General features: G+C 39.1%; 3 protein-coding genes across 23 annotated transcripts; all 3 read left to right on the forward strand.

Annotated features, from left to right (window-relative positions):
• Positions 1-5,431: 5,431 nt before the first annotated feature.
• TBC1D2B (TBC1 domain family member 2B) lies at positions 5,432-46,111 on the forward strand. 8 transcript variants are annotated; one of them, XR_012624899.1, is made up of 16 exons: positions 5,432-5,805; positions 12,551-12,704; positions 17,686-17,851; positions 24,477-24,634; positions 25,650-25,876; positions 29,344-29,736; positions 31,103-31,213; positions 32,339-32,532; positions 33,000-33,494; positions 35,383-35,500; positions 36,236-36,421; positions 37,748-37,869; positions 40,806-41,041; positions 41,375-41,416; positions 44,820-44,968; positions 46,028-46,111. XR_012624899.1 is itself a non-coding variant. In XM_074837730.1 (14 exons), the coding sequence occupies exons 1-13, from the start codon at positions 5,461-5,463 to the stop codon at positions 40,999-41,001; spliced, it is 2,865 nt and encodes a 954-aa protein (XP_074693831.1). In that variant the 5' UTR covers positions 5,432-5,460; the 3' UTR covers positions 41,002-41,041; positions 41,375-44,770. The 8 variants fall into 8 exon arrangements, 4 of the variants coding, with proteins under 4 accessions (XP_074693831.1, XP_074693832.1, XP_074693830.1 ...); XR_012624900.1 differs by lacking the exon at positions 41,375-41,416; XR_012624902.1 differs by lacking the exons at positions 44,820-44,968; positions 46,028-46,111 and adding an exon at positions 44,432-44,770.
• A 9,408-nt stretch (positions 46,112-55,519) lies between these two features.
• Positions 55,520-103,315, forward strand: DAPK2 (death associated protein kinase 2). Of its 2 annotated transcripts, XM_074837735.1 has the most exons (12): positions 55,520-55,556; positions 57,011-57,108; positions 74,854-75,075; positions 82,663-82,801; positions 85,759-85,888; positions 87,008-87,056; positions 87,748-87,774; positions 91,447-91,599; positions 92,681-92,726; positions 99,165-99,254; positions 99,431-99,511; positions 100,054-103,315. In XM_074837735.1, exons 2-12 carry the CDS (start codon positions 57,032-57,034, stop codon positions 100,126-100,128), a joined length of 1,089 nt encoding a protein of 362 aa, XP_074693836.1. In that variant the 5' UTR covers positions 55,520-55,556; positions 57,011-57,031; the 3' UTR covers positions 100,129-103,315. The 2 variants fall into 2 exon arrangements, with proteins under 2 accessions (XP_074693836.1, XP_074693835.1); XM_074837734.1 differs by lacking the exons at positions 99,165-99,254; positions 99,431-99,511; positions 100,054-103,315 and adding an exon at positions 93,620-95,306.
• A 671-nt stretch (positions 103,316-103,986) lies between these two features.
• Positions 103,987-240,322, forward strand: HERC1 (HECT and RLD domain containing E3 ubiquitin protein ligase family member 1). Of its 13 annotated transcripts, none has more exons than XM_074837965.1 (78): positions 103,987-104,103; positions 156,777-157,732; positions 158,976-159,071; positions 159,369-159,563; positions 162,156-162,467; positions 163,170-163,266; positions 164,849-164,992; positions 166,413-166,540; positions 167,407-167,551; positions 167,646-167,817; positions 168,932-169,066; positions 170,829-170,994; positions 171,584-171,709; positions 172,939-173,160; positions 174,360-174,512; positions 174,681-174,813; positions 175,308-175,499; positions 176,614-176,835; positions 177,731-177,904; positions 179,512-179,626; positions 179,763-179,883; positions 181,302-181,473; positions 183,527-183,833; positions 185,183-185,303; positions 185,588-185,639; positions 193,163-193,434; positions 193,746-193,961; positions 194,047-194,167; positions 195,112-195,349; positions 196,310-196,503; positions 197,073-197,228; positions 197,462-197,568; positions 197,810-197,920; positions 198,002-198,178; positions 199,163-199,402; positions 199,607-199,690; positions 200,768-201,288; positions 202,295-203,070; positions 204,194-204,392; positions 205,365-205,525; positions 207,095-207,211; positions 207,381-207,612; positions 208,715-208,839; positions 209,096-209,316; positions 210,526-210,794; positions 211,320-211,372; positions 212,608-212,808; positions 213,410-213,584; positions 214,310-214,580; positions 215,417-215,630; positions 216,395-216,654; positions 217,226-217,353; positions 219,071-219,198; positions 220,437-220,637; positions 221,923-222,053; positions 223,114-223,313; positions 223,799-223,913; positions 224,455-224,601; positions 225,154-225,255; positions 226,253-226,426; positions 226,738-227,031; positions 227,802-227,867; positions 227,976-228,101; positions 228,728-228,866; positions 229,331-229,512; positions 230,259-230,414; positions 230,892-231,014; positions 231,591-231,693; positions 232,387-232,556; positions 233,841-233,979; positions 234,267-234,436; positions 234,806-234,975; positions 235,162-235,327; positions 236,413-236,489; positions 236,909-237,161; positions 237,381-237,533; positions 238,458-238,763; positions 239,668-240,322. In XM_074837965.1, exons 2-78 carry the CDS (start codon positions 156,803-156,805, stop codon positions 239,851-239,853), a joined length of 14,646 nt encoding a protein of 4,881 aa, XP_074694066.1. In that variant the 5' UTR covers positions 103,987-104,103; positions 156,777-156,802; the 3' UTR covers positions 239,854-240,322. The 13 variants fall into 13 exon arrangements, with proteins under 13 accessions (XP_074694066.1, XP_074694077.1, XP_074694064.1 ...); XM_074837963.1 differs by lacking the exon at positions 103,987-104,103 and adding an exon at positions 130,070-130,233; XM_074837967.1 differs by lacking the exon at positions 103,987-104,103 and adding an exon at positions 130,070-130,233 and having other exon boundaries at positions 216,398-216,654.
• Positions 240,323-244,775: the final 4,453 nt, after the last annotated feature.

The following is a 244,775-nucleotide window of genomic DNA, read 5'->3' on the forward strand; positions in this document are numbered from 1 at the left end:
GGAACGTTTCTGAATTATCGACTCCAAAATTAATTGTACTAATCTCTTTTGCTTTCTCTCTTGGCTCTTGCTTTGCAGGATAACTCTTTACCATCTCTTTTGCTGTTCTAAGAAACTCTGACTGATTATCAAAAGTGAATATTCTGGGTTCATCTTTAAACTCTTTAGCCCAGCATTGCTTAAACTGCTATAAAGGGAATAAAGGTAACCTTAAGCAACCATTCACTAAGTTATTTCTCACTCTGTGAGACAGTGGATATAAAACTTCTGTGATCTGTTCTGTCCCACTGGATCTTTCCTGATTCTTGTTGTATGTAATGCTTCCATGTAATATAAAAAAATTACACAAAACCAGGATTAATGGAAGTTTTTTATTAAAGTCTATTCTATGATCTCCTCTGATCTTTCTTTTTACAGGACACTTCTATGAGTCCCCATTATATGTACACATTCGTAGGTTCTCCACTGGGAGTCAAGTATATGCATGGAAACAAGTTCCACTGTAAGCAGCTGAAATAATTGTGTTTTATGAATTGTGTCATTATATGTGTTTATATCTCTTGCCCATTAATCTTTTTGTCTCTACAACAGTTCTCTAAATTCTTCTGCTTATCCTCTTCAGCATTCCTATCAGGTTCTATAACAGTTCTCTAGCCAGTCTGGATCTACATGAATGCTGACAAGCCAACGATTATGTGCATATGGATTGCCCAGTTTGTTGCTACAGTTAAGTAGTTCCTGCTTTTCTATTCATAAGGGGTCTAATTTGACTCTCTCTCTTCTACATGGCTACCAACTTGCCTGGATATCTTTGCAAGTCAGTTCACAGATGTGTAACTAGAAATCAATGCTGCCATTCACTGAATTGTGTAATTGTTGCTTTTTCATAGTGAAGAGTTCTTGATAAGATGCAGTGCAACAAAAAGTAAAACCAATGCATTTGATGTTGTCATATATTCACCTGCTTTTATATCAGAGAGTTAACTGAAGTTACATTAGATCTTCCCTACCAAATCAGAAAGTACAAATGCGCTTCCCTACTTATGCAAGTTTTGTATCTTTTTTTTCCATTTTGAGAAGGGAACACAAATAGCAAATGTGGAACAGGAAAGGAGCACCATCTAGTGTTTAAGGAATAATAACAGAGAACGAAAAGTATATGAACCATTTCCCATCAGTTAAAATGTAGAGACCATGTAATTCTTTGGCTGCATATAAGGAAATAATTTATTCTGGAAATGTAATAATATGATGTTCTTCATGGACATTGTGGTGACTGAGAGGCAGGGGAATGTAGAATGACATGTCAGACTGCATCAGAAACAGTAGTTTGGAGATTTTTTTTGCCTGTCTTCGTTGGTAAAAAAAGGTTTAGGAAAGTTTTTGGTTCCTGACCTCCAAAGAACTTAAATAGTAGTAGGCCAAAACCATTCACTCTTTGAAATAATGTAGTGCAATACTGTATGCAAGTACTATGCATAATCAGTCTATAGCAGAGTGACAGTTACTTATATTGGCAGTGACAGTCACGGATAACATTCTGCAAGATGAACCTGCAAAATATTTGTTAAAATGCAATAAAAGTAACCGTTTAGCCTGTATCTCAGCATGCAGGTTTGGACTGGCACTGTGTGGGAGGGGGTTTGAGGGAGGCAGTTGTCTGTAGTTTCGTTGTTCTGGAAAACAAAAACCAGTAGATGTTTAGTGTGAGCTCTGAAAAACTCTGGGTTTCATCTCTAAATCCTTGTATCTCTAAAGATACCAGACAAGAGCCAAAGTAATTTTTGCTTTCTGTTTTGTGAAAGGAAGCAGTGTACCCTCTCAGCCATTCTAATTTTGGAGCTGTGATCTCACTTTAACCAAAAGCATGGTACAGATGTGCTGCTTGTAATTCATCGGTGTTTCCTGCACTTCTGTAAACATGACAGCATGAGCCTGGCATATACACCAACTGTACTCTCTCTGCCTCCATATCTAATGATAGCCTCTCTTTCTTGCATATTTACTTTTTTTTTAGAATGAAACGTGAACTTATTCAAGAACTGTGAATGCTTATATTCATTGTAAGATACAACCATTACAATCGTAGTGAGTTAGACCAGTCTCTCATTTCTCAGAATAAATGCAGTTTTATTTTTTATATTCAGTCAGAAGTGCTGTTACTCAAATAATTATTTTTTGAGAGCAAAACACACCAGAAAACAGGGAAATTCAAATACTTTAATGTTTGACAAGCTTTGTGGTTCTTTTGGGAGTATAACCACTGTTTCACTCTATGTAAAATTTACCTGACTGTTGCACTATGGTTAGGAGTTACATGCACACAAAAGCTTCGTTGGCCCTTGCCTCTGGACAGGAGGGAAATCTTATCTTGTGAGATGCTGTTTATATTTGTTTTCTAGACATTTGTTAGCAATAGAATGTCACCTATATCATCTGTGCATTCTGGACATGAAAACATGAAAGGAAGAAGCAGGTAAAGGGAAAAGCATTGTTTTCACAGAATCTTTCAGGTTGGAAAAGACCCTTGGGATCATCGAGTCCAACCATCAGCCCTACTCTACAAAGTTGTCCCCTACACCATATCCCCCGACATCTCATCTAAATGACCCTTAAACACATCCAGGGATGGGGACTCCACCCCCTCCCTGGGCAGCCTTTTCCACTGTCTGACCACTCTTTCTGTGAAAATTTTTTTCCTAATGTCCACTCTGAACCTCCCCTGTTGCAGTTTAAAGCCATTCCCTCTTGTCCTGTCACTAATTCCATGTGAGAAGAGACCAGCACTGACCTCTCTACAATGTCCTTTCAGGCAGTTGTAGAGAGTGATGAGGTCTCCCCTCAGCCTTCTCCTCCTCACACTAAACAGTCCCAGCTCCTTCAATCGCTTCTCACAGGATTTATTCTCCAGGCCCTTCACCAGCTTCGTTGCCCTCCTCTGCACTCGCTCCAGCACCTCGAGATCTCTCTTGTATTGAGGTGCCCAAAACTGGACACAACACTCCAGGTGTGGCCTCACCAGTGCAGAGCACAGGGGGACTATCACCTCCCTACTTCTGCTGGTCACACTATTTCTAATACAAGCCAGGATGCCGTTGGCTTTCTTGGCCACCCGGGCACACTGCTGGCTCATGGTCAGCTGCTTGTCAATTAGAACCCCCAGATCCTTTTCTTCCAGACAGCTCCAGCCGTACCTCCCCAAGGCTGTAGCCATGCAGGGGGTTGTTGTGGCCCAAGTGCAGGACCTGGCACTTGGCCTTGCTCACCACAGCTGTTACATACCAGTCCACATCTGTGAAAAAAAGGGCATACACAAAATAAGGAACTTATTTTCCAAGAAGGGGAACTTTCTGTTTACATAAATCAACTGTGAAATTAGGGGATTCTCCTGCTTTGAGTCTTGTAAGGAAGCTGAACAGAAAATTTAAAAAGAGAAGTACTGACAGCAAAAGTTTTGAGGATTTAGGAATTGATTCTGTGATTTGCTGCAAGATCTAATAATTGATAGCCTGTAAGAGTCATGAGTGCCCAGCACACAAAGAACAAGGCCATGCTTCACTAAATTGATGAGATAATGTAACAGATCAGGGGTTAACTGCTGGGACACTTAAACTTGTCTAAATGACTGAGATAAGGAAGGCAGCTTCTAAACAGAATCAGTGTTTTCCCCGGTGAAACTCCTGTTCTGACAAATGACACTTGCCAAGAAAGATGCTACCAGAAGACCAAGAATACTTTGTATTTTGGGAAGAAGATATTTAGCAGTATATATGGAAGAAATCTGTTGTTCAAGCAGGATCAACCCTTCTTACTTTCCACATTTACTAACAAAACAACTTTTGACAGAGCAGAATCAGTCATTCTAGTCTGAAAAAAAACCCAAGAAAAAAAAAGTCTAGCCTTATTTTGCAACGTTTAATCTTTCAGTGGATCACAGTTCATGTCATGTGAGTTGACTGGGGAGATAACTTCCACGCCTCAGTTTCTATAACAAATTACTCAAGTTTCTCTGCTAACAGACCACTGGCTATTTCCTCACTTGACACATTTCTTATCAGTAGGTGACATCCGGAGGGAAGGACTCGAAGAATTCTGCAATCCATTATGTCAACATCAAAGTGGAACCTGTGGACAACCCCACTGAATATTCAGGTGCTTTATAAGCTTTACATACTTCAGCATAGAATGAAAAAAGTGTCTGGCAGATGAGACAGTTACTTTTTATTGAGAAATTAAGGCATTTAAAAATTAGGACAGAGTAAGCTCTGGGGAATTTAGGATTTCTGGATAACTTGAACTGTCAGAATTCAGTCAGATGAACCTAGATACTCCTAATAAAATCCTATAAATAGCGTAATCCTAATAAAACCACCACTGCAAACATTAGCTCCAACCACTGCAACAACTGTTTTGACAGCAAACCCTTTGTGCTGTATTTAAGGTTAAGAATTAAAAGCTGAATGTCATTAAACAGGGAATTGTCTCCTCCCATTTTTGGACGATTATGGCACATCAGACTGTTTATTTGTACCCAGAGCATTAGGCACGTTTGATGGAAATAGGCATATACTGTGTTCCAAACACAAGGAAAGATTATGTGAAATTACATATACCTCCCTGTGGCAGCTTGAGCTCTTCACAGTGCAGAAGTTTCTGTTATAGAAATTCTTTATTATTAACACTAGAAGGTCCCTAGAGTCCAAAACGTGCTAGACATTTCACTGAAGCATAAAAATATAAATAATTTGGCCTGCAGCCCTTCACAAGTCTAAATCCTGTAAACTACAGCTGCCTGCATGTTCCATAAGTTTTCCTGTAAATAGTAAAATTTGGGAGTGATTTTTAAATGCCCATCAGCAGGCAGAGCAGCAAGGGTTCGGCAAGTAAGATCGAACATTGCAGAGAGGGGTGAAGACGTGTGGCCCCCGGACTCCCTCAGTTACTGCTGCGACGTCCCGTGAGGCAAAGGTTCGGAATGGGAGAGTACCAGTGAGTAATACGGTTCCCAACAAGCGCAGGGTTTTAATCTGATCATGGGCTAGCCCACGATTTGGAATATAGTTTTTAATGTGGTCACAGAACTCTCGGAGGCCGGCAGCAGTACAGCGAGGGCCGGTGCCCCGCGGGCACGGCGGTGGGCGGCTCTCCACGTCAGCAGCGGCCCATGTCGGGCCGATTTCCTGCCAAAGGGCCGTGCGGCGGCCGAAGCCCCACGGCGGGCTCCGTCCCGCTGCCCCGGCAGGCGCGGGGCCGTGCTCGGCAGCCGGGGCGGGGCGGCCCCGGGCCTTCGGTCTTGCGGCGGGCGGGGCGGGGACGCGGGCAGCGGCGGCGGGCCGGGCCGGGCCGGGCCGGGCGGCGGCCGCACTACAAGTCCCGTGAGGCGGCGCGGCGCGGGCCGGGCCCGCTCCCGCTCCCTGCGCGGCGGGCGAGGCTGCGTCCGCGGCGGGGCGAGGCGCGGCGATGCCGGCGGCGGGCTCGGAGGGGGAGGAGGGCCCGGCGGGGCCCGGCGGCGGCCCGGCGGGGGAGCAGCCCGGCCCCGGCGCCCCCAAGCTGTGCGGGTATCTGCAGAAGCTGTCGGGCAAGGGCCCCCTGCGCGGCTTCCGCAGCCGCTGGTTCGTCTTCGACCCCCGCCGCTGCTACCTCTACTACTTCAAGGGGCCGCAGGAGGCGCTGCCCCTCGGGCACCTCGACATCGCCTCCGCCTGCTTCAGCTACCACCAGCCCGAGGCCGGCGCCGCCGCCACGGGGGACGAGGCCGCCGCCTTCGAGGTGCACAGCCCCAGCGGCGCCGTCACCGTGCTCAAGGTAGGCCCGGGGGCGGGCGGGACCCGGCCCCGTCCCCTCAGCGCCGGGGCAGGCGGGCGGCAGCCGCTCCCCCTCAGGCTCGGGCGCGCGGCCGGACCAGCCCTGGCCGCGCCTCCGAAGCGGGACTGCCCTCCGCTGCGTTTTGTGTATCTTCTTCGGAAGAAGAGAAGTAATATTTCGCAAACGCAGGGTAGGTCGGCAATGTCAGGCTAGCCCTTGTGTTAGTTTCTTCTTTTTTTTTCTTTGTGATTTTGTTTTTAAAGTGTTCTTCTGAAGGGGAAGAAAACGCTTCTGTGAGCCCGATCCTGTGGGAGCAGGATGGGTAGCTGGCTTGGTTGAGCGGGTTCTGTGGAAAAGGCTGGGTAGGAAGAAGATTTCCAAGGAAATCGGGCGGGTTGTGGTTTTGGAAGTTGAGAGGGAATGGTTAGTTTTCGCTTTCGGGGCGTTTATTGTGAAAAGATGATGTGTGGCAGAAGTCTTCATCTAGACTGCTTTGGGAGGAAGGAAGAGGAGGAGGAAGAATTGTCTCCGGATAGTAGCAGAGGCTGCTTATCACATTGTCTTTGCAAGGACTCAGACTTTCATAGGGCGAGAGGTGAATGTTAGGATTGGTTTACATATCTTTCCTTTATTGTCATGCCTGGGAAAAAAACCCAAACAAACAAGGAAACCATTTCCACTCAATAAAGAAATAAATTGTCCTGAGTCCATTATTTTTGATTGCTGTTAAGACATGTATTTCCCACAAGGAATGTTCTTGTGCATTCAGTGTGAGTTTTCACATGAACTGTGCTCTTTTTGAGAAAGATCCTTAATATTAGAGTACAATCCATAAAGTTGTTAAAGTAAACCAGCAGAACTTCCTATGGAATATTGGAAAAGATCTTTCTTATACACTTATGTAACAGCATTTAACACCATTGCTCAAATCTCCACTGAGGTTGTAGAACATGATTGTGTAAAGCTTTTCAGTATTCTGTTTTGATAAATATAATGTAGTAAAGAGTAAGCAAAGTAATTAACTAGAAAACTAACATAATTTTAACTATATTTGGTTAAGGAAAAGCAGTGTAATCAAGCATTTTTGCATAGTCGTGTTAAAACTACCTTTTTCTTCGTATAACCATAACCAAAGTTTTTATTGCTTTCCTATGAATCTGCCTTTATAGCCTGAGTGTTTATGTTACAGAAGTTAAAACCACAGACTTGGTGTAAGCTTTGATTTTTTTTTTTTTGATAGTTTGAGGGGTTTTGTTTGGTTTTTTACTCAGTATCTAGTGATTTTTATGTGAAAATCACCAGCAAAGTACATAATGCACGCTTTATTTTGAGGATTCTTTTTGAATAGGAGGGCCTTTGTTGAGAAACTTGTAGTTTCTTGTTAGGATTATAGCGGGAAATAGTATATACCACCTGTGTAATAAGTAACTAGTCTGTCAAACAGTGCTCAGGTAGCAGCCTCGGGTGTCTTCTGCAGTTATGAAGACACAAATCATACTCAACACTTGGTATCTTTTAGTCTGTGATGTTACTGCTTTGCCCATACTTTTTGTATTCATTTTTTCCTGTAATCTCTAGGAAAGAACCTGCATAGATTGGAGCTCTCTTCATGTTTCCCTTACAGAGATTGAGAAAAGGTGCCAGTTAAGGAAGTCAGGGTCTAATTAGTAGAAAAAAACCCTTTGTATCTTCTACTTCTCATATTGTTATGATGCTCTAAAGTGCCCAAGGGATTGTCCATAAAAATGCTATTACATTATAGGTGTTTATATAATAAATAAGGAATTAGTGAAAATTTTGAGAGATATTGCAGGACCAGCTGGCCTTTTGTGGCTGTGTGATTCACCAAGGGATAAGGCCTTTGCAGCTGGAATTAATTTTCTTCTAACCAACATGATAGTTCTTTAAGGCCTTTAAAAACATCTTCCAGCTAAATTAAGTAGACATGGAATTAAGAATGAACTCAAGATGTTAAATTAAAAAAAACAACCCCAAAAAACCTTCATGCTGACCAATCCAGACCCTGTTGAAAACAAATGTGATTTAATCTATCAAGAAAACATTACACACAGAGCACGAGGAATAAAGTCAAGTCAAATGTAGCCTTCACCCTCTAACTCACATGCCTTGTTTTCCTCCATTTGCTGCTTGTTCAAAATTTCCAGATCTCATGATCTGGTCTGTCCCATTCGGTATTATAAGTTGAGAAGAGCGATAAGAAATATGCAGCTGGAATTCCAGATTGAAACGATGGTGCTGTTGAGGAATGCATTATTTCTTCATAATGCCTCATTTTTTTATAAATGTAATGACTTCATCATCTGGATTACTCATTCTTTGTCATTTAATGGGAGCTGAGGACTGTATGATACTTGGGGTTTGTTCCTTAGTTTGATGACAACTTCAGGAAAAATATACTTTAGCATTTATGGCAAATTAGGCAAATTGTCCATAGTTTAGAAATGTAGATAACCAACCTGACACTTGCATGATTGCAGCTTTTCTGTATATTTCCAACAGTTAAAGTATGTTAGAAGAAGCTAAGTGTGTGTAAAAAGCTTTTTCCATTTAAAATATAACAGGTACCATCACTTTAGGTAAACAAGCAGAGAAAATTGTGTTCTTTATGAATTATGAATAGATGATGTTGAGAATATTTTCAGGGAAAGGACCTGATCCTACAAATACTTGCTGTAACACAGAATGCTGGTAACATAGTCAAGTGAATATTTGCCTGTGTTTGCACAGTGAGTTCTGTCAGTAATGGAGAAAAGAATTAGTATTATGGATATATATAAATGGACAAAGGGGTCAGTTCTCATCTATTTTTAAAGCAGTCTCTTGTTTGGATAATAGCACAGTTCACTTGCTTTTGAAACAAAGAAACACTGGCCAGTGATGATCGAGTGTGTGTCTAGTCCCTTACGTGTGGATAACTTCTTTGTGAACAGTGAATTGAAAGGGGAGGGGAACAGAAATTACACAGACTTCTTAAAGAAGAAAAATTTCTGGGTTATTGGCCAACTAGTAAGCATTCCAGACACTGCAGGTTTTGGAGCCCAGATCCTTGAAAGTATTGGACACCAAACTTGCTGAAATCAGGGTTATGTAGGAGCTTTTACTCTAATTTGTTAATAATCTTTAAGGATGTGGCAGTAATTAATAATGGGGTGCTCGAGCTTAAATAGTATTGCCTTAGGACCCAACACCATTAGGACCTAACTCAGCTTAGAAAGTAGATGAGCAGTAAAGGTGATTTCTGAGCTGATACTTTTTTTTTTTTAAACTTTGCTGATTAGTGGTTGCAATGCTTTAATTAAAAATTGGGCTACCCTCCAAAAAAAAGCCACCTGACTCCAAATTTGCTGTTTGAGCGTAGCAGGATTAGTAAATCCTAAGAAAGATTTTATGAGTTTCCTCAAAATAGCATGTCTGCTTGTTGAATTTCTTTGGACTCTTCCTGAAAGTGTTGAATATTGGCATATATGTTCCACCAGTGGGTCCAGGTAGAGGATGCCACTGGGTAGTTGTTTTCCCCAAATAATTTTTCTGTTTGTGTCATGTATGCATTGCAAGGAGGCAGTTCCTGCAGCATCCTCACTGGGAGAATATAAGGGAATGGTTTTAAGTAAATGATAATAATTTTCCATCATTTATGTGGAAAAATACATGGGACTGTATGTCTCCTCTCTTACAGTGTCTTTTGTTGCTACTGTTGCCTGTAAATGTGCAATAGTAATTCCTTATCTTGCACTGATTCAGATTACATTTGTGGTAGTTTTTCTTCTCGTAGAAATGTTTCCATTAAAATGTGATTAGCTAAGGCTCGTTCTTACTGCAGAGCCATACAATAGTTCAATACATATAAGGGTTTTTTGTGAGATACGATCAATCCTGCACCTCATTAAATGTTTTGTCTCTCGTGGCGGGCAGTAGCCAAATACTCAGAGAAGTCATAAGAAATGGGGCAAGCGTGGAATTGTTCCTTTCTCTTGACAGGTAAAGTGAATTAAAAAAATGTTTGAAAATTTCTTTTGTTTAAGAGTAGGGGGAGAGAGAGACTTAAAATATTCTAAGTGTGGTTTAAAGAAAAAAAAGTCCATTTCAAACAACAAGCTTCAAAGACTAATTTTGTTTAAACAAAATCTTAACAGAGATTCTCAGGATACTCTTCTACTTGTAAAGTAAACAATTAAGATACTCTCATAGACTCAGCAAAAACTGTTCAATGGGAGTAGAAAACTCCCTAAGAGAAGGAATACCATGTATGTGAAAGAAGGAAGACAAAGTAACAGTCAGGGTGCAGCAGCAGGGTACGGAGTAGTTCTTTAGAAAGTTACTTAAAATGGGGGAGTGAAGAACTTGTAGTGCTTTACTATCCTGTTTTACAGTGAAGGACCATAACTGCTAGCTGACCCAACGTGTAACAATGACATCACTCGTAAACTGAGGATGCCGATGTGCTGCACAGCAGAGAACAAGTCCAGTTGGGAATTTGAAAGCCACAAGAAGAAGCAACTCCAATAAAATCAGTTAATGTTTTTCTAAAGGCTGTTGGGGAGAGGATAATGGGACAGATTGTGAAAAAGGCTCATTAAGTTGAACTAGTCATGGGCAGAAGTTAATTGTAGGTATACCTTAGATTGACTCCAGGTGAATTGCCTCATGAGCTGTGTTGTGGTAGCAAAGAGAACCACTGAAGTACTACATCCTGTGCTAGTGGAAGCTCTGAATTCTTGGTGGTTTTCTACTGGAGCACAGTAAAACATTGCTTTACAAGGCCTGTGTGCAAGTCTAATGAAAGGGAATATAGGCTCTCAAATTCACCAGAAATGAAGACTTGCCACTGGATAAAACTCCAAAGGAAATACTTTTGTGCTAGAAATAGAAGGGGAGATGTTTACTCTTTGCAAAAAGTGACTGGAGTCTGTAGACTTAAAACCTGCTGCTGTGGTCGTTCCAGACCTGCCAGTGATGGCTGTGCGGATTGATGCTTCCCGGTGTCCAGTTCTCTGACCCTTTCTGAGAAACCTCATAGACACTTCTTAACTACTCTTTTTCCTTGTCTTCTTTGAGGGAAGTGTTTTCCTCCAGTTCCCTGTGAGCAAGCAAGAATAAATATGAAACTAATTTCCATTTCAGATTAGAAATATCTTGCTTACATATCTTGCTTACCAACAAAGTGAACCTGCAGTGTCCTCTTGTATCACTATTTGGTTTATTTCACTACTTGATTTGATTTATGAATATTTACTTGATTTATGTATCTTAGGTGTAATCATGTGTATGATGTAGAGGGGAACTGGAGCAGCAGCTGCAGGAATAGCTGTCTGTTTTCTGATGAACTTCTTTGCACAGTGCTTTGGAGCCATTTGCCGTGTGATGTTGTGGATGTTAAAGCTCATACGGGTACAGAAAGCCAAATCATAAAATAAAAATCTATCTCTGTGATTGCTAAACACTAAGATGGCAGATTGCTGAGCCAGAGGGAGCACCCTGGGGAAGCATCAGTTTTTGTTTGCTGTATTGCTTATGCTGTCTTGAAATTAGCTGCTCTCAGGGTCAGGATATGATGGTAAATGGATCTTCAGTTTGATTAGACAAAGTGTTCTCATAAAAAAAATGAAGACAAATCTGTGCCATTTATGTGCTCTATGCAGCAGTTGCTGTACTACTTTGTTGCTCTTTGTTGTTTTGCACTGGTGTCCTTCATAGGTACCCTCTTCAGTTGTGATAAACAGAACAGGAAGCTATTTGAAATTATGTTTAAAAGTAAACACAGTAATTTGTGCAAGTAATGAGGGTTTTTCATTGATAATGCCACCAAGCATTTTGGGTGAAGGTAGGAGAAAGACTGGCTATAAGGTAAGCACTCTGCTTACAAGCCAAAGGACTTAGGTGAGTGTCTCTTCACAAGTGTTAACTTTTTGGTCCTGAACACACCATGTTACTAGTGTCAGGTGCTTGTTCTAGACTGGTGGCTGAGGATGTATGTTGGAATAAAAATGACTTTTCCAAGTGAGCACCTGCAGTGTCAGTTACGGTCACTTAGTCTCTTGTTCATACTTGTAGATTGTCATTTGACACACTTTGAAATGATTCTTATAGCTGTGATTCTTACTGAAGCTTAAACATGTGTTTGAATTCTTGCATACCTGTTCATGTTAATGACTGTAGGCTTGTAGATAAATATTCATGTTGGGGTTTTTTTTGTTTAAATATGACCTTTCTGTAGAAGTTAGTTAAGCCATGGGATCATCAACTTAGACTTAGTCTTAGTCTTTAAAGTAGGAAACATTACAATACATTACTAATTTGTGGATTCTGCTGGTGACAAAGTGAGTTAAAAAAGAGAAAATGAGAATCTTCCTGAGTGTGTGTGGGACCTTTTTTTAATAATGCAGATTTGTAGTTATATATTTAAACAACACTTTCTGTGTAAAATATAAGATGCTGCTCCTGCATTTTCTAATGTTTGAGTGTAAAACTGGAGAAAAAAGAAAGCATCTGACTACTTCTAATGGAAAATGGATTTGGCATGGAGGTCAGGGATGTGTATGTGTGCACAAGGTGTACCTACTGCGTTGATGGTTATTTCTTTTAAATCATATTGGTTTTGGGCGGTGATACCTTGCTGATCTGCTAATTACCTGTGTTGGGGTTTTTTATTGCACTTGAAATTACTGTATTCATATACCAAAGACACGCAGTGATCTCATGAGTGCTCTGGTTCTTTGTGTTGTAGGCTGCAACTCGTCAGGATATGACATACTGGCTTCAGGAACTTCAACAGAAGAGATGGGAATATTGTAACAACCTTGACGCTGCGAAAAGGGACAGCCGAACTTCCCCCACACCAAGTGACTTTTCCAAAGGTCTTGTTGCCAAAGACAACCCTGGTAGGTTGAATATTTGAGTAAAAACACTGGGTTTATTCAGTGTCAGTTAATCAGTACAAGGCATAGCACTAGGATAGAGAACAGTTTTAGGAAGTTTTTTGTCACATGTCGTTATCAAGTAATTCTATGTAAACTTTGCGTATGTTGATGATGCTAAAATTACTTAAATGTAATTTTATGTGTGATTTTTGTATTTCTTACAAAGCCTGTTGATTTCTTTTAAAAGCAGATTTTTAGAAATTAAGCAAAATGGAGTAGTCCTGTGACTAGGTTTCATTAAGTGGCAAAGTACAATTTAGGTTAGGTGTCTTTTAGTGGTTGCAGTACCTTAAAAGCTTAGTGTGTTAAGTATCCAGAGATGTAAACTCCAGTTTTTAATGGGAACATGTATATTTTACATTCTGAATGAACATACTTTGCTCCTGAAAAAGTATGTTATGGTGGATCCATGTGACTGGGATAATATTTTTCCTGCCTTTTAAAACTGGAAGACAGTTTACACTGATACTGTGTAACTGAAATTCAGTCTCCTTAATACCTTCAGCCAAGCAAAATGTAATTTTAGACTAGGGTCAGAATTATAAAAATGTATCAGCGTAATATACAAAGTTATTCTGCATTTTTGACTACATTGCTCAGGCACTTCGGAATTGTTGTATTCCTGAATTATTACAGAAATGGATTCCTTGATGATTTCTGTTATCCATTAATAAGACTGAGTGAAATCCTGTTCTGCGCCAAGTTAGACATGTTAGTAAAGCTCTCTTGGGTTTAAACAGAGTATTGAGGTCAGACATGTTTCATCAACAGATTTTATATTTTGTTGATTTCAATTTGCTCATACTGTAAAACCAGAAATATTAAGCTGTCTTCTTCCCCACCCTTCTCTCCCTTCCCCCAGTTCAGATCCCATGCTGCAGTATTGTCCTCTAACCCAGTTTACTGCTTTCATTTGAGAGCAGTCTGGCTGCTTGCTCAGCCACAGCTGGCTTGAGAGTACATGTTTTTGTAGGGGCTCAGCTTGATGTTTCAGCTACACCAATCTTAACAGCTAGTCACTACTTAAATGCCCAGCTCTCTCCCTTGATCTAGCCCTGGTACTGGTCTCATCCTTCCTTATGCTAGTGCAGGGAGTGCAACTAGCAGGAAACATCTTTCTCTCCAGGTTAGTTTTTGGCCAGGGTAGCTTCCTGAAGTGGTTCACTGTAGGGACAGATGAGTGCCAGGATTAACCCAAGAGAATTGTTGGGAATGCAAAGAGGGATGGTTTGAGACCACCTTTCTGGCAGCAGACAGTCTGGATAGCAGCTTGTCAAACTTACGGTGCAAGAACATATGTATTGGTGTGCAAAGATCTAACAGCTTGCAGGTGTCGGAAAGGGTAGAAGGCTTTTGCTTTTGTAAACCTTGGCCTTTCTACCTTCAGCCTCTCAACTCTCCACTATGTAGTCTCCCTTTTTTGTGGTGTGTGTTTGACCCTGTGCTGAGTTGGTTGAGTTCAAAAGTTAGCCAAAAAGGAAAGGTTTTCTTTTTTTTTTTCCTGCTAAATTAATGAGTGGAATATATTTACTGTGGAATCAGGTGACTTCCAGAGCTGATGGAAGGGAGGGAACAAGGCATAGGGGCTAAATACAAGAAGGCAGACTAAAGGAGTAGGCAGGACTGCCCTCTTCTGTCAGCAGGCTGTTGGATCAGATCAACTATAATAGTAACTTGGCCCCAGATCTCTGCTTCCCTCAGAGCTTAGGCACAATGTGAAATTAACCTGCTGTCACTGCAGTCTGTGTGGGTACTGTTCCCTCACCCCTGGTTTGCATCAGATCTAGCGGTTGTAACACAGTCACTTTAGATCACTGATCTGATATTTTCCTTTGTGTAAATTGTTGGAGGTTTTCTGGATCAGCAAGCCAAACCAATTTGTGTGATTTTTTTTTTTTTTCTAATTTTTTTAAAAGAAATTATTATTCAATCCAGTGCAAGGAATGTCAAGATAAAATGTATGGGCTGAGTAGATCCATCCCCTTCAGGACAGCCTGCAGTTAAACTGTATTATTTATAATTTGAAACTGCATCTAGAGTATCTAATTTTTGAGGACAGGTCACAGTGATGACATTATCATCAACTGAAGTGTTTTAAGTAGGGATTTCTTCTGGGAAAGTGCAAAGAGCCTGAATGATTGGTGATTGTTTCTTCTTTTTAAACAAGTACTCCAAAAGTTTCCTATAGAGTTGCAGGACTCTTTAAGGCTCTGATTCCATGTTGATGACTGAGATATGTGTCTTGTGGTGGGGTTTTTTTTGTTTTGTGTTTTTTTTTTTTTAAAAAAAGTGAATGTGCATTTGATGATGTACTTTATACTTGAACATAGAAATTGTTTTGTTTTGCTAGTACTTGAGTACTAGCATCTGGACTTGAGTGGTAGCATCTGGACTTGAGTACAGATGCTATCACTAATGTTTTCAATGGGGAAGTAGTCTGTCTTCAGTCCAGAAACAAAATTGCTCACTGTAGTCTTGCCTGTTTTCTGGACTAACTGGAACATTGGTGAAGCTAAGGTAATGCTTTATGGATCAGGCTTTACAAGTTTTTAAGAATAGTCAAGGTAGTGAAAAATACTTTAAAATATTTTTCAGAGTGGGCAGTGGGAAGGCTAATGTTACAAAAATGTTTCTGTAGGATTTGTCATGGAGCTGCCTTACTACCATGGAAGTCAAATAAATGATTTCTTCTTTATCGGATATGTTTTTTTTTTCTCAGAAATGATTGAATGCTAATGTAGTTTTTATAATTTCAGTTCTCAGTAGTGCTATTCCTCAACTCATAATTTGCATTAATAAAAAATGGTATGTGTTTTATAAGATTGTTGTGTTTTGAAATAAGCTTAAAACCAAGATTTTTTTTTTTCTGTGGTGACTGCATTAGCAACCACATTACGTTGTTGTGCTCTAGCTGCCATGTAGTTCATACCTCTAATGAACCAGCTGGCTGGTGTAAGCAGGGGATCATGTACAATGAGCAACCTCAGGAGGTCAGAAGATTCAGCCAGACTTATTAGCATGTCTGTTAGAGGAAACGCACTTATTAGAAATTCAGCTCTTGAGCAATTTATTTACTTGGGCCATACTACAAAGAGATTTTATAGTCTTGTTAAATCATACAGGTAGAAGATGAAACAAGCTGTAAGTATGAAAGCAGAATGTTAGTTTTGAGTGCCCATAAGTTTTGGTGTGGGTTTTTTTTGGGGTGGGGTGGTTGGTTTTTTTTAGTTGAAACCTATTGTATTATCTTCCCCTTTTTTACACAGTGAATATGATCAAATGTTAGTTTCATTTATCTTAGCTGAATTTTGTTCAGCTCAAACAGCCAAAGTCCAAAAGAATTTGGAATTTAGTTTGGTCAATAAGGCACCAAAGAATTTTCTATCAGCACTGTTCATAAAATAGGTCAAAGCAGCGTAATTTGTACCTGTATTTGAAAGATGACACCATATACTTATGGTTCAGGTAACGTTTTTCAAGGGTTTGAGATTTGTAGTGACAATGATCTTTTATATTTGGTATTTTTTACCACAAAATGTCTTTCTACTTCTAATCTTTGATATGGGCTAAATAAAAGGAACCATCTGCTGAGTAATTGGAGGGTACAGCTTGCTTAAAGATGGTCTTGCTGCTAGTGCCAAGTAATTGTTAGAACAAAGACTGAAAGGCTCACCAGGGATAAAACAGGGTATTGAGATTTTCCAGGGGTTTCCCTTCCTGCAGAGAATCATTTAAGTCAGAAGCCTGGCCAGTGTGTTACTTTCTGATATAACTGTTGAATCAAATCCGAGACTGTTCTCAAAACTTTTTAATCTACTTCAGTACTTTGTGAATGATAAGGAAAAGAGCCTGAAAATTACATTTGAGCTTGTTTTTAATTTGGCTGTTCAGACAGTTTGTAGAAGGCCATAAACCACTTTATGCTTTTGCTATTCATAGTATATTCCATATTCTGCATTTCCTATTCCCTCTGCCTGCTGGAGGAGGGGTGAGGGAGAAAGCAAGCTATCCAGGATAATGGAAACACTGAGGTAACATGTATACTACAGATCCTACAGTACGTGTTGGAGACCTGGCTAGCTTGCTGGATCAGCTTGGATCCTCTGGACTTCATTAGTTCTGGCTCAGGGCCAGCATGAGTTCTTGGCTGGTTCCTGTGGAGCCATTCGGAGCCTGCATGAGTTTGCTGGCATGTGTGCAGTGCTGGGCCTGAGCTGCATGTCTGCATGGCTCTGTGCCTGATCTGTTGATTTGTTGAAGTGCACAAGAGAGTTTGGCTGGATGAATGTAGGTATAGCTGCCTTCGGCTTAACCAGAGCTAGTAAATCCTTGCTGATCCAGTAGGTCTCTGCTGTGCCTGCAGTGCCCATGTTTATAGTCTTGGCTCTGGGAATGCCCAGGCTGGATTTGCGTAGAGCTGGCTCAAGTCTGTAAAGCTCATTGACTTTCGGCAACAGTGTCACTTCTAGGGTGAGTAACTTTTAGGCTGAAGCACACCCTGAAAGCTGTGTGTCAGTATTGTTGTGACACTGTTCCTGACTTAGAAGTTCTGATAGACCTGAGCTTGTTTTACAGGGGGGGTTTGTGGCTTAATATAATTAATCCACCCTAATTTTTATGGCTTTATAGCTGCTTAAGATAGATTAATCAATTTTGGCTGAGATTGTAAATCACTTGTGAGATAACATAATGTTTGGTGCTTACGAAACATTATCAGAAGTGTGTGGCTGCAGTGAGAGCTCGCTGAGGAAAACACTTTGCTATTTTTAAAGTTCGTTTGAACAGAGCGTTTCATAAAGTTAGGTTGCAATTTAAAATAAAACCCTAACTACATTACTAGCAGGCTTAGTAGTATATGACTTTATATAGCCACTATTCTTTTACTTACTGAAAGTTTTGCCTATTTTTCTTTTTCTCTCTTTTTTTTTTTTTTTTAACATAGATTTGAGTATCCTAAGTCAAAATGCTTCAGCAGAGAGAGCTCGAAATATTCTAGCTGTGGAGACCTCTCCTACAGACCTGGTGGGGGAACAGGCAGCTTCCCAACCTGCACCAGTCCAACCAAGTGCCATCAATTTCTCACTTAAACAATGGAGTACTGAAATCAAGTAAGTTGGTAACATGGGAGAAAGCGCTATCATGAGATTGACAGCTGCTGTCAGAGACTATTTCCTACTGAAAGATGTGTGTATGTGATAGGCAGAGCTTTTTAGAAGAACTGGGGGTGATGGGATGGATCGGTACATTGGACTGTATATCCTCAAGTAAACTGTTTCTTTATTCTACTTAGTTGTTTGGATGGCATAGCTGAACATCATTGTGTAGCATTACTGATACCTGAAAGGGAGACTCAAGTGCGGTAAAGCACTTGCAGTGATGGCTTTGCTCTCTCAACCCAAACAGGGAGCCGGGAGTTGTATTCTCAGCTAGTACTGTTTTTTGTCCTTCATTGTGTAATGGAGCTGCTAATTGCCAGCATTGTAGTAGTCATAGTACTTAGTGCTAATGAAGTATTTTTAGTGTTGAAAATCAAGACATAATCATTGTTCTTCATTTTCTTCTTAAAAAAATTAAGCACATGGCACAAATTTAAAATTGATGTAATTTGAATTCCTGAGCAAAAATGTGGCAGACCCCTTCTGAGCAACAGCAAAACCACATCTTATCCCCTCACTCTTAATGAGTTTACTCTGTATTAATTGCTTTAAGGAAAGCAGGCTTACTGGTTTTCAGCTCTTGTGTTAGGGTTTCTTTCTAAATGTTTTTACATTTTGCTCCGCCCACATAGATGGATCTTCTGCTTTACTCAAAGGATGTTAGTACTATTGCAGAGCAGTTCACAAAGCAGAGCTATAACTTTGGTTAACTAGACCACATCCCTCTTGAGCTGTGAGTAAAATGTTCGTTTTCATCAGCAGTGTTGAGTTAAACAGATTAGTTTTGAAGTTTTTCTGTTAAGCACAGAGATCTGAGAGGTTACAAAGTGTTGTTGGTTTAGGGTGGGTTTTTTTTTTGTTGTTGTTTGTTCTCGGATTTTTTTGACTACTGTGAAGACCATCATTTAAGTTCTATAAAAGGTGGCTTATGGCTGGATTAAGAAAGATGTAAATCCTGTTACTACATGTCCCGTTTAAACTGGTGGTCTTGTATGGCTTGGGTTTGTGTAGCCACTTTGGTAGAACTTAAATTTGGTCATAATAGAAGGAAAATAACATGAAGCAATTTCTGTTAGGTGAATTCCTGTATACTTGAAATGAGTGTTTCTGGCTTTTTAAAACTTTTTTTTTCTGAATTGCAGATGATAGGCTTTGAGAAAGTCTAGGTAGAAGGGCAGTGTCAGGGTAGGCTGCTCAGTGTTGCCTGGCTGGTGTGTGTTAATTATTCTTTGAGCAGAAAGGCAACAGTGAAGTTGTGGGTTAGGAAACACTTCTGGTTGGAGGGAAATGTTTCTAGTGGCAGCGTCCCAGCAGATAGTGTAGCACAGTATTCAAGAGTTGGCCCTTCTCTATATAGCTGTGATCCTGATGGCTTGGACTCCTTGTAGACCTCTGGGAATAAACATGTAAGAAGATTGCACACTGAAGCTCTTTCAGGCTGAATGCCACTCTTACCCAATCCACTCTTTCTGGAGATACGCAGCTGCAGTGGTTCATCTGTCTGAAAACATTCCTGGGAAAATAACATTTATTGTATCTACAAGCATTATTTTTTTTATTCTGTGGGTTTTTTATATGGAGTGCTCTAGTGCCCCCATGTGCTCTAAATTTTAAAGCAGGTATTCCCCCCTGCAAGCTGATACCAGTGGGAAATGGTGTCTTTGTCAGGATTGCTTGTTATGCTCAAACATCCTCTTCTGAGCTTTTGAAAAGTCATTTTGCAGAGGATTTACTGAGCCCAGCAGCTAAAATCTGAAGCGTGATGTGTACAGTTGTGTATATCTCTGGCCATGTATTCTATCACTGGGATAAGTCTGACAACCTTGTCAGAAGTTTTTAGCTGCGTGGTAATATGCTAGAACCTCTGACAAGTTTATTCGCAGTAGCACAGGTGACTTGTGGAAAACAGACTCTACAATCAGAGTTATAAAGCAGGTATGTTTACTCCGGCGCCGGGGTGCAAGGGGATTTCTACACAAAGCTTGCACTCCAACAGCACATTTTACCAAAAACTTATAGAGTGTGGATATACATATTAATTGGATTACATAACACAAATATCCATATGCATAAGTAAGGCTGGGTTAGTTCGAAGGGCTGGTGTCAGCAGTTTGTTATCTTTGCGCCTGTGCATTGCCGCCTGGTGGTCATCTTCAGGGGCCTTTTGGAGGAAGGCTTACAGTCTTTCTCACCTTGTACTTTTCCTCAGAGCATGCACAGATTCTCTTAGCCAATTTCTTGAATAACAAGAGTGGTTCCCACTGGTTTACCACCTCTATCTTATCTAAAAGCACCAGTCTATTAATTTCTACTGCCCATATAGGCTATCTATCTATAAACTTGCTACAACACATCTGCTTTCCAAGGACAAGGAACATTTGTGCCGAACATAGTAATTCTTGGTAAGTTTCCACAGAAAACTGCTTTGTTTTGATGAACACAGTAGCAGTAGCCTTTGGTAAGCTTCCACAGAACAGTCAGGGCAAGCAGGATTATTAAGCAATATTCAGAAATCATTATAAGTTGCTATAAGTAAATAAGTTGCAAAGCAGGTGATCATTTCCTTATATCACAGGCCTTGCAGTAACATGTTGTAAAAGCTATGGGCTAGCATTACTCCTGCCTGTTTTGAGGTAGCAGGCCATGAGCACTTAAGTTCCTGTATCTAGTAAGATAAATTTGCTCTGAGACTTGAGTCTATAGCAGTTTTCACAAGAAAGGTGAATTTTCTTCAGGATAGGTTTTGTTAGGGACGAGTGGATTTTCCTTCTAATATCTATCCTCAACTGCTCCAGAGAGGGGTAAGGCATCCATAATCTTAATTTGTACTTACTTTGCTTAAATATGAAAGATGATCATTATTACGTGCTTCCACTCCCCGTATCTTTTGCTCATTCAATCCTGCAATGAATGATGCTCAATTAATACGCAAAACCATTCAGTAATGGTGCAAGGGTCCTTCAGATGACAGCCTGTCTCATTACCCAGCTTCCACTCATGATCAAACCATTTTGAATGGAACCCCTGTGAAAAAGCATTAAGTGGTCATGTAAGTTTTGTATTTTAACATGTGCAATCTCATTTATCCCTTCTTGATTGACAAGCAATCTCTTTTTACTGGGCTGAACAGCATTCTTTGAGTGTGTATCACAAGAAGGTCTGGTTAGTTGTATTGGACCTCTTGAGTGGAACCAGGGCAAGACTGTTAATATTTTTGTAACAGTGATACTAATTATTAATCTTGGAAAGTTAAAATGACATAGTAGTGTGACTATAAAAGCTGGTGGCAAAAAAAGCCCCACTAAAGTGGTAGAAACTTTATTATCGTAAACGTATGCAAATAGCAGTGCTGTTGTAGTTGATTGTTTTCCTCTGTTCTCCAACAATTCTATGCAATTTGGAGCAAGGCTGAGATCTGATCACTTTTGGAATATATGCGCACTATCTGTTATCTTACTGGATTGTGACTAGTTTTAACCCAAATCTTAGAGGATGGATCAAGATGTTTCTAAAACTTCAGAGAGTTTTCTCTGCATTGCTGGGAGCACGTTATTTGTTAAGAACCTATTAGATGTCTCTTGTGGTTTGAGCCCAGAGGGCAACTGATCACCACCCAGCTGCTTGTTCACCTCTTCCCCCCTCAGGAATGGGAAGGAGAAAATACAACAAAAGACTCCAGAATAGAAATAAGGACAGAGAGGGGTGATTCACCTATTATGGTCAGGGGCAAAAGACAGACTTGTTAGGGGAAGAACATCATCAGTTTAATTCAAACACTAACAACAACACTTAACAGAGTAGGACAGTGAGGAGCATTACCAGATCTTAAAAACACCTTCCCCCCACCCCTCCCTTCTTCCTGGGCTCAGCTTTGCTCCCGATTTCTCTACCTCCTCCACCCTAGAGGTGCAGGGGGCAGGGAATGGGGGTTGTGATCAGTCCCGCTGCTCCTTGCTCCTCAGGGGGAGGACTCCTCACACTCTTCCCTTGCTCCAGCGTGGTGTCCCTCCCAGGGCAGACAGTCCTCCATGAACTTCTCCAACGTGCGTCCTTCCCACAGGCTGCAGCTCTTCCCAAACTGCTCCAGTGTGGGTCCCTCCCACATGTTTCAGCCCTCCCAGCACCAAACTACAACAGCGGGGGCTTCCCACAGCGTCTCAGCCTTCTCTGGGCGCAGCCCCTGCTCCGGTGTGGGGTCCTCCACGGGCTGCAGGTTGGCATCTGCTCCCCCGGTGACCTCCATGGGCGCAGGGCACAGCCGGCCCTCTCACCATGGGCTGAGGGGGGTCTCTGCTCTGGCACCCCCCCCCCCCCAACCCCTTCCACTGACCTCAGTGTTTGCAGAGGTGTCTCCTTCACAACTCCTCCTCCCAACTCCAGCTCCCCCTCCCAGATTCCCCTTCTTAAATATATTATCACAGAGGCACAGCCACCATCACTAATTGGCTCAGCCTTACCCAGAGGTGGGTCTGACTTGGAGCTAGGGGAACTTTGAGAAGCTTCTCACAGGGGCCATCGCTGTAGCCCCCTCCCCCACTACCAGAAATTCCTGTCACACACACAAACCCAGCACACTGTCTTAATCAAAGACTTATCCTTCCGTCTGGACATATTTATGATGTGTTTGACATAGAAGCTATTGCTATAATAACTGTATTTGCATCCTAGGTAGCAGTGGTGAAATAATTGGAAAAAAGTGAGGTCTTGGAGTTAAGCTACGTGTATGTTTACAATAACTAAAGTTAAAACATGCTTTACTTTTTAAAATCTGTGTTAAAGTACTAATTGGCATATATAGACATTTAGGCCTGAATTTTTTTTCATCTGTATGCTGTCAGCTGTTTGTATCTCTTCTTTATGCAGAATAGACTTGGAAACATACTGAATTATAGTAACCTCAAGTTATATAGTCATAAAGTAAGACTTAAACCCAAAATATTTAAAAATACAGAATCATTAGATCATATGATCAGGTCCTACATATTTTGTCCATTTGTACTTGTCATACCGTGCTTAGGAAAATAAATACTACTTTTAAAATTCAATTACTTTTTAATCTAATAGACAGCAATGAAGCAGTGCTACATCAGTGGCCTTAACAATTCTATGGAAAAGTTTTACAAAATCCAGCATCAGCTATGATTATTCATGGGCCTAATAGCAGTTTTTGAAGAAGCTTTTCTAGAAGTCATTTGACTTCTTGTTCCTTGTGATTTTTTTCAAGCTTTAAAAGGTGGTGTTCAGACAGGTTTTAAATACTGAAGTTGACTAAGAGTTGAACAGGTGGGTTGTATGGTAAGACATCAGCTGCTACTCAGAATAGCTGTAGAGATGCCAGGTGGCACTAATTTTGGGTGCCTGAGGATGTCAATCGTCACCCAATTTGATCTATTTAATTTGAATGAAAGGTCTGAACAATAAAATGAGGCTTTTTGCCCCCAACAGAAATTGTGATTCTTTCTGGAAGAAGATTAAATGTATAGTATAATTCAATCTTTGTCAAATTTGTGAATTGGTTGTTGAAATAGTTTTATTAAAGACCTTTGGGATTATTTTTTAATTGTACTTGATTATTTATCAGTTCAATTGTACTTGATTACTTATCGTTTAACAGATGTTAAATCTGTTGTGAAGCTGAAAGACTGGGTTGAATCATCAAATGATCTTGAAGGTGTAATTTGGGTTACTTTCTGCTTAAGGTTTGGAGAGTAAGAAGAGAGAATGTGGTTGAGTGAAAGCATCTTTGTGGGTCTTCTATCTTACACAGACTGTGTAGAAAATGCTGAGATACTAAATGTATTTCCAACTTTATACCTAAAATATTAAACTGATTCATATGGATTGATGTAGAATTTCCTTCTTTAGATGAACAAAGACTTTAGAATACTGAGCACACTAATGCCTGTGGACATAAGTGTTGACTTAAACATTTCTGATTGCATGATGGTTGTGGGGGAAGCTGGGTGGAGTAATCTCATCCTGCTATTGTTCTTCTATAGAATTATCTGGCTGGAATGTAGAGGTTGCCTCTGAAATGTTCTTGCAGGTAATTGACAAGGTTCCACCTTAGGAAAAAGAAACTGCTAAGGAGTCCATCATCTGCGATTCAGCTACAGCAGGTCTATTGGATGATCCCAAGTTTGATGTTAATCCAGAATATGAAACTATAACATGCATTTTGACTGCATGCTGTGCTGTTTAATGCTTGGCAGTTACTCTAAAATTCTAAACTACAAGAGCTGATCAATAAAGAGATGCTGCTTCTAAATCTTAATTTTGTTTTGTTTTTTTCCCCGCTGCCAAAACAAGGATAAAACAGAGGATGATGCAAAAGGCCATAGTGCTCTCCTAGATATTAATAACCTGTTAAAGTGAAATAATTCTTCTGTTCTTGAAACATAGCACTGTTGATAGCAGGTGCTATTTAGTAGGATATGCTTTGTTTGAGCTTTTATTTCATATTGATTTTGTCTGTGTTGGCACTGTTTCAACGGTAGTGGTTGTCTTGAAAATCCCTTCGTAAAAAGAATACAAAATGGAGAAATCTTTGTCACTTTTCGTGCCGTCTTTTTCACAGAAACTCAATGTCCTCTCTGAGAAAAGGAAATAACGAAAACCGCAAGAGCATATTTTATACCACCGAAGAGTGGGAATTGCTGGACCCAACCCCAAAAGACTTGGAGGACTCAATGGCACTGGAAGAAAAGAGGAAACACCTGGCAGAAGGAAGTAAAGGTAGAAGTGAGAGGAAGGAAGGGGAGCATATGCCTTACCTTCTTTAGTATAGTGTACTGTGTTATGTCTACCTCCAGGAAATAAGCAGAAGCTTATCTTTTCTTCACAAACCACATCCAGACCTCTCAAATTCTTTTTAAAAAAACTTAATTCCTTATGATGTCTTTGGAGTTACCTGCCATTCAGATACAATAGAATAAGTACCAAGCCTTGTTATCTACTGTTTCAGATTCCCTGAACATGTTACCATCTCTGGTTTTGTCACTTGAGTTGCAAAGTTACAGGATGAAGGAAAATGTTGAGGCTTTTGATTACTCAGTTAAGTGTTGCCCATTGAAGCAGAATTGCCTTTAGACTCTAAATTATGTATATACATGTTATATTGGCTTGCTTCTGAAATGGGGAAAAAAGTAGGGATGAATATGCAGTGATAGCTCATCTGTGCGTTGTAACTGGTTCTCACATTTGACCAGTGTCTGGAATAACCTTGTGAAGACATTTTTACAGCTCCTTAAGAGCGCTTTAACTGATATTCAAGTGATTTAATCTGTTAGAAAACATCCTTTTTTCTAAGAATACTCCCATGGTTATATAAATGGAGGTGAAACTTTACACTAAATGCCTCTTAAAAGAACAGTATGTTGTGATATCAGTGATGTTTTTGCTCTGATCACTTCTGAGCTGTTAATTACTTGAAGCAAAGTTTACTTTGCCATCGTTAGGGTTACCTTTTATTTTCTGTAATGAATTGTAAAGTTCTTTTCATGTCTTATTTCACAAGTATTAATTTATGAGCTAAATCTTTTATCTGGGAGGGAAGAAGACTTTGAGCTATATACTTTTCCCACCAAAGGAAGCGACTTGGAAAATGAGGCATGCTTAACACTATTGTATTGGGCTGTTTAAATGCTGCTGAAAGTCTGATTTTAATGAGCATATTTTTAAAAGGAAATCTGAATGCTTTGAAATGCCTTTTTACTAAGTGAACTGAACTAGAAGAAATTGTTTTATGCAGGACTGACTAGTTCAGCTTTTCCATTTGATTTTGGCCGCATTCCACACAAAACAAGGCGCCCGTTAAAAGACATGATTGGATCAAGCAAGAACCGGAACAGCAGTGACTCTTCTCCAACTGAGTGGTATTCTGGTAATGGCAACAAACTAGTCTCTGAGCTGCAACTGAAGTATCAAAGCCAGCAAGAGGAGTTGGAAAAGCTAAAGAAAGATCTTTTGAGCCAAAAGGTAATTAAGCCTTCAGGCAAAGTGCACTAAAGAGAACAGATCTGGCAGGTGATGGCGAGTTTACCCTTTATGGCCATCTAACTGCATTAAGAGCTGGTTGTTTGTTATAAAATAATGGTGCTAAATGAACCTTTGTTTACAAAAAGTCTTGAAACAGGAAGGGCCAAGTTTTACATCTGTTGAAGATTAGATTCCTGAACAAAACTTTCATTTGCGCAGTGTTCATTAACTTGGTTTATATATTTTCCTTATTCTCTGAAACTAGTTTTCTCAGTGTCTGCCAGGATCCTGGCAGATAATCACAACTTCTTTTGCCATTAGTACATGTAATTACTGAGGAACTTCTCCTTTTAAGTCCATTTTTTTGTTTGTTTTTTTCATTCCTTTAATTCTGGAGGATAGGGTTGGGGAATGAGGCTGACTTCTATCTTTTTTTTTTTTTTTTTTTAAACTAACTGCATCATCACAGTTTTGTAAATGATAGGCCGAACTGTAAGTCTGGTATGTAGTACTGCCCTCATACAGTGTTCACGCTTGTATGCCTTCATAATTCCAATTTATTAAATACCTTGGTTTTATCTAAAAGAATTTCTACTAATTTTAAGAAGAAATAATTTTTAGGTGTTATATGGAGCTTCTACTTTTGCTATTTGTATTTTCCATTGTGTGAGGTGATCAAAGGGAAATCAAAGAAGGAATGTGTGAGCCCCATATTTACACCCATTTAGGTATTATCTCTACTAGAAGTACATTTGTGCTTCTGAACCAGCCTCTGTGAGAAATCTCACACATCTAGTGCAATCTTGTGTTCACAGCTGCTTCTGTTTCAATAATGAGAAAAAGAAAAATGGTGTCTTAGGTAGCTAGAGATAATCTCACTCTTGGTACTGGGCTAGATTTAGAACTGTGATCAACGGCAGCAGCATACAAGTAGGATGTTTTCCTGACAACCTGGGTGATTTCCTCTCTTTAGAGAGTTGATAGGAACTGATAATCTGCTCTGCAGCCGCTGCTTGCAGGCAAGATCTATCATGCATGTCCCTGTTGTCTCTGATTCTCTGATAACTTAATGGCTATTGGCATGTATGTTATGTCTGGGGTTTGGTTTTTTTGATAAGTAGAATGGTCAGTTGTTGCTGAACTATGGCCATGAAATCATCCAGCTGTTTAGTAATTGTTAAAAGTGCAGTCCAGTATGTTGTGGTTTAACCCCCAGCCAGCAATTGAGCACCACACAGCTGCTTGCTCACACTCCCCCTGCCAGTGAGATGGGGGTGAGAATTAGGAAAAAACCAAAGTAAAACTCATGGGTTGAGATAAAGACAGTTTAACAGGACAGAAAAGGAAGGGAAAATAATAATAATAATAATATAATATACAAAACAAATGATGTACAATATAATTGCTCACCACCTGCTGATGGATGCCCAGCCAATTCCTGAGCCACAGGGCCCCCAGATAACTCCCCCCCCGCCCCATTTGTATACTGAACATGACATCACACGGTATGGCATAGCCCTTTGGCCAGCTGGGGTCGGCTGCCCTGGCTGCATCCCCTCCCAGCTTCTTGTGCACTCCCAGCCTCCACTGGCAGGGCAGCATGAGAAGCTGAAAAGTCCTCGACTTGATATAAACACCGCTCTGCAACAAGTAAAATATCAGTGTGTTATCAACATTATTCTCATCCTGAATCCAAAACACAGCACTATACCAGCTGCTAGGAAGAAAATTAACTTTGTTCCAGCCGAAACCGGGACACAGTAGCATTAAGATAATACCTGAAAAATGTCAAAGTACAGTGAAGGAAGGAAGAAGAAAATCTAGTTTCTCAAAACCTTTTCTTCAAGATCCAAGGGTTTCTTCCCAGACCTCTCTGAAGACTATAGCTTGATCTTTGACACTGTAGACCCAGCCCTTTCTTGTTCACTTTTTTTGTTGTGGGGAAACAAACCCAGTTCTGTTAGAGCTTTGCAACACTCAAAATCGGTGTCTCATTCTAGGCATATCTCTATGACTTGCAAAGTCTGTAAACTTTCAGATATATTATTGAACTCTCAAGTTCTCAGGAATTCCAAAAAAACAATTCCTATTTCTGTCTTTGTATTCTTAATTAGTGTCAGAGAGCTATTTAAAAAAATTAAAAATTAACAAATCTGAGTTCATTGACAAGTATTGACAAATTCTTCTAGGGTTGAACTGGCCTTCCCCAGTTCCACAGGGTTAAACCATTAACCAGACATGGCAAACAGCAAAGGTAATAATCCAGATTAGTGAGACTTGTAAGTGAGCAGTCTGCTGTTCTTGCTTTCCTGGTGTTTATTGTTGATCTGGAATATCTTCTTGTGCGTGGTTTTTCATTTTGGTGTGTGTTTTGGGTTTGTTGGATGGTTTTTGTTGTTGTGGTTTTTGTTGCATTTTGTTTGTTTGTTTTTTGTTGTTTTTTTTTTTTTTTTCACAGTTTGGCTTTCAAAGAGCTTCTGGTAGTAGCTAAGGCAAACTCTTCCTTTTACAGTATTTCTTTTCTTTTAAATTTCACTTTGACTAATTTGCGTGTAACAGCCTTCACTTCTTGTAGGATCTCATTCCAGCAAAGATTCAAGTAGGGTTTTACTTTCAGTGTATTTGCCTTAAAAATCAGTTTCTCTTATGTGTGTGTGCCCATGATTCCCCGAGTAAAAGACATAGGTATTTTGTGGAAGTCAATAAATGTTGTAATTGCCCTGGATCTATTCAAGCACATGAGCAAAGATAGTTCTCCTTTTTTAGTGTGAGAGAGTAGAAAATGAAAATGGTAGAATTGTTAGATGGATGTGTTTTCAAAAGTTCTAGTTCAGAGCCTTTGATTCTGTGGTCTTTGCAAAAAAGACAGTAACTCCTTCTCTCCCTTATGGTGAGTCAGTTAATTCCTTGGCTGATTCTGTGGCAAGATTTTCTAAACCACCCTCCAAAGACTTCCTTTTCAGCAAAGCAGCATGTATTTTTTTTTTTCTCTTGTCATTTTCTCTGCATCTGTTAGGAAAGAGAGCAATTAGTTATCTTTCCCTTTTCCATTCTGTAATGTTTACCTGTTGTTTTTTAGGTTTAAGCCCTCTTCCTATTTATCTTCTTACAACAGGGCTTCTTACAAGTAAGCCTTTTTTTAGTTTCCAAGTAACTGCTGGGCCACAGCTGTCAACTGCTCTTCCCAAATGTGTTGTAGCCTTTCTAGGCAGGATCCTTAGCTCAGTGAAAGATATTTAAGCCATCCATATAGGCCAGTCTTTGTAAGTTGTTAGCCTGCTAGAAATCTTGTCATGTGTTTCCTTTTTTCCTTAAAACACCACCATGAAGTCTTCTATAAGCTGATTGATGATTCACATGCAAAGCCCATTCCAAAGCTTTCTTTTGCTTGACATTAGATTTCTGAGTCATAACTTAGAAACTTAAAAATTCATTACAATCCTTTTTTTTTTTTCTTAAATTTTCAGGAACTTGTGCGACTTCTGCAGCAAACAGTCCGATCTTCCCAGTATGATAAGTATTTTGCAAGCCGTCTTTGTGAGGGGGTTCCCAAAGACAAATTAGAGCTGTTGCACCAAAAAGATGACCAGATTTTGGGTCTCAACAACCAGCTTGAAAAGTTAAATCTGGAAAAAGATAGTCTCCAGCAGGAGGTAAAGAATCTGAAATGTAAAGTTGGAGAACTCAATGAGCGGCTGGGTATGCTGATGGAGACTATTCAAGCTAAAGACGAAGTGATCATGAAACTCTCTCGTCAACTCAGCGAGTGTGAGGACAATACAGCCTCTCAAAGTGGAGCAGTGAATTCTTCTATGGTCACCTGTACTAATAAGGAACTACAGGAACTGGACAGACTAAAAGTAAGAGCAATGTCTCTGTCTTGATGGATAGGGGAATTTCTACTCCCTATAAAAACTACTTTCTAGTCTGCTATACTGTTTGAGGAGATCACTACAGCAGTTCTCCAAGATACTCATCAACTGAGGCTTTCTCTGCTTGGAATCTACACTTTGAACTGTTATGTGGCAATCTAAACAGGACTTTTATACTTTGAGCTGGTCTGTACATCTATAGTAGAGTGTCCCATACTTTCTGTTATTTAATCATTGGTGTGGAGGAGGAGTGATGTGAGAAATAATCAAAGGAACAGGAAAAAGTAAGGGTAAGAGGAAAATATAAGCATCATGGAAACCAACCAGAAAGCTTGCTGCTTTTTTTTGGTTTTTTTTTTTTTAAATATCAAAATTGAGGAAACAAAGAGTATGTGGAATGATAAAGGGAAGCTCCCAGGAGAAAAAGGGAGGGAGGAGTATAAGAACCTGTTTTACTAATGCTGCTCTTGATGTTATCAGAGTATGGTTTTTTTTTTCCCCCTAACCTACCTCAGGGAATGTGTCAGAAGTTCTTAACGGAGTTACTGCAGTTACCCAGTTTGCTCTAAACATGCTTTCTTGCCTTTGGATAAATACTATTTCCAAATTGATTAACATTCCAAGGGATTTGGAATACAAGCAAGTCATTTAAAATATGTATAAACATTCATAACTTTCTTTCCTAGATGTGAGCCTGGGAAATTTTAGAAAATTGAAATTAGAAATCAATGGTCTTAAGAGAAAGCAGACCAAAGCTTGTAGATGCTGTGGAGCATGGGAGTATTGTAATTGTTGGGAGGGTACCAACATTCCCTCATCCCACAACCTCAGGTTTCAGAGGTAATAATTGTAGCCTGGAGCTCAGTGGATTAGGCAAGGAAACTTATTGGTAAGGATTTTTATTTTTGTATGGAGGCAGACATCAAACTTGTAGTTTAAATGAGGACTGGTGAGGGTAACCAAAACTCAAGGGGCATTTTCCCCACCTTCTTGTATTGCATGTTACGTGTTTCTGGCTGATGTGCAGCACCATGACTTCTCTGATGTGTTCAGCGTGTGTGTTTCTGTTCTCCTTCCCGCAGCAGCAACAAGCTGCCTTCTGCCAGGAGTGTAGCACTGGGAGGGATGCACGTGAGGCATAGCACTGCCCAGTACACCTCTGTGCTCGTATTTGGCATGTGTGCTTGACTTATGTGAAGACTAAGAATACTACTTGATTTTATTCTGATATTTTTATTGATTAGATCCTGTTAGTAACTGCTTGTGCTGTATTCTAAGATATACTTTCTTGGTAGGCATTTGCTGTTTGTAAGATATTTTAATTAAAAATCCAGTTTGCTTTTTTTATCAACAGGACAATCTTCAGGGTTATAAGACCCAGAATAAATTTTTAAATAAGGAGATTTTGGAACTTTCTGCTCTACGAAGAAATGCAGAAGCAAGAGAGAGAGAATGGCAGGCAAAGGTCAGACTAACACAGCATGTTCTCATTTTGGCAATGTCTAAAGCAGTCTTCAAAAATTCAGTTGTAAATCTACACAGGAAATGTAACTGTGGAATGGAAATGGAACAGCTTAAATGTATTAGGTGTGATAGCTTAACAAAAAAAAATCCCCCCAAACCCAGTCCTTACAGGCTAATTTTTCTGAATGGATTATTGAAATAAGTAATTTACTTTAACATCGTGTTAACCAGTGGAACTTTTTTATAACGTATGAACATAGGCATGTGTATTTCTGAAACATTGTTTCCTTAGAATTAAGGCTGTAATAATTTTCTTGAAGTATTCAAAAGATAGGATGTGCAAGATGTTGCATGTCACTGAGTAGAGCTTTTTCCTGAGCATGAAGAATGACTATGGTGTGGTGAATGTGAAGTGTGTTTCTGTATAGATGAATTTGAGTGTAGAAAAGTTGCAGGTAAATAATGATGATTTCCATTGCCTGGGGCTAGGAAAAATGCACACATCCATAGCTAAAGCAAGACCTGAACCTGAAGCTATTGTTTGGTAGGGTTTGCTTTTGGGTTTTTTGGAAATGATGCACACAGGGGCCAGGTCTAAAATGCTGTATTTTCAGCATAGAGGTGTGTGTTTATAATTCTTACATGCTAACTCGTATCTTTAAAATGCCATTTAAGTTCTTTTTGTTCAAACATGCATAGACTAAAGCTGTTACTTTAGAAGCACAAAATGGTTGAGCTGTACTTCATACAATGTAATGATAATTAAAGCTTGCTCAGATTTTCCGCATGTAAAAATACATGTGGTAGAAAAATCTCTGGTCTACTCTTCTGCCTTAAAATACTTGCTGTAAAAACCCACAAGCATCTGAGGTTTCTTTCCCAAGTACTTTATGTACAGAATTTTACAGTAATGTAATAAAATGCATATATAATTTTTGTTTTTCGTGTATAAGGGTTGCTTTATGTTTTCTGGTGCTACAAAAAATGGGAAAGTAAAGCTGACTTCTTGACATACAGGTTTCTAAGCAACATAAACTAATAGAATAATACTGAATCGGATTTTAAAAGTAGTGTAGTACAGAGTAAGTTTCTGAAGACTTACAATATTAAATATTGTTTTCTGCAGTATACTAGCTTGGAAGCCAAACTCTGTCAGATAGAAAGTAAATATTTGATCTTGCTTCAAGAAATGAAAACTCCTGTTTGTTCTGAGGAGCAGAGTCCTGCTCGTGAGGTCATCACACAGTTACTGGAAGATGCCTTGAAAGCAGAAACTAGTGAACAACCAGAACAAGCATTTTTCAAACCACACCTGGTCAGGTAATTTGGTCCTATTAAAATAAACGTCTGTGTATCGTGGTCAGTGGGCCCAGTTCTAAACTGGCAAACAGACAGTGGAGATATATTTGCAGGATTTGGGTTTTTTAATGTATTTCCCTTTGTGAATAACAGTATCATGATGAAATAATTCTGGCTGTATAAATACATTTGTTGTTTTATTTATGATACAGTATAAAACTTAGACTCAAATGTTGCCATATAGCTGCTGAAGGTGAGCTAGTGAAGAGATGGGTTCATTAGAACTTGACCATATTATTAATTAAATCAATCTATGTAGTAATATATATATATATTGGAATATGGGCACAAACATAATTGTTAAAACTTGAAAACTGGGGGGACTGGCTTGAGGGGTATTTGAAGCAACTTTAGGATGGGAACTTGAGAGCTTCAAGGCTACTGAACACATTTTTAAGTCATTTTTCTTTTTTCCCCCTCCATTTCAGTGAATATGATATATATGGTTTTCAGACAGTCCCAGAGGATGATGATGAGGAGAAACTAGTAGCAAAATCACGAGCTTTGGACCTGAGATCACTTTCTCTCAGTGAGAATCGAGAGATCTCCACAGGAGTAAAATGGGAAAACTATCTTGCAAGCACAATGAATAGAGAGATGATGCGCTGTGTAGAACTAAAGAATCTTATTCGATCTGGAATTCCCCATGAACATCGTTCCAAGATATGGAAATGGTGTGTCAATCTCCATGTTAAAAAATTCAAGGACAGTACTATTCCTGGGTACTTCCAAACCTTGCTTCACAATGCTCTGGAAAAACAAAATCCTGCATCTAAACAAATTGAGTTGGATCTCTTGAGAACTTTGCCAAACAACAAACATTATTCCTCTCCAACATCAGAAGGGATCCAGAAGCTGCGAAATGTGCTGCTGGCATTTTCATGGAGAAATCCTGATATAGGATATTGCCAAGGGCTTAACAGGTAAGAATTTGCAAATCTTGAGTTTTAACTATGCAATGAAACATTTAATGAGCCCTTCAAATCATGTGTATAGCAACATGCTTTTGGACAGCAATTTGCCTTATAGATTGTATGTTCACAATTTATAATGTTTTAATAAACAAATAACTATCGCATTTTTTTTAAAACAATAAGAAAGCAGAAGACCTGGGTTGTGAAACCTGTAAAATCATCTTTGCAAAAGAACTGGAACTGGAATTAACCCATGTCAGAAATGGGCTACTCAAATGTAGTTTTACATTGTCTTCAGTTGTAGGGGATCTTTTTGCTTTTGTGTGCAAGAACTTGTTAGTCTCTTTACCTTTTTTAAACAAGCAGAAATAAATGCTTTAAAGCTTTTTGTACTGTTAAGGCCACACATTTCAGCATTTCCCTCAGGATGTCTTCACTCAGAACTGCAGTAATCAATTTAAGGATGATTCTCATGTTACAGTACTGAGAAAATATTGAAGTCATTGCGATTGGCATTTGCCAAAATAGTTTTGGTACTTTGAGATCTGTAGTAAAGCAAGGTGTTATTTGAAGCAGGTGTGTTAGTCTTAAGAGCCTGCCTCATCCCCCTGATATATTACTATAGATGTCAATTTGTGCACTAATTTAGGTACTAGAATAGGGTAAAATACTTTTGAACTAGAGCAGCTTTATCATTTGAAACTGCACTGAAGAAGTAGAAGAATAGAGGCAGTGAATAATGTAGTAGTGAGGTGGTGGTGGTAGCAATAGTAGAGGTAGTGAATAATGTAGTAATAAGAAGTATTCTTTTCCTGAGTATTCATCACTAGTGGTTATGTTCTGTAGGTAAATCATACATTAATATTGTCACTGGCAACAAGACATGTCTGAAGAAACATAGCTGTTGCAATCTTGGAGCAACCTATCTCTGGTGACTAGAAGGTGTTAGAAATGCTTTTGCTAAATTTGAAATTTCTGTGCAGCATTATCTTCTCCTTGGGCATTTCTGGTTTTACTGTAAATAATTCTGCATTTGGATATACCTGCAGAAGTTAAAAGCAAATTAGATACTTATTCCATGTTTTAATCCTTTCGAACTTTTAAAGTGGGATCACCTTATTAAGCTGTGTAACATCAGAAGCAGTTCATGTTGTTACAGCTCCTCTTGCATACAGAAATAAAACAAGTTTACCTGGAAGAATATATTGGAGGTAACCTTTCATAGTCAAACAGCTATCAGTAATGTGAATTCATTCTTGTTTTTTTTCTTTCATAATGCTCATTGGAAACAGGAAAACCAGGAATGCTGCTGCTGTTTGGTGTTTTGATGTTTTTTTTTTCTACTTCAAGAAATTCTTAGAACAAGTTTAGTCTTTGAAAATTTTAGGGCTTTTTCTTTTCCTTAGAAGACAATGGTAGATAAAGAAGAAAGTGTTACTTATATTTATCTTAATGGATATAAACTTGCTAGAAAGGATTTTTTCTAAACTTAGAAGAAATTTGTGTGAAATGCAAGAACTATCTGTTCTCTTTCCTATTCAGTAATGAAAGACAGAAGTCTGGGAATCAGAGTAGTATATTTAGGCCTTGGAAACTTCTAATTATTTTGCCCTAGTTCCTGGAAAAATGGCTTCCAGCAAATCACTTTATTGCCTTTCTCTGTTTTCTCATTTAACTGAATAAAAATACTTGGCATGGCTGAGAAGGCATCTTACTGCCCCATCTTAAACCTCATTAACAATTTTGCTGTTTAGTGCTCTTGTGTTAATATATTTATCTCTGCTGAACAGAAACATGTATGCAAAGTTGTATGAAAACATGTATGAAAAGAAAAATGTATTGTTCTTAATACATTTAGTGATAATAATCTTTTTCTCCAAATAAACCCTGTTTTCAGATTGGTAGCGATTGCACTTCTGTACTTGGAACAGGAAGATGCTTTTTGGTGTCTAGTAACAATAGTGGAAGTTTTCATGCCTCGTGATTATTATACTAAGACACTGCTAGGATCTCAGGTATGTGCTCCGCCAAAATAAAGCCTGGTCCTGTAAACTGCAACCGGTCAAACTTTCGTGAAAAACTGTCTGATAGCCTTTCTGGGGGATGTGTTGAGTTGACAGAGGTGAGTTCCAGGCACCAGGGCTCTTGTTTGGACAAGGACTCCGAGTATAACACTGAAATACAAGTTTAGTGACCTTCTTGGAGCTCCAGTCATTAACCCCTCTTCTGATTATTAGCTTCGCACCATTGACTGAGCTTATTTATCATTTTTTTTCCTCAAAACTGGGGGGGGCGGGGCAGTTATGGGCTCTCTGGGAGCATGGGGGTGAGAATGTGTTTTGCATTACTGAGAACAGTATATGCTGTAGCACTCCTCTGCTTCCAGGTGATGCTCTGTTAGGTGCTGCCTCCTCCCTCCAAGTCTTCCCCCGGTTTGTCCTCTGCTCTGGTTCTCTTGCAGGAGTGCAGTGCTAGGGAGCTGTAGTAGGAACACAACCACTGCGTGTGAGGAACCCTGTGAGGCTGAGGGTGCACTGAGAAACAAAAGGTTGTGTCAGCAAGGGTGGTGTGCATTGGGGTTGCCACATATGTTTTGGGTGGATATAGCTTAGAAGTGTTAACTTAGACAGTCCTAGGTTTCCTGGTTAGCTCTTGAAAAACTCGCACTTACAGATTGGCAAAGCCCTACTTTGAATGACCTATGTGTTGGAAATTTAAGAGCAATAATGTCTTATTTGTCATCTCTTTAGGTTGATCAGCGAGTATTCAAGGATTTAATGAGTGAGAAGCTTCCACGACTGCATGCTCATTTTGAACAATATAAAGTTGACTATACTCTTATAACTTTCAACTGGTTTCTTGTGGTATTTGTGGACAGTGTGGTTAGCGACATCCTCTTTAAAATCTGGGACTCCTTCCTATATGAGGGACCAAAGGTGAACTGAATGAGCTGTGTTTTTTCAGTTGTTACCTGGTAACAAAATACTATGGTGTAACTGAGTGCAAGGTGGAGAAAGATCTCAAGAATCCTGTCAGTTAAAATCACTGGTAGGAAAAAAAGGGAGGAAATGTGCATAAATAACCAGTCAAAACATTTTCCATTTTATCTGTGTTCTACAAGTTAAAAGATTGAGTTACATGGAAGAGTTCTAAATGCTAAGTATTTTCCTTTCACCACCTTTTTTCTTACCTTTAAAAAATAAAGCCATAGGCAGTGCTGTTTACTCCTATGTGCAGCTGTCAATCAGTGTTAAGTAATTATATCAGAATGAGAGCTGCTCTTGTAAAGAAGAAAGCTTAAGTGAAGGAGGCAGAATTTGAAGTATTGAGAAGATATAAAAATTAGTTGTAACAAAGTGCTAATGTTTAGCTTGTCTCTGCAGCAACTTTGTTTTACTTCTGCAGAGGTTTAAAGTACAACTGACAAACAATGATGATCTGGGCTCCTATCTCAAAGTAAGGGATGGGGTGAAAGAATTTTCGTTTGTTTCATACTTATTGAATTGCAGTGAAATAAACTTGGTGCAGGAAAAAGTCTTTGGATTCAAACACAATAATAACACTAAAGCAGATGTTGTAGGCATTTACAAAGAACAGGAGAGTTATAAGTAGACAAAAACTGCATTAGTTAGATTTCTTGTTGGCGTCATCTGAGAACTCTAACACAGAGTGATATTTTGGTTGTGTGCTCGTTGAAATCCGTTTTAAGCATCATGGTATTTAATGAAGGCAGCCAGGTACAGACTGACAAAGTTCAGAATTTACTGAAGCCTTTTCAGAACAAAGGGAAATAATGCTTCTTTCAGCTCATGCCAAAGCTTATTGACAAACTGGTATCACAGATTCCTTTTGGCATCAGTCCCCCAGTGTGTTGGGAAAATTCAAGGCATTGGAAAAAATTCTGTTTAAAAAAACCCCACCAAACTTAAAGTAACGTAATAAATGCATTCAACAGGCCCAGCAGTCTTTGTTATAGAATTGAATTAGGATCTTAAAATTCAAAGAATTTGTATGCTATAAACCCAGTTTTGGGTTCTATCCGGATGGAACCACAGAACACCTTGTCTTGGTTACAGGTCACAAGAGAAGTTTTGGCAGCTTTTGGAAATGGGAGATGGGGCAGGGAGTGGCAGGGAAGGGAGATAGAGGTGTGATTAGATAGCTCAAATGCAGTTTTTCCTTTGAGTTTATAATAGATGATAATGAGAATCAGGGCATTCTGTTCTTATAAAGAACCAAACATTGTATGTGTTTTTTATCAGGTAATATTCCGATTTGCCCTGGCGCTTTTTAAATACAAAGAGGAGGAGATCTTAAAACTGCAAGATTCGATGTCGATTTTCAAGTACCTTCGATATTTCACACGCACTATACTTGATGCTAGGTGGGTAACTCAAACTTGCGTATGATTGAAAGACTTGTAACTGAGCATGGAAGAAGGCTGTCGTGTTTGGTTTTTTTTAATCCAGATTTTAATCTAGATATAAAGCAACTACAGATGAAACTAACTACTAAGATTTCTCATGAGTAGTTTTATCTAGTGGAGACAGAAGTATTAAGTGATGAATTCTTAATTGAAATTTTTATGGTAGAGATTACTTTTCCAGGTTGGTCTTGTTTAGCCGTTGTATCATAATAGCAATACTTAAGAGTTTCAACCATAGGCGAAGTGTCCCCCTGCACTGTGGATACAACTTACATTATAAAATGTTTTATGATTAAAAAACCCATGTCCTGGCTCAAGTATTAAAAATGTGAGCTATGACCCACTAGGTTTAGATCTCTTATGCTTCATTAATGCATAGGCTAATGCCATGTAACTCCAGTTGATTTTCAGTTATAGTTTGTAGCAGAGAATAAATAAAAATTAGATACTCTTCTGTTCTGCAGTCCATGCGTAGGAATTACAGTTTGTAAATTGGGGTCTAATTTTGTTTAGGTTCATAGTTTCAAGACTGTAGAGCAGCAGATTAATCTGAAAAAGAAAAGTCATATTGTGAATGGTTTAATGTCTGAAAATGTTTTGCACAGATATTGAAACTCACTGACTTTGAGTACAAAATCATATGTTGGAATCAGATGTGTTTGTTTTTATCATAATAAATTCCATATGAATTTTTGCTTATACTTTGGCTCCTGCTGCAAGAGCTATTTGTTATTTTTACTTCCTGTGTTTCAGTTTTGACTGGAGAGAAGTTAAAACTGAATAATCTTACTCTGTGCTTAAGAAGAATTGCTGGGACTAATGCAGGGAGAATGTTCTGCAACTGATTTAAATGATAAAAGTCTTGATAACAGATGTTGTTTCCTCTGCTGAAACCTCTCCAAAAACTCTTGAGGGGGAGTTGCGTGGTGCTTTGTATTTTAGCATTCCCCCCTTCAATTTGAAAAATGCTGGACGGTGGTTGTACTCAGCTGTTTATGACCAAAATAAATGCTGACTCTGATTCCAAATCTGGAGGTGACAGAGAAGTATGTACTTAACAGAAAACAATAAATAGAACAAACCTGTAGATATTTTATAATTGATAAATAGGCTATTTTATAGCTTATAGTCAAATGTGTAATATGTAGTACCAGTAGTACCACAGCAGTATCACCAGAAACTAAAGATTGCAAAAGAAGGGGGGGGAGGGGAATTTAAAAAAAAAAATCTTTTTGCTCTTACCTAATTTGAACAAATTTTTCATATTTAATTGGAGCTGCAGATTTGCCTTTCCCTTCCTTTTCCAATTATGTAACAGAAATATCTTGGCTCTCCTGACTAAACTTTCTGGTGCTGAAATAACCTATTTTAAAGAGTTCTAATATTGCTGGAAGAAATCTCATTTTCGTGTTAACAGAATGAGCTAATTGGGTATCTTTGGCAGATGGTGAGTTCAGGTGAGGACAGAATTCAGCGCATCAAGGACGTTTACAATACAAATACACTCTGTGCTGGTCTGGAAATCTGTTTTCTTAGGACTATTAGGTCAGAGTTGAAAGTAGTGGTGTAGTGCCACCTAGGGGATATGAATTTGCCTGCTAGAACTGATAAGGCATGGTTCAAACTACCTGCTTTCTTAGTCTACCATTTTTGTACAAGTTTTATAGCATCAAAATTTAAACAATACAAAAGCATGTAGAATGTGCCCTTCCTGCTGTGGACAAAAGGTTGTAATCTTGTGGAGGAAAAATGCAGAAAGATTATTTTTGTAGACTTGATGGACATCCTGAACGGGTTAGAAAACTACTTGGCACAAAATTTCTAAGTTTAAGCTCCCTAGAGGAGAAAACTCTCTACAGACATGTGTATAGTTATACTCTAGTTTATAGGATGTCATAATTATGTTTGTCTACAGATGAAAGTTGTGTTCCATAGCATTTGTGCACAGGTAGAGAAGCTGCTGGAATATATTCTGTTTATAAATAGCTGGAAATAGTTCTTGTTCACTCAAAAATACAAACCTAGGGAGAGCTTAGTCTCAAATAAAGTGTCCAAATAAATTTTCTAAATATTTGGGTTCATCTGATAATTAAGCTAGAATAAGTTGAATTCTGGTTCCCCTTTTTCCCTTAGTAAATCATGAGATGTTTTAGCTATAGGTCAACAGTGATGATGCAGTTAACTCTGTCTTTGGACTGATTAGGCAGATCAGTTATTAGTTTTGCTGTGACTGATGGTATGATGCAGCATGATGCTGGAAGGGTGATGGATACTCTTGTGGGGCTTTGCTATGTGATCTGATGAGCTTGAGTTGACACTGGCTCAGCCATCTCTGAGAATCTGCTGGCTGGAGCAGAGCTTTCCCACTGTGTCATCAAGTTTGGTTTATACATGTTTTGTGTTATTGTTGTCTGTATTTGTATTATCCCAGGCTTTATCTAGCCTCTTACATTTCATTATCTTGGATAACTTGGGAGCTGACTGTCCTGGGATTGGATGAGTTTCAGTGAGTTATATGGAGGAAGTTACCCAACCTATAATGGGGTAACTGGATGTACCAAGTATTCAGCCTAGCCAGTGAAGCTCTGATCAGCCAAGCTTACATCTTCTGTTCAGTATTGTCAAGGCTGTAATCACTACAGCATTATACAGAGTTTGCTGGTGGCTTTGCAAACTGTTGAGCATTTGAGAACACTTTTATCACTTGAAATAACTTTAAAGGTGAGTGTTTTATGGAGCTTTCTTGCAATAGTGATAACATGAGAGACCTGTCAGGTATGTGATGGAGACCAGAGGTATCAGCCATATACTAAATACTGATAGGGACGAAGTTCAAAACTGATTTTTAAAAATATAAACGAATGATGGTCTTGTAACACTGTGTAATCTTCCAGGAAACTGACTGCTATTGCTTTTGGGGACCTGAATCCTTTTCCATTACGTCAGATCAGGAACCGGAGGACTTATCACCTGGAGAAAGTGCGTCTTGAACTAACTGAACTAGAAGCCATTCGTGAGGATTTCCTGCGTGAACGAGAGACGTGTGTAGAAAAGAGAGACCTTATTAGTGATGATGAGGAGGATAGTTGAAACTACTCCGCATAAACTTTTCTTTGGGATCATGACCAAAGTGAGTTAACCTCCAAAACACTTTATTAATCCTGTCAAACAGAATGTAAACTAGTTGCTTTTGGAAATATGCAGGACAGATTTCCAAACCCCAGCACTTTCAGAAATATTGCTTTGTATGGAGGCCAAACACTTCTGTTTACATTTATGTTCATGGAATTGTATGTAGAGCACTTAATATCTGTCTCAGTCAATCAGCTGAATTGCCAGTTGTTTCCCCGCACTACACTGTTAGTGCCTGTATGTGAAACAGTAGTAAGAAAAGTCCACGCTCTGTTTACTATACATTCATTGCCATTCTGCATTTTTTTGATATAATCATGTTTTTTTGTAGTGCACGTTGAATGTGGGAGGACATCGTATCTTTTGGTTTCAGGTTGGTTCAATAAATGGCTTTCATCATGTCCTTGAATAAACTAGCCGTTCTTGAGGTCACAGGCTAGGAAAGCATGGAATAAAGCATAGAAAGAACTTTTACATTCCTTTGTCTTTTCCTGAAGCGACATGAAATGGATCATCAGACAGAACACTTGAATATATGTACTTAAAGTAAAGGTAAAATAAGTACATATTTGTCACTGAACATTCATTGTATACTGAAACAGTGATATCAAACATCATTTATGCTTTTTTGGGCAGCTATGTTGATAAAGAATCGCATTAAGACAAAGGGGGTTTATAGATCAAATTTTGTTTAGTAAATTTTATTTCTATTCACTCTTTTGATTGCAATGTCTCAAAGCCACAACCAAAATCCAGCTGTTATGGAAGAAGAATGGGGCTTGTCACAGGAGTACCATGTTTTACTAGTTAATTAGTTGTGTATCTGTTGAAGGTTTTTGGTTTTTTTTTTTTTTTAAATTTAATGCTTCTTCCTATTTAGGGCTTAAAATAAGATGAAGTCTTGATCTTTAAGAAGAAATATAGCCTTGTTTTTGCATGAATGTATAACTATTGTACAATAGCAGTAGTGATAGGATTCCTAAAACAAATATTTATCAATCAATCAAAGGAGCCTAAAGGTCACAGCATGCACACAGAAATTCAAGATCCTTTTCCAGCACAAAAATTGAATATTCTCTTAACGTGCTCAGCTTTGCTGTGAGTGTTGCATGCCCATCCTACAAGACAGCTGTAAGGAAACATTTGGGGTGTTTAACTGTAGTGTTTCTGACTACGGAAGTGTGACTGGAGGCCATTCTTTCTCATTTGATGACTAGCAGTGCTCTTAAACGGTTCTGAGGATGAGGAAGGCTTCGTTCTTGCTGGCTCTTCTCTGGACTTTTGCAGTGTTCTTCCTTGAGTTTTCTGGATCTTCAGTGTGTTGGGCTGACTTAAACATTGTGTCTGGATGTGTCATGATAAAACTAGCATTCGGCTACTAGGCAGCACATCACTTGGCTCTGGGGAAGTGGTTAATTGACAAAAACCAAAACTGGTGGTCGGGAACGGTCAAGTGCATCCAGCTTCTACTTTGTGTGTTTTCTTTTGGTTTTCTGAGAACAAGTAGGACTTCTTTATTGGCTACACTCATGTAATTGTTTTAGAAAACTTAAGTGTGTGCAGGGAGACTGCTTCTGTTTCACAGCACTTTTTTCTGAGAATGTATTTGTAGCCTTCTCTAAATAAGCATATTATCAGTCAATTTATCTGGAAGGGAAACATTTAATCAGTGGTGAATGTTGTAACTTACAGGACTACTTTTGATATAAAATGTATGCTTCTTATATGACATATAATTTTTAATTAGCCAACAAATCCTTGCCAATGAGGGACACATGGTATGATCATCTTGATTTGTATGTTATTTGTCTTCTAAAATATCCCCTACCTATTGTAAGCAGTAGTTTGGGCTTTTTTTATTCCCTAGTTACTCTTGTTTGTGTACTTGAGTTTATTAGGCAGGTTTTTCATATTATTGCATGTACTGTATTCTTTTTTTTTTTTTTTTTACTTACAATCAGTGTTTGAATATAAAAATGGGACCAGGTTTTCTAATTTTCTAGTTACGCTGTCTTGGTTTTGAAAGAGCTGGTCTCTAAATCAATCTGTAATGTCCACTTTTTAAAAATCTTTTTTCAAGTGTTAAATGAAATCTTTCTAAGCTGAAGATCTTCCTTCCAGTGTCAACGGTTGAAATGTTAAGATGAAGAATTTAGAAGTATGTACCTACCCTATTCCTAGAAGTCTGTTATTCCTTGGTTTTGAGTCCTCACTATGAACTAGTCCTATGACTTCAGATGTTTTCAGACTGATTTCATTGAAGTCTGTAGGTTGTGAAGATAAAACTAACTTTAGGGCAACTGTTCAGGAAGTTGTCTGGTGGACAAAACATGACCTGTGATGTTACAGGACCATTTCTTTTTTTTTTTTTTTTTTTCAGTCGTGCTGATGGTTAAATTAGTGTGTGTATGTGTTGCTGTGTTTCATTATGTAAGTTGTTACCCAGCTGTACAGTAAAGCTAAGTAGCTCTGTTTCTTATGCCACTATGTGAACCTAATACATGAATATTAGGAAGCTTATGGAAATTGTGTTGTCTCTGGGTTATTTTGTTAGCTAGCAAAAATGAAATGAGTTGATGGTGTTATGCTCACGTTCCCAGCGAACTGTTGCCTTCATTTTATTAAGCATTGTTACTGATGCCTTAGTTAAAAGGTCAAAAAATTGCAGACACATCTAACCTCTGACCACTAGAAGTCTGCATAGAACAAAAAATGAGATGCATGTAGCAGGAAGCAATGGCAGGGGAAGCTTGCCTTGCTTTTGCAAATGTCTTTGGGTGACTCAGTTTTCTAGTGGTGTTTACTCTGGTAACTTTGAAGAGTATTGACTAGTTAGGGACATGCAAGATACACAGGCAGCATTTAAACCCAGTGAAACCAAGCAAAAATACAGTGTGACTCAGTGGCCTGCAAAAACTGAACTAGTGTTTGTATCTAGGGGTAAACTTCTGAAATAGCGTGTGAGGATTTAACATTCATGCCAGTCCACTTAGTAGAAAAGTGACCTGTTAATGCAAATAAAGATTACTAAGACTATTTTTTAACTTCGAGGACATGCACATATGTGCAAAAGAGTTCCTTATGCCTGGTTCCCGATATATGTGATGTAAACCAAACCACTAAGTTGCATCTTGGAGAGTATTCCTCTGTTTTCATACTCGTATGCATGGTTTCCCAGTGAAACTTCTGGTTACTTGTTTAAAACATTCTGTTCTGTTAAATAGACAAAAAATTGGTGCACTACATGTTTAGCTATTAAAACTGCACAGTATTTCAGCTTTACCTGTACATCTGTACAGATAGTGTTATTATCCAGTGTTATCAGATTGTTTGGTGTTTTTTTTGCCAGCTATGTAATCAATAAAAAGGAATTTTTGTTGCCCTTCAGGTGTCTTCTGTGAGAGATTCTCCCCTTCCCCTCAGTCTTTGTAAACATGGTAAGATACTTCAGCAGAAAGGGAAAGATTTTTTTTTTTTCTTCCTTAAGACATCAGGAATGAATGAGTGGTCTTAAATTTGACAGAGTTGTATGTTCAGTCATGCTTAACTGAGAAATGGAAAATTAATCAATTTCATGAAATTGTGTAGCTGTTTAAGTGAATGTTCCCTTAAGTGCCATGTTAGAAATCAGCAATATGCGGTACAAGAAATTTGAATCACAAAACGTAAGTGATGTTATTTTCATAAAGATTGATGTAAAGAAAAAAATAAATTGTTTATTACTTTACAGCTTGCTCTGGTTTGTTTTTTGTTGTTTTTTTTTTTTTTCATAACAGATGGAAATAACTGCAGGTGCCATCAGGATGAACCAGTAGTAAAGCTGGTGATTTTATGTGATACTGTGATTTGAGAGAGTCTCTATAGAGGAACATACTTGCAAATTTGGCTTTGAAGCATGAAGATGTGAACTATAGACATGTTGCATGTAGGTGATGCTGACTGGGTAAACTTGTGATTGGTGTCCTTAGTTTCTTGGGAGAGGAGATCAAATTTGCATGAGTGTTCAGAGGGAACAGACTTCTTATGCAACGTATGTATTTGTATATCTCCTGACACCACAAGCCTCTTTAGCAGGCTTGGGCACTGATGTTCTGCTAAAGCCTTTGGTAGCCAAGTGCATAATTTCAGCTGCTTTGAAAATTTGAAGAACTACTGAATTAATTTGGAAATCTAGCCTCAACATCTGTCTGTCAGATATGATCTTTGCATTTTGGAGTTACCTTGATTCGCTTAAAGAGGCTATCAAGTATCTCAGCTACTTCAGATATAAAACTTAACAACTAAATATTTGTGAGGGAGGAAAAATAAGAGCTAGATCACTTTAATTGCACATCCAAGCAGATCTTTTATAGTAGAGGTGAATAGTGCACAGTTCCTGTCTTCTGGCTCTGCTGCAGGATGGCAAGCTGTTAAGAGTAGATATTGGCACAGTTGGAAATCTGTTCAAAGGGGTTGCAAAACAGGATAGAGAGCAGCAGTTGAGGCAGAACATGACTATGGCCTAAGGACCTCCTGTCCTGTATACTGAAAACTTAATTTGAAGAAATAAACAGAAAATTCTGGGAAGAGAGTGCATAGGGAGCAATGTCCTCACTTGGACACTTGACATACTTAGTTTGGGTAGGTTGTGTTGCCCTAGCAGCTGCTGGGGCCTGTTAAAGAACAGCTGAAGCTCCTGTTTCCTCCTTGGGACTGAGCTTGAGCCATCTGTTCCCAGTGGAACTGCAACAAGGATGCGAGTGTGGCTGATGCATATAGCTGATGTATGTCATTAATGTGTTTCTCGGGAATAACGTATTTAATTTGGAGAGGACAAATGCAGCTTGCCTACTCTGAACTGAGACCAAATACCTGCAGAGTCTCACTCTGTTCTGGGTGCTTCAGAGATTCAGGGAACACACTGAAGTCTGCTGGTATTACAATATATCAGGTGTTCATTCTGCAGGGTTCTCAGAAGTGCTAAACATAGCTTCCTTATCTGCAGCTCCTTGACCTCACTGGAAGCAGAGTCCACGTAGTGCTGAAGCTTTAAGAATTCCCACACATGAAGTATATTCGCTCAGATAATGCAAAGGAAGGGTGTGCTCTGCCTTGGAAGTTTCCCCCCTGGAAAAGAAGGTAAAAGGTTCAATCACAAGGAAGTTAGTAGAGTGGTATTTTTATCATGATACTATGCTGTGAAAGCCATACTTCTCTACAGTTATACCCATCTACAGTGCTAGCTTTTCAGAGGAGTAGACTAGAGAGCAAAACTCCCGACTATATACTGAATGCGATATTAAAAATTCAAATAGTTATTAAATAAGAAAACTATGTATTCTCTACCCTAAATTAGTCTGGGATGTTATAAAGAGAAGTAATTAAAACATTCAACACTAAAATATACCTGGTAAATTAAGATGACTTTGGCCTTAATTAAGGTACTCCTAGCCTTGAGTGATTGCATCCTGCCTATGTGTTTCAAATGAGGCACACCTTTTGTGTGTACAACAGTTACCTTTTCGCAGTGAGCTGCCTCTTAAGACTTCAGGTTTGAGTTGATGAACTGATTGGTGATTAAACTGTGAAATAAGCTATTTAACTTTTTATAAATGCAGATGGTATTTTTCTGGTATTTAAGCCTGGGACTCCCCCTTCGGAACATAAGGTATGGGCCTCCTTCTTTATTGCTCCCTAAAGGAGACTGGTAAATGCATGGCTAGCAGATGCTGCAGTGTTTGTTTGTGCGGCCTGCTTCAAACACTACTCAGCTTTGTATTTTCTTTCTTGCTCTTGTCCTGTATTCACTTAAAGGCTTCTGCCCTGATTGCCAAAGATGTTACAAAGAAGTCTGAGTTAGTGTTTTAAGGGTGAACAATTAAAGAATCATGGAAGAACAGTATCTCACTTATGCAGAACCTGTATTTTGTCTTGCAAACCCTATGGACATGGCATCAGGGATGAGATTCAATCTACACTTGCTTTTCTTGAGACCTTGCAGGGCTGGCCAGCAGCTATTCATCTCACATTGGGGTTATTCACGGGCTAGGGAGAATTCGTCCTGATTTGAAAAGCAGTTGTGGCCTCTCAGCAAACCATGCTGTTTTGTCCCCTTCCTTGCAGCTAGCAGCAAACAAAAGAGGTGGCCTTCCTTGTGTGCCCTTTTCTCTCAGAATTTTGCAGGAGGATTGCTGTGACTTTCACATGACCATATCACATTGTAGAACTAAAGGTGAGGAATGAAATACCTTTATTTCCCTTTGAAAGGGCTCTGAATTTTACCACTGCCCTTTGAAACCTTTGCTATTGCTCCTCTGTTTCCTGTCCTCCACCCTGTGCAATATCAGATGCAGCCACTTTCATTTTGGAACTGGGAGAGCTGGGTGGAACTCCTGGGCTGTGAACACCATTGCCAGGGCAGGCGATCAGGGACACAGTTCAGTCCTCTTGACTTGGAACAAGTCTGAAGCCAAGTTTCTTCCTAACTGTGATAATAAAAAAGCACTGCCTTTGGGCACTTGCCTAGTATAAAATAATTTTAAAATTAATCTATCTTTGCAACTTATTGCAGTGGAAGCAGCCTGCCTATTTATGTATGATAATTGTCATAGCTTTGCATTATCTTAGGTGTGTAAAGAATTGGAAGTGAAGGCAGCCTGGCATTTATGTTTGATTTTGAAGGTGTGAAGAATACCACATCATTCCTCATTAACAAATGTCATCTATTAACTTGCACAGAAGAAATTTAAACAGACTAAACAGTGTTTATTGCAATTACTGTCTGCCAAATAAAGGGGAGAAAAATCTAGTTTTACAGGTCTTGGGAATGTCTTTAAGACAGGAGATTAAACAGATGAAGGATGTCATTGTTGGTAGTCAACACTTGGTCTAGGACAACTTGGAAAACAGTATTGCAAATGTTTGTTGTAGTAGTGCATATTAATGCATTTTTGAGAGCCACAGCGAGGATTGGAAACGTGCCATTCTATCACAGTGGTTTCTTGAAACAACAGAATTTTACTGGGTAATGTTGAGTTTCAAACCACACAATGAACAATATAGGCTTGTATTTAGGTTTGTATAGAATACAGAACAAGGCTTATGCAAATGAAGTGCCTCTAATGAATTCACCTCCTCAGCCTTATTTCCTTGGTATTGTTTTCATATATCCTGAATCTACTAAAGTGGAAGAAATCAGGCCCTACCTCTGAGCTATTCCCCAATCGGCTGGGGAGAGCTATGATGGTCTGTAAGGTGTTGTGACAGCCGAGCATCTCTGCCTCTCAAAGGTGGGAATGCAGGGCTGTTGCTTTGGTGGGATGCCAGGTGCTCGGGTTATTTGCCCTGTAGGCTGCCCACAGGCAACACATTCCTATCAAAAAAGTATTGCTGAAGCCTTGTCAGGCAGCTGTTACATTTGTCCAGGTATCCTTGAAACTTTCTCTTCTCATTGCAGAGTAACTCAGCTTGACCACTGATGGAATGGAGCTCAACTGACATAAACAAGTGAGGACAGTGTTTGAGATGCGGGGCCTTTTCATTTCTGGACTGAAGAAGGAGTTTCGGTGGTGTAGGATTGCTGCCGAGAGCCGGGACGGGATCATCTCTTCACTGAACTTTGCCCCAGTTGTTAGGCAGAAGCGGCAGCAGGGGCCGGTGCCTGGCAAGCGACCCGTGCCTGCTCGGCGGTGCTGCCCGGGTGTCTTCCTCCTCCGCTCTGCCCGGAGCAGCTCCCCGGGCGCTCCCCTTCAGCCCCAGGAGCCCGGGCCGACGCCCGAGCCCGGGGGCGCCCGCAGCGCTGGGGGCGAGGAGCCGGGCGCCGCCGCCGGGGCCGGGTGGAGCGCGGTTTTCTGTGTCGTCCCTCGGTCTCCGCTCCGGGCAGCGGCTGAGGAGCCGCTCGGGGCAGGGGCGGGCTCTGCCCCGCGGGGTCCCGGCCTCCGCCCCAGGGACTAAAGCCTTTGTTTGGGCCGTGGGGAGCCGCCGCCGGGCTCGGGACGCACCTGCCCGCGCCGGGCCAGGGGTTATTTCCTCTTCTCTTCCCGGAGCAGGGGGCTCTGGCTCGACCCTGGGGCCGCGTCCCCCCCGCCCCGCACCTGCCCCCGCGGGCTCCGGCCGGAGCCGAGCCCCGTTCCATCACCGGGGCCCGCGGCAGCTGGGCGGGACAACCCGCCCCCTGCCCCACACACACTCGGGACCCCCCTCCCGGGGCCGCCCCGGGCGCCGCGGTCCGCGAGGGGGCGCGGAGGCTGCCCGCGGCGGGGCCGGAGCCCGGCAGCCCCTCCCTCCCTTCCTCCCTCCCGCACGCCCAGGGGCGGGCGGCCGGCACGGCTCCGGGGGAGCAGCCCCTCAGCCTCCTCCCGGCACGGGCGGCCCGGCAGGGACCCTGCGCGCCAAGGCAGCGCCGGAGGGAGCCCGGCGGACGCGGACGGGCCGCGCCCGGCGGTAAGTGGGCGCCGCCCCCCCTCAGCCGGTGGCGCCCGAAGCCCTCCGCGGGGCCGGGGGCTCCTCTCCCCTGCTCGGCGCCGGCCGCCGCCTCCACGTTTCTCTCTTCGTGCGTCCGTCGCTTCCCCTGTGCCGCCCGCCGGCTTCTGAGCCGCTTTCACGCTGTTCCCGCTCTGCGTCCCGCCCGCCTCCGAGCTGAGAGGCTGAAGCAGCGCAGCTGTGGAGCTCTCCTGGCCGGGGCAGGCTCTGGGGAGCCCGCAGGGCCGCCCCTCAGCGTCGAGGACGAGTCGTGGGGACGGGAGCCGGGCGGTGGGGTCCCGCCCCGCAGGTCAGTGTGGTGGCTGCGGGGCGGGTCTGTCGGCGGTGCTCGGGTGGCGGTGTACCCTCGGTCATCCCGCCCGACAGCGTGTTTAACGGTGTTTCCACCCCGGGCTCTGTGTGCCAGCTGTCCCGCAGCTGTCAGCCAGGGGAGGAGGCAGCTCCCCGCATCACCTCCTGGGTGAGCAGCTGTCACCCCCCCCTGCGCAGGCCCCGGGGCTGCGGGAGGCAGGAGTTTCAGAAGTACACCCTTCCGTGTTGCACGCTGCTCGGTCCGGCCTTGTTTGTGCCCAAAGCCATCAGGGACGGTTGGTCCTGGGTTCACACCTCAGCTTACTGATGGCATTCAGCAAATGTTGTGCGACTTCTTCGTGTTTTTCGTAAGTTCCATCCAGTCTTTTCCTTCAAACAGCTTCCCTTGGGATCTGGTGGGTTTCTCGATGCCTGTTCCTCTGAGCAGCGCGCCGGGGTCCCGGGGTGACGCAGCACAGTGGGGGCTGCTTTGGCCTGGCCCGTGTCCTTTTAGGGGACGGTCAAGAATGAAGGTGTGAATGAGAGAGTGGAAGTGTGTGGCAGTTGCTCCTGCTTTGGCTGATCAGTCACCAGCTGCAGAAGGACCAAAATCGGCATGCTCACCTGCTTAATGTGCGGCAAAAAAGCTCAATTCTGACCCTCTCTAGAGGTGTCTGTCTGAAACGTTTGTAGGTTTCAGACTTTTCTCTGTCCTTTATTTGCTTGTGCAAGAAATGTAGATCGCACAGGCTAGAGCTCACTTGACTTTGGGGCAGTGATGTGTCTTATCTGCTGTAATAATCCTTGAAGGCGCCCCAGGGACGGGTAGCGGGGCTCTGGGATGCCATGCCAGCGTGCCTGGCATTGCGGGCTTCCCCTGTGCCCTGTGTCCAGGCGTTCGTACCAAGCTCATCGCTCAAGCATGCGAGGGCTTTGGGTTTGGGATCAGTTACCGCGGCAGCCCTGGCAGTTCGCTGTCTGCTGGGGAGCCGTAATTAGCTGCAGAGCAAATGCGTTTGGTACGTAGGCTTGAAGTGGAGGCTTGGACATGCAGTCTTTGGTCGGTCACCACACACGTAATCACTGCAGAGTAAACCTGGGAGGTCAGAAAGGGATCCCTTGGGAGTTAGCAGCAGGAGCAGTGATTCTATAATGGGACTGAAGTGCTTGGATGTTGTGTGTGTTTTGTGTCCTTTATAGGCACACGGGTAGTAAGTAATAGCCGCCTCAATTTTCTGAAAGAAAAATTTTTAGGCTACTGTTTTCTGACAGGAAAATATTTAAGTGAAAATAAGGGTTTTCTGAAATCAGTGTAACTTTTAACTGTGCTCCATGTTTATTTGAAAGCAGAGGTTAAAAATTACTTGGGGTTTGCTGTTGGAATTGCTTAGTCTTTTCTAGGACAAAAAAGAGGAGAAAGAAAGGGGATGAGAAGGGTGAAAGAAGAAAACACTTTAATACTTATAAAAATCTGTTTAGTTTTAGCATAAGGTGCCAGAACTAGAAGACTATCACCTGAATTTGTTTGGTGGGTGGGTTTGATTTTGTTGGTTGGTTGGTTGTTTTTTCCAAATTACTAATTTAAAACAGTCCAGTTTTGATTCTAAATTGTTTTGATAATTTTTCAGTATTAAAAAACAGCTTATAAGGGAGGCGGTTACTTTGGTCTGTTCTAATGTATTTTGGGTTTTGTATTAGTATAACTATTGCTTTGTAATATAAAAACATGCCACAGGGGATGCTTCTGAGTTTGGCAAAGGATTTAGTGATTCAGCTCATGTCAGGTGTACTTGAGAAAGTAAAGCTGAGCTGTTAGCTCAGTCACTTGAAACTGGTTTCTTTAGGGTAGAAGGAAAAAAAAATGTGGGGCTGGTAACAAGCCAAATGATCCAACAGTTTTGTTCTCACTTCTATTTTCTAAAATCCTGCTCTTGTTCAGTGGTGGGTGGACATTTATCGTGGATTTGACATGTGTAGATCAGTCATTGATTGTCAAATAATTTGATAATGACAGGCTAATAATGTACCTATGCAGGGAAACCCTTTTTAAAAGAGAGAAATAGAGCTTACTTTCTTCTGCTCCTCTGAAGGTGGATCCTGTCACCCTCTTTAGAACAGTGGATTCTTTTAGATTAATTTCCTTTACACACAGCACAGGCTGCACTAAGGAGGTATTTCTGTACTTGGACATCTACATCCAGCATTTGTACTGATATAAAATATATGCTTTTAAATTTATGCCTTAGGTCACAATGGGAAACTGATTTCTTAGGCTAAATAAGATCCAGTTTTATGGTACAGCAGTTTAGGAATGTGACGAGATGAGGCAGGACATGTTTCTAGTGCCTGAAACTGAAATCTCAGAGGTCTGTATTGTATTTCTAGTTTTGCTGCAGCTTTGTTACATGTCTGTAGGAAAATAATTTGTATAGGATAAACAATACTTTGCCACCTTGTGGTAGCTGAGATGTGTAAAGGGGTGTTGGATACAGGAGTAAAAGGTGAAGTGTCAAATACTTATACGTATACTATACTATGGAGTATTGTTATGAAAACATGGTAATATGAATGCTGAGTAGAAGCTGGCCTTCATATTAAAATACTCACTGCTAGGAATCCTAGAGCAAATAGACAGATATAGAAGAGATGGCTCCAACATGGTGGTTGAGGTTAAGACATGGTGTGTTCTGTGTAAGAACACAGAAGGTTATCTCCTCCGCAGAGCTTGCCTTGGAGCTCTTAAAGCTCTGGTCTGATCCAAAACTCACTGCAGGAGATTCCCCATCCTCCTGGTGTTAATGAATTCTGGTGGAGACCCCAAGTGATTGGAATGGTCCTGACTCATTCTATTGCAGTATTTTTTGGGCACGTGCCCCAGAAGTGTTAGCATAGTGTATCAGAGAACAAAGTTGATTGTTACTGGTTCCTCAGATCATGAATGTACAACTTCTTTGTCTGAATGAGTCAAAGATCTCTAATTCAGTCTGCTTTCACTGACCAGCATTAGGAAATCACTATCTGACTAGAGGAAAAAATTAAGGCTCTCATTCCCCCTTTGATATACTTGTGCTCTGTACTTGCAAATGGAGTCAACAAAAACGTTGTTGTTTAAATCTTAGAATGTGAAATCACCTTAGTTTCCTAAGATCAGCATATAACATCTGGGGAGGGTTATGTTTATGCTTGTGAATGGCATTTTAATTTCAGCTGAATTTTAAGTGTGTGAAGGTTATCTTTTATTATCACCCTTATGCTGTGTATTTGCTAATGGTAATTGTCTTGAATCATCAAGTATATGATCTGTTTTGGGCATCTGCTGTGACTGTTGGGCGAAAGCAGAAGTAATGAGAGTGGAAGGCAGTATAAGATAATGTGAAGTGATAGACATGGGAAACACCAGCACATCAGAGGTACGACCAGAGGGTCTGAACACTTTGGAACAGTTTTGTGTTCTGTCTTCAAAAACAAGGCTCTAGGCTGATTTGGATGCTTGAACGGCTCCTTGGTGTGGAGAGTCAGCTTGCTGGTTTGTCCTTTGCATAAGTTAAAACATCAGTAAAAGGGATGACAACTTTCTGGTTATTTTTGAGATAATATTGCATGGATTCTATGCATCTGCACACGTAGGTGTGTTCTTTGGGGGGTGCTGGGAAATGAGTAAACTTGTCAGTCAGACATAAACTGGCTGTGTTCCGAGGCATCTCGGACAGGTTCCTGATTCTCAAAGTAGTCTTTCAACTTGCTCTTCTGAATGACAAAGTCTCTCTCTCTCTTAGAACAATGGTTTTCTTTTAGATGTGTTTGCATTAATGTTATTTATAGTCACGTACCTTGTATTCTGATGAAGAAGTGTCAGTTTGAGGGATTTAGTCTTTAGGCAAGTCTCAGCAGTATCTCTTAATATGTGGGCGTTTTCTTGTACTTGACTTTTGTATCTTGCACCTTGAATCTTGCAATTCAGGATGAGCAGAAGGTTTGGGGTTTTCAGCAAGGCTTGGCTTTGTCCTTTGCGTTTTCTGAAGTCTGTGGGTGCTGAACTAGGTTTTGCACCAACACTTCAGAAAATCCTGCTCTGACCAGTTGCAAGCAACATTATATAAAGTTAGTATGGAGCCAATAGCTCAGAAATGCCCTTATTCTTGTAAACACTACTAAAGCATTTATTGACCGTGTTTTCAAGCCCTGAGCAATATTGGTCAATGAGTTTTCTCTGAGGTTATGGGAGGTTGCTTGAGGTATACAATAATTTGCTTACAAAGCAGAATTTAAGTTGTTTATTTTTATTGAGAGGAAAAAGAGACATTTTTGTTCCAGGTATGAACGTGGCTTTGGGAAGGGAATTAATGAATGAGCATAGTAGCAGAACAGTTCCCTGGCTTCATCTTGAAAAATTCTGAAAATGTAGGCAAAGTAAGGATCAGCCAGAAAATGTCAGAAAGTATGGGGATGGAAAGTGGAAGTGGAAAAACCCAATCCACATTATAATGCACCTAGTTGAGGCTCCCTGGTGCAAGCGTTGATTTCTACAGTATACTTTAATAGTGCTATGGTTATTCCAGTCTTCAGTGTCACAACCTGCGTGGTTTCTATCATTTGTCTTAGGTAGCTGGAAAAGAGAGATCATCTCTAGAGCACAGTTATACAGGAAGGTGTGGGAGGCAAATTTGTCTCCATTGCAGAGTTCTGAAACTGGGGTTTGAACAGATTGGTTAGTGAAAATGCAGTAGGCTTCACAGAACCTTTAAGAGAGCCATCGCATCTGCAGTGTAGACCTCCAGCAAGGCTGCTATTAAGGGCATGAAAGCTATTGCTAGGGTTACCTTGCACCTCCCTCTCCTCCATGAGGTACCTGCAAGTGTCTGTCATGCAGTGGAAATGGTAATTTCTGAACTGTGACAGAAATGGATATGTTTGGGTCATGTGACAGATGCATGTTAGTCATGGCACATCCCAATATGTACCTATCCCATGAGCTGTGCAGATATACACCCTTCAAAAAGGAGAGGATGCAGTTTTGATGTATAGCTGAAATATTTCCCATCATCAATAGGAGCAAAGCTGTGGGTCCCTTGGGGAGGGGGAGCGGGGCTTGCCAGAATAATGTATGCGCCCTGTGTCTTCTCCTCTGTATTGGAGGAAAGAGTATAGAGGAGAGCAGGCTGTAGGCTGGGTGTGGGCCGTTAGAAGCTCCCCACCTAATGAGTATATTGTTAAAGGGAAAGGAGTGAAGGGAAATGGTCACAAAGTCCTCCTGGATCTCCATGTGCTTTGGAAATGGCAATCCAAAAGGATGCACTGCACAGAGATGCTAAACATATGATGAGAGCCATCACAGAATTATGCAAAATTGTGTTACTAGAGGGTGGAGGCAGGTACCGCTTCTCAGCCTGTGTGTTGTGTAACTGGTGCTGAGTGCCTAATAGAGGATATCTGGTTTTGTTGGTACCCCTTTACTTATTGCTACCGTTTTTTGAAAGAGTGAATGTTATTCCCAACTAATATCAATGTAAGCGTTGATGCAGTAGCCTTCTGCTTGAAATAAAGCAGTCAAATAATTTTTGTCCTAATGCATAGGTTTTGCTAAAATCAGTCAAAAAATATATGCGGAAGCACTAAGATACTATTTCTGTTCTTTGGAAGCAATAGGAGGAACATCTTTGGAAAGGAATTGAATTGATACTCAACATGCCTCCCATGTGTTAGAAGCCAGCGATTTATGAAAAGGAGGGGGAAAACAAAGCAGCCAGTCTTTTTTTTTTGAGGTGAGTGCATGACAAAAGCTGTTTGCGTTTTGACAAGTTGTTAGATTTTTACAGTGTATTTGCTGCTTATGGTTTACGCTTTTGTTAGAGAAAAATCTTAAAAAACATGCGTGTTTCAACCTGGCAGGAACCCTAAAATTGCTCTTTGGTACTTTGTACTGTTTTATAAGTCATCTGCTGATCTATTAAAATAGCTGGATCTTCTTGCAACATTGAATTGAGCTTATTTCTAAAGGATCAAAATAGAGCTTTGTTTGCTTGTGAAATACGCTTTGCAGTGTGCCACAGTCGGATGCCAAAGACTGCTATTTAGAAACATGCAGGAGCTGTATAGAAGTGCAGAATGTGAAAGCCCCCAGTGCATCTGAAGCGAGCAGCACCTGGGATTCATACGGAAATGTACATTACATTGAGAAGTACAGATATGCTGCTGAAGCCTAGAGACCTGTGAGAATAACTATATGGCTCAATGTAGTTAGATTTTATTGTGATGCTAGAGGCCTTACAGCTATTTTACACATTCTCATCTAAATAGTGGACGTTGTTTGGGCCATTGGGGATAATGCTAGTGTTCATCTACATAGGAAACACCAAACATGTCGTAAACTGGTCAGCTGGTTATTGTGTTAAAATCTCTTCTGTTAAGATTAAGTTATGTTGCTGTGTGGGTGTATCCCAAGGAATAATGGGATCTCTGATCTTCCAAAAGCAGCACAGCATAATGCACTCCCAGATGCTCAAATGCACCAATGTGAGGCTTGTCTTTCCAGACCTCACAGAGCTTATCAACTTAAAAGATTGTGTTCAGGAAACAAGTTTCACGGTTACACAGATTAATGCATGCAACAAATGCTGCTCAGGCTTCTCTCATGTGAAACGTCTAGTGTGTGATGAAAGATGTTGTGCCGAAAACTCTATAGATGGAATCACAATGCCTTTTTGCAACAGTAGTTCAGATTTCCATTTGCTGTCCTGCCTGTGTGCTTCAGAAACACTTCTTGACATGAGAAAAAGGAAGCTCTGCCTTGTGGTTTGTTTTGTTCGTGGCCTGCCTGCTGACACTTTAATGAAGAAGCCTGGGATGCTGATTCTCATGCTAGCTCTATTTAGCGTAGTGTGGAAGCTTTGTTGTCCATAAGTTTGTCAAATTATTAATTAGTTACTTCTGTCACATTTATGTTTCAAGGTGTGTTTTGCGCTTCTGGTTAAGTATGTTCTCGGGTACTTCGGTAGGGACAGAGAACCCTCTTCACTTATAGGTGCTCACCTCTTACCAGATTGGGACCCTCGATATTTGGCTGAGACTGCTAAATTAATTCTTTTGATTGATCAGTGGTAACTTTGGCCATGAATGAGCTGCAATGGGTCCAAAGTGACTATACCAGAAATATGTCTTACTGATTCTTTGCCTGTTGGAAGATAATAATGAATGTCATTCTTTCTTAATATTCTAGTCGCAGCATCTCTGTGCATCAATGAAAGGTCCAAACATGGCTTTGTTTAAGCAACAGAAGGTGGAGGACATTTATGAAATTGGGGAAGAGCTAGGAAGGTAAGTTTGTACTGATGACACCACGCTATTCCAAAAGTTGACACGTGCAGATGTTTGCCACATCTTGCAGAACAACTATTCTGCATGATAGCCTAAATCAATTGCAATGTACAACAGTGAAAACACATCCGTTTACAAAAACTGAACTTAGGATAGGATTTTTAAATTTTTTTTTTTTTTTTAGGTTAAGTGTGCTAACTATTTTTCCTGTTTCTTTTCTTGCAACTAGGGCAACAAAAGGTACATTTATATTGTCTTTTGTAGATAGGTGTCATCCGTGCTTGTGCTTTAGACAGAGTTCACTTGTCCGGTCTCTGATCCAGCTGGGAAACAGGAACCCATGGTGCTGTTGTCATAGATGCAGCGCTTTAATTTGCCTTGTTTTGAACAGTGCTGCACAGCACTGTTGTTTTCAGCTGGTTCTGAGCACTGACAGAACACATGCATATCTGCCTGCAAAACACTGTGTTTGTATTCCTGAAAAGATTTACCTGTCATAATTTCAGCTGTAGCAGTTCATACCTGTATATAGCTTTTAATCTATAAAGGCTTATCTGCAGATATTAATTACAGGTGGAGTTAATGGGTAATGCTTAACCATAATCACCTGCTTGAACACTCTGCTGGGTTTGTGAGCTGGATGACACAGGGCTCCCCCAGTCACTTAGCAACATACAGTGCTCTGTGTGAGGATGGCTAGTTTCCATTCAGTGTCCAACCCTCCAGTGATTTTCTTTTTGATATGCAAATAGCTAAATTAGGGCTATACACATGTTGGCTTCTTTCCCAACGTCTGGCAGTTGGTTTTGATAAATGACTGTGTATGTGCAATTACCCTTTTTCAAGGGCCAATAATTTAGTTACATTAAAACACTTCAGTTGAAGCTGTTTCTCTGCCAAATCTTATTTTTTTCACTCCCAGCTATTTCATCTTTAGAGTTGTTGAGATGATTTCTTTTAAGGGGAGATGTTTTTGGGGGGGTTTGGGTTTTTTGTTCCTTTTCATTACTTTCCCTCTCCTGAAGGCCTCAACTATAAAATTATCTGTAACCGCTTACTTTTGGGTATTGACTGGTCCTGACAACATCAGCCTGATAGTGAAAATCTGACAACAATGAGCAGTAAAGAAATTCAGTGTGTGTATAGAGGGAGTAAAAGGTGTGCCTTTTTTTAACCTAGGAGGCCATAGTATGTGTTGTAACAGTCAAACAGCTAAAATGAGAAACTGGAAACTGAGTAGTGTATTTTTACTTTGATTCCTGAATTGGAAATTCAGTGTCTTTTGAGATGATGAACCTTACTCTTTCCTTCAAGCTGATGGTTATTAGGCCTTTTGAATGGAGAAGTATAGTTGAAACTACCTGGTAAAGGCTGACCCTTGCTTTTTGAATCTGCCTGAGAGACCTCAGGCTGGTAAAGACTTGCGTGGTCACAGCAGCCCTCCTCCTTTCCTGGCTGCATGTCACAGAAACATGGCTGCTCCCAGGGTTGTGCTGTGGAGCTGGTACTTGCTACAGGACAGGCGATGGGCTGGGTTCAGAGGAGACTACACTCACACATGGAATCTGAAATTGTTGGCTTTTTTAATGGGTGTATTCTCTGCAAGAACTTTTCTAGATAAGCCAGAAGAAGGAGTAGGTGTATACATAAGCAGGTGCCGTCCTCACATGACAAAGGGGTATTAAACTCTACTACAAAATCATGTTCTAGTTCCCAGCATTTTACATGTAATACTTCTTGTAGATGCAAAATCCAAGTCTACTTGGTACTGAGGTCCGTAGGCAAAAATGTTCCCTGAAAGACCTGAAGGCAATAGGCAAATTGTAACAAATGAGATGAGGGCAGCAAGGTTGGAATTACATCCCTTAACTCTGAATGTGTTCAAGTTGTGTACTTTACACTTGCCCATGAATATAATGTCATGCTGTCTTTGTCAGTGTATTTTCACTTTCAGATTTTGTGAGGAGCTCTGCAGATCTCCTTTCAACTGCGTGTTATATGTGCAGTGTCACTGGGTTGTCATGCCTCTGTATCTCTGAGCAGTAACTACTGATTAAGGCCAGTGACAAGTGATATCTCGCTTTTTTAGAAGAAAAATAACACACTAAGCAGGTTGTGGTGACTGAAATGCAAGAATCTTTTCCAGTGGTGTCTAATGCCCTTGGAACCTGTAGGTGCCTTTTACTAGTTTGTTACATTTGCAACAAGCTGTTAGTTGCTGACAGGTACAGGCAGGTGAAAGGATTAATTTATTATCATTCTGGCAACAGAAGTCACTTACAAAACAAAGCTTTTCAAACAACATCTGTGAAGTCTGTCCTGTTTGTGCCCTCCTGAGTTGGTGACTTCTTGAGGACAAAAGTAGTCGGTAATAAGGGCTAATGCTTGTTCTAGCTTGGATTCGGTCAGAAGTTAAAATACAGGATCTCACCAACACAGCCAGCACCTGTTTATCTGAAAGTCTTTGTGCAGCACTTAGGAAAGGAGGCTTCTTTTGTATACTTCAAATGCTCCTTTGTAAGGCTTAGATACATCTGGTCTGGGGATGCAATTAGACCCTTCCTGTCATTGTGCAGCGTTGAAGGTAGCTGCAGCAAAGGCTCTTCAGATCCAGCTGTATAAAACCCTGCAAATGGTGCATTTGTGGACTCCTCAAGCAGATCGTGCTCAGAATCACTGCTGAGCTAGAAGCAACTCAAAGGATGCTGGAAATGCAGTTGTCTCCTGTGTCAAGGCAATGGTGTGAGAGAAAACTCTTTACAGAAAGGGGGAGCAGGTTTTCCATAGCTGCAGCTGTGTGTTGTAACTAGCTGCCTACCTCCAACATTCCCTCAATCTTTCAAATATTAATCTTAGGTTTATACCTCTGTTGCTCAACTCCTCCAAAGGGTACATACAGGGAACAACAAGTTAGGCATGTGACATTAGAGGAAAGAAGTTGCTAATGGGCTTGTTCATTCTAGCAGCTATACTTGGGAAGCTTAGCATGGCCTATGCTGAATGTGTGCATTTATTATCATATATGTATATTTAAAGTTACTTCCTGCAAGATAGTATCAGTTGGTTTCTAAGTGTGAAGTCTGTGGGGACTGAGGTTCTCTAGCAAGAGCTGAAAGGGAGCCTAAAAAGAGGAGGAGCCTCTAGAGTGAATTTAGCAAATGTCAACATTTTAAAATAAAAAACCTTTTTGAGATCTATAATACAGTTTATTACTAGAATATTGATTTTTTTTTTCTTTTTCAAAATTTATGACAAGGGGAGAGTTTAAAGATTTATCTGAAGATGAATACATTATAGGGTTATTTATTTTAAAAGTCCTCTGTTATACTAGTTAGTCTGGAGTCTAGAAGAGCTAGAAAGCAATGCAGTATAAAGTTTTCAGTGCCTGCAGAGGTATTAGAAGATTCTCTTCTCTTTCCCCTTCTCCCAAGGGCAGTAGATTGTGTGATTTGGGAGTACTTTATAGAGTCCTCCCAGGCATTTAATGCTATCACTCTTTGAAGGCATCAGGCTTTCTGGCAGATTCAGTTTCTTTCTGTGTCTGAGCTGCTCATCAAAAATGAATACTTCAAAAAAATGATTTTCCATAGAATGTTTTCAAAATGTTCGCAAATATGAGTTTATGTTGCTGAATGTCACTTGTATTTAAGTAATGACAAACTGCATCCTTTTACCATTGATTTTAATAAACTTTGTAAGAAACCTATTGACAGTTTTGCCTGTTTTGAGGAGGATTCTGGTGTAAGCCATTTGCAGGAATGTTTGTAGCAGATCGCTTTAATGGCATGCCAAAGCAATGGAAATGCTTCTTGAAAAATGTGAGAAAGTGAAGGCTAATGACATCTTGGGAATATGCAGCAGGTCAAATAACCACTGATTCTTGTGGCAAGGGAGGTGGCAGCAAGAGACAACCCAGAGTGGAAACTCTTTGAGGCCAAAGCAGATCAAGAGAAGGAACTGGCCTACTGAGCTGGTGGTATAGTTCCCTAGGAAAGTGGCAGTGGTAAAGCTCACTGGAGAGTCTTTTAACAGAATGTTTCAAGACTTGTTGTGATTTGGATGGGTAGTTCTGTCTAGCTGGACAAAAGGAGTTCTTGTACAAACCTGCAGGAGCCTTTTCCAGTTGTACTAGCAAACACTGACAGTGGTGGTAGGTGCACAGAGAGTGCCAGAATTTCAGAGATGTGCAGTGTAATTTATAAAAGGTTGTACCATAGAGTCATTAATCTATTACTTAAATGTGTTGCCAGCCATGCTGTAGAGACCTGTTGACATTTGTGCCTTCTGAGCAGTGTCACTGTTACATGTCGAGTCTGGGCTAAGGGTAGGAAGTGTCACGGAGCTTGTCTGGAAGTGTTTCATGACAGTGTCTGTTGAGAAAGCGTGTTCCTGCAGGGTGGTGCAGTGTCCTGAGACAGCGTACTGCTCACCACAGCTCAGCTCTCTGCACGTACAAGGACTTAGGTCATGCTCAACAGAGACAAATGTTGGAGTGATGTTTCTGGGTAAGGAAGTCTCCCCCTTTCCTTCATTATTGTCCTTTCACTGTAGGGAAGGGGCTCTGCCTTCCTCCACAGTGTGCCAGCCTTAGCACCTGCCATTCCAGGTTCTTGCCTGTCAGTGATTGGGAGCTATGCTCATCTCTAGCCCCAACTTTCTCCAGCTTTTGTCTGGCTTTGCTATGTTTTCTGTAGAGGTAGGAGATCTTGTATGGATACAAGATGCATAGTCTGATGAACTGATTATAGGAAATCAAAACTTAAGTCTTTCAGTGAGAAATGCTTTTCCCATGAGAAATGGGAAAAGCATTTTGTTCGCTTGCTAGTTTGAAATCCTCTCTGTTGGGAAAGACATGACAGTTTGTTGCTGATACAGCATGGAGGCCTCTGAGGAAGGCAGCTGGGCATGTCTTTAAAATGGTAAGAGCTTTTCTTCTGACAAAAACAATCAGGGCTTGCTTAAGTTGTGGAAACTAAAGTAGTGAGATGGCTGTTTTCTGTGGGGTCCTATACCTAAATAGTTCCTAGAAGCCCAAGTTAATGCCTGGTTAATGCCAAAGGTGAGCTAAATATCTGGCTTACACTGGAAATTAATTTTACAGCAAGGCTGTGACATATTTCTGCATGTTAGGATGGTCTATATTTCACTTTGAGGAATTTTCTGCTGTATATGTTTAAATTTCACTACCTAGTTGTTTCCTCATGTTTCTTGTTCGGTTGTTTTGGGTTTTTTAAATTGTGGTTTCATGATTAAAGCCAAGATCTTTCATCAATGGCCTTTCATGCCTCCTTAGTCCCCCCTCTCCAGCTACAAGTTCCTGCCTCCTCCCTACCTTGTGTGTGGAGGATCAGCTCTACTCACTGAGACAGGTGAAACTTTTTTTTTCTGGGTGAAGCTTAGAACAACAGCAAACACAACATTTTACCAGTGGTAATGGGACCTTGGGGCCTGGCACATAATCACTGTTCTGACAGTGTAACTAGTAAGTATTTATTTACGTAATGAAAACAAAAAGCAGAGATAACTGAGGTAATCTTTGTAGGGGAGGAACTTAAAATCTATGATAAAAAGCCATGTCATCCAGCTACTCCCTGGTAAACAGAGGAGTGTGATTGGACTAGGAAATTTACCCTTAACACACATCGCACAGTGTCTTCATACCAGGAATGTTTTTTCTATCTATAGAAATTGTTCAGTGTTGGGCTTTCTCAGACATGAACCTTAACTGTTCTTAGATTAATTTATAATTTGAATTACTTCTTTAAATTTGGAATAACAGTCTTGGATTATTTTTTCCTACAAAACACATAAAGCAAGTCTTTGCTTTTGATGCAAAACCTAAGTTTAATTATTGAGCTCTAACTAGCACCTCTATTACTATTTTTTGTTATAAAAATCTTCTATGTCATGTGTTTGATGTGTATTGAATATTTTGTTGAAACAGTTTTGGCATCCGGTACTTGGTCACCATCACTATGATTGTAATTTGCTGTCTGATAAAGTCACTATTTTTGGATTTTTTTTTTATTCCTTCTATCAGAGTGAGTGATCTTAGCTTTTTTTCCTTTAAAAACAGATTTCCCTGCTAGTTTTCAGTGTTCTTTCAACTGTTTCCAAAAATCTTTGATTTGTTACAGAAGGTGAAGAGAAAATAGTGGGAGTTTTTGTGGTTTATTTTTTTTTTCTAACAACAAAGCTGCCGTACCTACAGTAACTGAGAAGAACTGGCCTTGGTTATTTAGAACTGGTCTTAGCCTTATTTAGCAACAAAGTCATGCATTTTTTTCAAGTGACTTCCTTATTACCAGCATCCATCTTGATGATGGAAGTGATCTCAGTGTATCTCCTCAGTCTGTATCGGGCTTTGAACGTATGATTAGAGTTGAGTGACCCCAGTGGGTAGTGCTCAGAAAGCTCACATTTAGTAATGTCTTTAACCACTGAATAGTAAGCCTAATCCCAGTGTTTGCTTTGCCCTTTCTGTAAAAATAAAACTCTTTTTTCCACTTTGAATTGCAGTAGAAAGCAGATGGAAATTTGAACAGCTGAGAAAATAGACTCTGTATGGTATTCATTCCATGCTTTTGAAATGAAAAATGTTACTTAGGAGCAAAAATACAACTAAAATAAACATAATACCGCTCACCACTGGACTAACAATGATAAAACACTGGACAAATTACTAGCATCTCATGCAGAGTAGGGCTTGCAGATGCTTGTCTGACTATCAAGCTTAATTTAGCTCAGGTGACATCTATTAATCATTGTTAAAACTCTACATCAGCAGTTTTGAACTGGAGTGAAAATCTGTTGTAATAGCTGAGCATGACGTGCAGTGATGCTTTGGTGAGGAGACACATATAAAATCACTCCAACAGCTAGACTTGTTCTATCTAGTGCCAGCATGTTTGGGTTGGAGTCACTGCCCTGTTTTGGGCAGCCCATAATGCAGATTCAGTTGCACCATGAGTGGGTGACTGTGTATCCTAAAGTCAGGGCTTGTAATCTTTAATTGCTACAGAATCTACAGGTTCTGTGAGGGAGTAATTAACCTCATATCCGAGTTTTGTGGTTCTATAAACCTCACAAAGAGAGAATTTCCATTGATCTGTCTGTTTCCTATGTAGGAAGAGTGGAGGGAACAAATAATGTAGCTTCTGTGCTGTCCTGCTGCTGGAGGAGATTGTTTTCTTCAATATAGTAAAGATTAAATAAGCTGAGGGGATAATTTCCACCTCTTATTTTGGCAGACCAGAAGAATCCACAAAAAGCAGTGAAAGGGGAGTTTCAGCAACCCTTTGTGGTTTTGTCCTTACACGTAATTTCCTAAAATCCTGATTAAAATGTCAGTGTAATTTCTATCTGTTTCATACATGGGGAAGGAGAAAAATCATTTAACCATAATACTGCTACCCTCTTAGAATTTATCTGCTCCCAGGTATATTACATTCAGTCCACGTCTAGCTGGATTTGGACCTTTAAACACAAAGGTACAGTGTGCTAACCTTCTACATTTGTATTACATATGCACTGGTGTTGCTCCACATAGCAGAAGGAACAGCTTATCAAATCAGCTATTCCTGCTGAGCATGAGTCAGCTTTGACCTTCCCTGGGTCTCTGGACTCTGTTCATTACCACTCTGAGAGCTGATATTCAATCTAAAAGCTAAGCGTGATAAGTGGGGAAAAATTTTTATCGTGTGCATTTTATTCTTGAGCTTCAGATTACATAGAATCTTGCCAGGCTATCAGGAACTTGCCAGAATTGCTGGGCTTGTGCTTTATCACTGCAGACTCTGCTCCTCCAACCTCAGGAGCTGATAAGGGCCATGTTGCTTGTTGCTGTGTGATTGGGAAGTTTCCAAAAACATTTAACAACTTCAGGAGATGCTGGTGATGATTCAGTAGGTGGCACGGTTTCTTGTGACTCAGGGCTAATGACCCAAAATGGTGTTTAAATCATTAATTGGCTGTAATGCAAATAACATGTTACTTTATTGATAGCCTGTAATAATTCATAGCATTGTTCAGAAACATTAGATTTATTAAATCTTGCTTTGAATTTCAAATGGTTTATTTGCTCTCTACTTATTCCAGTTAACTAGAGCCTTCTGTTTGAGTCCATAGTCCTCTACTGGTCTGATTCTCCTCTGGCAGTGAACGTGGAGATCTTGGGCCAGAATGCATTAGTTACCTTTGCATGAGCTGTAAAGAGAGGTGGATGAAAGGTGCCAGTGACGTTATCAGAGATGGCATATGTCCAGAGGTGCTCAGCAACTTCCCTGTCATGAATATTGAAATTTACCCTGTACAGTCACTGTATTCTAGAGTACTATACAATCAGTTAGTAAAACATGAGTTATGAGTGAAAATGCCAGTGTATTTAAAAGTGGCAGCTGTTCTTGGTTTGGTTTTTTTTGCTTCCCTAAAACAGTATGTCTAGTTAGGTTTAAAAATTAGCATATTGTTAAGAGTAGTGGTATTGTGGTACTTCTCTACAACATTAACTGGTTTGGTTAGAAGTCACCCTGAGACTGCCAGGGCACTTAGTGAGCCTGAAATTAAGTCAAGTTAGTTGCTTCTCATATTAAAAAATTGCTTCCAGTCTATATCACAGGGCTGTGGTAAATTGGTGATTTTTCTATGGTAATCTTGTGTGAAAGGTTCAAAAGAGAGCCATAGTGTATTGTGAATTGGATTTACTTCTGTATCTTTCATGCACATGAAGAATTTATCTACTTTTTAGTAGCCAAGCAAAGTTCCTGTTAAACGCTCTATTAAAAAAAGTTTTAGACCGTTCTGTCATAATCTGGCATCTGCCACAGTTTAGGTTCTCTGTAGTTGCTTTAGGAGAGGTAGCCACTTTGTTTGCATCTTGTTTGGAAAAAAAAAAAAAAACCAAAAGCAACCCAAAACTCACTTTTTATTTACGCCTTAAACAGGACAGTGACATTTGTGACAATTTTATTTTTAAAGCTCTTTATGAAGTTATTAGAGGTGTCAGCAGAGTATTTAATAGATTAAGGTTTTGGGGTTTTTTAGGTTCATTCCATGAAGTCTTACGGAAACAGGAAGATACTTCCCCTTCAGTGACCCTGCCATGCTAGGATTTCTGTTTTGTTGTTTCAGCTATAGTACTCTAGTTTCTTTGTAAATACTGTGCTGTTGGATGTACTATTTATTCACTGCTTAGATTAAATTTCTGCTGTACCAAATTCTGGTTTAGTCTACAAAAAAAAAAGTCTATAAAAAATAAAACATACTCCAAATTATTGCTATAGTTCATTTACAGAAGGCTTCCAGTTCGTTATTGCTGTGACCACAGACTTCCTACAAAAGACTTCCAGGAAAGCGCGTTATGCATGTATTTTGTGAACCTTGCATGGCCTTTGGTTGAGCTGTGTTTCATAAATGAGCTGAGAGCATACAAATGGATTGTAGCAGAAGTTACTGACAGACTCCTGTTCTCTGCTGGGAAGAGCATGCCAGTGCAATTACAGCTAGCGAAGTCATTTCTGAAGTGTAAGGAAAGAGAAAGGATTGTATTTAGCTTGGTAAAATTATGTGCAGTAGAGCATTTGCTCTCAATCACTTAAATATGAGAGGAAAACAGCTTTTTCAGAGTTGAGTTTTTTTTAAAAAGGCATTCAGCAAGAATTCTCAAGGGCTTTGCTTTGAAAGTTAACAAAAATGCAACCATGAAAGGATAAAATTATTAGTGCAGTTTTTCCAAGAAGAATAAAAAGGAGTGAAAAAGATGGAAAAGTAATAAGATGCAGACTTTTTAAGCTTGAGATTGCCAGTTACAACCAATCTGAATTTAGTAGTGGCACAAAGGCATGATGAATAAAACTGTTGACATAAAAACAATTGTAACTGAGAAGAAATGACCCTTTGCTAAAACTAAGTAAACCATCTTCTTGAATCTAGAGAAGTCTTGCATTCAGGTTAGGTAGACATTATTATCAGTGATTATGTTTAGGTATATTAACTTAAGAATGTACATTGGATGATTTCATAATATACTTTTAGTATTTTTACTTGCCTCTAACTGTAGGTTATGCAAAAATGAAAGAAAAATGCTGTAAGCTCATTCACTGGCGAAAGGACAGTGTGATGCTAACAGAGGGTGAAGCTGACTTGGCTTATGACAGGGACTGTAAAGGAACCGATTGCTGTCAGTAAACATAAATAAAATTGCTTTCAGGGTTAAAGATATCATATTGACTCAGAGCTTGGAGAATTTATGACACTTGATAGGAAGGCCTTTTTTTGGTGTCAAGGGACCAAACATAATTTATCATCCAATTAGAGAAAGAGAGCCAATGACTGGCAAACTTTGTGAAGTCTAGTAAACCTAAAATTAGATCTCTAAGCTATGTTTTGGATTCCTAAGCGCAGGCAAGCACATATGTGAATTATGTCCTTTGTCTTCGTGGTAGGGTTTGTAATAGCAAATAAACCCTTTTAGACTTGCATTCCCACAACTGAGTATCTTAAATGTGAGGAAAAAAGGACAAATATAAAATTCCTGGGTTTATTCAGACTGCAAACACCTTCTTATATTGTGAAAGCTCATTTTTAAATTTTTCTTGTAAGCTCCTTCCTGTAGTAGGCTGTTGTTTTTTATGGTATGGTGCCTTGTGTATGTTATTGTGCCCCAAATCTTGCTTTTAGGTACATAGGGCATGTTTTGGGTAGTGGGAAGGGATGCTGTGAGACTGAAACATTTACCCTGCTCTTCTGTAGATCATCATCTTAAATCAGAATTGTGTGTTCGTAATTTGATGTGAACACGAGTCAGACCCATCTAGTTCTATCCCATGGATACGACTGCTGTTTCAAAGGTATTGCTGTAAGGTAGATGGATGAAGTGATGTGCCTGAGGCAGCCCCACTTTCTGAGTGAGCTGAGCTTAGCACCTAGGTGTCTCTGTTTTCCTCAGTATGTGGTGAGGAAGTAGTTTAAACAGGAGCACTCAAAAATGTGAAAGTTCTCCAGTGTGTCATTTACCTTCCCAGTGTCTAATATAATTCTGAATTGCAGTCAGGCTTGAGTTTTGTTGTCTTCCTGCACTGTATGGCTTTGAGACGTCTGGTGTGCAGAGTTTCCTTCAAGGCCCTTACATTGTCCGGAATGTAATTACATGGTTAAACCCAGCTGGCTGGCATACCAACCATAGTTTCTTTAACTCAGCTTCAATCTTGGGAGAAGGGCACATCTGAGCAAGAACTGAAGTAGGCTAGGAAGAGCTCGGTGTAACCTTGTTAAAACATAATAAGCAACAAGAAAACAGAGAGGGAGGAGAAGATCAAGGGGAATGGAAGGTCATCTCCATTTCTCTTAAAAGCATTTTCTTGTGTCCACTCTAGTTTAATGAACTTTTCCATCTGGTGCAGCAATACCAAGTGTGTCAATGTCAGTATTACCCACATTCATGTGGCTGTAGCTTGGTGTACTTCAGATTGCTGTTTTCTGCTCTTCTCAAATGGAAAGAGGAAACTTTCACTGTTTTTGGAGGTTTTACCTCCCTATACCTGCTGTGTGGAAAAAGTATTGCTGTGTTTTGCTCTGTGCAGTAGGGTAGGCTGTGATCGCGCCCTTCCAACAGCCTGGCTATATACTGCTGGCAGTGCTAAGCCCGGCGGCTTCTCATTGCACAGTCCAGCCTCAAGCAAACGCCTCCCAAACTGGAAACAAAAGGAATACCAACTAAATGCTCAGATCCCCAACTGCCTTTGCAGGTGCTCTGTGAAAAGAAGGGTTAAGCTATCCTGCTTTGCAGTAGTCTGCATGTGAATCTAGGCAGTTTAAAGACTGGTTGAGGTGTTGTTAGGTTTTATTTTGGTTTCCTCTCTGGTCATGTATTCTTGTGCAGGAACACCTAGTGGATAAAAATATGAATTATTATAATTGCAATTCTGATGATGTCTAGAGACAAGAAATTAATTTGTAGGGTCCAGCTGTATGCTCACCCCTTGTAATTTTATTTCATTTTTCCAGACTGCATTTTCCAGACTTTAGGAAATTAAGTACAGAAAGACTGCAGTGTTATTTTCCATCAAGTGTGTAGGAACCTAATTACCGTTAACAATGGTGGGAGGTTGTTGCCTAAAATCCCTTGCAAATCTGTTCCAAAGCAAATTGTCCTGCCTCATTGAGGGAATTGTCGCCTCTTGACTGGCAGAGTGCCAGAGCGCTGACTTTTCCAGGTTCATTTACTTTTCAAAGACCTCCTTGAAAACATATTTCAGTGTAAATTGTATCTGTCAACATATTCTAACATATTATCTATTTTATGGGAATTTCAAGTTTTAACAACTACCAAAAAATAATAATAATAATAAAAATCCCCCTTTTTAGAATTCTTTAATGAATGAAATTAAGATGAATATGGACAGAACATAGAGAAATAGATTGAACATGCAGAAAGGGAACATAGGTTTGGTCTTTGGGGAAGAAATGGTTTGGTCTTCTCAAATGACAGACAGAATCAGCTTCCCAACTTCTCCCTACTCTGGCCTCAGAGAGCCTGACTGCAGTCAGGTGACCTGTACTGTCATCTCAGTATTTTGTTTACGTATTTTCAGCAACTCAGCAATGTGGTGTTTCTGGAATATCAGAGGAAGGTTTGTATAAACCCTTACCTATACAAACAGTTGCTTAAGGGCTCTCTTCATTCTAATGCTCTGTAGCAATACCACTGTTAGGCACTGAGGCATTCAAAACTGGCAGGCTGTGCTTCTGTCACTCTCTCAAGTCAAATTCTGCCCCAGAGCATTACCCTTCAGAACCAGTATTAAAAATAAACTGAAAAAAGAGCAAGGAGTTATTCTGGATTGTCTGGTTTCTCTCATCCCCACATCCTTCCCACATCCTCTCCTGAACTGCGCAACAAATAAATAAGATGAACTTGTGCCTCCTCTAAAGCATGCTTCTGAAAATGGACTCCAAAACCACCCAGTATTACTGTTTCCATGTTCTTCTTCAGTGATAAATCTCCTAGATGATAGTGACAATGCAAATAATAGGTTGTCTTCCTTGCTAGGATATTATTAATGATGGACAGATTTGATGTGGTACCTAATTATAACTGACAGGTTGCAGCTGCTATTGTTAATACTCTTGAGCTGTTGCCACAGTTGAGAACAGCCTGTGTTAAATCTGTGACAGGGCTTTTGTACAGCTGTCCAAAATATTTCTGAAAGGTAACAAACTTCTTTTCTTTAATAAAATAAAAAAAATGAGGAAGTGTCAGCCTCTGAGTTATCTTGTGTATGTTGTAAATACTGCTGTTTATGAACCAAGTCATCTTCATTTCAGTGATATACTAAAAAACCACGAAATTTGGCGAAGTCATTTGGCTGAAATTTGGACATCTGAGCTGTGAAACTTTAGTTTCAAGTCTACGATCAGCCACAGACTCCACATGTGAAATTAAGTAAATGGCTTAATTTCTCAGTGCTGTCAGCTCAGGTGTCAGAAAGACATACTTTGCTATCTTCTACTTTTTTCCTAGCCTAGATTGAAAGTTTTGGGAAGCTGATGCTATTTGATTCTTATGTGCTGAATGCAAATGTATTAGGAGGTGCAGAAATGCTGTCTGTTGTCTTGGTCCTTGACTTTGCAAGCTCTGTAGTTAACAAGAAATCCAAAGCGTGCCTGACTGTGATTGTAAAATACCAGTGAGACATCCTCTTTTTCTCATAGCTGTATGGGCCTCCCCATGAACTATTTATTTTATCCGGTAGAACAGTAGAGCCATATGCTACCCCTTCAACACTTGTTCCACGACTTTTCTCTCTGCCTGTCCCTTCAGCCTTTAGCTCTTCTCTTAGTGTGCTTCAGTGTATCAGTGCTTGGCAAAGCATTGGGCTAGTTGTGTGGAGAGATACACCAGCTGCTGTTTTAGCATTATCCTGTGATGCGCTAATAAAGACCCTGGGAATTCAGGACCAGGCATGGGCAGAGCAAATATGCTCTGCAGCAAATAGGAAACTGGGTAAGTGTGGGTTTTGGACAGTATTGTGGGTAATTACACTGTAACTGTCTTAAATTCACTATTTCTTAGCCTAGGACATTTGTATTTTTCCCTGTGGCTTCTACTCAGTCACAAACCATCTCAGTAAAGACTGTCTGCAAAAACCTGTTTTTAAGGGATAAAGGAAATGGCATAAAGACTGGGACAGGAGTGGGTAGAGTGTGCGTTCGTGTGCACATGCAGGGGGGAAATAGCAGATTACAAGGGAATGGGTATTGTGATGAACAATTATCCCAGACTATAAATGCATAAAAGGAGATGACAGGAATTCCTATGCTGTGTCATTACTATTTTTATAAGCTTTTAAGTAAACAAAAATGTACAAAATCCACAGTATCACAGGACTTTTTAAATGCAAAAGTGACTCTGTTCATTCCCATAATCAGTACTCATAATAGTTTCTCCCTGATCTTTTCTGGCAAAATTTATGTCCCCAGAGAGAATTCAAGGAAGCAAACACAGCAGCATTAGTACCATGTCTCTTTAGAAAGTCTGGGCCAAAAAAGCTGCATGTCTTGCAAAAAAATGAACAAACCAAAAAACCATTAAACCCGTGATGTTTTACACAAACAGCTCTCAGCACTACAGAATGAACTCTTTTAGGAGAATGTTTAAGGCAAATTTGGGGATTTTGTAGTAGGAATTTAATTCTCTTAAGTTCTCTAGGGTTTGCATGTAGTGATAAAATCAGGAGGCAGAAATAAGAATGGATTAATGAATTTGACAAATGGCTGCAGTCTTGATTCCATTTGTGACTGATTATTCCTGAAGGGATAAGTACACTTGTCCCATCCATTCCTGCCTCTCTCCTGAGAGGTGTTTAGGATATGTATGAAAATCAAAAAGAAGTACTTCAGGCTGGCTGGCATTGTTTGAACCCCTTGAAATGAGAGGCTGTCTCTGCCATGGAGTGTTAGCTTTTGAGAGGAAGAAGTGCCAAGTGACAGCCTTAATTTTTAATTTCTTTGCCTTTGTACGTTTAAGACAGACTACAACCAGCCATCTGTGTTAATGAAGCACTAAGTACACTATATAATTATAAGGTTCTGAATATAATTGCTGTGTATGCTGCATAATTTAAATTCCAACTGTACTTGCATCTCTCATTTACCAAGCCAGTGAAGGATATAATAATATTGAAAACAATAACAGCTCAGTGCTTCTACAGGGTTGTCATGGGGGTTGCACTTAATGCATGTGTTCATGATTCTTATGAAGAGACCTGGCTGATAAAATCACAGTAGCTAAAGGTGAAGGTTATTGTAAGATGAGCCTTTTCCTTGCAAGTCTGGATATAATGCCCTGACTAAGGAAATATCTGATACTAAATGTGTATTCTGGGATTGGAGACCTGCCAATTTTTACAGAGTGAGATCTCAGGCATACAGTGCATTGTGGCAGGGGAAACAGGGCTGCTCCTGGATATGAAAAGGAGCTCACTGTCTTGTTTTGTCTGTCTGTAAAGTAGCTGGACATCAGCAGAGCCTTGTGAATGTGCCAAGACAAGGGCTTGGGTAAAATAGTTCTTTTGGGGTAGGATTTTGCATACCTGTTAGGCTTTACACATGCCAGGCAAGGGTAACTATTTGACTGAACTGTTCTCAGAGGCTTCCCTGTCTTATTTATTAGTTGACTGTGGCTTCCTGGCCACATAGCTTCCTAGAACTTTAAAAATTATTTCTGCTCCTTGGTGGAAATGCAGTGAAATATTTTTGATGTTTTTTGCAAAAGTATGATTCTATTCATTTATAAAACCTGAGCCTTTTCTGTCTAAGGAATGCTTGGTAGGACAAGGAGTAACACATGATAGACTTAAAGTTTACATGTTTTTCATTCCAATTACTGTGAAAAGGGTGAAGCATGGATTTGAGCTGGGGTTCCTTGCCTCTAAATCACCAAGATTCTGCAGATACTGGCCAACAGCCACCTCTTGCTTACCACCCCCCACTTTGATATTCAGTTGCCAAAACAAAAGGCAGCTTCCATGAAGCAATAGTTTTAGCTAAACTTTGTTTAACTGAAGTCCTATTCTGTCTTTACAGCTTGTCAGTTTTTCATCTCACTGTTATCAGAAGATGCATTGTACACTTAAACAAAGCAGACTGAAGTGCATGACCTTATCCATAGGCTCAATTCTCCAGCTATCTGGTGCGCTTCACCACCATGGTAGTGTTTGTAACAGTACATACCTGGCCTGTTTACAAGATGGATTCCACAGTCTTTTTCTTTCTCTCTGCCAAAAGGGAGTTTGATAAATCCCTCCTGTAATCTAGCAATGGAAAAATAAAGAACAAGAAGTAACCCTCAGCTTACAGTTTCTGGCAGAGGAGGTGTAGGGTGATAATACACTATTCTTGCTACTTGAAATTGCAGATGTACTCTGGTGGGCTATGAGATCCTTCAGTGTCCAAACAAAAGTAGTTAACTTTTCCTTCCATTCATACTCATGTAGATTTTATTGCAGAGATACTGCTCCAAGATTTGTCAGCAGCAGCCTGCCATCAGACTTATCAAACACAATCTCCGACTGCTGCTACTAGAGTAATTTTCCTGACAGTTGTTCTTGACACTACAACACTTCTCCACTAGTGCCTTGTCTTCCACCAGCTCAAAGTCAGTGTCCCATTTTATGATGTACTTTGTACATCATTATGTCCAGGTCTGCACTAATAGTTAGTTATGGAAAGGTAAAGTAATAAAAAAATCTGAAGTGCCATTAGGTACAAGAAGGTTCATCAGAACATACATATTTGTTTAAAAATGAGTTTAGGTTATTTTAATACTTTGTATGAAAGTTATTGAAATCACTGAATCACTGAAAATACTGGGCTTCCTATTGAGCAGTGAGAGAGAGCAGTAAGTGAATGAAACTCATCCTGAATGGAATGGACTGACCTCATTTATGTTTGGACTGGCTTAAGTTTATGTCAAGACTGAATGTTCTTACTCCTCATTGTTACTTGAGCTGGAGGTGCTTGAGCTAGGGGAGCAGTGAGTCTGCATCAGTTTTGTTTGAAAGAATTAACATTAGTGCTTTTTGTGCTTTAACCTAGGTTTTCTTCTTTTTAAACTTCTCAGGTTTTGACTTTCAGTTTTTTAAGATCTAAGGAAAACTTTAGAATTGGAGAATGTTTGTGTCTAAACAAAGGTAACAAGAGGCCTTTCTCTAGTTACATTTACAGCTACATTGTCAAGTGAAGTGCAGAAATATGAATAAACCACTCTTATTTGAAAAGTGGTTCCTGGAGGCCAGTTCTGCATTTCCAAAGGGTTATCAATCCTTTGAGTTCTTTTCTGAGAGATTACTCTTAAGGGAAATACTTTAATGCATGTGTGTCCTTTCAGAACATCCAGTGATGTGTTGCAGACTCGAATGCCTTAAGCATTATGAAGGAGTGGCAGTTTGAACCTTTTGAGACACATCTTATTTAAACACAAACTGTTTTTTAGAGATTTTAACATCTGTCCTCCCTTCTTGTCAGACACTGCTTGGTTTTGCTAAATTTCAGACACAGCTGGAGGCTACCTTGTTATGCACCAGTGACTTTAACTGCAGAATTCTGATAGTCTTTGCTACTGTACCAAGAACAAGCAGTGTTGCTCAGGGGTTGCAGGATCAAGCTTTGTATATGAGTGACTTATTTGGGAAGCTGTGATTATATGAAAGCTTTACAAGAATTTTTGTTATCTTCTTGTCCTTGCAGTGGCCAGTTTGCTATAGTGAAGAAATGTCGAGAAAAAAGCACTGGTGTGGAGTATGCTGCGAAGTTCATTAAAAAACGACAGAGTCGAGCCAGCCGTCGTGGAGTGAGACGTGAGGAAATTGAACGGGAGGTTACTATTCTGCAGCAGATTCTGCATGCCAACATCATCAAGTTGCATGACATCTATGAGAACAAGACAGATGTGGTCCTCATCCTTGAGCTGTGAGTAAGGGGACTTCCTATCCTCTGGGGTAGGATGAGGGAAATAGGAACCGGAAAGGGCTGCAGAGGCTGCCAGGACATAGAGGCACTGTTAAAATGGAGCTGTTGTGTTCTCATGCCTCACAGATCTTGGCAGGAGAATTGAATGAGGCTGCTGGTAAACAGGCCCCCCAGTTCATGCATGTGCCCTGGGGATACAGGTGCACCATAACATCAGCTGAGGCCATTGTTACTGAGCCAGGGAGTGTTGTCAACTTGAAAACAGTTTCCTAACAGAGGGATTACCTCATGTCTGCCTGGTGCTGCCCTGATGTGAACCTTGGGGGAAGCACAAATGGCCACTGAATGCTCATTTCATTTTTCTTTCTGCTTTCATCTCTTCCAATGCATGTGAAACCACCAAGTCCTTGGCAAAATGTGCAGCCATTCTCACTACTACCCTATTCTCCTCATTTAGAGGAGACTAGGGGAAAAGAGAGGAGGAGGGCAAGGGAAGAGGTTTTTTTAATCCCTAGACTTAAGACTATCAAGGATAAATAGCAGCAGGGTGGGAGTGAAGAAGAACTGCTCACTCTTCTCTGGTTCCACCATGTGATGAGGAAAACCCTTGCCATTTAGGTCCTGCCAACAAGTGAACCTCCCAAGCAGGGGATCTGTGGGCTGCTGTAGCCTCACCCCTGCATTGTGACCCATTGGGTACTCAGGCTGCTGGTTTAGGATGACCATCTTCAACCATATATTTGCTATGTAATGCAAACTGGTTTGTGCTGTTCAAGACCGATTTAAAACCAGCTAGCAGCAGATGCTCTGTCTGGGCTGAGGGAACAATGGCTTGTTCTTCAGAACGTGTGCATGTCCCTGCCTGGAAGAATAAATGCACAGCCAAGGGAAGCTGGAAGTGTGGTCAGGAGTCATCTTAACAAAGACTTGGCTAAGTTGGAACGTGAGTTTGCATTTCAGGGAGTCACCTTTGATGCTTTTGCCTGTATTTAATCTTACTGACTGAAAGGAAGTGAGAAAATCTGGCTAATAGGTGTTTACTATGTAGAAAAATGCTGGTTTATTAGAATAGGAAGCAGTATCAAAATTGCCAGTCTCTACAATAGCTATTAAATTACTTGCATGAATTCTGTTTGGCTGCTTGTTTCATCAGCCTAGAAATACTACATCCCAAAGACATCAAGCTATTTCTTACACCCTATTGCCCTTCCTGTGTGTTTGATGGAACTGAGGTAAAACATGTGGGACAGATGCAGACCACAGACTAATAATGTAATCTCTTGTAACACAACTTGTTTTGAATGTGTTCTGCTTCTTTCTACTGCCTGACTGGAGATTCTTAAAGTCCGCCACTTGGACAGACATGCCTGATCATGTTTTAGAAAGCTGTCATATAATTTTAACAGTGTTTCAAAGTCATCATGTTTTGGGGATTGCATGCAGGAGTTGGTTATGTGACATAAATCTGAAATGTGTGTGGAGGGTAAAGTTTACACAGTCATTTCAATGCTGACACTTACGTATCTGTGATGGAATTTCTTCAGTTACGTAAAACTGTGATGTAGAAGGACCCTAACAAATAGAGAGGACTAGGAGGCTGATTTTTTAAAAGGAAACATCACCTCTTTCCTGCCTGGCCAGGAGAGCTTTGCTTTGTGTAAATGTTATTTTTGCCTCCTGTCCTTCACAGAATCACAGAATCGTCTAGGTTGGAAAAGACCTTGAAGATCACCTAGTCCAACCATTAATGACTTGCAACCCAATATAAATCAAAATGACATTGGAAGAGTTATTCCTGTTTATGTGACTTCAGCTTATATTGAAGAGGCTAAAGTAGTGGATTTGTGAAAAGGGACTAGTGATATCCCAAAAGAACAAAGAGTTGTTTTGGCAGAACTAGAGCAGGACATATAGACCAGCTGCAGCAGTTTTCACAATTGCTAGGTGCAATACCAAGGGAAGATTATTAGAGTATCAGACTGCATATACTGAAGTGTTAGATGCTACAGGAAATTGTCCTCACTTTAGGTAGGTCATGTAATTCATTTCAGCTTCCCCTGCTCGCTCCAGGGTTGCAAATTCTTCACTGCGAAGTTAGGAGGGGAACTAGGTTGCCTGCTGCTGTTTGGCTCTCTGTTCTCGGTGCTATTTGCCAACCATTCTGATGCATATTAGATTTGACCTGTAGTGGCTGAGAGGTCACAGAGGAAGATCAGTTGCAGCTCTGCATTGCAATCTGGAGCTGAATGCTGTAGAACACTTGGATGTCCCCAAATCTAATCATGTTACTGTTGATGTGTTAGTTTGAGAGTCATTTCAAGAAAACTTTGCAGTTGCCTAATGTCACTTACTGAGTAAAAAAATAATCTGCCATGATGAAATTATTTCAGTTTTTCAAGAAATGAAAAAGAGGAGGCACCAAGTGACTATGTCTCTTTATACCCAAATTTATGCTGGGATAATGACTTTGGATAAAACTTGGCACTTGACTTGTGGCCATTCTGGGTGTTTCATGGTTGAGGATTAAGACTGTAATAGAAATGAGTGACTCTGTGTGCACGATGATCATACAGACCTATGTCTAAAGCATCTCCTGTATAGTTCATAGTGTGTGCTGTTGGTTTGCCTTAAGGAGTTGACAGGGATGTAAACTATCTTAGTGCATGTGCAGATTTATATCTATGTGTATTTGTGGCTCAGCCTTCCTATTCTCCACTGAGAACCAGGGGAAACCAGAACACTGTCACACAAAGCAAAGAGTAGAATTGTGTGCTTGTACTCATCAGAGTCTGGAATGGAAGTAGCTCTTCTAATAAATGGAGCTTTGCTGCTCAGGATGTATGGTCTTGGCCGAAGGGGATGAAATTTGTCATGTAGTGAAGGAAGATAGACATCAAATTAAGCTTTTTTGGGCTGTGTCCTGCTCTGTTGTGGAATCAATACTACCTAGTTTACAAAGCTCTAAGTCTTAGAGGAGCTGTGCAGAAGATGACATATCCTTTATCTATCAGTTCATGGTACTAAAATAAAGCTGTAAGCAAGGAGATACCCTGAGGGCTTCTACTTACTACAGTTTTTAGGTAATGAGTAAATGATGCCATTTTTCTGTATGTATGAATCAGGAAATACAGAGACACTGTGGCTGAAGTTATGTAGACCGTACGTTCCCTAGGGCACCTGCCTCGACCTTGTGTATGTAATCCAGGCAGTAAGGCTTCGATCCCTCAGTGAGATGATATAACCACTAGCTTTCCGGGGGAGCCAGCATTTAGGCCAGGGAGCATTCCTGGAGATTAAATGTGACTGCTGGCAGATGGCATATGAGTGATGGTAAGCATCTGTTAATTTTTAAGTATATGTCTATGGGCAAATGTTGGTCTCTGTAGCCATGCATTGGAAAACAGGAAAGGAGCTTGCTTTTTGTGACTGGCAGCTACTTTGTGCTAAAACAACCTTCCATTTTATTACCTTCTGCTTTTTCCTGTCCTCACATGGCCTGATATATTTTGTGTGTCCTGTTCTCAGGCTGTAGCTTACTGCACTTTTAAAAGGCTGGATGCAACAGAGTTTTGACCTGATTAAGGCCACTGCATTCAGCTACTGTATACAAATTGAGGATGATGATAATTGCTAATAAAGATAATTAAATTCTCTCTGTAAACAGATGATCTCTCCTCCTGACACTCTAATTTCAGTCTCATACTCCCTGCAGTTTATCAAAATAAGTGTTACAGCACCTGGCCAATTAATCTTACATTAAGCTACAGTGGACTTCAGCTTCAAAACAATGTCCTCAGTATACTTGATTAGTTGAAGAAGCTACCCTGGTGTTTAAAAGAGGTTTTGGCTAAAATGTTGGCCTTCTCCTGAACTCACTGTGCTGGCAGAGGCAAGACTATCTCCTTTTTCACAGCGGTTGATTCTACAGGTGCTGTTTCTTCTGTTCAAGAGCAGGAAGAGCATTGCCAAGTCCGCTGCTGTTAAGTGCAGTTTGGCAGGTACATGGTTTGCCCTTCCTTCTGCACATTGTTCAGGGATATGCTCTCCAGTGTTTTGTGACCTTGCTGTTCTCTGTCTCTGGGGCTCTGCCTTGAGGCTGCTTTGCCCAAACAAAAGCAGCTTAAAGGCAGGTTTGATTGATATGCCAGTCTCCTCTACTGGTGTCAAGGTTGTGAACACAAAATAAACAGCTGTTTCCAAGAAGTAAGGCAGCACTGTAGTTTGTATTGTATTGGACTTCGAAGGAAGAGCAAAGGTATAATTTGCTTGCTGCTTTGTTTGCCATGGGAGTAAGGTGACATGGTAAAAGGGAAAGAGGTAGAACCAGAGGAAGGAGTTTTTCTGTAACCTAAGGTCCTTTGTGAAAGGAGCATTTGCTCTTTTGTAGGTGGTGCTCATTTAAAAAACACACCTCCCTGGATGTTCAGATGGAACTTGTAGTGCAGTTACGAGTGTTTCACTGCATAGGAGTTAGTGCTGAACTTTTTTTCTGGAATTCCGTAACAGCTGGCTTTTGGGATTGCTAGCCTCTTCTGCCTGAGGGTTTCTCTGAGTTCGGGTGCATAACTTGGATAAGAATGATCCCGAACTAAACTGCTTAACACTCTCTTTGTACAATTTACTCAAACCTGGTTTTAAAGCCTGAGTTTAATGAGAAGTCATCAGATCTCTTCTACTGAATTTTCCTTTAGATTACTATTTTAAGATCTCTGCAGTTTAGCCTAATGTCTTAGGCTATACCACAAGAGGCTGGAAATTAACGGACTGTTTGTAATGTATGCCGACCTCTGATCTTCAGAAAATGAAATGCTTGTGTAGTTATTGTAAGAGGAAGTCTTTTGCTGATAAAGTAACAGAGGGACTTCAGGCTCCCCGAATTTTTTTTTATTTCCTCTTTTTGTTTGGTTTTTTTTTAATGTTGTATTCTGTACCTTGGAAGTCCCCCCTGCCTAACCTGATTCAAGGTCAGTGTGAACTAGAGGGAAGAGGGAAAATACAGCAAGGAGCTAATAAGTAAATCTGCCCTCGTTCTTGCAGGCTGTACAGTTTCTTCAGTGATGTCTTAAGTGTAGCTGATTGCCAGGATGTTGCTGAGGTTGCTGTTGGGGCAAAATCCCTGGTGTGCCCTGAGCCAGCTGTTTTAAGTGACCACTCTTGGGGGCAGCAAGAAAGAGAGTGCATTAAATACCTCCCATCTGGGCAGCTGAACAATTTTCTGACATTCCTTTGTGTAGCAAAGGAGATTCCTCAAAAGAAAGTTGCCAGTCTCCTCCAGGCAGGAAGGTATCCTCTAAAATCCTTAGCACAGTCCTCTGTGCTAGGGGAAGGTGAGGGGAACGACTTCCACAAAATGGCTCAGCTTGTGTGCTCTCCTTAAGCAGTATCTTCTTTTGCTGGTGTTGGAGAACCGGAGGCTGGGCTGCATGGGTTGTTGGCCTGACCCGGGAAAGAACATTTTTATTCTTAGTCCTGATTAAAGAGTCTACCTTAAGGAGAAATGACCAAGGAGATTTTAGAGGGTAAAAGAGGAAGGCAGAGTAGTGTGCACATATGGTTAAATTCCAGAAAAGTACACGACAGTATCCTGGTACAGCTGGCTTCCTGATGACAGGGCCATAGTGCCTGCCAGAGGTGATGGCTGAAGTGCAGTTTGAATAGACATCATTAAGGAAAGAAGACTTGCTTGCTCTCTGTACATATATTTCACCAAGAGACTACCAGGTTTTACTTACAGATCTCTTTACTGGCTTGTCACAGTCAGCTGTAATGATCTTTCAACTAATTAACCAAGGCTCTTAAACCTACTACAATACGGAAAGAAGACAGTGTTCCCTGGCTTCTGAAATGCACAGGGCAGAACAGAACCTGTCCAGCAAGGCTGATGGTAGTGCTGATACCCTTGGTATGTGTCACCTAAAAGGAAAATCAGAGACCAAGTAAGAATCTCACAGGCTGAGTAACTGACATTAATAGGAAGGAGGAGGTGGCAGCCAGGGGCAGCAGTTGCAACATATTCCTGGGTCATATAAGTTTACTTTTGTTTGCCAACCATTTAGTTGTAACAGTTAAAGCATCAAGTGACTTCTGCCCAGGTGAACTGAGGTGACTTCTGCCCAGGCAAAGTGTCCTGCCTCGTGTTGCTTAGAAAGTTCCTGACTCTGTGGAAGCTGTGAAAAAATACCCAGTAATCAATGTTCAAGTCAATAGGCCCTGTGTAAATGTCTGCCTCTTGAGCAGCAAGGTATGCTGTCACCCACAGCAACAGTAGAAGCTAAGAAATAAGCCCAATGTTTTTGTGGCTTTTGACACATTGTTCTTGTTTGCAGTTGACTTCTCTTTGCAGTTTTTGGAGCTGTTCACAATAGTTTAATCTGAAAGAGACAGAGTAGGGAATTGCCATCTTGTCACCACCAGTGTTGTGTAGGAGCCTGGGGTCAGAGTCAGAAGGATTGCATGAAAGACCTCTGCAGCGCACAGTGTGATCTAACTTGTCAGTGAGTCACAGCACTTTGTTAACTCAAAGCATTTGAACCTGCCATCTGTTTTAGAGGTATTTCATCAGACAACAGGACCAAAAGCTTGTTTTCCACAATGACTGTTAGATCTTTCATCTTGTGCTTGCACTCTGAATGGTGAACACAGATGGGTGGTACACCTGAGCCCAAGAGCAACAACTGCTTTGTGGGTGTCCCCAACAGTAAATTTGAATGAGAATATAGCAATAATTTCAATGGCAGTGTGAACTGGAAAAAATAAATGTAAGCATAATTATGAATAATAACTGCAAACGGTGCCCAATTCAATATCTAGATCAACCTGTTTCATAATATATAGAAAAATAGCATTGGAGCTCTCAATGCAAGGCACAAAAATGAAAATAGAAGTGTTATGTACTAGATATGCATGGAATGTATTTCAGTTTTGATGTGAAAACTCATAGTAACTAATACCACTTCATTGATTTGGGAAAACAATTTTAGGTACCTTCCAAGCTGCTACAATCTGCTTTCTTTTTAAAAATTCAGGACAAGACAAATGCTTTCTTGTCAGTTATGTCAGGCAAGAAGATCTGTATTAGAACAGTGTAATGGCTGTTCTGGAAAGAAAAGAGATTCTGTTGACAGATCTTATTGCCTCATGTTTCTGATGGCAACCGATAAGAGAAGTATAACAGTTTCTGACTGTTAGAACTTGTTCTATTTCCTCTGTCTCATCCCAAATGAAAATGTTGAAAAATAGCAGTTGAAGTCATTAACATCAAAGTCTACCTATTGAAATATGTACATGTCTGTAGATTCATCAAACAATGTAGCTTTTTTTGGTCCTTTGTAATCCCTGATGAATCAAACCTTGCGGCATCAATGAATTAGGGAAAGTTAGTCCTTAAAATTTACAGGGAAGAGAGCTGAAGCCAAAAGGAAGTTTTGGCGCACCTGGGACTAGAACACAAAACTCTAGGTCATTTGCAAGAGTGGCCTTTTTCGAACTGTATGAAGGTTTTTTGCTACTTTAGTTTTCTGTGCTTACATTTATTCTATGTCTTACAATGTAGTAGATAACTGGATGTTTTCTGGTGTGTTTTATAAGGGTTTCTGGAGGAGAACTTTTTGACTTCCTGGCACAGAAAGAGTCTTTGAGTGAAGAGGAAGCAACCAGGTTCATCAAGCAGATATTGGATGGTGTGAATTACCTTCACTCCAAGAAAATTGCTCACTTTGATTTAAAGGTAAAGATGCTGATTTAGACTTAACTGTTGTTTTTTAATGATGGACTGTACCTTCTACAATTTGTTAGAGATCTGTATTTGATAACATGCCTAAAATATAGGTAAGACCATTTTAAAATGCACTTCACAGCTGAGTGCTCCGAAGAAGACAATCTCCTTTATCAGGCCTTTGCTAACTTTTGGATGGGTTTATATATTTACTGACTGAGAAAAAGAAATTGTAAGTCTTCATTCTTCAGCTATTTGCATTTGTGGTATCATCCAAAGCATGCTGTTTTAAAAAAATAATAATAATAAAAAATTAGAAGGACGTACAAAAGAAATGCATTTTTGGGAAGAGGAGAGCCAGATCCAGCTACAAAAAACTGTTGCTGTTTGCAGTCCCCACTGTGTTTAGAATTACATGAGGAGTATGTGTCATCCAGTGCAGTTTGGTTAGCAGAAAGCCTTCTTGCTTTCTTAGCTGCATGCTTCTCTGAAACTAGGAGTCTTGGGAGTGAAACTCTTGAGACTAGAAGAAAGTGCTTTCTCAGCAGCAGACTCACAGCTACAGAACTGTCTGCCTCAGACATTGCTACTTCCAGAAATACATTCAAAATGCACTTATCTCCTAGGAGAAAGTAGAATAAAACAGAGAAGGAAAGTGTTTTAAAATGAAGGAAAAAGGAAGAAATTCTACTGCTAGATTACATGTTTCTTGTTCTAACTTTAAATCCGGGTTAGTTTATTACTAATTACATGTGTACTATAGATAGACTTCTTCCAGATTCTCAGGATATATATGCTGATTCCTTCTGCTGAATGTGTGCTTAATGCTGTCTCTGTCTGAAATTGCTTGGTCTTGAGTCAGTGTTAATGACGTATATGTAGTTGTTACAAATCACATCTAACCTAAGAAAATGGTTAGCAAACTACCATCCAAATACTCACAGGCTGCATATGAAAAAGCATAGAAGATATGTGAACATATAAAGGATGTGCACTTCATTTTGAAATTACTACATGAATCCAGAAGCCAAAGACTGAAAGTTTTAGAAACCAGTGTAATACCCAGTGGAATGAAATTAGTGTGAAAGTATAGGTGCAACTTTTTCTAATCTGATCTCTACTACTTTTGATATTTAATACCAGTGATGTCAGGTGGTCAATGAAGATAGGACAAGAAATGCAAGATAGAAATCAGAAAGGTTAAGTAAAGAATCATCTCCCTGATAGTGAATGTCAAATGACCTAAAACTTATTCACAGAATAACTCTCCTGGGTTTTATAGGACTGAGTTTGGAGTTTTGCTAGTGTTAAATTAGACATGTATTTTTTTAAGCAGAGATCTGATTAGATAGAGGATGATTCTTAATTATCTCGTCACTTGACAGGACTCCATTGACTGCAGTGGAGCTAGTGACTTACACCACCTAAGGAATAGTCCAAGAGGTAGTGACTGTGACTTTCTGCCATTTCAGTCTGTTCCGTCTGCTCTGCACAAGCTTACATCATGTATCTGGGGTGAATGCATCTGCCCTAGATCCATGGAAGAAAACCAGACTTGTTAGCCAGAGGCTAAAATATTCTTGGTCCAGTGATTGTGACAACAAATTATTTTATGCTCTCTTTCCCAGTGCAGCTCTGACTGAGGGTATGTGTTAGCAGGAGCTGCTTCCACGTTAGGATCTGCTGTGAAAAGGCCAGGCAGCTGCCAGCAGGGAATCAAACAGTCTCACTGTTGCTCTTGAACTTATCATTAAGTTATGACAAATTGATGCATTAAAACTCTTCATGGGAGATAAATTGAACCCATAGTTTACTCTGAAACCTGTGAAATAGCGCCATGGTAGGGAGTGACTAAGGTTGAGGAATTTAGTTGAACAAATAAGTTTATGAAGTATCCGTTATATCTGGTAAAGAAAGTCAAAGTCTGTGGTTGAAAAAGTTAGCTTTAATTTCACAGTTCTAGCTTTGGCTTTTTTCTACAATGCTATGAGAAAGGCTACATTTTCTTTTAATAGCTTGCTATCATATATGAGCTAGGACCTCTGATCCCAACTCTTTCCATTTTCTGGACTGTTTAGATAGTAAATCCTAGATCTTTCCTTGCCTTGGTGTTGCAGTTGTGAATTTAGTCTCAGAATTTTCCTTCCCTAAGTAGATTCAGATGTGACTAGAACCCCTCAAGAAGCGTTTAATAAGACATCTTCCAGTGGGTTCCAATACACTATAGGGACAGCTGGGCAGAAACAGGGAGGTTTCCCAGTGTAAACTCCAAGAACGGATCAGTAAAATTGCTGTCAGTCAAAATATCCAGTGGTGCAGCTCTCTGTCAGGATCAAGCAATGACAGTCTTATCTCTGCACAAGGTGTCTGCACTGCTTCAGCTACCTGCTAGCTCTGTTATGTGTACACCAACTGTTGGAAATCCGTGGGGTCAGGAAGTGACATCTTCCCAGGAGGCCCTGTGGGCCGGGGACATATTTTCTGTTTTAAGAGGGGACAAGATAAACTGAGCTTCCACTTTGTGTTATATCACAGTGCTGCTGTGCCAATAATTTAGTGCCGTATTTTGCAGATTAGGGAACTACATACAGTTGTGTGGAAAACTTCTGTCTCATTGTGAAAACAAGGATCTCTTGTTTTCATCCTGGCAATAGCCATCATTAAGAAAATAAACTTAGGAGTGCTAACAGGAAGATAGAGGCAGATTTTGCATGAGGTAGAATTAAAGGAACGAAAGTATTACTCTTACTTGATTTGCTTTGCTTTTATGACATTCTGGTCCATTCAATGATGTCAAATTTCACAGTTGTCATCCCTTTCAAAAGAATGAATTCTAAATGGTTAGGCAAAGGTATGTGTTTCTCATTCTACAGTGCTGTATTTGTGAAGGAAAAAAAAGCACTTGAGAACTCTGTTACTTTCCCAAGATACTAATATTATAACAAAGATCTATCTTTTGTTATTTTTAGCCTGAAAATATTATGCTTCTAGACAAGAATATTCCTATTCCACACATCAAACTCATTGACTTTGGCCTGGCTCACAAAATAGAAGATGGAGTTGAATTTAAAAACATTTTTGGAACTCCAGAATTTGTAGGTGAGTGACTGACCCATTCCTTTGTCTTGTATTGCAAGTTCCATGAAAAGATTGAGACGTCTTTTCGAAGTTAATAAATGAAGGATAAGAGGTAGTTTCAATCTCATTGGTATCAAGGTGACCTAAATCTAGAGGTTTGCTTTATTTTTCTGAAATAGATGAAAGATGCTTTCTATAAACCAGATGGGCTACTCCTGTGAGAGTAGGTTGCTGCCAAATAAATATTTAGAGATGTAAATTCAGGATTGAGATTATGAAACCCTGCAAGTACAAATTACAATTTTTCACTTGTTGCCTAGGGCAAGTAAGGTCTCTGTGTTGTAGTACGCAGGTACACAATTTCATGGGTATCTCTATCATTGCTTTCTAGATAAAACTGCCTCACACTGTACACCTGTTGAGTACAAAACCCTCACCTCCCCTTAAGTTTTTCCACCTGATTCTCCTTTTGTTACTCACTGATCATAATTCTAATCTGTTTTGCTTGGATTTTAGGTTAATCCTACTCCTTTCTACTTGTTTCCATTAGAGGTTTGGGGGATGGGGAGGGAATTGTAATTCATATTCCAGTTGAACACAGTGGTTACAGACACCTTTTTTCATCTCATTCCCTCACCTTGGTCTTTTGTATGCAGTCTTATATGAGGATGCTTTCCAACAAGGAAATGTTTCTTGTAAAGGTAATAGGGTTTGACATGGATAGCGATGTAGTCTGACATGTAATTTCAGTCTCTTGCCTAAGGGCTGTTTCTGACTGGGCATTAGAAACTAGTTTTAATGGCACCAGTTAAAAAGAAAGCAAAAGCTCAGATTCTTAGGGATAACAGTGTCCTTGGGAAGTGAAATAATTTATTTGTTATAATTTGCACTGTAATTAGTATATATCTGCTTCACCTTTATTCCGGAGTTGCATTATGCTCCAAGTTACTCTACATTATCTCTTTTGGACACCTGTGAACTTGAATTCCTATCAGGGCTATAAAACTATAAACAGTGCATCCTATAACCACCTTTTCTTTTCCCGCCCACCCCCTTTGTAATTCTTGACCTGCTACCCAATTCAGCCTGGTAAAAAATTGTTATCTCAGTTGCTGATGTTTGATTAAATTTTTCTTACAGCTCCAGAAATAGTAAACTATGAACCCCTTGGACTAGCTGCAGATATGTGGTAAGTTTTTTATATTGTGTTTGTTTTTTTCTCAGGTTGGTCTACTATTACTTTTTCCCAATTTGCTCTGAATAGAATCCATTATGGTGCAACAAATTAAAAACAAAACAAAAAACTTAAGTGCAGTTACTAACTCTTTGTTCTGTCTTTCTGTTTTTATGCATTCTTTTTTAATTAAAAGATAAGCATTTAATTTCTGTAAAATTACAGTGAAAAACTTTACTGATGGCAGTTATAGAGTTAACAGTTTGCCACTGTCCACTGCAGAGGAGCACTCTTAAAAGAAAACATGTTCCTGCAGTGCTTGTGACAGCTTTATTTATTTATGAGAGCACTGCATGCAGAGGAGACCTGCGTACTAATCTGATCTGCTGAGAAGGCAGGCAAAAGAAGTCACCCCAAATAAAACATCCTTGCTTCTGTTTCTTTGTATTACTGATGTGTACTGTAGTAAATAACTGCCGAAGTAGAAATACATAAAAAGACTTGAAATATCCCCATTACTTTTAAGTTATATGTAAAATTCACATTTTCCCTGAAACACCATTCTTTGAGAGAGATTAGCAGTTATCTGAACCCACAATGATTCTCCTGCCTATATAGCAGCTACTATTGACTTTTGCATATGGTGTACCTTAAGAAGAATACAGGTCATGTAGAACTCCTGCAATTAATCTCCTTTGTCTTTCAGGAGCATAGGAGTCATCACCTACATACTGTGAGTACTATAGATTCACTCCTGTAGAAGTGTTCCTAAAGCTCGTTTGTACTAGTATGAAACACCTCTTCCCTTTAGTCATTTAAGAAAGGAGCTGCACACATGGAGTGGGCAGTGGTTTATCTAATGGGCGAATGTTACCCTGCAGCCTTCTCAAGTTTAAAATAAGGGGTAGAAGAAGAGGGGCATTCTGAGCAGGCGAAGAACAAGCATCTCTAGCATCACCAGGCATTTCTGCTTCTTATGGGACCTCATCAGCTCCAAGTGGTAGAAGATGGAAAAGCCCAAGCATATTGGTTGCTCGGAGAAGGGCTGTGAGCTACCAGTGTGTGGAGAGAATAGAAATAGCAAGTATAATAGTACCATTTACAAAGTGAGTTGTTTCAGGTAAACAGGGAAGTTTTAATTTGCTTGTAAAGGCAGCAGTCTAGATTACTATGTGTAAATACAGTCACTCATATTTAAAAAGGTGAATTTGAGCTGGGATAGGAGCAGAGAAGTTGACCCTGGAAACTGAGAATTCATCATACAGGAGGAAAAATGGCTTCTTAAAGCCAGTAAAGCAAAGGCTGGTTGGGAGTATCATTGCAGTCAGTAGGCACAAGGGAAAACAAAGACATACCTTTTAGAAGAGAAGCACGTGAACTGGGGATGAACAAATAAAAGTAGGAAATTATGACAAGCTCAAACTCTCAAAGAAATGAGGTTCTGTGAACAACTTGGGGACAAGCAGTTGAGAGAGTTTTAAGATGGAGCTTGACAGTTTATGAAACTGCTTGTGTGACAACGGATGCATGCAGTGGAGGGGCAGCACCTGTTTCTGCAAGAATTCTTTCCTCTGGTTTGATATGAGAGTTACAGAAGTGGTCAGGCATCCTTGGACCTAACTGGTTCCCTTGAAATCAAGCTCCTGTGACTGCTGGGGAACAGTTCATGGTGGATACAGCATGCTTGGAAATGCCTCTCCCTAACATTCCTACCCTGGGCTTCTGCTGTTCCTTGTGACTCTCAGAGGACTAACTTGCTGCCAAACTTAAAGAAGGTGCATTCTAGCATTAAAGGGATTTGCTTTACGCAGCTCAGGGCTCAGTACGAGTATGGAGGCTTGAAGGGGAGAGATTGTCTTTTCAGGATGGAAAATGTAGTGGAATTAAATCCACTCTTGGGCTATATCCATGGCTTAGGCCCCAAAGCCTGTAAAAGAGCTATGGTCTGAGAAATCAGAATCAGTCCAACGAAGTCCCTTCTGTCCTGTGGTGCAGAAGAAGATAGGGATACTTGTTGAGCACAAGCTCAGGTAAGGGGGTTTAAAATATTGTCCAGACCCTTGCCTTTTATCAGCACTCTGGTCTTCAGTGACATGTACACTTGACAGGACATTAAACTTTGTAAATTGCTGTTTATGTGTGTTCATAAATGATGAGAGGAAAACTTAAAAGTTGAAGATAAGCAGTTGGAAATACTTACCATGCAATTACAGAGATGCACAGCTCTCGAGGTTTTCCTGTTTCATTCAGAGTTCTGTCCTGGGGGGCAGAATAATGAAGTGAGTTTCTGTACTGTATCCAGTGTAGGAGAGCTGTTTTACCTGGCTGGCTACTAATGACTGCCATGGTAATTAAAGCTGAAAATTGTCTTCCTACAAATGATCAGCAAAGAGCATGCTTTTTATGATGGGAGGGGTCAGCTTGCATGATATGCTATGTACTAGAAATGTGTATGCCTTTAGTATTGCCTGTTAATTTTAAAGCCTTTTGTTCTGAAGAATTCTGAATAAATGGGGTGTGTTGAATGATACTGCCTACTTTAGCAAACGTGGCAGCAACCAAATGGATGCCCTCGTGAGGTGCAGAGAACAAAATGCCTACAAGTTCTTAATTCAGTAACCAGTGGAGTGATTCAGTAGGTTGTAAGGGCGAAGTCTTTATTACTGAGGTCTGCTGTTAGATGTTTCCCAGCAATGAGTCAGGATATGACAAAAATAATTTGCATTATGTGTTAGAATTTGAGAATCCTCCCATTTCACAGACCTCAAAACTGAGTTTCAGATTTCAGAGGAGAATAGAGCGCTGTTGGCTTTGGCTTCCAGCGAAGGGCCAGAAGGTGGAAGTACAGCTGCTTCATGGCACAGTTTTGGGAAAGGGAGAAGAAACCAAGGCTTTAGGGCAGGTTTCCAAGCTTTAGTTTTGGAACGATGCCCATGTTCTCTGGCGACGTGCCTGCTTGTAGCCTTCTTTGTGGCTAACAGAAATGGAACAAAAGGGAGTATGTAAAACCTGTTAAGAAGTGAGATCGACTGTGGCTTATGGGGTGAAATTTACTGCATCAAAGACAACTGGAGGACCTCACTGTGCCTTGCTGTGTCAGCTGCTTTGGTGTCATTGTATGATTGTAGAGGGAGAGGAAACACTTTATGTGCTCAAATTTTTATTCTGTGGATAAAACCAGATATGGTAGCTGGGGACTGGGCTGAATGGCTCAGGTGGTCCCATCTAACTTTCTGCTTACCTCCAAATTCCCAGTCAACATAGTAGTGGCAATACACACAGTGTAAAAGGTCTGTTGAGCAGGATCATGTAAGCAAGCAGTTTAGTATTCAAAACCTCCATTTAGATCCTAGGAGTTTGCTGCAGTCCTGTTTTGAGCCTGTTGCATCCTGAAACTATGCTATCAAAGTTAGACATAATAGATAAGCATAATAATAGCCCAGAAGATTTTAAAAAAGGGATGAGATCAATTTTCTTGGTATAAATAACATTTTCTGTAAACCAGACTTTTGCGAGTCAGCATCCCTGTGGATTGGAGAAGGGAGGAAGGGGAGGGGAGTGAAAGCAGGGCAGGAGGAGTCTGCAGTGAATCTGTTCTAACACTTGAGTTTTATGGAGCAGAGGTAAATAGTCATCAGAGATGAAGGTCATCAGTCACAGCTGAGAGGTAGGCAAAGCAGGATGAAAGCTTTTTCTAAGTAAAGATTGCTGAATGGCATTTTATTATGATGATGTCTCCATTATATCCTTGCAGTTGGAGCAGAGTGCCAACAGAATGAAATTTTGCATTGTTCAGAAGCAGTTGGATTTTATTGCAGCCAATGCCCTTTTGTTTGTGGATTCCTTTTAATGAGCAGCATGGCCCTACCTCTCTGACAGGCTTGGCCCTAGGCAAAGCCATGCATCTGACTTCGGATCACACGTTGTATTTTGGTTCCAGCTGAGAAAGGTCTCTTGGCCGAACCCACTGTGCAGGGAACTTGCCAGTATCTTTGCAGACAGAAAAGCAGTAGAGGCAGGACTTTTCCTACCCAAAGAAGATCTAAAGAAACACTACTTCATCTGCTTGAAGCCGATAGAAGCTTCTGTCTGATAGCATTTGTGAGTTCACAGGGATAGAGACTTTCCTCAGCTGAAGCTTTTTCTTGTTTGATTAGCAGTGACTTCAATGTGCATTTCTATCTGTGTGTACGCATTAGTGCTCCACTAGAGACTTTCAAGATGAGTCTGATTTGTAACCACAGATGTAGTGAGCCAAGGCTGGGCCTGTTATTTTCCACGTGGCATGCTGCTACAACATGAGATCCACAAATATCCTGAGTGTATGTTACACAGTCACTGTAATTTCATTAGAGGACCTCTGCTGCTTATTTTTCCAGTTGATTATTCTTTCTGGCTTATCTAGGCTTAGTGGTGCATCGCCTTTCCTTGGAGAAACTAAACAAGAAACGCTTGCCAACATCACAGCTGTGAATTATGAATTTGATGAAGAATTTTTCAGCAATACCAGTGATCTGGCAAAAGATTTTATTCAGAAACTCCTGGTGAAAGATACACGGTAAGAAGGGTCCATTTGTCTCCTAAGATAAACCTGGTGAAACATCCTGAAGAGTAATCTGCAAAGCTTTCCCTGCAGCGTATATTGCCCTTCAAGAGCAAGACAGGAGAATGCTGCTGTGCCCCTAGTTAATGGCTGCACCCAGAAATCCTAAGAAAAGGAACCAAATCTCCTTAGTTAAATTTCACTTTCAGGGCTAAATTCTCACCTGAGTCAAGCTGATACAATACAGCGTAGGTGAAAGGCTGAAAATGGTGCACAAAATCTCTAGTTCAGGGTAACTACCACTCCAGTATTTCAGTCTATTATGAACTACTTGCAAAGTGGTGACATGATCCCAGAATATGCTCCTAGTGGTGCAAGAGCAGAGAAATTTTCACATGTGCTCACAGTGGAATTGTTCCGAAAGTCTCTTTGCATGTGTTGCAATCACCTGAAATTTGCATGACAGCTATGCAGATCTTTATTCCCAGTTTATAGGAACCACAGACTTTTTTTTTTAGTTTTTCTTGTTTTTAATAAAGTGCGTGCGGAAGTAGCATCTCCTTCCCTGTAATCATATTTGTCCTGGAGGGAAGTCAGGTGCTTGCAGTTCCTTCTAATGGCTTCATCAGGGGAGAAAATAGGTATTAGAGAGAAAGAGGCAAGCTGTTCAGTCAAGATTTCTGAAAATCCTTGGGCCTTAGAATAGACTAGAGTAGGTGGGGGTTTGATGAGAGATTTGCACAGGTCTAGCAACCTCCTTTCAAGAAAGGACAAGTCAGTGATACTGGTATTTGTCCCATGTGCAGAGACGGTCCCTGTGCAATGCTGCATTTCTGCCTTTGATTCTCAGTGCTCTTAATGTGTTGTTCACCAAACTGCCACAATGCAGAAGGAAGTTGGGATTGATCAGAGCGATTACTAAGCTACACACAAGCAGTATGCCTCATGGAGAAAGATAACCCTGAAATTTGAGAGTTAGTTCTGCCATTATCTTTATAAATGCTTCATACAAAGCCTGGGAGAAGTGCAGGTCAATGGGCTTGTGTACCAGATATTTCTGATTCAAGACTGGTTTTTTTGTGGTGTTGTTTTTTAGGAAACGGCTTACAATTCAGGAAGCTCTGTCTCATCCGTGGATAACGGTAAGACTGAATAAAGACAGGTGTTTTACCATGAGCAAAGCAGAAACAATATTCTCACTCTTATTGGTGTGTTAAATGGAAAAATGCCCTCTAGGTACTTAGAGACCCTAGGTGTCTTAAAGAGATGCACTGGGAAGAAATTGGTGGGATCTGACTAAATCCTTGGATTTCTGCATATGACTTCTTTTATTATCATAACTCTCAAAAAGAGGGGGACAAAGCTTTGATGTTTGTTGCACATTACAGTATCCTGTGTCAGACTGGGCTTTGCATTTTTCCATCCTCCTTTGTTTGCATGGACATATACTACGTGTTGGGTTTAGAGCTTTCTTGAGTTGGGAGTTGACTACAGCCAATGTGGAAAATGCAATTTCTCTCAAGATACAACTGCTGTACCAATTGTGCTGATTTGCTTAAATTTGTGTGTCTGTATGTATTTTTTCATCATAAAGATTGCTTGCTTTTGTGGATAAGTCTCTTATTGAAAATACATTTAGCTAATCTCAGCATGACTAATGAGGATTAAATTCAGTTTTTCTTTGCATTGCACAAAACATTAACTGGAGTTTTCAGGACTATTGTTTTTCCTCTTACAAATATTGATAGCTTTGAGACTGTTAACTGCTAAAAATTAACATGAAAATAAATTGTGGCCCTGTTATTCACACTTATCACATCGGAATGAATGCACGTCACTTGTCATTTGGTTTTGGGTTTGTGTGTTTGTTGGTTTTTTTCCTTTTAATCAAATGCATGAAGGAAGATTGTGAAAGCAGAGAATCTTCCCCGCATTGTGGAAGTTCAAGCTGTATCCTTTGTGTAGAGTTTTTGAATTACTGCACTGTCTTTAAAATGTTCAGTAATATTGGTTCCTCTGTCTGACGACTCACCAGCTGAAAGAAGAAGCAAAAGTCCAAGAAAACAAGAAGGTTGAGAACACACAGCTGAAGACAAAACGCCTGAGAGAGTACACCATAAAGTGCCATTCGAGTATGCCTCCCAACAATACCTACATCAACTTTGAGCGCTTTGCCCGGGTAGTAGAAGACATTTCACTTATGGAACGGGGTTTCAGCACTTTGGCTGCATCCCACGATTCCATGCAGGAGGACATTGATGCTCTGGTTTCCATTTATAATGAGAAAGAAGCTTGGTATAAAGAAGAGAATGAAAGCGTGAGACACAAGCTATCTCAGCTGAAGTATGAATACCGTAAAATTGAATCCCTGAAAAGACATCTACAAGATGATATCAAGACTGTAAGCACTAGTCTTACAGGCATAACCGGGAAGTATGCTGATCTGCAGAGTCAGTATGAATCTCTCAGTCAAGAACTTTCTGAGGAACTCAAGTGGATACAGGATTTAATGAGTAGTTTCCAACTGGAAAATGAAGCCTGTGTGAATGGAAACTTTGACTCTGTTTTCAACAAAGATATTAATGAATCATTAATTGAACTGTTAAATAGATCTCGCTGTGAAGAATTCCTTGCAGGGTTGAATCTTGATGTAGCAGAATCAAATCAGTAATGTTATAGATCAGGTTAGGTGCAGGGTTTGCTGCCTGTTTCAATGTAGAGCAGTTTAAGAAGTTCATTGTGTAGATTCTACACAAAAACATCATCTAGAACTAAAATAGAAATTCTGATGTGTTGAACAAGGTGCTGACCAAAAGTGTAAACTGCCAGTGGTTTGTAGTGTGGGAGTTTTTTTCCCACGTTTGGTGTCTGAATTTACAGGAACTAGATTATCACAGTGGTATGGACACATCTAACCCTACAGCCTTTTGCATTGCCTATATCATACTACTTCATGTATTACAGTTCCTGAAAATTACTAAATAATTAACGTGGAATAAAGAGTAGGTCAGTAGAATCTGAGTGCTTGGAAACTAATAAAAATCTCACGATAGCATCTTTGGCTAGGTGAAGGAAGCAGTCATGTAGAGCTGCTGCAGGCAGTTCTGTAGACTGTATGAGAGAAATATTTGCAAAGGTTAAATCTGTCCTATAAAACCAAGTAAATGGTGTAGTAATTTAACATTTAGCTAGTACTGTGGGAATTCTCTCTGAAATGGCTGCTGATGAAGAAAAGTTAGGACTATTTTTTAGGCCTGTTATGCAGGGTGAAATCTTTTACCATCAAAGGTGTTAGCTGTTGATTAATGCTTTAGTTTAAAGTTCAGCTAAGTTTCCTGTCCTATACCAATGAAATCCTATTCAAAAGACATAACTGGGCACTTGTAATGAACTGATGAAATAACTGTGTATGTAATTTTACAGTGCAGATATTAATTTGTGAGTGATAAGTGATAACATAGACCTCTACTTTGCTTTCTTCAGTAAGGAAGATGACAAAGCTACAACTAATTTAATCTGTGGTGTGGGATTTGAGGCTAGTGTTCTTGCTGTGAAGATTTTTTTTTTTTCTTAAGTTTTAGGAAGTAAAAGAAAAGTTGACCCCAATTTGAATCATGCCCTGCTGTCTTGTATTTCAAAGGAGTCATTTGATTATACTGTATTAATACGCACAGATGTACCCATCTTGGTTTTGGACACAATAAATAGTTATTTATGCAGGATGCAATTGTTCCCTGATCGTGTGGTTAGTGACTGAAAAAGAGATGTCAAGCTTCTGTGCGCTGAAAAGAGTTGCCAGCCTAGGTTCTGCAGCTAGTTTAGAGCCCCTTTGCTTAGCTGTGTGAATTTGCTGCAAGGTGACTGTTACGCAGCTACAGGAATCAGTGGGATAGTAGCCAGGCATCCCTGCATCACTGCTCAAGTCCATCTAGAGTGGATCTTTTTATATATAATAATGTTTTTCACTGCCCAGCTTTCCTTCTCCTTTTCCAGAAAAGTGAATGGCATAGCTAAATTGAGCTGTTGTTGTTCATAACATTATTAAGAATAATGTTTCCTACTTACAGATAAAAAGATAAAATCACATTCTCATCCTGTTTGTGTAGATACAGTGGACCAATCACTACCATTTCCTCATAAAGATGAGCAGAGGCTGGTGAAAATTCAGAGTTCTGAAAACAATTATTCAGTAGGGGGTATTGCTATTCCTGTCGTTGTACTTGGTGGAGGATGGAAACTGGATGTGCTTTCTGTGGCATCTTTCTTTGCACAAGATGTAAAAATTTCAAAAGCTCTGAAATAGTGTAGATAGCCAGGAGATGTCCCTAGCAAGCTGGCATTGATGGCTGGGGAGAATTGGGCTCAACTGTTGACAAATAGTATTGAGAGTTTTACTTGTGTCCATTTTTTATTCTCTGGGAATGCTTCAACTGTCACTTCTGCAGGTTCCTTTGAGCTCGAAGGCCCACAGTACTGTCTGGGGGAACCAGATATTTCATGAGGGAAGTTCTAATTCTTGAAAAGTGACTTAAAGCCCACTGGGAGTTAATATCTGCAGAAAGGACTCTCAAGAAAGAGAGTCTGCCATCCCTCAGCCATGATCTCATATTCTCTGTTCATGTAGATTTTCTTTATGAACAAATGCACTGTCATGATGAGAAGGAATGTTAAATGAGGCCACTCTGTTCCTGAGCGTGTTTGGATGAGGTTAATATTGTTGTGACTCAGTCCTTGAGGCTAGTGCTCTCTGAGCTGAAGGAGGTCACTGACATACTGCTTTTGAGAAGATATTCTGATGATTGAGAAAATGACAAGGTCACTGGTTTGCAGGCTATTTAGAAATTGAGAGGTAGTTATTACTTAGGAGTACTGTGAAGTGAGCTATTTTGATTCGGTGATGGTTCTACTGCTGAAAGGGCACTTGGAAATTTTTCATGATGATTGTACAGCTGACATTTAGCCAGTGACATTATTTCCACTTCAAATTGATTTCTAGTCACTGTTTTGTTGCACCATGCTAGCCATTTGCAGCATGAGGAAATGATATTTAATTCTTAAATTTCCCACTTCTGTTGTATGCAAATGGTGTATTATATCTAAGTGAGAAAGAGGCCTAGCTGATACCTTGGCTCCTTGAATTCCTGCTGAGATATCTGCACAAATGCTATACCTATAGCGTTTGATGAGAAAAGCAGTTTTGTTGTCTCAAACATTATCAATTATTTTGCTGAAAAAAAATGTTTAAATCCTCACTGATGTGTCTTCCGTTCTCCTTTGGTACTCTTGCTTCTTGAGGTGTCTGGCTTGGTAGTTGGATTCCAGTTCAGTGGAAATATTTCTGGTTATCCACCTCCTACATATGCAGATCAGAAGTGCTGAAATGGTTGTCACTCCATAAACTCTATAATCTTTGGAGGGTTGATTCCTGGCCTGTCTCTCTTCACTTTTACAGATCCAATTTTGAGCTTTTTTTTTCCCCGTCAATCTGTCAGATACAGTTTTCTGGTCTATGCAAATTTTGATGTGGTTTTGGAGTTCAAAGGTGCTTCGTTTTCAGAAGGACTGTGTCAGGGTTAGCGGAACATCTGTTTCTTAACACCAGACTGGCATCCAAAAATTTTAGGCACATGTCTGAATTCTGAGATAGATAGATAGATAGATAGATAGATAGATAGATATTTCTTCCTATTTTTCCATAGGTATTGCAGTCCTTTCTTCATATATTTATTGCCAGGGTATCAATTTCTTGTGCTGTCACACTATGGGTATGGTTAAAGGACAAAGACTGAGTTTTTTCAGATATGCTGTAGCGTGTACCCTCATCACTAATACTAAGTGACAGCTACCTTTTTCCCATTTTATTATGGTGATGTCAGCTAAACATACTGGAGTGAGTTTGATGGAATGCTGTGAAAATGCTTAAGGGATTGGAGTATCTGTCAAAGGGGGAGAGGCCAAGAGAGCTGGGATTGTTTAGTGTCAAAAAGAGAAGTCTAGAGGGGGGATCTTCTGAATCTGTATAAATATGTGGTGGAATGGAGTAAAAATGGAGCCAGGCTCTCCTCAGTGGTATCCAGTGACAGGACGAGAGGCAACAGGCAGAAACTGAAATAAAGAAATTCTATTTAAACATTAAAAAAAGCAAACAAACATGTTTACTAAAGGAGCGGTCAAACACTGGAACATGTTGCCCAGAGGGGTTGTGGAGTCTCCATCCTTTGAAACCCAAGTGGGATGTGGTCCTGGGCAAGCTGCAGTAGCTGACCCTGCCCTGAGCAGGGGATCGGACTAGATGATCTCCAGAGGCCCCTTCCAGACTCAGCTGTTCTGTGGTTCCTGGTGAGTCCAATGTTGACCAAAGCTGGCCATGGATTTACTTTCCTTGGGCCACCTTCTGATTTTGCTTGGGATCTGTCAGTCTCAGACTAATTGCAGAAGGTTGCTCACAGTGGTAGGTTACCTGAGACTTCCTGAGATTTTGATAAGCAGACAGGGTTTTATCAACCAGCTTTGTGAGACACAGGAAGAGGCCTAGCTACTGACTTGTACCAGTTTAATATTTGGGTAGAGTGCAGCTGGTGGTCTCTGAAGGTATTTCACGTTCACATGAATTCACATGTTCTCCATCTTCAGATCTGAAATGACTGCCTCAAACTTACTTATGATGTTTAAAACAGCCTGGTAAAAGAACAACCTGTAAAAACACAGTTCAGAAAAAAATGTGCTGGAATAAAAAAAAAATGTGCTGGAATAAAATAAAGAACCAAATGCTGGAAGTTAGGAAAGGGCCCCAATGTATCTTTCGTTTTAAAATATCCTTGCAAAGGGCAAAATATGAAAAATTGTGTCTGAAAATTTAGAAGGTAGCACGGGACCTAACAGTGTGATGATGCTGGGTTTAGTCCTATTCTGTTGTGATTTCTAGCCAGCATGTGCAAATCCCTGAGCAGCAGTGTGCTGCAGTGCCGCTGGTGCGTTGACAACAGCTCCATCTCCTTTCTGTCAGGCCTCTGTGGAACCTTTGCGTTGCTCTCCTAATACCTTTCATTAGGACCAGCTGCTCAGTCCAGAGAAAATGGAGATGGTGCAGGTGTGCACTGAGAAGCACCTTAGCAACTTCACAAACGGCAAGTGTTGCCTTAGCACCCTCTAGCATCCCCTTAGTTACCTCCCTCTTTTAAGTCTGTTCCCAGACTTTTTGGTTTTTGTGTGGATCATTATGAAGGCTGAAGGCAGAAGTGGAGGCTGGAGCAAAGTCCATGCCATGCGATAACACCTTTTGTGCCAGGTCGAGTGGCTAGAAAGGGGCATCAGTGGAACTTCTCCAAACAATTTTGTGTGCAGGGCCAAGTGTGAGCGCTGACTGTATGCTAGTTTTTGGATTTTGTTTGAGATCAAAGGGGTCCTGTCCAGGCCCGGGGCGGACTAGATTTAAGTATTTTTCTTCTGCTTTTACTTGTATGAATCCACAGCTTCCCCAGACAGTATTCTTTTCAGCCAGCTCCAGAGCACATGAAGAATCTTGTGTATTTTATATGCCAAAGGGAGCCAAGCAATAAAATTGCTCTCTTATCTTTCAGCCAGTGGACAAGCGACAGGCTTTGGTTCGGCAAGCATCTGTTGTTAACATGGAAAACTTCAAAAGGCAATATGCTAGAAGGCGGTGGAAGGTACGACAGCGGGCCTTTAATCCTTCTCATGTAAGGCTTCCCAAGCCTGTTGGGATCAGAGGGCAAGAAAGAGCTTGAATGTAAAATTCTAGTACACAGTAGATAAATGAAATGTGTCTGGATGTGTCTGCACTGCATATGTGTGGTCAAATACTCATTCTTCCCTCTCTCCGTAGCTTTCTTACCGTATTGTCTCATTGTGCAACCACTTATCTCGTTCGCTGGTGAAAAAGGTCCTGATAGAAGATGAAAGTTTGGTAGGTACATTTCTCAAATGGGAAGAAGAGAAGTTCCAATTATACTGTGCAGTGATTTTTGCTGTCCTTGTATGTTTGCACAGCCCAACAGGGTGGTAATGGTTTAGAGTGGGAAACCAGATGGAACTGTGGCATCCCTAGTGTGTCTTTAATGCTGCTGTTAAGTTGTGTTACTGTGACAGAAATGTTGGGCAAGGAGAACTGGTGACTCTATAAACCCTTTAGGTGCTAGCCACGTCTGTTCTGTAAAGGAGCAGCATGGAGGCTGCAGGTTATGTTTGGATACCATAGCACTGAGGGTGCTGTCTGACTGAGAAATGAGCCATTGTGGAGAGAGCCTGCGCTGCTGCTGCTCTTGTGCCCAGCTGTCTGATGGAGGGTGGGGACCCCTGCGGTGCATGTGACCTTCTGGAATGAAACTCTGAGATTTCTGTTAGTTCTGCTTTTCTCAATAGATGATACACTAATAAGATTAGAATATCGTGTTTAGGAACATGGTATCTCATTTACGTGGCTGAAACATTGTGGCCCTTCTATTTCAGAGAAACTGTGAAAGTGACAGTGAGGATCTTCCACAAAGAAAAGCCACTCATCAGAGGAGAAGCAGCATATCTTAATGTAACGAGAATTCCACGAGCAGGAGACAGAGAAAACTTTCATCCTTGCTGAAAAAAGCAGTCCTGGCAGCAGACTTCGACTTCTGGTCTGAATTCCTGGTATGATGCTTCTCACTTCCCAAACTATACCAACAGCTGGATGATGTTACTAAATGCCTACTGAGCATTTTAGAAAACTGGCTATCCAGATTCCCAGGGAAATGCCACAGCACAAGCACTGTTTGGAGTTTTTCTACATGTTGAGCGTTTCAGTGATACTTCAATCAACTTGTGATACCAACTGCACTCAGGACGTAGGGTTTCTACTGATGTGCTTTTACTGCAGAATTCACATTCCGCGTAATGATTAAGACTGTGCATTATTATGCCAGTCAGGGAAACTGTTATTGAGTCTTAAGAAAAATTTTTAATACAACTTTTATATTTGTTAATAGCATAAATATTTGATGGCAGATATCTTGACAGATTTTGTTAGCTGTGTGCAGTACTCTGTTATTACTGTCACTGAAGATAAAATCATAGTGCCATTACATATCATAACCTTGATTTCATGAACCTAGCAATAAACAGTTCTGTACTGCAATAAGAATATGCTCTGGCCATTGTCTCTGGCTGAAGACTTAACTGCCATTGTCAATTTGAGTACAACTGATTGTGGCCACTGAGAGGATGAGATAGGCCAGGGCAATTTTTGGATGAAAAGGAGAAAAAATTCTGTAGTGACTTACATACACCCAAATACATTTTTACAGAATGATGGCAGGATGTTTCGCCAAAACAGAGCACTTAGAAACCCCAGGTATATGAATGGTCTTTATTAGACTTTATTATTGTTTTAATTTATTGTTGGCAAATTGGAGATTCATTAACACCTATTTGTATAGGTGCTGTTTACATGTAACCGAAACTGCAGACATCTGTGTTTTATTCAGGGGGTTGTATACAAAATTGAGGAAGTAAGCACTTTGATATTGATGTGACGTCTTTGTGCTAGGAAGTCGCATCATTTTAACTATATAGTTTCTAAGCCAGTATTGTTCAATTGGTACCAAAAAATGTGCATAGACTAGGTTATTTTTTAAATTGAATATATCAGTTGTTAGAAGTTTGTATTTATTTTGCCATTTAATAAATTAAAAATCAGAAAGCAAGGCTACTAGAAACAAGTACGGATTGACAAGGAAACTGGTTTTGTTTGGCTTTATGGTTGTCACTTCTAGGCTGAGGTTTTAGAGCTCAGGGTGTTGAAAATTAGTATCAGGTTAATATTGCCTGGCTTCCAGTTTCTAAGAAAGAAATAAAAACACACTGCTTTTATTTGTAGCTTTGTATCCTTGCTTAGGCAGAGACTAAAATGCAGTTGATGAGAAAGTATTTCTGTGAAAGGAAGGAAATGTGTAAGAAGCATTGGAGGAGAGAGGCAGAAAGTAGAATTTGAGGGAAGAAGCATAAAATGAAGGAGATAGGGGGGAAAAAAGCATTGGAGAGGAATGAGTATGAGGGGGATATGTAGGGAGCAGAGGGACTGGGAAGGTTGAAGGAAGGGAAGGTTGAAGGAAGGAAAAGAGAATGTGGCTATAGGAATTGTGGAAGCAGGAGAATTAATATTTTGGCAAATATGGCACTGCATTTTGATACTATTTATTTAATTTCCTTTCATTTCATGTCTTGTGCTGCCATAGCCTGTGACACGTGCCTGGTCAAGGGATAAGGAGCAGGGAATGGGCTTCTCTTCACATTCAGTTAAAAAATGTATTTCTGAGCTTTCTGTATAATTTTTGAGGCAGAATCCTCAAAAAGCTCTGTAATAATGTGTGTATTAAGAGGGAGCAGTAATGGGAAAAACTGTTGCTTTGGTGTCTGGAGGGAATCTTTCATAAATAGAACACTAAACATATATATTTGGATAAAAAGCTGCCCAGCTTACCCACCAAATTTTGCTTCCTGCTTGCCCTGTCCCATGCATTACTATTAGTTCATTCCCTGGGCTATGGAAAACCAAATAAACTCTGAGCCAGGGGTATTTTTCTGAATTCCAGGACTTTCAAAACACCTTCAGTTTCCAAATTAAGAGTTTGCAGGATGTGTACATAAATTGCACTTCTGAAAATTAAGCCCTGGTCAAAAGAGCTGTCAGGTTTTTGCATCAGAACTGTGCTCTCACAAAGATGAGGTCGTTCTTCATTTGTAAAATCCTAGCAACTACTGAGCAGGATGAGATGCAATAGAAAGGCAGACAGAGGAGTGCAAGGCAGTGTGGAGTTATAAGCTCCAGCTTACTCATTCTACATTAATAAAAGATGTAAGGTGGTGTGTGAACAAAGACATTGCAGGCAGCTCATAGCGTTTGGTCTTCAGTCATCTTTTTGCCCAGGTCAGCTAAGGACAGGAGTGCTGGCTTAGTCACGGAAGAGCAGCAGGGTTGGCCTTTCTCTGCGGCACTCAAGTGTTGCGTGGCTTCACGTGGCTCCCGAGTGCTGGGGCGTTCATTGCACAGAAACCACAGCGAGCAGCACTCGTGTCAAGCCAAACTATTCCCTGACTGTTCCAGATAGGAGCATGCTGTGAGTGTATATAATCTCTTGTTCTCAGGACTGATGTTTGTGATTTGTTAGGAAGTTTTACAGTGTTTTCCCACATGTGGTTGTCTGTATTTATCACCCTATCTATTCCACTGAGGTGGAAATTCAGCTCTGCTTCAGGGAGGTGTGTCTCATTAAACTCTTTACAGCACTGGAGGACACCACCTCAGTGCAGGCAGTTTCATTCTTTACCATTGGTGGTTTTTGAGGAACAACCTCAAGGTTCCTTTTAATAAGGAGAGGGGGAAAAAAAAAAAAGGCATGGAAGGGAGGGTGGTGGTGGGAGGGGAGATGTAGTACACTTCAGTGGAGCAGTTTATATCACAGAATTTACTTTGGTGGGGGAGAAAAAATCTATTTTCTGTGTATTATTTTTGAGCCGTATGGAACCTGGCATAAGTGAAGTGACAGTCTGAAAAAAGCAAGTATTTTTTATTAAAATAAGACTATTTTTGTTGCTGTTTTAGCGGTGACTCTTTAAATCTGTGTGCCTATATTTTTATTAAGAGAAATACTGATTTTTATGTGCCTGGAAATAGTACAGGCACAATAGTACGAAATATATTTGTTGTTCTGATTTGCTAATAAAAGGTTGCAAAGCAGGACGAGCGTCTTGTCTTTCTTTCTTTCTGTCTTCGCACGCGCATCGGTCGGAGCAGGTGAGCGGGGCCGGCGGCGGGGGCCCGCGGGGTCTGTGCGGGCCGGGCTGTCCCCGCTCGGCCCCGGGCAGGCGGAGGGGACGGTGCCCGCGGCGGGGCGGGGCGGGGCGGGGCCGCCCGGCGCACGGGGGCAGGGGGCGCTCTCGCTCCCCTGACGCTGCCCCGGCCGCGGGCGGAGGCGGGAGCTGCCCCCGCGGAGCAGGTAGGCGGGTTTGCCCCACCGGGTGCGGTAGGCCGCGGCCCTCCGCCCTCCCTGCGGCGGTGGGCGGCTGAGGGGAGAGCCGGGCGGTGGCGTGCGGTGGTTCCCTGCCGGGGCCGCGGGTCGGGGCTCGGAGCCGCAGCCGCAGGTTTCAGCCCTTGGGCCGTCGAGGAGAAAATGGAGGCGCTGCCGTGAGGGGCCGCCCTCGTGCCGGCGGCCGCGTGGGGCCAGCGGGGCAGGGCACGGGTCGGGCCGGCGGCACCGAGGCCCTCTGGAGCAGCCGACACCGTTATTCCCCTCACCTGTGGTGACAGCCCGCGGGCAGCTCCGGTTAGGGGTAAGGATGGGCTCCCGGAGAAAGCAGATCAAATGGCTTTTTCAGGGGGACCGTTGTGCTGCGTGGGACTGCGGAGTAGCCGGAGAGAGCTGTTAGCCCCGTGCTGAAGCAGGAGGGGAGGTGTGATGGACCGTGCTTCCTCTTCAGGACTGAGGTCCCTGCACCGCACCCCTGTGTCCCGCAGCCTTAGGGAGTGAGGTAAGCCTGTCTCCTGACCCCAGAAGCTCTGGGCACTATTTCTGGTGTTACCTCTAGTCTGTGCTGTCTTGAATCCCTTTAGTGTGCATCTGGTGACTTTTGTATTGTTCCTATCCACATTTGTATGTAGATCAGGGAAGCTGTATTTGGCAGGGAAAAAACAGGTATAGATTTAACAGTGTTCAGCTGAGAATTGAGGACTCAGAGGCATTTCTTTTACTTCTCTTCCATATGGGCACTGTGTGACCATTCTTCATATCTTTCACTTAAATGTCTACTCTGTCTTCACATATAAACCTCAAACTTTATCAGTGTCAGTGCTTGAGGGTAGGTAGCACGTGTGTTTCAGTGAGAGGAGTTAAAAGCAGTGGTGGGCCAGATCCACCTTGTTGTTGGGCAGAGATGGCAGGGCACCATCACCTGGAGGTGATCATGAGCCTGATGAAGTGATATTCCAGCTGGGGCAGGAGTCGTCAGGGGGCTTGTGGGGGATGGCTGGAGCTGTACTCCAGCTGGGGTGACCAGGTGTGCTGCCCGAGGCTCAGGGGCAGAAGTTTGGTCTGGAGACAGAGCTTGGGATGAGCTGAGAACATGAAGGTTTCAGACAGGCAAGAAGTTGAGGCCCTCATCAGTGTGACTTTACTGAGGAAAGAGTGGTTTGAGGAAAAGCCCAAGGGAGCCCTGGTGGGGTGGAGAATGGGCTTTGGCTGTGTGGCGCAATGGGAAGGAATGGCTGACCTGGTTGTGTGTCTGGGGTGGTGTTTGCCCGGGAAGCCTGTGACTGTGCCCTATGAGCAGCATACCCCGTGTCGGAAACATGAGGCTGTGGGGTTATTCTGAGGCCTGGTAGCATGGACCTTTGTCTCTACCTGCGGCTCTGCGTGCTGAAGACTTTGCTTCTCAGGTTTCTCACTGTGTCATTGCAGTTATAGTTTGCTGTTATTTTTGAGGAGTTAGGTGAAGAGACTGTCACTGAGCATTAGCTTTTTATAGCAGTTTGCTGCAACATGTGACCATCAGTCTCAGAGGTGTAACATTTTTCATATCCTACTTGGAACTGTGCTCAGTCACAGGCCTTTTTAGGGTGGGAGGTATCTGCTCAACAAAATCAAGTAAGAAAAATAGTGTCACATCAGTAGTTCCTAAAATACATTTATTTCTGAGGATGAGCCTCATGAGCTATATACGATGCTTTGTTAAAGATCATTGTTTGAGGTATCCTGTAGTAGTGTGTGAAAATTGTCTTAATACAACAACTATTTGGGAAAAAAGCGTTTAAGTAATTCAGCTGGCTTTTAAATCTTTTTGCTCTGACTACCTAAAATACGTTGTAATGTATTGGTATGAAATTTGAATTTCATGAGATTATTCTTTTAAAACATGGAAAAGCCTTTCTAAGATTTACCTTAGAGCCTCTCATTCAGTTGATAAGGGACAGAAAATACTAAATTTTTAGTCCTACTCATGTAATTCAAGTAAGAGAAAACAATGTAAGGATGGAGTTTTGGTCTTGGTGCTGAGTCTTGTCTCAGCTCCTGCTGGGCCTTTAAAAGCTGCAGCACGTAAAGCTAAGCCCTCAGAAGTCTGCAACAAGCGAAGTCTAATGTTGAAATGTGAATGGCTCAGAGTCCATCATGAAAAGTTGGGAATATGTAATGCTGTTCTCTCATCTAGAGTACTCCATTTCCCTGCATCTGCACCTGGATCAAAGCAAGAAGAAAGGCTTTTCTCAGTCAGGTGCAGGAGCGCTCTGTAAGCTAGTGGTAGTTAGAAGTCACCATTTGAAAATGCAGTGTCCCCTGCACAGCATGTATCTGTGCCTGTATTTATACTGTTACAAGTAAGGCAAATCAATGAATTAGGGACTCCATATCCTTTCTTGGTGTTTGGTTATTCTGCTGGGAAGAAATCCTACGTAGAACATCTGGAATACAAAGCAGACAGATGTGCAAGTGGAGTAGAAAGCCAGTTACTGGGGGTGGATCACTTACCAACTGTGGGCTGTCATGGGTCCAGAAGTAGACCCTGCTATTTAACAGATCTGCGACTGGGGCCTGGGGATGTGTTGTTACGTAAATGCTGGCCTGAATTTATTTATGATTAATTTTTTATTTTAAAGACTGAATTCATAGAGCTATTCCCTTTGACATGCGCAGTGTTGAAAGACAGATATTATACAGGAGAACATAGGATTTTCTGAAATTATTAAAGCAAAGTCACTAATTACATTGTAAGTGGGACCATGGTAAATGAAATGATTGATCAGTTAGCAGGGCGAGCTGTATAAAATGATTTTATATCTCTAGTTTTGGGCTTTCTAGAGCATGTAAGGCAATTTATGATTTTCTTGTTGAGTGTATCCTGGTGTTACTTATGGCGAAGTAAGAATAGTCAGGCACGTGGAGTTTACAAGTACCCTGACTTTTTGCCATAGTTGATAGCTTTTTTGTGATCACAGTCAGAGGAACCTGGGTAATGCTGCTTACAGGAGGGGGATCTTGTGTTTTACGTAATGTAGTTGCAGGGAGGTTGAACCAGATCTATCTTTCAGTTTTTGCTCTCTGGAGCAGTAACTGTGTGTTTCCTTCCTGTAGTTTCTCTTCCTAGTTAGCTAATACCTACGTTGCAGAACTGATTTCCTGGGTCTTGATGCTCAGAATCAGTTGATCTAACCTTCTTTTGCTTTGAAAGCTGAGGCCATTTAGCCTGCAGTGGTATGTGCTTTCAGTGCATTTTAAGCTAAAATACATGAACTGTTCTTGTGTGGCTTGTGTCTATCAGAGTTCTCACCTTTTCATAGCTGAGAGCCCTAATCCCTGGGGTAGAGAACAATGCTTACTCTCTTTGGTCTGAGCAAGCTCTGAGTCCCGTGTGCAGTAGAGAAGCAGCAACACCTCTTCGAGCTGTGTTGAACGAAAGACTTGGCCTTCCCCACAGGAGGAGGTTGGTGGCTGATTCTAGGGAACAGTTCAGGGCTGCCTCCAAACTGAGGGAGACGCTTTCCCACAGTCCAGTACAGCACTGAAGGAAAGGAGCCTTGAAGAAGAGTTAGTTTTCAGATATACTTTGTTTTTCTCAACCTCTCCTTGTGTCTTCCTGGGGTAATTCCACGTTGATCGCACCGCTTCTGGGAATGCCTAACTTCCGGTAATGTAGAGAGTATAGGTGCTTTCTGCCAGCTCCAGGTGGAGGGTGGGAGTCATAGTCCTACTAGATAATGACTGAAGGTCTTACCCAGCCCTAATCATCCCTCTGTTTTGTGGTGAAGCAGAGACTTGTAGCCAGTCTGAGTGCCATGCTACAGCCTGTTCTTTTTAATCATTGAACTTTGTTGCTAGGAGGGTTTGTCTTTGCCCTGTAGCAGAGGAGAGAATGAATGGGGGAGGAAGGAGTTTGCTTTCCCTTGTGCTTGCTGATTCTTGATATAAACTGTTAATGTAAAAGTGATCTGAGAGCTTCAGTTGACAGCTACTGCCAGATAGCCTCATTTCAGTCTGGAGCTCCCTTAGGAAAGTGTTGTCAGCTAGAATCCTCTTTTAATCTTTGCTTTTTCTCTTTGGCTAGTAAGTGTGACCTTCTTTACCAGTTTCAGCATTTGAAGGATGGGGGGAGGTGCGGTTAGTAATTTATCGTTATCCTGTTAAGATCCATTAAGAATTATGGAAATTTTTTTCTGTTGTGTAGAATGATTTGAAATGTATAACAAGGTGCTGAAAAACAGGTTGAAAAGCTTTTTTTTTTTTTTTTTTAAAAAAATGCTGAAAAGCATTTAGTGTCTTTCAGGAATGATACCCCCAGCTGTTTAGCTTATCCTGGTGTAGTAGGTCACTGCACTTAGTACCTAAGATATTCTAGTTCAAAATTACACCTTCACCTTGAACCACACTACAGGGACTGCAAGACTGTTCTTAAGTGTCTGTGCAAGACTATTCTTAAGTGTCTGTTTCATGGGTTTTTAATGCACTTCAGAGGGCAGGCAGTTTGTTGGATATGCTAATTAATTAACTGTAGAATTGCACCATGGGTTTTGAACATTAGCACATCTCAAAAGTTGCTGTTTTTGTTTAGTGGGAGAGTTTTCACAGCCTCCCAAACATGGATGGGATGCACCTGAGGTGTCACAGTCTCCATGCCATAGCACAGACTAAGGCCTGGAGATAGCTTTGTCAACAAGATCCATATGTTCATAAGGAAAATCTGCCAGCTTACACTTTTCCTAAAGTAGTGTGGAAAGAAGTGATGTGGCTTTCATGCAAAGGAAAAGTTTTGTTTTGCAGTGTAAGAGCCAAGGAGACAGAAAATGCAAGTTCAGTGGATATGTTCTACTTAAGAATGTATCACTACAGGATGGTTTGGGGCAGATGGGGCAGGGGAGGCTGGGCCTGAGTCGCTTGAGAAACAGCAGAGACCTTCTGTAAGAATATGTGAAAGGGAAAGACCTCTGAACAAAATCTGTAGGAATGAAGTTAAACATGCTAGTACACTTCTCTAAAATATCAAGCATGGAGTATGTTTTCAAGACCACGTGAGTTTGTTTCTTACTGTCTTGCTTTTGAAGTTCTTGCTCTCTTCTTCCCACAGGAGCTTTCTTGCCTTGTTCTCCCACCCCAAACTGTACTTCCACTCAGATTTTTCATTTCAAGGAGCACTGGCTATTTATTTCTTTAAAAAGTCACACTGGGAGAATTGCAGATGTTTGTTGTCTTTATTTTGAAAATCCTTTTAAGAGGCTACAGACTGTTAAAAATGTGACTGAGAATTTTTTTCCATTAATGATGATGAATGTAATGTTTATTCTGCTTAATGGCTTTGGCTACACTGAGCGAAGCAAATCCTAATGGACGGGTTCGCTTTTGAGAAGTTCAGGTCACAGAAAGTTACATGGGCCAAAGAAACATGTGGGATAATACAGGCTGTTTCACTAGTGGATGCCATGCCTAGCCTGCCTGTCAGTTTAGAACTGTCTGTGCAAATAATTTATGTCCTGTATTAAAGGTAGGCCAAGCAGGGTGTCCTCACACCACTGAATCTATTTGCTGCTAGAAAACTCTCCTAATAAAAAAAGAGGGCAATAAAAGTCTCTTCTGACAACTCCAACCTGAAATAAAAACAAAACAACACCTGAATGTGACAAAAATGGCAATGCCGCCTTCAAGTCTGGGACATGACTTTCAGTGCCTTTGGGAGAAGCAGTGCATGCTCTTCGTGACCAAATCTGCACTGGAAGTCTGTCATACCTCAGCTTCAAGCAATTTGTGTAATTACCATTAATTAAAATACTTAATGACCTGCTGTGATCTGAAGTGTCTGTCTCTCCCTTTGTCACTTGTTACTGCTCATGTACAAGGGGATGCTTGATCTTTAATGAACTTTGCAGTGCATGATCTTCAGAAACTTTGAAAGACCCTGGGCGGAACATTGTTCATTTGGGAGACGCAGATCAGCAGTCCAGCCCCAGCAGTGAAGACGACTGACCTGTCCTTGGTAGTGTTTTTGCTGACATTGGAGCTTCTTGGAAAACATGCTTAAAATCAGAGGGCTGAGTTCTGGGGGTTGCTGAGGGTTGGTTGGGAGTTGCTGTATGTATCTCAGTTAAGTGGTTCATTGCATACAGCTGAAGCAATTATGACTTTGATTTCAGTGGTGCTCGTTAGGGAGGCAGCTACATAGCTTCAGGGTAGTATTTATCTGCAAGTGGCAAATAGATACTCTTCTCTGCCTAAGGTGAATGTAATGGTTTCTTCTCCTCCTGTTGCCACTTGTGCAAAACGTAGCCTGGAAGTAACACACTGAGTGAGAAAACTCTTACCACTCCGAATGGCACTGTCCTCTGACAGGAGGCCCCCAGCTGTGGGGCTTTCAGTTCAACCAGATGACAGGACTGACTGAGGGAATCCTTCAGGCTCCGGAGGGTGGCTAAAGGCAGATACTTGCTGAACAGTCTCCAGCAGGGTTTGGGCTGTGTTCCTGACTCTGCAAGTGCAGAGAAAGCTGCACCCAGACGTCAGGGAACATCCGTGAAAAGAATTAGATTCAATTCCACTCCCTAGGGAATGAATTGGTGAAAAACCCTCCTCTGAGGCTGCGGCAAACAAACTTTCCTCAAGAAAAAGTTGTGTTATGTGGGACTAAAAAGCACCTCCCAAACCAGGTAGTCTAATATCTTTGTTCATGTCTCCTATTTGAGCATAAAACAAGCTTAGTGCGGCTCTCCTGGAAAGCTGATAGAACACATGGCCCTAAATGACTGTAAATCAATCTGATTCCATTTCATTCCGCTGCTCATGAGTAATACAGATGGTACCAACTCAAGTAAATACATCTTGCGTGGCAACACTTGTCATGCTATGTGTTATACCTGTGCTAAGACCTGATAGTGGATTGTGAGGGGTGCTTTCCCTATTGAATCTCAGCACCCAAATTTAAGACTGATAAAGCAGTTAACAAATTTTTAATTTTGTTATTTTTGTTGGGGAGTTTAATTAAGCAATTTTATAGTAAGTATTATTAAGATGTAGTATCAGTGTCTTTCTCAGACTACTTTGAAACTAATTAAGCCTACCCAAGATGATGTGCAGTAATTAAGAAAAATATATCTAGGCTTGGGGCCATAACACACCAAATGACAGAAGATACGCCGTATATAGTCATTCTGGGACTGTGCTGAGGAAAGAGCACCTGATCAAAGTAAGTTAAGATTGACAAAAATAACTGCTTTCTATAGTAAACACTCTCTACAGTAAAACTCAGGTTCAGGGAAGGCAGGCACTCTGATGTGACTGTATTCAGTATTCTGGTCGTGGATAGGGAGTTGTTTCTGACTTGACAGGTACATGAGAATCAGGAGTGATTTACAGGTTTAAATGCAGTTTCTTATAAAAGGTGATGAGTGTGGTCATGTAGGAATAGTCTCTCACTAAGTGAGTAGTGGTAATGAAAAAAATATTGGTGTGCTAACAAAAAAAATCTGTCTTTCATTAGAAAATAAGCCTGGATCTCAAAGCCTTTGACTGTAAAAAACCAACAAACCGAGTTTGATATTGGGATGTGGTAAGGCCACATGATTGTGAAACCCTCTTTAGAAATAGACTATGAATTTCACTTTTAGAAAGCCTATTCTAGTAGTTTCTTAGGTAGTGAAAAGGCTTAGCTTCTGATGTGATAAAATTATAAACTTGGGAGATTCTGCATTCTTTACAATTGTTTTCTCTGACCTTAGAAACACTAAACAGGACTGTAAAGCCACAAGCCAAGACAGTTGAGGTAATTCTGATGTGAATGCTGGCCAGCCAGCATGATGGGAATGTGTCTTTGATATGTCTGAATTTGAATGGGCTTTCAGCTTGTTTATTTTGGCCTTTTGGGGTTTTTTTTTTGGTTTTGGGTTCTTGGGTTTTTTGGGTTTTTTTTCCTGATAAGTGTAGATAATGCTAGAATTAACAGCATGGTACAAAGCAGAAAACCTATAGGTGGTTAACTGTACAGCTGAAATCAATGTCCTAGCTTTATGTTGCTGGTGTTGTTTTGTTTTAGGTTTTGTCATTTTTTTCCTATCTCCAAGTGTTGCCTACAGTATACTTTGTGTCACTTACAGATGAGGGGATGCCAAGTATTTTCTGGAACTTGTGTTCATACAACAAATGTTAGCAAATAAATAGAGGATTAACTTTTGACTACCACATACATCTTGACACAGTTGCTTTCTTTGTGCAAAATGGGAATAAGTGCTTCTAGACTAGAGTTCTCTCTTTGTGCTGATAGTGTTTTCCAGCCTTGCAGCACACATTTCACACGTTTTTAAAGATTGAATAAGAATTAAGTCAGTGGGAAATTAAGTCTGCTACAGATCAGCATATAGAAGAAGGATAATGGTCTGACGCAGACTTATTAAAAGGTTGTTATCAGAGGCTTCATATTAGTACAACTCAGTGTATTTGGATACGGTAATAATCTTCAGCTGTAAGATGAGTGTGGTGTGCTCACACTTGTAATGCGTGACAAAAAAGTGTGGTTTAGCCTTATATTGTGCACAATATTAGAAAAGGTCTTCATTGTGAATTGGTCATGCATATCACCAGTGAGTTCTAATTTCCTCAGGGTGTCTGGTTGAGAATGTTTTTATTTGGGACGCTTGTTTCTGAATTCTTAAAATAATTTGTACTGTAGTTGTTGCTAACATTAGAAGAAACTTTTCTAAAATTTCAAGCTGTTTATCTGTATGGGAACCAAAATGTGTTAGTTGCTGAGTTTGAAGGAAAAAAATAGTGAAAATAAGATTAGGAGCAATTAGGAGTCTCGTACTGTGTATGCACACACGCTTATTTTGTTACAGTAAATGTTAAGTGACCTGTTTCTCAAGTGTGACATTGGATTCATGCTTCTGCATGGTCTCTGGACAAAACATATATTCAACTTGCTCTAATTCTTCAGAATATAGAGTAAAACTTCTCAGAAGAAATGGAAACTCTGTTTTGAAATTGAGCAAAATGAACTTCCAGCATTCCTATGGGAAGCTTAGAATCAGTTGAAAAGCCAGTTTTCCATATTGAATCAACATTAATGTTCATTTAATAATGTTCATTTAAGATGTTTTATTTGGTAACAAAGGAAAACTAAGATTGTTTAAATGCTTTTTCAAGCAGGTGGTTTTTTTTCCCCTGGTCTTTTATGCATTTTTGTGTTTGTAGCAGCTTTGCTTATCAACTCCCTAGAGAACCAGGGAACGAAAGATTACATAGAAGTTTACTAAAAAAAGTTTATGAAAACCCCAAATTTGCAAAAATTAGAAAATTATTAAAAGTTAGAAAATATTATGTAACTTTCAAATAAATTTTTGTTATGCAGCTGCTTTTTAATCAAGCTTCCATAATGTTTATGTCTAATGAACCAATCCTGTACTTAATAGCTATGTACAATTATTGCCAGCCAAAAGAAATGTAGTGTTAATGTCTTAGTATTGTTCTAACTGCATGAAGTAAAGATTTTCTTTCCTTACCAAGTTTTCTTTCTAAATGACTACTAGAACTTTCATATGCCCTGTTCCTTAAACTCTTCTTAGGCACCACAGACCAGGTGTGTGGTTTGCACCTGATCACATGCTTATTTTTAAGTACCTTGGAAGTAACACACCATTTACTTCTGATTTTCATTCAGTAAAATGTAAATAGGACTGTGATTTTAAGGGCGGTTACGTTTACGTCAGAGTGAGTATGTGTACAGCTACAAAATGTTAGTCAAGATTTCTTTTGATCCAAATGCTAAAGATCAGTGGAACAGAGACACAACATAATTAAAATTTGTCTGGTCTTCCGATGTCTTAGCTAATTAAAACATGAAAGAACCTAGCAAACTTGTTATTCTATTTAAAATCTCATACCATGACTGTAACCATGGTATCTGAGCACCTTCTAGTCATGGACAGCTTTCACAATGGTGTGAAATATCCTCTAGGGATTAGCAAGAAACTGATAAACTTGACTTTTTTTTGTCACCTAGGTTTTTGCTCAGAAAAATCACTAATGTTCATGAAAAGACTTACATTCATGCTTATTTTTAAATATAGGCTTAAAATCTTCTTAACTTCTTACTGAACTGTAACTTTAGGAGAAGAAGTTAAGCAACTGATCACTTCGTAGCCAAGATACAGAATTCACTGCTATGGGAAGCTGCTGGTACTTTGCTAGGTGTTATTTTTGTTCTCTGATTCAGTATCCTGAAATACTAAGTGACATTGTGTGTTTGGAGGTGCCCCATCTTGGAAACAATATGAAGCCGCTGTCCAGAAGCCCTATAGCTATTTTGTAAGGGTAGCTGTTGGCTGGGGTAGGCTGGCCAGTTTCCCATTTCAGTAATTGCTTTTGGCATGCCTGAGATGTGCCCTGCTGCTTCAATGGGATGCAATGTCTGTCTCTTGTTTCCTGCCCTATATTGTCCTGTAGTCATGCTCCCATGTCATGTTTGTATGTGAAACTATTGTGCAGCACAGCCTGATTCTTCATGCTGTAAAACCATCATATTCGGATAGAGAAAAACATTCAGAACTGAATTAAAAGCCTGACCTTGAGCTCTCTGAAGGATGGGATCATGCACCTATTCCAGATGCTCTTCTAATGGCTCTCTGACCTATGCTGTTCTGTCTCTCCGTTAAGATCTAAGCATCCCTGGCCTTCTTTGAAAAGCCTGAAAATCCTTCTCAGCAGCCTCCTTCAAGGGAAGAGCCCCTGCCAGTGCTCTGTCTGTTGCTGTAGACTATCTGTCTTGCCTCAGTTTAGGCATGGCTGTTGATCCTGGGGCATGTTAGAGCAGCTAGGAATGGAATGAGCACTGCTTGGAAGCTTCTAATGCCCCACATCCATGCCTGGAAAGATGGACAGGCAGGTACCATCTCTCCTGCCCTCCCTGTTATTTCACTGTTGTTTCGCCTTACCGTCTCCCTGTTCCATGTGCGTGATGCCCTAATCTGTTCTACAGTGCTCAACTCCGGTACAGCTTCATCCCAGTAATTCCCTAGTAGGGGATGGGACCATAAAATAAACCCAAAGGGCTGTGTGAGTGCAAGGGTATGTCCTGGCAGAGGGGAGCTAGAGAGCAGCACTAGCAGTCCCCATTGTGTCACAGTGTTTCTGCCCCAAGACTTACTAGTAATGGAAAACCAGTAATCAGATAAAACTCTGGGTTGAAGTATTGTCCTGGTTTTGGCTGGGATAGAGGTAACTTTTTTCCCCCCTTCTTAGTAGTAGCTAGAATAGTGCTGTGTTTTGGATTCAGTATGGGATTGATATGAGAAGAATGTTGATAATGTACTGATGTTTTTAGTTGCTGAGAAATCAAGGACTTTTCAACTCCTTGTGTCCTGCCAGTGTGCAGGTACACAAGAAGCTGGGAGGGAGCACAGCCAAAACAACGGACCCAAATTGGCCAGTGGAATATTCCATATCTTTTAATGTCATGCTCAGGATATAGATAAGGTGGATGGGGAAGCTCCACTCAGGTTTTTGGGATGGTGGTTTCAGGATTCTCTCTTCTCTGGGATCACTAGCCAGGAATGGGCTGGGGATTGGTCAGCAGCTGGTGAGCAATCACACTGTGCATTACACGTTTGTATTTTCTATTATTGCTATTATTATTATCATTGTTGTTTTAATTTTATTTTATTTCTGTGATTAAATTGTTTTTATCTCAACCTGTGAGTGTCCTTACCCTTACCTCTCCAACTTTCTCCCCCGTTCCTTGGGGGTGGGGGAGGGTGAGCGAGTGGCTGGATGGTGTTTGGCTGCTGGTCGGGTTTAAACCATGATAAGTATGTATTGTCAGGGAACTGCTTCTTTGCCCAGGCCACTGTGACTATACTTCTGTCTAAGACAGGCATGGTGTAGGTGATCATTATTTATTTCACTATTCATGCCAGAGTATTTATAAAAATTGGTCAGTGTTAAAGGATTGTGGGTTACGTGCTTCCTTTGAAATCTGGAGGCGAGAATGTTTCTTCAGGCTACCATCTCTTTCAAGTTACATTCTCCCTTTTTATTAATGCTTTAAAGTCATAGATGGAAATTTTTGTGAGGCAGCGGCTGTAGACTTGTGTTCTGTTACTGTGCAGTCATGTCTGCAGTGATGGTGCTCCTCAAATCTAGCAGCAGTGTAAGAATAGTCTGAGCTGGATTTTCCTCTGTTGGTGACAGCATTCTCAATCCTCATGTCCCAAGTCATCTTGCTGGAAAACTGCTGCTGCAAATACTACTTCTGAATTACCTTCCTGTAGTGTTGATTGTTAGTTTTCACGGTAGCATTTCAGCTTTTGTCTCAAGGAGGACACCCTTACGTGAAGTGTGCAAACATGATTGAAAGTGTTGTCCATGTTGCTTTAACTGCCTTGCTGCTTTCAGGTAGTTGGATCATGACTGTTGCATCCCTTATAAACTGTGACCAACTTAAATGACTACTTTTTTATTATTTTCAGTCATGAACTTTACAAATCATTTTTCCAGCAGTACGTAAGCAATAACATTATTTTATATTGTTTTATTCAACTGCTGCATGAAAAGGTGACATCAGTTTTGGTTCTAATTCTTTTGGTCCTTGGTGTATGCTTCTTAAGACACCTGTTACATAGAAGATAGAGCTAAGGACATTTCTTGAAGTGGCATCTCCAAGTGTTAAAATAGATTTCTCTCTGTTCTGTACAGTTATACGTCCTACAGGAGGCTTGTGAATGATGGTGGGCAGGTTATTATACTTCAGGCATTGAAAATACTGCAGGCAACATACCAAGCTAACTCATTCCTGTGCTTCCCTCATCTTCTCTTTTATACCCGCTTGATGGTGGAGCCTCTCCTCTGCTTGAGGCTAACATTAACTAGCATGGAATTGGGACACGTTGCATTTTCAAGCGGCTGGATCACACAGTGTTCCACTAGACTTCCTCCATGCCAGGCCTAAACAACAGTGGAAGGCAGTGGCTGCCAGACCGATCATATTGTGTATACTGAGCGGGGGCCAACTGGAATAAAGTGTATTTGCAGGCTGGCTGGCCTTGCAGCGCAGTGCAGGTGGGCTGGTTCAGATGTGGATGGACATAAGAAGAAATTGGACAATGTACTTAAAAAGGAGAGAAAGGGTTGTGGATGAGGGGGGCAGGGGAATGACACAGAGGAGAAGCTGGGAGAGGTGGGGAAGGGTCACTATTGCATAGTGAGGGGAGCAAAGTTTAGGGAGGTGGAGGTGGTGGCAGTGGGTGTGAGCTCCTCTGCTGTCCTGAGGCATGTTCCTGGTTGGTACCTTCTAATACAGCAGGAACTTTTATTTCTGTGACACCCCATAGCAACAGAAAAGAGATGTCTGCTGTCATTCCCATGTCACCATGCTGAAACTAGCCATCCTGGTACTTGTTTTGTTAGTACGTTTAATTCTGTAGCTTGGACTTTGATCCTAGCACCAGTATTCAACACTGCATAACCTCGCTCTGAAATATGAATGTGGGAGTGTGACCAAAAAGGATCTTAAAGCCTCTGCCTCACTTCAAAGGCTGGCACACCGGGTATCTAATTGTACATCAGTATGATAAACTCTACATGTGAGAGCAGAGAGTGTGAACTTATTGAGTGCTTCAGCTGGAAAAGGCAACTGACCTACTGAATTTCTAAGCTCATTCAAAAAATGCTTCCTTCAGAATTTTTCTGTCCCTTTTGCTGCTTTCTTCACCCTTTTAATGTTTCCTTTTGTCACTCTGGTTATTTAAATATGGAGGAAAAGAAAATGTTTCATCAGTACTATATTATTGTGTTGTCTTTGATTTATCTTCTCCATGTTAGAAGCTACTCAATAATTTCTGTGATTGCTTATGTGCAGCATAAACAGGGCTGTATTTTAAAAATTAAGATAAATCTTCAGAGTAAGAAAATGAAGAAACCTTACACAGAAAGCTTTTGTAAAAAGTTTAATCAAAACTGCTGAGTCACAACATAATCTGAATAAATTAAATTGCCCTGTTTACCTAATCCTTTTATAGAAGGAAAAAGGAAAACGATAATTTTGAATATTATCCACATTATTGAACCAGTTTAGTTTAACTGAAGGTCATGGATTCTCCCATGCACTTAATCACCGGAACGGATCATTTTTCTTTGTCATTTCCATTGTTTGTAGTTGACAACACACTGTACGAGGGATAGACACAACTAAGCTGGGGAAAAAACAGTCTCTCTTGCTCTTGAGCTGAAAAAGAGTTTAATGACATTTTTAGTGGATGCAGTGTTGATCAGTTGAAAGAAAAAAATCACATATGAATACAGTACTGAATGCAGCTGTTCTATATTTGCACTACTATGTTAGCATTTTCTGTTGACAAATGACAAGATGCTGTGGTTATTAATGTTAAAGAATGTTTCAAGGCTATATTCAACTGTTGCAGCTAATTGTATACCTTTATTTTTTAAGGACTAAAAACTTAAAATGAGCCCCAGTATTTTATAACTTCCCTGAGATCTTATTTAATTCCAGTAGGGCAATGCTGGACCTTCTTGCAAACTACGGGGGTTAATTTCTGTCTTTAATAAAACTTCCTTACTGAAGTTTGGAGGGTGCTGCATAATGTAAAATGTATTCTGTATTTAGTTCATAACACACTGAACTAAACTGTTCACAGGAATTAGAGGCTGTTCTTTGCTTGGATCCCAAAAATCAAGAATTGATGAGGTTTCTCTAGTATTCATTTAAATGAAGGATTTCAGAAATAGGAATGAGAGAGAGAGAAATCCAGAAGGTATACAGAGAATTTTAAAGGAGGAGAATTTATTGAAAAATGTCATGGTGTATTAGAGAGTGTCTTGTGTTCTCTGTGTGTGTCTCAAGATGATGGTATTCAGGCTCTGAAACAGGCAGCATAGATCTGAGGTTTTGTTGAGTTTACTGCAAACCATCTTCCTCTGGTAGAATTTCATACTTGGGATTCTGTGAATATTTATGTTATATTTATTGTAAAAACTTATTTTTTCGGTCACTGATCAAAACTGCAATTTTAGCCTGCAGAACTAGTCTCTTGCAGTTTGAATGTGAATGACAGTACATCTGGTGACTTAACTGCAAACTGATGTCATAACAGTTTCCTCGAGGGTGAGGGCTTGAAAATACCTAAACATTTCTCCAGGTGATACAGCTTAAGGGAAACATCAGAATGGTGTGTTGAACTGTTGGAATGCTGGAGCTTTAAGAGTGACATTTTCTAGAGAAATGTAACCCTATGACAAGTTACGCTGAATATTCTAAGAAAACAGGTTGAAGGGAGAGCTTTGGTTTTTTTGCTGAGTTCTTGGAATTTGTAAAAAAACCAAAATGACATTCCACACCTGTGAGTTGCTTTATGCACAGAGTATTTTATTTATTAGCATTCCAAGTACAGAAATAGTGTCCAGAAAGTTCAGATGGGGTTAACTTGCATCCCATCCCAAGTCTGCAAATTACCCGGAGGATGTATTGATGGACTGTTCCTCAGGACACTAGCTTGGTTAAATAGGGTGCCCTTTGCAGCCCTTTCAGTGCAGTGGACAGAGCCTTCTATTCATCTAGCCAAACATTGCTATATTTTCATTTCAAAGCAGACTTTTAATTTATTTTGTACTTTTTTTTCTCTGAGAAGAATCCCAGGCTTTTGTTAAACAAAAAAATACAGGAAGCTACTACAAGTAAGGTGTTGTGCACTGCTCCTGGGAAGAGGAAAGGTTTTTAACGCTATTTTCTGTGTGATAATGTAATTAAATGGATTTAGCACTATCTACGTAGAGCTTAAGGTCTTGAATTTGGAGAAAATTCAAAAGTAAATGTAGGATGGGATTATAACTGAATTAGTTGTTGTGTATTTGTCTTGCTCTTTTTTTACTTTGCCTTTTTTTTAATAGTTCTACCAACTCCTATCTGTTTTTATAATTTTCCTTGTGGAATCTGTGCATTCTTTTAAAATTTTTATTATTGTTACATCTATGTTTATAGCAACATTTAAAGCCAAACATCACACAAAATTAAGAACCTCTTCTAGTTGTGTTCAGCTTGTATTTGATGAAACCTTCCACCATAGCTGTACTCTTCCAATGGAAGCTGCATTGATCAAGTGCGCATTGCTGCAGCTGCTGGTGAGATCTGATATGAGGGGACAGGCTCCAAAGATAGACTGTGGCTCTGGTTTTAGCACACTGAATCTGGTCAGTACTTTCGCTGAGATTTCACTCTAGAATGAGATGGGAAATTTGAGAGTGGCTGAATCCCCCTGGGATGAGCAGCTTGTCCCCATGAGTTGAAGGAAAAACTGTCACGAGAACTAGTTCCCACTGAACCCTATGTACTGTTCAGAAGTATGTCTCTGAAATCTGCCTAGAAGTGGGAAGGGTGGGTAAGGATGGGGGCAAGTGGGCCAGTATGCAGATAGGCCATAAAATGGCATGTAAGGATGTTTGACCAGGCAGTGTGTAGGCTGTGTGGGATGGCTGGGCCCTCTCACCTGCCCGCTCACCGCCTGCTGCACAGCCTGGACTGCTCTGGTGCCCGTGGCTGGTGCTGTGCTGTACGCCTTGCCTCTCTCACCTTCAGGGCCTGCATCCCAGCCAGCAGCTATTCAGGGCCTTTCAGAAGCTGAATACTGCTGTTTGGCAAGAAGGAAAAATAGGCGGCTTGAGGGAATTAAAAATAACAGCAAGAAAAACCTGTTCAGTAATCAGCTGATTGCTGAGGGATGGGTGAGGAGGAGGATCAAATGGAGTGTAGCCATATGTGTTTGCCTCTTAGCACAGCGTTTGGGCATGGGGACAGGTTATACCAAATCCTCAATGTGTGACCAAGTAGATGCTTCTTGCAAGAGAAGGTACAATTAAAGAACGAATAGTTTCACTTGCTAAACCCACTTAATGTTTATGATAACATTTTATTGGGTTATTCGCTTCTAGAAAAATTGGGGAAAAAATGTCTCTGCCATGAAGTAGCCTGTGTTCAGGAGTTTGCCACAGTGTATCAACTGGCTTCTTGCTACTTCCTCCTTGCTCCTCTCTCATAGCCTGACAGAACATTTCTGCTCTCTGGTCATATACTTCAAAAAGCATCACCCATCATGAGCAGGTATGGCAATTTAACATCCTTAGCTAAGTGGACAGAATATATTTTTCAGAGCATGTGTTCTTCCTCTCCAAGGCACATCCACAGAAAATTGTCCCTTTGGCTTTTCCTGTCCCAAACCCATTATTATGAACCACCCAAATGTGCATTTGCTGTACATCCATAACACACAGAAGACCAAAAACACTTAACCCCCACCCCAAGCCCCCCAGAAATGCACCTCAACTAACTTTTCAGAAGCCACGTTCCTGGCTCAATTTCTGACGTTTTTCTCAGTTGGATGATTATTCAGGCTTGAGTTAATTCTTTAATTTGGATGATTCAGGACAAATTAGAAATAGCTGCAGTTAGCTATGTGACCAGTTCCAGAAAACCATTTTTTTTTCATTTAATATTTAAAAACTGAAATAATATCTTCCAGTTGCGCATGCTAAGGCTCGTCTTGACTTCAGATTGTTGCCTGTCTGATTCTAGGGCTGGGTGGGTTTTGTTGGGGGTGGGGGCGTGGGGGGTGTTGTTAGTAAGTGCAGTTATAAAGAGAGCCATGTGCCTTTAACCAATAGTGCAAGAACAGAAGATGGAAATTTGTGCCTCTGTACTGATGCCAGTGGCATCAATCCTTGTCATTTACCAGCATAAATAGGTTGGGACAGGCAAGATCACCCCCTAATCAGCACAGCTGTATTGGTCTTTTACGAACTTGTTAATTGGCTGAAGTGGTTATTACTGTTTCACAATATAAATGTTTTAGTTCATCTTTTTTCTGGATGATTTGGGGCTGAATTAACTATGGCAAAGAGGAAATGTCTGTTGGTTGCTCTGTGATTCTGTGATTCTGTCTGTCAAGTCCAAGACTTCACAGCACATACAAATCCAGATGCCTGTGGGCAGGACATCTGGGCTTTTGGGTTAAACCCTGGTATTGGGTTGTGGAGACTGGAGCCGTATTCCTGGCTCTGCTTCGAGTTATACCCTGAAACTCCAGAATAGCCTTGGAAAAGTTGCTTCATCTGTCTAGGCTTCATTTTTTACCTCTTTGAAATGTTGATAGTGTTCCATGTGAAAGATTTCTTTCCAGTATTCATTTTGAAAGTGACCTGTATATTTCCATGTCTCTCTTGTGAGTGGGCATTTTCTTTCCCCAGCAGCAGCAAGGTACTGTGGTGGTAGCAGCCCAAGAAGCCCCATGGGACAGAAAAAAGCAATGCTTGAACTTTACCAGTCTCTTTTCAGAAAGACCAGTATGAGCAGGGGTTTTCTTGTAAAAGTAGAATATTAGGTAACATGCTGAACTAGAACACAACCTGTGCTAGAAATACTGGGATGAGATAATTACCCTATTTATACCTTGTGTTTTCCCCATTTAAGGGGAGGATGATTCCTTTTGAAAAACATTTTGAGATCTCAAAGTGAAAGGTGTGGGAGGGTATTATTTGTGTTGTGGTGTTTGCTGGAAGAAATTGAATGCAAGAACAAATGAAATGAGAGGAAACATGAAAACAATGGGAAGAGAAAAACTGCTTTTAGCCTTACAGAGTAGTCATTGATTCACGAAAGCAGAAGGATAATTCCTCATTGTACAGCTTTCAGACAACAGTTAGAATATTCACTTCCAGTTAAAGACTAGAAAAATACCAATGAACTGGCAAAAGCCAAAGAAAAGTCACTTAAAAAAAAGTTAGGGGACTGGGAGAATAACTAATAGGAAAAGAGGAAGAAAAATATAGCTTAGTGAATTGGTGGAATGGAGCATTAGCAAGGAAGTGACATAGCTGTCAGAGTTGAAAAAGATGATAAACTCAGAAAGAGGAATTGCTTTTGTAGCTGAAGTTCAGAAAGAGGAATTCTGGGAAGAAAATAGAGGGGTGATTTTTTTTTTTTCCCAGAAAAGACTTTTTGGGAAAATCTTTTTTTATCTGAGGAATTATCTCCAAGAGAAAGTGGAAGAAGTCCAATGCGTTAGAATATGCTGTACAGACAAGATGTTTTACAGTATCTTTCAGACCTTCAGGCTTCATGTGATGCAATTACCTGAGTATAGTGTGTAACCGTGGTCTCTGAATGTGCTTAGTTTTGATAATAGCTTTACCATTTTTATGCATCTGTATAACTGTGATTGTTTTCTTTGCAGAATAAAGTGCTTTTCCTAGGCTTAATATTTATTAGTGACTTTTATAACATTGATGCTCTATTCTGACTTACAAAACTAAATGCCTCTTGCTGAAAGAAATCACACATAGCATCTTGCATGGAACAATTATGGTAAAGTACAGTAATATTTTGCATTTGTGCAAAAAGATTAAAGCTATGTGAAAACAAGGTATACATCTAACTAGTGGCATTATGCTAGTATCAGAGAGGAATAAATAGGAAGGGGACTTACTCAAGGTCGGGTGGCCTCAATGGAAAAAATGGAAGCTTTCTGCTTAACTGAAGCCCTCTAAACTAATTATTATTTCTTTCTCCTTCTGAAAATAGAGACTGGATCAGTGCTGTGCTTATGACTGCATAAACTTTAATCTTTATTCCTTAAATTTTTCACCTCTCTAGAATTTCCTTTAAGCAAAACAGAACACTAGAGCTTGCTGGGAACAGCTCAAGCGTTATTTTGCTACTGAGTCCAATTTTATATGATGCAACTCTTCGTAAATATTAACTCGTGAAATACTGTGGCTGCTGCTTTTTGGAACAGCAGTGAGTTTACTGTGCATTAAGCTAATGTGTACAGGCACACATCTCTTGCGTACTATATCTGGCAGTCCTCCAGTACATCCCCCTATGTCCTGCCAAGACTAACCAGTCTGTTTGCTTCTGTTGCTCCAGGGCCATGGCAGCTGGGTAACTTCTCCACTTTGAATGCAAAGGGACAACTAGTCTCCATCTGTTTGCATCTGCATGTTCCAGTAGTAAGCACAAAGGTGATGTTAGAGCTCTGTGTTGTCTCTTTTCAATTTTTCTGTCCAGAGGTCTTGGTTTGCCTTGCTCACGGAGTAGGAAAGGCTACAGTGCAGGGGAAGCAATTGTGACAAGTACTTTTCCTAACTGTATTGCTGAAGGGATATGAAGTGGGGACACAACTGCAGGATTGTTCAACAGTGGTTCTTAAAAGAAAGCAGAGGACCAAAACTCACTCATAAGGCCCTAAAGGTATTCTGAACAACTGGTAAGAGTACAGCTGGGGAGTGACAATCCTATGAATGCTACTTTGACCACGGGTTATTTGTTGTTTCACTCTTTGTAATATCTTTATGCATATAATTATTATTATGACACAATATTTAAGCTGCGCTTTGGCTGTGCACTGGATGCTATCATAGTGAGCTAATGTGAATTACTGATCCTTTTAAAGTTCTAATAACCTTCTTGCTATATATGCTCAAAATGTTTTGTACCCATGCATAGCTTAGTTTGGAATTGGTCTTGTGTATGAATTTAGTTGTTACTTAGTTGTTCATGTATAATGCTTTTATTTTCCCCTTTATAGTCTCATTCGTTGTCTTCCAGTGCAAACCCCTTCTGTTTCCCATGTGTTTTTCCCATTTGTTCTTGGGCATGTTTGCTGTTTTGGCCTGGCCAAGGGCATTTTTGAGGTGCAGAACACTGTTTCACCCAGACTGGCTTATAACAATTTGAAAAAGTTATCAACTAGCTAAAGAAAGGGAGAGATGGTGGTGGATTGAATCGGATCTTAAATTTGAGGTTACTTCAGACTGGTTCCTGCATTTCGCAGTGTGTTGGGATCCAACAGTAAAAGAAGGGAAGTGACACAGCCACCTGCAATCCTGATCTCTGAAGGTGCTGATTATGTGGCACTGATGATTTGTACTGGGGTAAGAGCCAGCTGGCCATGTGGATGTGGCTTTAGATTGCTTTCTAATAAATAACAGTTAGTATGGCTCAGCTTGATATGAACAGGAAGTGTCATGCAGAAGAACTGTCACTCCAGAACATGACTCAGAAGATTAAATTAGTGACTGACACAGATGCATATATTTCAGTGCCTCCACATTTGGCATCCCTGCACAGGCAAAATGTTCTAATAACAGCTCCCCTCATATACCTTGGATCCACAGGAAAGGAGCTAGTGTTGTGATGAGTAACATATAGAAGACATAGGTGAATGGTATTTTTAGCCTGGCAGTCAGTTTTTCCAGACACTTCATAGATTGGCGTAGGCTGACTTTAGTCATGTTTCTTAGTGTTTGCAACTGCTTCTTCCACACCTGATCAGTGACTGACACGAGCTCCTTTCCTTATCTTTTAATTGGTAAACTTGCTTCTCTGAAATATTTTTCTTTTTCTTTTGCCTCGTGTAAATTGTGAACTCATTGGTCTTGCCTTTGAATGAGCCCTCATAGAGAAATGATTGTTTCAAGACCTGTCTTTATCGGTGTGAGTATACAGTGCAAGACTCTTCTCATGTATTTCTGAACATGAAAAGCTGCATTTATTTGGGCAAATCTGGGTCCTCGTCTAGTTAAGTAACTGTGCTGTGATCTTAATAACAGTTGAGAATGACAAAGTTTTACCCACGTAGCCCTAGTTGCAAGATGGGGTCACAAGTAGTGGTTTGGTGTCTTGCATCCAATTGAGGAGTTTGTTTAATGTCTTTTGTTGCTGGTTTGGGCTCTTTCTTTTTTTCGCGTTCACCATTTATTAACTGGTGGCACAGAAACATCCAATGTCCATTATTCTAATTGTTGTCCCATTTCTGTATAAAATGATTTCTGAGTCACATCCCAAACCATATAGACTCCTTTCATTGCCATGACAACAGCAAGGCATGCTGATGTTAGCAGCGTCTGCTGGAAAAAATGTCAGTAAAAGCAAAACACAGTTAATTAAGAGATTTCATCTATAAATCTGATTTTCTGTAATGATCCAAAATTATCCTGCATTGTGGAGAAGTAGTTAAGAACAAGCCCTAGATAAATAGCATAGTCTGATGCTGAATATTGGGTCCTGCATTACAAAAAAGATCTTACAAAAACAGTGAGAGTGGAATTGGTCATAGCCCTCGTATAATGTCTGGATCAAAAGAGGATAAAGAGTTAAATGTGGTTACTAAAAATAAAGGATAATTACCAACAGTTTTAGAAAAAGAAAGACTTCATGTTAAAGTGCGCATTGTTCTTTCATTATCATACCTTTCTCATCATTGCCTAAAATTAAAAGTACATTTGATGGGATTACATAACAATACATTTAAAGCTAATAAATAATGCAGCAACTCATATAAAATAATAGGAAATCGCTGATGTAAAACAGGTCTTGTAGAGCTGAATGCTAGAAGGAATCTGCCTTGGTCCATGTGAAGCTGAGAAGGAGGAAAGCCAGGGGGGTGGGACTTGAGAGATATGCAGTCATCAGGAGGGATTATTTCTGTTTTAAAAAAGAGGTGGGAGCATAGAGCTAATGGAGGCAGTACCTATAGCCTCCTTTCCCTTGAAACCTGCATGATCATATGGGCTTTCTCCTGGCCTTTCTCTGTGCTTTGAAGCTAAGATGGAGACTGTCTTGGAAATAGAAGTTGAACATGAATATCCTGCAGTCAGGGGTATTACCTGCTGAACTTTAGAAATCTGTAGGTTTTGAAGACTTCTGTTTATGCCTGCTGTGAAGGAGGGGGAGAGGATGAATGATGTTGCCCACTGAGAAGCCGTGATTCAGGTTTTCCTGGCCTATGTCTGGGGTTCTTCCATAAAAATCTATTAAATCTTTTTTGTTATTTTTGCCTTGTTAATACGTAGCTGCAGGTGGCTGGAGGGCTGATCTTTCCTCTGATGGGTCCTGAGGGTGCCCATAAGAGTTTCAGGAGCCCCTGCAATTTCCAAAGAATGGAAGTGCTATGTTTTCGTTTAAGGATAGTTTGACTCTCAAATGAGGTGGCTGATTTCTAGTGACAGCCATAGGCAATGCCAGAGAAAATGTAGATCTTGATCCCCTTATTTTTAGACCTGCTGGTATTTCTGTAGTCTGGGATGCTGTTGGCTTCATTTGGGTTCTCGGGAATTCTGACAATACTTGCCTGCTTAGTACAGTGAGATAGAATAGGCCTCCTCATCCTGCATCACTTGCCATCCAGGGTTTTCTTTGAGTCAGGGAGGTGCCGAGTGCCAGCTGGCTGTAAGTGCAGACAGTAGCTCAGGTAGTGTAGCCCCCAGTGAGTGGGGGCTCCAGCTCTAAAAGAGCCCTCCTGGACTCTCAGAGAAATTGGGGAAGGCACTTGACTTCTAGATGCCATTTGAGACTTATCAAAGACTGTGGTCAATACCAAATGTTTACAGTTGCTATCTAGTAAACAAGCCTCATGAGAGAATTCAAAGCGATAAATTGCAGTGCTCCTTTGGGATGTTGGCAGCATTCTATGGGTTGAAAACCTTAGGAAGGTTGTGTGCGCCGAACTGCGTTCTTCTTTTTTTTCTGTTGTTGTCCCTCTTACCCCCACCTTTAGTTGGCAGTATGCTATTTCGCAACAGTAATGTTTGGAAATTACATGGCAAAGATTTTCAAGATGTCTTGGAGAATTATGTACTTTGATTACAACAGTCTATACCCTAGTCATCATGTATGTTTAAAAATATATATATTCTAAAATGATAGGAAGATCTTTGATTTGGAACAGTACTATTAATTTGCTTCCTTCATTCTTCTCATGTTTTTGGCACCTTAGGTCCCAGTCTGGAGAGTGACTGCATAATGTCTCCAGTGTAGCTTGGACTCTGAGATCAGATGAGCCTCTGTGGAAACAGATACATCTGCATATAGCCAAATTGCAAGATAAAAGTTCTAGACTCTAGGTATTGCAAGGTGATTGATGGGCTGTGTTAAGACTTGAGAAACAAAACAAGAAGACCATGCAGCTTTATGAACTTAATATTTAAGTGTACGCAACTTTAAAACATTAAACATTTGCAAACCTAAGAAATTCCTTGAGAATTGTACAACACTCGGTTGCTGGTGGAGCCTGCAAGCCATAAAAACCTGCAGTTAATGATAAGGTTTGTCTTCATGCTGTGGTTAACGTTAAGTATGTGGGTGTGGGGCATGTTTGCATGTTGAAGAGCACTGCTTAGTGTGTCTGTTCTGCTTTCTGTTCTGTGGAACGGCGGATTTGTTGGACATTTCTGAATTGAATGTAGTTTGATGTATCTGTTGAATTTAAGTTTACTTCTTAGACAGCATCCCTTATCTGGCATATTTTAAATACTTAAAGAATGCTTTAAACTGTTTTTATAATTTACCCCATTTTTGGTGGCGTTTGTTTGCACAGGTGGTCTCATCAACAAAGAAGCTGCTGATTCACAGCAGAGTTTGTCTGTGGCTTTAGACACAAGATGAGCTGGTGCAATTAGGAGTACAAAACTAAGAAAACTTAAGACTTCTTGAACAAAAATGGGTTGTCTTGACCATTGTTCTGTGGGTTGATATAACATGGGTAAGTTGCTAATGGAGACTTTTTTTGGTCTGTGTTTTTTAGCTTGGTTGGGTCAAAACTATTTTCAAAGTAAGGCATTTGGATTTTATTCTGCTGGAAAGAATTATGAATCCATGAGTAACCTTTTAGGGAGACAGAATAAAGAGCTGTGAATAGCTGGGATCTGCTATTGTTGCCAGTGTCATCTGATCTAATTTTGGTTGGAGCTTGTGTCATGAAGTGCCCTCTCCAGGGAGCTGAGCTCTACCCTTAGTAAATCCCCTACCTGCTTTATACCTCAGAATAAACTATTAAGGGTATGTGCTTTGGGCTGAGAGGGGAGATTACACTGAGGAGATGCAGTAAGGATGGTCTGTAGGACAAGGATGTAAGGATGGGAACAGGGGTCCATCGGGGCCATGTGTCTGACAGCCATCAGCCGATGCTTAGGGAAGAAAAGGCAAGAGAGGCACAGAGGCCAGATACTCTGTGGCCTTCAGCGGTTTGTGGGTCAGGGCACTGAGGAGATGCCTTTGGTAATCTGTGATGGATTTTTTTTCTTTCTTGTTTTTCTCTGATCCCTTTTTGAGTCCAGGTAAGCCTTTGCTACATAGTGTCCTGCAGCAAGGTGTTCTACAGCTTAATTTATGTGTGTATGAAGAAATAATTGCTCTTTCGCTTGTTCTGAATTTGACATCTACTAGTTCCACTTGTTAGCCTCTAGCTCTTCTACTGGAAGAGACAATAAACAATTGTTCCCTGTTCACCTATTTCATGTCACCAATCTCTGTAAACTTCCATTATATTCCTACGTTGGGCTGATGTGTCCAAACTTATGCAATTGCTCCTTGCACAGAAGTTTTTCTCTCACTGGTCAGTTTTCCCGTTTATTTAATGAAAGTCATTAACAATGTTTATTAATTCACTCATGACATCCCTGCCATTGTATGGACCATAACCAGTTGATGTGGGTATAACTGAAATTTCTCATTGTTTTGTTTCTTGCCAGTGTGGCCTTGATGATCTTACATGTCATTGTTGCTGCCGCCATCTTGGCCAGTAATTCAGTCTTGAGAGTATACCTTTCCTATTTTAGACCCAGAATTTCAATCCTCAGTGACACTTTGACTTCTTGTTGTTGTTATCCTGTTCATTTTGTTTAAGCCAAAGCTTTCTTGTTCAGTATGCTCCTGCTTGTCCACTGATGTAACCAGTTCTGCCTTTTCTGCACACTTTCTATCCCTGCATACAGCATTCCTTTCTCTTCCTTTCACTGACTTTCCAATACATCTCTCTGATCAGTACCCTCATCTAAGTGGGGCATTTCACTCCCCTAACCTCTTTTAGACGCTTTTACTCAAATTCCTTGTGCTTTAGGAGACCAAATAAAGCGTTTTGGGGATGTTTTAATGCCCAGTGCCAGCAGCCTGGTTCCACTCTGAGGAAGAGCCGTCCCCGCTGCAGTGCTGCCCCTGCTGCGGCCCTGCCCCGTGTGATGGGTTTGGGGCTCCTCTCTCCCGCACGCTGATGGCTGGCTCCCGCGGTCTCCACAGCTCTCGCCACAGGGTCCCTCATGGCCCCAAGGGAGCCTCTTCGCCTCACCAGGCTCCCGTAGGCTCAGCCACAGGCGCGGGCGGTGCAGCCCCGCCGCCCTGGTGCTGCCGGCACACCTGCCCGCCGCGGGGTGGGCTGCTGCGGGCCGCGCCGGGCTGAGGCGCCGTGCTGAGGCGCTGTGCTCCGCGCCCGGCCCGGCAGCTGCCCTCTGCAGCTCGGCCCGCCGGGGAGCGGAGGCCCTGCGGCCGGCAGGGCGGCCCTGCGGCTGGGCCAGGGGCTGCGGCGGCCCTCCCGCCCGCCCCGCTTTCCCGCGGCCGGAGGCTCGCGCGCTGCCCTGCGCGCGGAGGCGGGGAGCGGCCGGCGCCTCGCGAGAGCGGCGCGGCAGCCCCGCGAGATCTCGCCGCCGCCCTCCCCCTCCCCGCCCGCGTCATGTTTTCTCTTTGACAAGCCGCCGTCGCCGTTGCTGCCGCAGGAGAGGACGCGGCTCCCGGCGGGGACTCGCCGCTCGCCCCAGCCCCGCGGAAGACCCGGACTAAGGCCCGCCGCCTCCCCCCCGCTGCCTGGTGAGCGCCCGGCCGCGGGGGGCTGGCGAGCCCCGGCCGCCGGTGGGGACAGGGGCGGGAGGCCTGAGCGAGCCCGGCGGGGGCGGGGGAGGGGGGGTTCTCCTCAGCGTCGCTCCCCACCTAAACAACCCGGCGCCTCAGGGGCGCGGCCGCGGGCGGGGGGGGAGCAGCTGGGGCCCCGCCGCACCCCGGCACGGCCCCCCGCCTTGTCATGCGGGGGAGGCTGCACCCCCTGTGCCGCCGCCGAGGGGTTGGGGGGGCGCAGGGCGGCGAGGCCGCAGCTCTGGCCACGGGCGCCTGGGAAGGGGGGAAGGTGCGGGCGGGGATGGAGAGAAGGGGGAGGCAGGTGGGGCCGGTCAGATGGCAGTGCCCTGTTGCTGGGGGTGAGAGAACGACCGGCGTCCGGCAGCTCTTCTTCCTTTGTAGGGAGGGGAGGAGGGGGCTTTTTGTATCTCTTCAAAGCAGTATAAACTATACAAGATCTGCGTGTGCGATCCTCGGAGCCTGTGCTTTTCCCCTTGAGCCTCACTGAATGCCGTTGTGGCATGGCCGTGCGTTCTTCCCTGGAGTTAAATGTATCTCTGGCTGCTGTCGTAAAATTCTGTCTGAAATTTGTTATGTTGGCCTTTATCAACTGTGTGCATGGCTATAGGTGTTCCTCTAGACCTGTCAGCTGAATTGCATCGTCTCCCCATGGCTTATTTGCTGGCTCTCACTTGCAGTACTGGAAAATTATGTGTGTACTTTAACTTAGAGATGATTTATTTTGTATTCTAAAATGATGTCCTAGCAGGTGGTGGGGCTTTTTTGGTGGTGGTGTTTTTTTAAAAAAAACTGTATACGGTTAATTTCTTTTAGAACTTACTGTATACAAGCTGCTTTTCATGTTTTTTTAGGGACAGAACCATGTTGTTAAGCTCTTTCGCAGTGTACATAGGAGAGGTTTATGTGCAGTTGGTGAAACATCATCATCGTTGTTTTAGACCTGTTCTTCATGTGACATATCTAAGCTGATTGTTGCTTCATGGGCTGTTTAATTTGCTGTAGCTGGGACCATGTGCTCTATATGCATGGATACATGTAACATAGATACCTGTCTATGTATATATACATGCATACTGTGTCATGAGCTTGATCAGATTTGTAGTTTAGCAAAGTGTTCTGTGCTGTTACTTTATAACAAAAACTCAAAGCTGTAAATTTACACCTACTGAATTTAGTGCTCCTTGTTAGAGGCCCCATGTATAAACCACATCATCCCCATCGCATAGGGATGTGAGACTGTGGAGCACTTGGATCTCAGGATTGAGTCTCACATAATTATGGGGAAAAAATATAATAGACATTTAATCTGGAAAGATAGGTTGTACACCTGGTCAGCCTGCTACTGCTTCCCAATATTCTAAGAGGAATCTCTTAATTTTGTATGAAAGATTAAAAGCTGTACAATGTTAATGTGCTGCGGGACAGAAGGGCATTACCAGTTTCCTGTATCCTTGCACCTGCAAGGAATTTGTTAGGTGGCTTTATACACAGTAGTTGTCTGTCAGAATGAAACATCTTAGGGCTCCTTGTCTCCCAAGCATAAACAAACTCATATATGTTTGAGGCTTTCCTCTCTGAGGAAAACGTTCTTATTTAAATGTTTTGTTCATTCTCTTTAACATTAAGGATAACCATGTTTTTATGGCTGGAAGTATACAAGTGGAAGGGGGAGTTGAAATATTTTTCTGCAAGCTGTGTAAAGGAGGTATTGATATCTAATTGTTAAGTAAGAATACTAGGGATATAAAGTCTTTGACTTATTTTTGCTGAAGGACTGCTTGGCATAGGAAGAATATACCAGCATTTTCTTTTATTCATTTAATCCTTGAACTTAAAGATAGTTTACCAGTGAAAGCTTTTTTTTCTGTTATTTCAGAACTGAATTAAATGGAAGGAAAGGATTTAAGTGGCCTGATTAAAAATCTCCATTGTTTTTTGTCTTTAATTTACCAATTTCAGGTAGCCATAATCTTCCTTTTTTTAAGAAAACAGTGCAGGGGTGCTCTGCATGTTTTCAAGTACCAGTGATGACTGGAGTGGGACCATTTTATGGGTGGGAAAAACTACATGTGAAATTAGTCTTTGTATTTTGGTAGTAAAATTAAAAGTATATACATTTAAATACTTTTGTTTAAGACTCACTTCTAGTATTCCAATCTTTCTTTCCATTTTTAATTCTTGTAACTATCATGGGGACAAAAATCATGTGTATTTCAGGAAGACTTGGAGGAGCAGGCATTTGAGTTCTCGTCATAGGTTGTTACGAAGTCCTATTCTTTCAGTACAACAGTCTTCATTTAGATACTGACAGATACTCAATCTTCCTCTGTTTATACGACTTGGAAGATTTTTATCTTGTACTAGTATATTTTAGTTAAATGTAGGGTGCATTTGTCTATGGCTGATTTGACTTCCTGGTGTCAAAGTCATCTTAGTGATGGTGAGTACTGTGTTGGTTATGTTTTTCTCATGATTTGTTCTCAGAAATTGCTGGCAGGTTTTATTTTTTTCTGTCTGCCTGTAGTGGCTGACAGTCATATGGAATATTCAAATCTATTAGGTGTTTTCTCTTTAGATGTTTTTAAAGTGGCCCGCAGAAAATGAAGCTCTGCTTTCCTAGGGCTGCTGAAGTAACTGGCAGTGTGCTGCAACTGCTTACTGTGCATCATAATAACTTCACAGTAACCCTTATAATTTCTGAAGATAAAAAAAAAAATAGTCTGGAACCCAGTGGCTATGGAATTTGCCAGTCAACAGCAAGTGTAATTGTGGCCTGGGAACTCGCCAGGTATATTCTCTGGCCTTGACTGTCTGTTGTGATTGATCTGATGTCATCAAGCTAGTTGGGAGTATGTTCAGGTGGCACACAGGATCATGTTCTCTGCTGGAAGCTAGAATTTACTGTTTAAAGAAGAGCCTACAATTTGAGTCCTCCTTACAAGTAATAAAATTTTTTTGCTGTCAGCACTGCATAAGACAGAAATTTGATCCTCAAACATTTCCTTACAAATGCGTAAATTTATATAACAAAAGTTTCTTTTTCAGTTAGTTTTACTGGGAGTACTCAAGAAATGGAAATGTTAACACAAAGTGTATACTTTGCTTATTTTGCATTTGAGTTGTGGTCTAGCTCTTGAGTACTTTTTTTTTTACTTTCTGATATTAGAAATTGCATATTAAAGCAAAAATGGGCTCAATTGTATTTTAAAGTAGAATTACCTACACCTTACTAACTGTGTCCCAGAGAGGGGTGTGATTCAAAAACTTGCTAAGAGAACTATCAGATAATTAGGTTGTAAGTCACCTCTGGAGGTCATACAGTCACAGAATCACAGAATGATTTGGGTTGGAAGGGACCGTAAAGACCATCTAGTTTCACCCCCCCGCCACGGGCAGGGACACCTTCCACTAGCCCAGGTTGCCCAAAGCCCCGTCCAACCTGGCCTTGAACACTGCCAGGGAGGGGGCAGCCACAGCTCCTCTGGGCAACCTGTGCCAGTGTCTCACCGCCCTCGTTATAAAAAATTTCTTCCTGATACCCAATCTAAACCTACCCTTTTTCAGTTTAAAACCATTACCCCTTGTCCTGTCACTACAGGCCCTTATAAAAAGTCTCTCTCTGTCTTTCTTACATGCCCCCTTTATATGCATAGACAGGCTGCAATCCATCTCTCTGCTTACATCAGAGCTAACTGGAAAGTTAAATGAGATCACTGATGTGGTTGAATTTTGAATATCTATACTTATGCGGATTTTACAGTCTCCTATCCATTGTTGGCTTTCGCAATTTAAAATCGTTATTACTAGTAAGTACATCTTAATTATTTTTTCTAGTTTTTACAAGGAAATGTCTGTTCCTGTGTCTTATGATGGTTGGAAATATTATGTCTACCTCGTTAGTAGTAGTACAAGTTAGTAGAAGTACAAGTGCTTGTACCTTTGGGGGAGAGTGGTAGTGTTAAAAACCTCACCAGGGTTTTCAGCCCTTTCTCAGTGCAAGATCAGGCACCATTCTTTCCTCAAATTGTTGGAACGTTTTTGATGTATGGGGATGTCTGCTTCTCAGCTCCTCTTTTTACTAACTGCTTCTGATGATTATGTATGTGGACTGTATTCTACATTCTCAGCTTTTATTTCAATATACTTTTATGTATTTGAAGAAGTAATGGATTAAATTGATATTTGTGAGTTTCTCTGCTGAATAGTAATAAACTTCTACTTGTCTCTGCTTGGGTAGGTTTTGTACAGCACCCAAGGGTATAAACATTTACATTCACAAACCATGATTAGGTTTTTGTATAATTTTCTTTATAAACAGAAGGGGAAAATAGCAAATAGATTAATTTTCTTATCAACTTAAAAATAATTTTTTCCACCTTTTGTCTGTCTCCCAAAAGATTTTTGAAGTGACCAGTTCTGAAAGCATAGGGTTATATTGGTTTCAGTAGTAGACCTGGTAATAAATAAATAATCCTAAAGGAACCTAAAAATATGTAGGAAGACTAAATTTGAAAGAAAATCAGTAGAACCTCAATGTGACTTACCTGACAAATATTATAAAGTTAGGTGGACTTTAATGTTTGGCAAGGAAAGTTGATAGTTGGCTGCAGAGTTAATCTGAATTGGGATATCAGTCATTTGGTTTCCATATGCTGAACAGAAGGCTAATACAAGGAGGAAAGATAGTGGACATTGTGACCAGTAGAGACAGATGTTCACATAAATCAGTGAATGTTAGTGTGTATTTCATTGTAGTGTTTTTCTTACGCATGAAGAACAATCTGCTGTAGCTTCTGTTCTTGCTTGCTCTTTCTAGTTTAGTTCCTTTTGCTTATTGTCTTGCTGTTCCAGATTTGTAGGAGACCATAGCTTATTTTTTCTGCGTGGTTTTACTGTCTATCTCCTATTATCTAGCACCTCTCCCTTTTTCCTTTTTTTTTCTGCTTCCAATGTCTCTTTTTGTCTCTTTAGTTTCAATTCTCTGTTAATTTGTAGTAATTTCTCTGCAGTGTCAGTATTTTCTAATATATTGTTTTCTCTTTTTCTTTCCCATGACTGTTTTGTATAGATTCCCATTCACTTCACATCTGTCATGACACTGCGTATAGACTAAATGTATTGGCCGAAAAGAACGTTTGAGGAACATTACCTTGCACGGTGATCTACGGTGCTTTTTGGCATGAGTAAAATATTGAACAAATAACTTTTCTAGGCAACGTTATGTCCTGTTACCCTTGGTTTTAACTGTCATAGTTTGCCCTGGCCATGAGTGATACGGAACATCTTGTGGGTTTTGCATTGCTTGTAGGTTTTACATTGTTGGCCTATGACAAGGCAGGATTTTAATTAATTTTATATATTCCTGATTTCTAAATTAACCTTTCAAGAAAAAGGCTGTAAATGTTGTTTGGAGCCCTGACATCTGCTGCTAAATCATATATATACAAACAACCCTTTATTTATGAAAAGAGGAGAGCAAACAGTTTGCTTTTCTTTTAGTTGTACTTTCAGATTGTAAAGTTTTAATAAGGATTGCAAAAATTGCTGCATTCTAGCAGTTGGTAGCATACAAAGCGTGATTCTTACTGGGCCTTTGTGCCTTCTTTGTAAGAAGTATGAAAGACTGGAATGGTAAAAAGTTCAGGTAGTATGTCGTTTTATGGAATGTTAGGAACTGTTAGGATTGGAACTCAGCAAAACCAGAAGACGGTCCTTCTGTTGCAGAAATTCAAGGCACATCTGTATATGGAATTCCAGTTTCAGTTCTGGAGTCGTACAGATGAACATACAGATATACATATCCTGATACTATGGGTAGGTCATTATATCAATGTAGATCATATAACAATGAAGGAAATAGGAAAAAGGCAAAGGAATGTGATATGAAGGATTAGAGGGTAGGCAGTGCTCCTGTGAAAAGAGTCTTTGGTTTCAGTTGATACTGCAGAGGAGAAATAAAACAACCACATTTCTTGTGTGTCATAGTTATAGTAGGAATTGGACAGATAATTGAGATGATAATTTAGTAGATTTAGATACAGAATAAAGACTTTGGTTTACTGGTAAGAATGTTACATTATTTGAATTAACAAAGTAATTTGTAAGGGTCCTCAGTGATTATGCTACAAAACTAAAATATTGCAACTTTGAAGAAATTCCACTTGTATAATGGAATTGTAGTATTATCATCACAGTGAGGCAGTCAATAGAAACATATTTGTCCTGTTTTCAGCTGGGATAGAGTTAGTTTTCTTGCCAGTAGCAGGTATAGTGCCCTGTTCTGAATTTAGGATGAGAATAATATTGATAACACGCTGATGTTTTAGTTGTTGCTGAGCGGTGCTTACACTAAGTCAAGGACTTTTCAGCTTCTCATGGAGCCCTGCGAGCGAGGAGCCTGAGGGCACGAGAAGCCGGGAGGGGACACGGGCGGGACAGCCGACCCCAGCTGGCCAAAGGGCTATGCCATACCGTGTGACGTCATCCTGAACAGTAAAACCAGGGGAGGTGGTTGGGGGGGTGGCAGCCCGCTGCTCGGGGCCTGGCTGGGCATTGGTCAGCGGGTGGTGAGCGGTTGCATTGTGCATCACTTGTTCTGTGTATTCTTTTATCATTATTATTTTCCCTTCCTTTTTGGTCCCATTACGCTTTCTTTATCTCAACCCACGAGTTTTCCCTTTTTCCTGTGGGGCTTGAAGGGTTGAGATAATGACAGAACTGACCAGAGCGTGTTCAAACAAATTTGTTACAAGCATTCATTACATTAGTTTAATAGTCACTGGTCACAATGTTGATTTATTTGCTCTCAGAGCCATTGTGCTTGTTCTCGGAGTTGTGTTATGTAACACCTTACTTGCTGTATATGTTCCCTGTTGTGCTGTTTATCATCTCTGGATTAAGGTTATAATTTTGCTGTACTGTGTAACACTGGCTTATGATATGATAAAATTACTGGTCGTGAGACTAATCTGGTATTTGTACTCAGCATTGCTGTCATCTCTGTACTTCAGGAACCATCTCTCTGAAACTATTAATAATTACACTCTTTACCTTTTCTCCTCGGAGAGCTAATCTATGGGGGAGACAAGGGGGGATGCTTTCCCCCACTCCTTCACCTTTTCCTTCTCCTCCAGGCTAGTTACAATAGCTTTTGAGAATTTTTAATATCCTTGGGATGTTCAGACCAGCATGTTCCTATTGCTGTGTCTCCTGAATGTGTTTCAGGTCTTGTTTCAGACTATTTAAGAATACCACCCAGAGATCTGTCCCAGGGCTGGATAGTTACAAGTGACAGGGTGTGTGGGATAGCATGGGCACGTACCTAGGACAGTGGACACTTCCACTGTTTTGGAACTTCACCCCTGAATAAGTACAGAATCCTGACAAACTACTAAAATATTTGGAAGAGGTGTGCTGTCACCCTGACAATTCCAGAGACACACAAATCACTGCAATGTGTTGGGGCCTGGCCCATGCATACGGAGCCCTGTTAACACTATTCAGTACCCTCAAGGGGAGGAGAAGGTCTCTGGATCTAAAAACAAAAGGACAGGCGCTGCGGCTACTCCAACCCCGGTGACAGGCACTGCAGCTGAACCAGAGAACCAAACTGTGCCATTATCAGTTGCCCCTATACACAAGAAGAAATATTGGATGTGAAAGCTCATTTAGTAAGGGAAGAAACTCCTACTAAAAAGGGGAAGGAAGAAGTGGACAAGGCAGGCTATTCTGAAGCATGGCTATCATGAGAAGAGGAAGAGGCAGTAACCACCTGATCCCTATCCCTGAATGAACTGTGAGATGTGAAAAGATTTCAGCCGTTGTCCAGGTGAGCATATTGTCACCTAGCTTCAGTCCTGCAATAACAGAGCCTGTAGCCTGGCATTAGAAGGTAGAGAAGCTAAGCGGCTGGGATTCCTTTCTAGGGAAGGGGGCATTGACAAGCGACTGGAAAAGGGACACAAGCCCTCAGCCTCTGGAGGCGACTCCTGTCAGGTGTGAAGAAAAGGTATCCCTCCAAGTAAGGTGTTGTATGTCACCCAGGCAAGTGGACCACTGTGGAGAGAGGTATCCAGTACCTGAGGGAACTAGTCATGCTGGAAGTGGTTTATAATGACCTGGACAACAAGCAGTTATCCAAAGATCCAGATGAAGTCAAGTCTACATGACCCATGTGGCAGAAGTTTGTATGGAGTGCACCATCATCATACACCAACTCATTGGCAGTAGTGACCTGGGAAGACGGAAAGCGGCAAACAGTGGATGAATTGGCTGGCCAACTCCGGCAATATGAAGAAAGTCTTCCTCCCTAAGGGCCTGCAACTTGGCTGTGGAGAAACTGTCCTGGGAGTTCCAGCAATTTGAAGAGGATATGTCCTACTTCCCACCTATACTGGCCTGTATCACAGCTATTCAGAGTAAGCGTTCCTCTGTTCAAGAGGGAGGATATAGTGGGTACACACTACAGGCTGCCCTCTGGTTTTGTCTGTGTGACCACAGAGAGGGCACGAGGAAGTGGGTTGGAAAATCTACCTCAACCCTAGGGCATGGATACATGAGTTGCAAGGAAAAACAATCAAAAAAGGGGTGGTTCTGGGAAAATTGCTGCTCCAGTTTCCAGTGGGCAGTTTCCCAGGCAGAGTAGAAGGGCCAGTCTACTTCTGATCTTAATAAAGGGACTTCTGATTCGTATTTACAAGGAGTGATCACCAGGACTAGAGGGGCCCTGCCTCCAGCCAGGTGGAGGAAGGGGACAGCTGGGTTTATTGGATGGTGTGGATTCGATGGCCTGGCATGTCAGATCCCCAGGAGTATAAGACTCCGGTGGACACTGGTGCACAGTGTACCCCAATGCCAGCAGGCTGCAAAGGGGCAGAACCCATGTGTATTTCTGGAATGAGAGGGGGATCCCAACAGCTAACTGTGGTGGAGGCCGAAGTGAGCTGAACTGGGAATGAGTGGCAGAAGCACCCCATTGTGACTGGCCCAGAGGCTCTGTGCATCCTTGGCATAGACTATCTCAGGAGAGGGTATTTCAAGGACCCAGAAGGGTACCTGTGGGCTTTTGGCATAGCTGCCTTGGAGACGGGGGAAATTAAACAGCGGTCCACCTTGCCTGGTCTCTTGGAGGACCCTTCTGTTGTGGAGTTGCTGAGGGTCAAAGAACAACGGGTGCCAGTCGCTACCACAGTGGTGCACCGGCGGCAGTATCGCACCAACCGAGACTCCCTGATTCTCATCTATAAGCTGATGGAACAACTGGAGAGCCAAGGAGTGAGCATCAGCAAGACTCGCTTACCCTTTAACAGCCCCATACGGCTCGTGCAAAAATCTAATGGAGAGTGGAGACTAACAGTAGACTATTGTGGCCTGAATGAAGTCACGCTGCTGCTGGGTGCTGCCATGCTGGACATGCTAGCACTTCAGTATGGCGTCAAAGGCGGCTGAGTGGTACGCCATAGTTGATATCGCTAATGCATTTTTCTCAATCCCTTTGGCAGCAGAGTGCAGGCCACAGTTTGCTTTCACCTGGAGGGGCATCCAGTACACCTGGAACTGACTGCCCCAGGGGTGAAAACCCAGCCCTACCATTTGCCATGGGCTATCCAGACTGCACTGGAACAGCGTGATGCTCTGGAATACCTGCAGTATGTTGAGGACATCATCACGTGGGGTAACACAGCAGAAGGAGATTTTGAGAAAGGGCAAAAAATAGTCCAAATCCTTCTTGAAAACTGGTTTTGCCATAAAACAAAGTAAGGTCAAGGGACCTGCACAGGAGATCCAGTTTTTAGGAATAAAATGGCAAGATGGACGTCATCAAATCCCAATGGATGTGATCAACAAAGTAATAGCTACATCTCCACCAACTAGCAAAAAGGAAACACAAGCTTTGTTAGGTGTTCTGAGGTTTTGAAGAATGTACATTCCAGATTGCAGTCTGATTGTAAGCCCTCTCTTATCAAGTGACCTGGAAGAACAATTTCAAATTGTTCTGAGCAATGACAGGTCTTTAAACAAATTAAATGGGAGATAGTTCATGCAGTAGCCCTTGGGCCAGTCCAGGCAGGATGAGGTAAAAAATGTGCTCTACACCCCAGCAGGGGAGAATGGAGCCTCTGACAGAAAGCATGAGGGGAGACTTGAGGCCGACCCATGGGGTTTTAGAGTCGGGGATATAGAAGATCTGAAGCCCACTATGCTCCAACTGAAAAAGAGATACTGGCAGCATATGAAGGGGTTCAGGCTGCTTCAGAAGTAGTTGGTACTGAAGCACGGCTCCTCTTGGCACCCTGACTGCTGGGCTGGATGGTCAAAGGGAGGGTCCTCTCTATATGTTATGCAGCTGATGCCACGTGGAGTAAATGGGTTGCACTGATAACACAGCAGGCTTGATTAGGAAACCCTGGTCTCCCAGGAATCTTGGAAGTGATCATGGACTGGCCAGAAGGCAAAGATTTCAGCACATTGCCAGAGGAGGAGGTGACGTGTGCTGAAGAGCCCCCACTGTATAATAAACTACCAGAAAATGAGAAGCAATATCCCCTGTTGACTGATGGGTCCTGTTGTATTGTAGGAAGGCATCCAAAGTGGAAGGCTGCTTGATGGAGTCCTGTATGACAAGTTGCAGAAACTGCTGACGGAGAAGGTGAATTGAGTCAGTTTGCAGAAGTGAAGGCTGTCCAGCCAGCCTTAGAGATTGCTGACTGAGAAATGCGGCCAGCGCGCCTTCTCTGTGCTCATGCGATGGTGGCACATGCCCTGGGGGAGCAGTTACAGCAGTGGAGGTAGAGCAACTGGCAGCGCAGAGGCAAAGCATGTGGGCTGCCGCATTGTGGCAAGATATTGCTGCCCTGGTAGAGAACCTGGTTGTGGAAGTACGTCACATAGGTGCTCATGTACCCAAGAGTTGGGCCACTGAAGAACATCAGAACCACCAACAGGTGGATCAGGCTACAAAGATTGAAGCAGCTCAGGTGGATCTGGACTGGCAACATAAAGGTGAGTTATTTATAGCTCAGTGGGCCCATGACACCTCAGGCCATCAAGGGAGAGATGCAACATACAGATGGGCTCAGGATCGAGGGGTGGACTTAACCATGAACACTGTTGCCCAGGTTATCTATGAATGTGAAATATGCACTGCAATCAAGCAAGCGAAGCGGTTAAAGCCTCTCTGGTATGGAGGATGATGGCTGAAATATAAATATGGGGAGGCTTGGCAGATTGATTGTATCACATTACCACAAACTCACCAAGGCAAGCGCCGTGTGTTTACAATGGTGGAAACAACCACTGGGTGGCTGGAGGCATATTCCATGCCCCATGCCACCACCCCAAACACTATCCTGGGCCTTGAAAAACAAGTCTTACAGCGACATGGCACCTCAGAAGGAATTAAGTCAGACAATGTGACTCCTTTCCCAAACAACCTCATAGACACCTGGGCCAAAGAGCATGGCATAGAGGGGGCATATCAGATCCCATCATGCACCAGCCTCCAGGAAAATCGAACAACACAATGGACTGTTAAAGACTACACTGAGAGCAAGGGGTGCTGGGGCATTCAAACACTGGGATGCACATTTAGCAAAAGCCATGTGGTTAATCAACACTAGGGGGTCTGCCAATTGAGCTGGCCCTGCTCAGTCAAAACTTGTATGTACTGTAGAAGGGGATAAAGCCCCTGTAGTGCACATAACAATATGCTGGGGAAGGCAGTCTGGGTTATTCCTACCTCAGGCAAAGGCAAACCTTTATCCATGGGATTGCTTTTGCTCAGAGAACTGGGTGCACTTGGTGGGTAATGAAGAAGGATGGGGAAGTCTGATGTGTACCTCAAGGGGATTTGATTTTGGGTGAGAATAGCCAATGGTTTGAAATGTATGATGTTAATTGCTATCTAATACTCGTATGTCATCACTACTATGGTTGATATATGCGATATCAATGGTATTACAGTAGGAATATCCAGATCAATGAAGAATGAATTCTGATGAAACTGAGTCAAGTGTAGTGATGATAGAACTAAACAAAGGCAGCAGTGATGGAATCAGAACCGGTTTCAGCATGCAACAATCCAGCACCACACACCATCTTTCTTGCCCTGAAGGACTGTCACGACAGATGGAGCCCAGTGACATTGGACTAAATGAACTCAATGAACGTTTTAGAGGGGTGGCCTATAGACTAAGGGAATGATATCTGTGTGTAAATATCAAAAGACAGGAAAGGTGTTGGTGATGGATTGGGATGTATTGGAAAGTGTGGGACCTGGGCGTGATGTAGGTGGTGTAGAATAAGGGGTGGGTTTTGTCCTGTTTTCAGCTGGGATAGAGTTAGTTTTCTTGCCAGTAGCAGGTATAGTGCCCTGTTCTGAATTTAGGATGAGAATAATATTGATAACACGCTGATGTTTTAGTTGTTGCTGAGCGGTGCTTACACTAAGTCAAGGACTTTTCAGCTTCTCATGGAGCCCTGCGAGCGAGGAGCCTGAGGGCACGAGAAGCCGGGAGGGGACACGGGCGGGACAGCCGACCCCAGCTGGCCAAAGGGCTATGCCATACCGTGTGACGTCATCCTGAACAGTAAAACCAGGGGAGGTGGTTGGGGGGGTGGCAGCCCGCTGCTCGGGGCCTGGCTGGGCATTGGTCAGCGGGTGGTGAGCGGTTGCATTGTGCATCACTTGTTCTGTGTATTCTTTTATCATTATTATTTTCCCTTCCTTTTTGGTCCCATTACACTTTCTTTATCTCAACCCATGCGTTTTCCCTTTTTTTCCAATTCCTGCCCCCATCCCACTGGGGCATCCCACAAACAGCTCTGTGGTGTTTAGCTGCTTGTGGGTTAAACCACAACCATATTGCATCAGGTTTTCAGTCATATTTCACATAAATTAACTGTTCCAGACCTGTGATCAGCTATGTATACAGAACTTCTCCTTTCTTAAGAACTTACCTAAATGAACATCCCAGAAAAAAGTTTTCAAATAGTCAGTCTCACTTGCAGTGAATGAATTCAATTATATTCTTAATGAGCTAATAGAATTACCTGATTATTCTGATTGTGAAATCTTTTCTGAGTTCTGTGTAAGCCACAAAAAGCTTGATTTTTCTGGCCCATCCACAGAAATTATTTCTCACTGTTGCAAAGAAAGATGTAACTACTCCTAGCAATATTAAGACATGTAGTGCGCCCTGGCTGCCATCTGTTTAAATATTAAATTTTCTAATCCTTTTCAGAAACCACCCGGGTGACATCATGCTTGAAGTATCTCTAGCACAGTTTACTCTAGGACCACTCATGTTGAAAACAGTAAATGAAACTGCTTTGAACTTGAGAGAGATCATTGTCAGTGAACCATACTGCAGAACTCTGTCCTTCAGAAATACACAAATCTGCTTATTTCTTTTGCTTATTTGTTAAAGCTTTTATTTTTTTGGAATCTGTTTAGAAAATATCTTTACCTGCCCCTTGGGGAAAGGTGGTATAACATTACAGTGAGGCAGTAAATAAAATCAGGCATGCGAGTTTCACAACCAGTTCTTTGCGTGTTCTCTAGTTTTGGTTTTTCCTGCCTTTGATTTGACTGTACAGACTTCTAGCTTCTTGTGTTACAAGCTTCTATAATTAGGTTCCTATAAAATACAGTTAAATGTAGTCAGCATCTTACAAAGGTTGCTGAAATTGCTAATCACAGATAGGGAGAGAGTACTTGTGAGGTTTATTTTTCCTCAGAAAATTCTGATTTTTAGGACATGTAATGTTTGCAGCTTTATAGGTGCAGTTTTTCAAGAGCTTTGTAGAAAATAAAGCTTTCAGCTGGTTTTGTTTTCAGCTGTTCTAAGTGTGAGCACTTAGCTTCCATCAGAATAATTGTTTTTGTCTGTGCTTAATTTCTGCTGTAGTAAGACTAAGTTAAAGAAAAATGTGGTAATATGTAGCTTTGTTCAGTTCTGACCTTGTTAATATCTTTAGTGTGTGTGCTAGAGTCACTGATTTAAGAAAATGCATTTTCTTCATGATGATTGAAGATACCATATCTCATTTTGTGTGTATTGATTCTCAGCTTGTGAAGTGCTGTCTTCATGTTTCCAGAATTCAGAAGCTTCTGGATGATACTTAAATGTTTTTTTCGTTACCTAAGACATCTTTTCACTTTTCCATAAATTAATCCTGGCTTTGCTACAGGATATTATAACTTAACCCTTTATAAGTTCTAAAGTAATTTTCTAGCTCTTCCATGTATTTTCTAGCTTTTGGGGTAGACCGTTGAAGCTGGTTTTAATTGCTTTATACCAAATACATTATTTATACAGGCAGTGAATAACCCTACATTTTATTCAGTTGACACTGTAGGGAGAAATAAAATTAGCTAAAAGTAGAATTTGTATAGAATGTTAATTTTCATTCTTCCAATATTTTAAGAGTTGCTCCAATCTTTTTATGAGTGATAATAGATATGTTTTTTCTCTCCAGAAATGTTGTACTAACTTACTGTTGAGTCACAATATTGCTTCCTATAACACATGACTCTCTTCTCTTATTTTTCTGGCTGACATGCCATGCTTTTTCTGAGCAGAAGAACACGACCACATTTTCCAGATCTTCAAGAGGCGTTTGTGTTTTGTGTACGTTTATAATTGTAGGGGGTTGTGATGATGACCTGATGGTCAAACCTTCCTCAGTTATGTAAGTCGTGATGAGATTCTTGTGTTAGAGATGGATATTGTACAAGACACAGTGTTTCCAGTATTTTTGATTGTCATAAAGATATGTTTGCAAAATATCTTAAAAATCTGGTTTTTAGTTTGAAAGAATTAAGTAAATTGAAGATTTGTCTTCTGCTTTCTGTTTGAGTCTCAGACTGCAAAAGTGCAATCAGACATGCTTACCAGGAAGGTTTATTACTGTTTGAGAGAAAAGTAGCAGAGGAGTACACTTTCATGAGCCATAGAAAACTCCGAAACTTGTAATTGTGTTAGTTGAAGAATGATTTTTGTAAGTTTGAAAACCTCCATGGACTGTGACAAGTGATGCCTAAAGACTAGGTTAAAATATATTCCCCTTGTTTACTGTGTCCATTTGACAACACTTCATATAAGATCAGTTTTGCTTTTTATCCCTGTATTACAGTGTTTACTTGTTTGAACCTTGTACACAGGGAGGAAAGCACAAAGTTGTAAAGTAACAGTTAAGCAGGAAGATTCAGGTGTATGCAAGCAATGGAAAATCACTGTACTTGAAGGTTTACCTACATTTCTGAGTCGACTGTTCAATTTTTCTTTTAGCAGTCTGGGCAGCAGTTATAGCTTCTTCCTTCTTATCTGTGAGCTTTTATTATTGTTGAAATTCTTAATGGGATACCAATATTTACACGCATTTGTCAATGAGGTAGAACCACTGCGTTGGAGATCATGATGCTTATAAAAAAAAAAAAGCCCTAATTAATTACTCCCTTCAACACGTTTAGGTGGTTTCTGTCTGTTGATAAGCAGAATGTGTGCTAAGGACTGAAAAAACAAAACATGTTTTGTGGGGAAACTGTGCTGTTACACTCTCTTTAAAATAGTGAAATAATATTCCCATCTTCCACTTTTTCATAGAATAGTTTGGATTGGAAGGAACCTTAAAGACCATCCAGTTCCAACCCCTCTGCCATGGGCAGGGACACCTTCCACTAGCCCAGGTTGCCCAAAGCCCCGTCCAACCTGGCCTTGAACACTGCCAGGGAGGGGGCAGCCACAGCTTCTCTGGGCAACCTGTGCCAGTGTCATTGATCTTTTTTATGATCTTGTACAATCTTCTCTTAAACAAAACAAAAAAACCTCTACTTTTTCTTGCCTTGACTCTCATACTTAAATCTCTTCTTGCAGGAATTTAGAGTTAACTCTTTGGAGTTGCCTAGAGCTGTTCCTTATCTTCCTGTGTCTCCTTCAAGAAGCAGCCTACAGTGTGTGCTGTAATCTCATTATATAGCTTCTCTTCCATCTTTACCTTTCTTTAATTAATCACAGCAATCTTTCTCTTAGATCTATATGCAGCACCTTTTCAGTTATTTTTTCTTTTAAATCTAAGCCCTAGAAGGGAGCTTCCTGTTTACTTATATTAGGATAAATTTGTCAGTGGTGTGGAGGCAGTTCTTGGGTGACAAATTCAAATATCTCCCGTAATTTCCAAGCTGACACAGAAAGGGAAGACTATGGAAATTCCTTCTTGGAAGTTGTGTATACATTCTGTCCAGGGCCAATCTTTCTTGCTAAGCTCAGAAAAAAGACCTTTATAACCTTGTAAGCTTTGACCTTTAACCCCATGCTAAAGTAATTTTAAAATTATTATTATTTTTACCCTGCCCCCCTCCCCTTGGAATCTAGGAATATTTGCTACACTTTCCAAATTCCAAAGTCCTTTGACCGTGTTGAAGTTGAGGACTTCTCTTATTAGCCTGTTTTGTAATGTTTTTTCTCCCTCTATTGGGTTTTTCTTAGACTTGCATTTGATCAAAGCCATCCCACCTCCCTCAAAGTGAGAAGACCTAAAAACTTCTTGGTTTCCAGAAGCTGTAGTAAAAATCTAAAAGAAGTTCATTCTTAGAGATTTGACAGTCTTCACAGCTGAGCCAACCAAGTGTATTTATGAGAATTCTTTAGTGTTTGCTTTGTTCCCCTTCTAGAAAAATCTACGTTTTCCAAAGATAATTTGGGAGATGGTGGTAAGTGGCTGGAAAACTTAACCGTTACTTTCCAGTCCCATTTTACCTTTTGTATGATACATTATATAAACACAAAAAACCATTTAACTTAATTTTCCCTATAATTTCCCTTTGATGTTAACTGTGGCATTTTGGCAGAATTATTCCACTTTTGAAACTAAATCATTGTTACACAGAAGTTACTTGTGCTTCAGACACACATACATGAAATACTGAAATATTTGTGGTATATACTATAAATACATAAATATATATGTATAAATAAATATCAGAACATTTATAGTGGAATACCTATTTTGTTATAACTCCTAGTCAGTTTTACATCAGGATATTGGTCATGCATCCATGCAGTCAGTGGTATTGTATACAAGCTGGGATTAATTGTAAGATCCAAGTTCCTCTTTCTGTTTCTGAGTGTTTAAATTGCTATGGTGACAGAGAGAAGAAAGGAGCAGTATTTATACTTTATCACTTCATAATTTATTTCCGTTTCATGGAAGTAACTTGTAAATTTAGTTATATGCAGCTCCAGTCTCTTATTTTATTCTTACTTAAGATACAGGAATAGTTCGTATTTCCTTAGAAAATACGCAGTTTTCCTCAGTGAAAGCATTTACTGATTGGCCTGTTTCATTAGTGATATAAACTTAACTGAGAGCTCATTTGTTCAATAGACTGTTGTACTTAATGATTACTTGCAACAAGCCTTTCACATTTTAATACATGTGATTTATTAGTTATTTTAGTCAAGCTTACATCCAAAATGAATGTTTGAAGTGATCTGTAAGTAGCTGGTGGTTTCAGGCCGAATTAATTCCTATCGAAGAAAATCAAACTCTTTAATAACACAGCATATTTTAAATTCTTTAACAGTATTTGCTAGGCTGCTAAAGACTACATTCTATCCCTGAAATATGACAACTCTCCTCTTTTTCTCTGTATCTTAACTCAGAAGGGAAGATCTTAAATGTATTTATTATTAGCATTTATTCTGCCTTGCTGGCAAACACTTTGCAGGCTCTTGGTTTAGTTTGGTTTTTTCTGAGGTGCAACAGACACTGTCTAAACCAAAACCTCTTTAAAATCATTGTGCAGGTAAGTAGATGAATAGAAATGTTTGGAAAAAAGGGGAAATTAAATTTATTGTAAACTTTCATTCTCTCTGAATTCTTGGCCGTGTGGAAATGCGTGCCAACCATTTAATTAGAATTTCATAATGCTTATAATTTCTTGTAAGCTGATTTATTTGATTTTGTAGTGCAGCCTATTATCTTCTTTTTATCCTTACTAATTATTGCAAGATGTGAAGACCTCATGCTGAGCTTAGAATTTGAGTGATAATAGCATGAGGTAATTTGTGTATTTGTTGTTAGTTTGTTTACATAATGGGGAAAACCATGAACAGACCAGAAGATGTAGCTGGCTTGTACTTTTGTGCTTGAAAACATAGAATCTGAAACATAGGGGCATGATCATTCATTATGCAGGGAGATGTAGTTTTGGAAGTTACAGGTTCATCTTTGGGTGCATTTTAAGTGGGAGACTGATAAAAGGAAAAAGACCTTTGTGCTGCAGGTAAGTTCTGTGTTTCTTATAACATTAAATAGAGCTCTGAAGCATATTTTCTTCTGTTATTTAAATGTTCTACTATCCTCTTAGTTCAGACACCACCCCACCCCCCGGTTATGTTCCTCTTGTTTTCACAGGTTTCATTTTAAAGCTCCTTTCTTATCATTGCCTTTCATATGATGTAAGAGGAAAAAACAGCAGTTAGTGTCCTAGTTGAAGTGAAGGGTAACTGAGAGCTTTTTTCTACAGCTTGCAAATATTCCAGTAGAGTATTTGATGAATCTGAGCCTTTTCTTCAGTTCAGTTGTAGAGTCTGCAACACTGTCTGTGACTCACAGAGCTATTAAGCATCATTTTCCCCCCAGCTTTAACAGTAGTTTCTAAGAGGGTGGTGAACAAATGCCTTTTTCTTCATCTTCTGTTCGGCAGCAGTTCTTTCTTTTTGGAACTGTCAGTAGTAGTACTGTAGGTTTCTGAATCTTCCTCCTAGCACTTGTTAATGAAGACCACTTTCTTGGCAGGAATTAAGTTGGAAAAGAAATATCCAAATTCTTTTGTCCAAATAATGTTTATAAGGAATGCAGTTGACCTTTGCCCTTGCCCTGGGTTTTGCTGAAGGTAGTCTCACGCTTGTGTTTTTGCTTTACTTTCTTGCTTGCTTCTTGTTTGCTTGTGGTGTAACGAAGTTTCATCGGCTATACTTGATTAGTGTTTCCACTTACTTAAATGTGTTCCTGAATTATTTTTTTTTTTCTCAGAGTCAACTCTTAGGTGGAGGTTTTCCAGATTGGTTTCTAACTTTATAAAGAAGAACTTTGAATTCTGAGTAGGCAAACAAGTTCTGAAGGCAGTCTTAGTTACCTTCAGATTTATTCTAGTGCAGCTCAAGTTGCTGCCACTGCTATTTTGAAAAAAATCCTACATCCAGGGTACACAGAACTTGTTTTTTAGGGTTTGATATTTTCATTTTGTCCTAACTCTTCCCTATGGTAACCTTTTGAAATAAGTGTTAAATTTGGCAAGACTGTCTTGTAATCCTTGTGTAGCTATGAGTTTTAAGTCCATTTTAGTTGACTTCCTGATCAGCGACAGGAAAATATATGTGGGCATTTACTCCCCCAAAAAGGCTCTTTGCTCAACAGGAACTGTGGTTCTAAAAGATATGACAAATGAGTTGTGTTGCAAATTCTTGCTAGTTACTTTTTCGCTTTTTTCTGAGGAAGAGGAGAAAACAAGGAATAAGGGAAGGAGAGCTGGGCTTTTCTGGTTCATGTTTTTTCAATGTGAAGAGGTTTTTCTCCACCTGGTGCTGGACAGATACATTTTTATATAAAGTAAAATATCAAAACTTTCTCTAATAATTCTAATTTACAAGCTTTCTTATGTATCTGGAAATGATGCAATAGGTAATGTTCAAGGCATCAGCTTGGTTAAATCCTAGCTTTTTTGAACCAGTGAGAGCCATTCACATGGAAGAGTCGGAGGTTTACTACATGTAAAATGTTGGCTAGTGATTTGACAGTAGGATAAGTTATTTTCAGATTGCAGAAAATAATATTTTCTCTAATTGGAGTCCCAAAATTTGAAAATATAAATGCATAACAAAATGTGATAAGGCTGTTTTTAAGGAGGAACATTTTGTTTGGTTGTTGTTTTTTTGTTGTTGTTGTTAAAATAGAAATCCCAGAAAGTTCTTGGAATTTTGAATTTGGAACTTTGATTTCAAAGTGTTTTAAGTGCTCTGGTGTTGAAATACTTTTATAAAGCTGTTGCCATACTTTTAGACTGGTTTAGATTTGTGCTGCTGATGATTGAAGAAGAGTACTTCTTTACTCCACTTCTTGTCACACGTTTCTGCCTTCTCCCTTTGTGCTTGGCCACAGGGTCAGCTTGTTTAGAAAGTTGGTGGGCGTACATGCTGGCCCACACTGCAGAGTTGGTACCTTCCACAGTGTCAGCTGAACTTGTCGTGGTTAGATGTAGTAAACCATCAGTGAGTATATTCACATGGTCTTTCAAAGTCAAATACATTTTCTTTTTGCCTGCACTTAAAAAGAAATGTGATGTCCTTGTCCATGCTCTGAAGCAATTATAAACCTTACATTTGTGGTCCTCAGGGAATGAGTTGGAGGAAATAAACCCTGCCTATAAACTGTGCTAGCCATTGTTATGTAGTTTCTGGTTAACTTCAGTGATACATAGTCACTACGCTTGTACTCCACACAGAGACAGTGATAATTTACATTTGTATTCAGAGAGCCTTTTCAGGATTCTGTCAAAATCAGCTTGTTGCCATCAGGCTGTTGGGTTAAAGACTCCTACTGTCACATCAAACTGAATGTTATTTTCAAGATGGACTAACATATTTCTTTTGAAAGTTGCAGTAGGAGAGTAGGTGACTACTAAGCTCAGATAGAAGATTCAGTCTCTATTTTTAGAAGTGCATACAAGAGGAAGAGATAAAAACTATCAGTTTTCAGGAAAAGGAGCAGTATTTGCATGAACAAGTTTCAAAATTTCTGGCTGAAGAATAGCTGGTGTAAGCATAACATAAAGCAAATGAACGAGTCTTTATTCAGGGAATTTCTTAATCTAGCCAGATCTCCATGTGTTGCCTCTTGAGAAGGCACTAACTTTGTCACTGAAGACCGGAGTTTGGAAGTTTGCATTAATTGGCCTTACAGTTGCAATTCAGATCAAAGGGTCATTAGCAAATCCTTCCTGACAAATGAGAAAACGTTGCCTTTTCTTCGTGAACAAGGTCCTGGATGTAATAATACCTATCTGTGTCACTTGAAGGCTGAGCTGTTGGTGTGTTTTGTAGTGTGAGTAAACAGAAGGTGTGTCTAGTATGAAATGCAAAGAATGCTCACTGCCTCTGCATGGTGGTTAACAGTTGTGGCTCCAGTTTGTGTGATAGACATGGAAGGATTTTGTCTGCTGTAATAGAACTGAAGTTACTTGGGCAAGGCTCATGGAGGCTCAGGTAAGACTTTTGATGAAGGTGCTAATCTATTTTAGAGAAAACTTGTCTGGAATAAAAGCGGGTGCTTAGAATTAGAATGTACTTTTTTAGCAGATATATTGGCAGAAGAGCTGTAGTATAGTTCTCTGATTTTTTTTTTTTTTTTTAAAGTTGCATTATATGTTACCCGTTGCACTGCAAGGCGTTACAGCTGTAGTAAGCACATCCTCTCACTAGATGGCAGAGAGATTCCCTCCATCCCCCAGAGATTTAGTTTTAAATGAGATCAAGTAGGACTCAAGACTACCAAAGAACACAAACCTCTCGTTCGGAATATTTTATTACTTTTTGGCGAAACTGTAATACATTAGAACCTGAAGGGTCAAAGAACAGAAACTGATCATTCAGGACCTATGTAACCCATGGTCAATGATTATAAAACAGAAGTCAAATCTGTTTTGTACAGTAGGAGGTAAAACATTTGTGGGTTACTTTATAAACAACACTTCTTTTTAAAAGAGCAGTTTGAAAACACTCTTTTGCTTTGAAAAAGCCTCTTTGCATATTAAGCTATAAATTAGCTTGACAAAATTTACAGCTGATGTCAAGAATCCTCTTGAAGAAACTGGAGTTCCAAATGCTACTAGCATTAAAATTAATAACGCGAGTGTCTCTTTGGAAGCAGGGTGTTCTTTTTATTTATTAAATTTAAAAAATTTTCTCAGACTTAGTCTTAGAAGAAACCTGGACTCAACTAGTTGTAATCAGTCTGCATTCTTGTATGTGAGAAGTCTTTCAAACTCAGTGTTTGTTTTTGGAATGTCTTTTTTTTTTGTGATGTTATCAAGGCTTTTATTTTTGCAGTACTTGAATGTTATATAAACGATAACTAAGAAATACTGTTGATTTTAATGACTTCATTGTTATTTTGCATGCATGTAGTTCTTGTGCTTTACGTTTTTACTGTTGAGTTCAAAGCTGTCTACTGAAAATACTGTGTTTATGAGGGTAAAAATATTAAGCAAGCAAAACAAGAATAAAAAAAAAAATTATTGGAATACAGATATTACAGTCAGTAAAAAAGTATCCTAATCCACTTGCAAAGCACTGAAATACTAAAATGCTGCTCGATTGCAAGTGAACAATACAAATAATAAGACATTGAAGTAGACGGTCTTTGAAATCTGTGGGGGACACATAAATATGAAATGCTCAATGCACATTGTACTTAGACTCTTTAGATTTCTCTTACTTGTGCCAGGGTTCTGATCCAGAACTATGAATAGGATCTGGCAATGAAACCCTCAGTTCATTTTTAAGTAGTTGGATATCCCAAAAGGTAATTATTTCAAACCCATATTGTGTTCCTTTTTTTAGTCTTAAGTGTTGACAGAACAGCCTGAAATTGCAAGATGAAAGGAAAAAATGAGAAGAAATGGGCTGAAAAGTTTTATGACACATGCTGCGGCAAGATATGTGAACTAGCTTGGATCCTGTAGAAACAGTATTACTGTATCAATGTGGTGCTGTGCTCGAGCTAATAAGCCCTTCTAAGAAGCTATCCTAATACAGGCTTTGCTTGTGTCTCAGCTTAGTCTCATGTAGGCCGACGCTTCTAGACCAGGCAAACACTGGTCTCTGCAGCAGTTTGCCTTTGGGTACCAGTGGCATACATTTATGGTTTTGTTAGAATAATTTTTTGAAGAACACCAACATCTTCCATTTCTGAGCTCTAAACAATATGTATAGTATAGGAGTTCTAGTCATTGCTTTATTCTTGGGACAGTACTGTCAATTGTATTTCCTTGGTTTTTGGTCTGTGGAATTTCTTGTTGTTATAGGAGAGATGCGGACTGTTCAGCAGTTTGCATTTCTGTCAGAAAAGCTACCCATTAGGTCAACCTCCTTTATCCTAATAAAATACCAGAACATGAGGGCAGGGTCATCCATTATATAATTCAGTGCAGACATAAATCATCATAATGCTAAGATCTGCTTATTAGTTCTGCAACTTTTTAGTGCTTCAGATCTATATCTTGAATTACCTCATCTCTTAAATAAATGCTGTTCATGTATAGTTTTAGAATAATAATGAGGTAAACTAAAACTGAGGCTACTAATATTTAAATACAATTCTGTAGTACTTGGAAGAAGTGAATTATGGTGAGATGTCTGTCGTGACAAAGAAGTGCCATGCGTTGCTGCATTTACATGGAACAGTCTTCTCCCAAACATCCTCATCTGTATGTGAGAGAGCAGTCACTAAGACAGCACTAGGCACTTTCTAAATAAATTGAAAAAGCAATTAATTTACTTTATGACTCTTGCAAAATTGGAACAAATTTCTCTGTGTTCTTGCTGCATATTACTTAGGATTTATTTTTGTGATAGAAATCTCTTCAGAGAAGATCTTTTTGTTAGCCTGAAATAATTGTTTTCCTAGTAGAATGACAACCATGAGAGTAGAAAAATTCTGTCTTGTGTATCAGAATTTATTGTACTCCATTTCAAAAGGGTTTGCTATTTCCATTGGAAACTCATTGCAGAATTTAACTTGGAACAACCTTCTGAGTATTTCAGTTTAAAGTCATTTGTGATTGTTTCATACTCATTTGTTCTTATGCTCATATTCTCCTTTTGCTTACTTATTCGCTCCCCCACCCCTTTTTCCTCTATTGTGTTTACAGACCAGATTTCATTTAGTTTCATTTTTATTATGTATGTATTTATTTTGATTTGCTGTGCTGAAAAGCCACACTCCTAGTCTTACCTTCAGGCTAGATTCTCTGTTAGGGTGGATCAGAGGAATAATCTTTTTCTCTGCATGATCCAGTGTCAGTCTTTAATGAGTTCAGGATATAGGTGACTAATCTAGCTGGTTAATCCAATTGATTAGCATTTTATAAATCTGTGTAAAAATGCTTCCCTTACCTAACCTTCCCTAGCCTTTTTGGAAATGCTTGTTAATGCTACTCAGGATTATATTTTCTTTCATAATGACTTATGATCCCTCTGTGATTCACTAGATTCTTCTACATTTGAATCTCCAAATAACAGATTCTCTACTTACGGGAGAAGTTTTTATTCCATAATTATATGAGCTTGCATGTTTTACTGTTAAATTTCAAGCTATTAATCTACTACTTCTCACCTGGTTCTTCCCATGTGACATACTCATCTACAGTGATAGAGGTGCCTCTGCACTTTGTGTTGTCATTGTTTTACCAACTTAATAATCAAAATACTACGTTGCTGTTTTCAAGATAGAGAAGATCTCTCAAAACTTAACTAAAACCAAACTTGATTTTTTCCCGTTTTAACACCAAATGTTGCCTTTCTAACATATAGTTCTTCTGTAAACTTATACCGCCTTAATTTTTGGAAGTAGTTTATTACAGCATCATTTGCCTAAGTAATAGTGCACACTTTTGAATATAAAAGATGCCTTTCTGATTACTTTTTTTTTTTAAATGGCTTACACTTTCATTTTGAGTAGTATGGTTAAGAGGTTCATGGTGACTGAGCATTAGGGAGCTACAAGGCCATATGCACATTGGCCGTGCTGTCCATGCCATACACCTGTGGTGTGTGGTCCGAAAGAAGGACTCTGTAGAGAAAATGATCTGCTTTTCCAACACTATATTCTCCCTTCTGAAAGTGATCAGAGGACTTGTTGCCATGTTCAGTTTGAAAGTTGATGCACTCAGATTAAATTTCAAAGAGGTCTGATACTCTGTAATTTAAGTGTAACTTTTCCATCTCTTGATTTATTTTGGATTTTGAATTTTAAAACAGTGAACAAAAAATGCAATCCCTTCTAATTAATTGTAAACCTTGAAAATACTTTTCACTTAAGCCAAGTTATAAGTGTTTTAATATCAAAGCATTCAAGTTTCACACACGGAGTTTGTAATGGAGGTTTTAGACCACCTGTGTAGAGCTCAGACCCTACTGCGTCTCTCAAGGGAATAACAAGGGAAAAAGGGATCTTTCTGTTCAGCTAAATTAAGTTGATTTCAATTCAGGCAGTGCAAAAGTCAGAAAAGACATGTATTCCAGGGGCTAGTGCTAGCCAAAAAAAATTTTGTGGTATGTGGCAAGGAATCCCATTTTAACTGTGGGATTCCCAGGAATTTTGTAGCATCACAATGTTTCATTGGGTTTGAATCCATGTAAAAGTGTCATGATTCATAATGTATTGGGTTTTTTTTCCTAAAATTATCAGCAAAAAAAGATCTCTCAAATTCATTGATGTCTTTGATTTGAAAGAATGTTGTAAGCTGTCGAGTTGGATTGGCAGTTTGAACTTCCGTGGCAAACCAGTGTTGTTGCCTTATTAAGATTTCTCTTTACCTCCATATTGTTAGTGATCCCTTCCTTTAAAATCTATCCTGAAAGCTTTGAATTCTTTCAAAGTCATACATTACATTAATGTGATTTAATATATAACTTTTGACTGTAAATTTACTTGCAATAGCAATGTGTATTTGGCTCTGAAGAGCCTATTCACTGAATGAATAGGACCTCCATAATGCATCAGTCTAGCAGTCAAGCCATCTGTCCTGTTTTCCATTTAACATTGTGACATGGATTTTAAGGAGATCTCTAGCTTATCTTAGAAAGAGCAAAGAGTCACTTGTGACAGCAGGACTTAAAAATGTATTTCACAGGTTGAGCCCTTAGTTAGTGGTCTGGGCACTAATTGAGCGGCCTCAATTAGTGGTCTCGTTTATTGTAAAACAAAGGTTTACATTGGTACTCCCTTCACTTGTAAGCAGTTGTGTATCATCTTGTGCATTATTTTAAGTCTTTGCCTTCAGTTTTGCTGTCTGTAAAGAGAATATTATTTTTTCTAGAGGATATTAAAAGTGTATTTTCATTGAAACAGCAGTATTAAATCTGCTTTGTGTGATTTTTTTTTTTGTGCATATAGATTTAGAAAATGCAGACTTAGACTAGAATTCTTACATCATGTTAAGAAAGTTGCACATACACGTGTACTTGTTTAAAATAAAGATAAAAATTAATCTGCAAAATGACTTTTTTATACTACTCCTAAACTATTCTGTTGGTATTTGATCTGAGTTCCAGGTTGCAGCACTTATGTGGGTAAAATGGTGGAACTTTGGTAATTTTTGGTGATTAATCTTTCATTATTTGCTTTCTTAAGGATTATTAGGGTTTGTCCTACTGTGAGTAGTAAGTTCTGTAGATAATATTGCACACCTATTTACAGGTTTGTTTCATCTTCAGGACTAATGGCAAAGGAGTAAACCAACATGGCAGCTATGGTCCCACCTGTGAAGCTGAAATGGCTTGAACATCTAAACAGCTCCTGGATCACAGAAGACAGTGAATCTATTGCAACAAGGGAGGGAGTTGCTGTCTTGTATGCCAAGTTAGTCAGCAATAAAGAAGTAGTGCCATTGCCCCAGCAGGTTCTGTGCCTCAAAGGACCTCAGTTACCAGATTTTGAGCGGGAATCTCTATCTAGTGATGAACAGGACCACTACTTGGATGCCCTTCTTAGCAGCCAGCTGGCACTGGCGAAGATGGTATGCTCAGATTCTCCATTTGCTGGAGCTCTTCGAAAACGTCTCCTTGTGTTGCAGCGTGTCTTCTATGCACTTTCTAATAAATACCATGATAAGGGTAAGGTGAAACAACAGCAGCATTCACCAGAAAGCAGTTCTGGATCAACAGATGTGCATTCTGTCAGTGAACGTCCTAGGTCAAGTACAGATGCGCTCATAGAAATGGGGGTTCGGACTGGATTAAGCTTGTTATTTGCACTGCTAAGACAAAGTTGGATGATGCCCGCGTCAGGACCTGGCCTCAGCCTTTGCAATGATGTTATCCATACTGCAATAGAAGTCGTGAGCTCTTTACCACCTTTATCTTTAGCAAATGAAAGCAAGATTCCACCAATGGGGTTGGACTGTTTATCACAAGTAACAACATTTCTTAAAGGAGTAACAATTCCAAACTCTGGGGCAGACACTTTAGGTCGTAGATTAGCTTCTGAATTGCTCCTTGGTTTGGCTGCCCAGCGAGGTTCCCTGCGATACCTTCTTGAATGGATAGAGATGGCTTTAGGGGCTTCAGCTGTAGTGAACACCATGGAGAAAACCAAGTTGCTGCAAAGTCCGGAAGGGATGATCAGCTTTGATTGCTTTATGAGTATATTAACACAGATGCGACGTTCTTTGGTAGGTATACCAGCTTTGATTTTTCTACATTGCAAATGTTGTTGCATTCTTACCTTTAAACAGATTCTTAACATTGAATGCCAGTTTGCTGAATACTTTGCTTAATATGTTAAAAAAGGGGTTTTTTTGTAAAATGTTTTCTTCAGTATTTCCTTTGTTACCCACCGTCTCTTTCTCTCCCTTCCTGCCCACCCATTTCCTCGTGGGTAAACAAAACAGCAAAGCCATCCCTGTGTTGTCACTTCTGGTGTTATGAATCAGGGATGTACTTGATCCACTTGCACTTTACATTCAAATTCATAGTTAAAAAGTTAGAGTGCGTGGAGCTGTTTTCAGCTTTGCTGAATTTCCTTAGAATTCAGTTTTGCAATATGCCTTGTTTCCTGTTCAAAGCTATTTATATTGGACATCCTGCTCTCCAATTAACCTGGACCTCTGCTTATACATCTTTGGAGAATCAGTAAGATATGAGATGTTTAACGTTTTTGCTACTGCTCAGAAATTAATGCAATAAGAAAATGAGCTAAATTGTTTGGAAGCATGGCACGCTGCTTTGTATGTTGAATGCTTACTTCTGGTCCTAGATGAATATTCTTTTTAAAGCTATGAAATTATTGCACAATATGCAATCAGAAGCTACGGCAAGCTTCTGCCTTATGTGCTCAGACTGAAACAGGGAACAACTGTTTCCCTGAAGTGGTCATTCGTTTCTCTCCTCTCAGGCTTGTAATGCTTGCTAATTTTAAATCTAAAAAATTTAAAGAATGGAGACCATGAGGAGAGCATGGCTGTGGCAGGATCTGAATTGAATTGAATGTCCTCATAGGCAACTTTATTGGTTTTGGGTTTGGACTATATATAAAATTAGAGACCAAAGTATGGAAGATGTGTAAACACAAAAATAATGATGATTAGTCATTGTTAAATAATAATCACTGCAAACGATTAAACACAAATGACATGGATTTCAGAACAAAACAATATTAGGGGAAATTAAATCTAGACCCAGATATTTTTACAAAAATGAATAAATAAGAAAGTTTAGCTAGCTCTTGTCACATTTTTGTTATCCTGAAGTGTACGCAGATATCACAGCTTAGGGGAGAAAGGTACTTATGCTTATAGAAAGAGTTTTTAATTTTGCTTAACGATAAGAACAAATCCCTGATGTATTTTGTACAGGTGCACTGTTGCCGTACGGAAGTATTTTTCTCATAATAACAACAACATTTAAAAATTGTAGGGATCATCTGCTGATCGAAGTCAATGGAGAGAGCCAACTAGAACGTCTGATGGCTTATGTTCTCTTTACGAGGCAGCTCTGTGTTTATTTGAAGAGGTAGGTCCTGAAACAAACCATGACTTTAAGGTAATTGTAGTTTATTTCCCCCTCACACATCTGATTGGTGTGTGCCTGTGGGTGCGGTCCAGTCTCTGCTGAGTTACTCTGGAGTAGAAGAGGAAGGTGAAAAAAGGTGAAAAACTTAAGATGTAGAGAAAGAAAGTAATTTGGGATGGATGGTTTGTGTTTTAGGCAGAGAATCATATAGAGGGGAAATTACAGTTGCATTAAACATTGTGACTATATGGAAAGAAGTGAAGATGGTACTGTCTAATAAATCTCTCATTTTAATAGGTTTGTCGAATGGCATCGGACTATTCAAGAACATGTGCCAGCCCTGACAGCATTCAAACAGGTGATGCTCCCATTGTTTCTGAGACCTGTGAAGTGTATGTTTGGGGTAGCAACAGCAGTCATCAACTGGTAGAAGGAACTCAAGAGAAAATACTTCAACCCAAGCTTGCTCCAAGTTTTTCTGACGCACAGACGGTGAGTGACATTTATAGTGGTACATTATGTAACATTTAACAGCTTCAAAGCTATAGTATGAAATTCCAAAATAGTACTTTATTTCCAAGTCTCAAGTTGTAATGAAGGTGTGATGCTCAGAACTAATTACACAGGTTACTTTACTGAAAGTATGTCGCCACTCTTCTGTTCATGCCTGGAAAAAACATTCTATTTCATTTTTAATGAAACACACAGATCAATACCCATGTACCAAGAATGACTACATTATCTAACTTGCTATGAAATGCATTTGCAGAGACAAATTTGCTTGCCTGTTTTTTAATTTTTTTTAACTGTTGTTTAAAAGGTATCTTAACTACTCAGTCTTCTATTCCATTGGTGATTTTCACACCAAGATTGCCTAGTTTAAAAGTCCAAACCGGGCTAACTGCTGGCACAGCAACCTTAATTAGCTTTCTGAAAATCAATATACAGTATGCTCTTTCTGCTCTCAGTCACAGATTCTGCAGTTGGAACTGAGTACTTCTGTTGATGCATAACACAGGATATAATAGTTTGCCTTTCTGTTACTACATTGTCTTTCCAGTGTTGACTTAAGTAAAAGCATTTTTTTGGTCACTAGACAATTCAGGTATATTTTCTGAAATTGTTTCTGTTGACATCACTGATACATTTTATATGCCAGTGGATTGCAGGACCAGACACCATAAAGCAAGTTTATGCATTCAAAAAACTTTGTTTAAACAAAACATTAATACACAAGAGTGGAATGAATGATCTGAATGAATGGATTACTCTTTAACTAGCACTGTATACACCCATACAACATATTTATGTGACGTCCCGCTGGGATAAAGAATTTTTTCTTTAACCTTCGTTGATGATCTTTGTAGGATTTGTCTATATGAAGTTAATTTACAGTAAATGGGGCTGTCACCGTGCAGTCTACCACCTGCTTTGTGCCGTTCTATGATGTGGACACACAGTGCCTTTATGCTTCAGATTTGAACCTGCTTTGCACTTATGGAATCTTAATTCCTGTAGGAAATTATTGCAGGATTGGTTGGTTTGTGTCACGGATGGAAATATTAACGTGGTAATGATTTAACAGTAAATGAAGATTTGTTAATGACTAGCAGCACTTAATCATTAACCAGTTTAAGGATTTACAAAATAATTCAGTAAAATACGTTATGATTAAAATAGCAACTTAACTACAGTTTTGAAAATTACAAGATTCACGCTACCTTACCATAAGGTATCCTAAATCAATATACATATATATGTATATTCATAAACACAAGACGTACAAACACACAGACAGACAGAAATATGTATGTACCCACACTTCTGAAAACAACTGTGTATATCCAAACACGTAGATAGGGAGAGAGGTGGGTGAAAGAGAAGCTAGCCTGCATTTAAAATTTCCCCCTTCTGGAGTTTAGAGTAAATACAATGCATTGGCATTCCTCGGCGGGCAATAATTGGGACTCGAGGGGGTCGACTTCAACCTGACCCTTCATCAGCTTTGGTGGCAAATGGTACCTCGAGGAGTTGATACCTGAGAGATGTCCCAGCTCAGGGGAGATGCTGGTCACAGCCCTGCTGCGATCCAGGAGAGCTCAAAGGGTCTCACTTAGGGTCACAATTATCTTGGACCCTATAAATAGACTTTTGTCAGGTACTTCTCCACTGCGGCCCAACTTGAGTGATGAAATATTTTGGTGTTTTCCACCAGTTGCACAGGCCCAGAACTTGCTGCATGTGCAGTTTTGTTATCGCCCTCTCTTGGCCATGTCCCAGGTACAGATATACCAGGCTGTCAGGAGGTGATGGACTGCTATTACCACGCCCAAGCGATAGGGAGAGCAGGAGCCAGGCTCGTCAAGGCGGTGCGTTAGCGCCCTGGTCCTCTGCCATTTGCAATCCATACCGCCCTAGGTTGGTGTGTGGCGCAGGATGGGGGTGGAATCACACCAAGCACCGACCAGCCCAGCAAGGGGGATGGGGAATTGCACCACCACAGTTTGCTATTAGGTCATTCTTCAGCTGTGTGCTGACTTTCCAATAGAGGCAAGTTCTTACTTAAAAACTTTTGGTCTTATTTCTTTGGTGTTTATGTAATTAAAATGCATAATCTCAAATGGTAGTGGATTTTTAGCATTTGGCATATTTCTGTAAAGCTACCACTTGGTACTAGTTAAAATTAAGCAAAACCTACAGTGCTTTATCAAGCTGTTACTTAGTCTTTATAATCGTAAGAAATTAAGATGCCTTCAAAGACTGTCTTGTTTCCATCCATGAGTCTTGGAGATGTGAAGGCAGTCTGAGTTCTGAGGTCGGTAGAAGAGATGCAGATAAATAAAATAGATTAATCACTATTTACATACTTTACTTCAAGAAAATAGTTTTACTCATAAAATATATTTCGATAATTTAAACTTTACTGCTTGCTGAAGGCCACATTCTCCTTAATTTTTACATATGTTATATGGAAGGGTTATGTAAAGAAACCTGATATTCTGTTTAAAAATGCAGACTTCTAGACCTAGATGTGAATTTTACATTAATCTTTCTTTTTTACTGTTTTAACCTTTTTGTTTATAGATTGAAGCTGGACAATATTGTACATTTGTTATTTCTACGGATGGTTCTGTTAGAGCCTGTGGTAAAGGCAGCTATGGGAGACTAGGATTGGGTGACTCCAATAATCAGTCCACACTGAAAAAATTGACTTTTGAGCCTCATAGGTCTATTAAAAAAGTGTCATCTTCAAAAGGATCTGATGGTCACACTTTAGCATTTACAACAGAAGGGGAAGTCTTCAGCTGGGGTGACGGTGACTATGGAAAGCTGGGACATGGAAATAGTTCAACTCAGAAATATCCCAAGCTTATTCAGGGTCCTCTGCAAGGAAAGGTATGTTTTATATATTAGAATACCTAATTTTGTTCTGTTCAGTTGTGATGTTGTGTAAAATTTGAAATAGATAAAAACTTAAGAAAAAGTTCTGTGTTTTTTTCTAAACTTCTTTTTGAAGCTGGGTCTGCTTTCAGCAAAGCACTAAAACTTATGGTTGCCTTTAGGTGTGTGATTTGGGCAATGGCATTATCAGTAAACCTTCTCATAGTCTTTAAGAGTAAAACTTGCTCATGTGCTTTTTGCTGAACTGTGGTGACATTCCAAGGAGATGGTTGCTTCTTGATAGCTGTAACATTAGGACTTTTCGTATACAACTCTCTAGTGGCCACATTTGAGAAGTGGCTTTGTATTGTTCTACAAGGCCTTCTCTTCCCTATCTGTCCAAGTTTTGGCCAGTGTTTTAAACATCCACTGATGCTTCTTTTTGCTGCTGTAAGACTAGGATATCATTATGTTAAATCTACTTGATAAATAAATCATAACTAGTTCTAATTATGAACTTGTCTCTTTGTGTACTGATTTCCACTTAATCAAATACTAAATAGAAAAGATTGCAAAGATTAATTTGTGTGTACTTGCTCCCCACAAGTGAACAAGTTCATTTATGTAGACTGCTTCTGAAACTTGACTTTCATAAGCTTTCAAACTTCCTATTCAATTTGTGTTAAAACTTGATTTTTATTTTTGCATGTAATGTAGGTTGTTGTATGTGTATCAGCTGGATACAGACATAGCGCTGCTGTTACAGAAGATGGAGAACTATATACATGGGGAGAAGGAGACTTCGGAAGATTAGGTAATTTTAAAATGTCGTGAGATGCTTTTGGAAGAATTCCTGTGTCTGGTAATGTTAATATACATGTATTGGCCTTGTTCCCTTACTGTCTCCTCTAAATACATATACACATGCACACGTGTACACAGGTGCATGTATATAGGAGACTGTATTAGAACTAGTGCAGAGACTCTTAAAGGATTTTAGTGCAGTTAATTTTACAAAGATTCTATTTTTTAAATTTTTCTTTTCAGGAAAAGTTGCTTTCCTTCATAAGACTATATACGATTGCCACTGACACTGAAATGTAAACAGTAGACATTTAAAATAAACTAGAGTTCTAGATAAACATGATCTAGTGGTGGTAGGATGGTGCTTTGAACAGTCGTGAATATCAATACTGGTAATATCAAGGGTCTGATTCTAATGTGATACTAATAAGGATGCCAGAATGACTTAATGTCCTTTTAATATGTCTAAAAAGTTGAATTTAGCTGAAACAAACCCCACAGCATTTCTATTTGCTTAAAGGTCACTTGTCTGTTTCATCACCTTTGCTCTACAGCTGGTATCCTAGTATAAAACCACTCTTCTCAAGCAGGTTCGGTTGAACCAACAGATTTTGCATAGAAAATTGCTTCAAGTTGGGCTTTAGTTCCTTTCTGCTGTCTTTGCTTTGAATGTCATAATTGCCAAGTGGAGGGGTGAAAGCAAGTAACTGACAGGGGCAGAAGGTGAGGGCAGTGATCTACAACTTAAAACTGTCACAGTTGTTCAAGGTACTAGTAGAAGTGCTGAGCCTATCCCTGCTCTTAAGAACAGAACACTGGGTTAGAGGTTTAACCTACAATTTTGGGGGGAATTGTGGAAATGTTCTCATTGACTTTTAGGTTAATATGAAGGTTTTATGTGCTTTGGGGAGCTTGGAGTGTTCAATAGTGAGTTCCAGTTTGTAGCTAAAAAGTAGCATTTAGTTAGGTCGTAGTAACTTGTTCACATTTAATCAGTTATGGATACCATGTAGTATTCTTTTCCTCTGTTCCCTATTTTTCTTCTGTATCTGCAGAACTTCTGTAGTTTATTAGACATGTAACTCATGCTTATTATGAAGTAAGTGATACTGTAATGTGTTGGGCTTCTGCAGAAAGGAGCAGTTAGAATTGTGACTAACTATTTGTCTGTGCACTACATATGCTTGTATTGACAGTAGTAAGTGTGTGCTCTTATTTTAGCTTCCTCGTGCTGTTCAGTCTACTTGCTGCTTAGTATTAGGAAGTGTAGCTACCTAATCAACTAGTATTAAGGACAATTGTACTAGTAATTCTTTTTATTTCTTTTAAACTAGGTAGAAAATAGTCCTATGATTTAGTGGCAGTAAGGTATGAAAAAGTGTTCTGGAGTATGTCGTACAAAAATGAAATGTTTGTTAACTTTACTACAGATATCTTCCAAACCTTGTTACAAATCTTTCCAAAAAGTGGGCAGAAATTATAGTTTATGATGATTACCATGTGTATGGGCTTTGCAAAATCTTACTGAAATTACAAACCATAAATACGACTTAAATCTTCAGAAAAAGAAAATATATTTTCTTTCTCCTTAGGTCATGGTGACAGCAACAGCCGCAACATTCCAACGTTAGTAAAAGATATTAGCAATGTAGGAGAGGTCTCCTGTGGTAGTTCACACACAATAGCTCTGTCCAAAGATGGGAGAACAGTATGGTCATTTGGAGGAGGAGACAATGGTAGGTAAAACTAACAATTTTCACCTCATTCCATCTTCCTCAGTACTCCTTGCAGTTTGTTGGGTTTTTTTCATCATTTTGTAGCTGTTCAAGAAAAGGATTTTAGTAAAACTTAAATACAATATTTGAAGTTTAACTACAAGATTATAGACTTTAACAAAGGATTATCAGAAGGAGGAGGGGCTTCACAGAGCAGAAAGCTCAATGAATGCCAAGCAATTCTGCAAAAAATGCTTTGCTGATAACTTTCAAATAAACTCACTCATTTGATATGGCAATAACTGTATTCACATACTAGAAACTTTTGCATTTAAACTGTCTCTTGAAGAAACATTTCCCATCTCAGAAATGAAAGGCTTCTGACCTTCATTACCAGTAGGTGCTTTGTCAGACATGGAATCATTCATTTTCTATTATTACCGTATTTAGCTAAATTTGGTTCTGCAGCTAAATAAAAATTAAAACTCGGATTAAAATTGCTGTATTATTGCTTCCTAGCCTAGTGTGAGGAGAGAGGAAAATGCAGACTACAGAAATCTCGTAATCAAATTGGTGGCTAATAGAACTGGGTAGAAATTTGAATTTGATTCAAAAGCTAGCTCTGACATGCAGGTATAGAATTGTTCCCACTCTTCTGTCTCCCTCTTTCTGTAAGTTCAGTTGAAAAAAATCCGTTTTTAACAGGACAGGCATCTTAACCTTCACAAAGTATTGGAGTTTGCTCTTCTGTTTCAGTAACTTACAATTTGGCTTTTGGATATTAATAATGTGGTACTAAAATATTGTTGTAGGAAAGCTAAACCAACATGAATCAAAGCATAACCTTTGTAGAAATTATCAACCTTTGTAATATATTTCACATTTGATTTTGGTTTTTCTCCTTTTGAGGAATGGTTTTCTGTCAACACACTGACGTGATCTAGTGATAGTCCTTGTTTTTGAGGTCATTGATTGAAAATGGTGAAGTTGTGGAGACAAGTAGCTGTTTTCAAGAGAAACTTAGAGGAGGAATAAAGGAATAAAAATACTAATGGTTACACAAATTCACACAGCTGTTAGGAAAAAAGCACAATAGTTGAGTTTTTTTCAAGTCACTTTATAAAGTAATCTTTTTTTGCCAAATACGAAAATGTTTAGTGCTCTAGAAGGCTTTAGTAATTAAACAGTGGGTAGTGAATAGTGTAAATATATGGAATTAATACCTCAGTTTTTAAACACACTACAATAAATACATATTTCGTGAAGTCTGTAATTACTGCAATTGAAAGAGAATCAGTTTTACAAAAATTGTCATATGTTTTAATTTTAAAAATATACTCTGATATTTTTTGAAATCCAAGAAGAATTCTTTTTGGGTACTTCTAATTGTCATAGTTTATGTATTGAAAATACCTTCCACTTGTGTTTCCTCCTTTTGTAGGCAAACTCGGTCATGGTGATACAAATAGAGTATATAAACCTAAAGTTATAGAAGCCTTGCAAGGAATGTTTATTCGAAAAGTTTGTGCTGGGAGCCAGTCTTCACTTGCCTTGACATCAACAGGGCAGGTAGGCAAAAACAAGTTTTCACTCAAATGATAAGAGTTGGTGACGATGATGTGGGTTCATTATTTCAGCATTTATTATTTTGACTGTAGAGGAAATATTCAACTAGTATTTAAATATCAGTAAAGTTCTTGATTAGTGATTGACCAAAGTACTGAGATCCTAATGTTTTAGAGTAATTCAGAATGTGCTGAAGGGTCATGTAAACAGTACACTTTTCGAGAGTCTTGCTTAGCCACAGAAAATGAATTATTTTTAGGTTAATAAATGTAACCAGTGCAAAATTGAATTCAGGAAGCAAAGTGTGTTCTGGAAGCAAAAAGCAGTGAAATGGTTGTAATTTTTAATGCATTGACCAACTCAGTTAAGTGATTTAATAGGGTTTTTTTTAAATGTCGTGTATTTTAGAATATAGGTGTTTAACTGAAAATTTTGTTTCTAATCTGGAAGATCTCAGGAGAGTTTGGAGATAAATGTTTAGGTGGTAAATGACGGTTCTTACTGGCATGATGTATGTACATGTAATACAATAAGCATTTCTACACATGTAACCTAACTCACCCCCCACCCTCATTCCACTGTGTTTCAAAGGCAATGGGTTGTTCAGATATGGATTAGGAACGTTGAGGTTTACTGTAGCAGTTTCTTTTCTTGCAGCAGCCTCCCCATTGATGTGCTCTGTGGCCAGTGGTTGGGGGGAAGAAACGTAGATTATATGAAATGTATGTGAGAGTTATGAAATACTGCGCGTGTTTTCTTGAAAGCGTAATTGCAATTATTGTGCAAGTGGTTATCTGGTATTTTCTTTGTTCATGGTCACCGGTAATACGAATTTGGCACACTGATATGTTGTGGTTTGTTTGCTCTAGGTTTATGCATGGGGCTGCGGTGCATGCCTTGGCTGTGGCTCTTCAGAGGCCACTGCTCTCAGACCCAAGCTTATTGAAGAACTGGCTGCTACCAGAATAGTTGATATTTCGATTGGTGACAGTCACTGTTTGGCACTTTCTCATGGTAAAAAGAATAAAGTGTAAAAATACATAATCCTCCTCTTGCTTAAAAGCAATTGTATCTCAGGTGTTGTTTTCTACTTTATTTATGTTTCTAGATAATGAAGTTTATGCTTGGGGTAACAATTCAATGGGACAGTGTGGTCAGGGAAATTCTACTGGTCCCATTACTAAACCGAAGAAAGTAAGTGGTTTAGATGGAGTCGCAATTCAACAAATTTCAGCAGGAACATCCCATAGCCTTGCCTGGACAGCTCTTCCAAGGGACAGGTAACAGTGACATTGGGGGACAGGTACCAATTTTTCTAATACAACTCCATTTTGGGATACATTTAACTCTTTCCTGAAAGTGTTAACCATGTTATGCGTTTCAAGTACTCTGCTTGTATTTTTTTGGGCTGCAGAGTCTTTTCTTCTCTCCTCCTCCTCCTCCTATTCTTTTTAAATTGTTATAGACTACAAGTGAAAATATAGCAGCACCAAAGATTTGGATATTAGTTCTTTGTATATGATGATTTCTTACCTGCTCTTAGACAAAAACTACCTCTGTTTACTAAAAACTGACAAGGTAGGCAGTGGGAGGAGAAACAACTCAGTATTTTTTATATTGTGCTTCTGACAGGATTTTTTATGGCTTAGGCAGTTTCCTTTAGTGTAGACTAAGCAGAAGACTTTGGGAAATGGGGAAGTTTAGACAAATTACTGAGATGGATTTAAACAACTTCACAAATTTCTGGAGGGTTACATGTTAACCTAAACTAAAACCAGGTACCTAAATAAATAGTTTGGTTATTAATGTACAATAACTGAAGTAAGACTTTGTTACACCAAAGACATGAGCAACTGATTGAAGTGAACCAGTAAACTTCAGATTTATGTATGGGCTAACACAAAGAAGTAGAGAAACTTAGTATTTGGAAGATAATTCAGGAAGAATTTCAAATACCCTGTTTTAAAGGGAACTATCTTAGAAAAATCAAATAAGAAGTTAGTGAGACTCAATTAGTACTAAGTAGTACTACCCTTTTTGAATTCTCCTTGCATTGTATCAAAGTCTTTATAATCTGGCAGTTGTACTAAAACCAGCTTTGTGAGTACTGGTCACCTTTTGCATGAGTCAGATTAAATACGTATGGCTTTATATTTATGGCATTGTATGTGTTTTTGTTCATAAATGAAATGTGTTTGATTTGTAAAGAACTTTACAAAAAAGAGCAGAAGAGACCTTCAGGAATCAGGAAGTTAGTCTGCCTCAATCATATTCGTTTGTTCTAAGAAAAAAATTGGTTTGGTCAAGCGTGTACTCAACCTGCTTAAACTGATAATTTATTAAATCAGTTACAATATTTTCAGTAGTTAACTTAACTTTGATGTTTGATTCCAGGCAAGTTGTGGCATGGCACAGACCCTATTGCGTAGACCTTGAAGAAAGTACCTTTTCACATCTTCGTTCTTTTCTTGAGCACTACTGTGACAAAATTAACAGTGAAATTCCCCCTCTTCCTTTTCCTTCATCAAGGTATATACAGCATATGCACGTTACACGCTTTTATAATTTTTTTTTTTCTTTACAGCAGTGGTGTGTGGCTTAGTCCTGGTTAGTCTTTTCTTTAACAAGCATAAGTCTGGTTTATTTGCTCATTCAGGTGCTGCTTGTTTGTTTGTATAGCACAGGAGCTTTTCAGGGCCTCAAATTTAGCAGGATCTTTTGTCTGGAATTTTATTTTAATTATGCACTGAATTAAATACTTTCTTTCAGAGTTATCCTTTAAAATACATTTTTCTATATAGTTGAAATGCATTTACTATTTCTGGACATTATTTCTACTTTGGCAGTTCCTCCTCCTGTAACCAGTTTGAGTGGATGCTTAATGACTAATCTATTTATAAGTTTTGGCAAAAAACCCTCTTCAAGTGATAATCCATCAATCCATACATTCATTATTGACTATCATGTGTATGATGTTCAGCCTAGGAAATGTATCATTGCAATTGCCTTTTGGGTTGGGATCAATGCTCTGATAAAACCTGTTTCTATCGAAGGAATTAGGATATTTTTCTACAAGCGGTTTCAGCGTGTGAGTGTGGGCTATTTCCTTCTTGCCGCTCAAGGTCTCTGATCACATCTGGAGAACTAGAAATCATTCAAAATGCATGAAAGACTTCTTTAAATGTCATGTATGACTCTGTTCGGGTTAGGTCGTTTTCCATCTGAATGAACAAAAGGGGAAAGGCAGTTCATTTTTTTCAGGAACTGATTGGCTATGAAACTTTGTAATGAGGTGTAGTATTACAGTTACAGCAGTTTTTCTGATACAGACAGAGGTTAGTAGTGGACAGTTCAGGATATTTCATCATCAGTTCCATGTGGGATGTGGGTTGTTTTTTAGCTGGTGGTTGGTTTTTTTGGTTTTTTTTTTTTTAAGATTGTATATTCCATTAGTTTTGAAAATGCAAGCTGCTTCTCGCAAATGTGAGATTCATAGACTTGAAATGTCACTTAAGTTTGAAATACATGTCCAAGAAGCATTCTCCTTGCTTTGAATTTGGGGAGCCTTTATTCATTTCCACAAATTTGAGTTTTCTGGAAAGTGCTCCGGAAAGTGAAATGCAACAAAACTAAGCCTATCTTGATAGTGCCATGTTGACTAAAACAGCCTCTTGACAAATCATCAGTAATTACAGCTTCCACATTTGAGTCTTCCCACCAAAGGTGATGTTTTAAATATATAGCTATAAAATATGAAAGCTTGAATGTTTCCTCACTGACATTTGCAAAAAACACTATGTTGAAGATCCTTGTGAATCTTTTTTCCTTGCTACAAAGTTTTTCAGAAGTTTTCTTTTTTAAGACGACTAGAAATTAATATCCTGACTTTTCATTTTTAATCTGATTGTTGTACTCGTGAATCTTCTGAGAGAAGATTACATTTATTACTTCTGAAAACATTTTGCTTTTTTTTTTTTTCCCTTTCTGAGGAATATATTTGTGTGTCTATTTGTGTATTTTGGAATGATATTTCCTCCTAATTCATGGGACTGCTTTTCTAAACCTCTTGGAACCATTGTCCACAAAGGCACTTTTCTCTATTCTAGTTTTGATTTTTGTTCTTTTAAACAGATTGGCAGTAGATGTTCAGAGGAGTTTCTTTTAAATCCCAGTTGTAATTTACTTACCCTTCCGGTATGCAAAATCAAATGAGAGTTTTAGTGCACGAATAAGTGAAAGGGAGTAAGGCTAATAATAAGAGAGATTAACAGGGATGTATTTCTTTTTGCAGGGAGCATCACAATTTTCTTAAATTGTGTTTGAAGCTGCTTTCTAATCATCTTGCCCTTGCACTGGCTGGAGGTGTAGCTACTAGCATTCTTGGCCGGCAAGCTGGTCCTCTTCGAAATTTGTTGTTTAGACTGATGGACTCTTCTGTCCCTGATGAAATTCAGGAAGTAAGTAATGCTTCTTTATTTACATGTGGAAATTCTACTTTTTTTTCTTTCTTTGACTGTGTAATTAGAGATTTGACTGACTTTCTGAACTTGTCACTCTGATGAACGTGATTCTGACTTACCAGTTTTACTCATTGAAGTTAAAAATTGTAGTCAACATCACTGTTTTTTGATCTGAAAGCAGAGGAGACTGTTTGCATAAGAATTTCAAAAAGCTGCTTTTATTTTCTAACATTTTATTATTGCTTGTAACAATGAGCCCAAGATGTTAATGTTGCGGACTGAGTAACTAATTTACTTGAGTCACTTCTCCTAGGATGACACTCTTACAGGAAATAGCAACTTACAAAGAATTTTTTATTGTTCTGACAATGCTGGTCTCGTTTCACTCCTTCAATGTACTACATACATTTGCATCACTGAATAAAAGATTAATCTGCTATTGTGTGATAGAATTCTGATGTTAAATGTAATTAAGTGGGTGTTTTGAATATATTACGTGTGATATACCGTAATTTATAAAGATAGAGTTGAGTTGCTGCTTTTTCCCCCCGCACTGAAAAAGTATTTTCTGCTACTCTAATTTTAGGTCGTAATTGAGACTCTCTCAGTAGGAGCAACTATGCTACTTCCTCCGTTGCGAGAGAGGATGGAATTGCTACATTCTCTTCTACCCCAAGGTCCAGATAGATGGGAAAGCTTATCAAAAGGACAGGTAAGGTCAAGTAAAAATATGCCATGCTTTGAAAGCAGTTGTGGGTTTTTTTGGTTTCTTTTTTGCTAGAACATTTTGAACAGTGACATGAGCCTTATTTGCAGAGTGCAAGCACATTATTGGTGAGATGCAGCGCAAAGCCCAACTTAACGAAATCTGTAGGTAGCCTGGCTAAATCAGAATCTAGTGAGGTAAGGAGCACTACATGTTTTCTCAAGTGAAGGCTGACTACAGAAAGGTTAGGAATTGCTGTGTTAGAGTATCTAGACAAGTTTAAAGACTAGATGTTTTTGAATACTAGCCTGATTTAACAAGTCTTGGTAACAGAAAATTAACTGTTTTCTGGGAAGAATCTTGAATGATGCTTATCCTACATGGATTTCTTCCTACTTTGCAAAGATGACTGGGATGTGCCTTTATTTCTTTTTCTTTCTTGAATGTAAAGAACAGGAGCTAATGCAGTTTAGGACACTTGATCAGTATCCTACAAATGGAAGGAAAGAAATTCAAGAAACATCTATTCCAGTCCTGAACAGATTTATTGCTGAAGCTTCAACAGTAGTCTCATTAAAAAATGAGAGAAACTGTTACTCAGTTCTGTACACATAGGATCCTGGTCAAATCCTTTTATTTTATACGCTGTGGAATAGACTGGTTTACACTGATACTGAAACTATGAAGAAGAATCTTCTGATTCTAATTTTCTAAAGATTTCTGAAGATTAGTAGCAGTACAAACTAAAACTCCCAACAATTACTAGGGAAGAACAAGTTTAGGTTTTTCAGGATTCACAACCAGCAACAGTGGGGAACAATACTGAAATTGAAGGTCATTACTCTGCATCTGCCGCCTCCCTTGGTCTCATGTATGCTTGTCCTGCTTTTTACCCTTTTCTTATGTATAGACTAGAATAATTGTCCCCCTGCCCCCCAAATGACCAGATAACTAGAACAAACTGGAGAAAGCATTTGATCTAATGTCTAATATCTCTCTCACGCTCAGATTTGCACTAGGTGTGGTCATCTAATTTGGTATAGTTATCCGTTCTCTGATGATACAAATCTGCAGGAAAAACTGGGGGTTTTTTTTGCTAAAGTCCTCCAGCTTATTTTCATGTCTCATTAGAGTATTTTTATTGCATAACTATGCCTGATACTTTTTTCTTCTTAGCTCATTATTTTATCTTCATTAAAAAAGAGTGTTTCTTGTGTCTAAACATTTTTCTTTAGAGAATGCAATTGGATATTATTCTGACAAGTTTGCAGGATCACACCCATGTAGCTTCCCTGCTTGGCTATAGCTCGCCATCTGATGCCACAGAAACTTCCTCATTGTGTATCAGCTATGGAAATCTGTCTGATCAAACGTATGCTGTCCAGAGCAGTCATCCGGATACTCATCTAGCTGAAATCTTAATGAAGACTCTTCTAAGAAATTTGGGATTTTATACAGTATGTATAGGTCTTGTATTTTAAATTTTTTTTTTTAAATGTAATGAATTTTTAATACTTCAAAGGGTTAAAAGTTTCTCCCCACTTTCAGAAAATGTTGCTATTTTTGTTTATCTAAAGAGGCAGTGCCATATGTATTTGTGCTGAAGTGGACTAAAATCAGTTAAATCATCTCAAATACCGTGGTTCTAATGTTATTATAGTGGCATTTATTGTTTAACTTTGCTTATGTAAATGTAGATGGTTTCATATCAGACTAAAGTATTCTATTACTCTTACTTTGGCTTCAAAATTTTTTGGAAGATAGACTGTAACACATCAAGTAAGTAGATTGTATTGAACTCTTTTTGTCAGTATAATCTCAGCCACCAGAGAAAGATAGGCAGACACCAGAAACATGCATCGTTTTAATTAACTTCACTAGGGTAACTGCCATATAATAGTGCAGCAAGTACAGGTCAGCCATCTTATTACACATAGCGTGTCAAACAGATTGTTGTTCTTAGAAAGTTTAGGGGAGTCTAAGAGCAAGTAACTGACCTTTCTATTCAATAACCAGTTAAATATAACATCAAAAAGGAATCAGAGATTTTACTTCTCTGGCATAGTATTCCTGGCTCCTGAGGTGAGGGTTGGTATTTTTTTGTTCTTTTCTCTAGACCTCTCGTCATCTAGATTGAGCTATTTGCTTTGAATTTTCTACTTGAAACTAGCTCAGTTTTTTCAATAAATTTCAGAATAAGTCAAGCAGCCATCTACCTCTGCTCCTTTTATTGCCACCCTAGATAATTCAAGGAAGGATTCAAATCTGAAACATTTTATGTATCAGCCACGATAAGTTCTAAAGGGTTATTACTTATTTTAACGTATTGTGACTTGGGGGCCAGGGTGGGGATTGAGTTCTTTCATCCAGTTATCCTTGATGAGTTGAATGAAAAATACTTCTGCATCTGAAAATACCCTTTCTAGAATAGAAATGTTCGCTTCACAGCTATCACAATCACTACTGTGACATTCTAACCAACTCTAATTTAAAGTTTGTTTATCCCATGATCCACTTGATGCTATCCAATTTCTTTGATAATTACAGGTGCACGTGGTAAAAGTAAAAATACCATCTTTTTAAGATGATAGTAAAGTATTATAGCATCTGAAGACAGAGTTAATTGGGTTTTATTTCCCCCTTTTTGTCTTAATAGGACCAAGCCTTTGGAGAATTGGAAAAAAACAGTGATAAATTTTTACTGGGTGCATCATCATCAGAAAACAGCCAGCCTGCTCATCTTCATGAGCTTTTATGTTCACTGCAGAAACAGTTGCTGGCTTATTGCCACATCAACAGTGTTAGTGAGGTGTGTGTCCTTATTGTTATCATTTAGGGGGGGAAATATTAATTCAATATGCATGAGCACCAGAATATTGTAAGGTTCCTGTTGAAAATCTGAGTATTTGAAAGCTAAACTGATTTAAATAATGAACCCTTAAATACAAGAATTTTTCTTATGTTTGTTCCCTCCTAGAATTCCAGCAGTGTGGCACTGCTTCACAAACACCTTCAGCTTTTATTGCCTCATGCTACAGATATCTATTCCCGTTCTGCAACACTGCTTAAGGAAAGCTCCTGGAATGGTAGTGTTGGGGAAAAACTGAGAGGTAAATGTTCATGGAAATACAAGTAATGGTGGCTCCGTAAGCTTAGTGCAATTCTTGTTTGTTTAGATTTGAATAAACTACCTTATTTTCCCTATATCTGCATAAAGTAGACATCTGAAGCATCCCCAAGTAGGAGATTAAGTGTCTACCCAAGGATAGCATCTGGTTCATATTTTTCATGGAACATTTTGCATACAGGAAAAATACAGAATAGAGAGGATATTGTCTCTACATTATTGTTTCCCTTTCATTAATTCTAGATTTCTCTTTTTAAAAGTACATTTTTTTTTGAGATTAATTAAAAGCATGGAAGTAAAATATGGAATGGATTAATAATTATTAAACAAACACCCCATTTCAACATACATAGTTGAGACATTTTGAGACAGCTGAGGTATTTTTATGCAATTCTTTCTGACTTGTTGAATTGTGCTTGGAATACAATTATATAGCTATAACTGTAATTCAGGATTTTTTTTTTTTTTTCTCTGTAGATGTAATTTATGTATCGGCTGCTGGTAGTATGCTCTCTCAGATTGTCAACTCATTATTGTTACTGCCAGTATCAGTAGCTCGGCCTTTGTTGAGTTATCTGCTAGATCTGTTGCCACCTTTAGATCGTCTTAATAGACTGTTACCTGCTGCAGCCCTTTTAGAAGATCAAGAATTACAGTGGCCACTTCATGGTAAGTTTAATAACTAACACACTTTTAATCTGAAAAATAAAGAATGGCATGTCACCTTTTTGTAGTGGAAGTTTAACTTTCCCTTTTAAGATGGCTTTTTTTTTTTGAGTGTCTTGCTACATCTCCTTTTCAAATTCTTAAATGTGTTAACAATCCCTTGCTGTGAAATATTTTGAGCTTCCAGCCAAACTTATTTATTCTGTCAACCAAAAATTGTGTGGGAAGCCAGGAGCAATATGGGAAATAGATATTGACCTGAAAATACGAAGTTTGTAATACATGAAAATACAAGGATCATTGAGAATGTAAGGATCATTGAGTCCAACTCCCTCCTCCTTGCAGGACTACCTAAAACTGAACTATATGACAAGAAGCATTGTCCAGAAGCTCTTTCAACTCTGATAGGCTTGGTGCTGTGACCACTTTCTGAGAGAGCCTGTTCTAGTGACTAGCTGCCCTCTCAGTGAAGAACCTTTCCTAACGTCCAATCTGAACTTCTGATGCAGCTAATAGATAATTTTGCCATGATCTATTTACTTCCATGTCCAAATTTTACTTTTGTTTTCCATTTTGTAGTGTAATACAATTTTAACTTAAAATCAGGAATTACCTATTAACTTCCTGAATGTGTGCCACCACATATTTCTGGTGCCAATGAAATAGAAATATAAAACCAGAGGTAAAGCAACTGAAATCTATGATAAGAGGTGCTATACTTATTTGCCATTCATTGAATTTTCCAGTAATATTTTTGGCAAAGTTTTCTGCTTTGAGTGCTGTTTTCAGTTGTATCATTTATCTATGTGTGTTTATCAACACAAGAAAACCTGTATTGGACAAAATAGATTCTTGGTCAGACTTTAAAACAGCCTTGTCTGCACGGAGTATGAACAGTTGCACCATGAATGGTGATGGCCTCTGCTGCTGTTGTAATGTTAAGCGATCTATTTGTCCTAACTGCTGTTTCTTCAGTTTATAGGTTGTTGTCTGAGGGGCAAATCTGATATAAACTGGGAAATTAACAAGATCTGCTGTTAATTTTACGAATTTTGGAATTCTTTTTAACATCTGGGCAACAGTGACTAATTTGACAATTCCTTGTTAATACTTTTAGGTGGCCCTGAATTAATTGATCCTGCTGGAGTGCCCTTACCACAGCCTGCCCAGTCTTGGGTATGGCTTGTAGATCTGGAGAGAACTGTAGCTCTGCTTATTGGGAGGTGTCTTGGCGGCATGCTTCAAGGACCTCCAGTGTCCCCTGAGGAACAAGATACAGCCTATTGGTTGAAAACTCCACTTTTCAGTGATGGAGTGGAAATGGATATTCCTCATTTAGGTAAGCTGTTAAGTGCAAGTGTCTAATCGTCATTTTTTTTAAATTTCTGATGATGTTTGAATAAGTCTGTGTACTTGGGGTTTGTCTTTCAGTATTCTTGTCTATTTATGTAGTAATACAAAAAGTTGGAAAACAAATACTTAAGTATATGCTGTAGTTTACCAAGGGTCTTGGAAATACATATGGAAGAAAAAAAATCTGCAGTTTCTCAGTGAAAGAAGTAACACAGACTTCACTGAGTTAATTTTAAATGTTTTACTCTTAAATGCTCAGCGTTTAACAGGCACACCAGGGGCTCCATTGCTCATATTAATTATTGAAAAATATTATCTTTAATTGTATTCTTCTTACAAAGTGGAATTTTTCTTAATTAGAAATAATACTATTAACAACACAGTTCAATCCTTCTGATCTGCCAGAAGTGTTAACAGGACTCAGCATTCATATTTCTAATCATCCCTTTCTATCTGAATAACGCACTTGCTTCTGCTTCTCTGTGGCCTGTTCCTCTTAGCTCACATCTCCTGCTTCTTCTGATTCTGAGTAGACTACTTCAAGACTTATTTACAAGACATAGTGTTTTGAAATAGGTACATACAATAATTGCACGTTTATGACTATTATAGTTCAGGTAGAATTAATGATACAGAATTATGCTATTGAAGCAGAGTTGGATAATGCTTCTAAATCTTCATAGGTTTTATGTAAGTTGTAACTCTAAGTCACTTTATTCCTTAGCTAACTTGAGTTTGTGGTTGAACAATGAAATGTCTTGATTTATTTATTTTTTTTTGATGAAGTGGAGAGTGAAAGCTGTTTTATATGCTTTTAGATAGATGCATGTGATCCTCAAAATTTGCAGAGTTTAATTTCTTAGGTATTTCCTTTCTGTCAGACAAATGCATGAGCTCCTTATTAGAAGTGGCCCTATCTGGAAATGAGGAACAGAAGCCATTTGATTATAAATTGAGACCTGAGATTACAGTCTATGTTGATTTGGCCTTGGGTTGTACAAAAGAGCCAGCAAGGAGCCTCTGGATCAGTATGCAAGACTATGCTGTTAGTAAAGGTAAGATGTTGGAAATACGTGTGTGTGTCTGTGTTAAAAACATACTGCATGTTTCAACTACATACCTAGCAGAATCTATATTTTCTTTGGCAGTGACTTTTAATACTGTGACATGATAAACCTAATTAATTGTCATGTTCCACCCCAATCTTTCTTTTGCTTTTTCTGTTACTTATTTTTGACATTGATTCCAGTCTTTGACAAACATGTAGTTCAATGTTCCTTTTCCCTTCAAACTAGAAAAAAGAGACTCTTGTTTGCTTACTCAGTTGTTGGTGTTTCTGTTTTCCTAGTAGAGCAGGGTGAAACTTGGAATTAAAAAGAAAATTGATGGGGAGGAGATGGGGGAAGGCAAAGTAACATGCAAAATATATTAGGAATGGGATGAAGGCGTAGATCATCTTTTGTTTTTCAAGTCTCTGGGAGGCTAGCCTTACAGTATTAATGGTTCTTCATGCTTATTGCCTAAAATCTGGATTCCTGCTCAGGCTTCCCATGTCTCCTTTTAATGAGATCCACTAAGCACTGCGGTTGTACTGTAACTGTGCTGGATCCAGAAATAATTTTCTGTAGCTCTGGCCAAGGTAGGCGTGATCAAGAAGACAGCAAATGGTATTGTGTGCCTGTTGAGAGCAACACAGAGAATTCTGTTGCAGAGTTCCACAGAAGTAGGAATTACAGTTAAAAAAATGCTGGCTGTCTGTTTGCAAAATCGGAGATGAATGGGCTAATTTGTATTATTTTGGTTATGGAATTGAGTGTTTAGAAGTTGATGTGGTTCTGCTTGGTTCACAATGCGAGCTGACTGAAAATTGTATGGTGACGGTTAGCACAGCATCAAATGCAAAGTAATGGGACTTGCTGAGGAGCAGGTACGTTAGATTAATCTGTATGTGGCCAGGTAAGTTTTTGTGATTTCTAAAGCAGTTTGCGAGGATTCATAGATAATATTAAATTGAATAAGATACTATGAAGATATATGTAAGGAAGTGGGAAAGTTAATTCTTTTTTTTTCCCATGAAATATTATGGTGCCTTGTGGAGGTTTGCTTGGCAGCTTTGTTATTTTATAGTAGAACCTTAATTTTGAGACCTGATAATGTCTCTTATTAATATTAGCAGTGAAGCTTGTGCTTGTGTTAATAGTTGGCTTTCCTACTGGAGATAAGGCTTTCCTATAAGTGAGTCTGTCAAATAATTCTTGAATGTGGTTTCAGCCACGTGTAAAAGAGCAGAAAGTCTCAAATATGGTGTGTTTCTAAACCAGTTCTCTGTAAATCGGTGGCTTTGTGAAGAGAAGAGCTCCACTTCGTTATCCTTGCTTGAAAGGAAGGTTGCACGCTAAGTTCAGCGCTTTGAGTCTCTGGTGGCAGTTTGTGTGCACACCCTTGGCTGACTGTTAGACTTCAGTACTTTGAGCAGACTAAAACACATTTGTCTGAAGCAGTGTATTTGTGAATTGTTGATGCTAAACTTATTTCTTAAGCATTAAAACTACTTCTAAATAAGACTTAAATGGGTGAAGATTTTTTTTTTAATGATGTCATTGAAAATATATTTGTTTTTTGGAAACAGTAGCCAGTTTTGATGAATCCTTTCTATTTTCAGATTGGGATACTGCAACTTTAAGTAATGAATCGCTCCTAGATACTGTGTCCAGATTTGTTCTTGCGGCTCTTCTGAAACATACAAGTTTACTTAGTCAAGCTTGTGGTGAGAGCAGGCAAGTAACTTGAAGCTCCTGTTAAAAGTTTGTGAGAAACTGAAATGTCAAATGATTGTCTCGGGACAAAGTTTAACTTCAGTTTTTAAAAGAAAGTTAGTATGATATTTCCCTGGTTTGGGTCACTTTTTTGTAGGTACCAGCCTGGCAAAGCCTTGGCAGAAGTATACCGTTGTGTATATAAAGTTCGGAGTCGCTTGCTTGCCTGTAAGAACATGGAACTTATTCAGACTAGATCATCCTCAAGAGACAGATGGGTAAGACTGCAAATCTCTTTTCAGTTCTTCAGGCTTTACTGTGTATTAAGAAAATACTGCATCAAGTTAGTTTCATAGATGTTGCTGGTATTTTTGTTCTGCCATGTTGAAAACTTTCAGGAGTTTTCAAATTAAAATGGACAATGTATAACTAGGAGTTAGTTAATCTGCACTTCTGAAAGCATTGAGTATAGTGTATTTACACAAGACAGTATGCATAGGTTAAACTTGGTGGTTCTCTGGCTTACCAAGCGTACACAGGGTGGTCATTTTGTACACATGTAATAAATCTGTTGCTTCATGTTCATATTGTAGCTGTTGTGTATGCTCACAGTCAGGTACTGTGTCCTCTGTGTATGCAGTAAGTTCTGTTACTCCCGGAAATCCTCAAGCTTATTATGCAAATTCAGTAAAGCAAATCTAAATGTATGCAATAGATCTGTTGCTTCAGGGAGATCTCAGATTTGATACTATTGGGGAAAAAATAGCTGGTTTGCATTTGCATAGTATACACAGGCTTAATGGTAGAATGACAAGAGCAAACAAGAAGTGCCAGAAAAATGGTGACCATGATCTGCTGCTACCAAGACCTTCTGCTTTTTTGGAAAGGAAAACTGCCAGGAGAGGGCAGATGAATTACGCTGGTGGGATGTGTATATCCCAAGATCTGTAGGGTTAATTACCTTCCACAGTGTTCTAGAACCTCTAATGTAACTGTATGTTTCGTATTGAAAGCTTTGCCTTCTTCAGGTTGTCTAAAACTGTTTCCTGCACTGGAAAATTGTCTGTTAGGTAGTAAGGATTTTGCTGGTCAGCACTTATATCCTCAAATTGAAGGAAAACATAAATCCAAATATATCCACTCAATCAAAAAGATTAAATTCAAATTCTAAGACTGTTATTCTTCTAGTGCACCTCTTATGCTAATCTTTGATCTTGGAGTATGCATCTGTTTAATTTCATTGAAATAAAAGGGAGGAAAAGAACTGCAAGTTCAGGAGTGTTAAGAATAAAAATGGGAACATACTGGATATCAGTTTAAGTAACAAAATCTTGTCCATTGAAGTAAACCTTACCATATTCATGTCCTTTAAAAAGGGAGAAAATTTTATGAGACAACAGCATGTGGTTGCCAAAGACTTTGATGCTGAAGTGTCAAAGTTTGACAATAGAATCTAAGAAGGCATTACAAGGAGACATTTTTCTGCAAGTAATCTAACAGTTACTAAACAAAAAATAAATTTTCCAACTTATGTATTTAAAGCCTTGAATGTAAACAGCTGTCTTTGTTTATTTCACTCAATATCAAAAGTAAATTTTTGATAGGAAAAAACTTATTCAATAACTATGTCCTTTGATGTTCGTCTTTCATTTTGGTGAGAATTAATTTCACTATATGTATTTTTTTAAAATCAAAGATGTTAGATAACCAAGAATCTGCTGATGTTGATACTCAAGAACATTCTTTTACTCGTACAATTGATGAAGAAGCAGAAATGGAGGAGCAGGCAGAACGCGACAGAGAAGAAGGACACCCAGAACAAGAAGATGAAGAGGAGGAAAGAGAACATGAAGTTATGACAGCTGGTAGTAAGTACTAGTTATGTGTGTCAATAATGTAATGTACTTTGGAAGGACAATACATTTTTCTCTCCAAGGTAAAATGGAGAAATTATTTTAAAGATTGTGAAAGATTTGCCTGCATAAACATTGTGAGAAATTTATTTTTATAAAATGGTGTAGTGCTTTTATTGGGTCAGAAAAGTCTTTTGATACAAGGGAACGTGAATAGTAGGCAAGCAGACTGCCTTTATGGGCATTCTCAGGGCATCTGACATACGCCAACACTACTTACATGCACTATCTACTAATCTACTAACAGGTTTTATATTGTTTTCTCTAAACTTCTATACAATAGATCTCCAAGTTGTCATCAGTATTTCTATATAGAATTTTTGCTGTGTTTTATGTGTTCATCTTGTATATAATAAGATTTGAAGGGTAATGTTATTCTGAAGTTTGGAAACAAAACTGCTGTTTCCAAACTGTCGATAACTGTGGGCTGACTGAGTTGGAATTCACTTGTATCTTTGAATATCTCTTCGTAGATTCATTAAAAACTTCAAGGTTTAGTCAAAGTTTGGTATTTATAACACTATTGGCAATACTTTCTCACGGGTTTTCTAAAAAACTTGTTTAATACTTCAGAAGATAACTTGAAAAAGGTGAACTTCACAAACTGTTGTTCTGCTGACTTGGTCTTGTAATCAGGCTCAATTGGGTAGTTAATCCTTAATTTTTCCAGTTCTAGTGAAGCAACGTACAGTCACACTTGATTGTTTTTTCTATTGTTACCCTAGTGTTCTCAAAGGCAGGAATCATGTTAGCCTCTGAAAGTTACTGTAGCATATATGTAGCTTAAAAAAGAAAATTGGCGGACTTGAAATATTTTCTGTAGATATTTTTTTCTTTTCCCCAATATTGTTCCTCTGGACACTGTTAGAATGGTTATCTTTTTCCACCCTCTGCTGTCATCATCACCTGTTTTGCTGACAGTTGTTTATATTCCTCATTAGGACTCTCATATTCCTGTTTGGGATCTTAAAGACCAAAAAGCATGTTACACCTTTAGTTTCTATATGATGTGTCGTATCCACAATGCGGTGTAGGCTTTCCTGAAATTGTGTACTATGGAGTTGAAGTGCACATTTATGAGATGATTTACAGTTCTGGAAGGTGTACACATGTGTTACCTGGTCACTGTAGATGCAGTATGCTTTTGCTGCTTGATATACAGTTAGCCTGGGCAAATGCTTAGTGTTCTCCAGTCCTACCTGGACCGAGCTTCTGGACACAATAAAGGATATGTATCCAGAAGTACCCAGCCAGACAGTAGTGTTATGTGCACAGACAAGCAGGAATATGATGACACTTTTATTGGAGATCCTAGGGGAAGCTGATCCTGCCCTGCACAATTCAGTTTGTGTCCTTGATGCCTGGCTGCTTCTAACTATTAACATCAATGAAGGAAGTGTTTGGATTTACCTTTGCCTTTCTAAAGGGGAACGGAACTTTAAAATTATTAAGCCAAGAGAGCTTTAGGTCTTTGGACAGAGATGATGCAGTCTCTCACACAGCTTCTTTAGAAAAATTTGGCACCTAAGACAACAGCAGAATTAAGCAAAGTGAAGGCTAAGAATTTTGATAGGATCTTCATTGTACTAACCAAAGCTAATAAAGTCCTGAAACTGTTTCAGTATTGAATTACAGATATTCTGGTGTCTGGAATACAGATTTACACAAACATTACTTTATATACATCTGCTAAAAGACAAACATGAAATAATCTCTTCGATGCTATCCGAGAAGGACTTGGGTTGCAGTAAGATGCTGAAAGAGTGTTTAGTGTTCTGTCAAATTACATCGTCCTCTTAATTTTAAACTTAACATTATGTAAATGCTTCGTTTAACCTGTTTGCATGACTTCTTTTATAGCTTTGTACTATTCATGTATTTTTTTACTGTTGGAAAAATACTCGTTCTTTGTAGTGGGGCAGTTTTTGGCCCAAGATGTAGATGAATATTTCATTCTATGTAGCTTTGTCTAGAAGTTAAGACCTTCTTTTTGTGTTGCATGTTACAGAAATATTTCAATGTTTCCTATCAGCCCGTGAAGTAGCTCGCAGTCGGGATCGAGATAGGATGAACACTGGGACAGGGACTAGACTTGATGATCCACCTCCTCAGTCTCAGCAGGAACGAAGAATCAGCACTGATCTGACAGAAGGTCAAGATGTGTATACTGCTGCATGCAACTCTGTGATCCACAGGTGTGCCTTGTTGATCTTAGGAGTAAGCCCTGTTATCGAGGAGCTCCAGAAACGAAGGGAGGATGGACAGTTACAGCAGCCTCCCTCTACTACTCCTGAGGGTATCGGACTCATGACAAGGTGGGGTTTGCCGATTGCTTAGAATAGTTAACTTTTCTCTGCTTCCTTTATAATTGGTTAAATAACCCAGTTTTCTTCTGAGGATTCTTAGAATTTTTTTAAAAGATTTTTGCCTAGAGTAATGTTACGTTTTTGTTGAGAATAGTGATTTTTCCTCAATTTTCTTTGTCCACATAAACTAAATCTTAATAAGAATTTTATTTTGTGTGGATCATATTTACTGTTCAAAGTTGGGCTTAGTGATAAATAATAATGAAGTCCAGATCATCAGGTGTACGGATAATCTGAGGTAATTGGAAAAATTCTTTATTTTTTCCTAAAACTTGTGTATGTGTTTGGATCTTTTATTACCTTATTTGTATTTTCTTGAACTTTACCATTGTCCTATATAGTAGTGTCCAAAGAAAATTTGTAGGATATATTTAAAACCAAAAGTTTCAACGTCTATTATGAAAAAAGTGTAATTCATGATTGATTTTTATCAATATTTCTAACATATTGGCATGTGTAAGACACTGTTCTTTGGTACAGGCGAATAACAAAGCCAGACAGCTCATTGAATTGGAGAAGTGTATAGTTTAAATAGTATAAGCACTACATAATTGATTTTAAATTTCATGACCTGATATATTCTTGGTAACAGATTTTTATTCTAAACTTGATATATTTAAACTTTTATTCTAGAAATCTTTGTGTGTGTCTATTAGAACATAACACAGGAATTGTGTAGCTGGTGCTACTAGTGAACTGCTGAGTCTACTTATGCTTCTAGTTTACAGAAACTCTGCTCTGATATTTTAAATGAAGATATTGACAGGAAGTTCAGAGGGAGATTACATATATTCCGTACCCTTTTATTCTTTCTGCCTCTTTTTGGAAATCTAGTCCTTAAAGCATGGATGGATGACTCTGTCGTTGTCAGAGTGGCTTTGATCTCCAGCATATTAACTTTAGGATGCATTTTGTGGGCAGGTTTTTAAAAAGTTCAGTGCTTTTTCACCCACTTTATTTTCTTATTCTCTCAGCTCAGAAGTGTTTCTGTATACTGTATGTAATACTTACCAAGACACTTGAATGATCAGTCGTTTGAGGTTGCCGTTTGTTCAGTTGACCAATAAGGGTGTTAAGAAGAAACAGTTTATTAATACCCTTTATAAGCAGAATAACTGAAACCATCAGACCACTTTATTTCCCTTTGATGTGGTCTTGTGATGTTCTGTGATAGTCTACTCCCAAATAAAACTGTGCTATCTGCTAAATTTGACTGTCAACTCTTACTTTTGCCTAATACCAGTATTTTCTTTCTGTGTGTGCGCGTGCACGCATGAATGTGTGTGCACCTGAAGCAGGAGTGAAAGTCTTACTGCAGAAAGTCGCTCAATCCATGCAAACTCAAACTACAGACTGATTAAGTCAAGAAGTGAATCCGATTTATCTCAGCCAGAATCAGATGAAGAAGGTTATTCACTGGTAAGTAAACTAGCATTAGGTATTTAGAGATTGTCAATATAATATTTATGTGGGAAGTACCTCTTAAACATTTGTTTAGTACTGTGTTTCAGTACTTAAGTTTTTCTTCTAATAACCAACATTGTTAAGAGAAAGTAATAGTGGTAAAAAACAAATTGAAACTATTATAGCTCTGTTAAGTTTCTCACTTACATGGGTGAGAGATGGATTTTAAATACTTAAAATACTATGCACTGCATACATTTGCCTAAAGAAATGAGGATTTTATTAATCTTTTAATCTAGAGTGGAAGACGAAATGTTGATTTGGATTTGGCATCATCACACAGAAAACGGGGTAAGTTTTATTGTTGACCTGATAAATATATTAGTATTTTTCAAGTTAAAATGTGTTTGCAGTTAAATACAGTACATAGTGACAATGAGGATGTGAAAACTGGGTATTTAAAAAAAACCATTTGAAATAATTATTACCTACTGTTTGTTGTGCTAAGTTCTTCTGCTTTGTGGCTTGGTTATAGTATTTCCTAGGTTATAACTATTTATTCTAGTTGCTAGAACTGTGATGCTCTTTTGAAGCAAGTGAGGGTTTCTGTGAGGTCAAGTGAATTAAGAACTTTCATTGTGTTTTCACTCACGTAACTTCAGGCATTAAAAATTGGCAGAGAAGTTTAAGTGGAATGCTCTGTTCTTGTGCTAACAATGAACTTTTACCATAAAATGTACATGAACATGGAGAACTCGTATCCAGAAAATACCACTTCAATTTTTGCATCCTCTCAACACCAGCACACCTACAGAACCAAACACCCACTTCTTCCCATGCTCCAATATAAATCAGATTTTCAGCTTTTTTACTGCTTTTTGTTGCTGCTTCATTCTGGGGAATCTCAATGAGCTTTTTCACAGAAGGTGGTGGAAGGGAGCAAAGGATATTTGTTTGTACGGAGTCCAGAAAGTCCCACTTCACTCCGGATGATGCAGAGTCTCTGCTAGCATCACAACTTATGTCTGTTGTATCTGTAAAAATCTTGCGAAGAGTTTTAACAGGAATTAGGTTGAGTTATGGCTTAATTACAAAAGCCTTAATACTGTTAGGTAACGTAAGAGTTGTAGTTTAATAACTGTTATTGGTAAGCAGAATACTGAGAGGTGCTTGCTTTTTAGTCTTTTGGAATTGTAAAGCACCCTATCAGAGGCAGCACCCATTACACTTCAATTTGTAAATAATGTGGAAAGGAGTTCCTTGTACATGGATAATCAATTGAACCAGTTGAGCAAGTAAAGAAATTTACTAGAGCTGTTCATACTGTGACAGCAGGATGTACATTGGCATTCTCAGTGTTCGATGATCTGATGGACTCTGCCAGCACTCTGATCTGCGGTGTATTCTTTGAAGCCACCATTTTTAGCTTTGCTGTTAATGTGACACAGAACTCTGCACTTGCTTTCCTCTATGTCCTAAAAGTAATCAGAAAATCATCTTGGGTTAGATCTGAGATAAAACAGATTTTATGGATTATGGTTCCTGAGCTGTTGGTTAGACTGATGAGGAGGTTTTGGTCACGGGCTTCAGGAAATGAGGAATAATGCAAGAATAGACTTTTATCAATCAGTCTATAGATTTTTTTATTACAGAAGGGAGTTCTGCACCAAGTGTGTAACACTGAGGAGAAACAGGGGTAAATACATTTATCTTATCCAGAACCTAAAGAAGCTCAAATAGCTCATTTGCAAACTGAACCCTGTGACCACACATACTGATGATACCTGTTTTCTGGTACTGGAGGGCTTATTTGTCTGGTATTGGCAACTGGAAGTTAGCATACAATAATGAAAACTTTTCTACTTGTGCTTGGATGATGTATATATGACAGTTTTGGCTGATACCCAATACTGGACTCATCCAGTGAATGCAGGGTACATTTACAGGGAAACATTCCCAATGCTTATATCAAGGTCAGGAAAAGATCTACAAAGATTGGTGTGATCCACTGGATGAGCTATTCAGTTCGGTGCTATTTAAGGTCTTTCATTTCTTATGACCTGGTTTTGTGAATCCTAGTTATCTTCTAGAACTGAATCATGCCCAGTGTTTGGTGAAGATGTAACTTGCAGCCATTTTGGATTGTCCACTCCTTGTAACGTAGCCTGCACATGGAAGGGCTAGGGATACTGCAGTGCCTATCAAGGTTGTTTTGATTGGTAAAGCCCCTTCAGTTTCATCTTTATTCTTGTGATATGCTGTGATTAATAAAGGGGACATTTATGCTCACTGTTACCTCAGCTTGAAGAATAGGAGAAATCTAACTTCTTACAGCATATCCGCATTATGTTGTGCTCCATCCTGAGTTGCTGGCAAAAGAGATCAAGGAGTTCCATCAGAATAAGCTATCTGCATGTAAATTTGCTACATTTGTTAAGAACTGAAGGATTAGAAAAAGCCTAGTTTCCTGTTTACGACAAGGAAACCACTGTAGAAGAGATGACCTACGGAAGACTACAGCATTGTTCCTCAAGTTGTTCTCCAGCTGGATTTTTAAGTGGCACCAAAGTCAGATTCCCCTGAAGCAACGATTAGACATTTTCGTGAGAAACAAGCAGCATATTTTTACTTGTTATGCGGGGTTTTTTTGAGATGTTCTTTCCATATTCATGTTTGTACTTTGTGCTACTAGGACTTTCACATATAATTTTGAGTGGAAAATTTTATGTCCCTCTAAATGAGGAGGAGAGGAAAGAAACATGTATGCCTTATAGATGATAGACAAGATCTCTATTTTGAGTGCAGAGGATAGTTGTGCATTACAACAGAAATATACATGGGAAACACTTCTCAAATTGGGATGAACATAAAGTAAAGCCTACTGTTCTTTCTTGTCTCTCTACAAAACAGCAGTAACTATTGTTGCTTTAAGGGGCTTACAGCTGAACTTTTCAAATTTTTGTGGATTGAATCTAGAGTTGACAGTGTTAAGTGGGAAAGAACAAATAGAATCTTACAGAAGAACCATACGAAAAACAGGAACCACTTCTCATTTCTTTCAGTTGAAGTTTATTATTCAAAACATTCAATCGGGTTTGCTTTGAAATGTGTTTTTTAACATAGTATCTTACTGCAGTTTGCAGCAGTCCCTTGAAAATATTTGTCCTCTTAAGTGTCTCTTCATAAACTGTGTGAAGGAAGTTGACAAGCAGAGCTAATTGGAAAACAAAGTTTTTTCCTTCTATCATCATTGATTTTTTTCCTGTAGGTTCTGCTATTTTGGAGACTTAAAAGGGAATTTTCACTTAAAAAAATTATGGGCATGAGGTTCCTCCCATCTCTTCTTCAAAATTTTACTAGAATTTAACCACACTTGTACAGAACCATGGCCACACATGATGTTTCCAGCTGAGGTTTTGGAGGGTTAATTTATCCTCAGCTATACTCTATGCAGAGTATTTGATCCTTGCAAAGTTGTCAAAATATTGTGGAGTGTATAGGGTATCAATGAGTAGTTATTTTGTAACAGGCAAGAGAGTAATTCCCTCTGGAGTGGATTGGCTTGTCTTAGAACTTCTGTTTATTGAAAGCAGCAACTGTTATTCAAAATTCAGATCACATTTCCTTAATAATTGAAAGTCACTGTTGGTTATAGTCTTGTTTTTATGGTACAAAATATGTTCTTATTCATAAATTGCAATACAGAAAACTAGCAGTAGAAAAACTACTAATACTATAAGGTCTTCCTATGGTCTTGCAGATGAGTATGGAAGGCAGGCATTCTCTTTTTACTCAGTTAATGTCTTGGCCACTCAGTCCAATCTTTAATTGCTGCCTCCATTTATTGTATCTGTTCAGAAATATGACTGTGGTATTCCTACTTCAGCCTGAGGATCCTTTGAGTATCTTGTTTCTTGCTATTATTTAGTTATTTCTGAATTAGTAAAGATTTCCTTCCATTCCTGCAGAAAAAGTATTTTACAATACTTTTTCCATAAGGGGTGATGAGCACATTATTATTTTCCCCTCGTATCGAAGCCCTTTGGGGGCTTCCAGAGAATATGCCTCCAAATGTTGTACCCACACTGTACAGTACCTGTGGGATACTCAATGCTGCATTAGATACTTAACGGTAAAGAATGCGTGTTTAGCAGTGCAATAGTAGACGTAGTTACAGACAGGTAAATGAGAGTCCTCCAGTCTTGAGTTTTCTTACTTCGCATAAATCTTAATTCAGTGGATTTCAGTGTGCTTGGGTGTACTGTAGTACTTTACTACCACAATTGGGCAACTCTGAAAAAAGCAGCAACTTAAATGAAATCCAAATAAAATTGAAATAATTTTGTGTACCTGTAATAATATGAGTTCTGCATTTTGAAATTGAAAGGTTGTGTTTGAGTAAGGTATGTAAATGTGTCTTGGTGTATGCATATAACTGTGTTAAGGGGGATATATTTTTTTCCCCTGAAAAGAAGGTGAAGAATTTAGCAAGTTACCTAGGCTATATTAATTCAAAACAAGAGTAAATATTCTTTTCCCCCAAACTTTGCTGCTTGATATATTATTGTATTGGTTGAGATGAGACTGATCATTTAAGTCTAAGTCAGAATAATATGAGGAAGAGATTTTATGAATATGTTACCTTCTGTTTCAAATGTCTGCTTTTGTCTTCTGATTCTTGTGTGGTGTAGTGTATTTACTCCTTTTTGGCCAGTTGAGCCCCAGAAAAAAGAAGAGCTTCAAGCAAGTAACTGATGGCATGTTTATTTTTTTTTGTCTCTATAGCTTCCCTACATATTTTATGTTTTATGAAGTGTGTATTGCAGCTGTGCCACATTCATTTAGAAAACTCATTATTACAAGCTGGCTTATAAGGACAAGTAACTTTTTTTTTACTGTAAGCTTAAAGTTTATTCTTATGTGCAACTCTGTTCATGTGATTGTAGAGGCTTATGGAAGTGCTAAGCTGCAATCCATTCTGTGTAATTGATATTACACAGAATCAAGCTAAGCTCTAATATACAATCATACTTTTGATTCTTCTGTTCTTCTATTGATATTTAACATCTTAAAGAAAAAAAAATTACTGTGTTTTAGATTTGTGTGCCCTAATTCTTAAATGTTTTTAATTCTGAAGTATACTACTTTGACTTCTGACAACTTGGTTTTTAAATTCTATACTTTTAGTTATAACTTCAATTTTAAATTGTTCTTACATTTCAATATTCTTGCATTTAATACTAAAATGATTAGCTAAGACCTCATCTTTTTTCAAATATGAAATGCTTTAGGTTTTTATTAATATTGGTGGGGTGGTTTTCTTAAAAGATTTGTTGACTATCAAAGGTAAATTGTCTTCTGTTGTTCTGTTAAGCTAAAGGAGACCTTTCAAAGATTATGACTTAAGACACTGGAATTGCTTTTTGTTTCTTTACAAATCCTTTGATTCTGTGCTGTGCTTCATAGTGGCATAGCATAGTGCAGGACACTTAGAGGACAGGAAGCTAATGTCACTTTGGGATGCTTTAAGCTCTCTTGCTGTTGAAAGACTGTAGAGTTTAAGGATGCTTTTGAAATAGTTGTTACTATGTAGGCAACATTCTGTGGACTTGGTAATGATTTGACTATGCTTCCTGTAGGTAATCTGAGGGTTATCCTCTCCCTTGGGCTCTGTTCACCATGCATATGCTAGGAAACTCCTTCCTACATGAAACTATTTTAGCACCCTTTTAGCACCCTCCTATTTATCTTATGTTTCTCACCTGCATGTAATTTCACTTCAGCATATAACTCAGTTTTTAATAGAGAGTTTTAAAACAAGCATAATAAGAATTAATATTAAAATTAGGGTAAGGTGGTATCTGTCTTTACTTTTGCTTTAAATATTGTCACCACATATAAATTGTAAAATTGAGTAACAGAATTTCTTTAAATTATTTCATCGTAAACATGACAAAATAGGTTGTTCTCTGTAAACCAGGTAATATTGCTGTGCTACATAAACTAGCAGAAATTAGGAAATTAGATTGCACTTTGAAGAGCAATGTTTAAACTTAATTTTTGCATTATCCAAAATAAATTTGTGTGTGTATATTTTTGTCAAATACTTAGTATGAGCTGAGTACTGTGATGGTTCTTTGTGAAGCCGTTGCAATCTGTTTAGTAGCAAGTATAAGGAATGCCATGCAAATGCCTGTGAACACATTTACAGAAAAGGAGAGGGGATGTGAACAGCTTTTCATAATTAATATCCCCCACAATTAAATTTTTTGGCAACTAAGTGGAGATTAACTACCTAATTTACAGAGGAAGAGCAAAATTTCACAGTATTTTGAATTCATAAGTTGCGTGAAGATACAAATTGTGACCTCCAGGTGCAGATTGGTGGACAGAATAATAGCATTTTGCCTTTACCTGAGGAAAAGAATGGTGTAGAATGGTTGCCAGGAGAGTTGTCATAAGTTCAAAAACTGATGTGTCTGTCTTTCCGTGTTCCTATGAGTAGCTGCTTACCAAAGCTGCTGCAGGTAGGCAGTGTTTAAAGGAGGTCCTGAAACTAGTATCCATCTGTTACCATTCGAACTCAGCCTCACTGATGAAAGAAAGCTTTCAACAGATTAATCTCTATGAATTTGTGTGACTTTTCCCTGAAAACGGCTATGTTTAATAACGTTTGAGGCCGATACCCTGCAGACAGATTTTAAAACCTGAACTATTAATGGAGATTTGTACGAGTACCGTGAATTATCACATAGATTTGTACGAATACTGTGAATATCATTCTCCAAATGATAACTGTAGCTCATTGTGCACAACAGAGATTAATATTTAAAAATTCTATGTAGATTATTTAAGATAATTCAAACTAAAATTTCCAAGTGAATTTAAACCTACATTAGGTTTTCACATATCTATCTATACAGATGGAAAGTTCTTTTGAGCAGGATCTGCCCTCCTGTAATACCTTGCATAGCTCCAAGTCAGCTAACAGCATTTACAGAAATCATAAAGTACCACCTTCTCCATTGATACCTATATTTAATTGATGCATATCAGTTAACTGCTGATGAAGGTATGACTTTAGCGACATTGCACTCATTTGTGCCAGGAAGAGAGTTCTAGCAAAACTTTTTGGAAATGAGATCAAATATAGGGTGATAAATAAGTTCCAGTGTTGCAAGTGGATGGCTCATGGTCATTTGAAGAAGTACATTTATTAGTGACGGTAAAGTTTCAGGTAGTGTAATGACATGCCAATGTGATAGGAAATACTTGAAGATAGACTTGTGAAATTGCCAGATGACAAAGATCTAGATCTAATATATGCTGTAGATAGTATTTAATATACATGTATCTATTTATCTTGAATCATAACAAAGTAAATGTTCTCTGTTAGATTCTGTAAATATTTCATCAAAATAACGTGCTTTTTCAAAACTATGAAATGTACAGTGGCTTGATTAAAACCAAAAAACACTCTTGTTTTATGGTTAGACCTTAAAATATCCAAAGTGCACAATTTCTGTGTAGCAGATCTTTTCTTTACTATTTTGTCATTTAGCTGCAAAGCATTTTTATTCAGTGTTCTAGCTTTAAGCTGAGCAGTTTGAGTGGCTTCTATCTTTTTGTTTTCTCACATGGCAGCGTGTTGCAATACTGCTTAACATAACTGAAAGAAATACAGCCTTTCCTTTAGGGAAACTGCTGTAAATTTAAATCAAGTGTTTTGCTGTAAGTTGCTTAATGCATGGTATAAATAACGTGAATATCCATTTTCCACCTGTATGAATAGCAACAGTTCAGTCTTTACCTATTGCCAAAATGTGTTACCTGGTGAATTGGAATTTATGAGACTTCATTATGTATATCTTTAGGAGCAATACATAGTCAAGTGGAATCTTTAAGTGACTCATGGGCTCGACTGAAACACAGCAGAGATTGGTTATACACTTCCTCCTACTCATTTGTTGAGTCCGATTTTGATCTCTCAAGATCCCTTGGAGTTCATACTCTGATTGAAAATGTTGTCAGCTTTGTAAGTGGAGATGTGGGAAACTCACCAGGATTTAAGGAGCCAGAGGAAAGTATGTCCACCAGTCCGCAAGCATCAATAATTGCAATGGAGCAGCAGCAGTTGAGGGCTGAGGTGAATTTCAGTTTAATACCCTCTCTTATTCTTTATACATGGTGCTCATTTTTTAAAAACATTATCCAAATTCTGTATATTAAGGACATATTTCCTCTCTTTTCTGTTAAAATATCTTAACTGTAACTGGGAACTTTTAAGTTTCATTTTAGAGTTTATTTACATAAAGAATTCTGGGTTGTTTTTTTTTAAAAAGAAAGTGGTGATAACAGCTACCTCATTCGTTCTCACTTACGGTTGAAGATGATGTAATTCTAATTTCTAAGGATACTTGCTACTTAATACTGTCTTTTGCCTGCCTTTATTTTTAGCTTCGTCTGGAAGCACTTCATCAGATTTTAGTGCTTCTATCGGGGATGGAGGAAAAAGGCAGTGTGCCATTAATGGGAAGTCGTCAAGTACCAGGATTTCAGTCTTCTTCATTGCTTACTTCTGTTAGACTACAGTTTCTTGCTGGCTGCTTTGGTTTGGGCACTGTAGGACATGCAGGTGCCAAAGGAGAGAGTGTAAGATTGCATCACTACCAGGTAGGTACTTTAATAGTTTCTGCTGTTTGCATAACTGGGTGATAAAAATATATCAGTCCTTGTAATATTTATTTGTTTGACCCAGGATGGTATCAGAGCAGCTAAGAGAAGTATTCAAATTGAAATCCAGGTGGCTGTGCACAAAATTTACCAGCAATTATCTGCTACGTTAGAGAGAGCTCTGCAAGCTAATAAGCATCACATAGGTGAGTGAAAACCAGATTTGCAAAATATGTCTCCTAATACACAGTACAACAGTTTATATGTTTAACAAGACAGACTTTGATATTAGTGACCATAATTCACTGAAGTATCTGTGCGACTTCTTTTCCTAAGAGAGAAACTTCTTGACATTTTTCTGTCTTAATTTTCTTCAAGTGTTAGGCCTTTTTATTTTAAGACTTTTAAGTATTGTCAGTCTTCCTATTCCACATACTACAGTCCTCCACAATCACCCATGTCTTTGGTGCTTCACAGTGATTTTTAGGTTTTTCAGGGATAAGCAGTTTTCTGAAGAGATGAAAAGTCTCCAAACTTTTTTCCTTCATTCAACCAAAGAACAGGGCATCTTGCCTGTTTTGAAAGGCCTTTCTCCTGTTCTGTACACAGGTATTGCTGTGTGCTTCTATTCTTAAGGTATAACTGGAACTCTGCACCCCTTTGTGCCTTTGTACATGCACTCACCGAGAGCTCCAGTACAGAAGAGAATAATTTAGTTTGTTTTAGAGGCTAATGGGCATTCTTACCTGAATTGTTCTGTTGTTTAACTAACAAATTAAAATGGAACTGAAAGACATTTCTTAAGAATCAACTTGAAGTACTAGTAGAAAATGAAGTATTTCACCCAGTTATCCTTAACCTGGAGAGAAGATTCTTGTTTGAGATTTAACCTCAGAAGATCTACATCACAAACTACGTGATATTCTTCCTTGGACAACCTTGACATAGAGGTTGCATTGAGTTAAAGGGGGCTACAATGGTACATCAGAAAGACTACCTCAAAGTGTCTGACAAAGAAGGCTAACTCTTTACTTGATAATTGAATTCATTAAATTTTATTTAAAAAATAATCTGCTGTTTTTCTGTCTTAGTATTCTTACTCTAAACAGCTTAGTAATTAAAACCAACTTTATTTTAATCTTTTAATCAGAAGCACAACAGCGTCTTCTGTTGGTAACAGTCTTTGCTCTAAGTGTGCACTATCAGCCTGTTGATGTCTCCTTGGCCATTTCCACTGGTCTGCTAAATGTGCTATCACAGTTGTGTGGCACTGACACCATGTTAGGACAACCACTGCAGTTGCTGCCCAAAAGTGGTATTTCTCAGCTCAGCACAGCTTTGAAAGTAGCCAGTACAAGACTACTTCAAATCCTCGCTATCACCACAGGGTAAGTATTGAATGCTTCCTTGGTTTCAGAAAAATTAATCGTTAAGCTTTTCAGCACCCTCTAAAAATAACTTCTTTTGTGTGATCTTTCTTTAGTACAATGGGTGTTGTTCAAAAGCATATAATGAAGGGTGGGAAAAAGAAAAGTAGCCACATTATTCATAATAAAGATGCACATAAGATGTTGTAAATGTTTTTAAATTGTGAGGAGTTTGGACGAGAATAGTTAGAACTTTATGGTCTGTAAACACTGTATTCTAGTATTCCCCCTTTTTCTAGTTTGGCTTTTTATCTGTATCTGTTCTATTGATGTGATGAGACATTCTGTTGCTGTGTAAAAGCAATACCAATAATGTGGTGGGAGTTCTTCAGAGCAGTACATTGTGCCTCTTTTCAGAATATAAAGTAATTTTCTGAGGAATACTGGCCAATGCTAGACCAGGGAACAGCATCCAAAATCCTATCAATGCTTAAATATTTAGTTTAACTCATTAAAGAAAAAAGCAGTGGGGAAAGTATTTTCTGTTTGGAGCAGAAGTATTATTTAATATTCAGTACATGCATCTTCATTTCAGTGTTCATACAACACTTTGCATTTACCTGCCAAATCCATTACGTAAAACAACCCCAGTAATCTCACACCAAAAAACCCCCTGAACCCACAAAAACAACACCCTGTCCTTGGGAGTTGCAGTGGATTATGTTTAAGTGACTAAGTTGTTCTTTTTCCGTTAGGAAGTACTGGAAATGTATTCTTTGATTCCAAAGATTGGACAGTTTTAAAGTGTCTTAAAAATTGGCTTCAAAGAAGAATAATCTGCCAAACATATTATGGAGCATGCGGAAGAGTAACCTGCTGCAATAGAGTGAATGGGAATTAGTGCTGTGTTCGGCCTGGTCATCACTTGCACTGAGTTTATAGTTGTGTCTTTATGTTATTGTTCCTTGTGTCTGTGTATAGAACCTATGCTGACAAACTGAGCCCAAAGGTGGTCCAGTCTTTGCTGGATTTATTATGCAGTCAGCTGAAGAACTTGTTATCACAAGCTGGTGTGATGCTTATGGCTTCCTTTGGAGAAGGTGAAGGTGAGGAAGATGACGTAGAATCAAAAAAGACAGATTCAAATGGGGACAATGAGAAGAGAGACTTCAGAGGTAATTACCTTGCATCATTTCTGTTACAATTTTGAAGTACCAGAAAACGTAATAAAAGAAACCACTGAATGCTGAGGCCCTCACCCACTCTACTATATTTTGATTATTGTTGTGTCGTTCTTAACTGTGTAAATTAGATTAAAGTCATCAAATAATTCGCCTCGGGGGTGGGGAAGTGGAAGAGTTAGGAGTGAAGTCAAGCCTGGGAAGGTTGGGGGGAGGGTGTTTCAGTTTTGTCTTACTCTATTTTTCATTGGCAATAAAATAAATTAATCTCCCCCAAGTTGAGTCTGTTTTGCCACAATGGCAATTGTTAAGTGATCTCACTGCCCTTATCTTGACCCACGAGCTTTTCATCTTATTTTCTTCCCCTGTCTTACTGAGGAGCAGAAGTGAGAGAGCAGCTTGGTGGGCACCTATCAGCCATCCAAACTTAACAGCCAGTCATCATGTAATAACTGATCATTGGATTTTTACTTACAGAACAGTTTGTTGCCAGTGACAAGGACTACTAATAATGTAATAATAAGGTAATAACAACAATGAAAACTTTTAATTTAACTTCCTAGCTGCCCTCCGAAAGCAACATGCAGCGGAATTGCACTTGGGAGACTTTCTTGTTTTCCTACGTAGAGTTGTGTCTTCAAAAGCAATTCAGTCAAAAATGGCATCTCCAAAGTGGACAGAAGTACTTCTTAACATTGCTTCTCAGAAGTGTTGCTCAGGTATGATCCTTTCAAAATGTGCTCAGTGGTTACTTGCATTTCTGTAGTGCAGTTCCTAAAAATAGGTCCTGTTAGAACATGTGTTATATAGCGAACAACGAAAACTAACTGCAGTAAATGTACACAAGTTACACTTTGGAGAATTGTGCACTGGTGGCGTGCAGCTGGCATCATAGGGGCATGCCTGATGCTGAAGTCACTTTCAGATTATTAACATATTGTTCCATCTTTAGGAGTTCCCTTGGTTGGCAATTTGAGGACTAGACTTCTTGCACTTCACGTACTAGAAGCTGTATTACCTGCTTGTGAATCTGGCGTTGAAGATGATCAAATGACTCAGGTCTTTATATCTTGTTATAAGCTTTTACACCTGTTTCTTCAAAAATTCTCAGAAAACTTCTAAATATTTCATAGGTTTGTTCAGAATCCAAATCAAGTGAGGCTCAGTGTAGATATTTGCTTATCTAAGAGCACTAAATGTTTTGACATTTATACCTACAAAGCAAAGTAAAACAATATAATATTACTTGTTGTCCTCATCTTGGATTTAAAATGATCTGAATTATATTCTAATACACCAGGTTGTTGAACGATTATTCTCACTTCTGTCTGACTGCATGTGGGAGACTCCAATAGCTCAGGCTAAACATGCAATTCAAATAAAGGAGAAAGAACAAGAAATGAAGCTACAGGTAATGATGCTTTTACTTCCTCTTTTGACTGATTGCAGTTGAGTTACATTTACCACAAATATTTTGTCCTATTTCTGGTAGAAGCAAGGAGAGTCTGAAGATGAAGATGAGAATCTTCCTATACAGGAAGTGTCCTTTGACCCTGAGAAAGCTCAGTGCTGCATAGTGGAGAATGGGCAGATTCTAACTCACGGAAGTGGAGGTAAAGGATATGGTTTAGCATCCACTGGAGTTACTTCTGGGTGTTACCAGTGGAAGGTAGGTTGCATAAAAGTGTATTTCTTAACTTCTCTTAGTGTTATTTTGGAAATATACTATGATTTATAAACAACAGCTACCTATGTTTTTTCCCTTACGACAACATTCTTGAGCAAATGACATTTTTGGCAGTGTTAGGTTGATGGTTGGACTCATGATCTTAAGGGTCTTTTCCAACCTAAATCATTCTATGATTCTATGATTTTCAATCCAAAGTGAAGAGTTTGTGGCTACTTTTGAGCACTGCCATTTGGGTATTTCAGTACACAGATTGGAAACTGTGAATATGTGTTGTGTATTTACGGAGGTCATGGTACTTGACCCAAGATCCATACTCAGCACAAATGTGCATTGTCTTGCAAAAGTTACATACTGAAATATGTATATTTTGAATTTTTTTAGAAAAAGACTTCACAAAATATTTTGTTTTCTTGCCAGAAGAAACATCAGCCTCTCTAAGACCAGCTTTTAATACATCATCTGGAGTAATTTTTTTTAGGAATATAGATACATACACAGTTGTAGTCCTTGTTAGCACCATCTTTGAGCATAACACTTCTTTTTTTTACTTGAAGCTCTGTAAATCACTCACTGTGTACGTGAGGAGTAAAGGTTATTTATTTCTGTAATACTATTTTTAGCACTTGTATCACAGCTTCTGGGTTGTGTACGTTTTGAGTCTGGGAAACAAAACAACTTCTTTGTGTATTTACGTACAGTTTTCTTAATTACTAGTAGGTTAAGTTTAAATGACTTGTTAATGACTGACCTTATACACCAAGATGTCATTTTAGAGGTAGAGCATGATTTTAGCTTATTAGCTTGTTTGGTGGTTTGTGTTTTTTTTTTTTTTATTAAAAGCTTCTGAGTAAAACAGTTAAAAGTATACATAAGTATGTGTAAGTTAAATTTTCATTACGTTATCGTGTTAAAATGTATATTGTTGACTTTTTCCTCTGTTTTTTTTTTTGTTTTGCCTGCTAGTTCTACATTGTGAAGGAAAATCGAGGCAATGAAGGCACATGTGTAGGAGTTTCTCGCTGGCCAGTACATGATTTTAACCATCGCACTACCTCAGATATGTGGCTATATAGAGCCTATAGTGGTAACCTTTATCACAATGGAGAACAAACTTTGACTTTGTCCAGCTTTACCCAAGGAGATTTCATCACATGTGTATTAGATATGGAAGCAAGAACTATTTCCTTTGGTAAAAATGGAGAGGTATTTAACATAATTGGTTTTTTGGATGCTTTTTCCAACAGTAATTTGGCATGGGTATTTTGTATAAAGCTAAGCATGATAGTTAAAACGTGACAGTTTCAGTACTTACAAGGATTATAATACAGGTATAACTTTGTCACATTTCATATTTTTGCTTGTTAAAATGTTCTAAGTTTGAGGGGTTTTGTTCTGTTTTTTAACTAGGAGCCAAAACTAGCTTTTGAAGATGTGGATGCAGCAGAGTTATACCCTTGTGTTATGTTCTATAGCAGTAATCCAGGAGAGAAGGTAACTTCAATGTTCATCTGCACAGGTGTACTGTGACTGGGATAAAGTCAGTATTCTTCCTAACAGCCTGTATGGTGCTGTGTTTCGGATTTGTGACCAAAACAGTGTTCTAACTATTGCTGAAGTGTTTACACAGCATCAAGGCTTTCTTGGTTTCTCACTCTGTCCCTCCCAGCAAGTACACTGGGGTGGGCAAGAGGCTGGGAGGGAGTGCAGCCAGTCAGCTCACTTCAAGTGACCAAAGGGCTATTCCATATGATACATCATGCACAGCAATAAACCTGCAGGGAGGTTTGCCATGGGTTTCTGTTGCTTGGGGACTGTCTGGGCATTGGTCAGCTGGTGGTGACCGATTGCATTTTGCATCACTTGTTTTTCTTTGTTTCATTTAATTTTGCCTTTTTTTTTTTTTTTCCCCTCTTTTACTTATGAAACTTCCTTTATCTCAACCCATGAGTTTTCTCACTTTAGCCCTTTTGACTCTCTTCCCCATCCTGCTGGGGGGGGTGATCAAGTGACTGTGTGGGGCTTTGCTGCCTCACTGGGGTTAACCCTTAACAGGGTCATGAGTTTATAGTTTCCTTTCTGTTCTCCTCTGTGTCAATGTTATGGGTGTTGGGTTTTTTGGAGGATGGGGATGGTAGCTAACAAGTGCTGGGAAATGTCACTGGTCATTCATCTTGGTTTATGACATACATAGCACTGCATTACTTGCACACTAGCTAGACTTTTAATAAATTCCTATATTGTGCAATCTGTTGAAAATTTGAAATGTATTTTATTAATTAGAATTGATTTACAGACTTAATGTTCTATCCACAAAATTGCCTTCCCCAGAAACCAGGGAGAATGTAGATAGTCTTATGTGAGAAACCATGAACTGTTGTAATTTCATCATCCTTGTGTTTGAAGGGATGCAGCTTTAGATCAGTGTTAAGGTGGATTTCCTAAGGATCCAAAGCAAAAAACGACAATGCTAGTAATTTTTTCTATTCAGCAGGAGACTCCTGTATTTATAAAATGAGCTTCAGGTACGTTGAGAAGATAACTTTTAAACTGTTTCCTTTAAACACTTAGGTGAAAATCTGTGATATGCAGATGCGTGGTACACCAAGAGATTTGCTACCAGGTGACCCCATCTGTAGTCCTGTTGCTGCAGTGCTGGCCGAAGCCACTATCCAACTCATTCGTATCCTTCATCGCACAGACCGTTGGACACATTGCATCAATAAAAAAATGATGGAAAGACTGAATAAAATCAAGACGTGTCTTAAAGAAGCAGGCCAAAAGCTGAAGAAAAGTCGCTCAGTTCAAAGTAGAGAAGAGAATGAGGTGAGAGAGGAGAAAGAAAATAAAGAGGAGGAGAAAAGCAAACATAGTAGGCATGGTCTGGCTGACCTTTCAGAACTGCAGTTGAAGATGCTCTGTGTGGAAGTGTGGCCTGTTCTGGCAGTAATTGGTGGAGTTGATGCTGGTCTTAGAGTTGGAGGTCGATGTGTGCACAAGCAAACTGGACGCCATGCCACCTTGCTTGGAGTAGTGAAGGAGGGCAGTACATCTGCTAAAGTCCAATGGGATGAAGCAGAGATTACTATCAGGTATGCTCATTTCCTACACTTTTCACAATCTAGGGGTGTTTTGTGCTTGGAAATCTTCAGAAGTAACATACATTTTACATTAGAGTCATGCTGATCAATTATTTAAAGCTTTAGACTTCAAAATTTGGCTTTTTAAAACAAATATTATGAGTTAAATTTTTAATGCTATCTAGTAATAAGATGCCTTGTATATCAAAAATAAATTTGATAGCTTTGAATTGATAAGCATCATTAGACCTCTTAGATTTGGCCTCTAGGTTTCAGAGTTGGGATGTGACCAGCTTACATTTTTCCTAGATTTGAAACGAGCATTGCTTGTTTTAGGATTGGTACTCACTGGCTGACTAAAACATTATTGCTGTCTTCATTTACTACAACTACTTGGTTATGTCTGTAAAGAACACAGATTTTTACTGGGAGTTAGTGCATGCTTTTGTTGTAAATGGTGAACCTGGTTCTGAAGAGAGACCTGATTCAGTTTATCAAGAGTTGAGAACAGGTGTCCTGGCTGCAATGTCATTCCCTTCTTAGGGGACTCGAAATTGCTCTGTGGGGCTTGAGGAGTGCTTAAGGTCAGGAGATGGGAGGATTCTCTCTTCTTAATGGTGGGTTGGATGATGGTTCAAATTAATGCTGCCTCAAAGTAGTGTTTATTCATTCTCTGACCTGCCTTAGAGAGCTAAAGGAATGCCCCTGTATTAGATGTTAACACTGGAGTTGTTCTGCAGATGATGGTGAGAACTGGGGAGGAGTCTGGAAGGAGATAAAGGGGTTTAATGCTTGTTATTGAAAACCTGTGCATGCTTTGTTGCCTTTACTCTGATACCATATCTCCCCATTTTCTGATCATAACCTCATTTTCCCCGTTTACATTTAATTTATAGAATTGGTTTGTTTATTTTATTAAATATATTTTACATCTTACTTTGCCTACATTATTTCCTGTACTTTCCTCCTGTCTCTCCCTCACTTGCTTTTTCCTGTGTCATTCTGATCTTTATTAAAGCTTCCCAACTTTTTGGTCGCCTAGTGATACTCCATTGTATAATCTGGAGCCCTGCGAACCACTGCCTTTTGATGTTGCAAGATTTCGTGGGCTGACAGCTACTGTGTTGCTGGACCTTACCTATCTGACTGGTATTCATGAAGATATGGGAAAGCAAAGCACCAAGAGACATGAGAAAAAACACAGACACGAATCTGAAGATAAAGGGGAAATGGACCAGAAAACGGAGGGTGATGTTGGATCAGATACACGATTAGGACAAAGTGCTGATGATAACAAAGGACATAGCGCTACAAGCTCTAAGTCAGAAAATGAAATTGCTTCCTTTTCTTTAGAACCATCAACACTAGGTATGGAATCCCAACACCAACCTGCTGAAGGAAGAAAAAAGAATCATGAACATACTCCAAGAAATCATGATATAGTGCAGTCAGAAATCAGAGCGGTACAGCTATCTTATCTTTATCTTGGTGCTATGAAGTCACTTAGTGTTCTTCTTAGTTGTAGTAAATATGCTGAACTGCTGTTAATACCAAAAGTCCTGGCAGAAAATGGTCACAACTCTGATTGTGCTAGTTCTCCAGTTGTTCATGAAGATGTTGAAATGCGTGCTGCCTTGCAGTTCCTGATGCGACACATGGTGAAACGGGCGGTCATGCGTTCACCGATTAAAAGAGCTCTAGGACTGGCAGATCTGGAACGAGCACAAGCCATGATCTACAAATTAGTGGTTCACGGGCTGCTGGAGGATCAGTTTGGTGGCAGACTTAAACAAGGTACGTTTCAAAATTATGAAGGTATAGTGCTAAATTATTTTTTCAATTTCTATTAAAATTAATAGTAACAATAATAATACAAATACCATAATCTTGTAATTTTGTGGTGGTTATACTTCGGAGGAATCTTAATTGGACAGAGAAATTTTACAAAGATATTTTACTGTTTTGTAGATATAATACTGACTTTTTGTCTTTTCCTCAGTTCCGTATTTTAATAAAAAGTGAATGCGTATCAGTCAGAAATATAAGAGTTTCTGATTTGTCTTTAATACTTCTTAAAAATAAGCAGTTCTGTATACGCTTGTCAGAAGGATTTGCGTGTGATGTAAATATCATAAAATGCACTGTTGTTAAATATGACTGTATGGAGTCATGTTAACAGATGATGTTGAGCCATGTTCCGGGTGTAAGTAACCTGTGTTCGTGAAAACCTCAATCAGTTGTGGGGTTTTGGTTTCGGGATTTTATTTTCTGATATATTTGGCACTGTACTAACAGAAGCTGAAGAGAAAACATGTATCATTCCTTTTCTTCTTAAAAATATATGTATTACAGTCTGCATCTTCAGGGAAACCATTTAAATCAGTTTAAACAAAGAAAAAAAGTATCTAAAATATTAAAGCTCATTACTGCACTGTCTGGTTCTTTACTGTCTTAAGGACTTCTTCTAAACCAACAAAAAAACCCTCTTCAAAAATCTGTTACTTACACAGCTGAGTTAAAAGTAGCTTTATAGTTCATCAGATCTATTTTCATATCTGAGACTTCTTTCCCTTTTGCCTAAGAGAATAATCCTAACTGTTAGAATCATAAATCTAAATCTTCAAATCTAAATATCGTAAGTTCTAACCAAGTAAATGTCTTCTGTTATCATCATCTGGAAAGACTTGTTTACTATTTACCTTGTATTAGTATGACAACAGCAAGAGCCAATAGACTGATTTCTTTACATAAATCTATGAGTTATTGAAATAAGTATTTGTATGATGTGCATTTCTGCATACTCCTTTGGGGGGAATTTTAAATAATGATAGTTATTTTGGAAAGTTTAGCCACAGCTACTATTTTATTCTACACAAATATAATAATGTTCCTGTAACATCCTTTTTTTCTGTTGCAGAAGTAGATCAACAGGTAGAAGAAGGTGATCAGTCTCAGCAAGCCCAAACACCAGTTACAACCAGCCCTTCTGCTTCTAGCACGACATCTTTCATGAGCAGCTCTCTGGAGGATACTACCACTGCTACTACTCCAGTAACTGATACTGAAACAGTTCCAGCTTCAGAATCACCTGGTGTTATGCCTCTCAGTCTTCTTAGGTAAAGTATCTTTATTTTCAGCATAAATGACTATGTGGGTGCAGGGAACCAGTTGTGTGGTTTATATACAATATATGTCTTTAGCAGTTTAAGCCTTTGAAAATGTTAATGTTAGTATTTACTGACAAGGGCTGCCTCTGCAGAGGACAGAGTTTAATTTCGTTACTTTGCCTTGCAGGACACACGTTACTAGAAATAAAAAATTAAGCTTTTAACGTGCACTGTATATATACCTAACATCTGAGTTCTTCAAGACAGAAGAAAATACCTTCCTTATGTTCTCCTTCAGTTCTCATGTTTGTTTGGTATAGTTTAAATTACAAATCTCTGAAATTCTGTATTTTTAACATATAGTTGTTGATTCTCAAACTAGAGTAGATCTTGGTTTGTAGGTAACATCCTGCAAGCTAAGACCTTGTTTCATCCTACCCTCACATACTGAAATGGAAGTAAGATAGAGCTAGTTCATCTGCAGAGGCTATTTGTAGTGTAGAAGGAAATCTGCTTTACATTAAATAGAGTCCTGTCCTGAGTTTATTAATTCTGTTGGTGTATCTGACCTCTGTTCTTACAAGTTTTGCAGATGTAGTTTGACAAAATCCAGAACAATGTCCTATTACCAGGACAGTGGAAGTAAAATACTTGCCTGATTTATTAGTCAGGCTGAGTTCTGAACAATATGGGGAAGTGGGAAGAGTGTTTTCTTTTTATTTCCTAGGACAGCTCTTGGTCTATGAGGGGTTTTTTTAGGTACATCCTTAGACTTTAACTTCCCTGGCAAAGGTGGTGGGAATGAGCTGTTCTGACAGGGCTTTTCTGCCCGCCTCAGTGTATGTATTGCACTTAACCCCTGTGAAACTCAATTGCTGTGAAGTATGACTTGCCAAGTACACTCTAATTTGATGTATTTCTTGTGTCACCTTTTTCAGCATAGCTTTTTTTGATATAAATGTATATTGTTCTTTTTTAAAGGCAAATGTTCTCCAGTTATCCTACTACAACTGTACTTCCAGCACGACGTGCTCAGACTCCTCCAATATCTTCTTTACCAACATCTCCTTCAGATGAAGTTGGAAGGAGACAAAGTTTGACTTCTCCTGATTCCCAGTCTGCGAGGCCTGCCAATCGTACAGGTAAACTTGAAGTCAATATAAATAGAAATGTGGCCAAGGTAGTAATTCCACAGAAGTTCAGTGTAGTTTTTTAAGACATTGAAAACCAACAGGATTTCTTTTTAAAGCAACCTAACATGCAAAGCATTGTTGAAAACCTTTTAATGACTGTCTTAGGACAAATAGCTGTAGATTTTGTCTAGCTGTAGACTTTATCAAGCAAATGAAGTTAGTTTTTAAAGGCTATGGAATGGATTACAAACTACATATATAAAACAAAAATGCAGTATAACTGGTAATTACTTCAAAATGTTAATATGGTTTGGGCTTGTTTCCTTGGTTGTGTGCCATTGTTTAGTGCACTAGTTTTCTAGCTTTTGTTGCACCATATATCATGCAGAAAGCAAGAATTGGTGTATTTTATGATACATACACCAGTATAGCTCTTTCCAATTAATCTTGTTTAATGAGATAGAAGGGTCTCTCCAACCTTCATGGGCTCCTCATGCTGCTGTCTTGAATCATGTGAAGGTAATGGGAGGCTTCTGTTCGTAAAACTTTTTATTGCTACTTGCACTGTACTACTCAAAACAGAAACTTGCTCTATTCCAGGGTACATACAGAACAGAATAGCTAGGGGGCTGAGCAAATTGTTGCATGAGAATCTTGAGAATCTAAAGAGCACAAATCAGTATTGCGATGCGAAGGAGATAATACTAAAAAGAAAAATATAAGCCTATATGTATGTGTTTTGTATTAAATGAACAGAAGAGACTTGAGTTAAAGTATATTTTCAAAATTTCATACTCAGTGCTGAGAGACAGACGATGCTTTAAAATTCCTGACTGATACAACTTTTTATTCTTGCTCTTACATCAGTGCTAGTAGTCGGGTCTTTTAGCTGTTTCATTTGTTGCGTAGCAACTTCTCTGCTCAGTTTCATCTATCTTTTTTTTTCCTTATGAGATGGCTTGCTTCTAGTCATGCTCCTGTCCTTACAACAGTGTTTGTTACTACATTGTCGATGCCTTTGTTGATCAGACCTCACTTTTATGGCAGATGATAAGGAAACTGTGGTTTTGGGGCAGTAACTGACCTGTTTAGAGTCCCTTGAAAGACTCTTTGCACAGAAATATAGCCATCATCTGCAAAGAGATTTTTCAGATATGTTGCCAGCTTAGTTGAGTCTCTTTCTGTGCCTTAAGAGGAACCTGTATTGGTGTGATTTCATAACAGTCAGGAATCTTGATGATTTGGACAAGGATAACTTTATCTAGTCTACCTAAGTATAAATCAGATAATTTGATGCATTTTTAAATGGAAATAAACTTTTTAGAAATACCTTATAAGTAGTTCTTTGAATATCATCAGTATCCTACTTGATTAAACAGAGGCTTACATAATATATATGTTACCAATAAGAATGAACACCATCTGGTTTCATTCCAGAAAGTATCTTTCTTTGTAGAAAGTAATAGAGAGGAATGTTGTTAGGGGCAATTATTCCCCTATTTGAAGCTAATATATCAAAGTAAGGGCTAGTAAAGAAAGATTTATGCCTTTTACATTTAACCTTTTTTGTCTTTTAAGCTTTGTCTGATCCAAGCAGCCGACTTTCAACATCTCCTCCTCCTCCTGCCATTGCTGTTCCATTGTTAGAAATGGGGTTCTCCCTCAGGCAAATTGCAAAAGCTATGGAAGCTACAGGTAATATATAACTAATATCAGTTTAAACTGAAAAATTAGATTAATATGAAACACTTTTTTCCAATGGAATACTTAATTTTGAAGTTCTATAACCATTTATGGGGAAAAAACTTTTTTTTTTCACCATCAATGGTATAATACAGTTCTAAAGTGGTTTTCCTGCTTTCAGGTGCCAGAGGAGAAGCAGATGCACAGAATATCACAGTGCTGGCCATGTGGATGATAGAGCACCCTGGCAATGAAGATGATGAAGAGCCCCAGTCAGAAGGGACTGTAGATTCACGACATGGGACAATAGTCTCTGGAAGTGGTGGAAAATCTGGTGATCATTGTTATTTGCAGTCACCAGGTGATATTCCTTCTGCTGATGCCACTGAAATGGAGGAAGGCTTTAGTGAAAGGTAAAATGTAGTTTTCTTCTACTTGCTTGTAATCTGTTGCTGAAACTGAAAATCTCACAAGCTCAGTAGAACATTGCTTTGTAATGTCACTTTTGAATTTTGTTACAAGATGAATAAAAGCAAAGATGCAGTTAAATTAGGTGTTCATGGTGCATTTATTTTCCAGTACTGTTTGTCCACAGAACTGGGGAAGAATGTAACTGAGCATCCTTCCATCAAAAAAAAAAGAGGAAGGAGGAACAAAAAAAATGAGGGCATATAGCTTACATTTTACTTAAAAGACCTAGTAATAAAGCAAAATTTTATTGGAGTATTTTTTTTTCTTCAGTGTATTCATGAACATGTATTTTTCTACATTTTTCTTTTTAAATTAATTCTTGGTTTGTCCAGAGAGGATGAAACTGAATTCAAGTTCACCTTCACAATCTTAGATCTGTTATTCTTTTGTTTTGTTTTTAATCCTAAAAGTAGTGGTTATATTTTTTAAGTGACACCTACTAGAAATCATACCACCTTTTTTGTTAATAGGGAGGATGGCAATTACAAGATTTATTTTTTCCAGATTTCCTTGATCCTACTGAGATACGCATTTTTAAGCTTCCTCAGTTATTTTGTCCCAAGTAAACTGTCATTTCATGGAGGACTCACAGATTTTTGTTGGGAGAAATAAACTAAGCGGCAAGTGTTACTGAGTAACTTAAATTCATGTTTTGGAAAACGTTTGGGGCAAAAGAGGGAATGACTGAGGCAGTGACAATGGAAATGTTGATTTGATTTCTCTTAAAAAGGAGAAGAAACCTAGTTCGAGCTGTAGTTAACACTGACAGCATAAAATGAGTGCTCTCCCAAAATTTCTGCACTGCTTAGGCACTATGGAAGCATCAAATACGTGTTGACATTGCTGCATGTAATTTGTTTGAGGTAGACCTCAGTCAAAAAGACACTAAGTGTGTTCTACAGTGGAACTGAAAATCCCATTTTTTGCTTCTGTAAGAGAGAATAAAAAAAGCCAATAAATATGGTCTTAGTATTTTTACTTACTTACTGTATGTGCCTGTTTAAAACTTGGTTTGATTTACCTGTAAATTACAAATTCTTGTAGCCCTGATAATATGGATCATGTGGATAATGCAGCTTCTGCAAGTGGACCTCCTTCTAGAAGTCGGTCAGCTGTAACAAGAAGACACAAATTTGATTTAGCTGCCCGAACATTGCTAGCACGTGCTGGTAAGTATACTGAAAGACTTCCAAGGTCTTTGCTTATCCAGTACATGAAGAGGAGGGGGATTGGTACTTAGCATGAAAGTTACAAAACTCGCCTTCACGTATGTGTATCAGTGTATGTTTAACTTAAGTGTCTTATGTGGTATTAAGTAGATTATGTTTAGCAGAAGAATTAAAAACAAAGCAAAAGGAAGTTGAAAGTATGGTCATCTTTGACATGCAAAATAAAAGTACTACTTTTTTTTTTTTTTAACTTGAGCGGGATTATACCGCTCTGTACAGGCTCACAGGAATCAGAGTCGAAGAGAAGGGATATCTTTGCAGCAAGATCCAGGAGCGCTTTATGACTTCAACTTGGATGAGGAGTTGGAAATTGACCTTGACGATGAAGCAATGGAAGCTATGTTTGGGCAAGACCTGGCTAGTGATAATGATATTCTGGGAATGTGGATCCCAGAGGTATTGGATTGGCCTACCTGGGTGTGTGTGACTGCAGCGGGGGCTGCTTTAACTTACTGCTTTTTGCATGTTCATATTTTTAAATTTGAAGTAACATGCATATGCTCATAGCCTGTTTGAAAATATCTTACTAAATGCCAGCAATGCTTAAAATCTTCTTGTATTTTGAGCTTCACTTTCAGATCAAGAATAACACTTTTTTGTGTTTCTTGCTCTACATGTACATAGTTTTTCTTCTTCCTCCTCTGAAAGATGAGAACAGAACTAGTATAGTTGTTGTTTTCATGATATCACTTAGAAATCAAGTAGGTATTCCAGATTGCTTTGCTTAGCTGTGTGAGATAACACACACAGTTGTAAATGTTTGTTCTATTTAAATAGTATAATAGTAATAATAATATCATCTGATCTGTAGCAACATAATTTGCGCTTAAATCAGTTTTTCTTAATTTAGTCATGTCATGTCTTTCATTCTCTGGGAAAGATGTGGTAACAGTCCTCACTCAATTGTTGTGTAGCCCACTGAAAATATGTTTGAGGTGGAAAAGAAATATAACAGCAGGTTGTTAATCTTTGGATTATCCGTGTCAAATTAGACAAGCAACCCACAAGACTAAACTTTAATCTCCTAATTACGATGTTACCTGACTCTGATATGGAAGCAAGTTTCAGCATGCATATTGAATTTTTCAGAGAGCTTGTTTCACTGGAACATCACAGTGAAATTACTGATTTAGGACAGTATAGAAAATAAACTTTATATTCAGACAAAATCTTGGAATGTATTGACACAAATTATAATTATAGTTGCTCAGTAAAGTCTGATTGTCTGAAAAAATAGGATTCTTTTTTCTTTATTGGATCCTAGTCTCTGTCAAGTTCTGAGGAGAACCAGGTAACTTAAAGACAGCATTGAATGTGAACTAGCAGAGTTATATGTGAAAAGTTATACTGTCAAGAGTTTTGAGTCAGATCTGAAATGAAATAGGAAAATCTCATCCTCTGAAACCTTACTTCTCAATGTTTTTCCTGTTCTGAGATGGTCTGCTCTTCATTATGTCACAAATTGTCTATTTCTGCTTTGCTTTTGTGCAAGTTAACCATATAAATATCACTCTGTGTGTGTAACAGAAATAGATAGGAACACCCACTTAAGAATATTGGCGTATTTTGTATCAATGTGAAGATATTTATTCTGTACAAGTAACACGTGAAAATCTTACTATGCAGCATGTTTGTGAATCTGAAGACAGAGAAGAAGTAGTGGTTTGCGAACTGTGTGAATCCAGTGTTGTCAGCTTCAATCAACACATGAAAAGAAACCACCCAGGCTGTGGTCGCAGTGCAAATCGCCAGGGCTATCGTAGCAATGGTTCTTATGTAGATGGCTGGTTTGGTGGCGAATGTGGAAGCGGAAATCCTTACTATTTATTGTGCGGCATCTGCAGAGAGAAATACTTAGCCCTGAAGAGTAAATCTAAAGCATCAACTTCTGAAAGGTACAGAAATACAAGATAGTGGAATACTCTGTGTAAAGAAAGGAAACAACTTTAAAATGTTTACTAGCATCAGCATTTTAGGAATGTGATTGAAGAAATAAAAATTCCTAGAAGAATTTGTCTTTATTTAACTGAGGCTTAAAATTATTCTCTGTATTCAACAAATGCATATTGAGAAAAAAGGTTGTCTTGATATTTCTATTTTTTAAATGAAAAATGAGGAATTATTTCTTGGGATGTTGCCTACTCTTGTTGATTTTTGAAAACTTCCTTTGTCAATTTAGTCTGACAATTGCAATATTTTTGTGGGACTTTCTCACATTAGTACTGCAAAATGCTTTCCCCCCTCCACAGACACTTTTAGAAGCCCTTTTATTTATGTCTCTTACTAGTCATTTCCAGAAATCTTACATATATTAACCTAACAGTAAAGTAATTTAATAGTAAACCAAGTTTAAAATTATTATGCATATATGTAAAATATTAGAGCCACTCAGTTATTTTCTTTGTCACTTTTTCATACAGGTACAAAGGCCAGGCTCCTGATTTAATAGGTAAACAAGACAGTGTCTATGAAGGTATGTTTTTAAGTTGCTGGAGATACTAAATACTTCACACTTGCACAGTGTTATTTTTCCATAAAGGTACTTCCATGCAAATAAACCTGTCATTAAACTGTACATGGAGTTATACTTCAAAATCTTCTTCAGACTTGATGTAGTATTTTAATTCTTTTTTTAGATCCATTGGGAAAAAATTAATAACATTTTTTCCCATGTCTTTTGTCTAAGTAGCTGAAATGACAAATACCTAACTTTGGGTGGTAAGGTATTGTGGGTAGATCCAGATCTGCATGTAGAAAGCCTTGTGTTCAAATACATGTTTTCAGCTGCCTTTGTGAAAGTTGTTAATTAGCATAAGTTAGAGTCTCAGAAGTCTGCCATTAGGCTTATTCTTACTTTTTCTACCTTTGTACTAGCTAAGAGTGTCATGAGGATGGCTTTCACTTTAAAGAGATTATTTCTAGTGACTGTAGAAAACCTTCCGCAGATGAGTCTTTGATTCTGGGCCTTTCTGTAGCTTGTATGATAGCAATTGGATGATTGACCACATTTGTCTATTTAAGACTAAATGAGTGCTCCAGAACTTAACAGCAAGTCCCTCTTCCAATAGATAAAAGGTATACAGATTCTACTGTATGGGCAGTGAGATAGAGGGGGAGGGATCAGTCAATATAAGCTGTCTTGTGTGTAAATGATTGGGAAGTAAGTGGAATGCATAATTGAATTGCAATTATAGTGCTTCCCCCCCCCCCCGCCCGAAGGAAAAGCAGAAGCCTGGGTGTACAATTATGACCTAAGAACTTGTGCATACTTTTTGATAAATATGAAGACCAGGAATTTCTAGTATCTGTCTTTACTGTTCAGTCCTTTAGAATGTGCACCTGTTACCATGATTTGAAGTACAACTGTATGTCTGTGCTTTTCACTATATTCCAGGTTTTGGAGTTGTGCTAGATGTGATGACTTCTCGTTTCTGTTTTTTAAAAAAAGCTAGTTTGACACTTCAGAGAATCTTCCATGAAACTTCTCTGCAGTAGAAATAAAGATCAAATTTAATGGAGATGGGCAAGAGCAGGATTTTGTTTTTCTGAATTATTATGTTCTATGTCAACATCAGAAGATGAGATTTTAAGACTACTATGTTGCAGATTACAGTCTACATTCTACACCCTTGTGTTGTTTGTTTAATTGAAATTATTTAATATTTTAGTTTTTTGTAACCAAGTCTAATTACATTTCTCCAATTCTAGAAGACTGGGATATGTTAGATGTAGACGAAGATGAAAAGCTGACAGGAGAAGAGGAGTTTGAGTTACTGGCTGGACCTCTTGGGTTAAATGATCGACGTATTGTACCTGAACCTGTACAGTTTCCTGACAGTGACCCTCTGGGTGCTTCAGTTGCAATGGTGACAGCCACCAACAGTATGGAAGAAACATTGATGCAAATAGGTAAATTTGAAATGAGTTTCCTTCAAAGAATGCATGCCTCCCCTTTGGTGTGATTTTATAGGGGCAATGCAGAAATACTTTGACAGTCTTTCCTGCCTCCCACCACGAGGAAGTGAAGACAGGTTCTAAATTGACCTTTTATTATAGGGGAGTTAGAGACAGGAGCGTGAGGCATTTATATTGGCAGAAGGCTTGAAACTGTGACCATAGTCCTACAATGGATGCCCAGTAGCGTGTTTCGCAGAACTCAAAGATGGCTTCATGGATTTAAGTTGGGACTTACTGACCAGCCTATTGAAATGCAAGATCAATATTTAAGTTTGTAGGCCCCTCTAATGGAAAAGAGAAACAGAGGAATTAACATTAAGTAATGTCAAGTTGTGCTCATCTGTCTTTGAAAATAAGGAATATAAAATTGTGGATGGCATTTCAGGAATGTATTTTCCTCTCCTTTATTATCACTATAGTTCTGTAAGTACGATATGTTGAAAAATTAATGAGTAATTTGCAAACTTAGGCCAAATTTGCTTCTGCGATTATTACTACATGATAATGTTTTGGTTTTCTTTAAACACTAACACAAATCATCATTATTTCCAAGGCTGTCATGGCTCTATAGAAAAAAGTTCTTCTGGCAGGATAACCTTAGGAGAACAAGCAGCTGCCCTAGTAAATCCACATGACCGCGTTATGGCTCTAAGAAGAGTGACAGCTGCTGCCCAAGTCCTCCTTGCAAGAACTATGGTTATGAGAGCGCTCTCACTTTTGTCTGTCAGGTTTGTAGCATTGTTGGTAACACTTCCACCTTTCTATTTGGAACCAGTTATCAATTTATGTTTGATAGGGATGCAGTTTTAAGCTATTTGGGAAAGTGATTCTCATTTTATGTACTTGCATCATACTATTAAGAGAAAAAGTTCTGGTTTTTTGTTCTTTTGAACCCTATCTTCAAACATGATGAAAGAAACTTCTGCATCTTATATGGAAAATGAACTCCAGTAGTACCAGCCATTCAGAACATAAAGATGCTGTCTGTGTAAGTGAGTTTTTGTTCAAGACAAGTATTGAGACTTAGAGGTAAACGTTAGAGGAAAGAAGATGAAGTGCAGGAGTTGATGGGATGTTTAAAACTGGCTTTGTACAAGATGCCTGTGCAACTGTGAAGACATCACAGAGATCTGACATGTACCTGTGCATATTGTCATAGCATAATTCTAAACATGAATTATCCATGTAACTTTGTTCATGAGTGATTCCAGGTTAACTCATGGATTTTTGCTAATGCAAGTCTGTAATGTGTTTTTGGCTTCAGCTTAAAAGAAAAGGAGTTGAGGGGCTGCAGCTCCATTTCTCTCTCTTCCCCTTCCCCCTGCATGGTAACAATGCCCAGCTAATCAAACAGGCAGTGTTCACTAATGGTTTGGGAATAGTTTTATCCAAACATAACTTTCTTTTAAAATGTACTAACAAACCCAAGAACATTAATATTCATTTTTGACAGTGGTTCCAGTTGTAGCCTGGCAGCTGGTCTTGAATCCTTGGGATTAACAGATATCAGAACTTTGGTTCGTTTAATGTGCCTCGCTGCAGCAGGGAGAGCAGGCCTCTCCACAAGTCCATCCACTGTGTCCAGTTCAACAGAGCGATCTAGAGGAATACACAGCAAAACAAGCAAGCCTATATCTTGTCTTGCCTATCTGAGTACAGCTGTAGGCTGTTTGGCATCAAACACTCCCAGTGCTGCAAAACTGCTGGTACAGTTATGTACACAGGTAGGACTGTTATTACAACACAAATGTTTATATTAAACTACTTAACATGAGATGACGCAATCCATTTTGTGCACATAGATAATCTGTGCTTTTATCTTCTGAACTGTGATGAGACTGCTGTCAGTTTGAGGATCTCTTTAGAGTTCTTGTTTATGGCTTTGCACAAGGGTATGTTTTATTGTTGGTAAAAATCAAGTAACTTTACATTTTTTTTTCTGAGTACTCTTTTTCAAGTGGAGAAAAATAGACATGCTTTTTGAATTGATAGGGTTTTTCTGTTAAAGTTTTGGTTTTTTTAATGGAGTCAACTCTGTGGAGCACAGATTGTTTATATTTAGAAAGAGACGATTACAGCTGTGGACATGCAGCAGGATTTCTTGTGTATCAGGAAACTTCTGAACAGTCAGAATAATTAATTGTTTTGTTCTTCTGAGTTTGAAATATAATTGTGGAGAAATATGAGTGTTGGATGGGATGATGGATTTTATTGTGTTACTGCTTGTTATCCTACCGCTGGGTGCATAACTTTATAAAAAGTTCTAGAAGTTCCTTAGTTCTTGTGTTTTTGGTTAGTTGTTTCTTTGGTATTTTTTTTAATCCCTGAATCCAAATAGTTGGTTACATTAAGACCAGGTACTCCCCAGGGGAGAAGACTTACAATTCCACATTGTAAATGATCTTTGTTAAAATAAAAGTGGTTGCGAACTGAGGATTTCTAAAAAAAAAAACTTGCAAATCTTTAAAACTCTGCATGATTTGTTCAACTAAAAATGTTTTCCAAAATTAATCTTTCTGTTTGTTCTGGTTATTTATTGTCGTTCATTATTTATTTTTAGAATTTGATCTCTGCAGCAACTGGTGTAAATTTGACAACAGTTGATGATCCAATTCAGCGAAAATTTTTGCCAAGTTTTTTAAGAGGAATTGCAGAAGAAAACAAACTTGTCACATCTCCGAATTTTGTGGTTACTCAAGCACTTGTAGCGTTGTTGGCAGACAAAGGGGCCAAACTGAGGCCAAACTATGATAAAGCAGAAATTGAGAAGAAAGGTATGATATAGCTTGTTTTTAAATGTTTCTTATTAAATCTTCAATTCCTCATTTACATTTAAGGAGAGACTTGCTAGAATAATGTATAAATATCCTCTCAAAAGTGTACAAAACTTGTTTTAATCAAAGTAGTATTATAGTTTAGTACACAAATGTTAATTAGAAATATGATCTTATTACATAATTGCATCTTTTGCCACTTCAAAAAAAAAAAAAATCTGAACCTGTGTGTCTTCAAAGCCATATAGCTAAGACATTCAGCCTCGGTTGTGCCACCTAATGAAATTAAGGGGAATAACAGTTGATTACTGCTACCAAAGTACTGTTCTGCCTCTGACGCAAAAAGCTGTGCTGCCTCTGCTGTGAGAAGTCAGGGAGTCAAAAAGCAACTGCTGTGCCTCAACCCCAGGCTGTTGCTGTGTTAGAGGGAGGGAAGGACATAGCATGACAGCAGCTTATCTCTGTCAGAGGAGGCATTTTCCTGTTCAGAAAGCACTTGCTCTTTGAACAACCATTTTCCATATGCTGGGGGATAAGGCTGTTCGTAATTCTGTTCTTAAGGGGTTTTTGTGAAGTTTTAAAGGGGGGCATTTTTCTCTTCGTATCAGAAGAGTGGGTTTTTTTTTAATAGTTAAACATGATTGCAACATTCTTGTAAGATGTTTGTTAATCTTTTTTTTTCTGGAAATTATGGCTAATGCTGTGTTCATTTGTGTAATTCTGTTTGGTACTCATCTAGGCATCATCTCATTGTTTTGTTTAAGCAGGTTTAATTGCCCATTTGTATGCCCATCCTTCCTATGATCCTTCTGCTGTAGGCCCTCTGGAGCTGGCTAATGCACTAGCAGCTTGCTGCCTCTCTTCAAGGTTATCTTCACAACATAGGCAGTGGGCTGCTCAGCAGCTGGTGCGAACTCTTGCAGCACATGATCGAGATAATCAAACTATTCCTCAGACCCTCGCTGATATGGGGGGAGACTTACGAAAATGTTCCTTCATAAAATTAGAGGCTCATCAGAACAGGGTAAGCCATGATTTCTCCCAAAATTGCATGAATTTTAATACTTTCTTTTGTAGAATACAGAAAAAGTAAAATACTATTATTTTACAAATATGCTGACTGAAATTATTTGCTACAAGAAGTAAAATTTTGGTGATTGAAGTTACTGTTTGAGGGTACCTCTGATGCAGAAGAATGCTGAGCTTCTTTGAAGCTTCAATTAAAGGGGACGTGAAAGTGTTCTTACAGTACATGAAATCAGCAGAATCACCCTAAATCTTTTCTTAAACTAGACCTTCATTTGCATTAACCTTTCTGTCATAGTAGTTAATGTCTTTGTCCAGTATTCTGTGCAATAGTGGCCGGTGGAGCATGGGTCTGAACAAAGTGTAGCATCATCACAAAGCATGCTTAATTACAGTATGCAGTGCTGTAAAAGTAGAAAAATATATCTTGTTTGATTGTTACAGTGTATTTCAATAATGTAGCTAATGCGCTGTGCCATTGGTTAATGTTTGCTTAATATTAGTGAACAAACATGTCTAAGCTTTAGATTGAAATTCTGTTTTTGCCATGATTACTTTGGTGTTTGTAGGTCATGACATGTGTTTGGTGCAATAAAAAGGGACTTTTGGCAACTAGTGGAAATGATGGCACCATAAGAGTGTGGAATGTTACAAAGAAGCAGTATTCATTGCAACAAACGTGTGTGCTCAACAAGCTGTAAGTTGATTCGTTATAGTAGCAGATATTTAATTTAATCTGTAATTGTGCAACATAATGAAAAGAACCGACCCAGCAATGTCTCCTGCACCAATATTCTCTCTTTTTTTCTCTGAGACTCTTACTATGTTTATGGCATGGAAAGTAAATTAAATAGCTTAAAGCTGAAAACAGAACTTAAATATCAAGCTGTTAAGAGTATGGTATAAAGAGGTCGTGTTAAAGCTGTTTAAAAGTATTCTTAATTCATATAATGAGAAACAGGTAAAATAAAAACTGTAAGGAACTGTCATATAAAAAACCATGAATATCCCTTCAGTGGGCTCCAGTGCACAGTTCCAATGTATAACATGATAATTACAAGTGTGGTCATTTGAGTCAACTGTGAAAAAAGAATTTGTGACTTCTGGGATTCAGGAATTGAGCGTAATTTTTCTTCATGAGAGTGTCTGGGAAGTACTTCTGTATCATTTGGATGTGTCAAAAAAAGAAGAAAGAAAAAGGAAAGATTGAAAGCTAATTTTTTAGTACAGCCTAGGTGAGTTTAACTCTGGAGAATGAAGAAATAATACTGAACTAGAAGGTTGTTTCATGATGATTTCTTAGTAGTTGTTTTAGTTCTTGTTTGCTTGCTACTGTTAGATGCTGCCTTAAAACGAATAAACAGAATGATGTAACTTGGCTTCAGAAGATAGTAATGAGAGCAGCATCTTCCTTTAACAGAGATCTTCTATTATTCATGTGACAGAAAAGCATGCTTCCTGTACGGTAGCTTCAGAGTTCAGTACTTTCATGGGCTTCATTGCTAACAATCTCAATAATGACTTTAAATACAAATGCAGCGCAATTCTGTCTGTATTCTTTATTGCAGTAGGTAAGTGCCAGTTCTTCTTTAAAGGTAGAATTATTTTTTTGTAGCCCCTTTAGCCCTTAGAGGTGAGCAGAATTATCTGATTTGATAGAGTTGTCTCCTTGTTCTGTGAGCATACGTTTTGTTTTTCTGAGTCGGAGGAACATTATTTAAATGCTACTAGATTACTATTCCCTGATACAGTGTTACTACCTGTTATATTAACTTTTTATGTTTATTTCTTAATCAAGAACATACCAGAGGTATGCCTCCTGTATCTTCAAAAATGCAGTGGTGATACAGTATTTGGCCTACAGTATGCATCCTGGCAATATTACAGCCTTCATTTTCCTGTTACTAAAATCAGTAAAACACCTGTCGTGTATGACCTTAAGGGCAATAAAACATACCAGTAGTAACCTGTTACAGTTAGCCAAAGCAAACTTTAAAATAGAATTTTAGAATACTGTAACAACATTATAACAGGAGAAAGAGTTGAAGCTAGAATTGAGAGCAAGATGTACCTCTTCCATTCTTTTTCTCCAAGATACTGTTTAATTTCATGACTTCCCAGAAAGTTTTGTCCTCACAAAGGTGTTAAATTTGAGATATAAATAGGTAAAGTTAAAGATGATTAAACCTTTTTTTTTAATTGAAACCTAACTTCAAATTTCTTACTGTAGCAGTAACTAGTATCTCATTCTGTAATTTGAAGTGGTTTTAAATAGAATATAGAACTACGAGCAGAAAATTTATGTGAATCTGCAGTGATGGCAGGAGGACTCCAGATATTTTATGAATTCTATGTCTTCATGTCTGCTTAAAAGAAATGTCCTTTTTTAATTGCATTATTTTATTCTATTATAGAGAAGGTGATTCTGAGGAAAGTCTGGGGTCACCCAGTGACCTTAGTTTGTCTCTTGTCTGCTGGAGCGTCAGTGGCAAGTATCTGGCTGGAGCTACGGAAAAGATGGTGAACATATGGCAAGTCAATGGTAGGCTCTTAACTACCTGTGAACACTTTATGATGCAACGTGTTTCTAGGGAAGCTACTAAGTTGCTGAATATTTGTTTACCAAAGTATTTAACTGTGTGTGCTCTCCAATTTAAATGCCTAACGTCTTCCATAATGTCTGGTAAACCAGACATTTATTAGGGGAAGGCACTAATCACAGGTGGATGTGTGATTTAAAATTAATTCAGTAGAAAACTGAGCAGCGTATGAGTCCTTGCTGAATCAGAAGTGGTTAGGTGTGAGGCTTTTGATCACTCTTAGTAATTTTTGGCTGTAAATACTGTCTTCCTATAGTCTGCAAGAATTACCTTTCTAAATGCTAGAGGGAGAATGCAAAAATGGATTGAAACAGATGGAGGAAAGGATTGCTAGAGTGATCAACTAGATTAAATGTTTTCTAATGAGACTAGAATAAGTGAGTTTATTTATTTGAACAAAAGATTCTTGGAGGAAGAAGCTTATAAATAAATACATTAGGAAGATAAACTCTTGGAGAGGGCCAGGGAGGAAAAAGCAGCTATGTAAGCAAATGGATCATGTTGACACAAGAAGAAATGTAAATAAATGGGCCATGAATGACTTCAAAAAAGTTTCTAATGTTCAAAAGATTGTGATATCCTATTTTATAAGGAGGAATGACAGCTGGGGAAGAAATGCTATAAAATTAATTAGATAAATTTATGAGATTGCATTGTGATAGAGGGGACTGAACCTGGTCCAGGAAAGGCCCTTTCCAATTCCATGGTTCTGTTTGCGAGCATCTTTAAGTGAATTTTCTTATATTTTTACTGTCATTTGTGCTGCAATTGACTAATCCAACATAATACCTTCAGAATGCCTTTGAGAGGAAGACTGTTAATCACTTTGTCGTTTGTAATCTCTGAATCTTCATTCTGTTGTTTTGCACTTAAGAAAATCACCAGTTACACAGCCCATGTTAACAAACAGTCCACAGAAAAAGTATAAATTTACTGACTAATGAAGCATTCAGCTTCCTTCCTTAACAAAACTATGTAACTTTACTGATAATTGAGATGTATTAGCTAGATTTTGTGTCTGTGTAGATTAGTGGACCTTTGCTTCATCTTGTAATGTACATGAATTTGTAGTATGCCCTAGCTCTAAAGAGGACCTCTTGATATTTTCCCATGGGAAGTATTTTTGTTTTCTTTTCTTTATGAAGATGAAGTAGTTTTAAAAAACTTTTTGTGCTCCTAGGAGGAAAAGGATTACTAGATCTTCAGCCTCACTGGGTATCTGCTCTAGCTTGGCCAGAAGAAGGGCCAGCTGCAGCATGGACAGGAGACGCTCCAGAATTATTATTAATTGGTCGTATGGATGGATCTCTTGGTCTTATTGAAGTTGTGGATATTTCAACCATGCACCGGCTAGAACTGGAACACTGCTACAGAAAGGATGGTAGGTGACTGTATCAGTATTTAAGTAGAAATGTCGTACGTGTCGTACGAGGAGCGGCTGAGGGAACTGGGGTTGTTTAGTCTGGAGAAGAGGAGGCTGAGGGGAGACCTCATCGCCCTCTACAACTCCCTGAAAGGAGGTTGCAGAGAGCTGGGGATGAGCCTCTTTAACCAAGTAATAAGTGATAGGACAAGAGGTAATGGCCTCAAGTTGTGCCAGAGAAGGTTTAGACTAGATATTAGGAAGCATTTCTTTACAGAACAGGTTGTTAGGCGTTGGAATGGGCTGCCCAGGGAGGTGGTGGAGTCCTCATCCCTGGAGGTGTTCAGGAGGCGGGTTGACATAGCACTTGGGGATATGGTGTAGTTGGGATCTGTCAGTGCTAGGTTAACAGTTGGACTAGATGATCTTCAAGGTCCTTTCCAACCTAGATGATTCTGTGATTAAAATTATTACTCCCCCATCCCCCTTTTTTTTATTAAGCAAGTATATAATCTCAATTTTTAGTTATTGTTCATGGGATATGACTTCTGATACCTTACCTGCAAGCATCATTCACTTGTGTTCATGGGAGGAGAAAAGTCTGTGGGATCACCATCTGCACCCTGATTCCTCTGAAGGAGAGGCGGACAGTTTGGAGCAACCCAGTTAAATCCAGACATTCCTTGTCATTTTATAAGATCAGTGTAGATTCCCTGCAGTGTCTGCTCTGTCTAGAGATAGCATGTAGTCAGTGTCATTTGAATTACTGAATTATTGCCATTTTTCATTTATAGTTCCAGTCCTGTGGGATATCAAGTAGCACATCTTTGGTAGCATCGAGTGGTTTTGCATATTGCTTCTTCAGGAATTTGCAGATTTTTTTTTCAGAATCAAATGAGGCAATATCTAAATGCTAAGAAAGGCTCAAGTTGTTTTCAGCACTTTTTTTAGAAGCATGCCTACCTCAGATACATGTATAGAATTCAGTTTACTTTTTTCCTTTTCCCTAGCATAGTTCTTTTCACCATGTCAAGAATATAAATTCAGTTATTTTAATAAAAATAAGAAGAATGAAAGAATTATTACAAAATAATCTCAACAGCTGTCATTACAGTGGCACTTAGATTTATTTTTACTATACAAATTCAAGAAAATTTTCAGACCAAAAGTGTGTTAAGTAACTTTGGTGGTGGTGGAAGTTATTATGCACTTCATATTTCAGACAACTGCACTGCAAAAACCTCTTTGGCAGGAGTGAAGTTCAATTTAGTCTAATTAATTTTTGTGTTGTGTGTTTATGTAGTGTCTGTCACATGCCTTGCCTGGTTCAGTGAAGACAGACCATTTGCAGTTGGCTATTCAGATGGAAAATTGCTAATAGGAACAAAGGAACCACTTGAAAAAGGAGGAGTCGTTCTAGTTGATGCACATAAGGTAGAGTTAATATTTTTAAAACCAATGTACAATTTTTGTAGGTAAAGATCTGTTTAAGCTATTCTCTATTTGAAAGCTGTTTATAAAGTCAAGTGCAGATTATTTTATGAACACACACCTATTGCTGATACACATATTAAACATAACATATTTTAAAGGAACAATCTACCAATTTTTTTTTTAAAAAGGAAAATAAATTTTATAGCCTTTTTTGCTTTTAGAGATTGTGAAATGTGTGTACGTACAGCGACAGAAGTGTATTAAGGGCACAACTGTGCATGTCTGGATTTAAAAGACTGTAGTTCTTTTAATTTGTAAAAGTTCTCATAATAAATTTTAATTTTGGTTATGTCATGTGTTTGTAAAGTTTGACTTGCTGTGCAAAGCAAAAGACGTTTTTCTAAATATGCAGCCGCAAAGGTTTGGAACCTTTGCTTGGCTAGGATGTAATAGCAAGTCATTAATAGTTCATAAATGATTTGTTAGGCTAATAGCAGAATTCCTCAAGTACAGGTCTAGTAGAAGCATCTTGAGTGCTTCCATGAACTGGTCTTGGTATTTGAAGCATGGTAGTCACAGAAGTGAGCATGCTGTGACAATAAAACTATACTTGCCTTCTCCACTATGGGTTGTTCTCCTTTCCTGTCTTGGTTAGACTCAAAGCTATGTCTGGCCCATTGCCTAATATGTTTATGAACTGTGTATCATTAAGGTAATTCATACTACAATTTCATAATATAAAAAAAGAAGGGAAAATTGTCTACTTCTTTGGGGGGAAAAAAGATTCAAGAAAGGTGTGCAATGAAAAGAGAACATCTTTTTTCCTATGCTTTCCCTTTAGTTTCTCTCAGGAACCTAGGATTTTATTTTTAATTTGGTAGTTCTGAAAAGTATTCTTGTGATTTCATAATTGTAACTCACTGTCTCTATAACAACTTATTTGAGAATAAAATGTTCTTTGTTATTAATAATTAAACATCACATTAGCTCTGAGAGTTAAATTTCCTCTGTTCTTACTGTGTTACTCCATACTGACTTTTAATTTTTAAAAATCCAATAGGATATGATTGTTAGTATGAAGTGGGATCCAACTGGTAAGATTCTTCTGACATGTGCCAAAGAAGAAACAGTGAAACTCTGGGGGTATATGGGAGGATGTTGGAGACGTCTGCATTCACTGTCCCATCCAGCTCTTGTGAATGGCATTGCTTGGTGTGCTCTTCCAGGGAAAGGACCCAAGCTGCAGCTTTTACTAGCTACGTATGTAATTTTTTTGTGGTTTCTATAGCTCTTTTGCAGATCTTTTCTACCAGTCTTTAGTGTCCAGAGCAAAGAAGCTTTGTCTCTTTATTTAAGTAACATTCATTCAGTAAGCCCGTTGCCATGAGTTCCATGAGGCTTCAGAATTCAAATGGAGAGGGTGGCTCTGGTCATGTTACCAACTGTTTTCTCCATGCCATGAGACCTGTGTGTTGTGTTCCTGCTTGAAATTTTTTTGCTTCATCCAAGTATTTTTTCTGAGAATATGTTGTTAGTAAAAATTGAAATGCAGAGGGCAGGGAGGAATAGGAAAAAAATGCATTTACCCATTGGGAACATGCCTTTCCACTTCAGATTAATTGATACAGTATAGTTTTATAGGAAAGTGGTGAAGGCTGCTGATATTTTAAGTTAATACCAGACCACTTACATTTTGTTAGTAAATACCTTCACTTTGTTTTTCTGATTTATCCTACTTCCTTTAGAGGATGCCACAATGGTTTGGTGTGTGTCTGGACTGTTCCCCAGGACATAGTAATCACACTGCAGTCCAGCTCAACTTGCTCAGAAGGATGGTGGGACCAAGAAACAAGTGCCAAGGTAAGTGGAGTAAACTTGGTGTTCAAGAAATTCTCTTTGCTCATTCTGAAATTGGGGGAGGAGAAGAATGTGAGCAGGTTGCTCAAATCTCAACACTTCCTGAGAGAAGTCATTTGCTAAAAAATTGATACTGCATTTGTATACATGCAGGGATTTTCTGAACAGGAAATGAAAAATCATGGGTGTCAATGAATTTTATTTGGTGAAAGATCATATTTTGATCTGTTTTCATTCTTTTAAAAGTTGATAAAGTAAAATTTAGTAAGAGTTTAAATTTTTTCTACATAAAATTATGTCAAGATTAATTTCACCTATGTAAATGTAATGCTGTCTTTAATGTTGCTGGCATTTTGTAAGGGGAGAAAAGGTGATAATGTGACAAAGATATTTATATTATCATAGTACTGGTCGTTTTTATTATCTTATGGAAATTACCCCATCTCTATGGATGATCAGTATTTATTGCAGAATACAGAAGCTGTTATGCTATTCCATTTTCTGTAAATAGTTCAGTGTTCCATAACTATGAAATAATTTGCAGGATGGATACAGAAAAGCAGTGGAAGTCAAGTGTGTATTTCAGCTGAGGGGACATATTACTCCTGTTCGGACTGTTGCATTCAGTCCTGATGGACTGGCATTAGTATCTGGTGGACTTGGTGGCCTCATGAATATTTGGTCTTTACGGGTAAGATCATCTCTGATGTGGCATGATTCTTTTTTTAGTATGAGTATCTGAAATGGTCAAGGCATCAGACTAGCTTGCTTCCCCGCCCCCCCCCCCCCCCCCCCGGGATGTTAGAAACATTAGACAAAACATGGTGTAAAATAATGGTATAAAATGATAAATAATAAAATATAAATTGAAGTTGTACTTAACATTTAAGTATTTTATATTTTATGGTTCTACTATTGATGCATTCTGTCAGCTTGGTCATGTAAGTTAGGCTTTGCAGAACCAGCCACACTCTGTAGTTGGGAACAATGTTCTCGTACTTTGAGAACTTTTCCAAGAGTCAAATAATGTGGATTAATAAACACTTCTAAATCCTTAGTTATGTTATCTCCTTCATATGATAAAAATGCTAGAAATTATTTTTGCTTTTAGTATAAACATTTCAGTTTTTAAATAGTTCTTGAACAGCTTGGAAGAATATCATCCCTTAGGAGTGTGATTGTATTAATTTAAACAGAAAAGTAGCTGTGTATACACACTGACTCAAAACACTTCTTTCTTTAGGATGGTTCAGTATTACAGAGTGTTGTGATAGGTTCTGGAGCTATTCAGACTGCAGTATGGATACCTGAAGTTGGAGTAGCTGCTTGCTCTAACAGATCAAAGGTGATACTATGTGTTAAATAATCTTCTTTCAAATCTTTGACTAAAAGAAAATGCCATTTGTCTGTGTTTATTTTTCCTTTCTTTTTTTTTTCCTTTTTTTTTTTTTAATAAAGGTAAAAATATCTAAGTCTTATTTTCAAGACATGTTTTTTTGGCTTTCAACTATCACCCTAAAAAGACTGGGTTTTTTTTTACTAGTATCTCATGTTTAATTTGGGGGGGCAGGGTAGAATTGTTCTGAGCTGGTGGTTATAAAGGATGCTGCACACCAGTTACATCAGTTTCTATGTTTAATGGATAATGAAAATAAACAGAAGACAGATTTAATTTTTTTTTCCTTTATGCAGCATGAAGAAATGTTTCATTTCCCCCAGCAAATAAGATACTTCAGTGATCTAACTTAATCTAAAGCAGCCTGAACCTCAGAAATTTTTAAGGAGCAGCAGAATTTACTTCAGTGTTTGCTGTGTCAGGAACTGCTGGCATCTGCACAGAAGTTTCATAACTGTTGATTATTCCGAAAGATGGTATTTTTTGTGAATGAAGATAAATATGGCACAAGTTACGACTCCTGTTAGTAGAGTCATGCTGCATGTGGTTCTCGGTATTTTGGAATTCTTTGAGTCTTTCCTGAATTCAGACCAAATATTGAAGGTCACATTACAAGGCAAATCCTAAATTAAGGTTACACCTAAACTAAATCCTAAACTGAGGTTACAGCATTCACTGAAATGAACTCTGCTTATTACCATATTTGCATTCTTCCTTGGAGTGATAATCGTAGTATTGCCATGGGACTGTGAGGAAGTGGCAAATGGAGATGCTACTCTGTAGCATTTGTCAGCAGATTATTCACCAACAGAGACAAAAATGTTCAAGCTTGTGTGTTTTCTGGCCCCTATGGAAACTATGATGATCGGTGATAAATCAATGGGCTGAATAATCCTGCTTTATGAATTTTTAATTTCTAATGTGTCTTGTGACTGCTATTAAACAGGATGTGTTGGTAGTGAACTGTACATCGGAGTGGATATCTTCCAATCACGTCCTTGCAACATGTAGGACTGCACTGAAACAGCAAGGAGTTCTGGGATTAAATATGGCTCCTTGCATGCGAGCTTTCTTGGAACGTTTGCCAATAATGCTTCAGGAACAGTATGCTTATGAAAAGGTAAGAAGAGCTAATGCAAACGTTTAAAATTTGTGTCTGACATGAGGTCACTGTTTGAATCTCAGCTGGTTGCAGTCTTTCACCACAGAGTACCCAGAAGACTTTTCTACATCCTATCTTCAAATGTCTTTTACTACCTCAAAGCTAGTAGTCTCCTAATTTGAGAATGTTTAAAATATTAGAAAAACTTTGATTAAGCATGGCAGAAAATATTTTTCTATAGGACTAGCTTTGAAGGTCTTCTAAATTGATTAATACATATTTCTAACTTCACATGTTCAATTTCTCTCTCCCACTCCCCTTGCCTTTAGCCCCATGTTGTTTGTGGAGACCAGCTTGTTCATAGTCCTTACATGCAGTGCTTGGCATCACTCGCTGTGGGCCTTCACCTAGACCAGCTCTTGTGCAATCCCCCTGTACCACCTCATCACCAGAACTGCCTCCCAGATCCTTCAGCCTGGAATCCCACAGAATGGGCCTGGCTAGAGTGTTTCTCTACTACCATAAAAGCTGCTGAAGCCCTGGCCAAGGGAGCACAATTCCCAGAATCCTTTACTGTTCCAGACCTGGAGCCTGTTCCAGAGGATGAGCTTACTCTCCTAATGGTAAGGTGTGCTATATTGTCTCAACAGCGAAGCATGTTGTTACTGAGCTTATGGTATGATGCAGGTAACATCTCTGAACCGTAAAGATTTATATTCATTAACCTAAGCATCAGCATAACTGTCTGAGTTTATGTTTTAGTTAACTGGTTAGAATATACTGTAAAGATTGCTCTCTGTGTGTGTAATGAGTGCAAGTCAGTTGCATATTAAAAAACAAAAGAAAACAACACAAAACTGTGACAGTAATTTTCGTATATGATAGAAGCAAGAAATGTAGAGCTTTACAATGCTATTTTTAGAGTAACATTTTGACACATTTGTACACCGAATTATTTTGCTGGTGTCAATTGTCTTTATGACTTGTTATGATATGTAAACCAAAATAGGAATTTTGGAATAAAAATCTTTTATCAGTAAGTGTATAATTTAAACCACAGTTTGCAATTAAAACCTCAAAAATCCCTAAGCATCAGTAAATAGGATAAGATTACTTCATTATGAATTTAGTTGTTTTTTTCTTTTTTTGATTTGGATTGCAAGTCATGGATAACAGTGTCATTACTACATACGTGTAGTAAGGAAATAAACTTGGCCTAGGGACAAAAATAATGTATTTGCATCTGTGCACATTCGTTCTTATTGATATACAATTTAGAATAATTTGAATGTCAATGTTGTTCTTAGTTAGCAAGGAAAATACGTATTACATAACACAAAAATAACGTACGTCTCTTGAACTGAATGTGGTAACGGTGGCTTTTGTTGTGCAGGATAACAGTAAATGGATCAATGGTATGGATGAACAGATAATGTCTTGGGCAACATCAAGGCCAGAGGTTAGTAAAATTTATGGTTTGGGGATTTTTAATTTTTTTTTTTTTTTAAGCATCGTAATCTGTTGGAAGTACTCTTGTTTTAAAGCATTCTTTCATGCTATTCCATAGGATTGGCACTTGGGAGGCAAATGTGATGTGTATCTGTGGGGAGCAGGAAGACATGGACAGTTAGCAGAAGCTGGGAGAAATGTTATGATACCAGTAGCAGCACCTTCATTCTCTCAGGCTCAGCAGGTGACCACTTCAAAACAGTCATGATTTAATGATTCACCATGTATTGTTTGTACAGTTTGTCAAAACCTCTCTCCAAATGTCTTCTCAATTTGTTGTTTGATTTGACTGTAAATTACCCCCAAAACATGTGTTTTCACTAAGGAGAAAGTCTTTAATTGACAAATTCAAACCAAGAAGCTACTGAAATCTGACAAAACAAAATCGTTTGATATGGGTATGATTTGAAAGTACCTGCACAGCTTTAACATAATACATATGCCAATTTTGTTTTCTGAAATAACATTGACATTCAGGATGGAAACGTCAAAACTAAATCTCAGGTAGGAGTATATTGTGATTTCTCTCGCTTCGAGAAGGTTTGTCAAAACTAGTAGCGAGTTTCAGTGAAGGAATTTTTGTTATGATGTGACTGGTGACAAAACTCCATTAAACACGGGGTGAGTGAAGTCTTATGTTAATAGGGTTGTCACAAACGTATTTGCAGTGTGACAGAAGAGTCTGTTGTCTTGATGTAATTACAAAGAAAAAAACAAAAAGGAGATTATACACTGTAATGAAGGTATTGCAACGTTGCTGCATCGAATAAAAAAAAATCATTAAAACTCCTTTGTGTCTTTATAAACTAGGTGGTTTGTGGTCAGAATTGTACTTTTGTCATTCAAGCTAATGGCACGGTTTTGGCTTGTGGAGAAGGGAGCTATGGACGACTGGGACAAGGAAATTCTGATGATCTTCATGTGTTAACAGTCATTTCAGCACTGCAAGGTAAAATTGTTGGGTTTGAAATGAGTGAATTGATAGACCGCAACTAAGCATTTTCGTAGTTAATATAATTATTTGTGTTGATGCTATTTTTTCAGATTTACACATTAAAATATTGCAGTCTTTAATTAAAAAATTGAACAAATAAACTAGGTGTTCATTTTTCCTTAAGGTTTAAGTAGTAATATGTTAAAATTCCTTAGTTTTAGGAAGGGAAAAGTGTTTGCTCAAGATAGGAAAATTTCATTTCAAAACTGATAGCAGGGCAGAAGCATAGGTTGTACATGAGAAGACAAAGGTTTTGTTCAAAACAAAGCTAAATAAATTGCTGTAACAGGAAAACGGTTATCGTGGTTGCTTCCTTTTCCCAGACTTGATTGGCTACCAGTAGGGGTGCTTGGATACATGCATGTTAAGAGTTCATTATAATTTGCTCTAAACTTTGTTTTCTCATTTTTCTTTAACAGGCTTTGTTGTAACACAGCTGGTGACCTCTTGTGGATCTGATGGCCATTCCATGGCTTTAACAGAAAGTGGGGAAGTCTTTAGCTGGGGAGATGGAGATTATGGCAAACTGGGACATGGGAACAGCGACAGACAGCGCAGACCTCGACAAATAGAGGCTCTGCAAGGAGAAGAAGTGGTGCAGGTTCCAAAATAATTTTTATCTCCTACAAACTGCAAGTGTGGTAACCTAGTGCTGGAAGTGTTCCAGAACCGTTGTCAGTCTTGACAGCTTGAATTCATATACTGAAAGAAAACAGGCAACTTTTCACATCTCTGAGCATTATGAAGCAAGTTGATAGTTTCCAGTCCAAGGATGTTAATATCACAGAGCTCACTGTTGATGTGTGATGTTAATTGACAGTTGTTACTGGAGAAGACTGAAAATTAGAAAGAGCATAGAAGAGACGAATGATCAAAAGGTTGTCAAAATGCAGACATGATTTAGAAGTTTCCCTTGGTCCTTGTCAGGTGACTTTGACCTATAAAACTAGTCACCGAGACCTCCTCCTAAGTACTAAGTGTGCATTATAACAATGCACAAAAACATATTTGGCTTTGACAGAAGGTTTCTTTATGTAAATATAAACCACTCAACAAAAGCAATCTGCTTGAAGAAAACAGTAGTTGGTAAAAATAAATAAATAAACCACCTGAAAGCCTTTCTTCACGCAGATATCTGCCTGTCCTCCTCCTCAACATTACTGTTGAGAAGAGTAAGAGATAGATTGTTGGAGAAATCGTTAATACTAAAATATCTGTATTTTAGCTCTTTATAAAGTGAATATCGTTTAGGGGAGAAAAAGATGTTACGAAAAGTTACATGTAATAGCCAATATTTTCTCCCCAGTTTTAAAATGTGCATAAAAATTATGATTATTTTTCTTCTAGATGTCATGTGGCTTCAAACATTCAGCTGTGGTGACAGCAGATGGCAAACTTTTTACATTTGGGAATGGTGATTATGGTCGATTAGGACTTGGAAATACTTCCAATAAGAAACTTCCAGAACGAGTGACGGCGCTGGAAGGTTACCAGATTGGACAGGCACGGTTTATCTAAAACTAGCAATGTATCTTTGTTTAAAGCTGATGTTTTCAACATATTTAAGTGTTCCGGTTTTTTTAACCTTGGCTTTTATTTTGATTATGATGGCAGAATTTGACTGTGCATAACTTTTTAAATAATTCCTTTCCTGACTCTTTTGATCCTCTTTCTGCAAAACTGCCCCTGTTTTTTAACATTTTGACATTTCAAGATTTAGGCATTTCTAAGCATGAATTCATGACCTATTTTATATTCTTAAACAGTGAGTATGTGTAGCATAGTACTGTCCTTTGGTTTCAGGAGCTGAGATGAAGCAAATACCTAAAAAATACTACTGTGGTCCTGAATGTCTTCAAAACACTGTAATAAGCAATGAAGCAATGGAAGTTTTAATGGTTTTAAAAGGATACTTGTTTTTTTAAAACATGATTTTTCTTCTGTGGTAACAACATTTAACATAACATTTCTCTCAACCAGGTGGCCTGTGGACTCAATCATACTGTAGCTGTGTCAACAGATGGATCAATGGTTTGGGCTTTTGGAGATGGAGATTATGGTAAACTTGGTTTGGGAAATTCCACTGCAAAATCCTCACCACAGGTTAGAATTCATAGATTATTCTTTGCATAAATTTTCACTGTTGTTAAATGTATTACGCAGTGTTCAGAGTGTAATTTTCAGAAGTTAAATTATTAATTCCATCTACTATACTGTTCTAATACAATCTGGCATAAATAATTCTGATTATGTGTTATGCTAAGCCTGATACTTTAAAGGATTTCACGTAAATAATAGTGACCTTATCTCAGTGGCAATACAAATAGTGAAAATCTTAGGATTAACTTAAAGAAGAGCTTTCTTATTTTGGAATTTAGGGGGAAGGTTGTTTACACACTCATCTACTTCCTCCCATGCCACTCCCTGCTCACTCCCAGTTAAAAAAAGGTATTTTGAATCATTGTACATAGAACAAGGTGTTAGTTCCATTAAAGAAAAAGAGAAAACTGTATTTCAGTTTAGTTTACAAGCATTACTTAGAGTAATCCTACAATGTATGCATTGCACAGTGGGAATTATAAAATTTCTTTTTGGAAGCAGGAGTTACAGATTAAATACATGTGTGCTGTTTATGTCTTCGTAATACCATAACTCGTTTTCCTTTCACTTACCCCCTAGAAAGTGGATATTCTTTGTGGGATTGGAATAAAAAAAGTTGCGTGTGGAACTCAGTTCTCTGTTGCACTGACAAAAGATGGTCATGTATATACTTTTGGACAAGGTAGGATAATCTGGTATTGGGACCTTTCTATTTATAGCTTTTTGTGTATTGCAAGCGAAAGTGAAATATCAAACACATATTTATAAGACTAACCTAATGCTACTTTTTAGATTTGTGATGACCTAATCTGAATTTTGGAACTTCAGCAATGTAATTTTCACATATGCCTGAAATCCAGACTTGGAGCTTGCTCTAGTTTGGTATCAGGAGGGCCTTTCAGTTTACTTTTTCAAGAGTGTTTTCCTAAAACTTCATTAAATTTCACGTGTCCAGAAACTTTGGGTTACTTCAAAGTTTACTTTGTCTAATAAAGCATATGCCTACATGAGTTGTTTATAAATCTGGACAGGAAAATTTCCAAGTGCGCTGAATAAAATGTGTTTAAACTTCTCAAATCAGTTAATTCCTATGTATTATAAAACCATACATTTAGATCTAGAAGTCTTGTTTTAAGAGAAATTGATCTTGTTTCAGACTTAAAGTGAAAATAACAGCTTCAGCAATGTAAATGAGCACTGTAGGGAGCAATGTTTTGTAGGAAACATACACTACATTTCTCCCTAACCAATTGCACTTGTGTCCCAGTTCCAAGAGTTTGTAGAATTGCTTTTTGTCCCTCCCTGACTTCTGCCTGCAAGTAAAATTAACTTTTTAATGTTCTTTACATATATAGACATGTGCTTGCAATTTTAGATCGCCTGATAGGTTTGCCAGAAGGTCGGGCTCGAAATCACAACAGACCCCAACAGGTTCCAGTCCTGTCAGGAATCTTCATTGAAGACATAGCTGTAGGAGCAGAGCACACACTAGCTTTATCATCTACAGGGGATGTATATGCTTGGGGTAGCAACTCTGAAGGGCAGGTATGTACTATTCCCTGTTTATTTCTAATCTTTATAAGGCTATAATTGTATTATACAGATGTGGTCAGAATATCTTTATTTTTATGGAAGAGAAAGCTTTTATTTTTGTTCTCCTCCTTCCCCCCTTACCATAATAACATTTTAGGCATTTCCATTATTTTCTCTTTCCTATGCTCTTACATGGTAGTAGTTTGGGAAAGCACTGAAAACATTTATTGCTGGTGTCAGTCAGATTTGTCAGCTCTTTATATGCATTTCATAAAGAAAATAGAACTTTCTTTAGAGAGTAGGGTTTTTTTTAAATCAGGGGGGAAAAAAAATCATAAATATTCTCTTTTGTTTGGGACCCTAATTTTATCCCTGCCCCTAAAAGTCTCTTTTCCTCCCTCACCCTCACTCAAATTTTTGAAAGGACTTCAGCTTTTTGACAGTTTTGCATGATACAGGATAAGAAAGAACCTCTTGATATATTGGCTGTTGGTGTTTCAGGAAGTCTGGGATAAGTTCATCCTCTGGTATTTCAGGATTGAGTTTCTGAGAAGGATTTAGTTGAGCAAGCTGTTTGAAATAATTTCTGAGAGGAAGCTCTTTGGTTTTTTTGGGGTTTTTTTAGAGGGTGCTTACTTTGTATTTTGGGAAGAGAAAAAATTGTTAGGGTAAAAAAAATGCAGAGAAACTTCATTTTGGTAGCCTGTTTCATATGGTTTCCATTGCACTGCAAAAAAGTTGTTTTATATGAAGTGGTAAAAAAAAAATACCCTTATAATATGAAACTTTCACTTTTAGAATATGAAATGAATGATGTGATGTTCACATGATATGAAACTATCAGTAAAAAATCAGAACAGCTTCAGTAAACTTTACACAAATTGTGTTTTCATAAACCATTGTAGGAATTTATGTGCATGGTATTTAAATGGCACAGAAGAGACATATGAGCTGTGTGACTGTGCATGAGAAAGACTGCAACACAGATGACTTAGCAGCATAGATTAGTTCCTCGTTCTGCAAAGAGCTTGCAAAAAATCTCTAGCTGTTTTAAGATCTCTTTGACACCTAGATCTGCTACTCCCATTGAGTACAGATGCTATATTCTATCAAAAATAAAAGGTAAATGCTAGCATAATAAAAGATATATAGGGTAAATATATTTTATCTCAATATACACTGTAAACAAATACCATTTTTACCATTTGCTCTGAATTTTTGCTTAAAGAGTTTTAGAAATATCATGACAGTTGTTGATTCTTCTTTCTGGCTTTTACATCTGTTACAAATTGTCAGCTTGGACTGGGCCATACCAACCATGTCAGAGAACCAACCCTAATAACAGTCCTGCAAGGAAAGAATGTTCGACAGATTTCAGCAGGACGCTGCCATAGTGCTGCCTGGACAGCTCCGCCTGTTCCACCCAGAGCTCCAGGTAAAGAACTGAGATTGTTTGTATGGTCATTTGATTTAGTCTTTGTGTTTCCTGGGGGATGAGTGCAACAAGAACTTCTGAACATTTGGGACAAAATTTGTTTTGTTTTATATCCATGCAGGTTTTCAAATTATCTTAGTCTCTTAATTTTGCTACTCTTGTGGTTTAACTCCAGTAGGCAGCTAAGCACTGCATAAGATACTGCAAAGAAAATCAACTCCATCCCAGCCAAAAGCAGTACAGCTACCCTTTATAAAATAACGCTTTTTTTTCTTTTCCTGTGATAGGTGTTTCAGTGCCTTTACAGCTTGGTTTACCTGATGCCATTCCACCACAGTATGGGGCGCTGAAAGAAGTGAGCATTCATACAGTAAGAGCAAGGCTCAGACTGCTGTACCATTTTTCTGACCTCATGTACTCTTCATGGCGATTACTTAACCTCAGCCCCAATAACCAGGTAAAATTCCATTTGAAAAAAACCAGCTTAGCTGCATTGTGTTATGCCATGTCACTTAGAGAGTTTCTGACCAGATCAAGGTGGATCTTAGTAATAGGTTCTATAGGATTTTTGTAATAAATAAAAAAATATGTAAGTCCAGATTAAACCAAACTTTGTCAGAGTATTGTTACATATTTTTGCTTATGCTAACGTGGACATGTTAACGCTTCAGTTTCCAAAAGCTTATTAGCCTCAAAGCTGGAAACAAAAAGTGCTAACCTGTCTTGTTTCCTGAAACATTGAAGTGCTAGTGAAGGTTTTTATTCTGTAAAGAATGGAATTAATATCCTGTATTAATATGTTTATTCTCATACCGCTTTATTGCAGAACAGTACATCTCATTACAATGCTGGGACATGGGGAATAGTCCAAGGACAGCTAAGGCCCTTGCTAGCACCACGAGTATACACGCTCCCCATGGTACGCTCTATAGGAAAAACTATGGTTCAGGGGAAAAACTATGGGCCACAGATTACTGTGAAAAGGATATCAACCAGGTCAGTATTGTTTTCACAGGCATCATATTAGACCTTAAATGAATACCGATATTCATACATTTTCCATAACTTTTGGCATACTGAGCTCTGTACAACTTTGTTAATCAAGCGACTTAAGTAGCCTTTGTGTGTTTATGAGTTACATTGTATGGCTGTGTCTTTTTCTTTTTCTTTTTTTTTGGAAAGAGGTCGGAAATGCAAGCCCATTTTTGTACAGATAGCAAGACAAGTGGTAAAGCTGAATGCATCAGACCTTCGCCTACCTTCCCGTGCCTGGAAAGTGAAACTGGTTGGAGAAGGAGCTGATGATGCAGGTGGAGTGTTTGATGACACTATTACAGAAATGTGTCAGGTATGAAAAGTCTTTTAGTTCAAAATGCCTGGGTAGAGGTTTTATTCTCTCTGGTGTCTTAGTATTTTTCAAATTTCCTTTTTGCAGCATAGCAAATAACTTGTTCTTCAGTCCTGAGCCACAACTTGAGAGCTGCCTGCTTAGGGATGTCTCTGAGGATAAAGAAATCTTCCTAGATTGTGGCAAGGAGATGCCATAAGGCTGCACTGTAACTAGTGTACAGTAGGCCCTTTGGAATCCAGAGGCGTCCCGTACACATCATGGGAGCATTTTGCAACCCCCCATTCTGTCTAGCCAATACCTTCCGTAAGAGAAGTTGTACTGTATTCTGTGATTCCAGTACAATACAGATACAGCATACAATACAGAAACATCTCAGGCAGGTGTTTCTCACATACCCGAAGATACGTGTCACCTCTCAGATTCAGTGCTGGAAAGGAAATCAGTAGCAGAAAGTGCAGAAGTTTAGTTGTTCCTCAATCTTTCAGGAGCCTCAAAACCCAAAGAATGAGGATTAGTGAGGATAATTAGTGTATCTGCTTAGTCTGGGACAGGGCAACAGCTATGGATAGTGCTGGAGGTGGCATTGGAGTTAGGATACAGGATGGAAGAAACTGAAGAACTCCCATTTATTAATGGAAATTCTGAAGCTGTAAACGTGTAAGAGTAGAGTTGATTCAGGTAAGGACTTGAGGCATAATTTTGGGGTTCTTTCCTAGACATCAAGTATGAGGTGTGATGTGGGTTCAGAACAGAACTCACTGGAAAATTTGCTTCTTGAAAAAGGTGCACAGGTAGCTTATGGCTTCTGATTATTTTTGAAACAGGTACCAGGAACGTATCACGGAGCGGTCACAGTAAAATACCCATTATAGTCTGACAGAAGGGCAGGTCTTTAAATAAAGATGCTTCTGTAACTAAATCATCCCTGCTGTGTTTGCTTTCTCTTAAATGTTTCACACTAATTTGTGAGAAGTAATCATCACTATAATGGATTCTGTCTTGGAGTGCTATAATGTCATAGTATTTCTGTAATAGGTTTGTTATCCCTGTATCTAAGAAGGCTTTTTTTGTTAATTTTTAAGGAACTCGAAACTGGAATAGTAGACCTGCTTATTCCTTCCCCAAATGCTACAGCTGAAGTAGGCTACAATAGGGATAGGTAAGTTGTCCAGGATTTGCTTTTATTGCAGATGTTAGTGGGTGAAAATTAAAATCTTCTATTAACTGTTTTATACCAAATGATTAAGACTTCATGATTGTCTCTAGTATATTTTTTCCTTCAGGTTGTGATGGTACTTTATTATGGAGGAGAGGGCATGGTTCTAACATGAACTTGCTGGATTGCTGATGGCAGAAATCAGAGTAACATCAAGAATGCCAGCCTTTGTGGTCAGGATTAGTTCTGCCTATCTCATCCTCCATTATTTTAACACCTAAAGATAACAATCTTATTTGGACACCCCTTGCTGATAATTGTGTCAACAGTTACTATGCTGTGCTTAGAAATGTTCTTTTACTTCTAATGAAGTAGCATAGAAATGATACTAGCGTATTTTCACTGATTCTTTGTTCTTTCAGGTTTCTCTTTAACCCTTCAGCATGTTTAGATGAACATCTGATGCAGTTTAAGTTCTTGGGCATTCTCATGGGTGTAGCAATTCGTACAAAAAAGCCATTAGATCTTCATTTGGCTCCAATGGTCTGGAAGCAACTCTGTTGTATCCCACTCATCTTGGAGGATTTGGAGGAGGTAGACCTGCTCTATGTGCAGACCCTCAACAGCATTCTTCACATTGAAGACAGTGGGATTACTGAAGAAAATTTCCATGAGGTAAGATATGAAAGTTGGAGCTTTTAGATTTATTCTGAAAGTAGTTACTTTATCAGGCTGACCTTGACTTCACTATTTTTATATGATTCAATGTCTCCATTATTGGGATAACAAGCACTTCATATGCATTTAGAATAGTTTGTGACTTCTTAGTAAAATATTAAACTAGATCACTAGAGTGACTTGCACTGAACATACTTTTCCTGTTTTGCATAACAGATGATTCCTTTAGATTCTTTTGTTGGCCAAAGTGCTGATGGTAAAATGGTTCCCATAATCCCTGGAGGGAACAGTATCCCACTTACCTTTTCAAACAGGAAAGAATATGTGGAGAGGGCAATTGAGTACAGACTCCATGAAATCGACCGTCAGGTAAGAATCTTGTTGTGACACTACCCCCACTGTTACTGTGAACAGTGTTTTCGATTTACGCAAGTTTCCATTACAGTTCATGAGGGAATAAGAAAAGCTTGGCTTTCTGCATCTCACTTAGGTCCCCGTGGCTTTTTCCCCCCCACAAACTGTTCTGGGGTTTTGTTTTAAATTTGTCCTGTTTTTCTTAGTAATTTCTGAGTTGACAGAAGAGCAGAAATCAGAACTTGTCTTTCATTAGAGCAGCCGCACGGCAACTGTCCGCCCCACTTGAGAAAATAACCTGCAATTTTAACTTAAAACTATTTCTCTTCTGCTTTAGCACAGAAACTACAAATATTTCATTATATGTTTTGAGAAGCTTTAATTACCCATTTTCATACTTCGGGGTTTTTTTCGTTTGTATAGTGAAGCTTGTGAAAGCAGTATACTAATTACATGCTAGGAAAATTCTTGTCCTTTTTCTCAAGATATAGATGCATGCATGATATTATCTGCATTAGAAAAGTAACTTTCTCTTCAGAGGTACCAAATCCTAAGTCTTCCAGAACAAGTACTGACTTCTTACAAATATGACTTTGTTCCAGCTCAGATGTATGGTATTTACACAGTTTTTTTTGGTTTAGCCATCATCATGTGTGTTGCTAACTTGTACTTTTTTAAGTTGTTCTGTTTTGTATCAAAACATGTTCTTTAATGTGCAGTTACAATTTAAAATGCCTGTAATATTCTTCAGGATTCTGAGAGAGGATACAGCCCTTATGGGGGATGCATGTGTGGGAGGTTGTATTTGGCAGATGTTCTGTAATTCTATCTCTTTATCCCATTTCTCCGCGGATACATTACTTTTGCATTTGGATGGTACAGTAAGTGGTAGAAGTAAGACAATTGCACTTCAGATGTCTCTTCTCTTTTGGGCAATAGGTAGCTGCTGTAAGAGAAGGAATGTCTTGGATTGTTCCAGTTCCTTTGTTGTCTCTTCTCACTGCCAAGCAGTTGGAGCAAATGGTCTGTGGAATGCCAGAAATATCAGTTGAAGTTCTGAAGAAAGTTGTGCGATACAGAGAAGTTGATGAGCAGCATCAGCTAGTACAGTGGTTCTGGCATACCCTTGAAGAATTTTCAAATGAGGAGAGAGTCCTTTTCATGAGGTTTGTGTCAGGAAGATCTCGATTGCCAGCCAACACAGCTGATATCTCTCAGCGATTCCAAATAATGAAGGTTGATAGGGTAAGATCCTGTTTTCATTTGTTGGGGTTTTTTTATTCCTGTCTAGTGTAATCTGTCCTTTGACACAATAGGAGACAGGTTTCCATAATTGTAAATTTACAGAGAAAGTATGGGATGGGATATGTTCTGAGCTATTAAAACCAAACACTTTAATTGTGTAGAAGGACATACACTGCATGAGTTGCATCTTAGTTCATTTGGTGCATTTGCTATGGTTACATGATCGGAGTTCAAGACAAGTTCTTGCGCAAGAAACAAACCTTCTTGTATTGTAACTTGTCCACAGACGTTTTCTGTTCCAATCCTTTTTTTCAAGTGATAATTTTCACTCTTTTTTTTAAAGCTTTAAATCTCTGTAAGTGGCAACATATGACCACTAGTGAACTCTTAACGCCTTAAACCCACTGTAATGAGTTTACAGTATATTACTTTACATACAGGATGCACTCATTTGGCATTACTTTTGGGTTTTGTGCAGTGAAAGCACATTCTCTACGAACCACATGACTCAAAAACTTGGCAAAATCTAAGATAACAGTGGTTTGACTGTCCTCTTTGGTTACATGTCTCTCAAGTTGCCCCATGTTAAGGCACACTATGGTATGTAATTTGAATGTTGCTTGGTATCTTCCAGTGGGCTGCTAAATAGTGCGGTCATTTTTTTTAGTGGGTTGAATTATTTACAGAGCAGGTGATACAGCAGTAGTTTTGCACATACTTAAGGGTGAAACAAGTGATGTAAACAAGGGAGGCTAGTTTGCTTCTTAAGAGGAATTTTGAGATAGAATATGAAAATGCTGAAGGATAGAGGCAAGGAAGGGAGGGAGCAATGAAATATGGATATGTTGCATTTTTTGCTTCATTCACAGCTTAACAGTGTCCCACCTTTTATCCATTTCCACAGCCTTACGACAGCTTGCCTACCTCACAGACTTGTTTCTTTCAACTGAGGCTCCCACCTTACTCCAGTCAACTAATCATGGCAGAGCGTTTGCGCTATGCAATCAATAATTGCAGGTCTATAGATATGGACAATTATATGCTCTCACGGAATGTGGACAATGCAGAGGGCTCAGACACAGATTATTAACATTCTGTGAACAAAGTCATCTTTTACTACAGATAGTGCCCTAAGTCCAATTCATTGTTGACATAATTTTACGGTAACCATAGATGTTTTAGGAGCATAAAACCAGGTGTTAATAGACAGTGGCCACATTTTAGTTACTCTAAATGTAACAAAAAATTAGATGTTTTTATTTTTTTGTGATTGTAAAAAGAAAAAAAGGAAAAATGAAAACAAAAAAATACGAGCAGTAAGTTTTTTCTCCTTTTTTGGTCACTTTTGATAAGTTTGCATGGAGACATTTTGGTGCATTTTTGTTGGGAATAGTACATTTGTAAGCCCTCCCAGTGAACATGAAGAGTTGTACATTGTGTATAATTGTTCATTAGCAAGGACAGTTTTACATGAATATTCACATATTTATTTTGTTTTAATTTGAATTGCCTGTGCAGGGTTCCTTATGCAGAGAAAAATAAAGCAAATTCAAGAATCAGTTGCTTGTATGCATTTGTGAACTGTGATTGGTTTACTCAGTCTTCATACTTTTATATTTTGTCTCAGGAAATTATAGCATTACAGTGTTTAGACAGGATGTGACATTTGAAGCATCTTAAAAGTGTTTATCTTCAACAAATCTGATGTGTAGTAGTACTGTGCTCTGCATTCTTAATGTCTTTGAGGTACTGGCTTTTTCGGATATACCCGCTATTTATTCCTCGTACTTCAATACAAGTTAACGTTGTACTTGGTTCCTTCTTGATTTTCATTTAAACATTTTTCTCCTTTAGAGTAGTAGTTGTTGACAATAATAGCATATTGCCACCTTGACCCAGAAACTTTTAAATCCTTTGTCCAAAAAAAAAAAATCCTATTTAATACACAGCTTGATGTAGTTGATTCCTGATCAGAGTACAAAAAAATTAAAATGAAAGTGGCAGGGTAGTAGTCGAGGCTGTGGATTTTATATACATTCCTAGTTTATGCCTTTGGTTTTAGTAAATTTCATGTGTTTGGTCTCATTTTGTTGCAGCTGTAATTGTATTATGGTCAGCGGGGTGTGGCTGACACTGTAGTGTTTCTGTTTGGTTAGGACAGTAACGCACTGTACAAAGAAATCTATGTTCTGTGTCTTAGGGAAGTGCTGAATAGGTAATTCCCCAGTGTCTCTATCAAAAACATGCTTTGTGTCAAACTACAAATGCTGCTTGGTGTTCAGGAGCAGGATTTACCTGGGCTGAGGAAAGGGGTAGAGTCTGTCCCCAGGTGAGTCACTGCTGCTCTGCCCTGATTTTCCCCCCTTCATTCTCACTGAACTCCTTGGTGAGGACGCCGTGGGGCCTGAGGGCGGGCAAGAATATTTATTGGCTTCACCTCACCTGGGACAAGACTGGTCCACCTGAGTCTGGAGAAGAAGATAAAACTTCCTGATGTCTTCCCTCGCTTGATTGTTGTATGCTAGCAGGGATTGATGGGGAAACTGCCCAGTTGTCAGAGACTGAACTGGTGTATTGCAGCCAGCTAATAGTGGACAAAAGGCTGACTTGATAAGCTGTAAAAATTTGCAGATCCAGGTTTTATCTGGTGAAGTTCTTTCAGTTAGGACTAGTTGTTGGCTCATGAAAAAGGCAGAAGGTTCTTGAGCTATGACCAAGAACCAGAGTGCTACATGAAACATCTGAAGGGGGACTTTTGGCAGTTTTGGGAGAAAGAAGGACTCGGGGCTCTGAAATCATGCAGACTGATTTCCTGCCTCACTATGTATTATGGTTCCAAATTGGACTGAGATTTTGGTGTCCCATCACTATGTTGTGGGGGAATATATTCACATCTTGGTTTAAATTTATAGGTGTAATACATAAAAAAGATAAGGTTACAAATAAAAGGGGAAACTGCTGTATAAAGTCCTGTATTATTGCCTGCTAGACTTCATTTATGTGTCTGAATTAGCACTGCTAATTTGTCAGTGTGTTTCAACCAGGCACAGGAAATAATAGAACTGTGCCTAAAAATTACAGTTTTCTATGGACTATGCAGTTGGCTTCTTGGATAATGAGGGTATTTTTGGAGGCAGTTTACAGTGAAGTGAAAGAGGATGTTGATATTGGTAAATATTGATGTTGATTAAAGGATTGTGCTTGATTGCTTTAACTGAGACTTTATTGATTGTGCTTGTCCTTTGAATATTCTTAGCACCATTAAAACTATCAAGCGCTTAATTATTTTTATTTTATCCTGCTGTTTGTTTTCACCACAATTATATTGTGCATATGTTCCTTTTAACCGGCTGACTGACATTTTTCTGTTGCTCAGGCATCTGAATGAGACTGGAATCATGCTCGAGTTTCTTGCATAATGCTTCTTATACGTAATTGCATACAAAGATAAAGAATGTACAGCCCTGATTATATCCTACTGACCATCTGAGAAAGTTCTAACTTAAGTCAGTTTAAGGGTATTTTGTGTATGCAAACCTCTCCCTATTTAGAAAGGGGAATAAATATTACCAGTGTATGTCTGCATTCTGTAGTATAAGTAGGTCATATATGCAGTTATTTAAAGAAAAAGAAACGCAACTCAATCTGGTAACAAACCTTCCAGTGGCCGTGTTGTTGCACTAGCCAGAGTTGGCTGTAGCAAGGTGGACTGCAAGCGATTTCCAAATGTCATACCTCATTTCCTTTCCACCTTTCAGCACTGGATGGGACATATGTATATGACTGAAGCAGGGATTATCAGTGGTAACAAATGCATACCAGAGGTAAGAACAGGTGTGGGACAATGCATTTATCCAGACCCATTTCAAATTAATGGCCCAGTAAGCCTAGAAGTGTTAAATTCTGAATGTAACTAGAGAAAAACATCTTGAAAAGCTTTAGCCACAGAAGTAATGTGCTGGGTGGGTATTATATAGGAAAGCACTTAGATGCCAAAAGCGTGTGGCTCTTGTTGAACGTGAGTGCTGTTTGCTCCTGCTTATTTTTTGCTGTACATGAGTAGTACCTAACCTTTCCTTACACCTCAAATAACTCTCAAGAAGCATTTACTCTTTCTGCTTTATAAAGCTGCTGCTTCTTGGAGCCCATAATTTCTGTTTCTTACCCTGTTTTTACCCTGGGATTAGATAATTTCTTCTCTACCACCTCTGGCATTTCCACTTTTTCCTACTTTCTTTTTTTCTTTCCCACCTAGGAAGTACATCCCTAGCCCTCTGGGCTGTCATGCTATCAGACAGCTGGATAGCCCTTTGAAACAGGTAGACAACAGAGAGAAGATGAACAGCCAGTCCCTGAGACTAGAGGTAGGCAAGTTACCTTAACTGGGTGAAGCCTTGCTCTTTCTGGAGCTCGTGGCAGTAGTGTTGGTTCATCTGACAGAGCTGGAACGTAGCAGTAGGTGTAATGTCATGCTGAGAGGGGACTGGTAAGAGCAGAATGTGTTCTTGAACAGTGGTATTCTCCAGAGAAGAGGCAAACAAGTGACCAGGTCAGGTGATTTAGATCTGTCATTTAGCCCTTTTGACTGGGTGATGATGTTTATTGGCTGCTGGTAAGTAAACAGTTTTACTGTGCAGTAGAACTTCATTTAATTTCCCTTTACCTTATTGCCAAGCTGAACTATGTTATCACAGCAGAAGTCTGAAGGGTCTTCTGGATGTTGCTTTTCCCCTGTTGTGTAGGAAAAGGCACAAACTTTTGATAACAAAGTCTTGTTTGCCCCTTGCATCTGATAACCTGATGCAGTTTCCAAATAGGTGTCTTGGTTTATGCCACCTTTCTTTTAGTACTTTCATAAAATGATAGATAAGAAGCTTTCCTCCCTCCATACCTGGTAAGTTAAAGTTAAGGTCTGTGAAGAGTAAAAAATGTTTCAGTGATGTTAAGATAAGTTTGACAGAATTCAACTGGCTTGGAAAATTTATTACTGATGCTGAAAAAATTTATCAACACAACTGTGTTCAAATCTTACCATGTCATGAACAAATATGCCCATTCAAGGAGGGGAAGAGCAAAGTAATATGACTTTGAGAATTTGTACACAAGTAGGCAAAGGAACCAAGTGGGAGAGTGTTCCAAGGCCCTTTCTAGCTTTGTAAAGTAAAAAAACCACAAAAACCACAACACCCCCACCACCCTAAAACAGTCCTGGTCCCGATAGAACACCAGCAAAAAGGCATAAATAACATGTAGACAGGTGCAAACTGCTTTCATGTCTTGTAGCTTCTTGAAAATCTGTTAGGTGTTACATCTACGGAGATGTATCTTTCATCAGCGAGTGCTTAGAGAGCTGCCATCAAGAGGTGGTCTTTGGTTACTAATGTGACTCTATAGAATTCCCACCTTGTTTTGGCTTGTCAGCAGTATGTGGAACTGGTGGTTTTTCACCAGTTGCATATCCAAGGTAAGAATTGTGTCAACATCCCGATTTCCAGATCACAGTAAGTTTGTTCAGCCCAGCAATCTCCTATCCCAGTTGTAAATGCTGTTTTAGGATTGCTGTTTGTCCTTCCTGTCAGTGCTTCCAGTTTTGTTCCTTACTTTGTAGTGCATAAGGGTCTTACTTAAATTTTAGGAATGAGTTAATGAAATACCAGAATATTAATGTCATGCCATTAAATATCTCTAAGTTGTGAAAATGCAATAATGAAATTATTTTCTTTATTTGTCTTCTGGGTGAGTGTTTCTTACAGATACTCATACTGATCAAGTATTTCTTGAGAATTTCAGCTGTTTGACTAAGCTTCTGTAATGATTTATTTCTTAGCTCAACCAAATTAGAGAGTACTAAAGGATATTTGTGGATCAATTAACCAGGATGGAAAGGAGGAGTAAGTATAATCACTTCTGTGGAGAGCTGTAAAGTCAGTCCTCTTTCCATTTTTGAGGCACCACATAATGTTTTCAGGAGTTCATAGCATCAGTTCTTGCAGAGGAAAGAGTAAGCCCTAG

The sequence above is a fragment of the Strix aluco genome, chromosome 12, assembly GCF_031877795.1.
Source record: "Strix aluco isolate bStrAlu1 chromosome 12, bStrAlu1.hap1, whole genome shotgun sequence".
Classification (NCBI taxonomy): domain Eukaryota; kingdom Metazoa; phylum Chordata; class Aves; order Strigiformes; family Strigidae; genus Strix; species Strix aluco.

Excerpts from the sequence above, each read along its gene's own strand:
- TBC1D2B (XM_074837729.1), top strand. The coding sequence starts at position 5,461 with ATGCCGGCGGCGGGCTCGGAGGGGGAGGAGGGCCCGGCGGGGCCCGGC. Across the intron at positions 12,705-17,685 it reads TGTTGCCAAAGACAACCCTG|ATTTGAGTATCCTAAGTCAA; the intron begins GTAGGTTGAATA and ends TTTTTAACATAG. Across the intron at positions 24,635-25,649 it reads CCTGGCAGAAGGAAGTAAAG|GACTGACTAGTTCAGCTTTT; the intron begins GTAGAAGTGAGA and ends TGTTTTATGCAG.
- DAPK2 (XM_074837734.1), top strand. The coding sequence starts at position 57,032 with ATGAAAGGTCCAAACATGGCTTTGTTTAAGCAACAGAAGGTGGAGGAC. Across the intron at positions 57,109-74,853 it reads ATTGGGGAAGAGCTAGGAAG|TGGCCAGTTTGCTATAGTGA; the intron begins GTAAGTTTGTAC and ends TTGTCCTTGCAG. Across the intron at positions 75,076-82,662 it reads GTGGTCCTCATCCTTGAGCT|GGTTTCTGGAGGAGAACTTT; the intron begins GTGAGTAAGGGG and ends GTGTTTTATAAG.
- HERC1 (XM_074837965.1), top strand. The coding sequence starts at position 156,803 with ATGGCAGCTATGGTCCCACCTGTGAAGCTGAAATGGCTTGAACATCTA. Across the intron at positions 164,993-166,412 it reads ATTTGGAGGAGGAGACAATG|GCAAACTCGGTCATGGTGAT; the intron begins GTAGGTAAAACT and ends CTCCTTTTGTAG. Across the intron at positions 207,212-207,380 it reads AAAAGCTATGGAAGCTACAG|GTGCCAGAGGAGAAGCAGAT; the intron begins GTAATATATAAC and ends TCCTGCTTTCAG.